The 288,358-nt window shown below is 41.6% G+C and overlaps 7 protein-coding genes across 17 annotated transcripts; 2 read left to right on the forward strand and 5 right to left on the reverse strand.

Moving 5' to 3' along the window:
• Positions 1-2,608: 2,608 nt before the first annotated feature.
• brpf1 (bromodomain and PHD finger containing, 1) lies at positions 2,609-32,864 on the reverse strand. Its single transcript, XM_034172739.1, is given in 16 exon segments — positions 2,609-3,671; positions 9,002-9,156; positions 9,251-9,366; positions 9,497-9,630; positions 12,232-12,379; positions 12,480-12,758; positions 14,324-14,632; positions 15,275-15,650; positions 17,673-17,801; positions 18,017-18,148; positions 18,245-18,434; positions 24,136-24,653; positions 26,927-27,214; positions 27,302-27,491; positions 32,117-32,388; positions 32,391-32,864. Coding segments are annotated over 16 exon segments (3,894 nt in total). The 3' UTR covers positions 2,609-3,487.
• A 13,751-nt stretch (positions 32,865-46,615) lies between these two features.
• On the reverse strand, positions 46,616-62,313 carry LOC117512611. Its single transcript, XM_034172751.1, has 4 exons — positions 61,596-62,313; positions 47,693-47,871; positions 47,314-47,565; positions 46,616-47,125 (listed from the first exon to the last, which is right to left on the reverse strand). The coding sequence occupies exons 1-4, from the start codon at positions 62,053-62,055 to the stop codon at positions 46,658-46,660; spliced, it is 1,359 nt and encodes a 452-aa protein (XP_034028642.1). The 5' UTR covers positions 62,056-62,313; the 3' UTR covers positions 46,616-46,657.
• On the reverse strand, positions 59,013-177,433 carry LOC117512608 (serine/threonine-protein kinase WNK2-like). 11 transcript variants are annotated; one of them, XR_004561340.1, is made up of 31 exons: positions 177,020-177,432; positions 175,899-176,657; positions 126,250-126,422; positions 122,389-122,609; positions 121,924-122,081; positions 120,305-120,393; positions 119,673-119,892; positions 99,384-99,666; positions 99,184-99,299; positions 97,985-98,896; positions 97,056-97,340; positions 95,905-96,069; positions 95,330-95,710; positions 94,566-94,886; positions 93,556-93,599; positions 90,484-90,643; positions 90,270-90,386; positions 84,659-84,829; positions 84,348-84,399; positions 84,089-84,187; positions 79,177-79,958; positions 78,128-78,185; positions 77,948-78,021; positions 77,175-77,824; positions 76,848-77,077; positions 76,482-76,700; positions 75,832-75,930; positions 69,565-69,609; positions 68,769-69,067; positions 67,667-68,645; positions 59,013-59,023 (listed from the first exon to the last, which is right to left on the reverse strand). XR_004561340.1 is itself a non-coding variant. In XM_034172741.1 (30 exons), exons 2-30 carry the CDS (start codon positions 176,529-176,531, stop codon positions 68,313-68,315), a joined length of 7,386 nt encoding a protein of 2,461 aa, XP_034028632.1. In that variant the 5' UTR covers positions 176,532-176,657; positions 177,020-177,433; the 3' UTR covers positions 66,307-68,312. The 11 variants fall into 11 exon arrangements, 10 of the variants coding, with proteins under 10 accessions (XP_034028632.1, XP_034028633.1, XP_034028631.1 ...); XM_034172741.1 differs by lacking the exon at positions 59,013-59,023 and having other exon boundaries at positions 66,307-68,645; positions 99,184-99,296; positions 177,020-177,433; XM_034172742.1 differs by lacking the exon at positions 59,013-59,023 and having other exon boundaries at positions 66,307-68,645; positions 97,065-97,340.
• Positions 177,434-177,652: 219 nt separating this feature from the next.
• LOC117512612 (ninjurin-1-like) lies at positions 177,653-209,956 on the forward strand. The gene is made up of 3 exons (XM_034172752.1): positions 177,653-177,803; positions 195,813-196,038; positions 208,302-209,956. Exons 1-3 carry the CDS (start codon positions 177,768-177,770, stop codon positions 208,442-208,444), a joined length of 405 nt encoding a protein of 134 aa, XP_034028643.1. The 5' UTR covers positions 177,653-177,767; the 3' UTR covers positions 208,445-209,956.
• Positions 209,957-211,825: 1,869 nt separating this feature from the next.
• On the reverse strand, positions 211,826-212,946 carry LOC117512614. The gene is made up of 3 exons (XM_034172754.1): positions 212,679-212,946; positions 212,430-212,594; positions 211,826-212,344 (listed from the first exon to the last, which is right to left on the reverse strand). The coding sequence occupies exons 1-3, from the start codon at positions 212,813-212,815 to the stop codon at positions 212,005-212,007; spliced, it is 642 nt and encodes a 213-aa protein (XP_034028645.1). The 5' UTR covers positions 212,816-212,946; the 3' UTR covers positions 211,826-212,004.
• A 7,456-nt stretch (positions 212,947-220,402) lies between these two features.
• On the forward strand, positions 220,403-233,252 carry LOC117512615 (ninjurin-1-like). The gene is given in 3 exon segments (XM_034172755.1): positions 220,403-220,585; positions 232,798-232,883; positions 232,885-233,252. Coding segments are annotated over 3 exon segments (297 nt in total). The 5' UTR covers positions 220,403-220,431; the 3' UTR covers positions 232,942-233,252.
• A 3,284-nt stretch (positions 233,253-236,536) lies between these two features.
• Positions 236,537-247,815, reverse strand: LOC117512613 (sushi domain-containing protein 3). Its single transcript, XM_034172753.1, has 5 exons — positions 247,359-247,815; positions 243,280-243,474; positions 237,176-237,314; positions 236,929-237,092; positions 236,537-236,842 (listed from the first exon to the last, which is right to left on the reverse strand). Exons 1-5 carry the CDS (start codon positions 247,441-247,443, stop codon positions 236,661-236,663), a joined length of 765 nt encoding a protein of 254 aa, XP_034028644.1. The 5' UTR covers positions 247,444-247,815; the 3' UTR covers positions 236,537-236,660.
• Positions 247,816-288,358: the final 40,543 nt, after the last annotated feature.

Raw genomic sequence — 288,358 nt, forward strand, 5'->3', positions numbered from 1 at the left:
TTTTACAGTTACAATCATTTTTAGAAGACAATCTCATCCTTGAAAAATTCCAGTCTGGGTTTAGATCGCGACACAGCACTGAGTCAGCACTTTTAAAAGTTCATAATGATATTACTCTGTCGGTGGATGCAGGGAATCCTGCTGTGCTGGTTCTGTTGGACCTCACAGCAGCCTTTGATACTGTGGATCACACAGTACTTGTTTCCCGGTTGGAACATTTTATTAGCATTCATGGTACTGCACTTGAGTGGTTTAGATCATATTTGGCTGAAAGGAGCTTTTCTGTCATGATTGGGGACCTTTCCTCATCAACTGCTCCTCTGTGATGTGGAGTGCTGCAGGGATCTGTCCTTGGGCCGATTCTATTTTCTTTGTACATTCTGCCATTGGGGTCAATTATAACCCAACACAATTTGTCCTTTCATTGTTATGCAGATGATCTGCAAATCTATCTGCCTGTGAGGACTAATGGGAGTGATGCTTTGTCATCATTATTTAATTGTATTCGTGATGTAAAGCAGTGGCTGTCCCGAAACTTCCTTTACCTGAATGATGGTAAAACTGAGATCATGGTGTTTGAGCGCACTGGCATACCAAATGTGGTAACACCAAATTTTGGTGCTTTGGCTAACTATGTAAAACCAGCTGTCAAGAATTTGGGAGTGATATTTGACAGTGATATTTGACAGCTGTTTGAGGTTTGATCAACAGATAAATTCTGTTGTCAAAGCTAGTTTTTTCCAACTTCGCCTCTTGGCTAAAATAAAGCACTTTCTCAGTAGACGTGATCTTGAGACGGCCATTCATGCTTTCATCAGCTCCAGACTTGATTATCGTAATGCACTTTATGCGGGCATTAATCAGTCGTCTCTTGTGCGTCTCCAGTTGGTGCAGAATGCTGCTGCTCGTCTTTTGACAAACACTTCTAGACGTGAGCATATTACGCCCGTCCTGTACTCACTCCACTGGCTTCCAGTTCGTTTTAGAATTGATTTTAAAATTTTAATGTTTGTTTTTAAAGCTATTTATGGCTTTGCACCTCCCTACTTGTCTGAAATTTTAACTTTGCGCACCTACAGTAGGACATTAAGGGCGTCTGGCCAGCTTTACTTAGATGTTCCAAGGTCAAGATATAAACGCTGGGGTGATCATGCTTTCGCGGTAGCTGGCCCCAGACTGTGGAATGAGCTACCTCTTGAGTTACGTACTATTCCTGACCTAGCACTTTTTAAATCTAAGTTAAAGACTTATTTAAACTGGCTTTTAACACTTAGTGGGGAGGTGACATGTTCTGTTATTTTTATGTTCTTTTTTTATGTGTTGTTTTAAAATTTTATTTTATGTTTTATTTTGTAAATTTGTGTTTTTAATGTTAAGCACTTTGGACACCAGTCGGTGCTGTAAAGCGCTTTATAAATAAATGTTGATTGATTGATTGATTAAAAGAGAAGAAAACCTGTTGCAACAACACCTGTGACATTGTTCAACTGAAACCACTGACTGATGCTTATCAGTTGTTTCCACTCGCTTCAGCGTTGCTCACAGCACTTACAGGACGTCTTCACCTAGATGAGGGTTATTTTGGTTACAGATCTGCATCCGATGAAAAAAAAAACTGTTGCGGTGAGCGAGTGCTCCAGATAGGTGGGGGATCTTTGTCATGTGTGGAAAGATTTATCAGACAGATATGAGTAGCATTACGAGTATATACTGTAGGTTGACTGTGTGTTAACACGACTGAGTGAGCTCAGTTTGCAACTGTTAACAGTTTGTTAAAATAATGTGAAATGCACATTAAAAATCATAGAAATTTACCAAAACGAGGGCCCTATCTTGATTAGTGCAACTGCATTTGAGGCATGTGCAACTTTATTTTGCTACTTATGGGTGCACAGCCTAAGTGCATTGGAGGGCACAGGGTGCAAAAGGGGGTTGTAGTTCATTAGTGAGTCATACAGGGGTGTTTTTGGAATCAGACTAGCCAATCAGATTGTAACCTATCATCCCATTTAAAAACTGGGGTACACTGGAACCTGGTGTACTGCTAATAGTGGACTCAAGTGAGAGGTTTTCTGGCAAGTTAATGGATCTGTGCATGTATCAAAGCCCCCAAGGTGAAGCAGTAAAGGAAAATTTTGTATTTTTTTATTACTCTTTACTTTTATGTTTTCAATTCAGTTTCATTGTTTGTACCATACAAACACAAAGTATGTGTTGTGAACCCGCCTATGTAAGGCATTTCATGCACTGTAAAAATAGTGAGAAAACTTGGCAAGCAACTTTAGACAAGGTTTTGTTAGTCTATGGTTCTATCACCTTCTCCCATTTAATGATAGCATTTGACTACACACCCCATTTTAAGACCAACACACCCATGTGTGGGTGCACAAGTGCACTCAGTATTTTTAACATTTTGGCTGCTGGGCATAAAAATGCCAACTGCATCAGCTGGAAACTAACAATGACACTTGTGGGCTGCTTTGCATCAGTTCGTGGCAAGTAGAAGATAGGGCCCCCTAGTATCACAGCTGATACTACAGTGAGGTTCAAGTTCTCCATAATCAAAACAAAATCCATTCTGATATCAACACAGTGACCACAGCCAAAAAACGTACAAAAAAAGTTTATTAAACTTCTGTATTTATGCAATCTGTATATATAAAAGTTCTACAGCCACTAGTCTGAGACTAAGACAGATTGTGAGGCTACTGTGTGTTTCACTTTAGTCCTCATTGTTCATTAACCAGTAGCCTGTGTGAGGAAGTTAGCAAAAAAAGTAAAAACTGGAGACATTATGAACACTCACTGAAACGAGAAAAACACTCTACAACATTATCCTGTGTAGCTCGAGCAATAAGAAAGAGTCCATGTTGAAACAAGCCTGAGCATCTTGTTCCAACCCCCCCCAAAAAAACAAAACAAAACAAAAAAAACAACACGAGCCAGCAGAATAAATAACCATTAAGTTGTTTGTGGACAGTGCTGGCTGCTGCAGCAGTCTCTCTGTGCTGCTCTGGACCCCAGAACCTGACCTGATTTTTGGAGGGGTGGGTGTGTGAATGTTGAGATGATGTGGGCAGGTGGCAGCATGTGCAGCTGTTCCCACGGTGCGTGCATTTACATATATCCCTTGCTGAAAATTAACATTTGCATGTGTGGCTGCATGTGCAAAACAAGGACAGGCAGACTGTATGTGTGTATCATAGTGTGAAATACTCATAATTTTTTTTTTCGACGTGTGCCGTCATATTGCAGTTAACCACATATTCTCAATCATGATTCCAAACATAACCTCTTTTTTTCACCATTATTAACAACTCCCCCCCCAACCCCCAGATCTCTTAAATACAATATTTTACATGTCAAATTCCATGGTTTAGTGTGCACTGTGTCTCGGGGGCTGGTATAGTGGATTCAGTTTCCACTAGGTTTCAGGGCTAAATTAGATGACACCTGCCAGAACAAACACGTGCTGTTTTGTTTGTGCTCAGTCGCTGTCACTGGTCTCACTGCTGGGGTCCCCCTGGACCTTGCTGCGGTGCTGCATGGCGCGGTGGTACGCCACCTGCACCGACTTGCGGATGTTGGATTTCCTGCCCTCCAGCATCTTTTCCTTGTCCAGTTCCTGGTCCACCCCGAGTGGCACAAGCTTTGAGCGCGGCAGCCACTGCCTGTACGTGCACATAAACATCTTCAGCTCCACGTAAACATATTTCATGAGCAGTGCAGTAAATTTAAAGTTTAACACTCCACTAACGTCAAAATGCAGAAATAATGGTTTTGTGGGATTTAACACATTTCCAGATGTGAAGCTACTTCACACTGGAACTGGATTCTATCCTTCAGTTTGTGTCGGACATTATTATTACTATTGTTATTCTTGATATGGCACATTTAAGTAATATAAAAACATCAACCCAAATGGTCTGGATTTGGAAACCAGCTATTAAACATTCCAAGTGATATTATTCCTTCGTTTTAATTTTGTGTAACTTTTTCATGCTTGCACAATCTGAGGAGACCTGACAGGAATTGAACCATGCAACCTTCATCTGTATCGAACCATATGGGAAGTGTAGACGACTCCCCAACATACCAAAATCCAGTATTTATACACAGCACTCCACACCTGGAAATCCAGTAATTCCTGAAAAACCTTTATCAACTATAACAGATCACTTCAGGTACTGATTAAAGTGAACAAATCACCTAATAGTTTTGGACAGAGTTCTAACTCAGCTCAGGCTGTTCTGAGATCTGTACACAGGGTTCACATAGAGGTTAAAAATACTTCCAACTTCACTTCTGTCCTGTTTAACACCTGTTGTGTGGCTCGGTGAACAGGCAGCACAACTCTTTCATCACAGCAAGATGGTCTGGAGTTTGACTTGAGCACTGTCCCGTTCCTTTCTGTGTGGAGTTTGGGTGTTCTCCCCGTGTCTGCGTGGGTTTCCTCTGGGCACTTCCTCCCAACATCAAATATCATGTAATGGGTCACGCTCCTTTCACTGTCCTTGATCAAGTCTCAAGACCTGGAGTCGGTCTCCTGGTGCTGAACTGTGGCTGCCCACTGTTCCTCATGGCGGCATGGTGGCTTAGTGGTTAGCACTGATGCCTCACAGCGAGAAGGCAGTGGGATCGCTTCCCGGCCTTTCTGTGTGGAGTATGCATGTTCTCCCCGTGTCACCAAAAAAAAACAAAAAAAAAACATGCTTATTTAGGGTATGCTCCTTTCTCTGCCCTTGACCAAGGCAGCATCTACATCTGGAGTTGGATTGTGTCTAACTGTAATTAGGATGTATTAAATGCAAAGGACAAATTTTGTTGTATACATGAAATATGTTCAATGACAATAAAGGCTCTATTGCATTTGTAGCAGTTGGATTGTGTGCCTAACTATAAATTAGGATAAAGGCAGAGGACAAATTTGGCCGTATGTCTCGACACACTGTATGAAAAATATTCTCTGCAAAAACAACAGACATAATCCCAAGAAAGCATTTCTTATATTGCATTCACATACCAGTGATACACAACAGTCAGTAAGATGTGTCCTGTTGTTTTCAACGAGACGACAGAAAACTCCTCCACTACTGGCTTTAAGAGCAGCAGCCGCACACTGTGACAGTATGTGAGCTATAAAAATGAAATATTTTCAACTTTTTTCCGCTTGCTGGAGTGACCAGATTATGGACAATGCTGCTATTATTTCTGCATGCCAAGTTTAAGCATGTCAATTGGAAAATACACTTTCATGCAGGGGGTGAAAGGCATTCCTTTTTAACATACAGTGAGGAAAAAGTAGCACATCCTCACACAGAGGAAGTAAGTCATTTTCTGCCTCTTTCATTAGATAAATGCAGAACTCAGAAAAGCCTAATTCAACTCAATCCAATTTGTTAATATAGTGCCAAATCACAATGACGATCATGTCAAAGGACTAAGAACAAGAGTAAGGTCTAGACCTTAGTCATTCCAGGAGCATGTTAACTGGCAACAAAGGCAAGAAAAAAAACTCCCTTTTGAAAAGGTTGCAACCTACATCAAACCAGGCAGGATGGCCCTCTGCTTGAACCATGTCAGAAAGATAAACAGGCAACATGATCGACACAAACATAGATTATACATGCTGTATAATATAGTTACAAACTGGTCTGTTTATAGGAACATAGCTCATTCTATGCAGTACAATATATAAAAAATAGCTGATTACAGAACTGTAAAGATGCAGCTGTGTGTGTAGCGGTATTGGTGACGGTTCTTGGGGGAATTATCAAGGCTGTCTCACAATCTTACTGGCTGATCTCATCATGATTCATTGACACTTTTCTTTATTTCACAGTTACAAGCAAACCATCAGCCACAAAATAAGCTATAGTGCAGCAAACCTTGACCTAAAACAGTCACTTTTCCCCTCCTCTTCTCTGAAATACCACATTTGCCCTATTTCTGCTGAATGTTTGCTGACATGCGCTTCAGCATGAAGATTATCATTTCCTTTGCACTTCCACTACAATATCGTGACTCTGTCTGCACACGTCTCGTAACTTCAAAAGGTAACCATGACTTACAAGAAAACACAGACGGTGTAGACTAATCACACTATAATTTGAGATATGGTTGTGTTTTGTTTATTCCACTACTCCTACAAGGTACTTTAGCCAACAGGGCAGCGCAGTCTCATTTGAACCCTGTGTGATATTGACCATTTGACCACTTATGGGGACAGCCGCTCCTGTTGTGCACAGTATAACTTCACATGGATAAATGATGTACCGTTTTGTTTTCAGCTGCAATCATCGATCCAGTCGCGAGAAGTGCAGTTTTTTCAGTTCCCAGTGGAGAATGAAAGACAAAGCAAATGTGAGAGGTCTTGTTAGCCTACACAGCTAACCAGAGTAGCTGCGTTCTCTCGCCTGCACAACCGCCTCGACACATTTGAGCTCCGGGTCATAAACAAACCGCAACACATCTCCACTTTCCAATGCATCATCATCTTTTCTTTCCATTTTCACTTTGTTTGCATGTAATGTGCACAAAAACGCAGAGAAAGTGCCGTGTTTCTGTCCCCGGAAGAAGAGAAATTACATTATATGTGTCATATTTGATCCCTTTAGTGCCCGGCCTCAAATGAGACTGTGGTGCCCAATTTGCATCAGACGCTCAAAGCGCTTTACAAATAATGCCTCACATTCACCCTGATGTCAGGGTGCTGCCATACAAGGCGCTCACTACACACCGGGAGCAATAGGGGATTAAAGACCTTGCCCAAGGGCCCTTACTGATTTTCAAGTCAGGAATTTGAACCGAGGCTCTTCTGGTCTCAAGCCCAATACCTTAACCACTAGACCATCACCTCCCCTTACTGACACTGGGTCAAGGTCATATCTGATTGTTTGCCTACTCCTACCAGGCAGTTTTGTTGGTTTTTTTTACCAAAGTCTGTATGTCAATGACGAGATAGAGGAAAAAAAAGAATTTTGACAAAGGCCATGGTCAAAGAATTTGATTTTCATCCCAATGTGAATGAAATGTTGCACACACATAGTGGGTTTCCAGAACTGCCCTGGCAAGAGCAGCAAGAGTTCAATCTTTAGGGTGAAGGTCAGAGTCACTGGGGTTAAAATGAAGACAGAGATTTTATTTCAGTTTTTAAATTCATGCAAAACATTTTCGTCTAGTGTTTTTTTTTTTGTCAACAATAATGCATGTTCATTTTGTCTTTGCCAGCGTTTTAGAATACTGACATTGTGTGGTCATCATCGTTTTCATCATGAAAAAAATGGATGTTGATGAAGATATTTCATCTAGTCTTGTCCGATGAAATTAACACTATGATGTGGCAACCTGAAACAAACTGGAGCAGCCGCAAGGCCAACAACATCAACAACAATGTAATCTGAATACTTCTGTGTTACTTCAAAATGAGTGACTGAAAATGATACACTTCATACTAAAATACAACAACAAATATTAATTCTTCATTTTAATTTGTAATTTATTTGACAGTTTATCAGATAAAACAATGAATATTTGTGATGTTCATTTTAGTAAAGTGTATCATTTTCAGTAATTCATTTTGCAGTAATTCAAATGTAATCACGTTACATTGTATGAGTAATCTAAAAGTATTCTGATTGCACTGTGTTTTGTATTCAGTAACTGATTAAAAGTATTCTGGCCTAACTCTGACTACGGATGGGTATTGATAAGATTTTATAGATATCGATACCATTATCGATACCACTTGTGAATTTTTTGTGTATTAAAGTAGGCTTTACAGGTTTTCTATGTCAGTGGGTCAAAAAGCTTTTTCTTATCATGCACTCGCTCTGTGGAACAGTCTTCCTGCGACCGTGAGGCAGTCGGAGTCCGTGGACATTTTTAAGCCAAGACTTAAAGCCTATTTTTATTCTCTTTCTTATGAATAGTTTTTTTTATCTGTTTTATTCTTTTACTTCTGTTTTTAATTATGTATTTTAATTTTTTTATTTTAATTTATTTATTTTAATTTTTTTATGTTGAACTGTTCTATGTGAGGCGCCTTGAGACAGCTTTTGTTGTGATTTGGCGCTTTATAAGCCGATTAAATTGAAATTGAATTGAAACTGAACAACATTTTATTGAGTCTTAAAGTAAATAAATATGAAATTGGTCACTGGATCCTTAAACTTTGGACATAATAAATTCTACATGGTGGATCCTTGATCTCTGGACATAAATAGAAATAAACAAAATCTGTAGTTTTTGTCAAAAGCATTTCCTTTCAGACATTATTGACATGAATGTCTTTCCATACATCTGAGCTGAGCTCTTGCAGCTGACTGTGCTCCACGTCAGGATGTAATTTATAAAGAACGCAGGACGTCTCATTTTGGGAGGAAAAAACGTTTTAGTCGATTGTAGCTTCTTGTCTGTATTGCAACGTTTGGAAAGAGGTGTCATTTTATTTAAAGCGGCAATTCCTTTTGAAGTTATTAATTCCGACCGGACTTTGTCTCGGCAGAGAGCCACGCAGCGTTTGGAGCTGTGTGAACAGAATGGAGGACGATTCTCGTTTCTTGACTGCAACGAGACATGAGTCCCAGGTAGTTACTTTAATCCACACAAAAGTGACTCACGATATTTTAATGGCTTTGAGAGGGGTTAAGAAGCGGACTTGCCGTATCTGAAGAACGGCGAATCAAAGAACCAATGAGAGAGTGGACCGAAGCACTGCTTCACTGGTTTCACGCTTGAAAGTGGTGTCGCGCTGCAGAAGCGGTTGATTACAGACCCGCTGCAGGGTCTGTAATTAACATAGAGGAATGATCATTTTCCCGACAAACCCCCTCAAAGACAACAGCTGCTCTGATGGACCGATAAGGGAATCGTTAAGCAAAAAGGCTATTGATATCGGTGGATCGAATCATTTCTTAATGTTCCTAGAAAAGAACCAGTTCTCGATACCCAACCCTAACTCTGACTGTTACCTAGAATGGAAATGAAAAGAAAAACTGACCAGGTTCTCTTGTTGTCAAAGAAGAGGACCAGAAACAGGTGCTCTCTGGCCTCCTGGGTCATTTGCTCCCCAAGCTTCAGCACATCCAAGGGAGGGACGGGTATAGGGACACCTCGGTGGAACACCCCTTCTCTGGGCATCTTCGGGTCAATTATCTACAGAAAGCAGGAGGAAGAGAAGCAGCACCAGTGACTGAAATGAACAGGCGCTGCAGACTTCATGTGTCATTTCACTGTCTGGGTGTCTCACCAGAGCAGGATATGAGGGATAACCTCTGCACTTAGCCCAGACCAGGTCCAGAGCTTCGAGAGAGGCGTATTCATCAGAGGTCATCCAGCATCCTGACCTGCTGCGGCCACGCACCACTGAGAACAAAAGGACACAGAGAGATGGTTTTCCATCATCTTACACTGAGATTATTAACGGCTCCGAGCACGTACATTAAAAGAAACGCTACTGTCCACTGAGACGAGAAAAACAGTGTGTAATGCTTACAGTGTGAAACGCCCCGTGTCCCTCCAACAGAGTAGGAGTCATTTTCAGTGCCTGATGTTTCTTCACTGCTGTCCTCCTGGAAGGCGGAGCGAGAGAATGAGGCTTTGCCTCTGCCCTGCTTAGAGGGGGTGGTACTGAAAGAACAGGGACAAGCTTAGACAGACATCACATACATAATCAATCAATCAATCAATCAATCAATCAATCAATCAATTTTATTTATATAGCGCCAAATCACAACAAACAGTTGCCCCAAGGCGCTTTATATTGTAAGGCAAGGCCATACAATAATTACGTAAAAACCCCAATGGTCAAAACGACCCCCTGTGAGCAAGCACTTGGCGACAGTGGGAAGGAATCTCCCTTTTAACAGGAAGAAACCTCCAGCAGAACCAGGCTCAGGGAGGGGCAGTCTTCTGCTGGGACTGGTTGGGGCTGAGGGAGAGAACCAGGAAAAAGACATGCTGTGGAGGGGAGCAGAGATCAATCACTAATGATTAAATGCAGAGTGGTGCATACAGAGCAAAAAGAGAAAGAAACACTCAGTGCATCATGGGAACCCCCCAGCAGTCTAAGTCTATAGTAGCATAACTAAGGGATGGTTCAGGGTCACCCGATCCAGCCCTAACTATAAGCTTTAGCAAAAGGAACGTTTTAAGCCTAATCTTAAAAGTAGAGAGGGTGTCTGTCTCCCTGATCTGAATTGGGAGCTGGTTCCACAGGAGAGGAGCCTGAAAGCTGAAGGCTCTGCCTCCCATTCTACTCTTACAAACCCTAGGAACTACAAGTAAGCCTGCAGTCTGAGAGCGCTCTATTGGGGTGATATGGTACTATGAGGTCCCTAAGATAAGATGGGACCTGATTATTCAAAACCTTATAAGTAAGAAGAAGAATTTTAAATTCTATTCTAGAATTAACAGGAAGCCAATGAAGAGAGGCCAATATGGGTGAGATATGCTCTCTCCTTCTAGTCCCCATTAGTACTCTAGCTGCAGCATTTTGAATTAACTGAAGGCTTTTCAGGGAACTTTTAGGACAACCTGATAATAATGAATTACAATAGTCCAGCCTAGAGGAAATAAATGCATGAAGTAGTTTTTCAGCATCACTCTGAGACAAGACCTTTCTAATTTTAGAGATATTGCGTAAATGCAAAAAAGCAGTCTTACATATTTGTTTAATATGCGCTTTGAATGACATATCTTGATCAAAAATGACTCCAAGATTTCTCACAGTATTACTAGAGGTCAGGGTAATGCCATCCAGAGTAAGGATCTGGTAGACACCATGTTTCTAAGATTTGTGGGGCCAAGTACAATAACTTCAGTTTTATCTGAGTTTAAAAGCAGGAAATTAGAGGTCATCCATGTCCTTATGTCTGTAAGACAATCCTGCAGTTTAGCTAATTGGTGTGTGTCCTCTGGCTTCATGGATAGATAAAGCTGGGTATCATCTGCGTAACAATGAAAATTTAAGCAATGCCGTCTAATAATACTGCCTAAGGGAAGCATGTATAAAGTGAATAAAATGGTCCTAGCACAGAACCTTGTGGAACTCCATAATTAACCTTAGTCTGTGAAGAAGATTCCCAATTTACATGAACAAATTGTAATCTATTAGATAAATATGATTCAAACCACCGCAGCGCAGTGCCTTTAATACCTATGGCATGCTCTAATCTCTGTAATAAAAGTTTATGGTCCAAAGAAGGAATCATATCCTTAAACCTAGTTACAGCGCTTTCTGAAAGACTTCTAGTGTAATGAAACTTATTCCCCACTGCTGGGTAGTCCTTCAGAGTAAATGTAAATGTTATTAAGAAATGATCAGACAGAAGGGAGTTTTCAGGGAATACTGTTAAGTCTTCAATTTCCATACCATAAGTCAGAACAAGATCTAAGATATGATTAAAGTGGTGGGTGGACTCATTTACATTTTGAGCAAAGCCAATTGAGTCTAATAATAGATTAAATGCAGTGTTGAGGCTGTCATTCTCAGCATCTGTGTGGATGTTAAAATCGCCCACTATAATTATCTTATCTGAGCTAAGCACTAAGTCAGGCAAAAGTTCTGAAAATTCACAGAGAAACTCACAGTAACGACCAGGTGGACGATAGATAATAACAAATAAAACTGGTTTTTGGGACTTCCAATTTGGATGGACAAGACTAAGAGTCATGCTTTCAAATGAATTAAAGCTCTGTCTGGGTTTTTGATTAATTAATAAGCTGGAATGGAAGATTGCTGCTAATCCTCCGCCTCGGCCCGTGCTACGAGCATTCTGGCAGTTAGTGTGACTCGGGGGTGTTGACTCATTTAAACTAACATATTCATCCTGCTGTAACCAGGTTTCTGTAAGGCAGAATAAATCAATATGTTGATCAATTATTATATAATTTACTAACAGGGACTTAGAAGAGAGAGACCTAATGTTTAATAGACCACATTTAACTGTTTTAGTCTGTGGTGCAGTTGAAGGTGCTATATTATTTTTTCTTTTTGAATTTTTATGCTTAAATAGATTTTTGCTGGTTATTGGTGGTCTGGGAGCAGGCACCGTCTCTACGGGGATGGGGTAATGAGGGGATGGCAGGGGAGAGAAGCTGCAGAGAGGTGTGTAATGAAGACAACATCAGGCAACTCACCCACTCTACTCTATCAAAAATGTTTTCAGAAAACCAGAACAATCGAAGAGGCTAAGAATCTCTATCGAGCACTCTTCACGCATTAATCACCTGGTCCTGTCCGACGCTGCGCTGCTGCTGCTGCTGGTCGTGGACTCAGAATCTGAGCTGGAACGAGGCAGACGGGGCTCGTTTCTGTACACCAAAAAACTCTCCGTTACAGGCTGGTTGCCTCCATCAAACCCATTACTTGGCAAACCTGTCAGGAGAAAAAAAGAAAACAAAGAAATGGTGAGACACTGAAATTGCATGCTATGAACTTCTTTCCTTAATTTTTTGAGCATGTGTGCATTCTGCACCTGGCAGCAGGTCATCATTATCACTGTCACTGTCTGAGCTGGAGGTGCTGTGGGGGCTGCGGGGCCTCTTCCTTTGCCTGGACGGTGACAGTAGGGGCAGCTGAGGGGGGCCGATCGGGCTGGGAGTCACGCCTGTACCGGTGTAGCCAGAATCACGGTTTTTGGGGGGGCGACCTGGCCTTTTGGGTGGTCCAGCCATTTTTGGATTCTTCTTTGAGAAGAGGACAGACGTCCGACGGCCCACCTCTGGAGCTAAAGCTGACGAGGACACATTCAGATCTTAAGAGAAAGAGACACAAGTTTATATGCAGAAACTGCCAAACAGTACAATCACGCAAGACGTTATACCCCTCCACTTTTTATAAAACTGGTGTTTAAGCAAACTTTCATTAGCAATACGGTGCCCAAACACTTACATTCGAGCATCAGTATACCATGGCCTACAAAAAAAATGTACAACAGCCAACCTAGAATGGCACCTGGAGCCAGGTAAGAGTCAACAGGGTCAAAATTTAAAAACGCTCCAATCATATTGAATACTATACCACATTATTATCACTTTACCGGGGCATTGCTAGGCCTGTATCGTAGATTTACGTCGACGCTATCTGGCTATACCCGCCCGCTGTGCGTAAACAAGTGACGTCATAGCGCGCAACCCAAGAGCTGTCCGCAGAGGGGGGGACTGTCCGCAGAGGAAAAGATGAAAAGGCGAGAAGTGTGTTTTGGTCCCAATATGGATATTCCGGACGATTTTCTCATGGATAGTATGACAATGAACAGCAGCTAAAGCAGCCAGCTTGATGAGGAGAGCAGCGCGCGTGCCAGCCGAGACGGCAAAAGTTAAGTGAGCCAACTTTTTATGTACGCGTTACGTGTTGTGTTTCTCAGTAAAAAGTGATAATAATGCAAATAACATGCTGTTGTCGCGCGGTATGCATTTTCTGAGTCCCTCGTCTAACTCGGGCGAATATCTGTCATTTTAGGCGACTGGGCGTGAATGTCGGGCCTCAGAAAATGCATAGCGCCCTCCAAAAGCATGTTACTGTATTATTATTTGTCTGATCATAAAGATTCCAAAAAGGTATAGTTTGGAATATCTATGACTGAATGTTATGGAGTTATGGGGTAAAAACAGCAAAAATGGTGACAAAGATCAAGTTCAGTTTGTGAGGGGGTCAAAAGTTAAAGTTGGTCCAATTTTGGTAACAAGTGATACAAGTTATTGGTTGAGGAAATAGGGTCTTAAAAAGTCATGCTTAGTTTCACATTATGAGGTAAAATACAGAATACAATCAAATGGATGTTGAACATGTTTGACCTTTACTTTGGAGAACAAACATTCAACACAGTCAAAACTATTATATTTATGAATCCTACAGGCTCAACCAATAATTTGCATCAACAAATTGGAACAACTTTAAGTTTTGTCCCCTGCACAAACGGAACTTAACCTTTGTCATAATTTTTGCTATTTTTTTTCCCCCATAACTCCATAACATTCAGTCACAGATACTCCAAACTGTACCTTTTTGGAATATTTAGAGACAAATAACGTGGTATATTTTTCAATATTATTGGAGCATTTTTAAAAGTTGACCCCTGTGTAATCCTTCACTGACCCCTACCTGGCTATAGCTACCACTCTGGGATGGCTATTATTATTTTTGTGTAATCCATGTTGCATGGGGCACCTTAAGTGGTCCTAATTAGGTAAACAATGGTTTTGGGCTCATGGACAAGAAGGAAATGCTTTCTATAAAATCATCATCATCATCACACAACTCAGCCTGAATTACATTATCAATGACATTGTGTTTACTAATACATCCTCCTAGACACACCCTTGCCACCAATCTCCTGGTTGCTGCTCTCTCCCCCCTCATCATGGCGTCCTGTCGAAGATGGGTGATGGGGAAGGGAAGAATTCCGGTCTCCCCCTCCCACAGATTCTCTGGCCCCCATACCGGAGCCTTCCTCCCGCTGGTGTGCAAGCTTCCTCTTGATGACAGTGATCTCCTTCCTCAGAGCTTTGGCTCTGCGAGACTGACCGATGCTGTGCTTGCCAGAGCTGACCTCATCGAGACGAACCTGCAGGTAATGCAGCTGCTCTTCCAATGGGAGCCGTCGCCTGTTCTCTGGCAGGAGGAGGTCTGTGAGGACCAGAAATAAGATAAGGCATGTTAAAACACTTTCAGAAAGGTAGAAGGCACATTAAAGTGATAATAAATCAATAATGTGATTTTTTTTTTTAAGTATGGCTGGAAACCAGGAAGAGGATAAAGAAAAGGTGGCTTGTGTGATAACAGCCAGAGGTCAAAGATGCAATACCTGAAGATCAATTTGTGTTATTCTGGTTATATCTAATATCGTGTGTTTGAAAGATTCACCAATAAAAACTTGGGGCATTTCAAGACATGGCGATATAAATTAAAGATGCATTAGAGGCAAAACAGCCATTTAATCTCATCGTGGTAAAACAAACAAAAAAAAAATTAATTTTGCCTTTCAACCCAACTAAAAGTTGGAGCAGTGGCTCCCACACCTGCCGGCCTGTACACAGGTACCATGAGTGCTGTGTTTTGGCTCCTGCTCTGTTCAGTCGTTGCACAGCCTGGTTGTTGAGTAAGGTGGTGGAGACCATAAGGTTAGGTTTACTAGATGATGGATGAATGATGCTGTGACCTTCTGCAGCACTTTGCAATAATGTACCAGAAATTAATATTATCAAGCACTGAGAGGTAAATATTTTGGTTGCATGCAGCCAAGCTTCATGTATTCTGAATATCGCTTACCGTCTTCATTAGAAGACAATGGCCGGTCTCTGTCTCGATCCCTTTCTCTCTCACGCTCCCTCTCCCTGTCTCTCTCATGGTCATGCTGGCTGTCCGGACTCAACTCGCGATGGAGGTGCATGCCTGTCTCGTAGTCAAAACCTATCCGCTCGGCTTGGCGTCTGGCTGTTCGTATGACAGCACCTCCCATCTCTCTGAGACGTAGGGCGGCACGATAAAAAACTGTGTCCTTGGCGTTGTACTTGAGGCAGTTGTTGACAATAAGGCCAAAGTCAGCCTCAAAGGCCTCAAATGTGAGGTAGCGATGGGTCTCCAGCAGGTTCCACATGGTCTGGAAGTCCATTGGAGTGTCTATATGGTCCAGGTAGTCTGGTACCTGGATAATGGGAGTGTAGAGGAGCAGCCAGAGAAAGGAATGACCTGCATGTTCTCATGAGGTTTTATATTTGTACAATGTCATTTGGAAAAATGTCTTTGAACATAACCTGCATCATCCAATTATTCCAATAAAGATTAAGGCTACATCTGAACACTAGGGTGTCCAAATACTCAGTGTGCATTTAATAGTAGCCAAATGGCATCCAGATGATCTACTACCCCCTTAAGAACCATGTCCATATAACAGTTTTGTCTGGCAGAAAAGCGTTGAGCGAGCTTTAGTGTGTACAAATGGCCTACTCTATGCTATGCCTCGAGGCCACTGGAGTCTGGTAACTCGAGAAAAACTTCCCAGGAAAAAACGTAAAGAAGACAGTGGACATGCATGAAAATGGTAGCAACGTCCAAAGGGCCAAGGCACTACACAAATGTACAACAGGAAACGTTTAAAATCCTGCAATTGCAAAACTGGAAGGGCACTCGGTAGAGCGCATACCTCCACCAAGCCACATATCAATATCAAAGGATGTGGATTCACAAAAGGGCAAAATAATACATCATGCTATATTCCAGAGTTTAATCGGGATCATCACCAAATTTTAATCAACTGATCCTGAACACATTTCCCATCATTGGAAATGTTGGAGTTATTGGAGTTATTTTTGATCAGGATATGTCATTCAAAGCGCATATTAAACAAATATGTAGGACTGCCTTTTTGCATTTACGCAATATCTCTAAAATCAGAAAGGTCTTGTCTCAGAGTGATGCTGAAAAACTAATTCATGCATTTATTCCTCTAGCTGGACTATTGTAATTCATTATTATCAGGTTGTCCTAAAAGTTCCCTAAAAAGCCTTCAGTTGGTTCAGAATGCTGCAGCTAGAGTACTGACGGGGACTAGCAGGAGAGAGCATATCTCACCCGTGTTGGCCTCCCTTCATTGGCTTCCTGTTAATGCTAGAATAGAATTTAAAATTCTTCTTCTTACTTATAAGGTTTTGAATAATCAGGTCCCATCTTATCTTAGGGACCTCGTAGTACCATATTACCCCATTAGAGCGCTTCGCTCTCAGACTGCGGGCTTACTTGTAGTTCCTAGGGTTTGTAAGAGTAGAATGGGAGGCAGAGCCTTCAGCTTTCAGGCTCCACTCCTGTGGAACCAGCTCCCAATTCAGATCAGGGAGACAGATACCCTCTCTACTTTTAAGATTAGGCTTAAAACTTTCCTTTTCGCTAAGGCTTATAGTTAGGGCTGGATCGGGTGACCCTGGACCATCCCTTGGTTATGTTGCTTTAGACGTAGACTGTGTTCATAATTATTGTATGGCCTTGCCTTGCAATGTGGAGCGCCTTGGGGCAACTGTTTGTTGTGATTTGGCGCTATACAAGAAAAAAGTTGATTGATTGATTGATCATTCCACCAAATTTAGTTCAAATGCATTCAAACCTTTTTGAGTTATCCTGTTAACAGTCAAAGAGACAGACAGACAAACGCCAGTGAAAACATAAACTCCTTGGCTGAGGTAAAAAAAAAACAATAAATTGCGGCATATTAATGTATGTGGGCCTCTGTGACATCTGAAACATCCGAGTCAAGATGTGTAGTTAAGACGGGGCAAGGTGTATGATGGTGGTGTGATCGTCCTACATGTAAATCGTGTCCTTACTAGTCACGCACCTCCTTCTACTACGTACTGCAGAAATGGCTGTGTAGTAGGTTCCTAACTGATATTAGTACATACTGATTATTTGGATGCAGGGTCTGCAACATCACCAGGTAATAGACTAACCAATAATGTTTTTTAAAGGTTAATTATAGTATGCATATGACAAAACAAATACCAGAAGAACTCTTATTATGTATGTATTTATATACAAAACACATTTTTAAACTATTAGCATTATTAAACAGCTGTGCCAAGTATACAAATTAACAGCACATTTTATGAGTAATCATCGGTGGGAGAAGATAAAATACTACAATGACTATAATTTATGGCTAAATGTGTGTACTTACCTCTGCCAGGGGCACAGGCTCAGTAAAAAAGTTGTTAGTGTCTCTTTCCTGTAACTGTTCCAGTGTGCTCCTCAACAGCACCAGTAAAGGAGTCAGCTGCATTTCTAGCACCATCTGCTGCACTTTAATCTGAACACAAATAATTTTACACAATTTACCATGCAACTGTTGGCTGAATGAACCTACACATCAAGAGGAAGAGATGTCTCTGCAATTACTGCTATCATATCTGAATGCACATGCACGCAATTCACAGTTCAACTGCACATCCTGCAAGCACCAGAACGCTCACCTGTGACTGTACTTCAACAAACCCGACAAGCCCGTGGCTCTAATTTGCTCACCGTTTCCCTTTTCAGTTTTTCCCTTTTGCGGATGAGTTCCACCAGCAGTCTGGCTCTCTCCAGGTCATGCCGTAGCCTCTGCCATGCCTTCAGCTGCTCCTTCAAAGCAGTCTGTTTCTCTTCACTGTCTCTCTGCAGCACATAGGAACACAGACCCAAATTAAATGCGACACCCGTCAGTTTAGTGTATATACGTATATGCATACCTTAGCCTTCATCAGAGCTTACCAAAGGAAGCTGTGACATAGGCTGCTGTGGGATCGGATCAATATGTCGCTGTGACTGCAGGTGGGTTTGGAGGCGGCGCAGCAGGGGCACACCATTGCGACTTTGCCTTTTCAGGGTCCAGTAGCTGTGCAATCGCTGCATGAACTGGCTTTTTCTGGGTACCGTCAAGTTACTGGTGATTTTACTCAGCCTGGAGAAATACAAGCCGACTTTTAATCAGTGTAAGAGGGAAAGATCTGGTTTATCGCTGGAGGTCAGCGCCACCTACAGTACAGCAACAGTGATCTAAATGGGGCTGCTTTGAACACTTGCTCAAAGACACTCCAGTAAGATGGATACAAGCCAATGGAGAAGCCAAAGCATGGAAAGGCAGTATAATTCTTCTATTCACGGTGGGCTGCCTTGCTTAAAGTTAAACAAATGCACTCGTCTTTTTAAAACTAAGAACTATGACTGCATGGCACACAAGCACCGGCAGCCTAGGTGACCGCCAGACCAAGGCATGGGAAAAGAAAGATACAAACAATATTATTAAATGCAACATATAACTTCACAAGCCTACATATGTTGAGGTAAACAAAAAAAGAAGAAATAAGTGTCTGGTTTTGCTACATTCATATAAAACCCTTTCAGTGGGGTTGTGTGGACGTATGACGAGTGTTATTTGAGCTTTAGAACATGAACGCTCTCTGTACCTCACGCCATCACCTCCCTTACGGGCTTTTTCCCCAGCTAAATTCATGCCAAATCAATCCATAAGGTTGTGAGGAGTAGAGCTGTAACAATTAACTGATTTTTAACGGACTATTAAATTAAAGCAGGTAGCTGGGTGTATAAGGAGCTGGCCTGCCAATCTGTAGACCTGGGTTTGAATCCCACTCATGCTACCTGTCTGTGTCCTTGGACAAAACACTTAATTTACATCTTCTCAGTCCTCCCAGCTGTAAATGGGTACCGGCCTCAGCTGGGGAAGCAACTGGCATCCCGTCCAATGGGAACTGCAGACTCACCCGCTTGATGCTATGGAATCCAGAGAAGCAGCGGCACCAACGGTCCTCAAGGCCTATATAGGATTAAAATATCTGACAACTAGTTTTATAACAGATTGATTGTTTGAACTGAATTTTATTTATTTATTCTTTCAATCAATCGGAATTCCCTTAAATGTGAATACTTTCTCTACAGAAGTAAACTGAGTATCTTTGGGTTGTGGACAAAACAAGACATTTGAAAGCATCATTGTTGACTCTGGAAAACCTTGATTGACAGTTGTCATCACTTTTTGACATTTTTTATGGAAGAAGCAACGAATTGATTATGAAAACAAACTGAGAATAATAGATGAGAAAAACAGCTGGTGCAACACAGAAATAGGTGCTGAAAATTTTAAAAAGGTGCTGAAAACATACAAAAGTATACAGAGGGACGAATGTTTCGACGTGAAAGTCACATCTTCATCAGAGTCCTGCAAAGACAAGGATGGTACAGCTTAAATACTAATAAGAAACAGAAACAAAATTCATGTTTGTTCACAATTTACCTTCATATCTTGAGGATACCACTGATGTCTTAAATCTAATTAATAATTGGAATTGTGTAAGTGATGATATCCTTGCGTCTTTGGATGTACAAAGCCTATATACATGCATACCTCACCACACAGGCTTAGAAGCCATTTCCTTCTATTTTGCTAAACGTCCTACGGATGTGCTGCCACCTTCCGACTTTTTGATTAAATTGGTTGAGATTGTCTTATCGAATAATTTTTTTAAATACTCAATCAATCAATCAATCAATTTTATTTATATAGCGCCAAATCACAACAAACAGTTGCCCCAAGGCGCTTTATATTGTAAGGCAAGGTCATACAATAATTACGTAAAAACCCCAACGGTCAAAACGACCCCCTGTGAGCAAGCACTTGGCGACAGTGGGAAGGAAAAACTCCCTTTTAACAGTAAGAAACCTCCAGCAGAACCAGGCTCAGGGAGGGGCAGTCTTCTGCTGGGACTGGTTGGGGCTGAGGGAGAGAACCAGGAAAAAGACATGCTGTGGAGGGGAGCAGAGATCAATCACTAATGATTAAATGCAGAGTGGTGCATACAAAGCAAAAAGAGAAAGAAACACTCAGTGCATCATGCGAACTCCCCAGCAGTCTAAGTCTATAGCAGCATAACTAAGGGATGGTTCAGGGTCACCTGATCCAGCCCTAACTATAAGCTTTAGCAAAAAGGAAAGTTTTAAGCCTAATCTTAAAAGTAGAGAGGGTGTTTGTCTCCCTGATCTGAAGTGGGAGCTGGTTCCACAGGAGAGGAGCCTGAAAGCTGAAGGCTCTGCTTCCCATTCTACTCTTACAAACCCTAGGAACTACAAGTAAGCCTGCAGTCTGAGAGCGAAGCGCTCTATTGGGGTGATATGGTACTATGAGGTCCCTAAGATAAGATGGGACCTGATTATTCAAAACCTTATAAGTAAGAAGAAGAATTTTAAATTCTATTCTAGAATTAACAGGAAGCCAATGAAGAGAGGCCAATATGGGTGAGATATGCTCTCTCCTTCTAGTCCCCGTTAGTACTCTAGCTGCTGCATTTTGAATTAACTGAAGGCTTTTCAGGGAACTTTTAGGACAACCTGATAATAATGAATTACAATAGTCCAGCCTAGAGGAAATAAATGCATGAATTTTTCAGCATCACTCTGAGACAAGACCTTTCTAATTTTAGAGATATTGCGTAAATGCAAAAAAGCAGTCCTACATATTTGTTTAATATGCGCTTTGAATGACATATCCTGATCAAAAATGACTCCAAGATTTCTCACAGTATTACTAGAGGTCAGGGTAATGCCATCCAGAGTAAGGATCTGGTTAGACATCATGTTTCTAAGATTTGTGGGGCCAAGTACAATAACTTCAGTTTTATCTGAGTTTAAAAGCAGGAAATTAGAGGTCATCCATGTCTTTATGTCTGTAAGACAATCCTGCAGTTTAGCTAATTGGTGTGTGTCCTCTGGCTTCATGGATAGATAAAGCTGGGTATCATCTGCGTAACAATGAAAATTTAAGCAATGCCGTCTAATAATACTGCCTAAGGGAAGCATGTATAAAGTGAACAAAATTGGTCCTAGCACAGAACCTTGTGGAACTCCATAATTAACCTTAGTCTGTGAAGAAGAACAAATTGTTACATCAATGTTTGAATTATATTAATTTCACCACAGACTATTTATCTTTTACTATGAATTATAATCCTCATTCCATAGATTTTTTAGATCTCACTATTTATAAGGATGCTAACAATCTTTAGCAATCAACTATTTACCGTAAACCTCTTAGCAGAAATACTTTATTGAGAGCAGATAGTAATCATCCATCCCATTTAGTTCCTAACATACCAGTGGGTCAGTTTTTGTGAATCAGAAGAAACTGTAGTTCTATTACTGATTTTATGTCAAAAGCAGCTCATCTAGCAACTCTGAACAAGATGGTTATAGTAAAATTGATATTGGTAAAGCATAGAACAGAGCTCTAAATACTGATTGTGCCTTTTCACTTAAGAAAAAATCTAAATCTTCTTCAACATCTAAATTGTTTTTTCTACCTGCTATACTCCATTGGCGGGAAGAATAAAAAACATAATTTATAAACATTGGCACATTCTTAAGAGTGATCCCACACTTAAAGACATCTGTGCTGAACCACCTAAATTTATTTTTAGGCGTGTCCGAAATATTTGTGATAGACTTGTTCACTCAGATATGAATATTCCCGTCTCAACTGCCTGGCCCTCCAGCCAACCAAAAGATTTCTTTAGATGCGGTAATTGTGAACATTGTTCTAATTCCACTAATGCTTCGTTTCTCTCTCATCCTCGTACTGGTAAGCAATATTCTATTTCTTCATTTATCAATTGTAATACTACACATGTAGTATATCTTTTAAAATGCCCTTGTGGATTGGCATATATTGGCCAAACAAAACATCAAATTACGGATAGCTGAACATAAAACAGCAATTTGTACTCAGAATCTAACTTATGCCATGGCAAGGCATTATAAACAGGCTGGTCATGGCTCCCCAGCATCCTTAAAATTTTGGGGGATTGAGAGAATCACAGCTCCACCCAGAGGAGGTGATATTATTAAAAAACTTTTATGTAGAGAAGCATTTTGGATTTATACTTTAGGCACCTTGGGACCTTTTGGTTTGAATGAAGAACTAAAATGTACTTGTTTTCTCTAATATTAATAATTGTTTTTTCTGGTTTTTGTCATGTTTGTTTTGGGACAGTGTGTCTTGTGTTGTGTCTGACGGATGGTCACGCCCCTTTGGAAGCATTAGGACATCTGTTTCTTATTAGTATTTAAGCTGTACCATCCTTGTCTTTGCAGGACTCTGATGAAGATGTGACTTTCACGTTGAAACGTTAGTCCCTCTGTATACTTTGTATGTTTTCGAGCACCTTATTAAATTTCTCAGCACCTATTTCTGTGTTGCACCAGCTGTTTTTCTCTTTTACAAATCAGTCCTATCTGGTTGCACCAGATTTGTTTGTGCTATACAGAAGCGCGGAGAACTCTCTTTTTTTGTTTGAGAATAACACTATGTAACAAATTTTTATTTTTGTTTTGTTCCTGGGTACACAGTGTGTTTTCCTAACCTGTTATGCCTTAAATAAATAGAAAATAGCTGTTATTCCACAGAAACTTTGCTTCTGTGATCAGGACAATGATATTTTGAAATTTGTCTGTTTTCAAGAATATTCTAGATTTGCCTTCACTACTACTGAGTAGTCTTCTAGAATATTCTTTAACTGCTAGAACTGTCCAGAATTATCTAGAAATTTCAAGAAACTTTTAGAACATCCTAGAACGTTAAAAAAAATAAAATCAAAGTTTGTGCTGAATGTAGTCATTTTTCCATAGACTTTAGACATAAGCAGATGAAATATAACACTTAGAAGCCAGGAACAAAAATTGTGTTACATAGTGTAATAGATCTCATTATAATGGCCGGGTCCTGATGTGGAGGTACGACCATGTTGTTTGTTTGTTATTTCAGAATGTAAGGCCCCATTTAAAAAAAAAAAACATTAGTTTATCATCTCCGCCCACATGCTGAAACTGGCCCGAATCAATTTTTTATTTTTTTTTTTTTCGTGAATTTCACTGATGGTGGTACAGCTGGTGCAAGAACTGGCGTGTCCACTAGGTGGTGAGTATGCTTTGGCCAAAAACGGTCACTGACAAGACAGTCAGCTGCTCCGTGTCACTCACACACAGTATGAATGTTTATCACGCTGCTACCATACAGTGCACTGACTGTATTCAACATGGAAACAAGATTTATTTTAAAAATATCTGATATTTTCAGTTCCTCACTTGGCATGCGGGTGCTGTATCATGTGTCCCTTTTCGGGTTTGAAATGACGTCGTATGTACCTGTTTCTAAGAAAAAAATAAAAATAAAAAATCTGCCCACCCTCACCACTTTTTTCTGATGTCAAGGATGATAAACTAATGTTGCTGTTGTTTTTTCAATGGAGCCTAACCATTGTGAAATAATCAAAAAGTGGCAGGTTATTTCTCTGATGTGCAGAAAACGTCTCTCTCTCATTGACAACCACACCTAATTTCTATCATCTCCTCTACATCCACTAACGATGCAACAGGTGACAGGCAGGTCTATGGAATATTACATATGCACAAAATAAGTAAATTAAGTCAATAAATAATTAAGTTGCTTTTTCAATTAAAAGCATTTATCATTTTTCAGTGATGGAGTTCACAAACTGGAGAGGTTGGACTTATTAATCTCTTGAGCTATTCACTCATTGGATTTTAGGGTACATGCTTAGGCTTTTCCAAATGCCAGGAACACAGTACAGACGTACCTGTGGGGTGGTATACATGGCACAGACACCACAGGCGCAGCAGCTCTCCGCTCTGCTAAAATCTTCCTCGCTCTCTTCATCTTCAGCCTAGATTTCGCCTTCGCCCTCTTGGCTCGCTCAGAGCTCCAGCCCTTGGAGTCCTCATCATGCCCAAGACTGGGCTCATCATCCTCCTCCAGCTCTCCTTCACTGTGGGATGAACCCATGCTAGCCCCTCCTACTCCTCCTAAGGGTCGTGCCGAACCGGGCGGGGTATGGATGTCACAGTAGGCCGTCTTGCGGACACTGAAGGATGTGCCGTTGGCGCCGGTCTCTCTGACAGGCTCCATTTTCATATAAAGGCCGGCCTGCTGGGCACAGGTGACGTGGAAGGCCGTGTAACAGTTGGCTTTGTGACACTGGATGCAGGCGCCCGAGCCGCGCTGCTTGCAGATGTAGCAGGTGAGCTTCCAGCGTGCTGGAGGGATGTGTTCAATGCTGTCAATTGGCTCCAGGAAGACTGTATTAGCAAAGCAGACCTCAAAAAAGGAAATAAAGTTGTTAAAAGCGTTAGTGGAGCGACAAGCTAACAGACTGAGCACCGCTGAAATGTGCATAAATATAATTTTTAATACTTTCTGAATACACATCCACAGATATTTTCAATTTAGAAATTTCAAAATCTGTCCTGCTATTTAGATTCATTCAATATAATTGGACGACAACTGTCATTTCTGAGTTACTCAATACATACAATTTGGCATCTTGAGCCTCTTTAGATGAAAGAACTTTGCATCTCTGAGGAAATGAGGCATAAAATAATACACAATTCATATCTCTTTAAAGACTCTAAATATAATGTAAAATTCAACCCAGTTGAAGTAAAGTAAAAACAAATTCAGATTTTTATTTTCAATGAGACGTATTGAAAATGGGCAGCGTGGTGGATTAGCAGTTAGCACTGCTGCCTCACAGCAAGAAGGTCATGGGATCAATTCCCACCTGTGGCCTTTCTGTGTGGAGTTTGCATGTTCTCCCCGTGCTTGCGTGGGTTCCCTCCGGGAACTTAAAAAAAAAATTGTTCACAGGTGTGTGTGCAGGTGTGAATGTGTTTGTTTGTTGATATGTGGCCCTGCGACAGACTGGCGTCCTGTCTGGGATGTGCCCCGTCTCACACTCTATAGCTGCTGGGATAGGCTCCAGCCCCCGTGACCCTTAACTGGAGTAAGCAGTTGATGATGAGTGAGTGAGTGAGTGAGTGAGGACTGAAAATGAAATAGTTCAGATTCAACGCTTGATCAAATATGATTATTAAAGGGGTAATATTGTGCAAAATCTTTTTCTACCTTTTTCATTTTCATGTGTTTTAGTTTTCATGTTAAACATCCCCAAATTGCCAAAATGTTTGTATTTTAATCATTTAGATCTGAAAGAGGTTGCTTTTGGTTTCTGTGAAGTATGTATGCCCCAAGCCTAACCACTTTAATTTTACTTCAGATCATGAAGACTTATAATTAATGCCAGACACCCCCCCCACTTACCCTGCTCCCCCCCCCCCCAATCCCACAAAGTACACACTGATAGGTACTGTACATTTGCATGGCTGCACAGCCCCATTCCACTATATTTATTTGACAGTAAACATAGTTTTGGCCATTTGTCTGTCTATTTGACTTATACTTCTTACATCAGTATTTTTCCCTTTTCTTTTATTGTTGTTTGTGTACCAATTACTTCTTACATCAGTATTTTTTCCTTTACTTTCATTGTTGTTTATGCACCAATGACACCAAATCAAATTCCTTGTATGTGAGAACTTACTTGGCAATAAATCTGATTCTGAACCATGCTTTTGCTCATTAAGTTTTGACAGCTAGGGAAATATAATTACAAAACCAAACACTTCGCAAATCCCAATCACAGAATTTTCCACAATAATCACAATGTGACTTTTTCTACAAATCAAGAAGCCTTGGTTTTGACACTATCAAAAGTGTAACTTTAACTAATAACCCGTAAGACTTATCATCCCTGCACTGGCAACAACACAGGGCTTGGATAGCAAAAATCAGCAGACAGTAATTCAAAAACAATAAACATGATAATCTTGTAACTCACCAAAGTAATAATAGAACATAATGAGGATAAACTGCTTACTTTGTGGTGAACTCTGATGCACCTAATCAATTCCAAAAGGAACTTTATTTTGCCTACATAATATCTCATAGATGTGTCTGCCACCTGCTGGATAGTTATTGAATGCTGGATGGATTAAGGAAAACCAGAAACACTGGCTTCACATTAGTGTCAGTCTGCCTAAGCTCACGACCATATGGAGGAACATGAAGTATAGAACAAGATGGGGAAAGCAAAAACAGAATTAAGGAGTAGACAGAATGTGTGGCTTGGGATGGTGCTAAAAATTTTTTGGTGCTGTAAATTTACAATTGCTGGCTACAAATGTGCATCTGTATCAAAGTGAATTTCATATTTAAGAGCTACAGTCAGCACACAGTCTGCACCTTTGTAAAATGAGCAATAATGTGAATTTAACAGCCTCCTCTCTACCTGCTACTGTCTACACATTTAGATGCTTTCATACTATCCCTCCATCTTATGCAGTGCCATCCTCTTTTCCAGAGTATGTGGGTGCACAGGTTCACAGCCATGTGAGTTGATTTCATGCTGAGAATTTAACTGTATGTATGGGTCATGTTGTCATGACCCCACAGTGTCACATTCAAATTATCTTAATAGTTGTGTTATTATGTAGTTGGAATTCAAACATGCATGTGATGCAAGATGCATTTACCTCTGGGATCCAGAGGGCGCACACTACATGTGCCCAGCGTGCATCGTCTGTCTGTTTGAAAGCTCCGCCCTTATTGGGACACAGGGCACAGTCCACAGCTCTACTCGGGGATTGCAGGCAGCGACGACATAACCACTGGCCTTCTGGGATGTAGGGCACGCCGTAACACTCCTGGTGTACAGCCAGGTTACACATGTCACAAAACAGGATCACGTTGCTGTTCTGACACTCTCCGTCGTTACAGATGCAGCAGACGGCATCCTCGTCAATGAGAGTGCTGGGGTCCGCCTGGACAGAGACCAGAGTTGATGCATTCTGCTGGTTCCTATATCATTTTCACAAATTGGATATGATTTGGGTGAACATATCAGGTACCTTATTGTGGCTTTCAAAGTAGGACTCCTTCTCTAAGCGGTCCATGAGGTATTCAAAGACCTCCTGAGGGATGGGTGTCACGCCATCACGCCGCCTCTTGTCGTTCATAATGTCAAGCCAGATGTAGTCTTCTTCGTCAATATCATACTCAACCTCCTCATCCAGCTCCTCCACTGATTTATCAATGTACCTGAACAGCAACATTAGACAGAAAAGCCAAATGTGTTGCTGCAATAAAATAAGTGACATGAAACATTAACTGAGACACGAACATCAACTTTCACTACAAGTACAAATACTGACAATAAGCATATAGAATAAAAAAGGAAGAGGAGACAAAGCAGATGCCCAGGCATACTGTTGAGCTGTGAACTCTTAGATGTAGGAGATGTAGTATATGTAGCGCCACTCATGGCTGGAGGTGACGTACTGTGACAGCCTACTGCTCCAGATTCATTAATAACAACAAGCATAACCCTGGATTTTTGTCATACCATGTCAATACTTACTTGCAGTTATCAGTCTGTAAAATGTTCAAATTTTCAGGTAATGATTTTATGGATTATATATATATAAATAACTCAGCCACATGGGGTGTACAGCCAGTACATTCTGAGTGCCGGTCCCAAGCCCGGATAAATGAGGAGGGTTGCGTCAGGAAGGGCATCCGGCGTAAAACAAGCCAACCGAACTATGCAGACTCAGAATCGAATAGTAAGGAAGGAGAAAAGGACTTGTACCGATTAGCCAGACAAAGGGACAGAGCTGGAAAGGATGTGCAGCAGGTTAGGGTGGTAAAAGATGCACATGGTAATGTGCTGACAAGTGAGGAGTGTGTGTTGAGAAGGTGGAGGGAATATTTTGAAGAGTTGATGAATAAAGAAAATGAGCGAGAGAAAAGGCTGGATGATGTGGTGAGAGTAAATCGGGAAGTACAAGAGATTAGCAAGGAAGAAGTGAGGGCTGCTATGAAGAGGATGAAGAGTGGAAAGGCAGAAAGGCAGAGATGGCAGTAGAGTTTCTAACCAGATTGTTTAATAAATCTTGAAAGTGAGAGCATGCCTGAGGAGTGGAGACGAAGGTGTCTGGTTCCTATTTTCAAGAACAAGGGTGATGTGCAGAGCTGCAGTAACTACAGAGGCATAAAGCTGATCAGCCACAGCATGAAGTTATGGGAAAGAGTAGTAGAAGCTAGGCTTAGAAAACAGGTGAAGATCTGTGAGCAGCAATATGGTTTCATGCCGAGAAAGAGCACTACAGATGCAATGTTTGCTCTGAGAATACTGTTGGAAAAGTACAGAGAAGGACAGAAAGAGTTACATTGTGTGTTTGTGGACGTAGAAAAAGCTTATGATAGGGTGCCAAGAGAAGAGTTGTGGTATTGTATGAGGAAGTCTGGAGTGGCAGAGAAGTATGTTAGGGTAGTGCAGGACATGTACAAGAATAGTGTGACAGTGGTGAGATGCGCAGTCGGAATGACAGACTCATTCAAGGTGGAGGTGGGATTACACCAAGGATCAGCTCTGAGTCCTTTCTTGTTTGCAGTGGTGATGGACAGGTTGACGGATGAGATCAGACAGGAGTCCCCATGGACTATGATGTTTGCAGATGACATTGTGATCTGTAGTGAGAGTAGAGAGCAAGTTGAGTCTAATCTGGAGAAGTGGAGATATGCTTTGGAGAGAAGGGGAATGAAAGTCAGTAGAAGCAAGACTGAGTACATGTGTGTGAATGAGAGGGAGCCCAATGGAATAGTGCAGTTACAAGGAGTAGAAGTGGTGAAAGTAGATGAGTTTAAATATTTGAGGTCAACTGTTCAAAGTAATGGAGAGTGTGGTAGAGAGGTGAAGAAGAGAGTGCAGGCAGGGTGGAGTGGGTGGAGAAAGGTGGCAGGAGTAATTTGTGACCGAAGAATATCAGCAAGAGTGAAGGGGAAAGTTTACAAGACAGTAGTGAGACCAGCTATGTTGTATGGTTTAGAGACAGTGGTACTAACATAAAGACAGGAGGCAGAGCTGGAGGTGGCAGAGCTGAAGATGTTGAGATTCTCTTGGGAGTGACAAGAATGGACCAAGATTAGGAATGAACATATCAGAGGGACAGCTCAGGTGGGACGGTTTGGAGACAAAGTCAGAGAGGCAAGATTGAGATGGTTTGGAAATGTGCAGAGGAGGGACCCAGGGTATATAGGGAGAAGGATGCTGAGGATGGAGCCACCAGGCAGGAGGAGAAGAGGGAGACCAAAGAGGAGGTTCATGGATGTGCTGAGAGAGGACATGCAGGTGGTTGGGGTGACAGAGGAAGATACAGAGGACAGGGTGAGATGGAAACGATTGATTTGCTGTGGCGACCCCTAACGGAACAGCCGAAAGACGAAGAAGAAGAAAAGAAGATATATTATATATAAATGAGGGCATCGGAAAAAATACCCCACCTTTCAATAGGAGCGTTAAGAAATTATGTATTTGGTATGATAAAATGAGAATTTGTGATTGTGATGGGTACATGTACTACATGTTTTCTTGACAGTTTTGTCAAGGATTTGTTTCTTCTACAAACATTTTTGTTATATTAAGAGGTGATACCTCCTATTTATTCAAAGAGTTACAAACTGCAGTTTAAAAAGATTTTTCGTGATGCTCCACTCAGTTGAGCTAAATAATATAGGTTGCTGTTGCTGTCCATTCAGCTGCTCCCGTTCCTGTTTGGGGTCACCACAGCAGATACAGCCAGATCCGCATTGGTATTTGGCACAAATTGTACGCCGGATGCCCTTCCGGACACAACTCCAGTGTTACCTGGAGCATTTTGAGTTTTGGATTGTTGGACAGAGAAAAGATAAAGATTCCGCTCCATGCTCATCGAGCACCTTTCCGCGATATTTTCATCCATCATGGGAGAGTGACTGCCACAAGTTAAGAGACCAAACTCTATACTAAGAGCTGATGGAAACAGCAACACTATGAACCTCAAATCATATAAATTTATTCTATAAAACCTGCGACCTGGTGGCTGTAGCAATTAATACAAAAATCCAAACCACAGGTTCCATCGAGATGCTACATAAGAGCAATTTCATGAGACTGTCATTGTTGTTAAAGCTTTCAAAGGTTCTATGGTGACCTAGCCATCCATGTTTCTTTAGGCTTTAAAGTAAGGCTATAAAAAGATAAAAAACAAAACAAACTATGGCTATGCCACAGGGAGTGCTGTGGGAAAGGTTCTCCCACAGCACACACCAGAGAACCTTCATGCACTGTCCCACAGAAAAGGCACATTATGAAGAAGGGGAAAAAAACCTATGTAAATTAAATGGCAGTCGATTCTCTTTTCTTGCCTGCAGGAACAGACAAGAATCAAGGTAGTCATGATTGACATCTTTAAATGGCTTTGACAGAAGTTGATGAATAAATTGTGGACCCTGCTTCAAAATCAGAAGCAGTGGATCCACAATCAATGTAAAGAAATGATTATTTTCACACCATCTGAAACAGCGAAATGGCCCTACTGCAGTGTCATTTTTTCAGACACGCTGTTATAACGATTCGTTACAAACCAGAAAGCTAAAAACACAATTAGAAAAACCAAGTCGGACATGAACATACTCCATAAATATTTAAACAGCATCGAAAAAACACACAGACTGAAAGCTTACCAGCTAACAATCGGACCATCTGTTAAGATAGTTCTTCAGGGAGGTAAAGAAAGCAAACAGGTCTGATTATGAGCCCAAAACCATCAGCAGCTTTAATATTAAGGCGATAGCGTAAGTTCATGTGTTTATATACAATAGCCATATAATAAACAAATTATTAACCTTGCTTGCTCGGTCTGTACGGGAATATCAGACCTCTGTGTTTTTTACTGTCAACACCTCAGTCTGATATTTTCCAGTACAGACCTCACGCTCGGTTAATAATCCTTTATTATTTTAACATAAAATTCTGTTCTACTGACAAATGTGGCTCTGGGGTTGGCATGAAGCTGGACCCTCTGGTGACAGTGGCATAGAAGGGAGCACTGGACAAACTGCTGGACATTACGGACGATGCCAGTCACCCTCTGCACACCGTCATCAACAACCAGAGGAGCCTCTTCAGCCACAGACTGCTCCTTCCCAAGTGCAGGACCAACAGACTGAAAAACTCCTTTGTCCCTCAGGCCATCACACTGTACAACTCCTCACTCAGGGGGAGGAGGAGTAACAGGAAGACAGAGGACGGGAAGGAGAGGAACAGTAGCAGCCTATAAATCAGTATTGATCAATATCTTGTATTTATTGTCTGAAAGCCTGCAAACTGTTTTTCTTTCACTTTTGATACTTTGTGTGCTTCTTACCCTGTATGCTGCTATACAATGCTGCTGGAACTTCAATTTCCCTGACCGAGTCTTCTCAAGAGATCAATAAAGCTCTATCTAATCTAATCTAAATAAAAGATCCATATATTAAATAGATGCAACAATTCAGATAGGATACCCCTCCCAAAACATTTCTACTGCTTTGGTGGTGTAAACAGTGAGCACGTTGCTTTGTTTAGAATGTGGAACGTCATTCAAGCTACTCGTGACTGGCTGCTTCAGTGAACGACAGTGTCTGCTCCAATATTTCCATCTCTATGATACAGCCATACTAACTCTCTCAATACAGCACTAACAGTATAAAAGAAAGACCTGACATTACACAATACTGTGCTGCCTTTGAAAACTAAGCAGTAAAGTGACACACCACCACGTTTTACAATACACACATCTGTAATTCTTACACCATCTATGGGATCATCAGTGTACCACCTTCTTGTCTTATTTTATGCAAACCTGTAGTACGATGAGGGCCGAGGAGGAGCATCGGGTCTCTCTTGGTCAAGTTCTCGAAAAACTGCCTCAGGCAGCTTGACAGCAGGCCCAGACTGAGCGCTGTGATGATGGGATGAGCCATCCTTTTTTTTTTCTTTACTCTTGTGCTTCCCAGTCTTCGGTGTGGCTTTGCCTCCATTAGAAGCAGGTAGATCTTGCCGGTCTTTGCCGCCATCACCTACGTCAATACCTCCAGCTCCACTGTCACTACCATTACATATGCCGCCACCACTAAGGTCCACCGCCCCCCAGTGCCAGATGATGGAGGATCGCCCACTTCACTGTCCTCCTCCGACACTACGTCAATGTTCTCGAAGATGCTAATGCGGTGAATGCGTCCTTGGAACTCCAGCTCTACCATGCGCTGTGCCTGGGCATAAGTCATTGTTTCTCTGCTTGGGGAGTGAGAACGCTCTGATCGGCTGGGACTACCTGGAATGTTATCTCCATGTGCTGGAGCACCACCATTACCACCATCTTCCTCCCCATCTCCTGACCCCAGTGATACACGAGGAGGCCGTCCTTTCCTCTTTTTCTGGGGAATATTTGGTGTAGGAGTTGGGTTATCATGGTCATAGTGGTAAAGGTGATATTCAATGCCACTGTAGCTCTTGTAAACTTTACGGCAGGTCTCAACAGGGCACTCATACGGGGGCTTGGTGGCCCGCAGATTGTGGCAAAATGTCTTTACATCAAAGTCCAGTCCCATCGTGCCAACAGCCACTGCTGGGCCAGATGCTGTTCAAGGTTACATCTGAAACACAAGAAACAAACCAATAGCACAATCAAATCCAGAACCTCCAATCTGATTTCCATTTTCAAAATTAATTCCATATTATTGTTCGTCACAGATCTACCTCATTGGGTGACAGTGTAGTAAAGATGTGCCTACTCATATTTTAGTGTCATCAATTGATTTTGATGCCACTGTGCTGAATTAAACAGTAATCAAAACAGTGAATGTTCTGTGCCAAACAACAGGTGTCATTTGGATGCAATTATTTTTGGTCATCACAAACAAAAACAACAGTTACTTCAGCCAAGAAGGTAAAATGAACTGTTTATCAGTAGAATATTTCAAAATGCTACAAATGGTTTTCAATTAAATATTGTGCTATTAGATAACATTAGAAGAAATGCTGAAAATATTTATGGTGGGGATCTGGCTTTACTTTAAAAATTTCCCTGATCTCTTTGTTTTTTAATATTATTATTATTGTCATACACGGTGTTCATTAAAGTTGAATACCTGGTTCACAAACTTAATTCTGAGTGATCTCTATTTGGCAATAAATTCAAGCTCATTTACAACCTTTATGTTGGAATATTTTGGACTGAAAAAATAAACAATTTTTAATTTCAGTGTGAATTTCTAACAGCTGCCCTAAAAATGTTATCATCATACTGTTTTTTGGCATAGGTCTAAAATACCTCAAAGACACTGAGGCGATGCATCCTCAAAAACTAAATACATTCATATACTACCACATATACTACATATATATTACTTTTACTACATGCTGTCGATTTTTTAAAAACCTTTTCAAGTTTCTTATGGTGCCAGAAGAGAGATGGGAATTTCCCAGCTCAAAAATTTCTACTTCCTACCTTAAAGACTTCAACCTCCCTTACAGGTCAGGTCAGGGAGCATGCACTGGTGTCACGCATCACCACATCAACTCTACAATGGAACCATCTTGGGTCATGGATGGCACCCATCCCTATCGACAACCCATCAGTCCAGCCCCAGCTATCTGCAATAGCCAACTGAAACATAGGTGTTTCTTTGGCCTTTGTTCAGGAACTGAGGTACCTGTGTGCTTGATCTTGCCCAAAGAATCGCACCAATGGCCAAAATGTTGTAGCTGGTGTTATCCAGCACCAGCTACAACAACAGACTCTATTTTATAGAGTCTGTTGCTCTATAAAAAAAAGCCCTCCGTAAAGCTAGGACATCTTTCTACTCATCACTAATTGAAGAAAATAAGAACCCCAGGTTTCTTTTCAGCACTGTAGCCAGGCTGACAAAGAGTCAGAGCTCTATTGAGCTGAGTATTCCATTAACTTTAACTAGTAATGACTTCATGACTTTCTTTGCTAACAAAATTTTAACTATTAGAGAAAAAATTACTCATAACCATCCCAAAGACATATCGTTATCTTTGGCTGCTTTCAGTGATGCCGGTATTTGGTTAGACTCTTTCTCTCTGATTGTTCTGTCTGAGTTATTTTCATTAGTTACTTCATCCAAACCATCAACATGTTTATTAGACCCCATTCCTACCAGGCTGCTCAAGGAAGCCCTACCATTATTTAATGCTTCGATCTTAAATATGATCAATCTATCTTTGTTAGTTGGCTATGTACCACAGGCTTTTAAGGTGGCAGTAATTAAACCATTACTTAAAAAGCCATCACTTGACCCAGCTATCTTAGCTAATTATAGGCCAATCTCCACCTTCCTTTTCTCCTCAAAAATTCTTGAAAGGGTAGTAGTTGTAAAACAGCTAACTGATCATCTGCAGAGGAATGGTCTATTTGAAGAGTTTCAGTCAGGTTTTAGAATTCATCATAGTACAGAAACAGCATTAGTGAAGGTTACAAATGATCTTCTTATGGCCTCGGACAGTGGACTCATCTCTGTGCTTGTTCTGTTAGACTTCAGTGCTGCTTTTGATACTGTTGACCATAAAATTTTATTACAGAGATTAGAGCATGCCATAGGTATTAAAGGCACTGCGCTGCGGAGTACTAACGGGGACTAGAAGGAGAGAGCATATCTCACCCATATTGGCCTCTCTTCATTGGCTTCCTGTTAATTCTAGAATAGAATTTAAAATTCTCTTCTTTACTTATAAGGTTTTTGAATAATCAGGTCCCATCTTATCTTAGGGACCTCGTAGTACCATATCACCCCAATAGAGCGCTTCGCTCTCACACTGCAGGCTTACTTGTAGTTCCTAGGGTTTGTAAGAGTAGAATGGGAGGCAGAGCCTTCAGCTTTCAGGCTCCTCTCCTGTGGAACCAGCTCCCAATTCAGATCAGGGAGACAGACACCCTCTCTACTTTTAAGATTAGGCTTAAAACTTTCCTTTCTGCTAAAGCTTATAGTTAGGGCTGGATCAGGTGACCCTGAACCATCCCTTAGTTATGCTGCTATAGACGTAGACTGCTGGGGGGTTCCCATGATGCACTGTTTCTCTTTTTGCTCTGTATGCACCACTCTGCATTTAATCATTAGTGATCGATCTCTGCTCCCACTCCACAGCATGTCTTTTTCCTGGTTCTCTCCCTCAGCCCCAACCAGTCCCAGCAGAAGACTGCCCCTCCCTGAGGCCTGGTTCTGCTGGAGGTTTCTTCCTGTTAAAAGGGAGTTTTTCCTTCCCACTGTAGCCAAGTGCTTGCTCACAGGGGGTCGTTTTGACCGTTGGGGTTTTACATAATTATTGTATGGCCTTGCCTTACAATATAAAGCGCCTTGGGGCAACTGTTTGTTGTGATTTGGTGCTATATAAAAAAAAAATTTGATTTGATTGATTGATTGATCTCACAATGCACGTGATACACCTCATCCGAGTCTTCGTAAATAATCAGTTGTATGACACATTGTAATTATAGTGGTGACCAGGGATCCTCCAAAGAGGTTAAAGTCATCAGTCATCACCTTAGGTCACTGGTTTGCATCCAAGTCTCACAACAACACAGACAGGAAGTACCAGGACCCCAAATACTTGTACCCTCATTCTTGTGAAAAGGTATCGGCATCACCACACACCTCTCTCCAGTGACCTCATGACTCGATAAGCTCTTCCCATGCATCGCTCAGTCTCAGAGAACGAGGACCCAGAGACATGAATGTTACTGCAGAGATAAGTAAATGTCTCTGCAACTTCAACACTTTCACAACATACATATATACTTCTGATGGCAAAGTCTATTTGGTATAAGCTCTGTTACGCCAAAGGTGGAAGGAAAAAAAAGGCTGAACAAGATGTTATCACATCAGTAATCAACACTTGCATAAAGGTTTTACATTTTTGAAAAGTTCTGATGTAACTTAAATTTAGAGTGCAGCACTGGTTATTAGCAGAGGTGTACCTTGTGTACATACTATCCAGAGACAACCACCAAATGTGTGTGTGTGTGTATATATATATATATATATATATATATATATATATATATATATATATATATACAGTAATCTTTTTTGTACTATTTGGAACAGGTTTTTTCAATATCATGCAAGAAAATAATTTTATCTCATTACTGACTCCACAATAGCCCGACAACCGGCCCTGAATTGGGCCAGACACTGGCCTCTCTCTCCTAGCCTGTGACTGGTTGGCGGCCGAGACGCCGACGTCAGCCCATGCATCAGCCTCACATTAATGTGGCTGCGAGCGCTGCGCTCCTATTGGTCGTTTTAAGAGAGAGAATTTCAGCGCTGCTCTCCTATTGGTCGTTTAAGAGCGGGAAATCTCACTTCAACATGAAGGCCAGTATCAGGCCCAATTCACAGCTGGGCCGGTTGTCAGGCTAACTCCGTAAGTGCTAACAGACTCACTGAAGTCAGCACAACGTCTGTGTGAATTCAAAGTACATGAAATTTCCTGTCTTTATGTCTCACGACAAAATACTTTTCCAATCAGATTGCAAATTTTTCAGCTCTGAGATATCTGAAAAGTAGTGTTAGAATCTCCCTGTTGCTGTTGCTAAGTTGTTGTTCCTCTCTCCATTTTGTCTCTCTCTCCCCCATACATAGAATAGAGAGTTTTCATGTGACGTATCGGTCACGTGATATTTACACCCCGTGGCCATTTTGGATTACGACACAGTGGCCACTGTGATACGCTACGTGTATTTGGCGAACAACTGCAGAAGCTTCAACAATGGTCAACTTTTGTGCTGTCCCTGATTGTTCAAACAGAGGTGATAAAAAATGAGGCAGGTTGCTCATTTTACAGGCTACCAGCAGTTATTGTGCATCAAGCAGTGGAGTGTTACGAGCTTTCTAAGCGACACAGAGAGACCTGGCTCAGCAGAATAGGTAGAGCAGATCCAAAGGAAGTTTTAACATGGCCAGAACCAAGCAGACCGCCCGTAAATCCACTGGAGGAAAAGCTCCGAGGAAGCAGCTGGCTACCAAAGCTGACCGGAAGAGCGCCCGCTACTGGCGGTGTGAAGAAGCCTCACCGTTACAGGCCCGGCACCGTGGTGCTGAGAGAGATCTGCCGCTATCAGATCCAAATCGACCCAGCTGCTGATCCACAAGCTGCTGACCAGGTCAGCCTCGCTGGCCTCCTGCAGAGCATCACAGTGGAGCTCTGAAAGCGGAGGTCGATCTTGAAGTCCTGTGCGATTTCTCTCACCAGGCGCTGGAATGGCAGCTTGCAGATCAGCAACTCGGTGGATTTCTGATAGCGGCAGATCTCTCTCAGCGCCACAGTGCCAGGCCTGTAATGGTGAGGCTTCTTCACACTGCCGGTAGCCGGAGCGCTCTTCAGGGCGACTCTGGTAACCAACTGCTTCCTCTGAGCTTTTCCTCCGGTGAATTCATGGGCGGTCTGCTTGGTTCTGGCCATATTAAGCTTACGCTGTGAAACTGCCGGCGACTTTGTTATATCGTCATTAAATTCACTGTCCGGTACAACATACGGATCCACTGAACCAACTGCGACACATTAATTATGATGAACAGCTTTATCTCGAGGCTTTAAAGCCTCACAATAAGCTTTCATTCTCTCTATTTTCTTTCACCTGCCAGCCGCGTAGTAATCCAAGATGGAGACGGTACCTGTCCCGCAGCAAATCGGCCACATGATTGAAAACCCTCTATAGAAACTGGTTCAATGGGTGTGTCTCAGAGAGCAGTCCAAATATGGACTTCCCTCATATATGTCGCACGTCTAAAACTAGCTGTTTCAGTCCAAATTTAGCTTATATCAGGGTAGTTTCCATATGTGGATGATTCTTTAACCACGGGCACTATTGGCCTTGTAAATGTAATTTCCACCACACCATTGCCTTACAATATAAAGCGCCTTGGGGCAACTGTTTGTTGTGATTTGGCGCTATATACATGTGCTCTGATGTCACTGTTTATCTCCATAGAAACTACCCAAACAATCTTTCATACAAACTGTTTAGGGACATTACAGTGTTGTGGTGGAAATTACGGCAATAGTGTGGGACTACATTTTGTTTAAAAAAAAATCCCAACAGTTGTATGACATTGAATACCCCAATTATGTTTTGATTATTTTACTGATATTTTATTCAGAGATATTTTAAAACATTAGAAAAAACGTTTCTTTACCATTCATTTTTATCATTGAAGATCAAAAGTCTGGGTGTGGGACAAGCACAAATTTGCAATATTTGCATATAATGATGCTGAAAAAAGGTGAAAAAGTTATCAAAGACTACTAGAACAAATTTCTTAACACACTTTCATTGTAAAGATAACTATAAAAGTGTGAAATTTCCCCTTTTTTCTGTTTTTCATACAATATGATCAAAGGACATAAGTGCCCGTAATCTAAGAATCACCCATGTACAGCCACACAGTTAAGAGACAACTGAGATGTTTCACAAGAAATCCCAACCACACGTAACTACAAAACACTGATGAAAACAGACTTTTAGGACCCCTTTAATGTAGCTAACGCGGCAGTGTGGCGCTAACATTAGCCTTAGCGTTTCGACAGCGCCTGTTAGCTAGTAAGCTAACATTAACGACAGAATGTTACAGCTATTTAAAAACTCTATTTTTCCAACCCTCAGTACTGCACTCAGGACTGTAACCTAAACATTTAAGTTGTATGGTACATTTTAGCTATGTTCACCTGGTATGGATGTTCAACATCCCACAGCATTTTATGTGTTATTTATGTAAGAAATAAAAGTTGCACGGCCACTATGGCATTTAGCTTCTAGCTACTGTTTCCCTCCACATATGTGACCTGAACCCTTGAATCCAAAATAATGAGTTAAATACATGATACCAAACGCATGTGTCTCTTCTAGAAGTCACTTTAGATTGCAGAAAAATACATGGATTATTGTGTTTGAGTGTTGTGCCTGCAGAGAGTTAGCATGCACAACTAAAATCTCTGCAAATAAAACAATTAGCGTCAGCTTTCCACAGCGCAAACACGCTACACGTTGCAACAGCATCGATGTCGAAAGCTTTCGGATGTGGACGAGTTAACGTTATAAACACTTACTACTACACGTTCCTGCCTGCTTCGGTATCGGTAATCTCACGGACCAGATCGGACGGGTTGCAGATTGATTTTAATTCATCGGATAATCCCAGAAGAGATCTCATGAATTGGCGATGGGATTAAATATTTTATGAAACAATATAATGTCCCAGTCATTGCATTATGTTTGGAATGATTCAAGAACTCGGCTAACAAAAGGGGCTATGGCTACCATTGCTGCAATGTTACGGCGTCGGCGCGGATTGACACATTCCACACAAACAAGGCAAAACAAACGCACACGATAAACCAGAATAAAAAAATATAAATAGATAAACGATAGATGTTCCGTTCCAAGTCAAGCTGATAGTTAACTGTAATCCGAAAGGGTATACTTCCTTTTTTGTTGACTGTTGCGAATATGTGGCTTCGTTTCACAATGAGAAAATACGGGTACAGGGGCGGCTCCATATTTCTATAGATGGGGTGGCTATAGTAGACCGCAGTCTCGTTTGGGGGTGGGCGCTAAAGGGGTACAATATGACGTTATTTCTCTCATTCTGGGGGACCAACCACATTTTCAATGGGTTTTTGGTCAAATTACACACAAAGTGAGAATATAAAGAACAAGTGATAATGCGGTGGGAAAGTGGACGTGTTGCGGTTTGTTTATGATCCGGAGCGCAAATGTGTCGAGGTTTTGCAGGCGAGAGAACAGAGCTACTCTGGTTAGCTGTGTAGGCTAACACTTACCGACACAACGTCTCCCACTCGCTTCGTCTTTTCTTCTCCATTGGGAACCCCCCCCCCCCCCAAAAAAAAAAAACTTTTCACGATTGCGTCGGTGATTGCAGCAGAAAACAAAACAGTACACCATTTATCTGTGTGAAGTTATACTGTGTATAAATTAAATGCTGGGATAGGGTCCAGCACCCCGTGACCCTTAATTGGACTAAGCGGTTGAAGATGAGTGAGTGTTCTCAGTATTTGGCAGCACGGTGGCTTAGTGGTTAGCACTGTTGCCCCACAGCGAGAAGGTCATGGGTTCAATTCCCACCTGTGGCCTTTCTGTGTGGAGTTTGCATGTTCTCCCCGTGTTTGCGTGGGTTCTTTCCAGGTGCTCTGGCTTCCTCCCACATCCAAAGACACGCAGGTTAGGTGAAATGGATACTTTAAATTGGCGTAGGTGTATGTGCGGGTGTGGATGTGTTTGTTTGTCAATATGTGGCCCTAGACTGGCGCCCTGTCCAGGGTGTACCACCGCCTCACGCTCTGTGACTGCTGGGATAGACTCCAGCCCCCCATGACCCTTAATTGGACTAAGTGGTTGAAGATGAGTGAGTGTTCTCAGTATTTCTGTCAGTTTCAGAACCACACACACAGATTATATATGCTTTAAAATACGCTGTTATTAACATTTGGAACAGTTTGTAGAAATAAGAGGTACTGATTATACAGATTTCAATTTAACTGAAATCAATTCAGGCGCAGCACGGTGGATTAGCGGTTAGCACTGTTGCCTCACAGCGAGAAGGTCATGGGTTCAATTCCCGCCTGTGGCCTTTCTGCATGGAGTTTGCATGCTCTCCCCGTGTTTGCATGGGTTTCCTCCGGGTGCTCCGGTTTCCTCCCACATCCTAAAAACGTGGGTTAGGTGGATTGGAATCTTTAAATTGTCCATAGGTGTGCGTGTGGGTGTGTCTGTGTTTGTTTGTCTGTTTGTGGCCCTGTAACAGACTGGTGTCCTGTCCCAGGTGTACCCTGCTGGGGTACACCTGCTGGGATAGGCTCCAGCTCCCCGCAACCCTTAATTGGACTAAGCGGTTGAAGATGAGTGTGTGTGTGTGTGTGTGTGTGTGAAATCAATTCAATTTATTCAACACCAAATCACAACATACATCACCCAAGGTGCTTTACACGAGTAAGGTCCAACCTTACCAACTCCTTGAGCAAGCACACTGGCAACAGTGGCTATAAAAAAAACTCCCTCAGGTGTTACAGGAAGAAACCTCAAGCCAACCAGGCTCAATGGGGTGACCATCAGCTTTGGCCATAATGACAATAACAACACAAAGCACAAGACAGAAATGATGTAGCTAAGCAACAATAAACATAGGGATTAGCGGTTGCAACGACCGCTGGCTAAAAAGATATCTAAATAGTGACGAACCGAGTCTTAGAAAATGGACTATAACTGACAAGTCAGTGATCAAAATCAGATCAGTCATAGAAAGATCATTCTTCAGAATTTGTTCATAAAATACTTCCAGAAGTCATCAGCATTTTGAACCATCTCTGGTAACCCAGAAGACTTTACAATAATCAATTCTTGATTAAACAAAGACATGAATCAACATTTCTGCATCTGCCATGGACAGAAAAAGTTGAACCTTCACGATATGATGCAGATGAAAGAAAGCATTTTTCATTAAGCCTGATCCCATCAGATCTCAGAAGCTAAGTAGTGCAGCATCTGGTTCAGGGGTGGCCAAGTTCTGTCCTCGAGAGCCACATGGCTCTCGATGAGTCTTTCATTGTATTCAGGTGTGTTGGAGCAGGGAGACAACTAAGAGTGTCAGGGATGTGGCTCTCGAGGACTGAACTTGGCCACCCCTGATCTGGTTTGTACTTGGATGGGAGACCTCTTCAGCACACCAGCACCTGTGTGTTTCTCCGGGTGAAATTGGAGTTGTGTCAGGAAAGGCATCCGGTGTAAAACTTGTGCCAATTACCAATGCAGGTCTGGCTGTTTCCACTGCAGTGACCCCGTTCCGAGACGGAAGCAGCTGAAATGACAACACACACTATGGCAAATGGCATCCACTCTATTGTGGGAGGCTATGGGAAATCCCCCACCTCAAGGGACGTGGCATCAATTCCAACACTGACTCACTTAAGCAGTGTCCCAGCATGTACGTAAAATATACGTACAAAGGACGCATCATAAGCTAGTATTCATCCTTCATTATTCGGTGGGACTCAGGCTTTATGTATCCCCACGTTATATTTGTGATGTTATAAGAACTTCATTACCCAGCATGCCACAGTGGAGGGAAGCAGGAGGAGCAGCCCCGCAAGGAGTTGTATGTAGCCGTGCAGATAGCACTGCAATGTTAACGGTTGAGAAGAAAATGCATTTCAGATAACACGCCTTGTCTGCTTATTATGAGTTTAAGCAAGACAACGCAATATTTACGTAACGCAAATTTTTCGTGACTGTTCACGTGTTTTCAAGGTAGATTATACGAGTGTGAAACGTTATGATGAATAATCGGCATAACTCGTATCATTGCATACAAGCATTACCCATGCATCTAAGCAAACGACTGTGGATGCCAGGAGCTAGTTTTGTAGTCTTAGCGATCCCTCACCAGCCCGGTAGGTGGCGGTAAATGCACCTTAAGATGGTGCCGTCCACCATTGAATGTGGAAGATTATTTACCCATGATTTACCCTGAAAATAAACTTGTATTTCAAACATTAGAGCTGTAGTTCACTCAACACCTAATTTTTTGGCATGTGTATTGTTCCAAAAGCTGTACTTACTTGTGTTAGGGATGTTTTGATTGGCAATTCTTTACTTTTTGCAATAATTTGAAAACAAAACATGCTGCCATACACACCGAGTTCAATTTTCAGTGTATACCTATAAAATAAAATGAAATTAGCAAATACATTTTGTGATCATCTTATGTGAAAACTACGTGTTTTTCAACGCGTATATTCCACACACAAAACACGTAAATATGACGTCACAATAAACACGTAAATTCGATTCTACCAAATATTTACGTAATCGACACGTACATGAGTTACGTGAATAACACGTAGTGTGCCTGCTGGGCTATTTCATTGGGACAGATACATCTGGTTGCTATTGATTCAATAATCAAACCAGTTTTGTGTAAATATTTTTAACTGAATTTGTGTTCTCGAGAATGTTTTTGGTTGTGGACATCCAACTATGCATGCCCATGCAAATAATCCATCCATCGTCACCACACTGAATGAATGAATTTATTCGGCACACAGGACTCAACAATAACAAAAACTCAAAAAAAAACAAAACAAAAAAAAAAAGAACAATTTAACAGTGTACTTATGTGGCCGAAAGGGTGTAGGCAGAAGCAAAAGCTTATAAACACCCAACTCTTTTACCATAAAAAAAAAATGAATAAAGGAAAACAAACAAACAAACAAAAAAGCGCAAACGATATAGATTAATAAACTAAAAATTTCTCAACACAGACAAACAATAACAAAATCAGTAAACCTAATTCTTCATACTATAACAAGTCATTATACTGTTTTTATAGAGCCTTTTAAAGCCAACGGAAGGTACCAGATAATTTAATGTTATCAGGACAATTATTCCAAATGTTAACACCTTCAACAAACACAATGACTTTTTTACAGTAGTTTGAATTTTTAATTTCTCAAATAATAATGTTCCTCTCAAATTATAACTGGACTCCCTCATTTTGAACAGATCCTGGACACGTTGAGGTAAAAGTTTATTTTTAACTTTATACAGGATTTGTATTATGTACCCAGAATTTTAAAATATGTAAACAGACAAATAATGGATTTGTTGGCTCACGATATGGTTTGTTACTGATAATTCTTAGCTTTCTTTTTTAATAAAAATATTGGATTTGTATTAGTTTTGTATGTGTTTCCCCAAACCTCAATGCAATATGTCATATATGGAACAAGTAATGAATGATACAACCCCAATTCCAATAAAGTTGGGATGTTGTGTGAAATTTAAGTAAAAACAGAATACAATGATTTGCAAATCCTCTTCAACCTATATTCAGTTGAATACACCACAAAGACAAGATATTTCATGTTCAAGCTGATAAACATAGTTTTTGTGCAAATATTTACTCATTTTGAAATGGATGCCTGCAACACATTTCAAAAAAGCTGGGACAGTGGTATGTTTACCACTGCCACATCACCTTTCCTTCTAACACCATTCAATGGGCCTCATGTGTCAACGTTGCGTACGGCGATATTTGAGTGTATATGGGGTGTACGCCAAAACGGCTGCGCTACTTGGCATTTATCAATGTGGTCGTTGGCGTACGCTGCGTTGAAAATATACACCAGGTCGAGAGATGTCGTAAATTATACACCAAAATGACATGATAAACAGTGCCATTATACAAATCAATGCATACATAATAATCAATACAAATCCCGCTGTTGCGGGATTGTTATGGAGCACGATCCGTGGCCACAGCGTTACTGCAAAGACAGCACTGCTCGCCTTTTTCTCCAGACTTCGAGCCTGGAGCCAGAGCAGCGCTGAGCTTAACTTTATGTGGTGTGATCGTTTTAGACTATGAAATTGATCATAACAACTGTAGTTCCGTCATTCCCTTAATTCGCCCGTGCTGCAACCAGGTTTTGTCGTCTCCATTCGGTTGTCACAATAAAATAAATACAGAAATACATTTAACAAATAAAGAAATCTGACAGATTAGGCGTGTCTTATTAACTGAGCGAGCAAATATCCACGTCAAGAATTATTGACATGTGAAAAGAGAATACAGTGGTCCCTCACTATAACGCCGTTCACCTGTCGTGGCCTCGGAGTCTCGCCGTGTATTTAGTCCAATTTTGCATGCCTTTTTTTTTTTTTTTTTTTTTTACAGTGTTCTGTGTATCTGTTTATAAGAATCTTGTTGCCCTGAAGAAAAAAGAGCACCAACAACTACTCATAACTGTGTTTGTCACACGGACACAAACACCTGCTGCAGTGAGATGTGAGTGGGAAAAGGTGCAGCGTCAGGACGCAGAGGCGCAATCTGTGACATACTGGTGAGTCAGTATTAATAATTTCTTATGTGTCCGACCTCGTTCGTTGGTCGTTAAAATTAATTTGTTAGTTCTAAATGCCATCATAATTATTTATAGGAAAACGTTCTATTTTTATTTCTCAAACAAATGTTTGGGCCTGAAAACAGTTTGGTATTATTTTCCTACTAAGGTTTGAACTTTGAGAGTGTTTACACACGAGAGAAAAGTGAGAAAATGTTCATGCCTGATTGAGAAAGTGTATAAACTGTGTAGTGAGGGGTTTTACAGCTTTGAAACGTCTATAATAATTGTAAAAAATAACGCTGACTACGTCGCGGTTTCGCGTATTACGGGCTATTTTTTAGAACGTAACTCCAGCGATTAATGAGGGACCACTGTAACACTTTACTGATTATATACTACAATTGATATGACAGCCGCTTTTGACGCTCTATTGGCACGCGTCCTGATTGGTGGAGTTCTTTTTCATTGCCGTCTTTCCGGCTTCTATGTCGTAAAATGAGGGTGTGTCTGAAGCAGAGTCTGAATATTTATGGGCGTGTTTATTATAATTACGATCGTTTCCACCCGCCGCATTTATCAAGATCACGTCAGGCGTACGCCAGAAATGGGCAGGTGCGCACTGCTTGATACATGTCACGGCGACTTTTCAAGTTTACGCCGTAAATTTACGCCACAAGTGCGCAACATTGATACATGAGGCCCAATAAGCGTTTGAGAACTGAGGACACTAATTGTGAGTGTCATGATTGGGTATAAAATCAGCATCCCCAAAAGGCTTAGCCATTCACAAGCAAAGATGGGGTGAGTATCACCACTTTGTGAACAACTGCGTGAAAAAAATAGTCCAACAGTTCCAGATTAATTCATCAATAAAAGCCTCAAGAAATTTTGTTTCAGCTACAAGTTCAATTTCAATATCATGTAAGAATACATTTCTACTTAAATTCTTGGGCTTATTTCCAAATATGATACACTTAGTTTTACCAAGATGAAGCGATAATTTGTTTGAATCAAACCATTGTCTGAATTTCTGTAGTTCTCTCTCCATCATGTCCAAAAGCTGTGCCAAATGATCGCCACTATTTTGGAAGTGATCCGGATCAAGATTTCACTTTATATTGGCTTTGAAGGATTACGTCAAAAATTCTTCACGGATTTTCACTAAATTTGCACCACAGATAGATATTAGGCCATGGAAGACTCGACTGAATTTTGAAGGTGATCTGGATCCGGATTGGCAGACATCATAAATCTCTGATTGCTCTTGTTTGTTTATTGATTTATTTGTCTGTCAGCAGGATTACATCAAAACTACTGCACAGATTTTGATGAACGGATTTGACGACCTTCATCTCAGGTGTTATGTTACTACACTGGGTGGGAAAACTGAATCACTGCCATTCAACATATGCAATGTCTCTCCTTTCTCTCTGTCTTTCCGTCTTGTCTGTTTAAGACACTCTTAGGCTTCCTCCTTCTTAACAGCTTCTCCAGGTGTGCTGGAGTCCCATGGTGTTGACTGTGTTGCGGGTGTCTGGATTCCCTGGACTGGTTGGCCTTCAGATGGGTACCGTTGAGGGGTGTAGTGGTTGCCTTGGCTGTGGTAGTAACCACCATCATTTTGGTAGCCTAATCCTGTCTGCCAGTGGGGTTGGGTGGTCCCCTGACTGGGTCCTGGTGGTTGGGGCTGTGGTGGTTGAGGAGGAAACTGCTGCTGCACGTATGTGTCCTGCTGCCTTTTTTCTTGTACCCAATCATTGATCCCTGACATCATATGTAGTGAGAATGGCATGAAGTCTTCTTCTTTGACTTCATGGAGAATTGTGGACTTCACAAGTCCTAAAAATGTTGTCACTCTGCCCTCATACCCTGTTGGTGGTACTGTCAGTGCTGCAAGTTGGTGTGTGGACTTGTCTGCAGCATCAAGGAACTGCAAAAACAAAATTGTAAAAAAAAAAAAAAAAAAAACCAACAAAAAAAAAAACCAGTTGTGTAGAGTTATTAAGGCATGAACACAAAATAAATCAAAGTTTCCACAACTGCACTGTGACATTTTTCCACAGTTTTTCAGAAATATTTGAATTTGTCAAATGAACTGAATTTACTGTAAATATTTACCCTGGTCAATGCAGCATCCAATGATGCCGAAGATGAATAGTGGGCATCACCAGCACCTGAACAATCGTGTCGTGTTTTCTTTCTGGAATGAGACTTTGCCTTGCCAGGACCAGCCTTCACACCTTTGCCTTTGCTCTGGCTCTCACCCAGGCCTTGATTGCCCCCCGAGTGCCCAGTGGAGTCCTCCTCCTCCGACGACGATGATGATGAGGTGTGTCTTGAGCCTTCTGTGGTTTGTGACGGGCTGTGGAACTGAAAACATAAAAAGAAGTGTATGCTTTCAATGTGAGGTGTGTTTTAGAAAGAAAATGAATTTCAAAAAAGAAAATTGCCATTTTTTTCTAAGTATAAATGGGCAAAACTGCATAAATGAACATACCTTTATAGACTGCCTTCCAGGTTGTCTGTAAATATGCTCCTGTAGAAATGAGAACATCGTCTTGATCTTTTTTTCATGGTCAGTTGGGCCTTTGTTTATTCCAGAGCCTGACTTGTGAGGTGGGTCCCTGCGGCCAAAACGTGATCTAATCCCTTTCATCCACTGCTCCAACTTCTCGCCTGCAATTATTTAAACAAAAGTTCCAACAGATACAAAATACATCAATATTACTATCAGTGGATACTTCATGCTGTGACACAATACTCATTGAGAGACATATTAAAGGCTATACTAAAATACGAAATGGGGACTAATAATTACAAAATGGGGGTAAAATGAAATGGAGCAGACTGACTTTAAATATGAGTAATTTAAGTACTTTTATTTATATTTTGCTGGCATTTTGGAAATGCGCTTTGTACATAGGGCTGTGTGACTCGGAGAGTGTGCCATCTGGCGTTCAAGAGATGAAACGTCAGCCATTGACTCAACATTGGAGTAGATAAGACTTTATTGATCTCACAGTGGAGAAATTCAAGTTACGTCAGCTCTTAAAAAAAACATACAAGATGGGTGCGAGTAGAGGAAAATGTGCATCAAACAGCGTGTGCAAGGATAAGCAATAATAGTAATACTTGTAGCAATACAATAAGAAAATGAGGTAGAAATAGAATATAAGTACACATACACACACACATATATATATATATATATATATATATACATGATTGGAATTGAGAAAAAAAATAGGAGCATCTTATTTACAAAGTGGAATTTAGATGTGATAAGGTGACAGTTCTGGGATTTGTAAACGAGTTGTTACTGCACATGATTTGTGGACATAATATTGCACGTGATTTGTGGACATATTATTGCATGTGGTTATTTCACAGTGTTATTGTACAGTCTGACAGCAGCAGGGAGGAACGACCTGCGGTATCGTTCCTTCTTGCACTGAGGGTGCCTCAGTCTGTCACTGAAGGAGCTACTCAGCTCCACTACAGTCCGGTGCGCTCTCCTCAGGGCTGTGTGCTGAGCCCCCTGCTCTACACCCTCTACACCCATGACTGCACCCCCACCCACCCGAGCAACACCATCATTAAGTTTGTGGACGACACCACGGTGGTGGGGCTCATCTCAGAAGGCGATGAGACTGCCTACAGGGTGGAGGTGGAGTGTCTGTCTGTCTGGTGTACGGATAATAATCTCACCGTGAACACCTCCAAGTCAAAGGAGCTTATCGTTGACTTTAGAAAGTGTAAACCAGACATTCAGCCCATCACCATCAATGGGGATAGGGTGGAGATGGTGCAAGACTTCAGGTTCCTGGGCACCTACATCAGTGAGGATCTGACGTGGACTATTAACTCCACAGCGATCCTGAAGAAGGCGCAGCAGAGACTCTACTTCCTGAGGACTCTCAGGAAGAATAATTTGAGACCTGAGCTCCTGCTGTCCTTCTACCGCTGCTCTGTGGAGTCTGTGCTGAGCTGCGGCATCTCGCTGTGGTTCTCTAGCTGCACTACAGTAGAGAGGAAGCAGCTCCAGCGGGTCATTAACACCGCCCAGAGACTGACTGGCTGCACTCTCCCATCTTTGGAGGAGATTCACCACACCCGCTGCCTCAGAAGAGCCCGCAGCATCGTCAGGGACTCCTCACACCCTGGTCACCACCTATTTGAACTCTTACCTTCTGGGAGGTGCTTTAGAACAATAAGGAGTAAAACAAACAGACTGAAAAACAGCTTCTTTCCAAGAGCTGTTGTTGCCCTGAACACCTCAACCCCACTGTAACAGTCTTTTTATAACTTCATAGTTTTATATGTCTTTTTCTAACTTTTATATGCACTATGCATTATTTGTTTTGTTTTTTTGCACTGCTTTTTCTTTTTAGAGCTGTTTTTGAATTTCGTTGAGCCCCTGAGGAACAATGACAAATAAAGAATTCTGATTCTTTTTTTTTTTTCCATATGTTTATTAATTTTCTTTTTACACAAACACAAAACAAAAACAGAACCAAATATATAACAACAACAACACCCCCTCTCAAAATCAAAAAAGCCAAACTCATAAAAAAAAAAAAAAAGATACAGTTTAAAAAAAGAATCATGGGCATTCCACTATTGGTAAAATAACCTTTGTACATCACAGAAAGCCCCGCGAAAAAATAGCTGCCAGATCCAGACCAACATACCGCAAATAAGGGTCCCATATTTTATAAAACGCATCTTCCCTATTATGTAGCTTACTCGTTAGAAGTCCAATGAAATGTATTCAAGAACAGTCCGCTGCCACTGTGTTCTTGATGGGGCTTTGTCTATAATCCAGTTCGAGAGGACACATTTCCTAGCACAGAAAGTAAGCATCATGTAACGTTGTGTTTCACATTTCTTCTTAATGTTGTTATTTGTCATTCCCAGCAACATATACAATGGGTTACATTCAGTAATAATAGAAGGGATCTTGTCCAATTCACCTTTTATACTAAACCAAAATTGTTGTATTTTCCTACAGGACCAAAAACAGTGAGTGAGGTTACCCACCTCTCAGAGCGGAGAAAGGTCTGAATTAAATCTGTGACGCTGAGAAGGAGATATATGAACACGATGCAAAATCTTAAGTTGCATTGCTTTTACCCTATTACAAACACTCAAACATCCTGCGTTCTCCCAAGTTTCATTCCAGGCCTCGTCACTGATCACCAAAGCTAACTCCCTCTCCCATGTCCCCTTCAAATGAGCCAAATCTGAGCCTTCATATTCTCTCAATAAACCATAGCAAATCTTAATAGAGCATTTAAATTTAGGCTGAAATAGTTGTTTTTCACAATCAGTGACAGTTTGGTTGGCAAGTATAGTTGTGTTCTTTAGGATTATTTTTATATGTCTTTTTCTAACTTTTATATGCACTATGCATTATTTGGTTTTTTGTTTTGTTTTTTTGCACTGCTTTTTCTTTTTAGAGCTGTTTTTGAATTTCGTTGAGCCCCTGAGGAACAATGACAAAGAATTCTGATTCTGGTGTAGGGGGTGAGAGGAGTTGTCCATGATAGATTTCAACTTGGCTAACACCCTCCTCTCAGCCACCTCCTCCAGAGAGTCCACAGGACAGCCCAGGACAAAGCTGGACTTCCTGACCAGCTTATTCAGAGTAGGGTTTCTCTGCAGAGCCAGAGGCTGCACGTTTACGGCTGCACTTTCAGGCATCACGCTTCTTCTAATGACATTGATTCAGAACATTGTTTATAGACAGCGCCACCTAATGACTGCATTTTTATGGCTGCACTCTCAGGCCGCACACTTCTTCCTCCCGGGAAGTAGAGAATCTGTACTTCTTTGGTCCACTTTACCATCAAAGGCAGGGCTCGAAATAGTACGTGCACGTGCTGCGCACGTAATATTCAAGTGGTGCACGTAATTTTATACTGCACATGCACTGGTGCAAGTAACTTTATCCAAGTTTTATCAACTATAAGCACCAGTAGAATGAACCAATAAAGGAATAAATAAGGAAAAAAACAATTTCCAGTGTGTTGTCTTCATCTTCCCTGCGTTTTATGACTCTCACACACGGAGCGAGTTGCTGTGCTCTATTTGTTGTGTTCACGCGCGCACATGTAAACACAGAAAAGAAAAAAAAACTGGCTGGCTGCGGTGACCTCTTTCTCTGCCCCTCAAACTCTGTCATCATTGTGTTATAAACCAGTTACCATTTGTTTTATTATACATCTGTGTAGTTAATAAAATTATCTTCATGGACGATAAGTTTGCGCGTGCACGTGAAAAAAACAAAAAAAAAACTGGCTGCCGCTGCGGTTCCTTTATGGAACTCGGGGAGAGGTCACTTAAAGTGATATTTTTTCTGGCCATGATAATTTGTGCGCACGTTTTCCTTTGAGCCCACGAATTAATAAAACATGCTCTCAAATTATCATCAAAGCTGAAGAAGGAGTGCCAAGATGGCGCCGTTGTGTCTGGCTGCTCGTCTGCTGCACTCCAGTCTGTTTGTTATTTTATTGTTTTTAATTTATGCTGTTTTTGAGTCAGAGGCACTGCAGGTGTATGATCACCAAACTCTGCTGGATCTCCAGCCCCGGTTCGTGGTGCGGTGTGGTTATGGGCGGGTGGACAGAACTTTCCGCCCCCATTTTTATCAGAGGTGCCGGCTTTTCTGTGCCATGCTCCTGTGCTGCCTTTCGGCCGAAAGTGCAGTCGTCGCCGCGGAAGACGGAGTGGACGTCTGGTGAAGCTGAAGCTCTGTTTGGCCTGCTGTTTGACTTCCGGACGAGCTGTGCATAGAATTCTGGCAGGATCTGTGCTGCCCTGGCGCCTTGTGGATCCGGTTAGAGCCTGTGTGGTGCTGCTGGTCAGCTCTGAGGACTGTCGGCCCGGCCGTCCACATCTTCGCCGGATTGATGTGCGCCAGTGGCGCTCTCGGAACCTGGGATTGCTTCGCCAGGTTCCGAACAGTGAGACTGTCATCCCCACTGAGGTCCTTACCCTGGGTCTCCTGAACATCAGGTCACTGTCCTCAAAATCACTGTTGATTAATTATTTAATCATGGATCATCATTTAGATATGATTGGCGTATGTGAAACCTGGCTCAAACCCACAACTCTCCTTCCTTTGAATGAGGCCTGTCCACCAGCGTACACATTTAGTCACGTGTCTCGTGGTGTGACACAAGGCGGGGGGGTGTGGCTTTTATTTACAAATCTAGGTTTTCTTTATTAGCTGTTGGGGGTCACAAATATAATTCCTTTGAGCATCTGACTCTCCGTTATGCCCATGATGCTAAGTACTGTCAGGGTCATAAAACTGGAGCTCAGCTATGTTATTTTGTCACTGTTTATAGGCCCCCTGGCCCATATTCTGACTTCTTAGATGAATTTGGTGCATTCATCTCTAGTTTGTCAACTAGTGCAGACAACATTTTGATTATTGGTGACTTTAACATTCATATAAATAAGCCCTCTGATCCCCTTAGCAAATCATTTATGCAAATTGTGGATGCTTTAGGATTCCAGCAATGCATTCAGGACCCAACACATATTAGTGGAAATACCCTGGATCTGGTTCTTGCACGTGGGTTTGCTGTCACAAATATTGACATTCTGCCTCTCGCATCTATAGTCTTTGACCACTCACTTATCAGGTTTACATTTACGCTGCCACGTTTAGTGGAACAACAACCTTGTCTACTACTGCAGCATCATATTAAACCCTCAACTATGACTGAGCTTGAGGCCAGACTACCTGATATTTTAGCTTTGAATCTGGAGAATGCTAAATCAGTGGACAGCCTCGCGGATAGTCTAAATTTAACGCTTAAAACTACACTTGATAAGATTGCGCCTCCTCTTTTAAGGTCACGCCCTCCTAAGGCACAGTCACCTTGGTTCAATGATTATTTGCGTGACCTCAGGCAGAAGGCCAGAGGTTTGGAACGGAAATGGCGTTATTCCAAATTAGAGGTGTTCCGCCTTGTGTGGCGGGAGGCTATTTTAGATTATAAGCATGCACTACTGGCCATGAAGCAGACCGATTACTCTGATTTGATCAGTAAAAACAAACATAACTCAAAGTTTTTGTTTGACATGGTCGTATTTCTTATTCACAGGCAGCCACCTGTTAGTCGTTCTCCCTTTTCAGCACAGGATTCTTGGATTATTTGCGAAGAAAATAGAAGATATTAGGCTGAGCATATCTCAGCACGCCTCGGCCCAGCCATTAAAACCTGCTATGGAGGTGGGCGCTACCATTGAGGTGTTACCTAGATTGACAGAATTTAATAGTATTTCATTGGGTGTGCTGACGAAACTTGTGGCATCTACAAAAAGCACAACCTGTTTATTTGATCCCATACCAACAAAATTGTTTAAGGACCTGTGGCCCACTCTTGGGCCGACTGTGCTGGAAATTATTAATCTGTCATTAACCTCTGTATCTGTTCCGAAATGTTTTAAATCAGCGGTGATTAAACCTTTACTTAAGAAATCTAATCTTGATCCTAGTGTATTGAAAAATTACAGGCCGATATCAAATCTATCATTCTGTTCCAAAATTTTAGAAAAGGTGGTTTCACGGCAGCTCATAGACCACCTCACTGAGAATGATCTTTTTGAGCCGCTGCAGTCTGCTTTTAGGAAATATCACTCCACAGAGACAGCGCTCATTAAAGTTGTGAATTATCTTCTGCGAGCAATGGACTCAGACAGCACTACGGTTTTGGTGTTGTTAGATCTCAGTGCTGCGTTTGATACCGTCATCATATTTTGCTCAATAGGTTGGAGAATTTTTTTGGGATTACTGGAAGTGCCCTTGCCTGGTTGACGTCATATCTGTCTAGTCGTTCTCAATGTGTCTTGTATAATGGCACTACCTCTGACCTTGCTGACATGAGATTTGGGGTTCCACAGGGATCTGTTTTAGGCCCCTTGCTTTTCTCCCTGTATGTGGCACCCCTTGGGCATATACTGTGGAGTTTTGGGATTGCCTTTCATTGTTATGCTGATGATACTCAGTTGTACATGCCGATAACTGCGGGAAATCTCACTCCCATAAAATCCCTGGAGGACTGTCTTCTATCAGTGAGAAGTTGGATGTCTAGTAACTTCCTACTTTTAAACTTTGATAAGACTGAAATGATGGTTCTTGGTCCAGCGAGACATCGGCATCAATTTGACCAGCTGGCGCTCAGCCTGGGTTCCTGTGTCATACATCATACGGACAAAATGAGGAACCTTGGGGTAATTTTAGATCCCACGTTGTCTTTTGACCTCCACATCAGGGATGTTACTAGGACTGCTTTTTTCCATCTGAGAAATATAGCGAGGATCCGCCCCATCCTGTCCATGGCTGATGCTGAGGCCCTGATTCATGCTTTTGTTTCTTCTAGACTAGATTATTGCAATGTTCTATTTTCAGGGTTACCACAGTCCAGCATTAGGGGTCTTCAGCTGGTTCAGAACGCTGCCACCAGACTTCTGACACGTAGCAGAAGGTCTGAACATATCACACCCATTTTGGCATCTTTGCACTGGCTCCCTGTCTCTGTGAGAGCATATTTTAAGGTTTTGTTATTGACTTATAAGGTTGTTCATGGACTGGCGCCATCTTATCTGGCTGATCTGGTGGAACTCTACGTGCCGGCCCGGGCTTTGCGGTCGCAGGATGCGGGGCTTCTCCGTGTTCCCAGGGTGAAGAAGTAGTCAGCAGGTCAAAGAGCCTTTTCGTATCGTGCACCCACCCTGTGGAACAGTCTTCCTGCGACCGTGAGGCAGTCTGAGTCTGTAGACATTTTTAAGTCAAGACTCAAAACCTATTTTTATTCTCTTTCTTATGGATAGTTTTTATTTTTATTTGTTTTATTCTTTTACTTCTGTTTTTATTTATATATTTGAATTTTTTATTCATTTTTAATTATTTATTCAATTTTATGTTGACTTGTTTTATGTAAGGTGCCTTGAGACGGCTTTTGCTGTGATTTGGCGCATTATAAGCTAATTAAATTAAATTAAATTAATAAAACGTGCGCACGTTTTCCTGGCCGTGATAATTTGTGCGCACGTTTTTGTTGTGTGTTGGGGGGTTTGGCTGGACATTTTGGTGTTGTTTTCTTTTCTTTGCTCTCCAGGTGGTATGCAAACTGGGTTTTTGTCTGTGGAGAAGGTGCTGGCAGAAGAGTCCTTCACCCTCATCAGCATTATTGGCTGCACTTGTGGAGGATGTTCACGTGCAGGCCTAATGACTTGCAGCACCTGTGGATGATGCTCACGTGCAAACTTAAAGACTTTCAGCTGAAGCAGATAATGAGATGGCGTTCTGCATTTAAGCCATGAGTGAGTCGAGCAGAATTGCCGGGAACTCGACCTTGTGACGTTCGTTTGTGAGACGCTGAGGACCGCGCCAGGGTTTGACACATCGTGCCTGTGAAGGAGGACGGGTGAGGGACACATGCTGTCAGCACACATCAGAGGTGATGATTGTCTGAATAAGTGTTAACAGTAATTTGGTATTTTGTTACGCAGTATATTTGAACATTGATGAGAATTGTGCAGCTAGCTTCTCACTGCCGTGGCGTACGGAATGATGATCCTCCACCTGTTGTGAGAAGCTGCTCATTTACATAAAGCTTAAATTCAGACCAGAATGTGTTGCTGATAGTGTGTGCCTCTGGAGGATATTTGTTGTAGCTCTGTTGACTTACCTCACCTTTTCCATCCTTCACAGAGTCAGTTTGTCGTATCCACCTGGGGGGTGTTCGGCGGTGAGTCTGGGTCCAGAAGCGTCGGGCTTCGATCCATTTGGGGCGCTGGAGAGCGCGCCGTCCTTCACCTCGCCAAGCACCCGCACATTTATGTTGTACACAAATTATTGCACAGGAGGGAAATAAAACTGTTTTGTTTTTGGAACCGCTTTCTGGTTATTTAGCGCTGGGTTCGGTCAGACGTTGGTCCGCTCCTCAACCCGCGTCTGCACATAACAGTTTTCCTTTAATTGAGCACTCAAATTAATAAAACGTGCACACGCTTTCCTTTCGTTCAAAATGAACTCCATAATATGAGCTAAATTGTCATCCTCACGACGGGGAGACACTTCGCCCTCAGCATCCTTTTTAATGTGCTTAAACTCCAGATGATGCCATGCTGGGCAGCTGGAGTTCTCTATGTGCGCCAAAATCATGATGATACACCCTGACCAGATCCATTTCTAATGGGGAAATATTAGAGGTGCACCGATCAGGATTTTTTAGGCCAATCACCGATCACTGAAATTTTGATCGGCCGATACCGATCAAGTACATATTTGGATCATGCCCAAAATAAGAATATAGGTCTAATGTATAGGACTATTTTTGCATTAAAACTTAATGATGAAAACAAAAAACATGCATTCAAATAAAGACACGAGAATAAACTGCCAACTTTTGTTTTATTACACTGACTTTGTTCTACCAGCAAGCTTTTTTTCTCCATGTTTCATGTTGCTCAGGTTACAGCCTACAGAACGTTGAGAATGTAAAATACAGCCCTCATTCTATGGGGTTTAAAATTGTCTCATTAATATTTGTAAATGCACACAGGGTGATCTACAAATAATCATTGATTTGCAAATGTGTTCAGATATCCACAAATGCAAATTTCATATTTGTAACTTGTAAATTGGTCTTTGCAAATAATGTTGTATTTGCAAATATAAAACTTAATTTGTAAAAAAAAAAAAAATACATTTGTAAAACTGGAAATTGTATTTGTGAATTGAGTTTCAGCATTTGTGGATCACCAATTACATGCATTCATCGCTTTCCTCTGTGATGTAATTTTGAGACATTCTTTTTGTGAAATCCACAGATCCACAAACAAATGCCTACTGATTCACAAATACACACTCACGCACACTGGATATCCACTAGATGGCAGTGTGGTTCCATTGATTACACAGCAGTCTATTTAGATCTCTCAGAGCCATTTGACTCATTTTGACTTCTGATATGAGCTGGACGGACATGGACTACATTAGATGATGGCGACTGCTCTCCTTGTCCGTCCAGCTCATATCAGAAGTCAAAACGAGTTTACATCACAGAGGAAAGCAAAAACAAAAATAAACAAAACTGTGTTTCACTTTGAAGTTATTAATTCAGACTGGACTCTATCATTCTAACTTGACTCATCAGAGAGCCGCGCAGCGTTTGGAGCTGTGTGAACAGAACAGAGGACGATTCTCATTTCTTTCTCGCAACAAGACAGGAGTCCCAGTTAGTAACTTTAACCCGCACAAAAGTGACTCACGATTGACATATTCAGGGATGAAAGTGGTGAAAAAAAAAAAAAAAAAAAGCTGAAACCCAAAATTACCCCCCAACACCACCTGCACAAAAATGTTTGAATTCTAGAAGCTCTGAAATGCAACCTGGTACTATTCCAGACAATAAACTGGAGTGAGTGCAGCATCCATTTAGTGAGAAAAACCAAAACAACTTTCCTTATTAAAATTCATTCCAGTAGTATTCTGCTCTTACTAGGATGCAGCAGTTTTCTAGTTTGGCAGACAGTTCTGGAGGAAATCACAGAAGAAATTAACACATTAAAAATATGGTTTGACCAAAACAAACTGTCATTAAACTTAAATAATACAGGGATGAAATGGAGGTGTAAGAGTCAGGTGTTCACAGGAAACATTTATTTCTGTATGTATTTATGTATGTTCATTGTTAGTTGCTTTTATATTTTCTGTTGTGTTTCTATTCAGGTTCTTTTTGTCTCTTTCTCTAAAATTGTATATAATAAGCATTAGATTATTAATATATAAACAAAAATAAATGTAAGAAATATGACAATTTGAAAACAAATGCACCCGAACGTGATGAGAGCTGCAAATGTGTAATGCTAACTTTTAACATTGAAAATGCCATAGACATGCTAACCCGTTAGCATCGCTCCAGTTTTTAAGTTATAAAATACATCTATCAACTGTTTCAGAACCATAACAGGTCAGTTTAACATAGAAAACGTAAATAATACTCACAGACGTATGCTCTTTAAGGTTTTAGCGGGGGAAAATTAAGCGAAAGAAAGAAAGTATAAACGAAGCAATAGATCGAAGCATTGCTTCAATCTGTGAACCACTGCTTCGATTGGTTCAAGGTTCAGAGCAAAGCCGCGCTGCAGAAAAGTTGATCACGGACCCGCTGCAGGGTCTGTAATCAATGTAGAGAAATTATTTTCCTGACAAACACCCCCCAAAACAACGGCCACTCTGAAGGACCGATAACAGAATCGTTAAGCACAAAGCTTATTGATGTCGGTGGATCGAATCATTTCTTAACGATACCCGAAAGGAACCGGTTCTTAATACCCATCCCTAGTCGCAAGTGTTGCAAATAGCTGCTGCTGCTGCTGCTGCTGCTGCTGCTGCTGCTGCTCTCCCCTCAAACTCTCCCCAGAGAGGAAGAGTCTGACACATCAGAGGAGGAGTTTTAAGGTTGATATAAGACTGACTTTGGATTGTGCAAGTAACTTTTTTTGGTGCAAATAATTTTTTTTTGTTACTAGCACCAATGCAAGTAGGTTAAAAAATGTCTCTCTCTGTGTTTTTAAGCATTTCTTTTGGTTTAATAATATAAAAATAAATCTAAATATCTGCTTCCAGCAGCCTTTGTTTATCACCTTGTTCAAAACTTGCAAACTGTCCTGTGGTAGATCGAGAGAACACAGTGACACCATATTCAGGCTCCTCTCCTGTGGAACCAGCTCCCAATTCAGATCAGGGAGACAGACACCCTCTCTACTTTTAAGATTAGGCTTAAAACTTTCCTTTTTGCTAAAGCTTATAGTTAGGGCTGGATCAGGTGACCCTGAACCATCCCTTAGTTATGCTGCTATAGATGTAGACTGCTGGGGGGTTCCCATGATGCACTGTTTCTTTCTCTTTTTGCTCTGTATGCACCACTCTGCATTTAATCATTAGTGATTGATCTCTGCTCCCCTCCACAGCATGTCTTTTTCCTGGTTCTCTCCCTCAGCCCCAACCAGTCCCAGCAGAAGACTGCCCCTCCCTGAGCCTGGTTCTGCTGGAGGTTTCTTCCTGTTAAAAGGGAGTTTTTCCTTCCCACTGTAGCCAAGTGCTTGCTCACAGGGGGTCGTTTTGACCGTTGGGGTTTTACATAATTATTGTATGGCCTTGCCTTACAATATAAAGCGCCTTGGGGCAACTGTTTGTTGTGATTTGGCGCTATATAAAAAATTGATTGATTGAATTGATTGATATGATTACATTATTATTATTATTAGAGACGTATTAACTGATTTAGTTAATTTCCCTGATTATAACATTATATTGCTACACATTTTGTCCCAATGCATGAAACAAAGTTTTTTTTATTAAGCAATATTTTTGGGTGGAATAAACCTTTAAAAGCTTAACTTTTAAAATTTTTGGGGGTACATTTAACCATTACAATTTTATGTAGGACCTGAAGTTTTACTTTTTGTGCAATACTATGTTCTCTTGAAAGTGCAGCCTTATTTGCTCTCGAGACATACTGATTTAGTTAAATTACCTGATTATAACAAATTGCTACACATTTTGTACAAATGCATGAAACAGTTTTTTTTTTTTATTAATAAGTAATATGTGTGGGTGGAATAAACCTTTAAAAGCTTAACTTTTTTTTTTTTAATTTTTGGGTACATTTAACCTTTACAATTATAGGTAGGACCTGAAGTACTAGTATTTAGTTGTATGACCACAGTTTTTCATGATTTCTTCACATCTGCGAGGCATTAATTTTGTTGGTTTGGAACCAAGATTTTGCTCATTTACTAGTGTGCTTGGGGTCATTGTCTTGTTGAAACACCCATTTCAAGGGCATGTCCTCTTCAGCATAAGGCAACATGACCTCTTCCAGTATTTTGACATATCCAAACTGATCCATGATACCTGGTATGCGATATATAGGCCCAACACCATAGTAGGAGAAACATGCCCATATCATGATGCTTGCACCACCATGCTTCACTGTCTTCACTGTGAACTGTGGCTTGAATTCAGAGTTTGGGGGTCGTCTCACAAACTGTCTGCGGCCCTTGGACTCAAAAAGAACAATTTTACTCTCATCAGTCCACAAAATATTCCTCCATTTCTCTTTAGCCCAGTTGATGTGTTCTTTGGCAAATTGTAACCTCTTCTACACGTCTTTTATTTAACAGAGGGACTTTGCGGGGGATTCTTACAAATAAATTAGCTTCACACAGGCATCTTCTAACTGTCACAGCACTTACAGGTAACTCCAGACTGTCTTTGATCATCCTGGAGCTGATCAATGGGTGAGCCTTTGAAATTCTGGTTATTCTTCTAACCATTTTGATGGTTGTTTTCTGTTTTCTTCCACGTGTCTCTGGTTTTTTGTCCATTTTAAAGCATTGGAGATCATTGTAGATGAACAGCCTATCATTTTTTGCACTTGCGTATAAGTTTTCCCCTCTCCAATCAACTTTTTAATCAAACTACGCTGTTCTTCTGAACAATGTCTTGAACGTCCCATTTTCCTCAGGTTTTCAAAGAGAAAAGCATGTTCAACAGGTGCTGGCTTCATCCTTAAATAGGGGACACCTGATTCACACCTGTTTGTTCCACAAAATTGATGAACTCACTGACTGAATGCCACACTACTATTATTGTGAACACCCCCTTTTCTACTTTTTTTTTAACTAATAGCCCAATTTCATAGCCTTAAGACTGTGCATATCATGAATGCTTGGTCTTGTTGGATTTGTGAGAATCTACTGAATCTACTGGTACCTTGTTTCCCATGTAACAATAAGAAATATACTCAAAACCTGGATTAATCTTTTTAGTCACATAGTACTACTATTATTCTGAACACTATTGTAGGCTCTAGAGACGTACTAACTGATTTAGTTAAATTGTAAGTATATTTGGAGTGAAATCAAATTTGAAAATAGCAAGTCACGCTCTTGAATCACAGGTAGGTGGCGCAGTCTCTAAAGAAATGCTCTGAATCTACGTCAGCGTGCGGCCTGAGAATGCAGCTGTAAACAAACAGCCTCTGGCTCTGCAGACACATATTACTGCAACAATGGTTCCATTTATACGAAAATAAAACATATATAGCATTAATCAGATTTATTTCATTCTTTTACACTGTGCGTCTTTCATCATTTTACAGAGATAATTTCTTGAAGGGGGGAAACACTGTCTTTTCTCTATAAACTCTATGCTCCCCGACCCCCATACCTGCTCTTTATGAAATGTAGTGTAATTTTAGGCCCCATTTCGTTACATTTTACCCCCATTTCATATTTTAGTATGGCCCACATATTACAAATGACAGAAAACACTTAAAAAAAAATGCACACAAAGACAAAGCCAGACTTACATGTTAAACCGAGCTCCTCCGCCTTCTTTGTTATCTCTGCCCTCTTCCACTCGGTGTCGTGGTACTTTAGGGCGCGTCTGTTGTAGAGACCTGCTGCCCCCTGCCACCACGCTGCTAACTCAGCAGTGGTTTCCTCTGGAAGTATAACTGGGGGCCTTTTTTTTCTCCTCTTTTTACCGCCACACTCCTCCTGTGCACTGTGTACTGCTGGGGTCAGCCTGACCGTAGGGAGGGTGACGTCCACCACCACCTCAGGGGCCTCCTCCGATGTTGGTGTTGGGGATCGGGGTTCAGATGATGGCGCAGGAGATTCAGATGAAACTCTACCCCTTCCACGGGTTGCAGTCTTCCTGACTCCTGCTTTTCTTCTCACCATGCTTGTTGACATGCAGTTCATGCGAGAGGTCCGTCTCAAAATGGTGGCTGAGCCAGACGGAACGCGCTTAGAGGTGGACAACATGACGGCCACGCATTGTTACTGTATCAGACGGATTAACGAGGCTTAACATGGCGCCTACGTAACACAGCGTGACCATACGCCACGCCTACGGGGACACACACGTATATGATTGACAGCTGCAATAGGCCGCTCATATGGGGCTCATTTACGGTGGCCTACAAGGGCCAAATGCACTGCAACGGCCAAAAGCGTCTGAATTACAGAAAACAGCTGCAAGTACAGAAACCATGCAAATTCACAAACTCAAAGACAAGTCTAAACGAGTTACAAAAAAGAGGAACGTGGTAAAATGAAAAAAAAAAAAATGCGCTGCGAGAAACAAAAACAAACGTGGCGCATACGCGACACAGCCACTGATTTGTATAACACTGGATAACCACTGATCTGTATAACACTGGATCGCTCATTGGCCAACATTCCTGAAGCACATCGGCCGCCATATTACCACTCCCATGTACCGCTCCTGAACGGTCTTTTCTTCCGATCTTCAAGCAGGCGCTCGCCACTTTATTCTTTGTGATTTAGCCCCCAAAAGCCTTCATGTGCAGCTATTAACGGCGCAAATCGCCCGTTCAAAGGCTGTGAACGAACATTTCACCTGTGAGTATAAGTGAAATGGAAAGTAATGAACAATATAATAATAATAATAATAACAATAACTTGCTTGTGTGTAGCCACATGTTGAGTTTTGTGTTGGACGAACTATTTTAAGACATTCATGAGGTCTATTTGTGCATAGTTTTCGAGGTTTAGGCGTTGGTGCTACGAACTTTATTACCAATTAGCCACGTACAATAAATATTGTCAATTTCAAAGGGAAAACCAACTCTCCTGTAGCTAGTTAAGTGGTGTTTTACTCTTTCAGTGCAGCTATTAAAAATCCACTTTTGCTATATATTATCCTTCCACCTTTGCTCTCGTTCATGATACACACACACACACACACACACACACACACACACACACACACACACATATATATATATATATATATATATATATATATATATATATATATATATATATATATATATATATATATATATATATATATATATATATATATATATATATATATATAAAAGCAAGCTTGCTGATGATTGTTAGATAATATCTGTGCTAATTCTTTGTTTTATGTTAGCTATTAAGTATTTGTGTTATTTGGAAGTTCTGAGAAATATGTTAAGTATTTACTCTATCATCTGTCCAATTTTCAGATACAGGGAGAGCTCCCCCTGTTGGTGAGAGCCAGTAACATTAGAAATATGAGACTAAACCACACCCATGTTAACACCCACAAGGTATAAAAAGTGTTGTATGACTCATGTTAGGGGTCTTTCACAAGATGGACACTGTCTGTGAGGGTCCCAGGCCTGGTTTCTAACGTGACCTTGAATAAACTCAAAATGAGGAATACAATGGTTTGGTTTTTGGTAAGGGGCAGAATTTTACATAAAAGAACCGGGTAGAAATAACATGATTACACACAACTTATATAAACTTTGATTCAAGAGTCATGATGTTTAAAACGGGGTATTTGTCCCATTGAGACATGAGTAACTGAGAATAGAAGGGGAGAATGTGTCAAAGTACTAAAAGAAAGAAAGCTAATCATGGCAGGCGTAGATTAGGAGGGATCAATCTTATATTATCCGAAGAACAAAAATAATGAGAAATTGTTGACGTTCTGATAAGCTGTCTATGTGCGGTGGGCATAAATTCAGAGTGGTAAGATGGCCGCCAGTTTGCTTCAGCAGATTGTACGGAGTGAGCGGGCCAATGATCGATCCAGTAATATATACAGATCAGTGGGACCAATGAGCGATCGAGTAATATATACAGATCAGCGGACACGGCGCAGGTTAAGTGTGCAGTGTCGGCACAAACCATTCAAAGGATGGGGGTGTCAGAGGAAACCATTTTTAACCAGCAGTATGCTGTGGCGGCTACTCCAATAAAATAGCTGGAAAGATCTGTGGAGATATATCTCATTTCTTGCTTTTTTTAAATTATACTCGATATTTTGCTTCCTTTCTGGGTAGTCCTTGTATTTTTTTTCTTCTTTTGTTTTGTAATTCTTACTTTATATTTGCTTTTTCAACACTTTTATTATATGAAAGTGTCCCTACAAGATGTTTTTCTATATTGTTTTATTGGATGTGTTCAATTAAAAAAAAAAAGTTTGTCTTGCTGTTGGCCACAGGTTTCAGGAAAGCAGAACCAGGGCTTTGAGTCATTGAAAATGACATGAACTTTGTTACATAAAATTCTGTTAATTCATATTACAAGGGCAATTTCCCAATGAGGGTGGCATTTGTTTATTATTATTTTCAGCCACAGCATACTTGCCACCTACCTCTGACACCCCCATCCTTTGAATGGTTTGTGCCGATACTGGCCACACTCTCACGAGCGCCACTAGCTTAGCTTATGACAAGCTAAAAGTAGACGCTCTCGTTATGGCCGAATAACTTTCCAGTTTCTGGGTATTTGTATTAGTACGCGCCCGCGGCCGATGTGCTTGATGAATTCCTGCGCAAAAAGTAGTTCCCAGATAATTGTGATATATTCCTGTGAGATAATGAGTATATCTCATCTAAATCAATTCTAAAATTTACCAGTAATAAAATTATAAAGAATACTGGAGTTTTAAGAGTGGCCATAATAAATGTTTAAGAAACTTAAAAGTTTATGAGCATTGTAAAAGTTGACACGATGGAGTTTGATGCGGAAGAGTTCAGAAAGATACGATTGGAATGGTTTGATGACCATTTACAGTTGGCAATGAAAGACTTGGGTGTTAACTTTGTGTTAAAGTCAGAACAAGAAGCTTCACTGAAAGAGATCTATCTGTGTTGTGGCTCCAACGAGAGCAGCACACTGAGCAGTTTCGCGAAAGTAGTCCGGCAAGCTCAAACTGTGGGTGAACTATCCCACAATGCTAAAACAGCAGAGATGTCGGTCCAATGAGAGCGGCACTCTGAACAGGGTGAGATACTGGCCTCTCTCTCCCAGCCTGTGATTGGTTGGTGACAGAGACGCTGACGTCAAGTCTCACCTTGGTGTAACGTGAGCGCTCCAGCATCATTCAGGCTGGTTATCGGCAGAGGTGGGCGATACTGGGAATTTTGGTATTGATCCGATACCAAGTAAATACAGGCCCAGTATCGCCGATAGATACTTTTTCGTATTTAAGCTTCATAGATCCAAAAGACCTAGGATAGAATTTCGCCATTGTACGTGACAACAAAAAATGTATTATTACAAACATTTTTGTTTTAAAAAATATCACTCAATTTAAAATCTCCTGAGGTAGAGGGCTGGCAAACCACAATACTACAAGGGTAGAGTAGACTTTGATGAATCTGTGTGCGCAGCAGTCAGTGCGTGCTGGAGAGAAAAAGCTTGAGTATCGGTCTTTTTACACGAGGATTGTTCAATATCAGTACCAGCGTTGGTATTGATATTAGGATCGATCTGCCCACCTCTAGTTGTCAGGCTAACTCAACCCGTGCGTTAGTCGCACCGTGTGCCACTCATCTGGCCTAGATGCTTTGTGAATAACCTATCTTAAAATTCTAAGACATGTCTTCAAATTCTAAGATTTTTCTTAGAATGACATCACTAAGAGCTACTTTTAGCCTTAAGATGCTTTGTGTATACAAACCCAGGACTCTTTTCCACACATTATTACTGGAACAACACTGGTTATATAATTTTAAGTTTAGTTTCATCAGTTCCCTGCAGATGAAGACTGTCCCTGAACCTGCCCCATAACACACGAGGCAGCTAAAATATGCACAATTTCTTCATCTAACTTGCAGTGATTACTAATTTAGTGATCAACATATTTGAAGTAATCAAGTTCTGTCAGCTTCTGTCCACTGATGCGTCATCTTGTTCTTCTGCACTCATAATTTCTGTTTTCTTGGTACTAACTTGAAGACCCATTTTCTGTGATGGGCAGTTGTCAGCAGACAAAAAAGGTTGCTCGAGCATCTGGTGAGATACCCAAGGAAAGGATGTCTTCCAGGCACATCCAACTGGGAAGAGACCCAAGACACGCAGAGGAGATTAAATTTTCCATCAGGCTTGGGAATGTCTTCGGATTCACCAGGAAGAGTTGAAAAACTTGGCCAGAGATAGTGAAGTGTAGGAGGAGCCGACTAGTCTGCTGCCACTCCGACCCAGACAAGCAGCAGAAAATGAATGAATGATTGGTTAAAAAAAAAAGAAGAAACAACTATACCATCAAGCACAAAATAAGGTTTATTTCTCTCTTAGCATACAGTTTGTCGTTAGAGTGCAGGGTAGGCTGGGTAATGCAGTGGGAAACCGCAGGCACAGGTAATCCCACACTTTTGAAACATGAATTTTTGACAATCTGCGCATATTCACCAGGGGGCAGTGTTATCCAGAGAGACATGAGAAGTAAGATTCATCTGTGCATGTACATTTCTGTTCTGTACAATTACTGCATCCAAATGAATATGCCAACAGGAATTACTCCCTCCTCTGCTCACAATGAGTAGGCACAGGAGGAGGTAGAACTAAATAAAAACCAGATAAGTAATAGAGAACAGAAATCTCTTACTGGAAGCATTTCACCAGAGTAGAAGACTCTGCATAATATATTCTACAAAAGTTCAATTCAAACCGAATTGATGGAATCATGTACATCAAAGCAACCCCTCCAACACCACCCCTCAGCAGTTAAAAGAATAATAATAATGTACAAATATAGACTACAAGAAAACTGTACAATTCACAGCTTGGCAGGTTTGGGGTGCTGAAATCCTTCACAGGTTAAATTTTTAAATTTGCAGTTTGACGAGTTGTATTGTCCATATTTGCTTTGTGGTACAAGAAAAGCTGGCCTTGTTTGTCTGATTTCAAAAGGAAAAAAGTTCCAATAGTCAAACACAGGTATATACAGTGCTGGAAACTGACAGGTGAGAGTTCAGGGAGACTGTATCTTGTGCAAACCTCCCAAGTCAAGTGGTCTTGAATTTTGCAATATATTAGCAAGATGGGGGGGGAGGCCTCTAACAAAAAGGCTGTCATCAAAATCATCCTGAGAAAAACAATTTTAATGAGGCTTTGAAAGTATCTAATTTAACTACCATCTCGAACAAAATGCTTAACTGTACAGTGAACTCACCAGATAGCAGCATCAAAATCAAGCTTTAAACAGCAAATACTGTAGTTTTAAAACTACAAACTTAAGACTTTGCAAAAAACAAACAACAAAGTACATGTGCACCGATATTTAGCAGTACTGAATTTGGAGTATGGTGATTTGCATTCACTCCATTTTTCTAGGTGTTACTTTTTTCAGTCATTCATCTTGCTCCTGCTGCATGCAGAGATAAGGCTTGTGGCAAAGGCGACGTTCAAAGCTTTGTGGAGGGGTTAAATTGCACTTCTCAGCCTCAAACCTTCACATTAGTTCAAACACTCTCATCAGAACAATACTAGAGATGTGTGCACGGGTACATCTGCTCTAACACAGCTTTTGTCCTATCAAAAACCTGAATAAGTGAATTTTGGCGTCTGGCTTAAATTTGTTTTTCTTTTTCACCTCAGTTGTACATTAACAATTTGTTTCGACAAGGCAGCAACATGTCACCACTATGGCATTTTGGGTGTCACAGGGGTGGAAGTAAACAAGGACTAAGATATAATTTTATTTAAGTAAAAGCATATACTTTAACAGTGCAGTACTACAAGGGCATTCAAATGTAAACCAAAAGTGTCTGTAATGCGGTAAATAAGAAACACATTCAAGCTATCAAATAAAAAGTTGTTTGGATGCAGACATGCTTTGTTTTGTAGGGAGGAAAAAAAGAGGTTCAAGGCACTACATTCCTTTAAATACTTTCATTATAAACACTGCCCTGTCGCTGTATCGCAAACCAAAATATCTGGATTCCAATGAAGCATTTCAAGTGTACATAAAAATTAAGAAGTCAAAAGACTGAAAACACTGCAAAAATCAAAGCGAAGGGGAATATAGTGAAATGTTTGTAAATGGTGACCAAATGTCTCATATGGCTGAGTTTCTGCAAGATCAAAGCCAAAAAAAAAAACAACAACAAAAAACCCAAACACCACAAGGTATTCAGACATACATAAAGCATACTTTACAATATGGTATATACACACAAACAAGTACAGATACAGGTGTTGTACAAAGAATATCTCCATGTTATTTACAGGATCACAGATCCAGCCCACACACACACTAAGAACTAGGGTCAAGTAGTCCTGGTGGTTTCTGAACAGGGGCCATAATCGGGGTTGTGCATGACCACAGGGTAGGTTTGAATCCCTTGGTTTGTTACTGTGTCATGGGGCAACACACTCGCAGCACCAATTAGGCCTAGGGGGCGAGGTATACTTGGCCACTGCTGGGGATAAAGAGGAGCATGTGTCATCCCCCCATAGCACCCCACTGGCAAAACGTACCCAGGACTGGGAACTCCTGAGGAGTTGGGGTTTAAGTTTGTGGGCATACTAGGGCAGAAAGCAGCAGTCATTGGGTAGGAAAGAGGCAGCTGGAAGTTGCTGAGACCAACACGGTATCTGATCTAGAAGACAGGGAAGTTTAAAAGTACAAAACAACATGTACTGCCTCACATTTGCAATTAAAGGCAAGATTATAACAAGTCAAAGACCGACTAAGTCTGTCCTCTTCTTGAGTTTCCAAATACCTCATGCACAGGCGCTCCCGTAGGAGGGGGTTTACTCTCCAGGTCTTTCTGGCGTCTCTGCTCTTTGAGCTGGTTTAGGGAAAGGCGAGGTTGATGGGCTGCTGCTACAGTCTCCTTTGTCCAGTCGTCCACCAGTTTGTGGAGATCATCTGTAAATGTGCCTCTCTTGTTGTTGCTGTTGTTAGTCTGGACCTGAGCAAGCCTTGGGAGTGGTTGGGGAGATGGCGACAGTGTGGCCATGGAGCGTGGGGCTTGGGTCTGACTGGATGCTGGAGTTGTGGTGGTGCTGAGTGTAGACCCTGAAATAATAATTAAAAAAAAAAAAAATCTTAAAAACCTACACAGGTGTCAGTTGCTATGTTAATCAATTGGCTGCTGCATGGTTCCAAGTATCTATGGTCCTTTAGCTTCATCTGCTACAAAAGATACTTCAATTTTACAATACAATGTAAATCTCAGATTTCCCAGGATTCATCCTCAAGGTTTTGTGGAAGCCACCATATGCAAAACTACCATTCTAGCAGCCAAAAGATTACAAAATAATTGCCAGCATGAATAATTATAGCCAAAAATCACACTGCAAGCAAAATAGAAAAATAAGCATTCAAGACATGGAGGCAAACTGCCATGCAAAACAACAAACAAAAAAATGTTGTAAGTACCCACATATTCAACAAGAACTGCCACATTTTTAAGTGTCACTGGGAAAACAAAGTGCACTTGAAAGAAAGAGGACTAAAAATAGGGAGGACACAGAAAAAGGAGGAGAGTATAAGAAAGTAAATGAGATAGTTACTACTACTGCGTTCTTTGCCTAGACATAGTCGTTTCAGAGTGGACCCTATAAAAAGGTAAAACAGCACAAGACAGAAACAGTTAGGCCAGGACACACTGCCTACCACAGGAATGTGGACAAGCTGCTTCAAAAGCACATTCAGCTATCAAAACAATCAGGGAGAGAGAAAAGAAGAAAGGGAGATAAGGGGGGTTAAAAATCACAAAGTAGGGTTGAACGTCAACAGGGCCTAGAGTTCTTTAAAATGGGATCGCTTATGAATTTGACAAAAGAAATGTTCCTGACAGGCTAAGAAAGGAGCAAATTTGGGGCTGGATTAGGGGTGAGTAGTACGTCGATGTCAGTCACCACCGGTGTGATGGCACGCCATGATGTGGATTGTGCAATCCCATCAAAACCACAGTTCATAAAACACACCAAATGTGTTGTGTGCATGTGGTGACTGTACTGTGCATTTTAATTTTGTTGGCCATGTTAACAGATTACACCTTAAACACCGTTGGCATGAGGTAAGCATCCCAGATGAGTCTTTCGTTGCAACCGCTGCTTCCTAGAGAATGGAGCTGGCACCTATTTTATAGTAAGAGCAGCATGCAAGAAAAACAGAGTTTTTTGTCCAGATTTTAACTCAGAAGGAGCAGATTTAAAAATGTAAATAGTCCAGGTTAAACTGTTGCTCAAATAAGATTATTAAGCCTCTGGAGTCTAAGGGCATTTTCTCAATTTTACGTTCCACCTTCAGTAACTTCCCTTCTTAGGTACTTTACTGTCGTATAATGCCTATGTCAATATGAAAATGAAATGTGTTTTTAGAAATTCTTCAAATCTTTTGTAAAAATACATTTTTATTCATGTATTCATGAAGACTAATGTCAAAAAATGTCTACTGCTGCCTATTAAAAAAATAAAATAAATTGCTGCACCTGATCCTTTAAACAAAACAAAATTTCCTCTGTGCATTTTTCCAAAACAATTTTCTTCATAATACTAAATAAAAATAAGCTTTGTCAGGGCAATAGGGCAGTTCTTTTAGATTTCATGAGCGTTTAGTGACGTGCTTTAGTTGAGGATTTCCCACTAACAGATACTGCAAAGTGCAGCGGAGGGTGAGAGGAGACAGACCCGTGTGATCTTCTCCAGCCTCTAAGACTGGCTGCCAGTCAAAAAGGAGAGACTGTGACAGCTGAGAATTTGTAGTTTCAGGAAGTGAAAGTCTCTGTGATGTTCCATCGCTGAGCTATTAATTGAAATATGACAAAATGACACGTGGACACACCGGTACATCCATGGAAACCAGGGGGTGAAAGGGGTCATATCATGCTCCAGCAATACAGTGGGTACATTTTCTAATATTTCAATGTGGAATATTTATTAGTTTTACCACATGCAGGTCTGCTAGCTGGCTGGGAAAACCATAAGAGAACAGTGTGCTGGTTTAAAAGTAATAGAAAAGAGGTTCTAGTGCAGGATTTGTTGATGTGAAAAGGCTTGTGAAACCAAATGAAAAATACTAAATAAAGATTCCAACTGAAAGAGAATACAAGTACTAGCTGGAACAGAGAGGCATTAATAGTTAAACAAAAAAAAAAACATGCAGGAAACTTAAGAGGTGGAAGAATAAAGTAATACTGATACAGCCCTTCATACGGCAGAGCAAGTCTCCATCAGTGCCCTGCCTGGTGCCTGCACCATGCACATCGTCACCCTCCAAACATGAGTGTGCTCTCCTTTTAACAGCAAAGGACTTTGTCTGATGGGGGAGGACTGAAGACGGGACAGGGAGGGGGACTCTCTGTTAGTGTACAGAGACCTTCTAACCTGAACAGAATGCCTTCAATGGGAGATATAGATTTAAAATAAATAGTGGATGGAAATGCACACCAAATAAATAAATAGGGTATAGAGGTGTTCTGTCTAATGCATGGACACACACACACACGTATACACAGAGTGTCTTGGTTTAGATCTGACCTCAGGCCCATGTTTGGAGAGGACTAAGCATTCACAAGCCCTAAAGTGCTTGAGTGTTCCTTTATTTTTCTTTTTAAGCCAGCACTGCAGAAAGCATTTTAAACAATTTCCTTAAATGGGAGGTTATGAAATGTAACGGTGGGCCAGTGAAGAGTGGATGACGGCCAGAAACAAATTTAAGCTTAGCTCCTGCCTACCCAGACAACACGTTCGGGACCTGCTCCATGAAAGTCACTTGTGATCAGAAAAACCACCAAACTGTTCCAGTCATTCTTAGTTCACCCAACCTTAAAACACTCTTGTTCTCCATCACTCCTCTTGACCAGCAGTGACTGGTCTCACCGCCTAAATGACTCATGTCAACAAGGTCATTAGGAGACAAAACTCGGAACACCATGATCATGACATGAAGACTGCTCTCAGCACATGATTATAGGAGGAATTTTTCACTATTCAAAAGCATGCAAATGTACGAGGGGTGACTGAAACGTTTTGAGCCGGACCCAGAAAAAGTAGGGCGTGCTTCACCATTTTTTGCATTCTGAGAAACCAACGTTTCTCTTGAGAATTTTGAGATTGCCTTTCATTGCTATGCTGATGACATGCAATTGTACATGCCGGTAAGTGCTGGTAATCTCAATCAAACAAAATCTTTAGAAGATTGCCTTGCATCAGTGAGAAGTTGGATGTCTAGTAACTTTCTACTTTTAAACTCTGATAAGACTGAAATGATGGTTCTTGGTCCAGTGAGATATTGGCATCAATTTGACCGGCTAGCGCTTAGTTTGGGTTAGTGTTATACATCATACGGACAAAGTGAGGAACCTCCCATCCTGTCTATGGCTGATGCTGAGACTCATTCATGCTTTTGTTTCATCTAGATTGGATTATTGCAATGTCCTATTTTCAAGGTTACCGCAGTCCAGCATTAGGAGTCTCCAACTGGTTCAGAATGCTGTTGCCAGACTTTTGACATGAAGCAGAAAATTTGACCCCATTACACCCATTCTGGCATCTCTTCACTGGCTGCCTGTCTCTGTGAGAGCAGATTTTAAGGTTCTCCTACTAGCCTATAAAATTATTCACAGACTGGCACCTTCTTACCTGGCTGCAGGACTATTCTGTTCCTAGGGTGAATAAAATGTCTGCAGGGCAAAGAGCTTTCTCCTATCGTATCACCTTTCTGTGGAACAATCTTCCAGCATCAATATAGCAGTCAGATTCTGTGGACAGATTGAAGACGCATCTGTTCTCCCTCGCATTTAGTTAGCATATTTGTCACTATGCTTTTTATTGTTATTATGCTTTTTATTTCTTTCACTTTTTTAATTGTGTATTTTAACTGTGCTTTTTAAGCTTTTAATTCATTTTAATTTGATTTTGGGTTGTTCTGTGTGAAGCGCTTTGGGGTGACGCGTAAACTGGTGCTCTACAAATTGAACAAAATTAATTGAGAATGTGTGAAATTTTGACTCACTGGGTGCAATGTTGTGGACAATATTTCAGTGAAGTAAGTAGGGGAGTGTTAAATTGGCAAAATGGACAAAGCTGGTGGGCATGCTCTGATTCAGTATCTTACGAAAAAGGAGAGATACATGAGATCCATGAGGACATGGTAATGACATGAAGGGAGGATGCTCCATATTATCCTACAGTTAAACACTGGTCAGCCGAATTCAAGAGGAACAGAATAAGTGTCACAGATGGAACAAGATGAGGAAGACCCAGTACTGCCACCTCAACTGATATGATCTAGAAAATCCATGACATGTTCCTCACTGACAGAAAAGTACGTGAGCGTTACATAGCCAGCACTTTTGGAATTTCCCAGGAGAACGTTCATTCAGTTCCAACGGAACAATTGGGTATGACAGCTTTCAGCACAGTGGGTCCCAAGGAATCTCACGGCCAATCAGAAATGCACAAGGATCCAGATCTCCAGGGAGAACTTTTTGAGGCAGATCCAGATACGAGGGTAGGCTGAAAAGTTCTAAGGCTCACTATGATGCAGTTAATGCAGTAACTGTATCATAATGAGCCTTAGAACTTTTCAGCCTACCCTCGTAACTTCATGTAACAACTTATGACCATGGACAAGACCTGGGTCCATCACTTCCATTCGGAGTCCAAACAACAGTCAAAGCAATGGAAATGTGATTCTCCCTTGCTGAAGAAAGCCAAAGCTGTCTTATCTACTAGAAAGGTCATGGCCTCTGGGATGCTGAGGGCATCATAATGGTGGACTATGATGAGAATGGACAGACCATCAATGGGACCTATTATGCTTCCCTTTTTCCCTTTTGTGACAGCTGTGGGAGAAAATAAAGTGGAAGTGGCGTGAAATACTCTGACATAGTGTTCCGTTTCACCAGGACAATGTTCTGGCTCACACATCAGTCATTGCAATGGCCGCCATTCATGAATGCGACTTCAAACTTGTTCCACACCCACATTATTCCCCCGATCTGGCTCCATCAGATTTCAATCTGTTTCCAAATGTGAAAAGGCATCTTGCTGGAACATTATTATACTGGTCCAGTACCGTGAGGTCCAGGATAAGACCTATCAAAATGGTATTAAGGCACTGCAGCAATGCTGGAAAAACTGTGTGGACTTACATGGGGATTATGTTGAAAAATAAAGCATTACATTAATTCAGTTGTGATTTCTTCTTGGCCGGGTTCAAAATTTTTCAATCACCCTTCATAGTTTGTATCTCTCTGCACCTGTATGCATGGACATAATTTCAACAAACGCAACAATGAATGGATTATTTTCAAGTTGTGATAAAGCAGCGCCTATGCGCATGCGTGATGACATCACAACTCTGTCTGGTTAGGGAGACGCGGTTTTGTTCAACAACAAGAACTGCCAAGAAACTTTCTCGTGTGTGGTTGGAGTTGTGTGGAGGTAGGAATAGCCTTTTGAATGCTTGAATAACAATGTCAGTCACACAAAGAAATCAAATAATAGTGAAAACATGTTCATTGCTCCCAAAATGTTGGTATTTTGGTCGTTGAACTTTCCTAGCAATGAATATGAATATAAAGCCCCAGTCAAACAGCACTAACGAAGGACATCGAAGCCAAAACGAAACAAGAAATCTGGACTTACGTTGACTTTCGGAGACATTGTTTAACCGGGGTCCAGCTTTGATCGGTTAGCTGCTGCATGAGGCGTCGGCTAGCCGCTCTGTGAGGCAAGCTGTTTTTTTATAATGGCTCCAAACACGCGAGCGAGAGGCTCCCTAACTGGATGCCTCGGTTTCAAGATGACGGTGCAACTTCAAAATGGTCCAATGGACAATCCAGAATTACTCCATTTGCACGAGACAACATATGTAATATTACACTCCCATAAGGAAGGATTTACAGTAATTTGTAAGTTTCCACGTACCTCTGATTAACACTGTTCTACAGATCTCACCTTAACACTGAGTGCAGCTGCTGCACCCAGGGGAGAATGCTGACAGGAAGACAAACTGCCATCGAGCGCACAACACAAACAACACCTGTTGGATCCGTTACCATCTTAGTGATTAAATAGGAAATAACTGAGACACTGTGAGCTGGTAGACACATCACGGTACAAACAAACAAACACGTTAAACAGCTTTAGAATTTTCCTTCTTTAGCCATCAAGTAACCAAAACCACACTGACAATAGTGTTGCCATTCGGCTACTTGGTTTTTTTGGGGGGGTGTCTTGAACTCGCGTTGAGTGGCTATTTGGCTGGTTTTGTCAAAGAGACCCGGCACCTCACAACTGTATATATCCAGTTTGATTCATGGTGTTTTAGCCTAAGTGACAGTGCTGCAAAGCAACAAAAATGTACAGTAAGGTGGCTACAACCCCATATACATTAAGCCACTACATGCCAAAAGTCTTTAAAGTTAAAAACAAAGAACATGCAAGGACATCATATGGCTGATAATCAAAATAATAATACCGTTATACACACGGGCTACAAAAGCCCTACTACACTGGCAGCATGCCCTTTTTAAGCTAGATGGATCACAAGTGACCTTGATGGTCTGGCTTTGATACTTAAAACCCTCACATATTGCTCTGGTGACTAGATGGAAATGACAGAACAAAAAGCATTATGATTATTGGACGAGTCTGGAAGGGGGGAGCATGTCGATGTGATAACTACTGACTGGTGTGAGGACGGTGAGAGAAGGAAAAAAGTTGTAGAATATGACATATTTAAAATGTGACTGAGAGAAAACAGAAGTGGTAAAGATAAAAGGCTGGAAATGAGTGCGGGGTAAATAGAAAAGAACAAATACAAACAGATGGACAGAGACACAGGTCCACTGAGGAATCTAGTGCGTGGTTTGCTACTAGATTTATAGGTGACTCTCTCTGACGTTTGGTGGAAAACCGTCCAGCCTGTAAAAATGAATATAAGAGGGAAGAAGAGAGAAAACAAGAGAGAGACACTTTGTAAAAGTGCACAGAGACTAAGATGAGAAAGCTCCCAACATAAAAAAAGAAATAAAAAAGCGAACAAGGAGCAAGTCTATTCAAGTCTTGACCCCCCCCCCCCACACACACACAGCTTAATCGCTCTGAAAAATAACACTAGCATCATACTGCATCTAAACAGGAAATCATGGTAACTGCACCATTCACATACATTAATTACTGTGATCATTTAGGAACCACAAATTCCACCTCAGTAAATCCTTAATACTAAAGAGATGAGAGGTATGGTGCTGTTGAATCACATTTTTTGTCCCTTTTCTTGATTTCCTCTCTTTTTTTGCATAATTTTTGCATAATCTGTCACATAATAGCAATTATGCACATGAACTTTACAGTTCAGTCAAAATGTTTAAATGCAGAATTGTAAGAAAATGTTGGTTCCCAGTGAGACCTTAGCTGTTAATGGCTGTTGTAAACTGTGTAAGTAGTGGTATGCATCCACCTATATTGCATACCTTGACCAGGGCCTGCTTGCGTCAATGTTCTGTCACTGTGCAGCCCAGCATAGATATTGTCTGAGGAGAAGGATCCCTTCAAGGAGCAAGGCTGTTTGGTTTGAACCGGCTCTGGGTCAGTGCAGGGCTGACTGCTGGAGCTGGTGCTGGAGTGAGCGGAGCCGTCGGAGTGCACTGAATGTTTTGTGGGAGAGCTGGATAAATTGGCAGCGCTCTCACCTTGGTACACAAAGAATGAGAGCTGCAATGAATCACTGAAGCACAAACCTGACGTCATTCCTGTTGCCCACATTACGTTTAACAAAATATCTGCTTCTAACACAAACACCTCACAGCATGCATCTTAACCACTCATCACCCACGCACCTTTTCTCTCAACAGTGGACGTGTTGAGATTATTTTTGAGCTGCTGCACCATAGGATTGAGCAGTTTGCCAGCCTTCAGCTTGTGTTTGCTGGCTCTGCGTCTGCGGCCGCTTGGGGGTGCAGCGTGAAGTAGGCCCACGTTAGGGGGCAGAGTTTTACCCAGCTCCTTGTACACGTGCTCAATCTCACTCCGCTGGAATGCCTGCAGCTCAGAGATTTCTTTCATGTGTCTGAGGAGAAGTTATAGGGAGAGAACAGAGAATTCAGGTCTTTACAGCTCAAACCGAGAGTTGAGTCAGAGTGTCAATGCATTATAAGTGAAATTACTTTTCTCTCAGTTTCTGCAGCTCTTTCTTCATGTCAGCATCCTCAAACTCTGAGTCGTTGTCACTGCTGATGTAAGATGCGTGGATATTGCCCGCAGAAGGTGATGGAGCATGACCGTTTATTGCCACCGGCTGCCGGCTTGGAGATACAGAGTTCTGCTCACTTTTGCTGCGACCAGAACGCCGCAGGAATGCCACTGCCCTTTTCACGAGGTCACTTCCACTGTGCTCAGAGTGGGCGTGAGCTGGAGGAGTGCAGTGAGCTGGAGGGAGAGCTATGCTGCTGCTCTCCTCATCTGCTGAGTCAGAGTAGCGTTGAGAGGAGTGGTGGTAGTGCTGATTAGCAGTTGCATCAACGGTTTGAGCCCGAGGGATATAATGTGGGGTACCATCAGGGCTTGAAGTAGGTGTAGCCTGGTATAAATTTGGTGGAGCAGAGTAACGATTACTACTATGGGCTTTGGAGGTTTCTGCAGATTCTTCATTTGCTCCCATCACAGTGGACCTGCATGCAGAAAAGTCCTCATCTTTCCAGGCAGGGTCCTGGCTCTGAGAGTTAGATCCTCCAGAGCCACTCGATGGCGCTGGAGAACTGTGGGTGATCCTACTTTTCTCCAAACGACAAATTACATCAGGGGGAGTGGGGATGATCTAGAAGGGAAACAGAATTTTTGTAACAAATGTATCTGTGCATCATGTCCATTCATTCAGCAACTAACGCAAACAATTTAAACAACAAACTGAAGACAGAAAAGCTTGCAAGGAAATTCTTACTTGAAAACGACTGCCGGAGCTGTGTGAACCAGAGCTGGCAGCTCCATCTTTTCCATTCATTCCCCTGTTATTGGCTGGAGGGTTAAAACAAGACCTTGTTAGTCCATTTTCAGTGTATCATGCATATAATGCCTGTGGCATTATTGTTGCATAAAAATGTACCTTCCCCTTCTTACCTACCTGCAACTGCAGGATCACTATGTGCACCTACTCCATCTGTGCACTCAGGTATCTGAGGCTAAAATGGGTGGAAAAATATGGAAGAGGGGATGCAATACATCAGTGATCCATAACCAGTGTCATTAAAAAAAGTTATCTAAAATTAAATAAATAATGATCTGGATCATGATCAATTAAAGAGAGATTTTTTTAAAATATCAGTAACACAAAACTATATTTAACAATCCACAAAGTTCTATAAAAAAAAAATTCAAACTTTATTTTCAGCTATAATTTAGAAAAGACTTAATATGCATGTTTAATATATTGACAAAAAATAGACTATATATTGTTGACAAAGTAGTAGTGAGCTAAAAAAGTGATTTTTGCTCATATTTTTGAAAACTATTGACAAACCCCTTGAATACATATACTGTATTTTCCAGGCTGTAAAGTTTTGTTTTTTTTTGCTTGTTTTTTTAAATACTAGTTTGGCTGGTCCTGCAACTTATATGTCAAAGTTCAGTATGTTTTCAGTACAGTGGAAACAAGAAAGATTAAAGACATTTTATCTATGCTCTTTGGGCCACTGTGTGACAAAATAGTCTTTCCAGATTGTTACAAAACATTCTTGTGAAATACACATTTCAAAAATAATGTGATAATGTGCTGCTTTTGCCTCTTCGTGATGCATATTTTTTTTGACCAATGTGACGTATACTCTGGTGCAACACCACTTGTTGGTAAACACACAAGGCTAGCAATTTTTTGTTGTCTTTATGCTGCTGTGTTGTTGCTGAAATAAATTCTATTCTATTCTATTGTATTTTTCATCTGTCTTGAATTTTGCTGATTGTGCACACACACACACACACATATATGCAAAATGAAGATGTCACACTGATACAGGGAGCAGTAATTTTGATCTTTTCGTTTTACAAACACACGTCCCTAGAACAGCAGAGGGCATGAAACTAATTCAGTGATGGGATCATTAACTTGGCTACCAAATGTCACTCACATTTCTCCATTACATTCACATATATTCATGAACACAGAGTGCATTTTACCAGCGGCTCCCCCTTCTTCTTTGCCAGTACTGCCTCAGAGCACTGGCAGTCTGTCTGTGGTGAGCCGGCTCCCTCTGTGCTGGAGGTCTGCGGGTCAGACACGGTACTCGATGGCTGGTGGGCAAGATGCTCCTGGTATAACAGATTTCTCAACTTCTCATCTAAAGTCTTGATGGTGCGGTCAACAAACTCCACCCTACGTGGCCCCTCACTATCAGACTCCACTGCCCCCCCACTTATTGGCTGCTGCTGGCTTGATGACTGGGAGTTCTGGGAGGCCTGGTGTGCTGGACTCTGGGGCTGTGATGTTACTGTCCCAGGCTGCATGGGTGTGGCAAAGGGTTGCTGCAGAACCACAGACTGATGGCAGGCAAGCTGAGGTGGTGGGTCTCTAGAAGGACTGGACTTGTGACTGAGCTGATTAGCATCAGAAGATATCACATCACCAGCTTCTCCTTGATCACAAACATTCACATCCAGCGTCACAGGTGGCACAATAGCACAGCATGGCATGTCTGTAACCATTGAGACAGCAGATACAAAGGACTCTTCTGCAGGTACTGAGTTTTGATGATTGACAACAGCACTGGGAAGTGCATGTTTGGTTACACAGGGCTGGGGCTGATAGACTCGAGCTCCTCCAGCGTTTGGGTCCTGAGGTGGTGTTGCCGCCTGTGCTGCAGTGGATAGCGAGGAGGATGGACTTGGACTTGATAAAGATGCAGCAGGGGTAGGCACTGCAGCAATGTTGCTGCTGGGTCTGACTGATGATGAAGCACAATCTGGAAAAATAAAAATACCAAACTCAGCCAGAAGAACCACAGAGCCAACAGAACATGAAGAGTCCAGTCTTCAAGAAGGCATGTTAAGGAATGTTAAGATGGCCATATGCAACATCCAAAGGACCACTCAGACAGGAGGGGACAAACGCTCCTGTGTGGATGATAAACAAAGAACAGCGTAGACCAACACTCTGATAGCTGCTCGAGTCCCACTTAACGACTAGGTAGGTGTGCAGGCGATTTAGTAGTACCTTCAAGAATTTCCCTTTTAAGGTACTTGCATGTCGTATAATGCCCATGTGTTGCACATCAAAATGTTCAGAACAGCGTCAGCTACAGTAACAATATTAATTAGGCTCTATACCTGAAAACATGAAATGCATTTTTAGAAAATCTTCAAATCTTGAGTGAAAATACACATTTCTTCATGCGGATGAACAGTTCTGGTATTAGAGATACCAAACTATTTGGGTCACAAAAGTAGTATAATGTATGAAAATGTTTTTAGATCAGTGTATAATAATTGTCCAAAATGAAATAAGAAATGTCATGTAGTAAGTGAAAATGCTGCAAGTCATTGTTTATTACTAAATCTTTGATTGACTTAGATAAAATTACTGCACACTACATTACATCATTCATTCATTCCTTCATCAATTTATTCTATTTACACTACATTTTTTGGTTGACCTACCCACAGTGGTGGGCACAGCTAACCAAAAAGTTATCTGATTAATGGTTATTGAAGCTAAGTGAAAAGTTATCTTTTATGATGACAAACCAATAAACTGCTAAAAAAAATTTTATCTTTATTACAGATAACCAATAACTATTAGTATTGATTTGGACGCGGCCACATCAGATTACACTGTCGGCTTCTGATAAACCAGTTTCACTTTAAGCGCTGCAGGGGCTGGTGGGTAAATTCAAGGATCACAAACACAAAGAACACACGAAAAATGAATAAATAAAAAATAAAACCCCAAACACTGTCATCTTTCAAATCAGTAAAACACAGTATTAGAAGTCACAGTTTATCTTGGTATTAGATACACCGTCATTTACGAGCTAAAAGCTGCCGCTTTTTTCGCATGCTTTGAACCCTGCGGCTTAAACAACCGAAATACATCCATTAATGCAATGATCGGCAGAGTAAAATACATGCAGTAAATATAAATTCTTACCTGTTAGTTTCAGTGGGATTCATCTGAATAAATAATCCACATAAAGCGTACTTAAGAAAAAAAAAATCCAAAACTGTGTCTAAATGTGACGAAAAGTCCCTCCCTCCCTACACACAGTTGTGCCATGAGAGCTCCTCTCCCCCACCGAGTCTTGGCGATTAAATTACAGCCACAAAGAAATAAAATAATGTTAAAACTGTCTGTTTTGTTTTTGTGTCGAGTAGACAAGTCACTGTAACGTCCAAAGTGAACCTGAACTACACTACCCACAATGCTCCGTGTCGACCGGCCAATCACATTTTTTGCTTAATGATGACATCATCAGCAAGAGACAGGCAGCCAGTCTGTTCAGTGGCAATAAACACACATCAAACAGACTAAAATGTTTGATTTTAGGTTTTATATACGGTTTTGGCCATTAAACTTTACCAGCAAAGAAAATGTTATCGGACTGAAAGTTATCAGAAGATAATTGGGCCGATGATGGTTTTAAAACTTATCTGAAAAGCTAATCCGATAGCAAAAACATTAGCTTCGATAATTATCTGCTATCGGATTAGCTGAACTCTGCCCACCACTGCCTACCCATTGCCAGACGATAACCATTCATAGCCATGATCAATGTTCAACATTAATACCAGAAATAACTAAAGAGAAGGATTTATGGTAATTTTAAAATCTTAAAGATTATTGTACTTCTGTCAAACACAAAACCAAATGTGAACTGATAAGCACATCTATTATGCCTTTGCTCTGCACAGCAACAGAAAATGTTCACATTACACCCGTTTGGAGCATTCTGTACAGTAGAAAATAACATCCGTAAGATAAAAGCATTTACCATGTCAGCTGGGTGTCTATTTTCAAATAAAATAAATAAATCCATAAATATCATCAATCAGTCACTGAAAGTACAAACCTGCATCAATAAAATCTACTTAATCTGCATGAGCCACATGAAAAAAAATCATTCCTCCACATTTGTTTTTCCACAACAACTTTCTTTTGTGAAACACTGAATAAAAATGAAAGTAGTTTCTAGTCACGGAGAAGACTCCATTTTCAGTTTGAGTGTTTGTTTTCTGTCACTAAGAATGTAAGACTAACAGAGGCTGCAAAACAGGCATGCAGACCGTGATTAACTCTGCTGAATGCAAAGAGACAGCAGACCAGCACTATGTTTTTCTCGAGTATCTAGGACTTGCTGTGAGTGTAAGATCACCTCTAGGGTTGAGACAATAATAATGACAAATGAATTACAATGACGAGAAAACTGCTAAAATTGTCTGGCTGTTCTCATGTGCCATTTTCCGGTGTCGCAGACCGAACGGTCCCTCCTAACAACTGGTCCGCCCTGCCATCATTGTGCATGCGTCATTTTTCGCGGTTCACCGATTATCACCTCGTTTCTGCTTCAAAATGCACTCCAGTCATCATCTATTTCAGCGACAGATATCTGAAGCTTTTGTACAACAATCATTTCCACATAAAATCAGCATTATTTCATCATAAAAGACGGGGGACCTATCAAAGTGGAGCAGCCGCATGAGCTGCTGGTGCTGCGTTCACTGTGCATCCATCATTTCAGAGTCAGTAGTGACTCATCCATTGTCACCTCATTTCTGCTTAAAACTAACTTTAGAATGATTTAAGAGGTTTTACCTTGTCATCTGATGGTTTATAATCACATTATTCCATTTGAACCCTTTGGGCGTAGAGACTCAGTCTCAGACGAGCTGCTGTGGCCCCAAATAACACATGCGCAGTGAAGGCAGGGTGGACCAATTTTTAGGGGGGGACCGTTCGGTCTGCGACACCGGGACCAAACACTTTTGTTCTACTTCTAAACAGAAAGTACCAACATGAATCCTTTACCATCATGGTCAAACAATGATCATACATGCGCACTCAGCTGAAGTATGCAGCTGGTTTTACATCAGTGCTCATGTTCAACCATTCGGCTGTCAAAGTTTAAAACCTACAGTTCATTATTAAGGAGCTACTGCAGAAGCACATTTTCATGACAGTGGAAACAAGAAACAACATTGAACTGCTTTTTTTGTAAATAAACAGGCCAGGGAAAGAAACTTTGTGACAGGGCACAATTACTTTCAGCGCACATTTAAAACTGAGTCGGGTCACATTTAAAGTGTTTGTTAAATGAGCGATCATGATATTTGAGCTGTTCCTCCTATCTCTGGCAATTGTGTGACTGCAGAAATAAAATGCAATTAGAAGGCATGCTCATTTCAAACAAATATGAATGAACACTTTTACCAAACAGCAAAACATGCAGAGTAAATTGGCTAACTGGATGTCTGTCGCCGCAGTGTTGCAGCGCACAGCCGAGACACAGAAAGTAAACAATAACAGCTAAACGCTGCGGTGAGCTGGGTTTACACTGGACTCAAATTTTTTTTGGACCACTGTCAGTCACATCAGGAAATGTTCCACATACAAAAGAAACCAGACTTTTCCCAAACAAAGTCAGTGCTGTGTTAATGATCCATATGATAAACCATCATCAATTAGTAAATGATAAAGTGGAATATTCCCCAAACAGCAGAGTCCACGCTGTGTCCTCAAATAAAATCCAGTCTTACTCACATTTTGCACTTGTTACATTAATTATCCTGTAGCTTCTGATCATTAAAGCAGTGTTTGTGTTAGTTTCCAAACATTTAATTGTGTTGCATGTTCGCCTCACATATGATCATCTGTTCAGTGGCGCAAAGAAACATTACTCATGTTTTCTGCCTAGTATGGTGGCATTAATTAGCTCATTAGCTGTGCTCCTTAACACCATGTGTGTCTAATAAATGAATAATTTGCAATTAAATTAATTTTGCTTCTTGTTGCATGAAGTAGTAAATGAGACTTATCCTCTGCTGCAGCTTAAAAGCCCAAAAATATGGTACTGCGTGTTTGGACATATGTGCAGCATACCCTTAGGTGCAGAGGTGTGAGATGCAGTCTTCTCTTTGTCCAACTCGAGTGTTTCAACCACAGGGCAGATAATAAACCAGCGCTTGCCAGTGTGGAGGACTGTCAAAGACAAGTATATAATCTCATAAATTCCCATCTACTTTAATTTCAATTCAGGAGATAAAGTAAATGAGTCGACCAATTTAATCATAAATGAGGATATGATTTTATAATAGGTTTGCAAATACTGAGGAGGGCTTTTGCTAGAAAAAAAACCTACCATTTTGCTGGTATACAAGCTGTGGGGTGCTGGGTGAAGTAACATTGAAACCCTAAAAAGAAAAAAACTATTATTACAGAGCTGATACATGTGCATAAATTAAATTTTCAGAGTTTAATGGGTTCACTCAAGCAGCCAAACAAAACCATAGAAAGTATAATCACTCAGGTTGAGAGTCACATTAGCAGAAAAGCTTTTTGGCAACAAGGCACGCAAGCTCATCTTGAAAGTGCTGTCAGGATAATGCATCTAAAACTGAGCCACTGGTGGACATATTGCACTACCCGAACCATCGATATTTCCTTTCTCACCTCTGCTCGCTGTGTTCCAGCGCCTTCGCTCTGTATAGGACAGCAACCATGGTCAGAACCCCTTTCACCCTCAGTGTCCTCACTTAGCATATCCTCAGCCTTGTCCACGATGTCCTTCAGCTGATCAATAAAAACCTCTTTTTCCAGAGGCAAGATGAAATCATTCTCTACCTGAGGGGGATGAAAAAAAAAAAAAAAGAGGTAGGCAAATATTAAAGGTTTTATCACTCCAAACACAAGCACACCTGTGGGCTATGCCAGGAACAAAGGATGTTTATAGATGTGTAGCGAAGATAACAATGTAAAGAACAAACACCATATTGGAAAGTATTCTGTGTGGCTTGGGGCCAAGGAAGAGGAGAGGTTTTCTTGATTTAAAAGTTATTTCAACAAAAATCAAGTCCCGTATTGGTAATATGCAGTGGCAGGCTGTGCATTTTACACCTTGGCCTTTAGAGACACCCTCCTACAATTAAAAACAGCATCACATGATACAACATCAGAAACAGACATCGCATATATGGAAAAACACTGACATTACCAAATGTTACAACAGCAGTGTGGCCCCTGTGCGTGTAAGGAGTGGGCGAGAGCGAGAGAGAGCGAGAGAACTCAACAGCCAGCCATATTTAATCATGATCACCAAATAATGAGAATCAAAAGATCACAGTCATGCTGCTGGACAGGTGTGCACCTGACACCAACAGACCATAGGTGTAATAATCCATAGCAAGTCAAAATACATAAAAAAAATTAAAAGCTGCTCAGCACTTGAAGACAAAGTCCATCCATCTTTCTTTCCTTGTAAAAAAAAATAAAAATAAAAAAATCATAGCTGTTCAGCTGTCCAGTAAATCCACCAATAAATCTGTTTCTTCTCATTCAGTCACTGTCCACACACAAAAAAAGAGTCAAGTAAAAATTGCCAAAACAACACCCCTAAAACACTGAAAATCTAAATGCCAAGAGAGAGAGTTTGAATGAATTAGAATATAAATGTAAAGGCTAATGTGCTAGCCTTGTCCCAGTTAGCTAAGCTTTTTTTTGTAATTAACTTTAACAAAAATGCCGCTCTGATCAACACGTTAGTCAGCTAGCCACAGTACTGTCTAGAAGGCTGTCAAAGAACACGCCAAACACAGCAAACTCAAAATCTGATTTGTTAAATCTGACTGGCTAAAGAACACAACAATCTACAAAAACCATACACATGTTGGAAACATGTTGACAGGTCAAGATTTGTTGAGTCCAAGTGACATTTTCAAGTGAAGAAAATAAAATATATACTCAGTGGCGGGCACAGTTGCAATAATCCGATAACTGCTAATTATCAAAGATGATGTTTTCATTATACTTATGGTTCAAATTTTAACCAAACTAATTTCGGACAAGTTATTTAAATGAACGTCACATCTGAAGTTTTATAAAGTGAAAATATCAGATATATGTTTTAGTTTTAAAGTAATGCGCTAATTTTTAAGGTTTTAGTGTGGACATGCGGTGCCCAGTGCATTATGGGTAGGGTAGGGTAATCTCAGTACGTTCACGACAGGAGAAATGCATTTGAGACACTCTGATCAGGCTCAACAAGGACAACAGCATTAAACTTTAGTGCTTAAGACTCTCGTGAATATATTCTCTGGGTTTATAGACATTATTGTGTTTGCGTTTATTATAAAATTCTTCTTCTTACTTATAAGGTTTTGAATAATCAGGTCCCATCTTATCTTAGGGACCTCGTAGTACCATATTACCCCATTAGAGCGCTTCGCTCTCAGACTGCGGGCTTACTTGTAGTTCCTAGGGTTTGTAAGAGTAGAATGGGAGGCAGAGCCTTCAGCTTTCAGGCTCCTCTCCTGTGGAACCAGCTCCCAATTCAGATCAGGGAGACAGATACCCTCTCTACTTTTAAGATTAGGCTTAAAACTTTCCTTTTCGCTAAGGCTTATAGTTAGGGCTGGATTGGGTGACCCTGGACCATCCCTTGGTTATGCTGCTTTAGACGTAGATTGTGGGGGGGTTCCCATGATGCACTGTTTTTTTTTTTTTTTTCCTCTTTTTGCTCCGTATGCATCACTCTGCATTTAATCATTAGTGATCGATCTCTGCCCCCCTTCACGGCATGTCTTTTTCCTGGTTTTTTCCCTCAGCCCCAACCAGTCTCAGCAGAAGACTGCCCCTCCCTGAGCCTGGTTCTGCTGGAGGTTTCTTCCTGTTAAAAGGGAGTTTTTCCTTCCCACTGTGGCCAAGTGCTTGCTCATAGGGGGTCGTTTTGACCGTTGGGGTTTTTCATAGTTGTTGTATGGCCTTGCCTTGCAATATGGAGCGCCTTGGGGCAACTGTTTGTTGTGATTTGGCGCTATATAAGAAAAAAGTTGATTGATTGATTGATTGATTAAATTCCACGCATCTTAAATGTAGCAGACACGGATTATCTGGAATTTTGTTTTGGCAAGTTTGACATGGTCTCTACTTCCATCTACTGACCAGTAGTGTTCATGGCAGTATTCGCCCTGAAGCTGGGCAGACACTGTATGATATTTTCAATCACTGTACTCGGTTCCAGCTCAAACTGTACGACAGAACCACACGGTGTAAAAGTTCAGAGCACCCAATTTATGTTCTCACACACATTGTACGTTCAAAAAACACACGTCAGACTCGTGTTTCCAGAAGCAAAATGTAAACAGAAGCTTTTTTTCCAAACTTAATTTACATTTCTTATTTTTTACAAAAACTCTCGATGTGAGACATTAAAGTAAAAAAAAAAAAAAAAAACATTACAAGACTTTACATGAGTTGAAGAATAAGGGGGGAAAAGAAACAGAAGCTGCTTTCCCAAAGGGATGATCACTGTTATGCTGTCTCCGATGTTTGCACAGGCACAGTGCGAGAGGTTGGACGCTTGTAGCTCTTCAGCAGCGGGATACCCTCACGATGGCCGACCAGAATATCAAACAGGTTTGATTTTCATCCGACCATACGATTGGCAATCAGGAGGTGGTCGTGAGATGTTAAACGCAGCTCATTACTCCATGTATACCACACGATGCAGGACGCGCGATTTACCTGAAACTTGGCGCGATCCAAAACATTCTTGCACACGTGAAAAATCAGCTGAAAAAGGGCCAAAACTCGCACAGTGTAAACCCAGCTTAAGTACTGAACGTCTGGCACCAGTAGATCATGGCAGTGTTCTATTTATTTTGACACCAGTTATATCAGACGGTTATCTAATTACAACTTGGCTTTTTTTTAAATGTCTTTTTTTTTTATACAAATAAAAAAAAAAAGGCATATTTTACAAAAGCACATTTATCTGTAAACACCAACACACCTCACATTAACGTGTTGGTTTACATAGAATGAATGAGTCAACCAATCAGTGTTAGCGGAGGCACATTTTACCCAGAATCCTTTGCCATCTGTCTGTATTTGTTACAAAACTTCAGAATTAGTGCATTATTCAAAATTAAAAGATATGTTGTATTTTAACTTTGTACAAATGACAGAATTGACATTAATGGAGTTATTCTATCAGTATTAATTTTATTTATACGAGGTCTGTTAGAAAAGTATCCGACCTTATTGTGCATGAGCTGGACATGCCAGAACATGTCCCGTGAGGCTTCATCACGGCGTTGCTTTGCGCCGAGCGGCTGCACCGCGACCCGCGGAACTCCTCCGCACGTCTGTCTTAATGTGCCGGTAAAGTGCTGATGTCCACGTCTTTTCACAATTCCTGTGACATACCAGATGACATACCGGATCGAGACAGCGTCCAGTTTAAAAATGAATGGCACATTTCACTGTTACAGGAGTTTCTGTCATGCAAAGAGAAGCTGCTCCACTGCGCGTCGCGGTGCAGCCGCTCGGCGCAAAGCAACGCCGTGATGAAGCCTCACGGGACATGTTCTGGCATGTCCAGCTCATGCACAATCACAATCGGATATTCACACGACTGGAAAGCAACCGGAATCCGTCTGAAATCCACCTGAAAGCTGTCCTAAGAGACCAACACCAAGGTGGTTTTGTCCCGCGTAATGAACGGAGCCGTGGCGCGTCCCTCCACATTTCTTTCCATGAAAAAAACTCCTGTAACGGTGGAATGTGCCGGAAAAGTGCTGATGTCCACATCTTCTGCCTTTTTGTGCAAGTCAGACGAGGTCCCGGATCAACAAAGCTTTCACGTTGGAAATGATCTGGTTGTTCCAGCGGGGTGTCAGCCTGTCGATGGGGGCTGGGAGCGCGAAGCGCTCTCAGCAGTTGTGGGCTGTCCTTAAAGCGGCAGTAACACCCCGTAATCTGTTTAATCCCCATAAAATCGTCCCTGAAAGCCATATTAATTTTTCGAACGGTGTCCACCTGGAGGTCTCTCACAGTTTCTGGAAAAAAATTGATGCAGCAAAGCTCCAAATCGTTCAGACATTTTTTCGCAATAAAAAATAGACGAGAGGGGTGGACCACACCTCCCTCAAAGCCTGCTCACAGGCGAATGACGCAACCGACAGGCATGAAAAAACTCACGCATGCGCACGAGGGTTCAAGCTTGTCTGACGCAATCACACGTGATTCAAATCCATATGGTTTTTTTAAAAAAATAATAAGGTCAGATACTTTTCTAACAGACCTCGTACACCAAACCATAAGTCAGGACTGCTTTATTTTCCAAGACCTCCGTCTGACGGTAGCACAGATATTGAGTAGAGAGTTGAGCTTCATTGCTCCTCTCAGCTGCTTCTGTGCTGGAAGCTATGTAGTGAACAGGAGCTTCCAGCAGGGGGCACAAAGGCAGAAGTGTTGACTCATTGTTTGGGTCTGTCGTCGCCTTTGATGCTTCCAGAAGCGATCGTGGTGTTAAAACTCAAAATCAGCTTGTTAATAGTTGCAAGTGTACCGGAGACAATTCTGGAATTTATTGGTTATCTGTAGCTTCCGATACGTTTTTGGGTGGTTTATCGGTTTATCTTTATCAAAGATAACTTTTCAGTTATCTGATTATCTGTTATCAAAGTTAATTTTTTGGTTATCTGTGCCCACCACTGTGTATACCTATCCATCTATCTGCTTAATGTTTAATGAAGTGACTGAAATCAGAGAGGAACAAGCATAAAACTCCTATTGACAGCTTCTCTTGGACACTCTTGACAAAGCCCTATTCCCACATACACAAATTTGACCACAACTGTGCACAAAAACACCATGTCTGTGTCACTATGGTGACTCTTGACCACATCCTGCCAACTCGCAAGACCTCTCCACAACAACATCGTGACCTCAATCAGTTTTAAAAGAGATAATAGCTATGTCAATACAATATATCACATGACTTACACATAGTAAGTCATGTGATATATTGTAACAAATCAATAAGAAAAATCACAGAAGGCCCAAAATTGCTTACTAACAGCTTCTGAGAGCTTTTCAACGTCCTATACGAGTATAGGCTACACAGTTTCAAAATTTCATAACCAACCATCCCTCAAAATACATCACATAAATGGTAAAAATTGCCAGGTAAGTAAGGTGGGTCTAACCACCAGTCTTAGGAGAGATGCTGAGTTACACTATAGCAGCAACTGAAGATGCCGTAATTCAGCCTTGTGAGTACCATGTAAGTAGCAATCTCCTCCGGTGCATCTCCATCCAGGTCAAACTTGAAAGTGACCATCTTATGGTTGTGTGTTTCCAACTGACACTCTACCATCTTGTCTCCAGTGTTACACACCTGCAACAAGAGGGGACAAATTAGTTCCAATTTTTTTATTTTAAACATAAATGGCAATAAGTATGTCCCTTGTTGAAATATATTTTTTACTACTCACATTGAGCATGCTGAGCTTTGGCCTGCTAATCTTTTCTTGCCTAGAGCGGGTGCGTGAGGACCTGCGACAGTGCTTCCGACCCTTTCCCTCACCTTTACTTCCATGTGTCCCCTCATAACCATCACTCATCTCCTTCCCTGATGTGGCTTCTGAAGTGACACTGGTTTAAAAAGAAAAAAGCTATTACATTGATTCGTGTGAATATTGCCTTACCCAATAACACCAAATAAAAAGTTAGGTCCCTTTGGCTTATCCCTTATTTTTTTCCCCACTCTGAGTCACCACAGCAGATTCTGCATGTTGAAGTGGCACAAATTTTATGTTGGATGCCCTTCCTGATGCAACTCCACATTACATGGAGAAATGTGGCAGGGGTGAGGTTTGAACCGGGAACCGTCTGCACAGAAACCAAGCGCACTAACCACTTGTCCACCACCCCTGCTTCCAATAATAATAAGCAGCTACTGTGCATTTATATGATTTATATCCTTCGTATGCATTTGCAAATAAAGAAGGTAAATCAAGGAAGAACCTAACAAGTGTGAACTACTGTATGGTGATTAAATCTGACCAAGTTAAGGCTTCACATGTCCAGAACTGTTCAGGACATGAATAAAAAACGGTGTTGCTCTCCCTTAGAAGCTGGAGAAATGTTTAAGTCTTGTTGCTTTCAAACCTTGAACAAAACATCGATGATGCCAAGATTCAAACACGTCCAATACGTCTGACAATATAAGTTTCTGACTGTTAACAGAGCACATAAAATACTGATATGCAAACTAGAGGCTAACATTTTTTCAGGAATCCCACAGGTCACGGGATTCCCGTAGGATTTCTACAGTATGGGAGTCAACTTTACTATTCATCACGTGATTGGGACAGTACATGATTAAAAAGTTACCAGGAGCAGACGGGACCGGGAACCAACTAATGGACTAATGGACCTCCGCCATTCTGTAGGTTTTTTCAGTAAGCCTACACTCTAACGCAAGTCAAAAGAACTACATGGTCTAGAAGCCAACAGTGTTTCTGGCTGCTACTTTCTGCCAGAATTCAAAGAAGAAGAGCAATGGACGGAGCAAAACACCAGCAAATAAAGTGTGTTAAAAAGTGATTTGCAACCCAAAGTCAGAAATAACGACTTATCTATTAAGTTTACAGAATTGCCAAGGAAGTTGCAAATATTACTGAACTTCTGGAGAGTCGAGTGTGACGATGTTAACAGGCTGTATGCTGCTTGTAAAATGTGAGGAGAGGCGCGCCACCCTCAGTCCAGAAAATGTTGATGCCCTTTTTGCCTATATAGCAACATTTAAGGTAAGAACGTTAGATGTTCGTTGAAACATGATGATTCTGATAGTTAGCCCTAATTAGTTTGAGCAGTGTTTTATTGCAAATAGACAAATATTTGTGTTGAAGAGTGAGAAAGTAGACTGATATGGCCCTTTTTTTTCTTTTTCCAAAACTCAGGTATAGTATGTGAATTGTGAAGGTAATGATGCCTTTATGTACTTTTGTTCATTGAGGACAGTTTTCTTGCTTGGCACAGTTTGTTGTTGTTTTAGCAATTTAAAACAAAAGTAATGCCACTGTTTTAAGGGAAACAACTGCTCAGTAAATTAGTAAAATTGAATTTATATGTTATGTTTGGGTTTATTCAACTAAGGTAGGCATGGTGTGACCCATGTTTTCTTTTTTATTATTTATTTATTTTTCCTGTAACTGGCCTCCAAAAGAGCTAGAAACAGGGACGTAGCAGCTGGTCCTCCGCTGAAAAACTATAAGACCACAGGCCAAGCATTATTTATGTTTTGTACCTTTTTTTATTTGGATTAAGGCAATAAGTGCCTCTAAATATTACCACAGATGAACTGTTTGTGTTGCCATATCTTTTGAAATAAAACTCCAGAACACAAAGTAATCTAAAAAAGAATGGGGAGAAGATCAAATCAAATTTGGTGTATCCGGTTGTTAAGTGTGACGTAACGCATCATGTGATTTTCAACTTCCGGCTCCAAACAAAAAAGGCGCACTGTCATTAACATTGAGAAATGCACTGAGATGACCTGATCAGGCTGCACTTAAACCGCTGCACACGGACAACAGCATTAACATCGCAACATAAAACTCTTTGTATATTGTGCCTAAAACTCTCCTGGATATATTAACTGGGTTTTTAGACGTTGTTACTGCGTTTGTTTTATGTAAAAATGTCAGACGCTCAGGTCATTTCTCCATTATTTTCAATGGGAGCTGCTGCGAGCTGTGATCGCTTCCTGTTCATGTCATTCGGGGAGAAAGTGAAGTTTGCACTTTAACGTCCTGTTTATTGTAATAAATAATTTTTATTAACAAACAAACGTGTATATTTTATCTGTGCATAATAAAATATGTAAAGTAAAAGAAAAAAAAGTTTTATTAAGTGTTCTGACCATAGAACCAGACGAATGCGGTTAACGGAGGTGGAGGCGGAGAAGGGAGGGATGGAGGTTTGCGCACAATGTAAACACAAACTAAACTTAAACTGTAAATCCTTAAAATGATCAAACAGACATAACTTTAATTGTAAAGTTGGAGGTCTTTGGACCCAGAAACAGATTTATCACGTGATGCGTAATGTCAGCGCTTAACAACCGGATTGCCTAAAAACTAAAAGAAGGAAAAAATGGCAGCAGTACAAGAGCGGGAGTCATTCTGAATGGAAGCGGGATGGGAGTGGGAGTCTTTACCAGGGTGGGATGGGACAGGAATTTTTTTTTTTTTTTTTTTTTTTTTTTTTTTTTACTCTGGCCTGGGATTGGGATGGGAATTTTTCTGTTGGAGTGGGAAGTGACAGGAGTTAAAATCTATTCCCGTGTCACCCTCTCATACAAACTGCTTGTCAATCATCACAGGACCAAAGACTTTTCAAAACCCTTCCTTTCAACATTGTTTACAGACAGAACGCTTTAATATTTTACTGCCAATTGGACAACATATCTGTATTAGATTAAGCTTATGCAATATGCATTTCTTAGAACAACAATCACATCACACCGCCAATGAGCAGATGAGGGGGAAAATAGCTTTCACCTGTCAAAGCTCTGTCCACTAATGTGTTTCTCCGGGACTTGATCCTGCACAAAGGAAAATACAAAAACAAGTAAATGGAGACAATGGAAAATGTACTTTTCACACATTACCAGGTCCATCGTTTAAAAAGATTCAAGTCCCAACAACAACATAAGGAGGCAGGGAGATGCAAAGAGATATTAGAGTTATTTTCTGCTGCTTATCCAGGTCACAGTGGCAGTCAACTAAGCAGCTCATTCCACACTTCCCTATCCTTGGCCACATATTCTGACTGCCTGGGGGATCCCAAGGTGTTCCCAAACCAGCTGGAAAATATCGCCAGCATTTCCTCAGTCTTCCCCAGGCCTCCTCCCAGTCTGATGTGCCTGGAAAATGTCCCTAGGGACAGGTGGCATCCTCGCCAGATGCCTGAACCACCTCAGCTGGCTCCTGATCAGTAGAAGCACCGGCTCTACTCAGAGTCCCTTCCAGAGAGTTGAGCTTCTCTCTAACCTGAGTGTAAGCCCAGATACATGACCGAGGAACCTCATTTGCACAACCCTGTTCTTTCAGTCATTACTCAAAGGTCATGAACATGGGTAAGCTAATCGTGTAAATTGACTGGCAAATCACGTCTTGCCTTCTGGCTCAGCTCTGTCTTCACCACAAGAGTACACAGGGTCCAGAGGACCTTAGATTCAGTCCCAATCAGTCTATCAATCTCTCCAACAACAAGAACCAAAGACACTTACTGTAAACTCCACCACTTGAAGCAATAAGTCTCCCCTAACCTAGAGGGGACAAGCCACATTTTTTTCAACAAAGGACTATGGCCTCTGATTTGGAGGTGATGATCCTCATTCCAGCTGCTTCACACTCAGCCTGAAAACCTGTCTAGTGCACATTGAATGTCACAGTCTGAAGAGAATCATCAACAGAATCATCATCCACAAAAAGCAGAGATGCAATTCTGATGTCACCATATAGTGATAAAATAAGGGAACTTAAAAGGCGTGAAAAGGATTCCATACCTGCAAGTTCACTTCTGTGGAATTTGGCATCCCTGTGAGAGTAGTGAGCTGTTTCTCCTGTACCAGACTGGATGCATCAGTTCCAGTTACCGGTCTCTGAGACTCATAAGGCTGCAGCATAGGAATCTGGCTCAGAACTTGATTCTGTGCCTGAGCATGTGGAGGTACTTGACACTGGTTTTGGCTGTGATCCAGCTGGGCACCAGTAGATGCTGTACTAGAATCTGTTCCATTATGAACAGGTACAGAGAAAACTGCAGGTTGGGTGAGCTGAGCAGGATAAGCTAGCTCTCCATGGTTGACCTGGGTCTGCTGGGGAACCTGCTGTAAAAAAAACAAACAAACAAACAAACAAAAAAAACACAAAGTAAATGTGTCACTGCTATTGATGTAATATTTTAAGACTGACTCCTGTGTTCAGGTAGTTCAACAGGCACTTGTTTGTTAGGTTTAGAATAATTACATATTTTATTTCTTCAGTATGTAATGCACAATGGCTTGCATCCGTATTAATTACAATAACAAAACTTACTGATTTATTTATTTCTTCATCTAAATGGAAGGTATTTTGTAAAGGCTCCTTATTCTTCAGCCAAGCAACAACATGCTGACTTGTTAAAACAGACAAACAACAAAAACCCCCCACAAAAACAAAAACTAGTCCCCCCCTTCAAAAAAAGAAAGAAAAACACTTTGGTAGTTTATCACAACCACAGGTTCAATCAGGTAAATCACACTTGGTACCCAGCAGCAGACATAATTACCTGAACAGGCGGTTGAGTGCTGTCATTTGTGGAAGGGTGCGTGTTCTGGGATGAAGCAATGTGTGCGTGTACGGGGTGTGAGGTGGGTGTAAGGTGTGAGTGACAGGTTAAAGCCTGCAAAGCAGTGGGGTATTGCGGCTGTGGGGATGTGGGACACATCTCCAAAATGGGTGAGGAAGAAGGTATGGGGGACACTGGAATGGGTGAAGCTAACATGTTTTCTATGTGCAAAGGGGAAATTGGCGAGACAGAGGGAGTTACAGGACAAGTGTGGCCAGGAGAAAGAAAGTTATGAGCAACAGAAGCAGAGGACGGAGGGTGAAGAGTGGACCAGGAGGATTCACAGTCAGTCACAGCTGTCATCACCTGGACTGTGGGATACTGTGAAAGGATTACAGGTAAAGAGAACAATGAAGAAAGAGGAAAAATTAAATAATTTAGAGAAAAGGCTTCAAAAATAGGAGAATGCTGCACCAAGATGACTTACTTCAAACTGACCCCGTTACAGATCTGCAAAAATTCTGAGTACATTAATGACTTTCTTTTCCCAAAGAAAAACCAGATTACATCAATACCTGCGATGGGTTCGATAGAGAGGTTGAAACCTGCAGTGGATGGAGCTGGTGCAAAGAGGGAGCTGGAGTCTGCTGAGCATGGATTGTCTGGGCTGAAACACTGGAAGTTGACAGATTCTGTCCATCCTGACCAAAGTGTGCAATACCCTGGCCAGAAGACATTTTCTGGACAACAACAGTGGGAGGAAAATGAGGGAGGAAGGTCTGATGGTAGCAAGGATTTTAGTTTCATCTCTGTTTAGATGAATGTTTCCTCCTATTGACCCAGATCAGAATAGCTCATATTTTCTATCCTGTCCCCAAGTCTGGAGCCAGTGAACATTTGCTCCTCGTACTGTAGCTCTGTACCACAGAACAGAAACAGAACAAACTCAAAGATTGAGGATGGGAGTGAGGGAATTGGGGCTCTTGCTTGTTTTCATTACCATTTTCATTGTCACATTGAACAATGTTAAATTTGTTACGATGACCTAAAACTTGTTAAATATCTGGACAATGATCGGGTGTTATGCATAAAAAAATGAGGTGAATGTGTAACATGAGGCTGAAAAGCTGGGGTCCAAATCTGCTAAAAAGTAGGTTAGGATACATCCTGGCTGTGACATTGAAGGAAAGTCTGCATGTATTCCAGACTGTGCAGCAGTAATTTGTGCTACAAATTGCATGGTTGTTGCTGGCTAGGAGACTGATGATTTTGAGTCTGTAATGTAAGATGTCACACCATCTGCACTGTTTAGTCAGTTTTCTGGATATAGTGTAATATGAAAAGTATCCTGCACAACATTTTACATTTGTTGTATACTAGACTGAGTATTTGTGGAAAGAGGGCACTGCTGCTTTGTCTGAGGGGATATCTGATAGCAATAACAAACCAGTGTTGCAGTGCCGCAGGACAACCTCGGGTGCTGACTTAGTAGGTTGATTGTGGCTTGGACCTGCTGAGTGTGCCTGAAATCTCAGTACGAGGACATGGATCATTCACTTTCAGTGTATGGGTTGTATATGCAAATATGTAGTGTTGTCTTGGCTGCTTTGCAGGCAGACATGCTGCTAGGGCATTCTTGCCAAATTGGAGTAGAGTCTCCTGTCTGGTTGAGTCACACAGGTCTGATACGTTTGTTGTATTTGCATGAAAATGCAACAAAGCTTACCGCTGTTGCCTGTTGTTGGTACACTGGTGGTTGGTAGCGCTGTGTGATTGCTGCTGCAGTTTGAGTCTGCTGCACACTCTGAGATGTGTAGATGGAAGCATTAACTGCATGCTGCACATTGCCTGCACAAACACTGGCTGGTGTTGCAGCACTGGGTTGACCAGCATACGGAGCAACAGGGCAGCTCTGTCCAGACTGGATGTACTGCAGAGGGGTGTGTAGGGCTGTATTTGTAGAAGATGATCCCTGGAGAGGTGACTGATTCTGAGGCCCTACAGAACCAGCCTAAGGACACCAAAAAAAAGAAGCTACAGTGAGACCACATTAGAAACATTTGGGAAGTCACCTCCATTGATGAAGGATAAAATTCAGCAAAATCTAAAGAGAGTTCCATATATACCAGATGGAGGTATAATGACAGGATAAGGGTGAAAAATAGGTTTATGAACTGTTTTTAAACAAACAGTGGCAGGTGTGCACTAAACTAAAGACAAAGATGAGAAATGGGGAATGAGAAAGAAGGTAGGCAGTAGCACCACTCCACTGATCAGAAGGCATTTATTTATTAGAAGCCCACAATCTGAGCAAAGGAGAAACTTGCAACATGATACCAGTATCGCAGAAAGCAAAAGCTTTAAGACCTGGATCAGTTCGAGAGGGGATTTGGATGTGGTTAATAAGCGAGGAAATGAGGTCTGTTAGAGATTGTTCCATTATCCTCCAACAAAACCAAGCGAAAACACCGGCTTGCAGATAGCTGGTCAGCACAAAGCATCTATGCGGGTAGCAAGGTTCACGCAACACAGAGGGGATTAGATGAGCTCCAGGCAGAAAAATGTAGCACCTCCTAAATGCTGGGAGAAAAACCATTAAAGCAGGTGTTGCCCAAAACAGGAAAATAGTGGGACCTGTCTGCTATAGTGACCTACCCATCCTACACTGCTGGTCACTTTCTGATCACCAACACTGCAACTGTCCTTGTTGTCGTGCATGTTCTCTTGGTCACCAACCAGACTGCTCCTTGGTGGGAAAATCTCCAGGTTGCTGTTGCCATAACTGCAGGCATGCCTGTGGGCAGCTGGGGTGTGCAGTATAGAGGAGTGGTTGGGATTGGTATAACAGAGGGCTGCTTTGCAGCTAATTATATTGAAGAGGGACTTCTGCAGCAAAGAGAAATCTGTGCAGTCACTCAAACATTTCACAGGTCCAGTCATTATTGCACTAGAGGATGGGTGATATCCACGTTCAAACTGACACTGTTCTCTCTGTATCACAACAGAGGGATGAGCGGGACTCTTTTTTTGGGATCGCAGCCGGAGCAAAGAGAGACAGGCTTGGCATGTCTGGCTTCTGTGCTTAGTATCATGCTGGTTACGTTGGGGTATCAGACTTAGAAGACTGCCAAGGTCGGAGTGTCTACGTCCACCTGACAGAGACACTGCTGAAGTTTGACTGATGACCTCTGGTGCAGGTTTGATACCGATGTCACTGAAGTGCCATGACTCAGATGGTGAAGAGACAGGACGGACTTGAACTGGAATCACTAAAACAGTCTGTGAAGGGAACTCATCCTCAGCCTCAACGTTCACCTCACTGGGGCTGAGCTCTGCTGGGTTATCTGATGCAGTGGGACTGGGAATGACTGGGCTCTTGCTTTGTGACTGAGTGAGACTGTGAAAGACGTGGCCAGCTCTGTGAGTGTGAACAGCAGAGGCACTTTCTCTGTGTGCTGCAGCTCGTAAACAAAACCCACGTTCTGGGCTCTTCACTGCTCCCCGCACTTCACCCCCTTCAAAGGAATGAGGTTGATTTGTTGCCATAACTGGATTACTGTTGTGACACTAATTAAAAAGTAACCCAAAAACAAAAATATGTTACTAAAATGAACAGATGTAGCCTGATTCCAAAAATACAAAATTAGCAGTGAAATTACTGTATTCAGAATATAGGCACTTATAAATTCTATGCTTTATTGTGCAGAAACGATGTTCACCATATTGGAAATTCTGTAAATTCAAATGGAAACCATACTTATATGACAAGGACAAATGCACAATGTCTGTTTTTGATATGTAAGCAAATCTGAATGTACATGGTCCACTTGGATGTATATGTTCCTGGTACAGACCTGCTGCGTTGCCATGGTAATCGACTCAATCAGGGACTGGTAGAGGACACTGTGTTGGCTGCTGTGGGAGTCTGAGTACACAGTGGAGCCTGTGCCACTGTCAATTGTACCGTCTGCTACCGAGACACAAACAGAAATCAAATAGAATCATCTCATATTAAAGCCCATGCATCTGAGGGAAGGAGAATATAATCTCTTACATGTCACTGAGGTTACACTAGCTGGTAGTTTACACATCTTGTTATGTTGGTCTGCCTCTGGCTCTTCCAGTTCCAGCAAAGAGGGCTGTTCTACATGTACGCCAGCCCCCACAGAGATACCATGAAGTGGTGCAACTGACACTCCAATGCCCCCTTCACTCTGATCCGTTTTGGCTGCTGGAAATACAGTTCTTTGTCTTCTCCATCTGATCAGGGCCACACGATCTCTGATCGACTTTCCTAGAGTTTTAGCATCACTCTCGTGGAAGAAGCCAGATTCGACCTGACAAGGAAAAGAGAAGAGCGTGACTTCTGTGATATTTTTAGCTTTGAACATGTTAGAGACACGTGACCCGATCCCCGGATAAACGGTTGAAGCGGAGTGTGGCATGTTAGAGAAGAGAAAGCACAATAAAGTGGGTGTGTGTGATGGCCAGATTTAGACAAAAAGGGAAAAAAAACACTATATTTAAAGGGGGAAATACAGTAGTGTTCAGAATAATAGTAGTGCTATGTGACTAAAAAGATTAATCCAGGTTTAGAGTATATTTCTTATTGTTACATGGGAAACAAGGTACCAGTAGATTCAGTAGATTCTCACAAATCCAACAAGACCAAGCATTCATGATATGCACACTTAAGGCTATGAAATTGGGCTATTAGTAACAAAAAAAAAAAAAAGTAGAAAAGGGGGTGTTCACAATAATAGTAGCATCTGCTGTTGATGCTACAAACTCAAAACTATTATGTTCAAACTGCTTTTTTAGCAATCCTGTGAATCACTAAACTAGTATTTAGTTGTATAACCACAGTTTTTCATGATTTCTTCAAATCTGTGAGGCATGGAGTCAAACAACTTGTGGCACCTTTCAGCTGTTATTCCACTCCAAGATTCTTTAACAACATTCCACAATTCATTCACATTTCTTGGTTTTGCTTCAGAAGCAGCTTTTTTGATGTCACCCCACAAGTTCTCAATTGGATTTAGGTCCGGGGATTGGGCAGGCCACTCCAAAACAATTTTGTTGGTTTGGAACCAAGATTTTGCCTGTTTACTAGTGTGCTTGGGGTCATTGTCTTGTTGAAACACCCATTTCAAGGGCATGTCCTCTTCAGCATAAGGCAATATGACCTCTTCAAGTATTCTGACATATCCAAACTGATCCATGATACCTGGTATGCGATATATAGGCCCAACACCATAGTAGGAGAAACATGCCCATATCATGATGCTTGCACCACCATGCTTCACTGTCTTCACTGTGAACTGTGGCTTGAATTCAGAGTTTGGGGGTCGTCTCACAAACTGTCTGCGGCCTTTGAACCCAAAAAGAACTATTTTACTCTCATCAGTCCACAAAATATTCCTCCATTTCTCTTTAGACCAGTTGATGTGTTCTTTGGCAAATTGTAACCTCTTCTGCACGTCTTTTATTTAACAGAGGGACTTTGTGGGGGATTCTTGCAAATAATTTAGCTTCACACAGGCGTCTTCTAACTGTCACAACACTTACAGGTAACTCCAGACTGTCTTTGATCATCCTGGAGCTGATCAGTGGGTGAGCCTTTGCCATTCTGGTTCTTCTTCTATCCATTTTGATGGTTGTTTTCCGTTTTCTTCCACGCGTCTCTGGGTTTTTTGTTCATTTTAAAGCATTGGAGATCATTGTAGATGAACAGCCTATCATTTTTTGCACCTGCGTATAAGTTTTCCCCTCTCCAACTTTTTAATCAAACTACGCTGTTCTTCTGAACAATGTCTTGAATGTCCCATTTTCCTCAGGCTTTCAAAGAGAAAAGCATGTTCAACAGGTGCTGGCTTCATCCTTAAATAGGGGATACCTGATTCACACCTGTTTGTTCCACAAAACTGACGAACTCACTGACTGAATGCCACAGTACTATTATTGTGAACACCTTTTCTACTTTTTTTTACTAATAGCCCAATTTCATAGCCTTAAGAGTGTGCATATCATGAATGCTGGGTCTTGTTGGATTTGTGAGAATCTACTGGTACCTTGTTTCCCATGTAACAATAAGAAATATACTCAAAACCTGGATTAATCTTTTTAGTCACACAGCACTACTATTATTCTGAACACTACTGTAAAAGTGAAGATCTAACCTCACTGTGATCACATTTGTTCAAGGTACATCAGTCTACAATGACACTGGATAAAAGAGGACTTGAAATGTTACTATGCTGGTGATAGTCTAATGTGCCATTAGTCCATGTCTGCTCTCATTTACAAAGTGATTGATGCAGAATTACTTTTGCCAACTTCATGTATGCTGACAACCAAGGTGGCTAAAACAAATGGAAGCATGGGCAGAGATATATAGAAATATGAACGTAAATAAAAAGATGAGTTGAAACTAAAGATGCCGTAACAATAAGAAAGTCATATTGCATGTCATCTTGCTTTCTGTAGATCAGCTGACTTACTACAAAGCTATGAAATATGATTAGTTTAATGTAAAATGGGCAAAACTGTATCACCATAATCAATCAATCAATCAATCAATTTTTTTATATAGCGCCAAATCACAACAAACAGTTGTCCCAAGGCGCTTTATATTGTAAGGCAAGGCCATACAATAATTATGTAAAACCCCAACGGTCAAAACGACCCCCTGTGAGCAAGCACTTGGCTACAGTGGGAAGGAAAAACTCCCTTTTAACAGGAAGAAACCTCCAGCAGAACCAGGCTCAGGGAGGGGCAGTCTTCTGCTGGGACTGGTTGGGGCTGAGGGAGAGAACCAGGAAAAAGACATGCTGTGGAGGGGAGCAGAGATCGATCACTAATGATTAAATGCAGAGTGGTGCATACAGAGCAAAAAGAGAAAGAAACAGTGCATCATGGGAACCCCCCAGCAGTCTACATCTATAGCAGCATAACTAAGGGATGGTTCAGGGTCACCTGATCCAGCCCTAACTATAAGCTTTAGCAAAAAGGAAAGTTTTAAGCCTAATCTTAAAAGTAGAGAGGGTGTCTGTCTCCCTGATCTGAATTGGGAGCTGGTTCCACAGGAGAGGAGCCTGAAAGCTGAAGGCTCTGCCTCCCATTCTACTCTTACAAACCCTAGGAACTACAAGTAAGCCTGCAGTCTGAGAGTGAAGCGCTCAATTGGGGTGATATGGTACTACGAGGTCCCTAAGATAAGATGGGACCTGATTATTCAAAACCTTATAAGTAAGAAGAAGAATTTTAAATTCTATTCTAGAATTAACAGGAAGCCAATGAAGAGAGGCCAATATGGGTGAGATATGCTCTCTCCTTCTAGTCCCCGTCAGTACTCTAGCTGCAGCATTTTGAATTAACTGAAGGCTTTTTAGGGAACTTTTAGGACAACCTGATAATAATGAATTACAATAGTCCAGCCTAGAGGAAATAAATGCATGAATTAGTTTTTCAGCATCACTCTGAGACAAGACCTTTCTGATTTTAGAGATATTGCGTAAATGCAAAAAAGCAGTCTTACATATTTGTTTAATATGCGCTTTGAATGACATATCCTGATCAAAAATGACTCCAAGATTTCTCACAGTATTACTAGAGGTCAGGGTAATGCCATCCAGAGTAAGGATCTGGTTAGACACCATGTTTCTAAGATTTGTGGGGCCAAGTACAATAACTTCAGTTTTATCTGAGTTTAAAAGCAGGAAATTAGAGGTCATCCATGTCTTTATGTCTGTAAGACAATCCTGCAGTTTAGCTAATTGGTGTGTGTCCTCTGGCTTCATGGATAGATAAAGCTGGGTATCATCTGCATAACAATGAAAATTTAAGCAATACCGTCTAATAATACTGCCTAAGGGAAGCATGTATAAAGTGAATAAATTGGTCCTAGCACAGAACCTTGTGGAACTCCATAATTAACTTTAGTCTGTGAAGAAGATTCCCCATTTACATGAACAAATTGTAATCTATTAGACAAATATGATTCAAACCACCGCAGCGCAGTGCCTTTAATACCTATGGCATGCTCTAATCTCTGTAATAAAATTTTATGGTCAACAGTATCAAAAGCAGCACTGAGGTCTACCAGAACAAGCACAGAGATGAGTCCACTGTCCGAGGCCATAAGAAGATCATTTGTAACCTTCACTAATGCTGTTTCTGTACTATGATGAATTCTAAAACCTGACTGAAACTCTTCAAATAGACCATTCCTCTGCAGATGATCAGTTAGCTGTTTTACAACTACCCTTTCAAGAATTTTTGAGAGAAAAGGAAGGTTGGAGATTGGCCTATAATTAGCTAAGATAGCTGGGTCAAGTGATGGCTTTTTAAGTAATGGTTTAATTACTGCCACCTTAAAAGCCTGTGGTACATAGCCAACTAACAAAGATAGATTGATCATATTTAAGATCGAAGCATTAAATAATGGTAGGGCTTCCTTGAGCAGCCTGGTAGGAATGGGGTCTAATAAACATGTTGATGGTTTGGATGAAGTAACTAATGAAAATAACTCAGACAGAACAATCGGAGAGAAAGAGTCTAACCAAATACCGGCATCACTGAAAGCAGCCAAAGATAACGATACGTCTTTGGGATGGTTATGAGTAATTTTTTCTCTAATAGTTAAAATTTTGTTAGCAAAGAAAGTCATGAAGTCATTACTAGTTAAAGTTAATGGAATACTCAGCTCAATAGAGCTCTGACTCTGTCAGCCTGGCTACAGTGCTGAAAAGAAACCTGGGGTTGTTCTTATTTTCTTCAATTAGTGATGAGTAGAAAGATGTCCTAGCTTTACGGAGGGCTTTTTATAGAGCAACAGACTCTTTTTCCAGGCTAAGTGAAGATCTTCTAAATTAGTGAGACGCCATTTCCTCTCCAACTTACGGGTTATCTGCTTTAAGCTACGAGTTTGTGAGTTATACCACGGAGTCAGACACTTCTGATTTAAAGCTCTCTTTTTCAGAGGAGCTACAGCATCCAAAGTTGTCTTCAATGAGGATGTAAAACTATTGACGAGATACTCTATCTCCCTTACAGAGTTTAGGTAGCTACTCTGCACTGTGTTGGTATATGGCATTAGAGAACATAAAGAAGGAATCATATCCTTAAACCTAGTTACAGCGCTTTCTGAAAGACTTCTAGTGTAATGAAACTTATTCCCCACTGCTGGGTAGTCCATCAGAGTAAATGTAAATGTTATTAAGATATGATCAGACAGAAGGGAGTTTTCAGGGAATACTGTTAAGTCTTCTATTTCCATACCATAAGTCAGAACAAGATCTAAGATATGATTAAAGTGGTGGGTGGACTCATTTACTTTTTGAGCAAAGCCAATAGAGTCTAATAATAGATTAAATGCAGTGTTGAGGCTGTCATTCTCAGCATCTGTGTGGATGTTAAAATCGCCCACTATAATTATCTTATCTGAGCTAAGCACTAAGTCAGACAAAAGGTCTGAAAATTCACAGAGAAACTCACAGTAACGACCAGGTGGACGACTTCTAGTGTAACATAAGTAACATTTAGTTTTACAAAATCCTTTTTAAGCTTAAAGCCCAGCAATGACTTGTGTTCATTTGCAGATAAGACATCATTCTGGCATAATGAAATAGGATAAGAAACCCAAGACGACATTTACATGCAATGCAATAACCACAGTAAAGGTCCATTCATCCATTTTCTACACCCGCTTACTCCAAGTAAGGGTCATGGGGGGCTGGAGCCTATCCCAGCAGCCATGGGCCATGAAGCACAGCACACCGCACTGTTGCCTCACAGCAGGGAGATCTGAAGATCGCTTCCTGTTTGAGCCTTTATGTGTGGAGTTTGCATGTTCTTCCCATGTCTGTGTTGAGTTTCCTCTGGGCACTCTGGTTTCCTCCCACAATCAAAAACATGCTTATTTAGGATCGGCATCTTTCTCTGCACCTCACCAACACAGCATCTCTACACTGGAGTTGGCCCCTGGCTGCCAGACTGTGGCAGCTCACTGCTAGTAGTGGTTGGATTGTGTCCAACTGTAATTAGGATGAGTTAAATGCAGAGGACATATTTTGTTTTACGTTTGGGCAATAACAAAGGCCTTTCTTCTAAAAGCGATCCCAGGATGTTCTTGCTGTGAGGCAACAGCGCGAGCCACCAAGCTACCATGTCACCCACGCTGGATCATGTGCAGAGAAAAACACCACATGTCCAAAACATTGTAGCTGATGTTCCTTCACAATGCAAGACATATTCATCATTTGAGTAACCACTTGTTTGACACAAAGTCATTACAGTGCTACCCAAGGACCTTCCAAAGAGACAGAGTAGCAAAGGCATAAGTCATCACCTTAGGTCACAGATTAGTTTCAACCATATAGTAAGACAGGAAGCAACACGACTGACTTGGACATTCATTTTTCTGTAAAAATATGATAATTGCAAAAACACCTCTGTTAAGTGAGTTCATGTCACAACCTCACATCACTATGTACCTGTGCAAAATATGAGTATATGTCATACACAAGTATGTTTAAAGACAAAGTACATATGTAAGCCCAAGACTTCCTGTGATAAGACACCAATCCTGTACCACAATTACGGAAATTCACAGGATGATCAAAACCATAGACTATGTATGTAACTAGGCAAGATCTTGTTTTATCTTATTTAACATCAGAACATGGTTTCGTCACTTGAGAAATCTTCAGTGTCTGCAGGCCCGTTTTTTTTTTTTCATTGCACAGCCTGTGGGTACCTTATCTGATGACCTTCGTAGACAACAAGAAAACAGGCCAAATTAAGTGGGGGAAAAAGCAGCCAAGGTCTTCCTGGAAAACCAGTGCAAGATATCACCAGTGATCTGCAGGTGAGTGCATTCCAGTATGATTGGAGATACAGCGCACCCAGAAAGTATTCACAGCACTGCACTTTTTCCACATTTGTTGATGTCACAGGCTTATTCCAAAATGGATGAAATTCATTTTTCCCTCCTCAAAATTCTACACATAATACTCCAGAACGACAATGTGAAAGGTTTTTTTTCTTCAAGATTTTTGCTAATTTATTAAAAAAAAAATTAAAAACTTAAGAAATCCCATGTACGTAAGTATTCACAGCCTTTGTCATGAAGTTCAAAACTGAGCTCAGGTGCATCCTGTTTCCACTGATCATCCTTGAGATGTTTCTAAAGCTTCATTGTCCACCTGGGGTAAATTCAGTTGATTGGGCATGATTCAGAAAGGCACACACCTGTCTACATATGAGGTCCCACAGTTAGTCATTTCAGAGCACAAACCAAGCATGAAGTCAAGAAATTGTCTGTAGACCTCTGAGACAGGTTTGTCTCGAGGTACAAATCTGGGGAAGGGCACAGAAACATTTCTGCTGCTTTGAAGGTCCCAATGAGCACAGTGGCCTCCATCATCCATAAACGGAGGAAGTTTGGCTTCACCAGGACTCTTCCTAGCGCTGGCTGCCTGTTTAAACTGAGCAATCAGCGGAGAAGGGCCTTAGTCAGGGAGGTGACCAAGAACCCAATGGTCACGCTGTCAGAGCTCCAGTATTCCTCCGTGGAGAGAGCAGAACCTTCCAGAAGCACAACCAAATCTGCAGCAATCCACCAATCAGGCCTGTATGGTAGCGTGGACAGACGGAAGCCATCCTTAGTAAAAGGCAAATGGCAGCCTGCCTGGAGATTGAACTCTTTAGCGAGAATGCCAGGCATCATGTTTGGAATAAACCAAGCACTGCTCATCACCTAGCCCATACCATCCCTACAGTGAAGCATGGTGGTGGCATCATCATGCTGTGGGGATGTTTTTCAGCAACAGGAACTGGGAGACTAGTCAGGATTGAGTGAAAGATGAATGCAGCAATGTACTCTGCACTCTGAATAGACAACGAGTAGTTAAAATCCAAGATGGCAGACCCGGAGGGACGCAGCAGATGCCCGAATGTTCGGATTGTATTGTTTACCTACCGCGCCCTTCTGTTGTTTTTTTCTCCCACCTCCTCACCAATGTTTTTGAAATGGAGGTGCTCACTTCACTGCCAGAATTGGACAGGGTGGACTAGAGCTTAGCTCCCAAACTGGCTACCAGAAGAACACCCCGACCAGTTATCTTGCGCTTTCATTGCTTCCAAATGAAAGATCTGGTGATTCGGGAGGCACAAAAGAGGGGTGACCTGACCTACAACAGAAAAAAGAATCCTCTCTATGAAGATTACAGCCCTGAAGTGGTGAGACAGTGCGCAGAGTTCAAGAATGCCATGTCAGAACTCTGCAAGCCTGGGACTCAGGCCTAAACTCCTTTATTCAGCCAAACTGCATGTCACTCTCACAAAGTGGGAGAGGAAGAAACTGCAATCTGCAGTGGACGCCAACAAGTTTGTGTAGGACCAGTGCAAAGACAAGGTGTTTTTTTTTTCATTTCAATAACCACTGTCTGCACTGATACAGTCCTCCACCACCCCCGCCCCCCTGTAATATCGTTCAGTGTTAGCTTTACTGATGGAGCACAATAACTCTGCCTTGCCAAAAATAGATTCAGGTGGACCAGCAAATTTTGTCCATTATAATCAAAATCTGCTGTATATATAAAACGGGCAAAATCCATTATATGTTTGTAATGGATTACATAGTTACAGTCAGGAGGCGCTGAATGATCTACGTATTTCCTTGATTAAAGACCTGACCTTGAATTAAAAAAAAAAAAAAAAATCCTCCTGACATCCGTCTGTCTGCGAGAGACGATGGTTTAGCGTCCAGTTTGTTTTTTGCTTTTTTATACACTTTTTCAATTAATTTCATTTAAATGGCGCCAGATCACAACAAAGCTGCCTCAAGGCGCTTCACACAAGTAAGGTCTAACCTTACCAACCCCTAAAGCAAGCACACATGCAACAGTGGAAAGGAAAAACTCAAAACTTATGAACTATTAGTAGTAGCAATAGTAAACACAGGAATAGTTGTGTTTTGTACAATAACACTACCTCTAACTTTAGTGACATGAAATTTGGGGTTCCACAGGGTCTGTCTTGGGCCCCCTGTTTATCTCCCTCTATAGAGCACACCTTGGGCATTTTTGGATTACCTTTCATTGCTATGCTGATGATATTCAGTTATACATGTCGATAACTGCTGGTAATCTCATCCGCATAAACTCCTTAGAAGACTGCCTTACAACAGTGAAAAGCTGGATGTCTGTAAGGTTAGACCTTACTTGTGTGAAGTGCCTTGAGGCAACTTTGTTTCTATTTGGTGCTATATAAATGAAGATATATTTAAAAAAAAAAAAGAATACTACTTATAATTATTTCAACAACTAAAATGTTTAGAAAGAATTTAAATGCTAGAAAGAATTTAATAGTTACATTTATATATAATGGTTTGAAGTTGTAATTTTTACAGTTACAATGGTGTCACCAGTTAAATATGAGGTCAATAAAGATGTCGATTTTATTTTTATAGAACAAGAATTTGTTAATTGAAGTCAAGAAAAGGTGATTATAAAGCGAGTATTGGCAAAACAAGTTATTTTCATGTTGAGGTTGCAGGGGGTTGTTGTCAGCAGTTGTTGAAAGTAACTAATAAAGTAACTAGTTATCTAACTTAGTTACTTTTAAAATTAAGTAATCAGTAAAATAACTAAATTACTTTTTCAAGGTAACTGTGGCAACACTGACTATGATGCCTGCTGAGGCTGTCACTGTTGCTCCTTCCACCTAGTTTGATGCTCAGCAAGGCCTCGGTTCCTCTCCTGCTCAGCCCTCTGTGCACCTGCACTGACAGTAAGGCGCCAGGCTGCACGGTCCTCTGCACACTGCTCCCTCGTGTTGACATCGATGCTGTACATTTTCATATCCTTCTTGCAGACATCCTTGAAGCGCAGGTGTGTTCAACCAGCCAAACGAGTGCCCTCTGCCAGCTCACCATACAGTAGATCTTTAGGAATGCAGCCCGTATTCATTCTCCTGACATGGCCAAGCCAACGAAGGTGCCTTTTGCCAAGAATGGTGAACATGTTGCTCATGTTGGCGCCTTCTAAAGGGCCTTTCACATTGAAAGCGTCAGCGCGACACTTCAAAGTTTCCTAACGCATCGTAACGCCAGACTGACGCGTCGTGACGTCGGACGCACCACTTCGGAAGCGCCACTTCGGAAGCGGCAAGAGGGCGGAGATTGCTACGTCACACTCTGGCCATTTCCACAACCCGAAAAAAGTTCAGCAATCGCCATCTTGAATTTGGGTCACCTGAACCTTCCTTTTCTCTCAAAAATTCTTGAAAGGGTAGTTGTAAAACAGCTAACTGTTCATCTGCAGAGGAATGGTCTATTTGAAGAGTTTCAGTCAGGTTTTAGAATTCATCATAGTACAGAAACAGCATTAGTGAAGGTTACAAATGATCTTCTTATGGCCTCGGACAGTGGACTCATCTCTGTGCTTGTTCTGTTAGACCTCAGTGCTGCTTTTGATACTGTTGACCATAAAATTTTATTACAGAGATTAGAGCATGCCATAGGTATTAAAGCCACTGCGCTGCGGTGGTTTGAATCATATTTGTCTAATAGATTACAATTTGTTCATGTAAATGGGGAATCTTCTTCACAGACTAAAGTTAATTATGGAGTTCCACAAGGTTCTGTGCTAGGACCAATTTTATTCACTTTATACATGCTTCCCTTAGGCAGTATTATTAGACGGTATTGCTTAAATTTTCATTGTTACGCAGATGATACCCAGCTTTATCTATCCATGAAGCCAGAGGACACACACCAATTAGCTAAACTGCAGGATTGTCTTACAGACATAAAGACATGGATGACCTCTAATTTCCTGCTTTTAAACTCAGATAAAACTGAAGTTATTGTACTTGGCCCCACAAATCTTAGAAACATGGTGTCTAACCAGATCCTTACTCTGGATGGCATTACCCTGACCTCTAGTAATACTGTGAGAAATCTTGGAGTCATTTTTGATCAGGATATGTCATTCAAAGCGCATATTAAACAAATATGTAGGACTGCTTTTTTGCATTTACGCAATATCTCTAAAATCAGAAAGGTCTTGTCTCAGAGTGATGCTGAAAAACTAATTCATGCATTTATTTCCTCTAGGCTGGACTATTGTAATTCATTATTATCAGGTTGTCCTAAAAGTTCCCTAAAAAGCCTTCAGTTAATTCAAAATGCTGCAGCTAGAGTACTGACGGGGACTAGAAGGAGAGAGCATATCTCACCCATATTGGCCTCTCTTCATTGGCTTCCTGTTAATTCTAGAATAGAATTTAAAATTCTTCTTCTTACTTATAAGGTTTTGAATAATCAGGTCCCATCTTATCTTAGGGACCTCGTAGTACCATATCACCCCAATAGAGCGCTTCGCTCTCAGACTGCAGGCTTACTTGTAGTTCCTAGGGTTTGTAAGAGTAGAATGGGAGGCAGAGCCTTCAGCTTTCAGGCTCCTCTCCTGTGGAACCAGCTCCCAATTCAGATCAGGGAGACAGACACCCTCTCTACTTTTAAGATTAGGCTTAAAACTTTCCTTTTTGCTAAAGCTTATAGTTAGGGCTGGATCAGGTGACCCTGAACCATCCCTTAGTTATGCTGCTATAGACGTAGACTGCTGGGGGGTTCCCATGATGCACTGTTTCTTTCTCTTTTTGCTCTGTATGCACCACTCTGCATTTAATCATTAGTGATCGATCTCTGCTCCCCTCCACAGCATGTCTTTTTCCTGGTTCTCTCCCTCAGCCCCAACCAGTCCCAGCAGAAGACTGCCCCTCCCTGAGCCTGGTTCTGCTGGAGGTTTCTTCCTGTTAAAAGGGAGTTTTTCCTTCCCACTGTAGCCAAGTGCTTGCTCACAGGGGGTCGTTTTGACCGTTGGGGTTTTACATAATTATTGTATGGCCTTGCCTTACAATATAAAGCGCCTTGGGGCAACTGTTTGTTGTGATTTGGCGCTATATAAAAAATTGATTGATTGATTGATTGATTACATGACAGCAGCCTGACATCAGGGTGAATGTGAGGCATTGATGTGTAAAGCGCTTTGAGTGTCTCATGTATATGGAAGAGCACTGTATAAATGCAGTCCATTCATTTACCATTTACCTTAAACAAATTCTGCACATTGGATGGCAGGACAAGGTGCCCAACACGGAGGCCTTAAGGGCCTTTCACACTGAAAGCAGAAGCATTAAAATTGTTCTAAAAAGCATTATTTTCAATGAGACGCGTTGCTTTTTAGACGCGTCAGAAGCGTCGCGTGAAAAGCCAAGCTAAAACGATGCTTCTAACAGGAGCGCGCATTGCTGCTTGTCGGCAGGCTGACGTGGTCAAAGTTCAATCCAATTTAACTTTCGACGCACTGAGCTGTGGAGTACCTTCGCGCTGTCCAGTAGGAACGACACGTCGGGCCAAAACACGGGACACTAGTGGCAGAAACCACTGATCTCTACAAAACGGATCAGTGGAGAAACCACTGATCTGTACAAAACAAACGTGTCACAGGACTGCTCCTTTATAGAGCAGTTTTCTGAAGAAAAATCCTTGTAAATGTTTTTTTTTTTTTGTTTGTTACCTCAAAATTTCTGATTACTGTTAAAAATAAGTTTAGAACACTTAATTAAATTAAAACATAATTAAAATAGGTAAATAAATCAATAAATGGTTCTTTAGAAACCTTTCATCTGTAAATTAAAACCACCTGTTATTTCACATTAGATAATTTCTTGTTTAACATAAGGAACCTCGGATATTTATTTTTAGACAAAATAACATGGAAATTTGTACATTTTTTTTTTAAGTCTGGTAGATTATTTATATCTCATTTCAACCAGAAAAACAGACACTGTAAATAAAGATGAATGTTTATTATAAATGCAACAGGAAATAATTTAACAGTGACTGCAGTGTGATTGTAAAGGCCCAGTCACACGGCACTTAACGAAGGGTGACGAAGCCCTGACGAAACAAGAAATCTGGACTTTCGTTGACTGTCGTTGGCATCGTTTAACCTTTGCGCAGCTTCGTTCCTGCAGCTGGCGCTACGTCAGGATTTTTAAACTTGAAAAATTTGAAAGAAGGGCAACGAAATCGTCAATTCTTCTGTCTCGTTTTGCTGTCGTTCTTGACGTTTTTAATCGTTTGTGCAGTTTTTGTAACGTTATTGTTTAATTTGACTTCGTTGGAGCAGCTGAATGTTTTCACACAGTGCAGAAGCCGGTTTGTGAGCGCTGAGGCTGCTGTGCCGTTGGAAATTACAGGACAAACTCAGCCTGCTTGCTTGGATTTTTTTTTTTTTTTTTTTTTTTTTATCTGTGTGTGTGTGGCGGGGGGGGGGCAGCTGCAGTGGGCTCAGGCACCTTACATAGGCCAGAATTAATCTTTTGTGTGGGTATAATTAATTATTTTGCCACAAGCAACTGTTGAATTTGAAACAACAAAAAAGTTGTGTAATTTCCGACGGTACTTGAACGCAGCATCGGGAGCTGCTGCGTGCGCTTATTATTTTGTATTAAATATAACAATTTGAGTGTAGGAATGATAATCCAGTTCTTCTGTACATGTGGCAGTGGGTAGATGAATCAAAATGATTATATAAAGAGCTGTTCTGGAAGGAATAATTCACGTTGTGGATCAGTGATCAGCTGGTGGAATAACCGCACACGTGAGTCAATGCGCGCGTTCACACGGACTGATTAATTTACTGCTCTGATATAGTCAATCATCTTTACACTTATATTTATATTTATTCTCCCTTTTGACAGTTTTCTGTTATAAATCAATATATGTGGCCAGGGTTGGGAGGGTTACTTTAAAAATGTATTCCGATACAGTTACTTTTTACCTGTTGAAAAATGTAATCAGTAACGTAATCCAAGTACCATAACATTAAAGTAATGTAATTTGATTACTTTCAGTTACTTCTGGATTAGTCCAATATCAAATATGCTAATACAGACAAAAGAAACTAAATATCAATAGTCTTGACTACATAGTACAGTTTATTAAGCAAAAATAAAACTAAAATAAAATAAAACATGGCATGCTCTGTTTTACTTCATATTATGAATTAAGAGCACCACAATATTGTTTTAAACACACCCAGTGTTCACCCGCTAAATTTTCAACAAAAAATGCCAAACAAATGAAGGATAATGAAAACTCAGGCGTGTGCGGATGAATTTGCAATTAAAAGTGGCTTGCAGAACAATATACAAAACAAAAAAAGTCTACTTGTTCAGTAAATTCGCACCATATTTAACATATCAGTCCGCTTATTGAACTTTCAAAATAAGAACAGCAGCATAATGAAAACCATTAAGTAAATACTGTCAGTAAGGAGGCGTGGTCGCCATTTTAATTCCGGGCAAGTTAGTGATTTGCGTGCATAGAAGTTCAAGAAACAGGTGGAATATGCCGGAAAGCTGCGCATGTTGGCAAAGCCACAAATGGAGGAACAAGGGAGACAATATTTCCTTCCATAAGTAAGTGGTTTTGGTGGTTCTTGTCACTTTGTCTGTGATATTTGGATGATAAACAGTTTCCTGCCGTACCTGTGTCGCCCGATGACACGGACCATTAACTCTTCACTTATATTATAGTTGTACTTATAATTGATATTTTCCACTGCTAGACCAATGTCTAGTTAAAATACTTGTTGTTAGTGATTAAATTGTTCTACAAGACTGGGGATTTTTTTATTTTTTATTTACACCTTAAAATAATGAGATTACAATGACCCGCGCTGTGCCGCTCACAGTCACACCCACACAGAGAGATGTGTACCACACCACTGATTTCATGAATGAAACTCGGTCAATAAAGGATAATTGTGTAAAAATATAATATGTATATAAATGTATTGTAATGGTTTTAGGAGTCGCGCTGCTCTGAACAGCAGCTGCAGCAGGACGCCTCAGCTCAGCAGCTTGAACAGCGCAGATCCGTGTAACTTTCAACACTAATATTTGAGAATGTGTGTGTGTGTGTCCGAGTAAGTTTAATACTTTCCTGACATAATTTAATGTAATTTAATTTTACTGGCTCGATATCCAGGTCAAAATGGCATTTTTTAACACGTATTTTACGAGCATTTTTCTGAGTGTGTCCAGTCGCAGATCTCCATTGAAAATGCATTAACATCCGGGAACTTCATCAATATTTTCCCCGGTTAGGAGGCGTCATGTCGCTGTTCATGAAGGGACGTTTTCGTTTCAAAGAAAAAAAATATTATATACAGATAATATCAGAAAATGCATTAAAATTGGAACCCTGCGAAGTAATCCCCATTTTTACTAAATATACCTGTAATCTGAATACGTCTTTTTTCTGTAACTGTAGCGGAATACAGTTACCTTTTTTTGTATCCTAATTACGTAACACCATTACATGTATTCCATTACTCTCCAAGCCTGTATATGGCTTAGAACATAAGACTAAGATTAATTGGAGGAAGACGGAGCGCGCAGCGTGCTGACAGACAGTGAGGATTCTGATAATGATGGAGATGATCCGTCTTTTGTTCTGGACGAGGAACGAGCAGGTGGTCCACCGATGTGCGCACAGATCTCCACAGATTCTGTTTGCAGTTTCTCCAGGACTCAGGTGCTATGAGCTCCTTCCCAGCGCCGAGTCCTGGAACACAGAGATGCAGACACACACTGCTCCAGCTGTGGCTCCGGGCACGTTTCATTAAAGCGTCGAGATCGTGAGCTTCAGTTTTGTTAAGTTCCTCTTTCATCCCTTTTGCACTCTTGCTTTGCAGACTGTTCGGTGATAAAAGCTCTTTCGTCCACCTTTTCTCAACGAATTGTGATTTTTTTTACTTTTTCCCTTCGTTCAGGAATCGTCATGTGCTGTGTGACTGGGCCATAAAGTAGGATTTCTGTGACATAAACCTCATGATGAATTTTTTTTTTATAGTAATTTCAACTTGTAATTTCGCCAAAATATGTAATTGCCTTTAATGTTATCAGGACAGTCATTTCTAAAATATGAATTTGAGCACAATAAGTGGAGAGCTTCTACCTGTGCAAATGTCTTTTGACTTTGATTCGTTGACATTTTTAATGATCCGTTCATTTATTGTTAAAATATAAAATGAAACAGCTTTTTAAAAAAATAATAAAATAGTTGCTGTTGAAAGAGCTTTTTATTTAGAAACAGGTGATGTTATGCTGGATTCTTGGGACCAGATGAAGGTCTGTTCTGCAGATTTGAACTCTGGTGTTGCTGAAGACACTTTTGTCCTATTTTGAAGAGTAGAGATGTTTTCTTTCGACTGGACTTCGTGGTGTTCAGCTCATGGATTCCTGATTGGGACAAATAAAAATATTTCTTTAAATATGAAGAAACACTAAACAGTTTATATATTAAAAAAAGAAAGAAAAAAAAAAAAACGATGGAAAAAAAATGCCCGAAAAAAAGTTATTCAAAGTTGAAATTCGTGGTCTCCGAAAAAAGCTGTAGCTTCATTTGGTAAAAATAAGAGACTGAACCATTTACAAATTAAAGCGTTCACTCAGATCAACTGTGCTAAAAGGCTAAGGTAACATTAGCTGATCAATAAACCTTCACAGCAGTGCAGAAACGTCACGTTTTACTTTTATTTTATTCTCACCTTGATAAAGCTGCAGAACTAAACTCCGTTGGGCAAACTGGGACTTCGCATATATCCAAAAAGTGGGAGGTTTCGGACTGAGTGGGTCTGCTCCATCCCCCCGGCTGCCTGCCTCGGTCTGACCAGGAATGATACCTGAAGGCCGGCTTCTCCGTACGGGTTGGCCCGCTGTCGCGGTTCGATCGATATCCCACCAAGTCGTTAGTCCTCCCTCAGTCGACGTCACTCCGAAAAGTAGCTGAAAAAAAAGCTTCTCCCAGCAGGGTAATGGGAGAATCGTTCTGCTGTTTTTTAAAGCTTTTTTGTGGTTCAATCAATCAATCAATCAATTTTTTTATATAGCGCCAAATCACAACAAACAGTTGCCCCAAGGCGCTTTATATTGTAAGGCAAGGCCATACAATAATTATGTAAAACCCCAACGGTCAAAACGACCCCCTGTGAGCAAGCACTTGGCTACAGTGGGAAGGAAAAACTCCCTTTTAACAGGAAGAAACCTCCAGCAGAACCAGGCTCAGGGAGGGGCAGTCTTCTGCTGGGACTGGTTGGGGCTGAGGGAGAGAACCAGGAAAAAGACATGCTGTGGAGGGGAGCAGAGATCGATCACTAATGATTAAATGCAGAGTGGTGCATACAGAGCAAAAAGAGAAAGAAACAGTGCATCATGGGAACCCCCCAGCAGTCTACATCTATAGCAGCATAACTAAGGGATGGTTCAGGGTCACCTGATCCAGCCCTAACTATAAGCTTTAGCAAAAAGGAAAGTTTTAAGCCTAATCTTAAAAGTAGAGAGGGTGTCTGTCTCCCTGATCTGAATTGGGAGCTGGTTCCACAGGAGAGGAGCCTGAAAGCTGAAGGCTCTGCCTCCCATTCTACTCTTACAAACCCTAGGAACTACAAGTAAGCCTGCAGTCTGAGAGCGAAGCGCTCTATTGGGGTGATATGGTACTACGAGGTCCCTAAGATAAGATGGGACCTGATTATTCAAAACCTTATAAGTAAGAAGAAGAATTTTAAATTCTATTCTAGAATTAACAGGAAGCCAATGAAGAGAGGCCAATATGGGTGAGATATGCTCTCTCCTTCTAGTCCCCGTCAGTACTCTAGCTGCAGCATTTTGAATTAACTGAAGGCTTTTTAGGGAACTTTTAGGACAACCTGATAATAATGAATCACAATAGTCCAGCCTAGAGGAAATAAATGCATGAATTAGTTTTTCAGCATCACTCTGAGACAAGACCTTTCTGATTTTAGAGATATTGCGTAAATGCAAAAAAGCAGTCCTACATATTTGTTTAATATGCGCTTTGAATGACATATCCTGATCAAAAATGACTCCAAGATTTCTCACAGTATTACTAGAGGTCAGGGTAATGCCATCCAGAGTAAGGATCTGGTTAGACACCATGTTTCTAAGATTTGTGGGGCCAAGTACAATAACTTCAGTTTTATCTGAGTTTAAAAGCAGGAAATTAGAGGTCATCCATGTCTTTATGTCTGTAAGACAATCCTGCAGTTTAGCTAATTGGTGTGTGTCCTCTGGCTTCATGGATAGATAAAGCTGGGTATCATCTGCGTAACAATGAAAATTTAAGCAATACCGTCTAATAATACTGCCTAAGGGAAGCATGTATAAAGTGAATAAAATTGGTCCTAGCACAGAACCTTGTGGAACTCCATAATTAACTTTAGTCTGTGAAGAAGATTCCCCATTTACATGAACAAATTGTAATCTATTAGACAAATATGATTCAAACCACCGCAGCGCAGTGCCTTTAATACCTATGTAAGGTGCCCACAACACACCGGGAGCAACTAGGGGCTGAAGGACCTTGCCCAAGGGCCCTTAGTGATTTTCCAGGTCAGGCTGGGATTTGAACAGACAATCCTCTGGTCTCAAGCCTATCACTTAACCACTAGACAATCACCTCCCCTAAGGCACCTCAGATGGTAGCTGTTGAGCTTTTTCTCATGTCTGGCATAGGCAGTCCATGCCTCGCTACCACAGAGGAGTGTGCTGAGCAAGCAGGTCTGGTAGATACACAGTTTTGTCTTCTCAGTGAGGCTGGAGTTATTCCAGGCTTTGTGGCTTAGTCTTGCCATAATTGAGTGACAATGTTCTGGGTTCTATACAGCTCAAGATAGTTCTCAACCCAGCGCTGCAGCTGCTTCATCTGGCCTGTGGTGACTTCACCTGTCTTTGACTTGAATGGGGCAGACTTGGAGGTGGTTGGGCCTGTTGCCTTCCTGATGCCCTCATACATGCCTCTTGCATTCCCAGTGTCAGCAGCTGTCTGTATACTGCGGCAGAGGTGGAGCCAGTATGAGTTGACACAGTGGCAGGCGGTTTTGCTGGGCTTTTCATACAGTTTTCCGCATGAACAGTGGCTTTTTCTGCATCAATTCGTCCCTCATTCCCATGTCTCTATTCATCAACCTTCAAACCAACGTTAGCAGTATGTGCAATTTCCCTACATGAAGTTCAGGTCTTTTTTAGACACAGTGTTGTAAAGTTGGTCATATTCACAGACTTTTCTGCCAAACGTATTTGATTCATGATCGAAACGTAATCGGCGGGCGCACTGCAAAAACTCTTGGGAGAGGAAGGATTGAAACCGGAAAAGTGACAAATCACAGCCCTTTGGAGTCTCTGTTGTTTAGAAGGTGCATCTAAAGTGGTTCTCTTTGGTTTGTCACACCCAGGGATGTGTGAAACTTAACACCATATTACAGTGCAGGCAGTAAGCAATTTGTTCATAATCGCCGGCCTTGAAAAAAGGCCTGCCTCGTTTGGGCACCAGGTCTGAGTATGGTTTGAAAAAATAAAAGGTCAGGCTCTTAATCACGAAAACACAGTACCCACTTTCCTCGAATTGGAAAGTGACAGTGCTGAACTTCATTTCATATCTGTGTAACTCCAGATTGCTCTGTCCAGTACATGCGAGGGGTTTTTAAAGGGAATACAGTAGGATGGGGCAGGACGTTTTGTTTGATGTGAGATAAAATGCGTTATACAAAATCCATTATATATGGCGTTTATTACATGGAAAACTATACAAAAGCATTGGGACTTTTGCTTTTGTCCAGTGATACGATGAAGGTTCAGGCGAGTTTTATTGTATAAAGTTAAGAATATCACCATAGCTTTATCTATAAACCAGAATGGCTGTGCCTGATAGTTTGGTCAAAGTGTATAACAGAAAAGTGTTTTCCAACCAACAACATTTACCCCCCCCCCCCAAAAAAAAAAATCACTGACTATCAGTGTGTGATCTAGAACATCGGAAAAGGGATGTCGTATGACCAAGCATAGTGGGGTTCAAAATGCCCCCTTGGTGACCAACCCCCATTCTGTTGCTGGGAGCCAGCACAGCAGATCTGCTATTGATCTGCATGTTGATCTGGCACGCATTTTATGCTGGAAGTGCTTCCTGATGAAACTTCATATGTACATGAAGACTTGGGCCCAGGCGGCCTTGAACTGGGAACCTTAGGTTTGGGAGGCAAACACGTTAGCCACTTGTGCACGATTTGATTTTACAATACAATATTAAATATAATTTGAATTTAAATGTGCATTGAATTCTGTCAGCTTGAAATCAATGCTAGCATCTTTGATCACTTGCTATACAAGCCACTGTCATGTGAACATGGCAGTTCAACAATCTGAGCTACATGAAATCTGGAGCTCTACACCTGGACCTTTTTTCACTCACCATCTCTTGAGCCACAACTTCAGGAACCTCCTTTTCCAGGTCAAAAGTGAACTCAATGGCTCCAGTCTCCTTGCACTTCCCTTTTAGCTTCTTGTGGTCTTCCACCCAGAGCTTTAGTGCTATTGAGGTCTTTTTCCCATCATCTTCCTCAGCTAGCTCCACTCTCACGCCTGTGTCCACAGCAAAGAAAGCATGGTTCAAAAGATCCTTGATGGTGTACCTAAGAAGAAACATACAAGCTCAGACTCAGGCGCAAAAGTACACCTACAGTGTACAGTGATAGCTTGTTAATGCAAGTGCTTTTATGTGTAGTTAGTAAACATACCTTTCTTATGCACTGTTAAATTATTTAATTGCCTTTATGTATGGCTCTAGAGACTTGTATGTTTTTATCGCTGTACTTCACATTCCTCCGTTTATTATAACCTGTGCTGCCTGGACAAACTCACTGAACCCAGTCTTTAAATGTCACTCAAAGTTAATTAACAGTTATTATCCTCTTTACACAAACTTGCTGTGTAACAGAACTGGACACCCGGAAGACATGGAGGTAGACTGCAGTGCTGCCAACATCCCTGTCGTCAACACCACAACAAAAAAGCAGGAAATACAAGATAGGAGCTCTCACTAACCTCTCTTCTTTCTTTTGGCAGATGCACTCTCCAATTATCTCCTTTATTTCAGGATCCATGACCTTGTTGTAGCTAGCTGGCTTCACTCCCTGAAGAGAGAGCATGTAATATGTTGAGTACACATTATTAGAAAATAATGAATAGTCTGAAAAATAATGTCAAAGGATAAGAAGCAATATGGAGCTTTTTGAAAAGTCAGTTACAGAGTGACATGCCATCCACATATTTTTAGTGCTGAACAACCCCTTTAACCTTTAGTTTTGCACTTCACACAGAGTTGTGTTAATGCTAAATTCATGTCAGCTATATTTAAATCCAACAGAATGACATTTCATGGTGGGGGAATAAGACCACAAGGAGGGCGCGATCAGACCGCGACACCGGAATCCTCAGGCTGAGAAACGCACCTGGAGCAGGCAAACCACGAGGAACTTGCTTTAAAACTCTATTTTCAGATGTCGGTTTCCAAAATCAGGACGTTTTATGTGGATAAGTTTTTGTTTAGATGTGATGATGAACCTGACTGAAATGAAGAGATAAGATTAAGACTTTATATTTACTCTGTGTGTGAATGGTTTTAATATTTGAAACAGGTTGTTTGCATGAGGACTGCAGCTTTCAGCCAATCAATGGAAAGCATTAATGGATGTATTTCAACTTATGAGTAAATTCCAAGAAACGTGTCAACAATCACATAACTTACCTACAACTTATGTCCCGCATGTGCGGTACGTATGCCAAAAATATTGTGCATGCCCAAACTTTTTTGAGCTATGTGCTCTTAACTTATAAAAAAACTTACCCATAACTTATTAGATGTATGCTGTCTATGCCTAATGTTTTAATATGGTCGGCATAACGCTGGCTAAATTGTCAAGGTGTGATGGGGTGTCGGTTCCAAAAAGTCAGGGCAAAGGCTGGTAGAGTGTTAGGGGGAAACATATTAATTTTTTAGCGCATTTACATATTTGATTTTTTTTTTCCTCCCACTGAAACCGTTGATATCCATTCAAACAGACAGAAATCCAAGTTGACCACAGCTAATGTGCTCTGTGTGGTACAAAAACCGTTAAAGTAATTTTAGAAACATTGACACTTGATAAAATCAAGATTTATTACCACACTAATGGGTCATTCTGAATCCTCAGACTATTTTAAAGTACAAGTATTCTCCTCATGATATGTACTTTGATTCAAACTGTTGGTGTGTTTCTGATCTCTTAACACCCTGCACTTGTTCCTCCAAGGAACTCTGATATGGATACAGCAACAATGATGACCACGGCATATGTACAGAAACTAAACTATTGCCCAAATATATGCCACCTGACCCGTATTATTGCTGCAGAGGTCATTTCTCCTTTAGCACAAAATGGCTCACTAATGACTGCTCATAAATACAGTAGTTTCAATATCATTTTGTTTTTTTATTTATTCTTAATTGATGTTTAATGATGCACATTTGGTATTAAACCCATACACTGCACATCTATTAGGGGAAAATTCTTATCAAATATGAGTTGGCATATTACAGTCTTGTCAAGTAGGATTAATTAAGCCATTGTTCTTAATTTAATGTACAAAATAAAATAAAAAAAATTGCAGAGAAGCTGACTCACACTAGTGACTTTGCGATAGATCTGAGCAGCATTCTGACACTCTGAGTAGGGATATTCTGAGGTAGCCATCTCTAGCATACACATTCCAAAGGCGTAGACATCCACAGCTTCATCATAGTGTTCCTCATACATCTCTGGAGCCATAAACTCGGGAGTACCTTCAGAAAGAAAAGAAATAACGTTGAGATTGTCATTTACTTCATTATTATACAATAGGTTCTTAGTCAGAAAATTTCAAAGTAGACCATCGTAAAACATCAAAAACAACAGCAAAGAGAAAATTAAAATCACAGGTGTTCAACACCAAGTACAAACATATCCAACTCTCTGAATAGAAATAAAGACATAAAAGATAAACTGCTTATAAGCAGAAAAAATGTTCCAAGATTAGCTTTAAAACATCTGCAACATCAGTCTTTCAAAGTACTATATTCTTTGACCTGTGCCTTTGAAGTGTTCTCATACCTATAACACTCTTAGCAAAGGAAGCTGCCTTGAGTGTTGCTAGTCCCAAATCCCCAATCTTGACTGACCCTGTAGGTCCAGTGATGAAAATGTTATCACATTTGAGATCCCTATGGATGATGGGAGGGGTCCGAGTGTGAAGAAAATGGAGGCCTTTCAAGATTTGTCTGCACCAGCTCCTTAATACCTTTGGCTTCATCACTTTGAACCGCTTCAGATACCTGCAGTAAACAGAAATAAATTCTCATAATAATGAGTCACATAAAATGTTCTCAGTAATATGTAGGCAGGTTCACCTTCCTGAGACACTATGCTGCAGTGGTGGTATTACATAAACAAGACGTAACAACAATAACAATAACTTAATGCCATAACAGAGGTCGAATGGTTCACACAAACTGCAGTTAAAAATGTGACAACTAATTCTTAATACAACCAGATCATCATGGCTTCCCCTTTTTTCACCATTCCCTCCTTAAAAAACAAATATTTATAAATTTATAAACTGATCAACAGACCAAAAAAAAAAAACAAAAAACAACCAACACACACAAATACTTCCATGTGTAGTTGACGCAAACAATTAATGAAAGAATAATGGCAGTAGGCACTAACTGCTGATATATACTACTGCATCCCTTGCATGGCCTTAAAAAATGGGGGTGGGGGTGGTTTGCTGATGGGCACATTTGGTAATATGGAAAGCAGCAGTTAAAATGAAAACGCCGGCAATCACGTTAGCACACTACACTGAGAATAAACTGCACCATATTAGGACAGTAAATTTTTCAGTTCTTGTTCTTACCGGTGCTGTAACTTGAACATTAATTTCCGTGAGTGACCTTGCCCAAGGGATCAATAAAGGTCTATCTATCTATCTATAGTGCATCCAGAAAGTATTCACAGCACATCACTTTTTCCACATTTTATGTTACAGCTTTATTCAAAAATGCAGTAAATTCATTTTCCGCCCAAAAAAATTCTACTCACAACACCCCATAATGACAACATGAAAAGTTTTTTTTTTAAATCACATGTACACAAGTATTCACATCCTTTGCTCAATACTTTGTTGATGCACCTTTGACAGCAATTACAGCCTCAAGTCTTCTTGAATATGATGCCCAAGTTTGGCGCACCTATCATGGCAGTTTTGCCCATTCTCTTTGCAGCACCTCCCAAGCTCCATCAGGTTGGATGGGGAATGTCGGTGCACAGCTGTTTTCAGATCTCTCGAGAGATGTTCAATCAGATTCAGGTCTGGGCTCTGGCTGGGCCACTAAAGGACATTCAAAGAGTTGTCCTGCAGCCACTCCTTTGATATCTTGGCTGTGTGCTTAGGGTCATTGTCCTGCTAAAAGATGAACCATAGCGCCAGTGTAAGGTCAAGGGCATTCTGGAGCAGGTTTTCATCCAGGATGTTTTCCTCAATCCTGGCTAGTCTCCCAGTTCGTGCAATTGAAAAACATCCCCACAGAATGATTCTGCCACATAAATTGTGGAAAAAGTGGAGCCCCATGAACACTTTCTGGAGGCACTGTATCTATCTATCTAAAAGAGCCATAATAACAAATACGCTGTTGACTTAAAATCAACTTTTCAACAAATTCTTCAGTGCAAATAAAATTCTTAAAATTAAAAGCTATGAGATTACTTTACATCTCAGAACAAATTTAAAGGGCAAAGCTTTGGTAAACAAATGTCAAATAAGCCAACCATTCAAAATAAATCATCAAAAAATTATGATGATATTTGTGTATGGTAAAATGAATGTCAAATAAGCTGACTATTCAAAATAAAATCAAAAATTATGAAAATATTTAGGCATTATGTTTTTTGTGTCATATGCCCTGACATATTAAGCCATAAACATGGGATTTTGCCTGATTTCATCTGCTGAAACGTTAGTCAAGTAACTCCAATAATTCATTTACGAAAAATGTTCAAGACAAATTCTGTGCCCTGAAGCATCGTTTAATGTTGTAGTACATATGCCAGGCCTGTGTGTAGTGCTGTAAAGTCCCCAGAAAAAAAAAAAACAGAAGAAGACTAGAGCATGCCCATAAACCGTGTAAAGGCTAATCCAAAAGCTACTGCTTTCCAATGCGGCACAGAGTAAAATAAAGCCTTTTAAGAGAAAGAGGGTCCACGCTGATCATCTGACATATAGACTGACTGTGCATTTAAAGCGGAGCTGTTTGTGTTTGTCTAAAAAAATAAAATAAATAAAAAATAAAAAACCACACAGTCCGCTCTACATGGGGAGTGACTCACCCGGGGGGCAGCTGCTGTCTCTCTCTACCCGGTGTGAGGGGCTCTCAGCACTCCGCTCACACCGGGCAAGTCGCAGCTACGTCCCCGGCCACACAAACAGTTTCTGAAAGATCCTCTCAGCAAAAGTCCACTCTTTCTTCTGTGTTTTGCTCAGACTCACACTGAGTGTATCGCTTTTTAATTTTCGATTTTTTGGGCAACACACAATGCTTCACAAACACTATAATACCCATCGTCATTTCAGCAAAATGTCAACAATGGCACAGCGACATTGTGCCATTACTTAGGGAGAGCCCTGGACTATTGTTTAAAAACGCAAAAGTACTTTTTATCCGATTACTCGATTAATCACGAGAATAATCAATAGAATACTCAATTACTAAAATCATCAATAGCGGCAGCCCTAACCTGTTGCTTCAAAAGATCAGAATTTGCAGTCCATGGAGAAGATTTCTGTGACATCACATGGAGTTCCTCCATTCAGAGCCAGCTTGGCTTGTGTTTTATAGCGGACAGGAAGAAAGGAATTGTTTACATTTGGAATTACGTGTTTTTGCATAGTTTCATGTTGAATATGTCAAAATGGTGAACAGGTGTGTTGTGGGAGGGTGCATTCTGTGATTCACAACAAGAGAGACTGACTCTGAGCCTGAGAAGTCCACTGTGTACCTCCACCTACAACAAGTTAGGAAAACTAGCCTGTTTAGCTTCCTGCCAGCGTGGAATAGAGTGAAGAGCTTGCTTCATTGTGTGGGATTCAAGGTCAAGGTCAACTTTATTGTCCCATTAGGGAAATTTGTCTTGGGCGTTGCATTACATTATCGCTTCACATGGCAGAGAACACTTAAAAAGGACACAAATCACATAAAACACAAGAATTAAATCTAGACTAAAATCAGGAAATACATTACAATGACAACAGAGACATTCAACTATTTAAAGTGCTAAGAAAAGTGCCAGGGGCTAAAGTGCTAATGTTTGTTGCACATTGTTCTATTGCACTAGTTGCTTGCATTGTTTAGCAATTTGATAGAAACTGGAACAAATGATAATTTGAGACAATTTGTTTTACACTTTGGTATACCAAATCTTCTTCCTGAAGGGAGATGTTCATACTCTGAGGACAGTGGGTGAGTGGAGTCTGAGCAAATTTTTGTTGCCTGCGTCATAACTGACTGGTTACACAGCTTCTCAATGGACTCGTATTTTTCCATACCAATTATTTTCATAGGCGTTTTGTGTTTTTGAATTGTTTCTTATGCGGGATTGTGCCATTTCTAACTGTGGAAGGGACATTCTGCGATTAACACAGAGAGGAAAAACAAGGCTGAAAAATCCAGGGTTTAAAGCTAGATTGCAAAAAAAATAAATAAAAAACGGGGAGGGGGGTGGTGATAGAGGAAATCTGAGTTCAGATTTGATTCAGCACCCCAAAATTACCCTAAATCAGTTCCCAAAGTCCATACAAGAATTTATTTATTTATTTACTTGTGTTATCTGGTATAGAATTATAAAAAAGATAATTGTGTTGGATGGACTATATCCCCATTAATACAGTCATGTGCAAAATATGTTATAAATACTCACGTTTTCAGAGTTCCTGATGTCATGAGCTCTGTAACTAGAACGATACACTTCTCCCTCTCAGTGAGGACTCCACAAAAGTCATAGAAACGAACAATGTTCGGATGCTGAAGACCCTTCAACATTTCTGCCTCCTCTTTGAAACGCTGACGTTCCATTTTAGACAGTTTACGATCCTTTGAGAAGAAGGAGGAGGACAGACAGAAAGAACTAGTTAACAAGCACCCATAAGTGAGAACGTTTGTGTCTCACTAAAGGCTTCTATTATAAACGATGCTGCTGCATGTCGGTGCTGTTTGTTCACCTTTAGTTACCACAAGATCAAAACCCTCAATTTCTGTCATTTGTTGCAGGTTAAGTCCATCGTGCAGCACAGACGACATGCTTAATAATTTGGCGAGGGTGCACAATAGACATCAAAATTCTTCTTCACTTGATCACCCACAGTTATCTATTTTTCTCCGATGTGCCAGCAGCATGCCAATAAAAACTGGTCCCATAACTACCAGATGGGAGAAACCCTCAGCTATGAGGCAAAACTATGCATAACAATATGTTTTATTATTTATTTAAACAGCACATGGTCAAAATTATACATGCGCCCTCTAGAGATTATTAATTCAGTAATACTGAAACTTCCAAATATCTATTTACTTCTCAAGGCCTCTTCATTTCCAATTTAACATGACTGACTATACCTGGTAGCTTGTCTGTGCATTCATATAAATGATTTGGTTGACAACACTCAATTGACTGACCAACACAGTGCAACAGAGAAATCAAAGAAGTTCAGCGAAGACATGAAAGAGGACTGTTTGAAAGTGAGGAATGCCCCTTGGCACCATTGCTGAAACAACTGCAGTTTCCATGATCATTAGTTCAATCAACTATCCATAAGTAAAAGTTATAAGGAGGTGGCCCCGCTCCATGACTGACAGTTTAAAGCTCAATGAACACTGTAGCAAAGAACAAAACCTTATGGAGAAACCTGTTATGGTCACAACAAGACCAAAGTTGTATGGCCAAAGTGACCAGATATTGGTTGGATGTGTAAATGTGAAGCACACAACCCCAAGAACACTGTATCAACTGTTAACCATGCCGGTAACTGTCATCCTTCAGGGCCATTTTAAAACCAAGTGCACTAACAAAATAATTGAGGAGCACTAGCTGAAATGTAGACACAAAAAGACAATGAAATAAGCATATATCATATGTATGAAGCAGGCTAACATTAAGCTTTTGGAATGACCTTCAGAAAAATTTGTCTGAGTCTTTTACTTGTTTTTTATTTTTTTTTTAAACTCTAGATGTATGCTGTCCAATCCTCGTTCCCCAGAAAAAAAGAAAAGCTCAAGAAAATAGCTGTCTGAAAGCCCAACATTGCCATGACAATCGCATTCATTAATCAATCAATCAATTTTTTTTTATATAGCGCCAAATCACAACAACAGTTGCCCCAAGGCGCTTATATGTAAGGCAAAGGCCATACAATAATTATGTAAAACCCCAACGGTCAAAACGACCCCCTGTGAGCAAGCACTTGGCTACAGTGGGAAGGAAAAACTCCTTTAACAGGAAGAAACCTCCAGCAGAACCAGGCTCAGGGAGGGGCAGTCTTCTGCTGGGACTGGTTGGGGCTGAGGGAGAGAACCGGAAAAAGACATGCTGTGGAGGGGAGCAGAGATCAATCACTAATGATTAAATGCAGAGTGGTGCATACAGAGCAAAAAGAGAAAGAACACTAGGCATCATGGGAACCCCCCAGCAGTCTACGTCTATAGCAGCATACTAAGGGATGGTTCAGGATCACCTGATCCAGCCCTAACTATAAGCTTTAGCAAAAAGGAAAGTTTTAAGCCTAATCTTAAAAGTAGAGAGGGTGTCTGTCTCCCTGATCTGAATTGGGAGCTGGTTCCACAGGAGAGGAGCCTGAAAGCTGAAGGCTCTGCCTCCCATTCTACTCTTACAAACCCTAGGAACTACAAGTAAGCCTGCAGTCTGAGAGCGAAGCGCTCTATTGGGGTGATATGGTACTACGAGGTCCCTAAGATAAGATGGGACCTGATTATTCAAAACCTTATAAGTAAGAAGAAGAATTTTAAATTCTATTCTAGAATTAACAGGAAGCCAATGAAGAGAGGCCAATATGGTGAGATATGCTCTCTCCTTCTAGTTCCCCGTTAGTACTCTAGCTGCAGCATTTTGAATTAACTGAAGGCTTTTCAGGGAACTTTTAGGACAACCTGATAATAATGAATTACAACAGTCCAGCCTAGAGGAAATAAATGCATGAATTAGTTTTTCAGCATCACTCTGAGACAAGACCTTTCTAATTTTAGAGATATTGCGTAAATGCAAAAAAGCAGTCCTACATATTTGTTTAATATGCGCTTTGAATGACATATCCTGATCAAAAATGACTCCAAGATTTCTCACAGTATTACTAGAGGTCAGGGTAATGCCATCCAGAGTAGGATCTGGTTAGACACCATGTTTCTAAGATTTGTGGGGCCAAGTACAATAACTTCAGTTTTATCTGAGTTTAAAAGCAGGAAATTAGAGGTCATCCATGTCTTTATGTCTGTAAGACAATCCTGCAGTTTAGCTAATTGGTGTGTGTCCTCTGGCTTCATGGATAGATAAAGCTGGGTATCATCTGCGTAACAATGAAAATTTAAGCAATACCGTCTAATAATACTGCCTAAGGGAAGCATGTATAAAGTGAATAAAATTGGTCCTAACACAGAACCTTGTGGAACTCCATAATTAACTTTAGTCTGTGAAGAAGATTCCCCATTTACATGAACAAATTGTAATCTATTAGACAAATATGATTCAAACCATCGCAGCGCAGTGCCTTTAATACCTATGGCATGCTCTAATCTCTGTAATAAAATGTTATGTCAACAGTATCAAAGGCAGCACTGAGGTCTAACAGAACAAGCACAGAGATGAGTCCACTGTCCGAGGCCATAAGAAGATCATTTGTAACCTTCACTAATGCTGTTTCTGTACTATGATGAATTCTAAAACCTGACTGAAACTCTTCAATTAGACACCATTCCTCTGCAGATGATCAGTTAGCTGTTTTACAACTACCCTTTCAAGAATTTTTGAGAGAAAAGGAAGGTTGGAGATTGGCCTATAATTAGCTAAGATAGCTGGGTCAAGTGATGGCTTTTTAAGTAATGGTTTAATTACTGCCACCTTAAAAGCCTGTGGTACATAGCCAACTAACAAAGATAGATTGATCATATTTAAGATCAAAGCATTAAATAATGGTAGGGCTTCCTTGAGCAGCCTGGTAGGAATGGGGTCTAATAAACATGTTGATGGTTTGGATGAAGTAACTAATGAAAATAACTCAGACAGGACAATCGGAGAGAAAGAGTCTAACCAAATACCGGCATCACTGAAAGCAGCCAAAGATAACGATACGTCTTTGGATGGTTATGAGTAATTTTTTCTCTAATAGTTTAAAATTTTGTTAGCAAAGAAAGTCATGAAGTCATTACTAGTTAAAGTTAATGGAATACTCAGCTCAATAGAGCTCTGACTCTGTCAGCCTGGCTACAGTGCTGAAAAGAAACCTGGGGTTGTTCTTATTTTCTTCAATTAGTGATGAGTAGAAAGATGTCCTAGCTTTACGGAGGGCTTTTTTTTATAGAGCAACAGACTCTTTTTCCAGGCTAAGTGAAGATCTTCTAAATAGTGAGACGCCATTTCCTCTCCAACTTACGGGTTATCTGCTTTAGCTACGAGTTTGTGAGTTATACCACGGAGTCAGGCACTTCTGATTTAAAGCTCTCTTTTTCAGAGGAGCTACAGCATCCAAAGTTGTCTTCAATGAGGATGTAAAACTATTGACGAGATACTCTATCTCACTTACAGAGTTTAGGTAGCTACTCTGCACTGTGTTGGTATATGGCATTAGAGAACATAAAGAAGGAATCATATCCTTAAACCTAGTTACAGCGCTTTCTGAAAGACTTCTAGTGTAATGAAACTTATTCCCCACTGCTGGGTAGTCCATCAGAGTAAATGTAAATGTTATTAAGAAATGATCAGACAGAAGGGAGTTTTTCAGGGAATACTGTTAAGTCTTCTATTTCCATACCATAAGTCAGAACAAGATCTAAGATATGATTAAAGTGGTGGGTGGACTCATTTACTTTTTGAGCAAAGCCAATAGAGTCTAATAATAGATTAAATGCAGTGTTGAGGCTGTCATTCTCAGCATCTGTGTGGATGTTAAAATCGCCCATTATAATTATCTTATCTGAGCTAGGCACTAAGTCAGACAAAAGGTCTGAAAATTCACAGAGAAACTCACAGTAACGACCAGGTGGACGATAGATAATAACAAATAAAACTGGTTTTTGGGACTTCAATTTGGATGGACAAGACTAAGAGTCAAGCTTTCAAATGAATTAAAGCTCTGTCTGGGTTTTTGATTAATTAATAAGCTGGAATGGAAGATTGCTGCTAATCCTCCGCCTCGGACCGTGCTACGAGCATTCTGACAGTTAGTGTGACTCGGGGGTGTTGACTCATTTAAACTAACATATTCATCCTGCTGTAACCAGGTTTCTGTAAGGCAGAATAAATCAATATGTTGATCAATTATTATATCATTTACCAACAGGGACTTAGAAGAGAGAGACCTAATGTTTAATAGACCACATTTAACTGTTTTAGTCTGTGGTGCAGTTGAAGGTGCTATATTATTTTTTCTTTTTGAATTTTTATGCTTAAATAGATTTTTGCTGGTTATTGGTGGTCTGGGAGCAGACACCGTCTCTACGGGGATGGGGTAATGAGGGGATGGCAGGGGGAGAGAAGCTGCAGAGAGGTGTGTAAGACTACAACTCTGCTTCCTGGTCCCAACCCTGGATAGTCACGGTTTGGAGGATTTAAGAAAATTGGCCAGATTTCTAGAAATGAGAGCTGCTCCATCCAAAGTGGGATGGATGCCGTCTCTCCTAACAAGACCAGGTTTTCCCCAGAAGCTTTGCCAATTATCTATGAAGCCAACCTCATTTTTTGGACACCACTCAGACAGCCAGCAATTCAAGGAGAACATGCGGCTAAACATGTCACTCCCGGTCCGATTGGGGAGGGGCCCAGAGAAAACTACAGAGTCCGACATTGTTTTTGCAAAGTTACACACCATTTCAATGTTAATTTTAGTGACCTCCGATTGGCGTAACCGGGTGTCATTACTGCCGACGTGAATTACAATCTTACCAAATTTACGCTTAGCCTTAGCCAGCAGTTTCAAATTTCCTTCAATGTCGCCTGCTCTGGCCCCCGGAAGACAATTGACTATGGTTGCTGGTGTCGCTAACTCACATTTCTCAAAACAGAGTCGCCAATAACCAGAGTTTGATCCTCGGCGGGTGTGTCGTCGAGTGGGGAAAAATGGTTAGAAATGTGAACGGGTTGGCGGTGTACACGGGGCTTCTGTTTAGAACTACGCCTCCCTCCTCACAGTCACCCAGTCGGCCTGCTTTCCCGGCTGCTCGGGATCTGCCAGAGGGGAACTAACGGCGGCTAAGCCTACCTTGGTCCGCACCGACTACAGGGGCCTGGCTAGCTGTAGAATTTTCCACGGTGCGAGCCGAGGTCTCCAATTCGCCCAGCCTGGCCTCCAAAGCTATGAATAAGCTACACTTATTACAAGTACCGTTACTGCTAAAGGAGGCCGAGGAATAACTAACATTTCACACCCAGAGCAGAAAAGTGCGGGAGAGACAGGAGAAGCCGCCATGCTAAATCGGCTAGAGCTAGTAGCTGCGCTAAGCTAGCGGATTCCTAAAAACACGCAAAGTGAATAATGTGTAAATAATTTAGAGGTGATTCAGCAGAAGGAGTGCTTTAGTTAAGGCACGTGAAGATTACACTGGGAAACAAATCGTTATCTAGATAACTAGATCAATCTAACTGCGCAGATTAAACAGCTAACACAGCTAACAGATACAGCAAAACACCGCTGTGCTCCGGAACATCATGAATGTATGTAAACATCTGACCACTGTATATGCTTTCTGTTATGCAAAAAGTTAAAGCTTGTGTAAAGTCACATGCTGAGGCACCAACCACAGTGATGTCGGAGAAAATAAGAAGAATGCAGACAACAACATAGCCATACTGTTTGCATAATGCCTCCTCCCGTCTTTCCCCATCTCTTTTTGCTTGCTCACACTCGTGTCCACAGTACCCTTTGCGTATATGGAGGTCATCTCTTTTTCTGCAACCCTCACACCCCGCCTCTCTCCTCCATCATCACCTCCGTCACTCTACACAGAAAAATATTACTAGCAACCTCGACTTTTCAATCAACAGTTTCTCTCTCTCACTCTGCAGCAATAATCCCATTCTGAAGAGCGACTTGGGTTTCCCATGGCTGATTCATTGTTTCCTGCAATTTCTCAGTTTGAAAACCCCAGCAGCAATGATTTATGTAACGATTTATGCTTGAACACACAGCACTAAACATGACGGATGTGGCTGTCCCTCTCAGAAGCAGACAACACTGACAGTGGAAGGCAATCAACTGAACCAAATAAGATTGTGACTATTTATATATTCAGCTACAGTGAGCAGACACAAAATCAGCCTGAGAATGCGCAATGAAGCAAGATATGTCATGATGCACTGTGTGGAGAGGCAGAGTGAAATGATAACGTGTGTGCGTAGAATATCAGGTTTTATGTGAGTGTGTGTGGGGGGAGGAGGATTTTCACTGCACTCTTCTGAAGTATCATGAATTATTCAGTTCTGCAGATAAGCCATTCTCTCCTTTGCTGAGCAGTGGATGGAGGTGGCTGCACAAGCTAGGCTGGGTTACTGTGCAGCAAGTGTTCTGTGCTGCACGGGGGCAGCACACGGACCGAGGTTTACCCTGAACTATAAACTGGTAAGAATGACACAATGAGATTAACACATTAAATTACTAATTTACATTTATGTGATTGCATTTTCCCTTTATTAAGTTTCCATTCGTCCAACATTACTCATTTTTTTGCCCTTTGTCTCCCTCATCGTCTGCACCAAACTTTCTGAAATCCTGCAGCTTTTCATCAACGCTCGCGCACATGCTTTCCCAGACTCCCAATAACACACCCATCATACACTATTTGCTCCTTTTCCCCTGCTTGTCACAGGGGCTTCTGCATAATTCATAAGTCATACATAACTCAGAGGACTTGTGCACAGCATGACAGACACACGCACCAAGACGGGAAGAATGATACATAAAGAGAGGCACAGATATAAAAATCCACATAGATTACGTGAGCTTTAATATATTGTTCCGTTACATTTGAAATGTAAACATCACATATTGTGCATGGCTTCATATAGTAATATTAAGGGCTCTTTGTTGCATACTTGGCAAGGAAAAGGGCTTAGTTAGTGACAGTGCTACATGAAGGCAGCATGCAAGGTCAAACATCTATTACGCTACATAGGGGCAGTGACAAAAGAAAGGAAGCAATCTATAATGCCTCCATGTACTGCATTTGGTTGCTGAATTCTACTCACAGTTCTGGGAAATCACAGGAACAGAGATTTAAGATTTGAAAACAGACTCTCTGCACTTATAAGCACATGACCCACAACAGGGTTCTCCATAAGCAATTGAACAATAATGTTTGGTCTTCCCTCTCCGTCTCCCCAGCTAATAATTAAATGTTTTCACGTTGTTACAAGTTGCAGAGCTTAACCGGACTGCAAGTACCAGCGGTCGGCAAAATCCTCAGTCAGTGGAGGGCTGCGCATGCACGTGAATGCAGCTTGTGAAAAACTGGGCTGTGGAGTGCAGCTTTTCCGCAAAAGCCGCACTGATAAAGCCACTGTGCACCCTGTTGACGAACAAATAAAAACTCAGATTGACTCCAAATAAAGCCATTTTCTGAATAGATAAACTTGATTCAGTTAGTGTGCGTCCTTTTCCTAATGGCCCAGTTACATGTAGGGATGGGTATCGAGAACCGGTTCCTTTTGGGTATCGTTAAGAAATTGTTCGATCCAACGACATCAATAACCTTTTTACTTAACAATTCCCTTATCGGTCCTTCAGAGTGGCCGTTGTTTTTGGGGGTGTTTGTCAGGAAAATGATCATTTCTCTACATTGATTACAGACCCTGCAGCGGGTCTGTAATCAACTTTTCTGCAGTGCGGCTTTGCTTTGAACCTTGAACCAATCGAAGCAGTGATTCGCAGATCGAAGCAGTGCTTCGATCATTGCTTTGTTGATTAATTTTTTTCTTTCACTTTCCCCCGCTAAAACCCTAAAGAGCATATGGCTGTGAGTATTATTTACCTTTTTTATGTTATTTGTTATTGTTTTTTTTGTTTGTTATACATGTGCAGTGCGCTCGGCGGATTTTCATTTCAAGGAAAAAGACGGAATGACTGGAGCAGCAGCGTATCAAATTTTGCCAGAAACTGGGCGACAGCCAGGTGGAAACCATTCGGATGATTCAGACGGCTTTCGGTGACTTTTCAGTCAGTGACTATCCGAGAAATTGTGGAAGAGGTGGGCATGTCACAGCATGTCCTGTGAGACTTCAACACAAAGGCGCTTTTGCTCCGCCGCCAGAAGCAGCATCAATTTCACAGCCACTCTTTTCATGGCCAAATCTTCTGTCTTCTACAGTGGAAACCTTCTACAGTGGAATGTACCGAAAAAGTGCTGATGTCCACCTCTTCTGCAATTTCTCGGACAGTCACACGACGGCCCCGCATCACCACAGCGTTCACTTTGGAATGATCTGGTCATTTCAGCATGTTGATGGCCGACCGAAGCGTGGCTCGCTCTCCACCGTTGTGCGGATGTCTTTAAACCGGTTGTACCACTCCTTAATCTGTGTGATGCCCACAGGATCATCACCAAAAGCCATCGGAATAAGCTGAATGGTTTCCACTTGGCTGTCGCCAAATTTCTGTCAAAATTTGATGCGGCGTTGCTCCAGTCGTTCCGTCTTTTTCCTTGAAATGAAAATCCGTCGAGTGCACAGCACACCTCCCACACAAAGGCTGCTTACCAGGAAATGACGCAATCGACAGGCGTGAAAAGTTCACGCATGCGCACGAAGGTTCAAGGTTTGCTCATGCAAGCACACGTGATTCAAATCCATCAGGGTTTTGCAAAAAATAAAAAGTCTGATACTTTTCTAACAGACCTCGTAAAGCTGAAGTTGCAGGACATGGCTTCCACTGGTATGTGAAAAAGGTAAAATGCCAGAGCTGCTCCCCGACAGAGAGAGGGAGTGGAAGCACCCCTACTCTCTAATGATATCATGCTCTAAATTTCTGGGGCGAGCTCTGCACCATACATTTAAATACAAGCAAGAGAAGCTTTCATGGGTATGAGGTCCTATGTTACTACTTATTCAAATTTTGAGGACTTCCACTCACTAACCGTTCCACTCATCCTAGGCGGTACCCTGTTACAAAAACTGCTTTTACGTATGGATCAATATGTGAAGACAGCTTGTTAAAATAAAAGTTTTGATTACAATGAAAATCTGTTTTGACATTTGTTAGTCTTGGATTTATTTATTTTTTTCACATCTTGATTATGGCTGAGCAATGCATCATTTTCAAATAGTTTGCATCCACATCACAGTGCATATTTGTGTCACAGAACTAGTACGACTTGTATGTTGTTAGCTCACATGATAAATTTAGCTATATCATTCCCATTACATTTAATGATTTGTGCAGGAATGGTTTAATTCCAATTAATGGCACTACCTATCCAGCAAACAGGAAAGAGAAATAAAAATAGACTCACTCTTAGCAAAAACAGTATTTTGATAAAAGAAAAACTGCAGCAGTTTCTTGAGATAACTATACATTAATGGTGACATTCATTGGCAATTCAAACAGAAATATGCAGATAATGAGTGTGTGAATGTTAAACAAGTAAATAAGGAAACACTCAGTGAAAATGTGATCCCTTGTACAACAAGAACATGGGAGACTGCACAAAAAGACCCATCTTCAATATTAACCTGTGGGTAAGTGCCTGGTTTTCTCTGGAGTTAAGCTACATAAAGTCCCTGGCTACTACTTGTGAATATTCAGCAGCTTAAGTAACTGAGTAACTGAATTTTGAGCCTTGTAATTAGGGATGGGTATTGATAAGATTTTATCGATACCATTATCGACTCTGCTTATCGATCCGATTCCTTATCGATTCCCTTATCGATACCGCTTGTGAATTTTCTGTGTACTAAAAGTGAGCTTTACAGGTTTTCTATGTCAACAACATTTTATTGAGTCTTAAAGTAAATAAATATAAAATTGGTCACTGGATCCTTAACCTCTGGACATAATAAACGCTACATGGTGGATCTTTGATCTGTGGACATAAACAGAAATAAACAAAATACGTAGTTTTTGTCAAAAAGCATTTCCTTTCAGACATTATTGACATGAATGTCTTTCCATACATCTGAGCTGAGCTCTTGCAGCTGGCTGTGCTACATGTAGGGATGTAATTCATAAAGAATAATTCACGTCTCATTTTGGGAGGAAAAACACTTTAGTCAATTGTAGTTTCTTGTCTGTATTACAGTGTTAGGAAAGAGGTGTCATTTTATTTAAAGCGGCAATTAGTTTTGAAGTTATAAATTCCAACCGGAAGAGAGCAGCGCAGTGTTTGGAGCTGTGCCAACAGAACAGAGGACGATTCTCGTTTCTTGACTGCAACAAGAGTCCCCGTTAGTGACTTTAATCCACACAAAAGTGACTCACGACTGACATTTTTAAAATGGCTTTGAGAGGGGTTAAGAAGTGGACTTGCCGCTTCTGAAGAGCAGCGAATCAAAGAACCAACGAGCCAGAGGATCGAAGCACTGCTTCATTGGTTCATGCTTCAAAGTGGAGTCACGCTGCAGATGCGGTTGATTATCGACCCGCTGCAGGGTCTGTAATCAACGTAGAGAAATGATAATTTTCCTGACAAACACCCTCAAAAACAACGGCTGCTCTGAAGGACCGATAAGGGAATCATTATCAAAAAGACTATTGATATCGGTGGATCGAATCATTTCTAAACAATACCCGAAAAGAACCGGTTCTCAATACCAAACCCTACTTGTAATGTGGCCCATTCAAAAAATAAAAGGAAAACAAATCAAAAGCCTGCCAGCAAGACTGTATATATGGCCAACATCATCTAACCTCAATCACTTGCCAATCAAACTCCAAGGAGACGAAAAAACCCTCGTAATGCAACCACTGCTATTAAACAACAATGAGCATCACTGTATTGTCTTTCTTCTCAGTTTTTTGTGGGAGTGTTACAGCGACACATACAGATCTGGCATAGACAGTGATTTCAGTATCCCACAGCTTACATGGAATGTTATTAACCAATTCGGGAACAACATTTTTTGTACTAACCTGTTTAGGAACATCAATTTTGGGGTGGAACCCAAAACTGGAAACATTAAAATATTGTTTCTGTTCAGAAAGAACCTGTTTGGGGGGGGGGGGGAGGGGGGGGATTCTGGTTCAAAGCCCTGCTCCTCTGTGTCGAACATGGCTGAGGTGGTGTCTTTGTACTGTTTACCTGTAGAGCATATGAACTCAGCCATTAATTTGTTGGTCCATGGACCAACTTATCACATATCAATGCTTTCAATAAGATGCATGTCTTTTTTTATGCCATTAACTTATGACCTCAAGGATTAAAAAAAGTGACGTATACTATACAAGCCTGCATCTTAAGAGTTCTCCAGAGAGTAAGCGAGTGAAAGAGCAAGGCCTATTTAGTGGGTTCATCAAATGAAAATTGATTAAAAAAGGCAAATCTAGGCATCTTTCTTTGCATTTAACACAAACCCAAGTCACACTAATCCGGGGGGGAGAACAGCAAAAATCAAATGGTGCACTACACTATGGCTTAACATTTACTTAGACACACATGAATGGAATGAGTGTGTTGAGTTCAGTAAACAGAATGATGCAGCCAGCTCTCTTCTGTAGCAACAGCACTTTCCACTGGGGAAGAGTATCTATCGATTATCTACCAACAGAATATAAGTGACCCCAGCAAAGACAAGAGTTGGAAAAAAATGTTGACAACAGAGCCAGGATGAAACTGGGAGAATAAGTCAGGCTGGGAGTTATACCAAGGATCCTTAGGTACCACTGCAATGACTTTATATCAAACAAGCGGTTACTCAGACAGACGAGGATGAGTAGTATCACTTGCACTGTGAGGGTGCGCGAGCAACCACATTTTGGCCATCTAGCCCAGTTCTCTGTGCAAAGAAAGAAAAAGCAAGAAAAAAGAAAGAATAAATTTAAAGGATAAATGCAAGTTCAACCCAGTCTATGCATATACCAGTCTATGCAACAGAAAATAGCCAGAATGAGCACACATGAGATACAGATAAGGTCTGTTACACAGAACATTTAGAATATTTAAAAAAAATATTAGACCCCCGATCCACTACTGAATACAGTCAATTTAAATGTTCTGCAGACACAGGGGTGCTGCTGGCGTATGCAGGGATGGTGGATAAGTGGTTAGTGCGCTTAGTTTCAATGTGGAAGGTTCCTGGATCAAACCCCACCCCTGCCACATTTCTCCACATAATGTGGAGTTGCGCCAGGAAGGACCATTTGGCATAAAGCTTGTGTCAAATCAACGCAAATGCACCTGTGGATCTGTTGTGGTGACCCTGAGTAAAAACAAGGGAGCGGCCGAAAGGACTTACCTTTAAACAGACAGCACAGGAGATAAGATTTTATTCCACTTAGTGACTTACAGAATGATCCTAAATTTCTTTATTCACCTCACTGCTGCTCATTCTTGGTAAAGAACGAATTTAAGCCTCATGTCTTCTTAACATTTTAAGATTAATGCCATAATGCGCTGGCCATGTTTTGCAGTGAAATGTTTTTATTATGAAGCGCCTTCAGCAACATCAGTAATCTGAGATGGTAACTTTTCTACCAGGAGCATTGAGAACATGTCGAGCTTCGCTACTGCTCTCAAAACACATGCTCCCTTTTTCCTTTCAGTGATAATAAAGTACCGAAAGGAGTGCCAAGTGGATAGACAATTGCAGGAAGAGGAAGACGTTGGCGCACATACGCATGTGTAAAGCCCTGGTCCCACCAAATAATGAGCCACGCAGCATGTTTTTTGGTACAACAGGAGGTATTCAACAATCGTGGGAGAACAGTGGCTCTGACAGGCAGAATATTCGATTAACGAGGCTCATCGCTGAGTGTGGCGCTAAAGCCCCTTTCACATTGGCATATTCGTAGAGCTGCTCATTGTGGCGTATCGTCTAAGCTGAGTTGAGCAGCTCTCCGCCCACTTTTAGCAGCTTTACATGGAGGTTTTTTGTCCCTACGCAGCAGTATGTTAAGGGCTACGCGCGTAGGACGGAAGAAATTAAACATGTTTAATTTTCTTCGGCGTAGAGCGCAGGACACAGTTTTAAGCAGGTCTGTGCACCACAGCATTACTGCAAGCAAGTCTGTGCAACACGGCTGCTGCATACCGAGAACATGATCACATGATCATGCAGCCCACAACGCCTGTGTGTGCTCAGAACAGGGAATCGAACCTCAACTCAGAAATCCAGAAACAACAGGTCGGTCGGTCAGTCGCTCGCTCTCTCTCTCACTCTCTCATCAAACAATACGCGCTGTGACTTTAAAATAAAAGCCTCGTTGCTGCATGTCAGTGCGATCATCAAACGCCCTGATCGATCAGGTCTGATCAAATCAGCGGACCTGATCGGAGTAACCAGAGGTTTAAAAGTTTAACGAGTCACAGTGATTCATTCACAGCAGCCTTTATCACAGCCAGACTCAGCAGCATCTGGACACAATGGAAATGATCCACCAAGACAAATAATAAAATAATAATAATACCGTTAAATGACTGTTTCTGACGTGAACCACACCTTGCAGGAGGGAACACAGTGCACTTCCACAGAGGCAGAAAATAGCTTTGGCAGTAATGAAACTGTAAAACCCTCATGATACAGTCCACTGTTTTCCAAGTGCAATGATGTATTCTGCACAGCCAGAAGGAGTGAACTGCTTTTAAATAGTGGCAAGGGCTACACATGACTGTGTGCACACATTAAAAAGCAAACACGCAGCTGCAAGCAGATCTTTGAACACGGCTGAGTACGCGCACATTTCGGGAGTATTTAAATGAAGCAATGCTGCAATACGCAGCTCTACGAATACGCCAATGTGAAAGGGGCTTAATTTCAAGAAGTTCAAAATTTAGCAACAACAGTGTGGGGCAGTTTGTGTACAAGGTACCACGAGGACAAACGAGGATTTTAGAGCTGTGTGTGGTGAGGACAAGGCTGTTAAAAACCCATTATCCGAGCACCTGGCAGCTACAAGGACTGGAGAGGTTATTTTGGACAGGCTATTTTGACTCAGCCCTCTTGCGCACTACAAGTTCTACTTGCTTTGTGAGGTGGACGCTTTATGTAATTATTCTGTAGTGGATTAATCATTTTCTGTCAGAGCTTGGCTGTTGAAAACACCTCTAATCGCTTCTGGAATCACATAGGACTGTTTCATCTGGACCCTTTTTCCCCTCTCTCTCCTGCTCCATGAGGAACATATTTGGAACAGCTTAAAGGTAACTATTTGTAATGTTTTAAAATGGACGAACACAAAGTTAAAAGTTGGATCATGGTGTCAAAATGACTGTGGTTAAAGCCGTGGAAGAAATAAAGCCAGCGAAGCCGCAGATGGAAAGGAGTGGCTGAGGAAAGGCGACTGTCCAAGAGCGCAGAATGAGAGCGCACAAAAGAAAGATTTTGCAGACATTAATGGAAGAACACAACGTTAAAAGTTTGATCATGGTGACTGTAAGCCACGGAAAAAATAAAGCCAGCAAGAAGAAGCGCAGAGGCAACTGTCCAGGAACCTGTGGTTCGGTTCTAGCTGGTCTGGTTATGGATGTGAGGGGCTTTTTTTTGGTTTGTTTGTTTTTTTGCGGCGACATGAGCCATTCGAGACTGGACGGGGCTCAAATTACAGGTCGGTCGTGGCTCACTAGAGGCTGATACCTGGCACAGGTACAGAGAGACACAGGTAGTGGATACGTGGTAGCTTAAAACGTGGACCATTCATCAAATAATCGCTGACACACCCACGCGTGGCTCATTATTCATGGATTATTATTCGGTGGGGCCGAGGCTTTAGTCCTTGGTTCTCTGCAAACTCTTCGTCACATTGATATGTTTATTATGCAGCGTTATCACATTGTATCATTATGCATTTTCTTCCTTGTGCTCTCTGAACTCCACCTTCCGCTTGCAGCTGGTGTATACACATGCATGCACATACATTTACATGTGAAAAAACAGAAAATCTTAAATTAATCGTGGAAACTCATGGGCTGTAGCTTTTGTTTGTAATAAAAATTAACAAATAAAAAACCATCAGAACAGTACAGTACAGAGGAGACATGATGATTTCTTCATCTTCCTGACCTGACACAGACATGTATAAACCTTATTGTTTTCTCAGTGCTTTGCTGTTCAGAGTAAGACCATACCTTGTCTGAGCAACACAGCTGCATGGATTGAAAGAGCACAAGCCAGGAGCAAAACAAGCAAAAATAATCATGTTTTTTGAAAAGCTGATAAAAAAAACAAATAAGTTAAAGAACAGAAAACAAGTGTCAAGTACCTAAACAATACATTCTAGCCATTTTTCATTAAAAATGACAAATTCTGAACATGTGCAACTTTTCAATGATAACTGATTGTTTGTCCTTTCATTTCATCACAATAAATTTATATTTTATTTTGGAGAAAAATTATTCAAACAAAAATCAACTTACTGACAGATTAATCATTAATGAAAATAACAAGAAGGTGTGCTCATGTGCCAAGGATCATGATTGATGACTGAATCTGTTCAGTCATCAATTGCTCCGTAACTGCACAGTTGCTCAACAGTGGGTTTCACTGTTGCTCTGGAGGTTGGTAAGGTTAGACCTTACCTGTGTGAAGCGCTATGAGGCAACGCTGTTGTGATTTGGTGCTATATAAATGAAAATAAATTGAAACTGAAAATTGAATTGAATCATGTCACCACACTGGGATTTGCAAAAATAGTATAGTGACAGCTCTGATTTTAAAATTTAAAAATGGAAGATTTATGTAATTTATGGAAATCATATACTTATGTGGAATTTTGTGTTTGATTGGTTTGGGTAGAGTTATGAAAACAAGCCTGCAGATAGGGATTGTACACAGCTAAACTGCTAAGACCAGAAAGTGTCTGCATGTGTGTAGTCTTTTCTGGGTTAAATCAACACTGTTGTGTCAAATCAACATGTGGCTGTGTTAATCTAACACTGAAAAGAGTGGACACAGTCACTGTTACCATTCTGAAAGAAACAGCTATGTTTTTTTCCTCAATTCCATATAACAGACTTGAAACTTGATTCAGATTTAGCCATGCATGAAGGAAAGGATTATTAGAAATAAAATTTTCTTGTTTCTAGTAACCCGACTGACCACATTTCTCATGTCCAACCTGAACCATTTTGCTACCAAAAAAACACACAATAAACCACGTTTATGGTAACACTACAGACTATACAAACCTGCAGTCCAAGCCTTTTTATTTGAAGGCTGCAGTGTACGTTCCGAAAACACACCACTGGTCAGTGACTTCAATTGTTTGTCTTGCCACAGCACTCCGCTTTCAGCCACAAAGGTCTTTACGTTAAACTTTTTAGAAAGGTCCTGTGTGCTTTCTATAGGCACTTTTCAGACACTATGTCAGATGGAGTAAAAGGAGAACTGTTTTGCCATTTCTCTATAAAGACAGCGATATGTCACACACCCTCCTAATGCTGTCCATGTCTGCAAACATCCACAAAACAATTTTGTTCCAAGAGATCCAGTAGTCCCGTTAAAACTAAATTGTTCACACTATTATGTACTAGAGTCCCTTAATTCAGAAAGTAACAACATGACAAGTCGCAAAAACAAAGGGTCATGTGTACAGCTGAAACAATTAGTCAAGTAACTCGAATAATTCGATTACAAAAAGTGTTTGAGGAAAATTCTGTAACTCGAAGCTCCGTTTAACGTTGTAGTACATATGCCAGGCCTGTGTACAACTCTGCAACGTCCCTAGAAAAGAAAAAAAAAAAAAAAACAGAAGACGACTAGAGCATGCACATAAGCCATGTAAGAGTTAAAGCCTCAGTCCCACCAAATAATAAGCCATGAATAATGAGCCACTCATGGGTGTGTCAACGATTATTCGCAGAATGATCCACACTTTATGCCGTCACGTATCCGCTACTAAGGCACCTCTATGTGCCTCGGTACCTCGCATGTGCCAGGTATCAGCCTCTAGTGAGCCACACCCGACCTGTTATTTGAGCCCCGTCCAGCCTCAAGTAGCTCGTGTCGCCGCATATGATCCACGTCAAGCCACACATGATCCGTGTAGCGCCATGTAACAACATTGGTGCACATTTAGGCATGGGCTTGGGCCAAACCTCCAGGAATCCCACACCTGGTCCCTTTAAACTGTGGGTTTTCAATTCACAGCATCCATTCAAGATGTTGTCACATTTTTAAATGCAGTTCAAAAAAAAAAAAAAACACGCTGCACTGAGTGAGTGCGCTCTCCTGCGCCAGGGGCTACAAATTCTGATGAGGATAAGTACTTTGGCACAACACTGGCAAGTGTGCACTGTGCGCCAGGTTGCTGTTCACCTGTGTTCGAGTCAAATGCAGCAGTTCTGTGCGTTCACCCAGCTCTCTGTGACAAAAAAGTTACACAAGAATGAGGTGACCGCTTTAATTATATACACCCATTGCCGCAATTGTGTGGATCACTTGACTGCAAAATCATTCTTTTGCGCACTGGCGTTTTGCGTAAATGCTCTTACTGAGTGCGAGTCATTGCGTCAGCGCGCACAGAGTGCACCTCATCTGATTCATTAACAAAATGTTAAATCTATCATAAACATACTTTTACAGCTAGGAATGAACATGCAACTGTTTTACCAAGCTATTAAAACATTACAAATAGTTACCTTTAAGCTGTTTCAAAATACGTTCCTCATGGAGCAGGAAAGAGGGGAAAAAAGCTCAAGAAGAAACAGTCTTCTGTGATTCCATAAGCAAGTAGAGGTGTTTTCAACATCCAAGCTCACTCACTCACTCATCTTCAACTGCTTTTCCGGGTTCGGGTCGCAGGTGTAACAGCGCCAGCAGGGGACCCCAGACTTCCTTTTCCCGTGCAACACTGACCACCTCTGACTGGGGGATCCCGAGGCGTTCCCAGGCCAGTGTGGAGATATAGGCTGAATCTCAATTCTACCCCTTGGCCCTTCCGCTTACCCCTTCCCCTCCGTTTTGCGCGGGCACAAGAGACAGAGGGGTGTCTCAATTCTCTTTTTGGAGCAAGGCAGAGGGGTAGGCGAAGGGCTACAAACCCTTCCGTTTGGAGTCAATCTGGATGCACACTCCATTTGAAGGGGTAGGAGGAGCTTGCTGCTGTCTCCAAAAAAAACAAACATGGCGCCGAAAGAGCCGCACAAATGAAGCAGCTTTCATTACAAATTACACTGTTTAGAAAGTTATAACTTGCCAAAAAACTTTACAAGCAGTTGTCTATGACAACAACGTGTATGCTGCTGGATGCATGTTGTGTATATTGTCGTTCTGAAGAATATCATAACGTCGTTCATGCACTGAGGCATTATAATACATATATATACACAAACGCTACGATAAGACACTTTTATATCTCACAACGGAGAAAATCATGATAAAGGATAAGCACGTTAATTTGTATGCTCATAAATCTTTGGATAATAGCGACCCCTGCTGTTGGATTTCAAGGTCTGTAACACGTGTGTATTTTGTAAACAAACAGGGAGCCCTGAGCGCAGTCGTCTCCTAATAAGCTTTCGGGCAGAAAATGAGAACTTTCACCAATGGGAGTAAGTTGGAAAATATATACACACATGTACGAGGTCTGTTAGTAAACTATCCGCATTTTTATTTTTTTAAAAAACTATATGGATTTGAATCATGTGCACTTGCATCAGCCAAGCTTGAACCTTTGTGCGCATGTGTGAGTTTTTTCACGCATGTTGGTTGCATCATTCGCCTGTGGGCAGGCTTTGAGTGAGCACTGGTCCACACCCCTCGTCGGATTTTCATTGTCAGGAAAATGGCTGAGCGACTGGAGCAGCGCTGAATCAAATTTTTCCAGAAACTGTGAGAGACAGCCAGGTGGAAACCATTCAGAAGAATCAGATGGCTTTCGGTGAAGATACTCTGGGCGTCACACAGATTAAGGATCATTACAACCGGATTAAAGACGGACCACAGCGGCGCAGGGCGCGCCGCGCTCCGAGCGGCCATCGACAGGCTGAAACGACCAGATCATTTCCAAAGTGAAGGCTGTGTTGATCCGGGACGTCATCTGACTACCAGAGAAATTGCAGAAGAGGTGTACGTCAGCACTTTTGCGGCACATTCCACTGTTACAGGAGATTTTGTAATGAAAGACGTGCGGAGGAATTCGCGCGTCGGGACGGAGCCGCTCATGGCGCACAACAAAAAGCACGTCCATGATGGAAGTCTCACAGGACAAGTTGTGACATGCCCAGCTGTTACACAATTTCTTGGATACTCACTCGACTGAAAAGCCACCGAAAGCCGTCTGAATCTTCCGAATGGTTTCCAACACGGATGTGCTTTTTGTTGTGCGCCATTGCGGCTCCGTCCCGATGCGCGAATTCCTCTGCACGTCTTTCACTACAAAATCTCCTGTAATAGTGGAATGTGCCGCAAAAGTGCTGATGTCCAACTCTTCTGCAATTTCTCTGGTAGTCAGACGATGTCCCAGATCAACACAGCCTTCACTTTGGAAATGATCTGGTTGTTTCAGCCTGTCGATGGCCGCTCGGAGCGCAGTACGCCCTCCGCCGCTGTGGGCTGTCTTTAATATGGTTGTAATGCTCCTTAATATGTGTGACGCCCAGAGTATCCTCACCGAAAGCCGTCTGAATCTTCCGAATGGTTTCCACCTGGCTGTCTCTCACAGTTTCTGGAAAAATTTGATTCAGCGCTGCTCTGACCGCTCAGCCATTTTCCTGACAATGAAAATCCGACGAGGGGGGTGGACCAGTGCTCACTCAAAGCCTGCCCACAGGCGAATGACGCAACCGACAGGCGTGAAAAAACTCATGCATGCGCACGAAGGTTCAAGCTTGGCTGATGCAAGCACACATGATTCAAATCCATATAGTTTTTTAAAAAATAAAAAGGTCGGATAGTTTTCTAACAGACCTCGTATGTATAACACATAACCTGATCCTAATAGACTGATATTATTTGTCAAGGAAATTTCTAAAGGAAATAGTGCTGGATGCAAAAAAAAAAAAAAAAAATGGGAGAATTTGAAAAAGAAATATAAGGTTAACAGAAGTTAACAGAACAGGTGCTGGTCATATAATTAGAATATCATGAAAAAGTTGATTTATTTCAGTAATTCCATTCAAAAAGTGAAACTTGTATACATTTATTGCACACAGACTGATATATTTCAAGTGTTTATTTTAATTACTAATTAATTAATTACTAAATCAATAATGATTAATCAAAATATTAATTATTACTAATATTGATTATTATTAGTATTAACATTAATTACTAATTAATTATTAATAGTAATTATAATTTACAAATTAATTAACATGACATGATTGTGATGCGTTGAAGAAATCTGCGACTTCTATTTCTTTACATTTACGCAGAAAGGCGAGAAAATAAAAAAGAGCAAACAGGCTGCTACTACAACAAGTTGCATTTCGGTTGCCATGTTAACAAACAGTGAAGATGGCAGTTTGACACGGGCAGTTTTTTTTTCCTCCTAAGGCGGAGGGTTGTCTCAATTCATAGGGCTAGAGGCATACCCCTTTGCCTTACCCCTTGTTTTAAAGGGGTAGGGGTAGGGCCACGGGGAAGGGGAACAAAAGAGAATTGAGATTGGGGGATAATCTCTCCACCTAGTCCTGGGTCTTCCCCGGGGTCTACTCTCAGATGGACGTGCCTGGAAAACCTCCCTAGGGAGGCGCCCAGGGGGCATCCTTACCAGATGCCCGAACCATCTCAGCTGGCTCCTTTCAATGCGAAGGAGCAGTGACTCGACTCCGAGCTCCCCACGGATAATGATTTTATATACAGCATCCGGTGCACAAAGCAGGTGGAATTGTGCGCAAGAGGGCTACAATGAGGGTGAACCAATGATCTGGCATGACATCAAGAGATGCAAGTTGACCCAATCCAAGGACGTCACAAGATCTCAAACATAGCCATGTCCAGGATGTAGATCTGCCATCACTAGAAGGACAACTTAATTAGACTGTAGTAAGATTAATAACTGCTGCTATAAACAATATTAAAACACATGACACGAATCCCAAAAATATTTAAACAGAAATCAAGTCAGAGTTTCAGTGTGCTATCTATAATTAGACAGCTATAACAATTATAGCAATGATATTCACCAAGCCAATTCAACCAATCTGCTCTGAACATGAGGCAAATGCTTCCAGTGCCTATGTAAACTTCTACACCCTCATGGACAAAGTTAGGGGTGCAGCAGACCCAAGATGAACAGTGCAGCATAATCAAACTCCTCTGACCACTTCAGGCCCTGCAGTGAAGGGGCACAGAGCCAGAGACGACCTTGATTCAGCATCATTTCTTGCCACAAACTCAACACCACTCAAGCCAACATTTTTACTGCATTAAGACTTTAAAGTCAGAATCCTTCCTTAGGGTGCAATCAAACCTGACTAGGTTGATAACAATAATAATAATAAAAAAAAATTCCCTTCTCACTCTCTTTTACTAGATGGAAGAACATGAATTGATTAATAACTATGTAGCCCATAGCTCTGGAAATTTATAGGATAATAAACATTAACAGTTACATCTGGATGAAATGTTTAAGTCTGGACTTAACATATTTTTCTATTACTTATAATTAGCAAACAATTTAAATCTTATTTCACTTACTGTGAACAGATTTGTGTAGGATGTTAATTTTTGTTTTGGTCCAGCCTGTGACTGTTTCTTGTCATTTGTAAATATTTTTTATTGTTCAATGCAGGGTTCTCATCAGGATCTTTTCCTCGGCATAATGGGATGGAAAAAAAAAAAATCACCTTAAAAAGCGGGGGTCGCCAAAGCTTTTGCATTGTGGGTTTATAAAGGAACTTCTTTGTTAGTCTAAATATACCAAAATATGAAGTCCAGATGTAAGAAGAGAACTTCACTGCGCTTCAAATTTGTGAGGAAAGTGTGTCCAAAAACACCACCAACTTGAGGTTGAAGCTGCAGAGGAGACCTTCACCTGCTTAAATGTGCTGAGGGTCCAGCTCACCTGTCGTCTCTGCAAACTCACACCTGCTACTACACTTCTAAATAAAACAGAAGCTCTAACAGCAACTATTTTATTTGAAAGAAGAAAAAAAAAACAAAAAACATTTTTCCTTATTTTAACATTAAATGAATGAATCGTTCAACATATCCATGAAGTCAAAGTTCAGCCAAAAAGACATTTACGCAGGTAGAAGAAGCCCTGCCCCTATTGTGCATAATTTTAAAACATTCACAATCACTGGAATAGTGAAATTCATATTTTACCAATTACTCTGTCCTGATTACAACGTTAAAAGCAATCACATAATCAATAAGGAGATAATTTAATGACTAAATTAAAAAATGATTTAATCATGAGAAATCCTAATGAACAAACACACTGCAGTCATTCCATCATCTCTTGCTGTGTTTATAATAAATATTTCTATTTACAGTGTCTTTTTTCTGAGCTGAAATGCAGATATGAATGAATAAATAAGCCAGACTTAAAAATGTACACATTACTTTTCATACTATTTTGTCTAAAAATAAATGTCCAAGGTTCATTATCATGTTAATCAAGAAATCATCTCACCTGAAACAACAACAACCGATAAGTTCTGGTTTTAATTTACAGACAAATATCAAAGATTTCTAAAGAATTTTGTTTTTTGTGTTATTTTTTTACTCAAAACTACTTTAATTACAAGTTATTTAATATAAGAAGAAAAAAAAAAACCATAAGGATTTTCTTTAATAAACTGCTGTGTATAAATTAGCTGTTCCTGACACACATCTACACTGTTCTGTGTTTTGGCCTGATGCCTCATTTCTTTTGGCTTTAAAGTAAGGCTGTAACAAAGATTAAAAAAACAAAAACAAAAAAAACCCACAACACTATGGCTTTACTTCACAAAAATCTGGTGCTCAAAACGGAGGTAATAGTGTTTCAGTTATAAATGTAAAAATCTTCAGAAGGAAGCTGGTCCTGGTGTCTCCTATCCTGCAGCGCTTGGTGCTCGGCTCACTGCAAGGAGAACTTTGCGGCTGCAAGAGAATTTTCCCCCAGCGCTCGGTGCATGGCACACTGCAGGAGAGTGGCTTATGAGAATGCGATTATGAGAGATTGAGATTATGAGATTTTTTTTTTTGCAAGTTTATTAAAAATAAAAAACTAAGAAGTCACATGCACGTATGTATCACACCCTTTGTTCAATATGTTGTCGATGCACCTTTGGCAGCAATTACAGCCTCAATTCTTCAAAATGATGCCACATGCTTGGTGTAGCTATTTTTGGGAAGTTTTGCCCATTCCTCTTTGCAACACTCCTCGTCTCAGTGAGAGACACACCTTTGTTCAAAACACAACCCCCCCACCCTCCCTCTGCAGTAAACAGCAGCCAAGCAGCACTTGTGGTTCACAGATGTTTCACAGAGTTTTCCTGGATTGAAAAACTCTGCAGGCTGTATCGGAAATTTTTTAGCCGTATATATGTTAATGTAAAGAAACTGACTTGAAATCTATTTTTGTGGACCTTTGTGTGGTGGTACATTGTTTTTTTTTTGTAGAAATAAATGTAAGCCCCTTTGGCTGCTCCTTTGTTTGCACTCGGGGTCTCCACAGCAAATCCAAGGTGAAACTGCACGCTGAATTGGCACAACTTTTATGCCGGATGTAGAAATGTGGCAGAGGTGGGGTTTGAATTGCGAACCCTCTGATGAACTCCTGATGAATCTCATAATTTTCCAACATTGATCACAGACAAGTATGTCAGTCTTGTTTAGCAAATGGCAACATGTCATGTTGTTGGTATGTAGGCATGTTCTACACTCATTTAACCCATCCTCAACTTGATTATTTTTTTTTTCTTGAATGGATTAAGAGGACAATAACAAATGGATAACAAGAACAAAAGATGTGTAAATTTTCTGCCAGTATCTGCAGTACATATGACCATGTCCATGAGGAATATATCTTTTGGTCAACCTCTGAAAGCTTCAATAAAAAGCTTTTGTAACAAATATTAACATTTAAAAATACACAGAAGGAAACGTACTTATTTTAAGCCAGGGGAAAAATGCATTAACAGTAACCCTTGTCTTCATACCAGAGACTAAGCCTGATGCCCTAGGAGGGTACAGAGGTACTCAGTTTGTTCATTAAATAGAAGGTGAGAGACAAAAAATTCCATAAGGGATTATGTGTGCTAATGAGTTGTTATGACATTTAATACTTGCACCAGAGGGATTGTAGTTCTCAAAGCTATTTGGCTAAATCTTTTTCAGTTCACGTTTTGACCATGTGAGCGTCTGTGATCACTGAATCCTGCTCTGATCAATGAAGACAGTAATTTCATAGTCTGTCAGTTTTAGGCACCATAAAATACCTATACTTCTTTGCCAATGCCTATTAGTCAAATGTCTTGCACCCTTTTAAAATTATACAACATTGCAATAATGTTTTAACTTTATATAAGAGAAATTAAACCAGTAACAACAGCAACCAGAGCAGAGAACACAGAGCTCATCCGGGTATATTTGCCAAACCATTTGGCCACACGATGCAGTTGAATAACATGGTGACATACTGTAAATATTCTTCTTTACCAATATTTGTATTTTTTGTCATTTTAGCATTTACACTATAGTGTAAATACACTTTTGAATGAAACCTGAACTACTGTTTACAGCAGAGTGTCAGTCTTGGGGGACAGTAGCTAACACACTGCTGTAACATACTTCTGCTGGTAACTGAACTTTCCTTGCAAAAATATTTATAACAATGTGTAAATTATCTTGAATTGTTATTTTGGTGAAATTGTTTCTCAGCAACCTCGCAATATCAGAACACGTCCAATTTGGACGAATTGCACACGTATTTTATCCCCCTCCCAAAAAAGGTTTGAAATTCTGCTCCATGATATACCTCATCAGACCACTGGTCTTGGATGAGATTTAAAAACAACAACAAAAAACAAGATACAAAGACACACAAGGGATTCCCACTGGATTTATACCAATTAATAGCATGCATCAGCTTTAAGAATTCAGGCATTCATTTTTATGAGGCAACAGATTACAGAAATATAAAACACCTCACATTCATTGTTTGATCCACCATCCCAGCTTTAAACACTTCAAAATTACACAATGTAAAAGGCAAAAAATGCTTTAAAAAACCCATTAAGTATTTATTTACAATACCACAAACATAAAGCGACAAAAAAGATGAAAAGCACCAGCCAGCACCATCCTTATCACTGGAGTACTACACTGTCCTTTGTAATATTTTGTCCACTCCACTGGTTATTCTGTCAAACATATTAAAGTCAGCATCATAGTCATTTGTTTATGAAAACATATTCCTTTATTTCTGCCAGCTTATACAAATAAGAGCTTAAAATGAACAAGTCAACTTTACGTGTATGCTGCTTCAGAGTAGTCAAACTCAATCTATTCTTTTAGATCATTTCCCTTTACAGTACATCCGGAAAGTATTCAGAGCTTCTCTCTTTTTTTTTTTTTTTTTTTTAAAACACATTTTGTTATGTTACAGCCTTATTCCAAAATGGAGTAAATTCATTTTTCCCCCTCAAAATTCTACTCACAACACCCCATAATGACAATATGAAAAAATAATAATGTTTAGTAAATTTTGAAAACGAGAAGTCACATGCACTTAAATAACCTTTTCTCAATACTTTGTTGATGCACCTTTGGCAGCAATTACAGCCTCAAGTCTTCCTGAATATGATGCCTCAAGCTTGGCGCATCTATCTTTGGGCAGTTTTGCCCATTCCTCTTTGCAGCGCCTTTCAAGCTCCATCGGGTTGGATGGGGAGCGTCAGTGCACAGACATTTTCAGATTTCTCCAGAGATATTCAGGTCTGGGCAACTCAAGGACATTCACAGAGTTGTCCTGAAGTCACTCATTTGATATCTTGGCTGTGTGCTTAAGGTCATTGTCCTGCTGAAAGGTGACCTGTTGCCCAAGTCTGACCTCAAGAGTGCTCCGAAGCAGGTTTTCATCCAGGATGTCTCTGTATACGAGGTCTGTCCAAAAAGTAACGGACCTTTTAATTTTTTTCAAAAACTATATGGATTTGAATCACGTGTGATTGCATCAGCCAAGCTTGAACCTTCGTGCGCATGAGCGAGTTTTTTCACGCCTGTCGGTTGCGTCATTTGCCTGTGGGCAGGCTTTGAGTGAGCACTGGTCCACTGGAGCGGAGGAATGCGCCACCGTGCCGCGAAAGGCCCGGCCCAAAACCACCTCCGTGTTGGTCTCACAGGACGGCTTTCAGATGGCTTTCAGACGGCTTTCGGTGGCTTTTCAGTTGTGTGACTATCCGAAAAATTGTGGATTAGCTGGACATGCCAGAACATGTCCTGTGAGGCTTCTTCACGGCGTTGCTTTGCGCCATGCGGCTCCATCCCGATGCGCAAATTCCTGTGGTTTTGTCCCGTGCCATTCGCGGCACGGTGGCGCATTCCTCCGCTCCTCTTTCCATGACAAAAACTCCTGTAACAGTGGAGTGTGCCGAAAAAGTCTTGATGTCCACGTCTTCCGCCATTTCTGTGGTAGTCAGATGACGTCTCGGATCAACACAGCGTTCATTTTGGAAATGAAATGGTCGTTTGAGCCTGTCGATCGCCGCTCGGAACACGGCACTCTCAGCCGCTGTGGGCAGTCTTTAAACCGGCTGTAACACTCAATCTGTGTGATCCCCATAAAATCGGCCCTGAAAGCCATCTGAATTTAGCGAATGGTGTCCACCTGGCTGTCTCTCACAGTTTCTGGAAAAATTTGATGCAGCAAAGCTCCAAATCATTCAGACATTTCCCTGACAATGACAATCCTATGAGGGGGGTGGACCAGTGCTCACTCAAAGCCTCAAAATGCTGCAGCTAGAGTACTGACGGGGACTAGAAGGAGAGAGCATATCTCACCCATATTGGCCTCTCTTCATTGGCTTCCTGTTAATTCTAGAATAGAATTTAAAATTCTTCTTCTTACTTATAAGGTTTTGAATAATCAGGTCCCATCTTATCTTAGGGACCTCGTAGTACCATATCACCCCAATAGAGCGCTTCGCTCTCAGACTGCAGGCTTACTTGTAGTTCCTAGGGTTTGTAAGAGTAGAATGGGAGGCAGAGCCTTCAGCTTTCAGGCTCCTCTCCTGTGGAACCAGCTCCCAATTCAGATCAGGGAGACAGACACCCTCTCTACTTTTAAGATTAGGCTTAAAACTTTCCTTTTTGCTAAAGCTTATAGTTAGGGCTGGATCAGGTGACCCTGAACCATCCCTTAGTTATGCTGCTATAGACGTAGACTGCTGGGGGGTTCCCATGATGCACTGTTTCTTTCTCTTTTTGCTCTGTATGCACCACTCTGCATTTAATCATTAGTGATCGATCTCTGCTCCCCTCCACAGCATGTCTTTTTCCTGGTTCTCTCCCTCAGCCCCAACCAGTCCCAGCAGAAGACTGCCCCTCCCTGAGCCTGGTTCTGCTGGAGGTTTCTTCCTGTTAAAAGGGAGTTTTTCCTTCCCACTGTAGCCAAGTGCTTGCTCACAGGGGGTCGTTTTGACCGTTGGGGTTTTACATAATTATTGTATGGCCTTGCCTTACAATATAAAGCGCCTTGGGGCAACTGTTTGTTGTGATTTGGCGCTATATAAAAAAAATTGATTGATTGATTGATTGATGCAATCACACGTGATTCAAATCCATATAGTTTTTAAAAAAAATAAAAAGGTCCATTACTTTTTGGACAGACCTCGTATTGCTGTATTCATCTTTCCCTCAATACTGAATAGTCTCCCAGTTCCTGCCCCTGAAAAACATCCCCAGAGCATGATGCTGCCACCACCATGCTTCACTGTAGGGATGGTGCCTGGTTTCCTCCAAACATGACACCTGGCATTTACACCAAAGAGTTAAATCTTTGTCTCATCAGACCAGAGAATTTTGTTTTTCATGGTCTGACAGTCCTTCAAGTGCCTTTTGGCAAACTCCAGGTGTCCTGCCATGTGCCTTTTACTAAGGAGTGGCTTCTGTCTGGCCACTCTACTGTACAGGCCTGATTGGTGGATTGCTGTAGAGATGGTTGCCCTTCTGGAAGGTTATCCTCTCTTCATAGGTGATGCTAGAGCTATGATAGTGTTACCATGGGGTTCTTGGTCACCTCCATGATTAAGGCCCTTCTCCCCGATTGCTCAGTTTAGACGGGTGTCCAGCTCTAGTAAGAGTCCGGGTGGATCTGAACTTCTTCCATTAACAGATGATGGAAACCACTGTGCTCATTGGGACCTTCAAAGCAGCATAAATGTTTCTGTACTCTTCCCCAGATTTGTGCCGAGACAATCCTGTCTTGGAGGTCTGCAGACAATTCTTTTGACTTCTTTGACTGCTGCCACCACCATGCTTCTCTGGTATGATATTGGCTAGATGATGAGCAGTGCCTGGTTTTCTCCAAGCATGAAGCATTGAGTTCAATCTTTGTCTCATCAGACCAGAGATTTTTGTTTCTCATGCTCTGAGAGTCCTTCAGGTGCCTTTTGAGCAAACGTCAGGCAGGTTGCCATGTGCCTTTGACTAAGGAGTGGCTTCTGTCTTGCCACTCTACCATACAGGCCTAATTAGTGGATTGCTGCAGAGATGGTTGTCCTTCTGGAAGGTTCTGCTCTCTTCACAAAGGAATGCTGGAGCTCTGACAAAGTGACCATCAGGTTTTTGGTCACCTCCCTGACTAAGGCCTTTTTCCACCGATTGCTCAGTTTAGACGAGCGACCAGTCCTGGTGTATCAGGACTTCTTCCATTTACAGATGATTGGAGGCCGGTGTGCTCCTTGGGACCTACAAAGCAGCAGAAATATTTGTGTACCCATCCTCAGATTTGTGCCTCGAGACAATCCTGTCTCAGAGGTCTACAGACAAATCCTCTGACTTCATGTTTGCTTTGTGCTCTGACACTCTGACATGCACTGTCAACTGTGGGACCTTATATGTAGACAGGTGTGTGCCTTTCCAAATCATGTCCAATCAACAAAATTTACCCCAGGTGGACTCCAATTAAGCTGTAGAAACATCAAGGATGATCAGTGGAAACAGGATGCACCTCAGCTCAATTTTGAGCTTCATGGCAAAGGCTGAGAATACTTACGAAGTCTGTTAGAAAAGTAACGGACCTTTTTATTTTTTGCAATAACCTTATGGAACTGAATCATGTGCGATTGCATCAGCCAAGCTTGAACCTTCGTGCGCATGCGTGAGTTTTTTCACGCCTGTCGGTTGCGTCATTCGCCTGTGATCACGCCTTGTGGGAGGAGTGGTCCAGCCCCCTCGGCGGATTTTCATTGTCAGGAAAATGGCGGAGCAACTGCTGCTTTGCTAAGTCAAACTTTTTTCAGAAACTGAGAGACAGCCAGGTGGAAACGATTCGGAAAATTCAGATGGCTTTTGGTGAAGATCTTATGGGGATCACACAGATTAAGGACATTACAACCGGATTAAAGATGGCGCACAATGGCTGATGGCGCACCGCGCTCCGAGCAGCGATCAACAGGCTGAAATGACCAGATCATTTCCAAACTGAATGCTGTGTTGATCCGGGACATCGTCTGACAAGCAGAGAAATGGCAAGAGAGGTGCACATAGCACTTTTCCTGCACATTCCACTGTTAAAGGAGATTTTGTAATGAAAGATGTGCGGCGGAATTCGCGCGTCAGGACGGAGCCGCTCATGGCGCGGAACAAAAGCACCTCCGTGTTGGAAGTCTCACGGGACATGCCCAGCTCTTCCACCATTTAGAATATTCAGGCGGCTTTGGGTGGCTTTTCAGTCGAGTGAGCATCCGAGAAATTTTCGAAGAGCTGAGCATGTCAGGGCATGTCCTGTGAGACCAACACGGAGGTGCTTTCGTTCCGCGCCATTAGCGGCTCCGTGGCGAATTCCTCCGCTCCTGTATTCATGACAAAATCTCCTTTAACAGTGGAATGTGCAGGAAAAGTGCTATGTGCACCTCTCTTGCCATTTCTCTGCTAGTCAGACGATGTCCCGGATCAACACAGCATTCAGTTTGGAAATGATCTGGTCGTTTCAGCCTGTCGATCGCCGCTCAGAGCGTGGCGCGCCATCCGCCATTGTGCGCCGTCTTTAATCCGGTTGTAATGGTCCTTAATCTGTGTGATCCCCATAAGATCTTCACCGAGAGCCATCTGAATTTTCTAAATGCTGTCCACCTGGCTGTCTCACAGTTTCTGGAAAGATTTGATGCACCGCTGCGCCAACCGTTCAGACATTTCTCTCACAATGAAAATCCGACGAGGGGGGAGGACCAGTGCTCACTCAAAGCCTACTCACAGGCTAATGACGCAACCGACAGACGTGAAAAAACTCACGCATGCACACAAAGGTTCAAGCTTGGCTGATGAAATCACACGTGATTCAAATCCATAAGGTTATTGCAAAAAATAAAAAAGGTCAGTTACTTTTCTAACAGACCTCGTATGTACACATGATTTTGTTTTTATTTTTTTGCTCAAATTTACAAAAATTAGATTTTTACTAGCTAAAAGAGTGATTGCATTTGCCATGGAAAAATGTGACTGGGCCGAGTGGAGGTAAATGGATTTCAGGATTATCTATAACTCTGCCCTTAGAAAAAAAAAATCACTTACGAGGTCTGTTAGTGAAGTATCCAACCTTTTTTATTTTTTTCAAAAACCTGATGGATTTGAATCACGTGTGCTTGCATGAGCCAACCTTGAACCTTCGTGCGCATGCGTGAATTTTTTCATGCCTGTCGGTTGCATCCTTTGCTTGTAAGCAGCCTTTGTGTGAGGATGGGTGTAGTCTCTCGTCGTTTTTTTCTTTGTAAGGAAATGGCGGAACAACTGGAGCAGTGCTGGAAACCATTCGGATTATTCAGATGGCTTTCGGTGACGATCCTATGGGCATCACACAGATTAAGGAGCGGTACAACCAGTTTAAAGACGGCCGCACAACGGTGGAGAGCGCGCCGCGCTCCGGGCGGCCATCAACACGCTGAAATGACCAGATCATTCCAAAGTGAACGCTGTGGTGATGTGGGACCGTTGTGTGACTATCCGAGAAATTGCGGAAGAGGTGGACATCAGCACTTTTTCGGCACATTCCACTGTGACAGAAGATTTTGCCATGAAAAGAGTTGCAGCGAAATTCATCGGCCGTTGTGCGGCCGTCTTTTTGCGACCGTGTGGCTGTATATATGTGGTTTTGTTAAGCGTTTGCTGTTCTTGTTAAAATAAATAAAGATAATGTTGGAATTTTTTTCCCCCCCCCAAAACTCAATATTGTGTGTAGAACTTTCAGGAAAAAAATGAATTTCATCCATTTTGGAACAAGGCTGTAACATAACAACATGCGGGAAAAATGAAGCGCTGTGAATACTTTCCAGATGCACTGTACGTATTGCAGAACGAACAGCTGCCACAGTATGTAAGAAAATCAACATTCAATCATATTACTACTCTGTATCCTTCATTTTAAAACCCTAGATGTAGTCTGTCATGTTTTTAAAACAAGCAAGCACTTTTGTGATGGCTTTTTATTTCCATACGCAGCTATTTCATGGAGAGAAAGTTGGAAGGCTTAGGACAGAAGACAAATGAATTCCCAATTATATCGACCTGCTAATTCACCCACATCTTTGTCTGGAATTTTTCCCACAGTTTGCACTGTTCAAACAACTGAGTAATTAACATTCATTTTATTTTTAAATGAAAATCTGTGTATTTTAACAAACCAGGACAGTGGTTCTCTGAACCATATCAGAAGGACGTACTATACACTATAAAGTCATTTAGCGTGTCTCTACACCTCTTTCAGGCTGTTTCATAATCAAGGTACATAAATGGATTTTAAAGATGAAGTTTAATTTAACCCTCTGGGGTCCGAGGGCATTTTTTGGATAGTTCACTTTCCTGGCATAAATGTTTTATTATTGTTGTTAATAGCTCTCCCTGCATCCCACAATCAAGTTTTATATCTCTCTTTTTTTCAGGACAACCTGCAGTTGCAGAAAATATGTTTTTGTTGTGTTTTATAAGTGTAATAAAGGTTTACAATCAAAAATAGGCAAAAAAAAAAAAAAATCATGTGAAAAATAATTTTCCACACATTTATTCAACACACAGCAAACTATAATAAACAACTCTTCTGACACTTTATAAAGGTAATTTGAGGTCTTGTGTGAAAGACTGAACAACAAAAAGGTTCAAACAATAAACATAAATGCACATTTTGAACAATGTATACAAAATGGTCTATGCGTTTTGTTGTCCATTGATACGGTAAACAGTGCTTTACGTAGAGAAAGCAACAGAGTTATCCAGTAACATTCACATGCAAACTAGTGGAGCAATCCTGATAGGTACACACTCTTTGTTTGAGCATGTGAGACTGTCATTAGAGGCTCTCCATGTGCTCCTGCTTTCAATGATCGCTGTGCGTAATGGCGCAGGGCACACTGAGTAGATACTAACAGTATGTACTCATTGGAGCACCCAGGGGGCTATTCAAACGGGCCAACTAGTAACACATCACTCCTGAAAACGATCTTTGGCTTTTCACGTGAGGTAAATCTGCCCTACGATTGGATTTTGTAAAACCATGTGACGGTGAATTAATTCCGACTGGACTGCGCACGTCATCACACAGCTTCTATGAGGAATACAAAGATGGACGATGGCTGGCTCAAAAGTCCGCAGAGTTAACTTTTCAGGAAAAAAAGTAAGTTTCTATATCATATCACTCAAAAGTTATTTTTAATTTAGTAAAGCTTGGTCTTAGCTGTCGTGTATGATGACGTCGGCCCCAGAGGGTTAATGACAAGGTGGAAATGACCAACAAAGTTTAATTTACCATACTTGATTAACTACTACAGGTCTGTCAACAGCAATGGTCATTTGGTTTGATATCCCCATTTGTTTACCAGCAGAACTCTAATTACACCAGTCTTTAACAAAATATCTGTGTCATTTCCATGATGTCTCATTTTGATTGGCTGCCAGAACTATTATTTATTTAGTAGGTAACCACTACATGGACTATTTTCCCTATCAAAGCCTACTGTATAACAGACTCCGGCAAGGGGGGGTCACATCTCCTCCTCTATCTCTGCTCCAATCTCTGTCCCTACTTCACCAGACTGAATTCTTTAAACAATATTGGATTAACCATGGAATTGATCAGCTGGTCTCTGAACGGTATTGACACCATTTTTTTCCAACAAGGAAATCCGGGCTGGGGGACCCTGCGTTGCCAGATGGACCCTACCCTGCGGGCCATGTTCTCAACGCCTGAGAGAAATGGCGTGTCGTATGCTTGGTGCCATTCTCTGTGGAGGACGTCAAAGATTTATTTATATTTGATTTTATCGTAGGAGGGCTGGTACTTATTGGTTTATGTGCTTCCCTGACCTACCGGAGAATTGAAAGACGGGTGCCACCAGAACCACGACCCCTCACCTGTCCGTCATGATTAATGAGTTGGACAAGGTGATACATTCTCAGACTGCATTAACCCTTGAACTCAGACGTAAGTTGGATAACATCTCGGAGCAAATGTGCGCCTTGTAAAGGAAGATGTCGGAGGCCAGGGAATACTCAAATTAGATTTGGTTGTTCAGGAGTGCTGCAAATGTGTTTTCTCTGCTCATCCCTAAACATGGCAGGCTTATCAGCCTTTGAAGGTCAAAACGCCCCGTTGTTTTCCTCCAGAAGAATTTCTATAGCCTTGGTGAACCATTCGGCTGCCTTCTTATCTTTTTCCCTCCCCAATAGTCTGATGTTGTCATGGCAACTCCAGATATTGGCAGCAACTGCCACTCACACAAGGACAGAGACTGATATGCATGAATTCGGGTTTCTTCAGACCAAAAAGTTCTTCCATCACTTCTTCAGCTTTGAAATGATGCTTCCACCCCCTACTCCTCCTTTGTGTTCCTGTCCACCCCCCCATCCCAGCCCCTGCTCACACCACTCCCTTCCCCCTCCTGGACACAGCGCACACACTCACACACTCACATTGCCTCAATTCAGATGACGGACTGTTTCAAAGTTTAGCGTACATAAACAAATGTTTATGTGCAGTTGTTTTCATTCTGTGTGCCATTATGTTCAACTAGTAATAATTGTGGATTAATTGCTGTATATTTGTCTGAGGTAACGGTGTGAAATGAATGTAAAACAGCAATTTAATCACAATTCATAAACACTACTTGTTCTCTAGGCAAGAGAAACTGAAGTCGAAGTGTATTCAATAAAATGATTATGATTACGATTTAGTATGACAAAGAAAAATTGTTGCTTAATAATAATCATCCTTCAAAGCCTATAAAGTGAAATCTTGATCCAGAATCCAGATAACTTCTAAAATTAAGTAGAGTCTTCCATGCCCTAATACCTATCAGTGGTGCAAATTTGGTGAGAATCCGTGAAGTAATTTTGATATAATACTTCAAGGCCTATATAAAGTGAAATCCAGAATCCAGTTCCGGTGTCGCTGACCGAATGACCCCCCCCTCTAAAAACTGGTCCACCCTGCCTTCACTGCACATGCATCTGAGACTGACTGACTCTCTCCACCCAAAGTGATCAAATGGAATAATGTGATTATTAACCATCAGATGACAAAGTAAAGCCTCTTAAATCATTCTAAAGTCAGTTTTAAGCAGAAACGAGGCGATAATTGATGAATCACAACTGACACTCTGAAATGACGTAGGAGCAACAGCACGTCAGACTCCGAGGTGCTGCTGTGGCGCTCTGATCAGTCCCCCATCTTTTATTATGACAAAATGCTGATTTTTTTTGTGGAAATCAATCAATAAATCAATCAATTTTTTATATAGCGCCAAATCACAACAAACAGTTGCCCCAAGGCGCTTTATATTGTAAGGCAAGGCCATACAATAATTATGTAAAACCCCAACGGTCAAAACGACCCCCTGTGAGCAAGCACTTGGCTACAGTGGGAAGGAAAAACTCCCTTTTAACAGGAAGAAACCTCCAGCAGAACCAGGCTCAGGGAGGGGCAGTCTTCTGCTGGGACTGGTTGGGGCTGAGGGAGAGAACCAGGAAAAAGACATGCTGTGGAGGGGAGCAGAGATCGATCACTAATGATTAAATGCAGAGTGGTGCATATAGAGCAAAAAGAGAAAGAAACAGTGCATCATGGGAACCCCCCAGCAGTCTACGTCTATAGCAGCATAACTAAGGGATGGTTCAGGGTCACCTGATCCAGCCCTAACTATAAGCTTTAGCAAAAAGGAAAGTTTTAAGCCTAATCTTAAAAGTAGAGAGGGTGTCTGTCTCCCTGATCTGAATTGGGAGCTGGTTCCACAGGAGAGGAGCCTGAAAGCTGAAGGCTCTGCCTCCCATTCTACTCTTACAAACCCTAGGAACTACAAGTAAGCCTGCAGTCTGAGAGCGAAGCGCTCTATTGGGGTGATATGGTACTACGAGGTCCCTAAGATAAGATGGGACCTGATTATTCAAAACCTTATAAGTAAGAAGAAGAATTTTAAATTCTATTCTAGAATTAACAGGAAGCCAATGAAGAGAGGCCAATATGGGTGAGATATGCTCTCTCCTTCTAGTCCCCGTCAGTACTCTAGCTGCAGCATTTTGAATTAACTGAAGGCTTTTTAGGGAACTTTTAGGACAACCTGATAATAATGAATTACAATAGTCCAGCCTAGAGGAAATAAATGCATGAATTAGTTTTTCAGCATCACTCTGAGACAAGACCTTTCTGATTTTAGAGATATTGCGTAAATGCAAAAAAGCAGTCCTACATATTTGTTTAATATGCGCTTTGAATGACATATCCTGATCAAAAATTACTCCAAGATTTCTCACAGTATTACTAGAGGTCAGGGTAAGCCATCCAGAGTAAGGATCTGGTTAGACACCATGTTTCTAAGATTTGTGGGGCCAAGTACAATAACTTCAGTTTTATCTGAGTTTAAAAGCAGGGAATTAGAGGTCATCCATGTCTTTATGTCTGTAAGACAATCCTGCAGTTTAGCTAATTGGTGTGTGTCCTCTGGCTTCATGGATAGATAAAGCTGGGTATCATCTGCGTAACAATGAAAATTTAAGCAATACCGTCTAATAATACTGCCTAAGGGAAGCATGTATAAAGTGAATAAAATTGGTCCTAGCACAGAACCTTGTGGAACTCCATAATTAACTTTAGTCTGTGAAGAAGATTCCCCATTTACATGAACAAATTGTAATCTATTAGACAAATATGATTCAAACCACCGCAGCGCAGTGCCTTTAATACCTATGGCATGCTCTAATCTCTGTAATAAAATTTTATGGTCAACAGTATCAAAAGCAGCACTGAGGTCTAACAGAACAAGTACAGAGATGAGTCCACTGTCCGAGGCCATAAGAAGATCATTTGTAACCTTCACTAATGCTGTTTCTGTACTATGATGAATTCTAAAACCTGACTGAAACTCTTCAAATAGACCATTCCTCTGCAGATGAGCAGTTAGCTGTTTTACAACTACCCTTTCAAGAATTTTTGAGAGAAAAGGAAGGTTGGAGATTGGCCTATAATTAGCTAAGATAGCTGGGTCAAGTGATGGCTTTTTAAGTAATGGTTTAATTACTGCCACCTTAAAAGCCTGTGGTACATAGCCAACTAACAAAGATAGATTGATCATATTTAAGATCGAAGCATTAAATAATGGTAGGGCTTCCTTGAGCAGCCTGGTAGGAATGGGGTCTAATAAACATGTTGATGGTTTGGATGAAGTAACTAATGAAAATAACTCAGACAGAACAATCGGAGAGAAAGAGTCTAACCAAATACCGGCATCACTGAAAGCAGCCAAAGATAACGATACGTCTTTGGGATGGTTATGAGTAATTTTTTCTCTAATAGTTAAAATTTTGTTAGCAAAGAAAGTCATGAAGTCATTACTAGTTAAAGTTAATGGAATACTCAGCTCAATAGAGCTCTGACTCTTTGTCAGCCTGGCTACAGTGCTGAAAAGAAACCTGGGGTTGTTCTTATTTTCTTCGATTAGTGATGAGTAGAAAGATGCCCTAGCTTTACGGAGGGCTTTTTTATAGAGCAACAGACTCTTTTTCCAGGCTAAGTGAAGATCTTCTAAATTAGTGAGACGCCATTTCCTCTCCAACTTACGGGTTATCTGCTTTAAGCTACGAGTTTGTGAGTTATACCACGGAGTCAGGCACTTCTGATTTAAAGCTCTCTTTTTTAGAGGAGCTACAGCATCCAAAGTTGTCTTCAATGAGGATGTAAAACTATTGACGAGATACTCTATCTCACTTACAGAGTTTAGGTAGCTACTCTGCACTGTGTTGGTATATGGCATTAGAGAACATAAAGAAGGAATCATATCCTTAAACCTAGTTACAGCGCTTTCTGAAAGACTTCTAGTGTAATGAAACTTATTCCCCACTGCTGGGTAGTCCATCAGAGTAAATGTAAATGTTATTAAGATATGATCAGACAGAAGGGAGTTTTCAGGGAATACTGTTAAGTCTTCTATTTCCATACTATAAGTCAGAACAAGATCTAAGATATGATTAAAGTGGTGGGTGGACTCATTTACTTTTTGAGCAAAGCCAATAGAGTCTAATAATAGATTAAATGCAGTGTTGAGGCTGTCATTCTCAGCATCTGTGTGGATGTTAAAATCGCCCACTATAATTATCTTATCTGAGCTAAGCACTAAGTCAGACAAAAGGTCTGAAAATTCACAGAGAAACTCGCAGTAACGACCAGGTGGACGATAGATAACAAATAAAACTGGTTTTTGGGACTTCCAATTTGGATGGACAAGACTAAGAGTCAAGCTTTCAAATGAATTAAAGCTCTGTCTGGGTTTTTGATTAATTAATAAGATGGAATGGAAGATTGCTGCTAATCCTCCGCCCCGGCCCGTGCTACGAGCATTCTGACAGTTAGTGTGACTCGGGGGTGTTGACTCATTTAAACTAACATATTCATCCTGCTGTAACCAGGTTTCTGTAAGGCAGAATAAATCAATATGTTGATCAATTATTATATCATTTACCAACAGGGACTTAGAAGAGAGAGACCTAATGTTTAATAGACCACATTTAACTGTTTTAGTCTGTGGTGCAGTTGAAGGTGCTATATTATTTTTTCTTTTTGAATTTTTATGCTTAAATAGATTTTTGCTGGTTATTGGTAGTCTGGGAGCAGGCACCGTCTCTACAGGGATGGGGTAATGAGGGGATGGCAGGGGGAGAGAAGCTGCAGAGAGGTGTGTAAGACTACAACTCTGCTTCCTGGTCCCAACCCTGGATAGTCACGGTTTGGAGGATCTAAGAAAATTGGCCAGATTTCTAGAAATGAGAGCTGCTCCATCCAAAGTGGGATGGATGCCGTCTCTCCTAACAAGCTTTGCCAATTATCTATGAAGCCCACCTCATTTTTTGGACACCACTCAGACAGCCAGCAATGACTGTTGTACAAAAGCTTCAGATATCTGTCATTGAGATCGATGATGACTGGAGTGCAGTTTTAAGCAGAAACGAGGTGATAATCGGTGCACTGCTGTTGGCGCTCAGAAATGACGCATGCGCAGTGAAGGCAGGGTGGACTGATTTTTAGGGGGGACCATTTGGTCAGTGGCACCGGATCACCTTCAAAATTTAATTGAGTCTTCCATATGGTTGGGTATCGGGAGCTGGTTCTTTTTGGGTATGGTTAAGAAATGAGTCGATCCACCGACAACAATAGACTTTTTGCTTAATGATTCCCTTATCAGTCCTTCAGAGTGGCTGTTTTGAGGGTGTTTGTCGGGAAAATGATCATTTCTCTACACTGATTACAGACACTGCAGCAGGTCCGTAATCAACCGTTTCTGCAGCGCTGCTTTGCTTTGAACCAGTGAAGCAGAGCTTCGCCCCTCTTCAGAAGCGGCAACTCCACTTCTTAACCCCTCTCAAAGCCATTAAAATATGTCAATCGTGAGTCACTTTTGTGCAAATTAAAGTGACTAACTGGGACTCCTGTCTTGTTGCAAGAAAGGAACGAGAATCGTCCTCCGTTCCGTTGCTCCAAATGCTGCGCCGCTCTCTGCTGAGTCGAGTCCACTTGGAAATTATAACTTCAACGCGAATCGCCATTTAAATCAAATGACACCTCTTTCCAAATGTTGTAATACAATCAATAAAATGCAATTGATCAAAATGTTTTTTTTTCTCCCAAAATGAGACGTCCTGCGCTGATGTGCAGCAGCCCAAGACTGTATGGCTGCAGACCTGCAGACTACAGCAGCCAGGTGAGTTCAGCTTATGTGTATGGAGAGACAATCATGCCATGTCTGAAAGGAAATGCTTTTCACAAAAACTACAGATTTTGTTTATTTCTATTTATGTCCAGAGATCAAGGATCCAGTGACCAATTGTAGTACACAGAAAATTCACAGGAGGTATCGATAAGGAATCGGATCGATAAGCAGAATCAATAAAATCTTATCAATAGCCATCCCTAGTCTTCCATGGCCTAGAATGTTTCTGTGGTGAAAATTTCATATAACTGTGCAGTAGTTTTGACGTAATCCTACTAACAGTAATCCTTCAAAGCATAAAGTGAAATTGATCTAGAATGCGGATCTGGTTGGTTATCTGGTCAACTCAGCGCATTGGTGCTCGGGTCATCAGAGCTCTGCAGCTTCTGGGACTTGTAGTCCTGATGTGATGACAGCAGTTTCTGACACTCTCCGGGCTCTGGATGGAAAACGTGGAGTAGATTTTAAGCTACTCAGGCCTATTTAAAGATGTCAGTGTGTCAACCCCACAAAATCTTCAGTTTGGATCTCATTAAGATCAGATCACTGTCCTCGAAATCCCTGTTGATTAACGATCTAATTATGGATCATCACTTGGACATGATTGAAACCTGGCTCAAACCCACAGCTGTTCTTCCTCTAAATGAGGCCTGCCCACCGGCGTATACATTTATTCATGTCTCGTGGTGCGAAGCAAGGTGGGGGTGTTGCTTGTATTTATAAATCTAGGTTTACCTTACTGACTGTTGGCGGTCATAAATATAATTCGTTTGAGCATTTGACTCGCCGCTCTGCCCATGATGCTACGTATTGTCAGGGTATGGAAATCAGTCATGTTATTTTGTCACCGTTTATAGGCCTCCTGGCCCATATTCTGAGTTCTTAGATGAATTTGGTGTGTTCATCTCTAGCCTGTCAGCTAGTGCGGACAACATTTTGATTATTGGTGACTAACTGTCATATAAATAAGCCCTCTGATCCCCTTTGCAAATCATTTATGCAAGTTGTGGATGCGTTAGGATTCCAGCAATGCATTCAGGATTCGATGCACATTAGTGGAAATACCCTTGATTTGGTTCTCGCACGTGGCCTTGCTGTCACGAACATCGACATTTTGCCTGTTGCCTTGGTGGGCATCACTCATTAACTTCTAGATCTGTTCCTAAGTGTTTCAAGACTGCAGTGATTAAACCATTACTTAAGAAATCCAATCTCGACCCTAGTGTATTGAAAAATTATAGCCTGATAGCAAATCTATCATTGTGTTCTAAAATCCTAGAAAAAGTGGTTTCGTGACAGCTAGTGGACCACCTCACTGAGAATAATCTTTTTGAGCCACTGCAGTCTTCTTATAGAAAATATCACTCCACAGAGACAGCACTTACTAAACTTGTGAATGACCTTTTGCAAGCAATGGACTCTGATATCACTACAGTCTTTGTGCTGTTGGATCTTAGTGCTGCATTTGATATTGTGGATCATCATGTTTTACTCGATAGGCTGGAGAATCATTTTGGATTACTGGAACTACCCTTGCATGGTTGACGTCATACCTGTCCAGTCGTTCTGTGTGTTGTGCAATGGTACTTCCTCTGATCTTAGGGACATGAAGTTTTGGGGTTCTAGGGATCTGTTTTAGGCCCTCTACTTTTTCCCTTTATGTAGCACCCCTTGGGAATATACTGCGGCGTTTCAGGATTCCCTTTCATTGCTATGCTGATGACACCCAATTGTACATGCAAATAACTGCTGGTAATCTCATTCACATAAAATCTTTGGAAGACTGCCTTGCATCAGTGAGAGGTTGGATGTCTAGTAACTTCCTACTTTTAAATTCTGATAAGACTGAAGTTATGGTTCTTGGTCCAGCAAGGTATCGGCATCAATTTGTTCAGCTAGCACTTAGCTTAGGTTCATGTGTTATACATCATACGGACAAAGTGAGGAATCTTGGGGTAATTTTTGATCCTATGTTGTCTTTTGACCTCCACATTAGAGACATTACGAGGACTGCTTTCTTCCATTTGCGAAATAAAGCGAAGATTAGTCCCATCCTGTCTATGGTTGATGCTGAGACTCTGATTCATGAATTGGTCTCTTCTAGATTGGACTATTGTAGTGCTTTATTTTCTGGTTTACCGCAGTCCAGGATTAGGGGTCTTCAACTGGTTCAAAATGCTGCTGCCAGACTTTTGACACAAAGCAGAAAATTTGACCACATTATGCCCATTTTGGCATCCCTGCACTGGCTTCCAGTCGCTGCGAGATCGGATTTTAAGGTACTGTTATTAGTTTATAAGATTGTTCATGGACTTGCACTTCCCTATCTGGCTGACCTGGTAAGCCAATATGTACCAGCTCGGGCTCTGTGTTCGCAGGGTGCAGGACTTTAGTGTGTTCCCAGGGTGAGTAAAAAGTCTGCCGGTCAGAGCTTTCGCTTACCATGCCCCAGCTCTGTGGAACGATCTCCCGGCACACATACGGCAATCGGATACTGTGGAGACTTTCAAATCACGTTTAAAGACTCATTTGTTTTCCTTGTTTTATCATTAGTGTTATGTGTTTTTATTGTTGTATTCTTTTATGGTTTTGTCTTTTTAAATTTTTTAATTCAGCTTTTTCTGTTTTTATTATGTTGTGTGAAGCGCCTTGAGATGATCTAATTGTGAACTGCCACTATATAAATTAATAAATTTGAATTTTGAAATTTGAATTTGAAAACCCCTCCAAAATTGAATGGAAATCTGTGGTGAAAATTTCAGCAAAATCTGTGCAGTAGATTTGACATAATCCTGCTAACAGCCAGCCAGCCATACAAATGAATAAATGTTGAAGATTTTATCACGTCCTGGCTAAATGATCACAGGTTATTAGAGACAATCTCATTCTAGACAGCCCTGGTGTAACACTTTTCTCTTGTGGACAAAAGGCCACAAAGCAGAGGAAAACATGTTTTTGGATTTTACAGACTTAATGGGGAAACATCAACTGAGTGACATGTCTCATCGTGTCATTTGCTAAGTTTTGGAGATTCAACAATGGCCAAATCTCAAACTGAAACTCATGAGGCGCTTCATATCACTGCTGTGGTGTCATGTCAGCTCTGCATTCACAAGCTGGAAACCAGATTTAATCTACAGAACAACAAGCTCGTTGCCAAATACCACAGACAAGACGCGTCAAAAACGGAAGAAAATATTTTCTGTCAAAGGGCATGCATGTGGTGAAAATTTGAAGTTTCTAAAGTTTAAAAAAGTAAATTTCAATTGACAGTGATAAGCGACAAAACAAATACAAGAAGTGCTTTTCTTCACACTGACGAGAACTCACGACAGGCATCTTTATCTCTTATCAACACCCTTGTATGAGCCAGGGCCATCTGTGTTATGCCAGCAGCCTGGCACCAAAATGCAGATATGGGGGAAGGAGCATGGGATGAAGGAGGTAGGGGGGAGTGAGACTGAGAAATAAACACTGGACCAAATTAAAATTTCCAGACAAAGGCTCCCTGTGACTGCTGGCGGAAGCAAAAAACTGGGAAATCAGTTGCATCTTTTTCTTCAGTCTGCCACAAAATGCGTCGCAGATATCTGTTCACCAAGCATAATCTGCACACACCGTGCAAGAGGAAACATCCATGACATGCATACAAATCTTTACAGCAATCTTAAACCCAGATGACTCCTGCAGCATGCTGCAAACTGTGACTCAGGTTTGGTATGTTGGCTGGCTTGTCAAACAGCAACTGTTCACAAGCTACCCATTGTTTCTTCTCCATTCGAAGTGTGGCGTACTGTTAAGCATTTCATTTGCTACAATCCTTTTGTCAAGCTTAATACACGTATCCTGAATGAAGATTTTGTTCTGTTTCAACATCACATTTAATGCAATAGTGCAAAACTATGTTCAAACAACTAATAATTACTTGACAACGTCACTGCAGGTTCGTTAGCTATGTTCAACTTCCCAAATTACAATCTTCGAGCTACACAGATTTTAAAAATTTCACAACACTGACAATTTAGTTTCTACTGAAAACCAAGCACTATAATGCTGTTTTTTGTTTGTTTGTTTTTTCATAGGTTGCAAAGTTACAACTCATTTTAATGATGAGAACATATTTTACCTGGGGGGAATTCCATAATCAAAAATTTATTTTCCTTTTAACGCTGTCTGCAGGAGGAAGTGCATGTATGCATGCATGTGGATTTAAAGTTTCCTTTGACCTCATGTGAGGCACGTGCACACCCTGCGCACACCAACATCTGTAAGATGCCTTGTAAATCACTTCAGAGGCGCTATCTAGTTCCAAAAACTGAATTTTTTTTAGATTCAGACGTGTTTATTCTCAAAAACTTTTGAGAAGCAGATTTTTACAGCGATACGCTGTTTTGGAGCATTTTCCGCCATTTTGCATCATTTTGTTCGAGAGAGCAGCCAGTGATGTCACTAGTCGCTTTACGCGGCTTGACTGTTTCCATGTGCTTCCCAGCATCCCTCTCGCAGGTTGGGGGAAGCCCCAACCTGATCTACGACATCTCTATCATAGACTGTAAAGGTCTCTACCATACATAGTTCAAGACCGTTTGTTCCTTTGAAATTTTCCCCTTCAGGGGAACTAATTATTAATTTTTTCTAGACAGTGCAAAGTTTGATCATACTGGCAATGTCATATTTTGAATCACCTATTTAAAGGCTAATAAAATTATAATTTGCCAAAGAAAATTATTTTTATGACTTAAATCTTCCCAGCAATCCCAGATAAGTGGTTGAAGATGAGTGAGTGCAATTTAAATGTTAAAAAGCTCAGTGGCCGTACACCTTTAAGGGCCCCTTTTGCACTTGGTATGAATGTGGTTGAATTGCGCATGAAGTGTGCATGAAGCAGGAATTGCATCAATACGTGTAAAATCGTAGCTTCCTCTGATGCCTGGTACATCTGTTGCTACAACTATTTGTGTATATCAGTGGGTGAAAGTGTGCCCTGCGAGAACCCATGGAACCCTCTCACGGCAGGTGTCACCCAAATTCCAGGTGATACGCACAAACATCTAACACTTAGAATGGCACTTATAAAATGTGTGTCCATTCGCACTATTAGCACAACAACAGTCAGCAGACAATCACTGTCAAGGTGGATGTGAAATTTGTCTAAGTGCCCCCACAACTGTGGAGTTGTCAAGGGCATGTGGCGTGCTAGAGTGTCGGCTCCCCCCACAACACGTGTGCGTTTCGCGTGCTCCCCCTCCCCCCCCACAACACGTGTGCATGTGGTTCGTGGGCCCCCCGCAGGCGAGGCACCTCTCATGTGATCACAGAGTGACATCTTAGTCTGTGCACTGACAGGACAGGGGGCATGGCTGGCTGCCAACAGCTGTTGAGACATCTCTGGTCCTAAGGGCCCTGTCCCACTGGCGTTTAGGAGGATTTGCGCATGAAATGAGGAGACAAAAGCTGAGCAAAGGTGGGCGGAAATGACAAATGTCTCGGGGTGGATCAGTGAATACATGAGGAAGAAAAGCGGATATAACAGTGAACAGAAGCGAAGGCGACCGCGGAGGTGCCACCATGAGGGGTACAACGGCCGTGATGCACTCGCTTCATCCGTGCCCACTCTGTCTGCATGCGTGACATACCATTTGCGACCGTGATGTGGCCGTGCTGGGCACGCGTCATATCTGTTTTGCATGCTGTCCCGGTCCGCCGCCAAGCCGCGTCAACCCGTCGGTTGCGGATATCAGCGGATGACAGGGGATATGCAGCGCGTTGGTTGTGTATGTTGGTTGTGTATGTCCTGCGTATGTCTTCAGTATGTGTGCAGATCTCATCCGCAGCAGGATTTTTGAGCCGCTCAAAAATCCTGGCTGCGGACACGTCTCATGCCTCTGCGGATGATCACGGACGTGTTCGGATGGCGGCCGACTCATACAGGAATGTTACACGGTTATTGTGGTTGTAGGCCACTTTTGTGCGCACTCCATCCGCAAATCCTCCTAAACGCCAGTGGGACAGGGCCCTAAGCATCACAGCTGTTTTGACAGACACGCGTGTGTGCTTGCTAAATATCACTCCAAAGAGGCAGTGCTTATTAAAGTAATGAATGATCTTCTGCAAGCAATGGACTCAGATACCACTACAGTCTTGGTGCTGTTGGATCTCAGTGCTGTGTTTGATAACGATCATCAAAATTTACTTGATAGGTTGGAGAATAGTTTCAGGATTATTGAAACTGTGCTTGCGTGGTTGACGTCATACCTGTCCGGTCGCTCTCATTGTCTTTTGTGCAATGACACTACCTCTAATCTTAGAGGCATGAAGTTTGGGGTTCTGCATGGATCTGAAGATTCGTCCAGTCCTATCTACGGCTGATGCTGAGACTCCGATTCATGCTTTTATCTCTTCCAAATTGGACTATTGCAATGCTGTTTTCTGGTTTACCTCAGTCCAGCATCAGGGGTCTTCAACTGGTTCAAAATGCTGCTGCCAGACTTTGACACGAAGCAGAAGGTTTGACTGCATTACATTGGTTCCCTTCATTGGCTTCCGGTCTCTCCGAGATCGGACTTTAAGGTGTTGTTACTGGCCTACAAAACTGTTCACGGTCTGGCACCTCCATACCTGGTCAACCTGGTTGAGCCCTATGTACCGGCTCAGGCCTTGCATTCACAGGGTGCAGGTCTGCTGTGTCCCTAGGGTGAATTAAAAAGTTGGGGGTTACAGAGCATTTTCTTACCAAGCCCCAGCTCTGTGGAACAATATGCCCGCGCAGATCTGTCTATCAGACTCTGTGGAGACTTTTAAATCTAAACTGAAGACACCCCCCCACCACCACCACCACCATTTTATCACTAGTATTTTATGTTACTGCGTGTCTTTTTATTCTTTATACTTATTTATGTTTTTTATTCTTTTGTGTTTTTAATCTAATAAAATTTGTTCTGCTTTTTAAACGATGTCCTGTGAAGCGCCTTGAGGCAACCTCATCGCGATTTGGCACTATATAAATTAATAAATTTGATTTGATTATTTAAAGGACAGGCTACTAGTAATTTATTGTATATTTCACGTTTTGATTTGACCATATTCAATTATGCTGCACCATGTAACAGGCTACTTTATCAGTCCATCACCTCGTGGTCATACTGTATCAAATTAAAATCTACAATTCATATAGTAAATGCTGGTGGGAAGCTATCTGCTATTTACCATAGGGAAAAACAAAACAATTATGGCTGCAGAATTTGAAAGCTGGAACAGATCGGATCCGTGTAATCTTTCAACATTTCGAAATGTGTGGGTGTCAAGTTTAATACTTTCCTTACGTAATTTAATTTTATTGGCTCAATATCCAGGTAAGAAAGGTATTTTGAAACATATTTTACAAGCTTTTTTCGTGTGCATGTGTTCACTCTCATACTTTGAAAATACAGACAAAAACTTACATCCGGGCACTTCGTCAATATTTTCCTTGGTTTGAAAACGGCGGCTCGCTCTCCATGACTGCACATTCGCGTGAAGTAGGCAGCACTGTAAAAGTTCTCTTGATCATGCCCAAAACTCTGTTTGCTTAGGCTGCTACATTACATACATATTTGGAAAAATTTAACTTGTCAGAGTAACACAAGATACTAATTGATGTAAAGCATAATCCTCTTAGTGTGTCATCATTATGCTTTATGAAATACTGGCCTGTGCCAAGGAGGGCCATGTTGCCCAAATTTTGCATTCTACATTTTGTTTTTAATATCCTGATGGATTTTAATTTTCTCTCTTTTTTTGTACAACCCACTGCCTTGCACTGCCCAGACATTATAAAAAAAGCAGTGGCTAAAATGTAAAAAAAAAAAAAAAATTGCATCTAATTAAACTGTCTGCTACTTAATTACCCAGCTCAATTATTGTCACGCCAGCCGACATTGCTAAGACCTCACAGACGGAAGTGCCCGGATGTGTGATCAACTCAATAGAAGATAATGTTAGCAGCTAACTAGCCAATTAGCTTACTGAGATGACTGTCCCTCTTCATCAACGTCGGCCACAATATGCTTCCTTCTCAGATGCTCCTGCATCACCGTCATACTACCGTGGAAGGCAAGCTCTATCTTGCAGATTTTGCATTGCATATTTTTCTCCTTAATTTGGTTCAAATGTTCTCAAACATTTGAACTTTGTTGCTGGCTAGCAATGATATTGTTTGGGCAAAGGTTTTCCGGTGACAATGCAGCTGACCCGGATTACCAGTACTGCACATGTACGTCAAGGACAGAAAGGCAGCGGATAGTACAGCAGCAGCTTTGAGAGAAAAACAAAGCATCCAAAAATAAACAATGATGTCGATTACTACTTAGTCACCGACGATTTCGGTAGTCGATGTAATAGTGACTAGTCGACTAATCGTGGCAGCCCTACATTGTAGCCCTGAAACAATCATCAAAACAGTCAACTTAATGTCATACAATTATTTTAGCTAAATTATGATAAATAAAAATCAGATCAATCTCCCTCTCCCTCTCACACACACTTCTTAAGAGACATCACAAGCATTTCTGATCAACCCACCAAGGTCCAATATGAAAGCCATTTAGTTCAGGAAAATAAAGCTTCACAAAACAACTGGGGAAAGCAAAGACCACCCTAAGAAAACACAGCAATCAAATCAGAATAATGTTTTGTGTATCCATTGCAGTATTTTATTTATTTTTTTTTTTTAAACGTTACATGCAGTATTCCAAACAGCCGATCTACTTGACGCTGTCACACGAATGAAGTTACCTTTTGTTGCAAGAATACATTTCTACAAAAACAGGACACTCACACAGCACAGCCAGTGGTATTTTATAATCAAAAGTACTATTCCAGGTTTAAACGTGTCACTGTATAAAATTCACTACTAAGTGCAACTCTGTTTCTCAAGTTACTGAAGCAGCATCTTTTCAGTACCCCAGGCAAAGTATCTGCTGAGGTCACAGGACCGCCACAAGCTTCCCAGCAGGTTACAGCACATTTCAGCTGCTTCCTGTCTGCCTGCCTCCTGTTGCACAGAGGGAGGGAGTAAGCTCATAACATGCCGTGTTGGATACAGTACACACAAAACATCCCCTGTGCTGTTTATAGCAACAGTGCACAGTGTCGTAATTTCATAGCCAAGACAAATCACTACAAAAAAGAAAAATCCTTCTAATGAACTACTGGAAATTAGTTTGACTAAAATGAAAGACTGAGCCAAAGTACAGATTTGCTGTTGATGACAGGGCAGGTATGCTTACTGCATTCCCCTTAAGCCTCCTGGGAGAGAGGGTGAGAGGATATAATCCTTGCTGCGGTCTACAAAGGACTGAAATAATTAGTTAATACCTTTGTACCGTCTAATCTGGTGATTTTACTGCGTCTCTGTAATGCAAGACGAGACAGACTCCCCTTGTGCATTTGGAATGAACGCTGTTCTCTTTACATCAGTGCTGGTATCTCCACATCGGCTAATACGTGCCAATCATTTCTCTATGTAAACCATTTAAAATTTATTGAGAAGCCATTTGTAATTTAACAGACTCCCTCCTGAGAGTCCAGATGATTGACAGGTCCCTGTAGCCATTACCACAATACCATCATGATGTGTGAACAGAGAAGAGCACAGAGAGAGAGAGAAGGAGAGGGTGCTTCTACAAATGCTACTGCACTAATGCAAAACAAAAATCCTTGTTTTCGCTCGTTTGAAAAAGGCAGTGCGTTTACATATTCTCATTTCCAATCACTGTAAACATTAACATTCAATGACTGACACTGACCTTCAAACCAACGACCTTCAAGCCAATCTTATTACCAACACTAGATATGAAGTTGTAAATCAGGTGAACAGTTTGTGTACTTTACCTGCAACTCACACCAGGCAACCTCCACCCAAGTCTCCGTATCCAGGCCTTTATAGACTGTCTTGAATGACCCTCTCCCCAGCTCGATGTCAAATTTCAGGAACCGTCCTCCTGGAGATGTGGAGACTGCTTTCATCTCCGCTTCTTCCTCATTCTCCTCACTGGCTGACTTGACAGATGTTTTCCCACCATTGACGCAAGTAACACTCAAGCTATCTCCACATTTCTCCTTCTCCTCATCTGCACTGATGCTCTCCCTTGCACTGTCTTTTTGCCCTCGTTGGCTTTCAGTGCTAAAACCTTCCTGAATGCCACAACTAGTCTCCCGGGTTTTGTTGACTACAGTTCGCAGGTTTATACTCAGAATTTTACTCCTTTTGTTGCATTCGGGGGCTTCAAACACCTGCTCGTCAGCATCTGTGAACCATAGGCTTCTTCTGATGAATCTCTGATTCCGCAGGTTAACAGAAGACGGGTCACTCCCACCTCTCACCGATGCCGAGGGGTCTGTTAGGTTTACTTTTCCATCGTTTGTGACTCCACACATGTTCATGGTGACTTCACATTTAGAGCTGGGTATAAATGGAAAGTGCTGTTCTTGAGGCTCAGAGTTTGAATTAGCCTGTGGATCCATACTGATTTAGAAGTTGAGTTAGTTTATTCTCACCATGGCAAAACTTCCCAGCACAGACATATGGCGATGAATACCTGCAGTGCCCACTCAGTGACGCAGTTTAACAGCACAGGCCCCCCAACACTCCTGGATGGAAAACACGAGATTTCATTCACTGTTAAGAGCTGGAAAAACACTGGAAGTTACTGTCACAGCAAAAAATAAATTCCTAACCTAAAAGGTAACAATAAAGCTAATTCACTTATGTGTCATGGGGCATTTTGCAGTGACTGAACAAGGGAGCGCTTTAAAAAAAAAAAAAAAAAAAAAAAAAAAAAAAAATCACACCAGCAGAAGCTATCATCATGGACCATAAGAAAAACTAGCAAACTAGTTAGCACTGACGAACTAATGGTAACTAACGCTCATTAGTGTTAACTTATCAAACTCTTAACCAGCCGCTAACGTTTAATTACATTACATTAAACAGAAGCGTAAAAAGGACTTACCTGGTTCAGTGGGACCAAACAAGCTAATGTTAGCCAAATGTCCACGACACAAGGTGGACTTTAAAAACGCCCTATCTGCACACAAGCCACATTTTGACCGAAATTTAACACATCCACACTCAGCTTGCGGTTTGTTACCCGCACTCAAACACATTCCCGACCACAAAAAAACTGCATAAAATAAAATATTAAAAAAGACGAAAGCGCTGTATTTTATTATCTCACTTCCACTCGTCGCATCCCTCCGTCCGGTTGCAGGTATAACAAGCGAGTTTTCGTAGCGACTGTCTGCGAGTCGACGCGCTTTAACAAATCTGTAATTTGAGTTTGCACTCAGCAGTTAATGTAAACGGACTACTATTTTTCGCTTGTCATCGTCTCCGCACGGAATGAAGCACACAAATGTGATTCCAATTCAGTTCGCTTGGGCCCACGCCCCTGGTAACGACCGGAGGCAGTGGCCAATCAGAGAGAGAGAACGCCGACTCATCGTGCTGCGCTGTTCAGCGACAGCACAGTGGCACCTGTTTCTGAGGGAATCACTTTCTATCGTAACACCGCCTCATTGTCTGGAACTCTCAAGACGCATTTAACCGAAAGAGCTGAACAGCAGAGAGAAAATGAGGCTTTTTGTCTTTATTTTTCTATTCTGCTCTTTCCAGTTGCAGAAAAGGTGCCTGTTTTGTTACTCTGCCAAAATATATAACATATAATGCTTCTAGCCTCTCAAAGCTGAGCTTCAGGGGAAATGATGGACAGCAGCAGCAGAGGAAATGATACTGAGGTAGGATATCTGAGAAATACTTTAGGAACACACTGCATTGTATTGTGATGTGACTGACATGTTTTAAAAACAGAATGTGTTGGAAAGTCCCCCCCCTTTCACCACACACACACACACACACACACACACACACACACACACACACACACACACACACACACACACACACACACACACACACACACACACACACACACACACACACACAGTATATTTTTCAACTTGTCAGCTTTTAATTTTTGTGTTTTGTCAAGGTGGAGAATATAACAATGAATACTAAAAGGAGAATATTCATTTGCATGCAAATTAACTAAAATACATCTAATCAAGGTTTTGTGCAAACATTTTTTAAAATGTGCTTTTCAATGTCAGAGTGAAAAATTCTCTATAATATGAACTAAATGATCTAAATTAAGATGTTAATATGTTTAAAACCAAATATGATGGACAGTAAAAGCACCAACATCTTTGAATATAACTACTGCCAACTAAGTATTAAACTTTACTTGGCATCATCACGTGATGTCAGTGATGTGAAACATTTGTAAGTCCCAGAAGAGCAGAATTCTATGCCGAAAACTGTTTCAGTATCTTATCTACTTCCTGAGATATAGCCATTATTTTAGATGTTAGCCTTAGATTTTACCTTAACCTGTGACTTTGACATGACCAGTGTTATGAGAGGACAGTCTATTGAGTCTATCCACCAAATTTGATTGAAAATTCTCTCTGTATTTTGTAGATATTGCCACAAACAGACAGGCACGGCCATTACAATAGCCTGTTTTTGCTTCATGGCAAGGCTAATCGTCACAATCGTACAGTGCATCCAGAACGTATTCACAGCACTTCACTTTTACCACATTTTGTTATGTTACAGCCTTATTCCAAAATGGAAGAAATAATTTTTTTACCTCAAAGTTCTACACACAGTACCCCGTAATGACATATGTGACAAAAGTTATTTATTTATTTTTTATTTTTGCTAATTTATTACAAAAAAAAAAACTAAGAAATCACACGTACTGCATTTTACATATTGTATATTTGCACGTGACAAACATCTTGACATCTTGTACATAAGTATTCACAGCCTTTGCCATGAAGCTCAAAATTGAGCTGTGGTGCATCCTGTTTCCACTGATCATCCTTAAGATGTTTACAGCGTAATTGGAGTCCACCTGGGGTAAATTCAGTTGATTGGATATGATTTGGAAAGGCACACACCTGTCTACATATAAGGTCCCACAATTGACAGTGCATGTCAGAGCACAAACCAAACATGAAGTCAAAGGATTTGTCTGTAGACCTCTGAGACAGGATTGTCTCGAGGCACAAATCTGAAGAAGGGTACACAAATATTTCTGCTGCTTTGTAGGTCCCAAGGAGCACAGCGGCCTCCAATCATCTGTAAATGGAAGAAGTCCTGATACACCAGGGCTGGTCGCTCGTCTAAACTGAGCAATCAGTGGCAAAAGGCCTTAGTCAGGGAGGTGACCAATAACCCGATGGTCACTTTGTCAGAGCTCCAGCATTCCTCTGTGAAGAGAGCAGAATCTTCCAGAAGGACAACCATCTCTGCAGCAATCCACTAATCAGGCCTGTATGGTAGAATGGCAAGACGGAAGCCACTCCTTAGTCAAAGGCACATGGCAACCTGCCTGAAGTTTGCTCAAAAGGCACCTGAAGGACTCTCAGACCATGAGAAACACAAATCTCTGGTCTGATGAGACAAAGATTGAACTCAATGCTTCATGCTTGGAGAAAACCAGGCACTGCTCATCATCTAGCCAATATCATACCAGAGAAGCATGGTGGTGGCAGCATCATGCTGTGGGGAGACGAGTCAGGATTGAGGGAAAGATGAATGCAGCAATGTACAGAGACATCCTGGATGAAAACCTGCTCCAGATCGAGCGCTCTTGACCTCAGACTGGGGTGACTTTTCATTTTTCAGCAGTTCAGTGACTCTAAGCACACAGCAAAGATATCAAAGGAGTGGCTTCAGGACAGCAGTGTGAATGTCCTTGAATAGCCCAGCCAGAGTCCAGGCCTGAATCTGATTGAACATCTCTGGAGAGATCTGAAAATGGCTGTGCACTGACACTCCTCATCCAACCTGATGGCGTTTGAGAGGTGCTGCAAAGAGGAATGGACAAAACTGTCCAATGATAGGTGTGCCAAGCTTGTGGCATCATATTCAATAAAACCTGAGGCTGTAATTGCTGCCAAAGGTGCTTCAACAAAGTATTGAGCAAAAGGCAAAGGCTGTGAATACTTACATGTGATTTCTTAGTTTTGTTTTTTAATAAATTTGCAAAAATAAAAAACAACATTTTTCATGTTGTCATTATGGGGTGTTGTGAGTCAAATTTTGAGGAAAAAATGAATTTCATCCATTTTGGAATAAGGCTGTAACATAATAAAATGTGGAAAAAGTAAAGTGCTGTGAATACTTTCCAGTGTGAACGTGCTTGTCTGTCTATCTATGGCTCTGTGATAGACTGGTGTCTTGCCCAAGGTGTACCCCACCTCATACTCTATGAATGTGGAAAAACTGAAGCGCTGTGAATACTTTCTGGATGCACTGTATACACTCAAAAAAAAAACTGACTCATTGGATTGGATGACCATCGAATAAATATGTTGTCCCAACTAAATTAAATTAAATTATCTTGCATGGATGTGCTTTATTTGAGTTGGGGCTACATATATTTATGCGATAGAAATCCTACTCATAATTGAATTGAGTTCATCCAATGAGTAATTTGTTTTAGTATATTAACAAGTTTGTAACTTGGTTTGCTTTTAGTTATTGTTTGTTTTGAAAATTAACATTTGGACGTTTCAAATATGGTCTTTTACTGAGGGAATAAGGGAGAAAACACACAAAAAACCCACACACATTTATACACAAACAACACGGTGCTTAATACTTTTGTATGTCATTGTACATTCATTCACTTCGTATACCCAGTAATTCCAATTAAGTGTCATGGGGAGCTGGAGCACATCCCATTGGTCACTTGGCAAGAGGCAGGCGCAGACAGACAAACATTCACACTCCCACGCACACCTACGGTCAATTTAGAGTCACCACTTCACCTGCATGTCTTTGGAAGTGGGAGGAAGCCAGAGCACTTGGAGGTAACCCACACAAACACAGGAAGAACATGCAGACTATGAACATGAAAAGCAGGGGGCCTAAAACAGACCCTTGTGGAACCCCGTATTTCATACGAACAAGATTTAAAGTGGTATTACTGTACAGGACACACTAAAACCAACTAGTTTTGTAAGATGTCAACCATGCGAGGACATTGCCAACATACTCGAGATTATGTCATTTTCACGCGATGTGTCGATTTCACTTGTAGGGGTGCCCAAGTTCGGTCCTCGAGATGTACCTTCCTGACACTCTTAGTTGTTTCCCTGTTCTAACACACCTGAATCCAATGAAAGACTCGTTATCAGGCTTTTAATGAGCCTTTCATTGGATTCAGGTGTGTTGGAGCAGGAAGACAACTCTTGAGGACCGAACCTGGGCACCCCTGGATTAGTGTATGAGGTTGAGTATGATTTTACTGTTTACACAAATTTGACCATTAAACTTTATTCAAAAAACATGTTAGCTGACTTAGGCAGTACTAAAGGATTATTAACCCGAGTGAGAGGGCTGTACGGGTAAATATCAGACTGAGGTGTAAGTACGGACCAAGCGTTAGCAAGGTCCATGTGAAAAACATCCAGTATGCTCATGTCCGGCATGGTTTTTCTAATCGTGTTTTTAGCTTCTTGGTTTGTAATGAAAATACATGTTGTGGATTGTCATGGTAACCGGTCCAGATATGGGAAAATATCCAACCAGTAATCAGCCAATCAGAGCACGCGTAGCGTCGCAGCCATATAATAAAGTAGCTTAGTTAGCACTGTTGCCTCACAGCAAGGAGGATGGGAGGATCACTTCCTACCCAGTCCTTTCTGTGTGGAGTTTGCAGCTGCTCCCCATGTTTGCATGGGTTATCTCTGGGTATGCCGGCTTCCTCCCACTTCCAAAGATATGTAGGTTAATTGGTGACTCTAAAATTAACCATAGGTGTGAGTTTGTCTGTTGATATGTGGCCCTATGGTAGACTGGCACCCTGTCCAAGATGTACCCTGCTTCACGCCCGATGACTGCTCAAATAAGTTCCAGCCCTGCCGTGACCCTTGATTGGAGTAAGCGGGTATAGAAAATGAATGAATGATAAACATTAGCAATTAAATTTAGAAGCTAATTTGGAAGCTAATTAGTCAGATAATGGTTGTCAAAGTTAGCTGAAAAGCTAATCTGCTCATCAAAGCCTTATCTTTTCTAATTCAGTGCTGCTTAGCTGAACTGTGTGTCTATCCCCTTTGGCCTGTATTATCATGCCTTTTGTGACTTCTTATGACATCCCATAGCATGCATTTTAGGGGGGATAAGCAATATGCCCTTTCGGGAGGAAAAACATTCTGCTAAATAGATGCATGTCCACTCAGAAAGACGTCAGTAAAGGCAAACATTCAGACGACAATGTTGATGTCTGTTGCAGGCATGTTGGCTCAGATGACAGTCTACTTCAATTTAAAAGTGTTGCCACCCGAGTCACTTTATGAATAATAAATGCCCCTCCTTTGTTTTCCTTTACTTTCACTTCACTGGCCAAAATGCACACACACACACACACACACACACACACACACACACACACACACACACACACACACACACACACACACACACACACACACACACACACACACACACACACACACACACACACACACAGGTACACATTTAAATAATGCCATCACACTTAATTCTGCAACATTTACTGACACAAGCCAGCTATTCAAGTGACAGATTGTTTACCGTGTTTATATGTTGGTAATTGAAGTTGCTATTTGACAATTAGTTCTGCTCTGCATGGAGTCTCCAGCTTTTTTTTCTGTTTTATTTATTTATTTTAAATACAAAGTAAGGAAATAGACTCTGCTGCATCATGGCTACAGTGGCTGTTCTAATAGGAGCTTTTAATTTCAGGGAGATGAATGTGGGTGTTTGAGGAAAAGAGGGAGGCGGTTGAAAGAGACACCCTGGCTGCCGGACATACTTCTTTGGGCCTGTCAGAGCTCAGCCAACTGAGTGTAATATCCTTACGCGCAATAAAAGACCAATTGGTTTAATTTACAATGTCTCTCCCAACTGGGTGAGCCAGTCAGATGGAAATCAATCAATGTGTTTTGTGGGGTGAAGACCTTATATGCAGACTTTCCACAAGCTTTTAATATCTATGCCAGCATTATATCTGAACATATCACATTCTGTCTGATATGCTCAGATAGAGATAGAGCTATAACAGTGGGTTTTTATGTGGAGGGTTGGGATTTATATATTAGGGTTCAATGAATGAATGAATTTATTCAGCATGCACCAATCCAAAAACAACATGAAATTTACAAAGAAAGAAAAGAAAAGAATCCAGCAACGCACCATGCACCCGAGGGTTTGGCCAACTAGTTGAAATAGGCAATTATGATTACCTAATAACCGACTAGTCCACAAAATTTCTTCTTGTCGTCTAGTCAGGTAAATCATATTGCATGACTTTTGTACAGCTTAACACACTTTTGTACAATTTAACTTAAGGGTAAATATTTAACAAATATTAATCTGTTTCAAATTACTATTTAAGTAAGATATTTTTACCAGTGTCATCCCTGTAGATAAATGCACTCTATGTACCTGGAATAACCTCAAACACACACACACACACTGAGAAAAAAAACTTAAAAATATACATTTTAGTAAAGTAATTAAATTAATGAAGTTCATAAAATTTCCAAAATAACAATAGCTTACTATTGTAGTGGGTTTAGTATTTATGAAATATGAGTTGATAATACTTTGTTATGATCACATCCAATAAATTTGGCTATAATCTGTTGAACCCTTAGTCTTTTCTCAGAGCAGTTACTGGGAAAATATCTTCCAAGGTCTGTCTGTCTATCTATATTTAATCCAGTTCAATCCAGACATTGCATTTCAGCACTATTTCCTTATATTAGCTTAAAGTTACTTTCATTCATTACTTTTCTACAGCTCATCCAGGTCCAGGTTGTAGTGGCAGCAGACCAAGCAGCTCTACCCACGCTTCCCTATTTTCAACCAAGTCCTGTATCTCTTTACAAGACAGCTGGGATATATAATCCCTCCAGCATGTCCTGGGGCCTCCTGCCACTTGGGTGTGCCTGGAAGGCCTCCTTAGGGAGACCACCAGGGAGCATCATCAGCAGATGCCCGAACTACCTCACCTTAAAGTTACCTGAATCCAATGAAAGGCTCCTTTCATTGGATTCAGGTGTGTTGGAGCAGGGAGACAACTAAGAGTATCAGGAAGGTAGCTCTCGAGGACCGAACTTGAGCACCCCTGCTCTAATTAGCTTGGCGTGAGGTTGGTGTTGAGTGCAATTCAAGTTGTTAAGTACCTCAACTACAAGTATGAGCAATGGGATTTATTATAAATAAGTCCATTTTCATGAGTGTATTGAGGTTATATGAGCTGACTGAGTGCCTCTACTGTATTATAACATACATAGAGTTGCAATTTTGCTTTGAAAATTCTGACTGCACTTCTTTAGGTAATTTTAGTTGCCTGGGAAAAAAAATGACAATCTAACTATGTGTGGTTTTAGAATTTTTTGCCAGACAGACTAACTAACATATAGCAGACACACAGATTTGCGCCTGAGAGAATTTTGAATTTTAGAGTATCGAGTTTACAGAGACAGTTCAAGGTGTGAATTTCCATGGTGGCGGAGTTGCAATGCCCCCTGACTTGAACAATAATATCTTATTTGCAAGAATCAGGAAATCTCCAACACTCCAAGGAAGAAGGATAAATACCTTTATGTCAAAATCCAACAGATTTTGTAGTTTACCATCGCAGAATCACTGATCTGAAGCCAGCTATCACATCCTCATGTTTACTCTCCTTGTTTTTTAAAAATCTTTTTACTTTTTTGCATGAATATTAAGAGGCTTTACGCAACAACTTTCTCTAGGATGACAGAGTGGTACTGGGTTTGAGAGTGCTGTGAAACAGCCATGTTTGCTTTCCATTGTGTAAGACTGTAAAACTAAATGCCCAACAGAGATTCACGGAAATTAGATTTACAGCCGAGTCCATCCTCGTCTGGATGAAGGCCAGAGTTTGAGGTGAGGAAGAGAGGGGGGAACAGGCTGCTGATGGGACATGATGGATGGAAGCAAAGAAGTGCTGATGTGTAAGGAAAACAAAAAGCAAAGGATGCACACGTTGCACTGTTGCACCAAGGAGACTGTAGAATGCCTGATACAGAATGTACTGGCAAAACATTCATGCTTACATTGTAATTAACATGACTTTTTGGATCATAAATTGGTGAGACAGTGTGTGTGGGGGGGGGGAACCTAGCTGTCATGGAAGTTAAATAATTGATTTTCCTTGGATGTCAAACTAATATATCTGACCTTTGAGCACTGAATGAAAAACTGCTTGGTTCAATTTGGGTTGAATCTTTGCCTTTTCTTTCAGCTCACCATTAATAAATCACAGCCTCTAACTGTTTTCTAAATTAAATCAGGTAGCCCGTTACTGTAGTTGGAGTGCAATCAAGAAGCTACTTATAATAAGGCACAATTTTATATACAGCTGAGTGCAGTGGTTGATAACCACGGATGAAAAGAATGACTGCTATTAAAATTATCATTTCAGCAGTCTTTTGTTTCAAACTGCTCAAATCATGGGGGCCACTTTATCCACTTGACCTGTTCAGCCTTCTTTCTCCTATACGTCACCTCCAGGCATTATATATATTTTTTTGCTGAAATTATTCTTCCCATTCCGCAGTCCAGGAAAACTGAATTTTTTTTGCACCATCTGTCAGACTTACCACATTACGGGGTAACATGTCATATGTCACAGAATCCAGTAGTCGTTGACCTTTTTGATTGTTATGTGGGAGACCAAGCATTCAAAACACAGTCAAAATGAGATTAGATTACATAGAACTTTATGAATCCCTTGGGAAGACTCCCTCTGGGAAATCAAGGTTCCAGCTCACCATTGTATGGCAACACACAGGGTAAGAAGCACACAGTATCAAAAGTGAAAGTAAAAAACAATTTGCAAATATAAATACAAATACCAGACATATTGATCGCTACTGGTTTATTGGCTACTACTGTTCCTCTCCTTCCCGTCCTCTGTCTTTCTGTTACCCCAAAGAGTGAGGAGTTGTACAGTGTGATGGACTGAGAGACAAAGGAGTTTTTCAGTCTGTTGGTCCTGCACTTGGTAAGGAGCTGTCCTTTTATTAATCCTATTAGCTCAACCAATAACTTGCATCACTTTTTACCAAAACTGAAGCAACTAACTTTTGACCCCTGTACAAAATGAAAGTGAACTTTGTCACCATCTCTGCTGTTTTTACCTCATAAATCAATAACATTCAGTCACAGACAGTCCAAACTACATCTATCCATCCATCAATTTTCTATACCCACTTACTCCAATTAAGGGTCACGGGTGGCTGGAGCCTATCCCAACAGTCATCGGGCGTGAGGCGGGGTACACCCTGGACAGGACGCCAGCCATCACAGGGCCAGTCCAAACTACATGTTTATGAAGTCTTTTTGATCACCAAATATTGTGGTATACTTCTCAGTTTAATTGGAGTGTTTTCTGGCACAGCTTTGCTGAAAAGAGGTTTGGTACATTTCCAGATGGCCTGGCCTGCCCAATATGAGATGTAGCCTGCAGAAATAAAAATAGATTTTAAAATTCAGCCCAGAAATGCCACTGAAGGCCAAATAAATGGACCCAGCAGGCCATGAAAGCGTTAAATGGGGGGGGGGGGGGGGTGCACCAGCATTGGCCCCAGGTTCATCTTCTCAGTCAGAGATTCTGTTTGGGAGTAACAAGAATGGACAAGATTAGGAATGAACATATCAGAGGGATGGCTCAGGTGGCACGGTTTGGAGACAAAGTCAGAGAGGCACGATTGAGATGGTTTGTACATGTGCAGGGTAGGGACCCAGGGCATATAGGGAGAAGGATGCTGAGGATGGAGCCACCAGGCAGGAGGAGAAGAGGGAGGCCAAAGAGGAGGTTTATGGATGTGTTAAAGGAGGACATGCAGGTGGTTGGTGTGACAGAAGATACAGAGGACAGGGTGAGATGGAAACGATTGATCTGTTGTGGCGACCCCTAACGGGAACAGCCGAAAGACAAAGAAGAAGAAGGAGAAGAAGCAAACTCAGGAGGGGGAAGGCGGAGCTGATGCACTCAGAATATATACCACAACAATAGAATGGAGCCATAAGTGAGACAGAGAGAGAATAACAAGGTTTTAGAAGTGGAGAAGGAAATTCTGCAAAATATCAGATTTATTCAGAGCCCCCATGCTGAGACATGATGCTGCTGCTGCAAAAAAGGCTGTTTTTCGCTAATTTATGGTTGACATTGCCTGTAGTTTCTCCTCTGCTCATTCCAGGCAAATGCAGGGAACTGACCTAATTTATGCCACTGCAACTGAAAATAAAACCTACCTGAATTAAAATAAGAAAGACGAGTTGTTTCATCTGTTTTGTCCATTACTTGTGACTCACCTTGGGGCGACTTATGTTGTGATTTGACACTATATTAATAAATTAAATTGAACTGAAATGAATTGATCCAAGTTGTAAGTAATTTTCCATAAAAGATCCCAGAGTTGCCTGAACCCAGTATGTCATGCCTACAGTACATTGTGGACAGCACCAAATCAGTAAAAGTTGGGACGGTATGTAAAATGGGAAATCAAAACAAACAAATCCTTTCCCCACAATGATCCTTACATTTACTTTGAATTGTATTTCACTACATGAACCCACAACATTTCTTTCCAGGCCATCAGGACATCTCAAACTTCCATATAGCCAATCTTGGCCATGTCTGGAGTAGGTAGTTATCAAAAAGTGAGTGACTGGACAAAAAGCAGACTCATGATCGAAGGCATTAAGACTCCACTGACAACTCTGAATGAGTTCTAGGCTTCTGTGATTGCTGAGCTACCAACTCTGGCCAGTTTATTGAAGGAATTATATGAATTAATCAAAACACTTCAACCTACCAAATTGCCCTTATTTAAAAACCAGTTTCTTTATAGTGTAATTTTGCTGACATTTTTATGGTAAAGGAGTGACAGAAGTGAAAGATTGCTCTTATTCAAACTGCATATATATTTTTTGCTGTCTTCCCTTCCACACCATCCTCCTTTTCTTTCTCCTTGGTACATCCCATGAGTCTATTTCAGGCAAGAAATGCCTCTGTGAATAATTCATCACAAACATAAGTACTGGAGCTCAGGAGCACTGCAAAGAAGTTGACATAATGAAAACCTTTCATTTTAGAAGGTGCAAAATGACTCCATGACTGGCACGTTTTGTGTTAATTAAAGTCAATACAAATACAGTTTGCACATTTTTTTAAGCAATAAACAAAGTGAAAGCCTGGATCAGATGTATCTTGTAGTGTAAGGTAGAATGTTGGAAGCAGTTTTCTACTATTCAGGATTTCTCATCTGCTCATGTCATAATCAGTGGGATTGTTAAGAAAAAGCTCAAAACAGCTTCCAGAGTGTGTTGAAATTAAGGAGTTTGTAATATGTGTTGGGTTAATATATAAGGTCTGCCCTTAACATATTAAGGGCAGACCTTTTTAACCTGTGATGTCACACTAACCATTATCTCACTGATGCCTGGTGAATCATGAATAAAGGGCAATGTTTGGAAAGCTTGTGTCTGTCTTTGAGAGCACAATTGCTGATCCTGACGTCATGGCGGTGCACCATTTGTGACATTTGGCAGAAATCACCATCACAAGGGAACAACACTGCACTATGTTACTTTTCTTGTAGAATGCAGGGAAACATGTTTTGATGAGCTATTTAATTCTAATTTAGAACTAGAAATGGGGGGGACAAAGTGCGAGGCCCGCAGGGCCGAAGCCCATAGGCCGGGGGTCTGGATCTGCTTTAGTCCCCCAGAAGCCAACGGTTTCTAGATAAGCTCAGATGCATTCTGAGCATCCAGAACAGTAATTGTAATGTTTTGAGAAGACCAAAAAGTGGACACCATTTGACTTATGCAATTTGAAACTGTGGATATAAGTACTTTATTCTGAGAATAGCCAGCATTGATTTTATTAACATCCTGGTGTAAATAAGGTATCACCACATGTGTAGAACTCAAAAAGAATGATAGGTTGAGTTTTCATTAAAAAAAAACAACTGCAGTGTGGTAAAATGTATTCATAAATATGAAAGAACGGGCTCTGAATAATTATTAACTATCGCATACTGTATTTTTTTCTCAAGATTTGTTTTTGCATAACTTTGTAAAAACAGCACATCATAAGTTTAGGATAAATTACTTATCATGAATTTAATTTTCAAAGTGGCACTAATGACAACACTCATACTGAACATAATTTCGCTTGCATAGACTGATTTTGGAGATCAAGCAATAATTGCAGATGGGCTTTCTGAGGTCCTAGATAGCTTTTTTTATTTCCTTTTCTAACTTTCAGAATTTAGTAAATTAGCATATGGTCCATTGATACTTATGTGTAGACACTAGTCCCTAGAGGCAACTATTTTTGGTTTCAAATTTGGGCAAATGCAGTCCCAGAAATTTCAGAATGTGACAAACAAGAAACAGGTGTTGTAAACAAGTCAATGCTGCTAAAAATACAAACTTGCAGAAACTAAGATACTATTCTGACATGGTTTGCACATAAGACTGGCATAGCATATTTCAAGTACACAGTTTCAAGTACACAGCAGTTTGATGATTTTTTTGTCATCTGTTTCCTCACCAGAAAACCTTCTGTCACCTCCATCTAAAAAGCATTGCAACAGACTCAAGCACACACTGGGAAATGACACTCTGATAGGTTTATTTTACTTTATGCTCAAAACACACCTATGATTATTTAACAAATTAAGTGCAACCTACATCCTGTACTTCATTGAATGATCAGATTGTGTGCTGTTTAGGTCACAATGTGGAGTTGGACACACCCCAAATGCAGTTGTGCTATGCACTTTCAATTATGTCCTTTAGATTGTCAAGACAAAGTCCTCAGTTTTGTTTCCGTGTCTGTCTGTCTTGGTGGACTAACCAAATTTGACTGTTAATTTAGCAATCAGGATCAAAGAACCTCCTGATTCTGCCCTTGATCCTGATCATGGGATCAGAGAAATCAGAATTAAGGAAAGATCAAAGCTCATATATCAAAGATCAATGGCAACATCCATTAGAGGGAGGTGGTGGCATAATCGTTTGCATGTTGGACTGGGACTCAGCGATCTGAGTTCGCTTCCTGATTGCAGCCACGCTCCCAACTGGCACTCTCAACAACTGTGCTGGGGAGGAGTGAGGAGTTTACTTCTGGAAACAAGCTTCACGCTTTCGTTGGCTACCCACGTTAAATATGATACTCTTCTTCTTCATCCACCCTTGATATTTGCAGCAAAATTTAATTACCTTGTCTTTAACCCTCAGCTTACCTTTTCACCAAATTTAACTGAAGTTTGTTCCTATCCTTTTAATAATCTATCTATTAAGTGACTAAAACACAGCAGCAAAACATTACCCCCTTGGTGAAGGTAATGTTCGATTCCCTATCAGAAGGAAAAAATGTAGACTAAAATGTCTAGCTGTAGTAAATTTAAATGTGTTCATTACGAAAAGGACTGGAGAAATGAACTTATCACAATGGTTAGTCCAACCATACTACTAACTGTCCTTCAACATTTAATATAATAAAATATAACGCATTGCTCACATGCTGGTTTGTTGTTTACTGTCTCTTAAGAGTATTGCATTTCGGTTGTAGTCTGTCCTGTAACAATTCAGATGTTGCTCTTCTTTTCATTCTTTTTTTTTTTTTTTTACTTTTACTTGACTCTATCTCTGGAGTGAAAATGTTCTATCTCTGTGGTTTGGTTCATCTCCAGCACTTACAAAGTGTGCTTTCTGCAGCTGCTGGTAATTGATATGAGAAAAACACTTCTGATTATTTCCTGATACCAGAGACTGTGAGAACGATGTTTTGGCCTTGACACAACCAAATAATCAGTGACACTGTTCTGACACTGTATGAGCCAGGAATCACTGATTGGAGGTTCAAGTGGATGTTCATTCAACACCATTATTATGATTGTAAAAAATATTTATTTAGTATAAAAGACCAATTTTGTTGCTATTGTTGAACCAGGTTTTCCAAGCGATAAGTTGGCATGGCCAAGTGCAAGCTGTTCTGTTTAAGGGGTCGAGTGTACATGTGGATAACAACCTTAATTAGTTTTTCATTGTGTATTAATGACTGATGGAATCATTGATATGCTACAGAATCCTGTTTAAATAATCTATTTTATTTTACTTCTCCCAATCAGCCGTGTGTCTGTGTGGTTGCCATCCAGGACAGAGCAGTCAGTTGCTGTTGTGAATGCGGTGACATGCCAAACTCGCTCATACTCCCAGACTTGACTTGTCCTCTGCCAAGAAGGTTATATTTTCACTCAGGCCTGCTACTTGAATGGTTTGGTTGGTCACATTTGTTTGTCACCAGGATTGTCCAAAATCTTATGAACTGGTTTTCACAAAACATGGTGAAGACTTGACATGATCCACAGAAGAACCCATTAAATTTGGGGTCATGTTCTGGGATTGTTCCAGGATTTTTATTTTTATTTTGTTCACTTTTGCTAGCATTGCCAGGGGTGGTGCCCAAGTGGTTAGTGCACTTAGTTTCATTGCGGAAGATTCCTGGTTCAAATCCCACCCCTGCCACATTTCTCCATGTAATGTGGAGTTGTGGTAGGAAAGGCATCTCGCATTTTTCACTTTTGTCAGCATTAGGAGATGTATTAGATTAGCATTATAATTAGTTCTACTTATTTATTTATCTATCGAGTTTATCTATTGACATTATAATCAATTTGAAAAGACAAGGTATAGGTCAAAAACAACAACAGCGAAATGTTTGAAGGGCCTTATTGAAGATATATACTCTACTTTGAAATATTTCTAGTACTTAATCTTTATCACCAAATTTAGCCTGGGGACAAGACAAGTTACATTCATAAAATTACTTAAAATACAGTGCATCCGGAAAGTATTCACGGTGCTTCACTTTTTGTTATGTTACAGTCTTATTTCAAAACTGAATTCATTTCCCTCAAAATTCTACTCACAACACCCCATAATGACAACATGAAAAGTTTTTTTTAAATGTTGAAAATTTACTAAAAATAAAAAAAACAAGAAGTCACGTGTACATAAATATTCACACCCTTTGCTCTTTACTTTGTTGACACACCTTTGGCAACAATTACAGACTCACGTCTTCTTGAATATGATGCCACAAGCTTGACACACCAATGTTTGGGCAGGTTTTGCCCATTCCTCTTGCAGCACCTCTGAAGCTCCATCAGGTTGGATGGTCTGGGCTCTGGCTGGTCTACTCAAGGACATTCACAGAGTTGTCCTGAAGTCACTCCTTTGATATCTTGGCTGTGTGCTTAGAGCCATTATCCTGTTGAAAGTTGAACTGTTGTCCCAGTCTGAGGTCAAGAGCACTCTGGAGCAGGTTTTCATCCAGGACGAAAAACTAGAATACTGACGGGGACTAGAAGGAGAGAGCATATCTCACCCATATTGGCCTCTCTTCATTGGCTTCCTGTTAATTCTAGAATAGAATTTAAAATTCTTCTTCTTACTTATAAGGTTTTGAATAATCAGGTCCCTTCTTATCTTAGGGACCTCATAGTACCATATCACCCCAATAGAGTGCTTCGCTCTCAGACTGCAGGCTTACTTGTAGTTCCTAGGGTTTGTAAGAGTAGAATGGGAGGCAGAGCCTTCAGCTTTCAGGCTCCTCTCCTGTGGAACCAGCTCCCAATTCGGATCAGGGAGACAGACACCCTCTCTACTTTTAAGATTAGGCTTAAAACTTTCCTTTTTGCTAAAGCTTATAGTTAGGGCTGGATCAGGTGACCCTGAACCATCCCTTAGTTATGCTGCTATAGACTTAGACTGCTGGGGGGTTCCCATAATGCACTGAGTGTTTCTTTCTCTTTTTGCTCTGTATGCACCACTCTGCATTTAATCATTAGTGATTGATCTCTGCTCCCCACCAGTCTTATTCCTGGTTCTCTCCCTCAGCCCCAACCAGTCCCAGCAGAAGACTGCCCCTCCCTGAGCCTGGTTCTGCTGGAGGTTTCTTCCTGTTAAAAGGGAGTTTTTCCTTCCCACTGTCGCCAAGTGCTTGCTCACAGGGGGTCGTTTTGACCATTGGGGTTTTTACGTAATTATTGTATGGCCTTGCCTTACAATATAAAGTGCCTTGGGGCAACTGTTTGTTGTGATTTGGCGCTATATAAATAAAATTGATTGATTGATTGATTGACGTCTTTGTACATTTCTGCATTCATCTTTACCTCAATCCTGACTAGTCTCCCAGTTCCTGCTGCTGCAAAACATCCCCACAGCAAGATGCTGCCACCACCACTGTAGGGATGGTGCCTGGTTTCCTCCAAACACGACACCTGGCATTTACGCCAAAGAGTTCAGTCTTTGTCTCATCAGTCCAGAGATTTTTGTTTCTCATGGTCTGAGAGTCCTTCAGTTTACTTTTTGGAAAACTCCAGGTGGACTGCCACGTGCCTTTTACTAAGGAGTGGCTTCCGTCTGGCCACTCTACCATACAGGCCTGATTGCTGCAGAGATGGTTGTCCTGGAAGGTTCTCCTCTCTCCACAGAGGAATGCTGGTGCTGACATGAATGCAATGACAGAGTGACCATGTTTTGGTCATGTCCCTGACTAAGGCTGTTCTCCCTGATCACTCATTTTAAACAGACAGCCAGCTCTCGGAAGAGTCCTGGTGGGTCTGAACGTCTTCCATTTATGGATGATGGAGGCCACAGTGCTCATTGGGACCTACAAAGCAGCAGAAATGCTTCTGTACCCTTCCCTAGATTTGTGCCTCAAGACTATCCTGTTTCAGAGGTCTACAGACAATTCCTTTGACTTCATGCTTGGATTGTGCTCTGACATGTACTGTCAACTGTGGGACTTTATATGTAGACAGATGTGTGCCTTTCCAAATCATATCCAAGCAACTGAATTTATCCCAGGTGGACTCCACTTAAGCTGTAGAACCATCTTAAGGATGATCCGTGGAAACAGGATCGACCTGAGCTCAATTTTGAGCTTCATGACAAAGGCTGTGAATACTTACATACATGTCATTTCTTAGTTTTTAAATTTTTTAATAAATTTGCAAAAATCTAAAAAAAAAAAAACTAAGCATTTTTGACATTGTCATTATGGGGTATTGTGTGTAGAATTTGGAGGAAAAAATTGATTTTATCCATTTTAGCATAAGGCTGTAACAACAAAATGTGGAAAAATGAATCGCTGTGAATGCTTTTTGGATGCACTGTATACCGAAATTAGGTCAAAGGCAAATTCTCAGTTGCAGTCTCTGATTTTTATTCCTTAAAAGAAGACGTATACATAATGCAAACATTTCCAGTACAATAATTACAGTAAGACTGTATAATAAAAGGCTAATTTTACATGCTCTGTCTTCAGTAAAATCAAATAAAAATAACAAAACAAAACAAGCAAACACCACAAAATAAAAAAAATGTGGCATAGATTATTCCCTGCATATCCCTCTTATGTACTTAATATTAGAATCCTCTGTGTTAATCAATGTTTTGTTGAACATCCTTCCTTTTGTTTTGACTGCTGAAGGTATAAAATATTTGTCCTGAAAAAAAACAAAACAAAACAAAAAAAACAAGCTGCCTCACAAAGCATGGCGAAGGAAACCTGATAACTATGCAAAGAAATGCTCTGGGAAAAATCCCCAGATCTGGACCACAGAACTGAGGTTTTAACAGCCGCAGTTCTGGATTGTAATCACTGGAGTTATGCGGCTAACTGTGTGATCCTGCTTTGGGAAAAGGGCACGGGATGTGAATGAAGGTTCACACTATCACCACAGGGACGCTGCTTAGATTTGAAAAGTCAACAAACAGTGGAGATGTGTAATGAGAGAGCAGCTCATGTTACACTGACAAATGATGGCTGCACTTAGCACAGAAGCAGAAACGTGACTGAATGAGGTCATTTGGAATCATATGTATTGGAAAATCCTGAGGCCATTGTTGATTGGTTTGTGTTGTTCTTGTTGTCGTAGTCGTCATTGGGTTGGCCTATAATTTGTGTAATTTTACCATATTTTAGCCATGGGTAAAAATTGCCTATCGGGTATTGCAAAGACTTTGCATCCGTCCGTCCACACCTGCGTCTGTCTGTCTGTCTGTCTGAGCTCAGTATAACTCCATTCCTATTACGCTCAGGGTCTTCAAATTCACAGGGAGCATTCTTGGGACACAGACCTTAGACAAATTCAAAGATGGGTAACCTTGACCTATTCTAAGGGGTCAAAAGGTCATATTCTTTCTACACACTCTTTCATTGATTACACGCTCATACGGCCAAGGGTATTTTAGCATTGTGTTATATTGAACATTTATTACAATAAATTAAAAATTACATTGGCTGTTTCTGGTTAATAGGTACGCTGATCCAGTGTTAGGATTTCTACATCAATTTAGTTTTCAAATCCAACATATTTTCTATGTGGATTTAACATTAGACTTCAACATGGATCACTGTTGGACTGAGGTCATTTTGCCTGCTTTGTTGGGCTTTAAGTCTTCCCCATAGTGCACATGCAGCAATAAAATTAATGTGACCTTAGAAAAAAGCTGCTTTGTTGCACAAAAGAATATCTTTCAGGTTATTTCCAATCATTCTCATTTTATAGCCACAACCATAATCACTGTGCCCATAACCTTCTCCCTTCTCATATCTTCTCTCTCAGACCTCCCGTCTGAACAACCCGTCCTCTCTAAATATGAACCACTATGCCAACAAGAAGAGTGTGGCTGAGAGCATGCTGGATCTGGCTCTGCTGATGGCGAACGCCTCTCAGCTAAAGGCTGTGTTGGAGCAAGGGCCCAACGTCTCCTTTTACGCTCTCATCGTCACTTTAATAAGCATCTCCCTGTGTCTGCAGGTCACCGTTGGAATCCTTCTCGTCTTCATAGGTGAGAAAATAAACACAGCAGGAGCCCTTTTGGTATCCCAGAAGCATCTGTTGTGTCTATCAAACTTCTCGTCATCCAGCCTTCATTTGATCTTTGTGTCCCTTTCCACTCCCCCTCAGTGAGTTTGTGGCCTGGATGCAACATGTTTTAACATAGTGTATATTGCAATAACTTGAAATTCACTAACAACACACAAGCATAGCAACCAGGCCTGACATCAGGTCAGAGTTCACTCGTGATGGTGACAACTCTTGTGTGAGACAGGTTTTATTTATTTATTTATCCAGTTTCGTATTATTATTATTGATTAACAGGGGTCGAATTAGTACATGCATGTGCTAGTTTGTGCACGTATTATTCGAGCGGTGCACGTAATTTTATACTGCACTAGCACTGGTGCAAGTAACTTTATCCAAGTTTTATCAAATATAAGCACCAGTAGAATGAACCAATAAAGGAATAAATAAGGAAAAAAAATATTTCCAATGTGTTGTCTTCGTCCTCCCTGCGTTTTATGACTCTCACACAAGGAGCGAGTTGCTGTGCTCTATTTGTTGTGGAAAGCTGACAAACGTCACCAGCGGCGCCGTCCCTGGGTTCACAACATCCTCATGAGACGTTCCCAGTTCGGGAAGTTTCATTATTTTCTGCACCTCCTGCAGCAAATAACTGGAGCTGCAGGAGCTCCAGTTTGAGGACCTCCTGTCCTGTTCACGCGTGCACATGTTAACAAAGAAAAGAAAAAAACTGGCTGCCGCTGCGGTTCCTCTCTCTCCCCTCAAACTCTGTCATAATTGTGTTATAAACCCATCACCATTTGTTTTATTATACATCTGTGTAGTTAATAAATAAAATAATCTTCACAGATGATTCGTTCGCGCTCGCATGTGAAAAAAAAAAAACTGTCTGCCGCTGCTGCTGCTCTCCCCTCAAACTTTCCCCAGAGAGGAAGCGTCTGACACGTCAGAGGAGGAGTTTTAAGGTTGATATAAGACTGACTTTTGGTTGTGCAAGTAACTTTTTTGGTGCAAGTAATTTTTTTTTGTTACTAGCACCAGTGCAAGTAGGTTAAAAAATGTATTTCGACCCCTGATTAATTCATTTTTGCTGCAGCTGGTCTGCTCTGTGTCAGCCTGATCCCGTCAGACCTCAGAAGCTAAGTAGAGCAGGATCTGGTTAGTACTTGGATGGGAGACCTCTTTGGAACACCAGCGGCTGTGTGTTTCTCCAGGTAAAACTGGAGTTGCGTCAGGAAGGGCATCCGTCGTAAAACTTGTGCCAATTACCGATGCGGATCTGGCTGTATCCGCTGTGGTGACCCCGAACATAACCGGGAGCAGCCGAATGAAAAACAACATTAATTAATTTTTGCTGGGAATATTGAAAATGTTTCACCATGTGTGTTTACATACAGATCTACAATATGTCTGGATCTGAATAAATTTAAACATGGCAAAGAACAAAATACTGTAATAACAACATTATATACAAAATGCTTTCTACAGATTCAAAGTGTTTTACAGTAGAATCATCAACAAGAAATTGCAGACCTTAGCATAAACAATAAACATAAAATAATCACACCAACAGATTAAAAAAATATTAAAATTTAAAACATTCTAAAAACCAATAACAATAATTTACAAATACTTTCACAAATTATAAACAGGAAAAAAATCGGTAGGTTTTGAGTCTGGCCTATATGTTTAGAGGCCAGAGAAAAAGTTTTAGATCTTTGAGTTCATCTCATACAAAATGGGAGCAAAACCAAAAGTGTTGCGTTTATATTTTTGTTGAGTGTATTTCCTGATTTTAGTCTAAGATTTTAATTCTGTGTTTTATGTGATTTATGTCCTTTTGTAAATTGTTCTCTGCCCTGTGAAGCGATAATGTACTGCAACACCTAAGACAAATTTCCCTAATGGGACAATAAAGTTGACCTTGACCTTGAAAGAGTAGTAGAAACTAGGCTGTGAGTAGTAATACAACCCCAATTCCAATGAAGTTGGGACGTTGTGTGAAATGTAAATACACAACAAAGACAAGATATTTAATGTTCAAACTGATAGACATTTTTGTTTTTGTGCATATATTTGCTCATTTTGAAATGGATGCCCGCAACACGTTTCAAAAAAGCTGGGACGGGGCAACAAAAGACTGGGAAAGTTGATGAATGCTCAAAGAACACCTGTTTGGAACAGTCCACAGGTGAACAGGTTAATTGGAAACAGGTGAGTGTCATGACTGGGTATAAAAAGAGCATCCCCAAAAGGCTCAGCCATTCACAAGCAAAGATGGGGCAAGGATCACCACTTTTAATGAATGAATGAATGAATGAATGGTTTATTCAGCACGCACAAATAAAATCTCTCATTTACAAAACAAGTCAAAAATGAAAACATATAGAACAAAACTCAAACAGTTTACCAACTTAGTGCGGCTGAAAGGGTGTGGGCAGAAGCAGAAGCTTATAAACGCCCACCCCGTACATCAGTTTCTGTGGACAAACAAAAAATAAACACAAAAAACAAATGCCAGTCAGTAATGTAACGCAGTGAAACAAACAAAGTAATACGACAGACAAATAAACAACAACAACAAAAAATAGCCACACAGGCAATTTACTTAATTACTCAAACTATAACAAATTAAAATATTATTTTTATACAGTCTTTTAAAACAAGCCAGTGTACTAGATACTTTAATACAATCTAAACAGTCATTCCTCACTCTGACACCCTTTACTGAAACGCAATGACCTTTAGTAGTAGTTCAAATCTTTCTTCTATCAAATACCAAAGTTCCACGCAAATTATAACTGGACTCTCTCATTTTAAACAGCTCCAGGACATGTTGAGGCAAGAGTCCATTTTTAACTTTATACATTATCTGCATTGTAAAATAATCAACCAAGTCATAAAATTTCAAAAACTGAAGATGAACAAACAATGAATTTGTTGGTTCACGATATGGTTTTTTACTTATCACTCTTATAGCTTTTTTTTGTAACAGAAATGTTGAATTGGTATTTGCTTTATATGTATTTCCCCAAACTTCAATGCAATAAGTCATATAAGGGATATGTAATGAGTGATACAATGAAACCAACAGATGCTGGGGGAGAAGGTATTGTACTTTGTACAAGATAGCAATAACTTTTGATATTTTGGACTCAATATGTTTTATATGAGTTTTCCAACAGAGCTTATCATCAACAAAAACTTTAAGAAATTTAGTTTGAGATACAATTTCAATGCCATTCAACAATAATTTACTGCTTAAATTTCTAGGCTTATTTCCAAATATAATGCACTTAGTTTTACCGAAATGAAGTAATAATTTACTAGAGTCAAACCAATATTTACATGTTTGCATTTCCCTCTCCACCAAGTCCAAGAGCTGTCTCAAATTATCCCCACTACCAATCACAGTTGTATCATCAGCAAACAAAATACAACTCAAAGACTTAGAAACCAAACAACTGCGTGAACAAACAGTTTAAGAACGTTTCTCAACAATCAATTGCAAGGAATTTAGGGATTCCATCATCTACAGTCCATAATATAATCACAAGATTCAGAGAATCTGGAGAACTTTCTACACGTAAGCGGCAAGGCCGAAAGCCAATATTGAATGCCCATGACCTTCGATCCCTCGGGCGGCACAAGTTCAAAAGCCAGCATCTGTGATGGTATGGGGGTGTGTTAGTGCCCATGGCATGGGCAACTTACACATCTGTGATGGCACCATCAATGTTGAAAGGTACATCCAGGTTTTGGAGAAACACATACTGCCATCCAAGCAATGTCTTTCAGGGATGTCCCTGCTTATTTCAGCAAGACAATGCCAAGCCACATTCTGCACACGTTACAACAGCGTGGCTTCATAGTAAAAGAGTGCAGGTACTAGACTGACCTGCCTGCAGTCCAGACCTGTCTCCTACTGAAAATGTGACACATTATGAAGCGCAAAATATGACAATGGAAACCCCGGACTGTTGAACAACTGAAGTCGTACATCAAGCAAGACTTGAGAAAGAATTCCACCTACAAAGCTTCAACAATTAGTGTCCTCAGTTCCCAAATGCTTATTGAGTGTTGTTAGAAGGAAAGGTGATGTAACACAGTGGTAAACATACCACTGTCCCAGCTTTTTTGAAACGTGTTGCAGGCATCCATTTCAAAATGAGCAAATAGTTGCACAATCAATCAATTCAATCAATTTTTTTTTATATAGCGCCAAATCACAACAAACAGTTGCCCCAAGGCACCTTATATTGTAAGGCAAGGCCATACAATAATTATGTAAAACCCCAACGGTCAAAACGACCCCCTGTGAGCAAGCACTTGGCTACAGTGGGAAGGAAAAACTCCCTTTTAACAGGAAGAAACCTCCAGCAGAACCAGGCTCAGGGAGGGGCAGTCTTCTGCTGGGACTGGTTGGGGCTGAGGGAGAGAACCAGGAAAAAGACATGCTGTGGAGGGGAGCAGAGATCGATCACTAATGATTAAATGCAGAGTGGTGCATACAGAGCAAAAGAGAAAGAAACAGTGCATCGTGGGAACCCCCCAGCAGTCTACGTCTATAGCAGCATAACTAAGGGATGGTTCAGGGTCACCTGATCCAGCCCTAACTATAAGCTTTAGCAAAAAGGAAAGTTTTAAGCCTAATCTTAAAAGTAGAGAGGGTGTCTGTCTCCCTGATCTGAATTGGGAGCTGGTTCCACAGGAGAGGAGCCTGAAAGCTGAAGGCTCTGCTACTCTTACAAACCCTAGGAACTACAAGTAAGCCTGCAGTCTGAGAGCGAAGCGCTCTATTGGGGTGATATGGTACTACGAGGTCCCTAAGATAAGATGGGACCTGATTATTCAAAACCTTATAAGTAAGAAGAAGAATTTTAAATTCTATTCTAGAGTTAACAGGAAGCCAATGAAGAGAGGCCAATATGGGTGAGATATGCTCTCTCCTTCTAGTCCCCGTTAGTACTCTAGCTGCAGCATTTTGAATTAACTGAAGGCTTTTTAGGGAACTTTTAGGACAACCTGATAATAATGAATTACAATAGTCCAGCCTAGAGGAAATAAATGCATGAATTAGTTTTTCAGCATCACTCTGAGACAAGACCTTTCTAATTTTAGAGATATTGCGTAAATGCAAAAAAGCAGTCCTACATATTTGATTAATATGCGCTTTGAATGACATATCCTGATCAAAAATGACTTCAAGATTTCTCACAGTATTACTAGAGGTCAGGGTAATGCCATCCAGAGTAAGGATCTGATTAGACACCATGTTTCTAAGATTTGTGGGGCCAAGTACAATAACTTCAGTTTTATCTGAGTTTAAAAGCAGGAAATTAGAGGTCATCCATGTCTTTATGTCTGTAAGACAATCCTGCAGTTTAGCTAATTGGTGTGTGTCCTCTGGCTTCATGGACAGATAAAGCTGGGTATCATCTGCGTAACAATGAAAATTTAAACAATACCGTCTAATAATACTGCCTAAGGGAAGCATGTATAAAGTGAATAAAATTGGTCCTAGCACAGAACCTTGTGGAACTCCATAATTAACTTTAGTCTGTGAAGAAGATTCCCCATTTACATGAACAAATTGTAATCTATTAGACAAATATGATTCAAACCACCGCAGCGCAGTGCCTTTAATACCTATGGCATGTTCTAATCTCTGTAATAAAATTTTATGGTCAACAGTATCAAAAGCAGCACTGAGGTCTAACAGAACAAGCACAGAGATGAGTCCACTGTCCGAGGCCATAAGAAGATCATTTGTAACCTTCACTAATGCTGTTTCTGTACTATGATGAATTCTAAAACCTGACTGAAACTCTTCAAATAGACCATTCCTCTGCAGATGATCAGTTAGCTGTTTTACAACTACCCTTTCAAGAATTTTTGAGAGAAAAGGAAGGTTGGAGATTGGCCTATAATTAGCTAAGATAGCTGGGTCAAGTGATGGCTTTTTAAGTAATGGTTTAATTACTGCCACCTTAAAAGCCTGTGGTACATAGCCAACTAACAAAGATAGATTGATCATATTTAAGATCGAAGCATTAAATAATGGTAGGGCTTCCTTGAGCAGCCTGGTAGGAATGGGGTCTAATAAACATGTTGATGGTTTGGATGAAGTAACTAATGAAAATAACTCGGACGGAACAATCGGAGAGAAAGAGTCTAACCAAATACCGGCATCACTGAAAGCAGCCAAAGATAACGATACATCTTTGGGATGGTTATGAGTAATTTTTTCTCTAATAGTTAAAATTTTGTTAGCAAAGAAAGTCATGAAGTCATTACTAGTTAAAGTTAATGGAATACTCAGCTCAAAAACAATAAAGTTTATCAGTTTGAATCTTGTCGTTATGGTGTATTCAATTAAATATAGGTTGCAGAGAATTTGCAAATTGTTGTATTCTGTTTTTATTTACATTTTACACAAAGTCCCAACTTCATTGGAATTGAGGTTGTATGGTTTCATGCTGAGAAAGAGCACTAATTGCAATGTTTGCTATGAGAGTGCAGATGGAGAAGTACAGAGAAGGCCATAAGGAGTTGTATTGTGTGTTTGTGGATTTAGAGAAAGCTTATGACAGGGTGCCAAGAGAAGAGTTGTGGGATTGTATGTGGAAGTCTGGAGTCCAGAGAGGTATGGGAGTGTGATACAGGATACGTACAAGGATAGTGTGACAGCGGTGAAATGTGCAGTAGGTATGACATGTTGTGTGGGCCGCTGAAGAGGAGGTACTGCTGGCCTACCACTAGAGGGCGCCCTGCCTGAAGTGCGGGCTTCAGGCACGAGAGGGCGCAGCCGCCACATCAGAGCAGCCTGGAGTGACAGGTGCCACTCATTTTCATCAGCCATCCCATAAAAGCCAGACGGCATCTCCACTTCGCTGCCGAGATATCATCTACCATAGAAGGTAAACTCTCAGCCGTCTTTTGTACCTTCCGCAGCTAAGCTGGTAGTTGTAACGTTTCTTTACTTCTAAGCTTGGAGCTGTTAAATTGTGACTTTGAGTTTGCAGAGGTAGCCAAATTCATTTTCAGCTGAGTTGGAGGACGTTGGGAGGAGTCGGCGTTTCCCACTCCACACTTCTGCACTCGTTAAGTGAACATTGGTATCTGCATGAATACTAAAGGAACTGAGATCTAGAGGTGGAGGTGTTATCCCACCCCAAGGAACTGCACCGGTGTGTTGAGGGCTTGCTGGGTGTGAACCCACACTCACCCTTTTCTCCTGTCTTTGCTTCCTGCCAGCAGTACCGGATCTGACAGCTGGAGACGGTGGCCACCTGGGGACTCGGGACTTGGCGGCTCCAGTATACTCCAGATCCGCTGGCAGTGGAAATCGTGGGGGATCAGGCTCTTCTCTTGACAGACGTCTTCTATCCTCGAGCCTGCCCGCACGTCACCTTTATACATTGACAGTATTCGAAATTCTGCAATTGTCTGTATTTCGTTGTGCACATTTCACAACAGTAAAGTGTTATACTTTTGGCTCATCCATTGTCCGTTCATTTACGCCCCCTGTTGTGGGTCCGTGTCACTACACTTTCCCAACAGGATATCTTGGCCAATGTCATGGATTCCGAGGGGCATCATCCACCGCTTGAACAACCAATGGAAAAGCAAGGTGCACAGGCACCAGCAGGAGGCATGTTAGGTGAGTTGCAGTAAATCTTAACCGCCTTCACTGCTCGGTTTGACTTAGTGACTGAGCAGAGCGCAATACTTAACCGCAGGATGGAGGCTCTCACCGCACAGGTGGAAGCGCCCACACGGGCGTGGCTGCAGCACCTCCTCCTACTGACCTGGTGCCGAAAACAGATATTCCAGTGGTCGTTCAACGAACCCCCCCACCGTCCCCTGAAGCATACATAAGCCCCCCGGAACCGTACGGAGGTTGTGTAGAGACGTGCGCAGACTTCTTAATGCAGTGTTCGCTCGTCTTTGCACAACATCCCGTCATGTACGCGTCGGACTCCAGCCGGGTGGCTTACGTTATTAATTTGCTTCAAGGAGAGGCATGCTCCTGGGCTACGGCGCTCTGGGAGCAGAACTCACGGCTTCTATCAGCATATACTGAGTTTGTGAGGGAGTTCAGACTAGTGTTCGATCACCTAAATAGAGGCGAAACCACTTCCAGTGTGCTGCTGTCTATGAGACAGGGGTGTCGGAGTGCGGCCGAGTATGCAGTCGCCTTCCACATCGCGGCAGCGAGGGCCGGCTGGAATACTGTTGCACTCTGCGCCGCCTTTGTAAACGGACTGTCTCTGGTCCTTAAGGGCACCTGGTGGCTAAGGACGAGCCGCGGGATTTAGACGGGCTTATCGACCTGGTAGTATGGTTAGACAACCGATTAGCGGAACGTCGACGGGAGCGAGACGAGGGGTGTGGTCAGGCACGAGCTGTCCTTCTTCCTTCCGTGTCCGAAAGGGAGCCGTCTTCCCCACGCTCCACAGCCAGAGGGCTCCATGTGGCAACAGCTCCCCCTGCTGACGTTGTTAGGGAAACGAGCAGGGCCAAAACAAGATCTGATGACAGATTGAGGAAGCTGGCTCGTGGGGAGTGTTTTCTCTGCAGCTCAAAAGAGCACACACAGAAAAACTGCCCCAAACGGTCAAGACAACACTCGCCCTTAGAGACTGGGCTCAGGGTGGGTTACAACACGCACATAGGGAGTGCACGTAAATCAGCACGAATCCCAGTCATGATCCTGTGTGGGGATTTAACCCTTCACGCCCCAGCACTTGTGGACACGGGGTCGGAAGGGAATCTGTTGGATAGCAGATGGGCAAAGGAAGTAGGGCTCCCTTTAGTGGCCCTTCCTTCATCATTGAAGGTAGGGGCGCTAGATGGCACCCTTCTCCCTTTAATCACACACAAGACACAGCCGGTAACTCTGGTTGTGTCTGGAAATCATCGGGAGGAGATTGAGTTCTATGTAACTCCTTCTACCTCCCGCGTTATTTTGGGCTTCCCATGGATGGAAAAACACAATCCCCGGATTGATTGGCCATCTGGGGTTGTGGCTCAGTGGAGCGAAACCTGCCACCAGGAGTGTTTAGGATCCTCGGTTCCCCCCGGTTTGACTGCTAACGAGGAGGTTAAAGTTCCCCCCAATCTGATGGCTGTGCCTGAGGAGTACCACGATCTTGCTGACGTCTTCAGCAAAGATCTGGCACTCACTCTTCCCCCACACCGTCTGTACGATTGTGCCATTGATTTGATCCCGGGTGTTGAGTACCCGTCCAGCAGGTTGTACAACCTCTCACGTCCTGAGCGTGAATCAATGGAGACCTACATCCAGGACTCGTTAGCTGCCGGGCTGATCCGGAACTCCACCTCCCAGATGGGTGCTGGTTTCTTTTTTGTGGGCAAGAAAGACGGCGGACTCTGTCCATGCATTGATTACAGAGGGCTGAACGAGATTACAGTTCGCAACCGATACCCGTTGCCCCTGTTGGATTCAGTGTTCACGCCCCTGCTGAAGGACAGATTCATTGGGCCATTCAAGATCATCAAAGTTCTGAGTCCGGCCGCAGTGAGGCTCCAACTCCCAGCTTCACTGAGGATCCACCCTGTCTTTCACATTTCCAGGATCAAACCGCACCACACCTCACCCCTCTGCACTCCCAGACCAGCGCCGCCTCCTGCCCGGATCATCGACGGGGAGCCAGCGTGGATGGTACGCCGACTCCTGGACGTCCGTCAACAGGGCCGGGGGTTCCAGTACTTGGTGGACTGGGAGGGGTATTGACCTGAAGAACGCTCCTGGGTGAAGAGGAGCTTCATCCTGGACCCGGCCCTCCTGGCCGACTTCTACCCCCAACACCACAACAAGCCCGGTCGGGCGCCAGGAGGCGCCCGTTGAGGGGAGGGTCCTGTTGTGTGGGCCACTGAAGAGGAGGTACTGCTGGCCTACCACCAGAGGGCGCCCTGCCTGAAGTGCGGGCTTCAGGCACGAGAGGGCGCAGCCGCCACATCAGAGCAGCCTGGAGTGACAGGTGCCACTCATTTTCATCAGCCATCCCATAAAAGCCAGACGGCATCTCCACTTCGCTGCCGAGATATCATCTGCCATAGAAGGTAAACTCTCAGCCGTCCTTTGTACCTTCCGCAGCTATGCTGGTAGTTGTAACGTTTCTTTACTTCTAAGCTTGGAGCTGTTAAATTGTGACTTTGAGTTTGCAGAGGTAGCCAAATTCATTTTCAGCTGAGTTGGAGGACGTTGGGAGGAGTCGGCGTTTCCCACTCCACACTTCTGCACTCGTTAAGTGAACATTGGTATCTGCATGAATGCTAAAGGAACTGAGATCTAGAGGTGGAGGTGTTATCCCACCCCAAGGAATTGCACCGGTGTGTTGAGGGCTTGCTGGGTGTGAACCCACACTCACCCTTTTCTCCTGTCTTTGCTTCCTGCCAGCAGTACCGGATCTGACAGCTGGAGACGGTGGCCACCTGGGGACTCGGGACTTGGCGGCTCCAGTATACTCCAGATCCGCTGGCAGTGGAAATCGTGGGGGATCAGGCTCTTCTCTGGACAGACGTCTTCTATCCTCGAGCCTGCCTGCACGTCACCTTTATACATTGACAGTATTCCAAATTCTGCAATTGTCTGTATTTCGTTGTGCACATTTCACAAGTGTTATACTTTTGGCTCATCCATTGTCCGTTCATTTACGCCCCCTGTTGTGGGTCCGTGTCCCTACACTTTCCCAACATGACAGATGCATTCAAGGTGGAGGTGGGATTACATCAAGGGTTGATTCTGAGCTTTTTCTTGTTCACAATGGTGCTAGACAGGTTGAGGGACAAGATCAGACAGGCGTCTCCATGAACTATGATGTTTACAGATGACATTGTGGTCTGTAGTCAGAGTAGAGAGCAGGTTCAGGTGAGCCTGGAGTCATGGAGATACACTCTGGAGAGAAGAGGAATGAACGTCATTCGGAGAAAGACTGAGTACATATGTGTGAATGAGACGGAGTCTGGTGGAACAGTGCCATTACAAGATGTAGAGGTGGTTAAGGTAGATGAGTTTAAATACATTAGATCAGCTATCCAGAGTTGAGGAAGAGTGGAGTGAGTGGAGAAAGGTGGTAGGAGTGTTTTTTGACCAAAGACTATCTGCATGAGTGAAAGGGAAAGTTTACAAGACAGTAGTGAGAGCAGCTATGTTGTACGGCTTATAAACAGTGGCACTAGCAAAAAGACAGGAGACCTGGAGGTGGCAGAACTGAAGATGAACATATCAGATAGATAGCACAGGTAGAACGGTTTGGAGACAAAGTCAGAGAGGTGACATTGAGATAGTTTGGGCAAGTGCAGACGAGGGACCCAGGGTATATAGGGAGAAGGATGCTGAGGATGGAACCACCAGGCAGAAGCAGAGGGAGGCCAAAGAGGAGGTTTATGGATGTGCTGAGGGAGGACATACAGGTGGTTGGTGTGACAGAGGAAGATGCAGAGGACAGGGTGAGATGTAAATGATTGATCTACTGCGATGACCCCTAACGGGAGCAGCCGAAAGAAGAAGAAGAAGAAGAGGAAGAAGAAGCTGAATGATGCAACACAACAATAATCCAAATGAATGCAGCATTACATACCTTAGTTGGTTGTTGGTTATAGTTATTGATCATAAAGTTGGGCATTACAGTGGCTTAGTGGTCACAGCAAGAAGGTAGTAGGATCAATTCCCACCTGTGGCCTTTCTATGTGAAGTTTGCATGTTCCTCCCACATCCAAAGACATGCAGGTTAAGTGGATTGGAAACTTCTTGTCCATAGGTGTGCGTGCATGTGTGAATGTATATGTGGCCATGTGACAGATTGGCATCCTGTCCAGGGTGTACCCCGCTTCACGCCTTATGAATGCTGGGATATTCTCTAGCCCCTGTCATCCTTAATTGGAGTAAGTGGTTAAAGATGAGTGAGTGAGTATAATAAAGTTCATGTTTAAACTATAAAACATCAAGCCTCAATTACATTTCTTTGTTATAAGGATTTGATAATTGAGTTTTAGGAATCACTGCCATTTTTTTTTATGTATACCGGTATATATTGGCAGATATATCAGTATCATAAATTCATAGTCCCTAATATCGGTATCGTAACAGTTCCCAAAACACTCCAAATCGGTCAGGCTCTAGTATATACAGAATTATTGTTGACAGTAAATGTGTTATAAGGTGTTGTTAATGTTTGATAAGATATACAGTGAGTGTGTGTCTTTGTTTTGTTTCAGTTCGATGGAACCTCAATGATGAGCGAAAGCACCGGCAGCTGAACCTTTTGGAGAACTTGGCTACAGGCCTGGTTTTTATGATAGTGGTTGTTAATGTGTTCATAACAGCCTTTGGAGTCCATCGGCCAAACCGCACTGACTGACTGATAAAGTAAAAAAAAAAACAAAAAAACACACAGGTAGGTGTTTTCTCTGCTGACACTGTGCAGTTTACTCCTATAGACATCCATGTTGTCAGCATGTTTTTGGTTCTGACCTGACCTGCGCAATCCCCTACCTGACCCACAAATACGCTGACCCCCCCTCCAAGCTCTGGAAAAGCCCGGAAATGTTGTTTTCTTCAACTCACACAAAATCCAATTCGTGCTCATTTGCTCGAACATCAGCAAAGAGAAACAACGGTAGTTACAAAGTGGCGAGGTGTGTAAACAACACAACATTTGTTCAGAGCCATTAAACACAACAGTAGTCAGGAACATGTGACCTCACACGGTCCGTCTCCTCCTCTGTCCCACTGCTGACAGCTGGAGATGTTTCAGTTTTCAACAAGGACGTCATTCTTCTCCAGACAGTTTGAACCAGCAGGTTTGATGATACTTGACCAGGGTGTGCCTCCTCTGACCTCCACGGTTTTACCCGTACCGACACACCTGCCGCCAACCACAGGCAACAGGCACCAACATTCAATTATAACAATGCTTAGTTGTGCCATGACTGTTTGGTGTGAGTAAAGCTGGAGCAGTGTGTGTATGTGTGTGTGTCTCTGGACTAGCAGCTGGTGAGTCACCGCAGCAGAGGCCCGAGCAGAAGTGCTCGTTAAAACGGAAGCCTTAATTAGACAGTGTTTCAGCACTGTCACTCAAACCCCAGTTCGAGTCCAAGTACATCACCTGATTCCGTTTTTAGCACACATCAGTGGCTTTAAACTACACAATCGACTGTCTGTCTGTTCTGCATAATTGCTCCTGCGCTTAAATGCACAGCAGCTACAGCTGGAAAAATAATTCTGGCAAATCGTGACAAAGCAGCTTTTGCATAAAAGCAGACATTAAATCTCTTTTCCGCCTCCACAACTATCATCGGTAACCGTGGAAACAGTCAGACGAGCTGAGGACCAGACTGATGATCCACACAGCTCCAGATCTGTGGACTGACATGCACAGAGTGTGCATGATGCACGTCTGCAGGAACATCAAAGGACGCTGACGCCCAGAGGAATTATGTTCAAGCATTACAGCAAATAGATCTCTGTGTGGAAGTGTGGATTGCTACTATTCCAGCAGAACAATAACACTGCTGACACCTCCAGCCCCCCTTTGGCACTGCCCCAGCTGTCCTCCCTCTCTCTCTCTGGTTTACTCCCTTTTCTAATGTCTCACTCTGTCTCCTTACAGTGAGCCGTACTGCAAATTTATTATAGATCAGCCGCTGATGGTTCCCTCCAGAAGCTCACATCACACGTGTGCTGTGGTTGCTTTCACTAATGTAAGATCTCCTTCAAGAGGGCTCTTAAGTCATCATGGATGGAATGCACTAACCCCTGCACACAAATCAAGCCTGCTGTGCCTTTGGCAGTCAAGCATTTAATGTAGCGATTAATTCGGATGAGTTTACTCAATCAATTTGATTGCCGTTACTAAATAATGAGTGCAGTCTGGTAGTCTTGACTGTCATTGTAAAAGCACACCAGCATACAACATTCCCAATTCCCATCCATGCCTATTTCACTTCCTAACTGTTGAACTACATGAGGAACCAGCGCCCTCTAGTGCACTTAATATGCATCCAAATATTACAAGCTGCAAAAAATAAATAATAATAATAAATAAATAAAAAAAAGCCAGAAAAACTCACAAGCACTAATAAATGTCAGTTTTACTTTTTGAGGTAAATTTTACGTGTACATCAATCATTGTGTTATTAGTACTGTACTGGCCCAAATAAAATATTAGTTTTTTTTCCTTTAAAATAAATCTGACAACTAGAATACCTCTACCAACATTTTAAGTGTTCTAACAGGTACCCATTCTTATACCCAAGAACAAACAAGTAAACAAAACTAAAAAAAATAAAAATAAACCTGGCTCTACCTCTGTTTCTGTGTAGGCTCTCAGTTGTCCAGGTGGTTTCCATAGTAGAGAAGCTTGAATCTTCGACTGGACTGGGTTGCTTGACGCGAGGACGTTGCTTCAAATCGTAGAAAGCTTCCTCAGCTAAAATCTTGCTCTGGAAGTCTGACTTTTGTCTGACTCTGTTCATTTATGGCAATTTATATTCAGATTCTTCTCTGACATGCTATGTATTTCCTTCTTAACCAATGTAGCAAAACAAACAAAATATAGCCTACACTCCTGGCTTGGAAAGAAAGACATCCTCCAGCTTTCGCTGTGCGGCTTAAGATGGACACACCAGACATTTCAAAAGGCATAGATTCTCTCCCTTCCCCCTCCCCAAGCATACTCACTCATTCACTCATCTTCATCCATGGAGCAGAGAAGGTGATCGATCGACTGCAATCTGCCATCCCTACAGGACCTGTACACCTCCAGGGCCCTGAGGCGAGCAAGGAAGATACTGGCCGATCCCTCTCACCCAGGACACAAACTTTTTGTCACCCTCCCCCTGGCAGATGGCTGAGGTCCATCAGGACTAAAACCTCAAGACACAAAGACAGCTTCTTTCTGTCCGCAGCTAGGCTAATAAATCATGCCAGAGACCCCATTTACCCTCTCCCCCCCCACTCCACAAAGTACAGCTTGATCATCCCTGCACTAAAAGGTACTGTACATCTGCATACTCTGCTGTTATATTTATTTGACAGTGAACATAGTTTTGCCTGTCTATTTGACTCCTTCACTTCTTACAGAAGTATTTTTTCATTTTCTTTTTATTGTTGTTTTATGCACCAATGACACCAGATCAAATTCCTTGTATGTGAGAACTTACTTGGCAATAAATTCGATTCTGATTCAACCGCTTATCTGGGATTGGGTTCAGGGCCCAAACATACTTAAAAAAAATTACTTTCTTTTTAAGCTATTTTCTTTTTCTCTTTGCCTCATTTCGTTCTGTGCTTTGTGTGTTTTTATGAATCACTTATTATACTGATGATGTACTTTTAATAGTGCAATAGAATAGGGAAAAACATGCAATTACATTTTGACAAATATACTCAGCTGTATTTAAGTTTCATTTTGTATAACTTGAAAATTAATAACAACAAAAAAAGACTTTGAATTTTAAAAAAAATTCTGGAGCCGCCACTCAATCAGTGTAACGTTCAGTGTTGTTATGAGAAATCATCTTTGATTTATTTACCTTTCTTGAAAAATGATGTTAACATTTTGGCCGGTGTAGACAAATGCTTTTTCTTGTGTGACACAGTGGGTTTGCTTAGCATATGTGACTGGTGGTGCTAAAAGAAGAGGAAAAGGTCCAAATCCTCAACTAGGCCAGTGTACTGAAAGTGTAATTGTTTTCTCAATGCTGACAGGGGGCAGTGTGGGTTACAGTTTACAAAGGCACCTACATCTGTCAAAACACTGTGGGTTTTTTCAAGTCTTTATGGGCTGCAGGTATTAAAAACAAAGTCAACTTGACCAGGGCTGCTTCTGGAAGTGCTCATCAACAGAGTTTAGGCTCCAGATTTTGGTCAGGAAACAAGTTCTTGACAGGTGGTGTTGGTCTCCCCTGAAACGTGTCCTCACATGGATATATTCCTTATGGACCATTCTTTGGGTGAGCTCATATTCCTGATGTTGAAGTCATCTGTAGCTGCTGGGTTCATATCTGACAGATTGCTCTCCTGTGTTTCGTACTGCCACACCAAACCTCCACCAGGACCCACTACTGAGATGTGGATCAGACCTGAAGTCTTAGGGTGACAGGAGGGACAAGGGGGTCCATGGTACGGAGGCGGGCCAGATGTGTGCTCAGATTGTGTCTCAAATTGTTGTAATAGAGGCAGATGACAATTATAGCCGGGGAGAGCAGGGCTGTAGGAGCAGGATGAAGAAGGACCACAGGGATAAGATGGAGGAAATCTGTGGAGAAAAACACAGGTCCAAGTTTTAAAGCCTTCTGGCATATAATTCCCAGCATTTTTACAGCAATGAGTCTGTTTTTTACCTCCAGGATGTGTTTTTGTCACACACAGCTGGGTTCCGTGTGTCCCACGGTGACTGCTCCTCTCCTGTATTGTTGTTGTTGTTATTGTTTCTGCCTTTGTGACTGTTGCGGGACCTGTTCTCCCGCTTTTGGGCTTCCTCATCCCACAGTCCCACATCTGACTCCCTGTCAAAATACAAGGTAAAGCCTTTGTATCAGTTTGTAACAAATCTGCTCCTGACCTCAGCCCTTTGAACGGCTCTCACGAACCTCTCCATTTTGTTCTTGCTCATGCAGTCCAGCAAACAGCAGGTGATGAAGGCCATGGACATGATCAAGATGATGGCTGAGCTGACAATAGACGCCAGCACAGCCACACAGAAACCAAAGTCCCCAAATGGAGGCATGGCTAGAGTGAGAGAAAGGAACACAGATGAATTATTTATTGAATTTATACCCTTGCATTTAATGTTCTAGGCCTGCAGGTTTTCTAAACATCTGTCAGGGGCCGTGCAGGTCAAAATCCATTATTGGACTCTCACATGCGCGTACATCTGCTTCCATCTGGAAACAGGCTCTTATATTCATGGAAACAGGAATTAGTGACAATACTCAGAGACTATTTCTTCCACTAATGTAATATTTAGGTTAGTTTCCTGTGCAGTTTCACTCATCAGTGTATTAACTTTTATAATAGTGGTGATATTTCTTGTGTAATTTTGTTGCTATGGTTGTAACAGTTGTTAAGTTGCATGTGTAATTTCATATGCTACTGTATTAATTGTTGCATGTGTAATTTCATAAACTTTTATAATAACAGTTGCAATTTTTTCCCATACAACTGGCCTGCTAGTATAATAATTGTTACAATAGTGGTTGCGTTTTATGTGCAATTTTGCCTGCTGTTGTAATGATTGTTACAGCTGTGGTAAAGATCAATCTTTCATGTTCTGTACCGGTTTATTCCAATTAAGGGTGACGTGGGAGCTGGAGCCTATCCCAGCAGCCATAGGGCAAGAGGCGGGGTACACCTTGGATAGGCCGCCATGCAGTCTCTCACAGGGCTGCAGATAAACACATTCACACCCTCGATTACACCTATGGTCAAATTAATGTTGCCACTTGACCTAACCTGCGTGTCTTTGGAGGCGGGAGTGGGCTGGAGCAGCCGGTGGGAACTCATGGAAACATGGGGAGAATATGAAAACTCCAGACAGAGAGGAGCAGGTGGGAAGGGAACCCAGGATCTTCTTTCTGTGAGGCAACAGTGCTACTGCTAACCACTACACCACCGTGCTGCCCACTGTGGTGAAGCTGCATGTGCAGTTTCATCCTCTTTTGTAATAACTGTTACCATATTTCCTGTGCAATTTGTCCACCAGTGTAATTATTACTGTTGTGATAGTGGTCAAGTTGCCCCACTACTGAAATAATGAACAGAAAAGTGATTATTATCTGACTATTCTCACTGAATAATTATTGCAACAGTGATGGTCATTATAGTACAGGTTTTTTTACAATACAATAACAGTTTATTACCATAGAGATTGCCACAATATTCACATTAGCTATTGTATCTGTAACTAGGCACTGGTACACCTGGGCACAACGATAGTAAGGGCTACGGTAATCTGAAGCTTGATCTAGTTACCTTTACATTCATCTAGGGCAATTCTGGAATCCACCAACATTTGAAAATGCAACATTTAATAAAAATCTAATTCATTAATCTTGACCTTTGCCAAAATAAGGTCAGTTTTGGGGTCAGCCTTCACGGCACATACCAAGTTTGATGTTCTCTAAATCAGCAGGACCTGTGAGGACAGCCAACAAATAGACCAGATCACAGTGGACAAACATCAATTTTGACCTTTGACCCCAATGATTGACCTTTGGCAAATTTGACTTTGCGTGGATAATTCCACAACCCACCTACCCATGCATGCTCAGCTTGGTACAAATTGGTGCGATAAAGATCCATTTTGACCTTTAACCTCAATGACCTTGGCCGTAGTGATTGGCCTTTGGTAAATTTGACCTCTCCTGGGCAACTCCAGGACTGTAAGAAGGTGTGAGGAAACACACACACACACACACACCTCAAATTAAAGAATGATTATTACATTAGTGGGAGTTATTACAATCATGACATGCCCAGTATATTAAAAAAAGATTAATACTAAAATTCATCAGCATTATCATTAATCCAAGACAGAAACCAGAGGCATCAGCATTTCCAGATCCTTCTTCAAAATGAATCTGAATCTATCTGGAGTAACCTGAATATGTGTTTCTGTCCAGCATGTAGATGAATCATTTGGTTCATGTCATAGGGAGATAGATGATGATGTCCCATCTTTCTTAAATCTCATGATTAAGCATTTAAACCAGAGCCCATAGACGGAGGACAAAATAAGTCCTTTAAAACTTCTAGTCTGTACCTGTCTCATCTTGAAATTCACTGTCATACTGTTACTTTCATCACTGTCATAAATTATTTAATAAAAGTGTCATACTAGTTGTTTCTAAGTAATGCATGCAGACTGCAGGCTGCAAATATTACCATAATTAGTGATTAATGTAAAGTCTAAAACAGTTATACATAGGCAGAAAATACAGAAATGTCGGCAAAGCTGAATTGTTCTGTAATTTATGTTTTGTAGCATGGCCCAAGCAGAGGGTCACTCCTTTGAGTCTGGTCTGCTTGAGGTTTCATCCTCAGAGGGAGCTTTTTCCTTACCACTGTTGCTCTGGCGGTGGTAAAGGGTTGACCTTACCTGTGTGAAGCACTTTGAGGCAACTCTGTGGTGATTTGGCGCTATATTAAATGAAAACTAAATTGAAAAAAAAAAATTTAATTGAACCACATAATAGCTGTCATTTTTATTGAATTTATTTCAAACATTACTGATCAAAGCATTAAAATAACTCAGTTTTTTTTTGTGATCATTTAATTCACAGCTAATTACAATACCCTCAAGGTGATGAAAGCTATTTTGGAATAAGGTGCATTGACCAGCTCTTCTAGAAAACTGTAATAAACCGTCAATTTGAATTTTCTTTGTTTTTATATCAGGTTATTTGCTCCAAATGTGGTTGTTTCTGAATTATAATTAAGATCATGTTCACTTTTTCTCATTAACTAACCTGCAGAATGAAGAACTGTGCACCTGCTTTGAATTTTCCTCCTTCGTGTTATTAGCATTCATATTTGCTTTTAATGAGCGTTATCCTCAAGCAACAAATCATTTCTCCTCTAATGTATTCCTCCATAATTTAGAGCATTACATGTTGCGAGCCAAATACTACTGCAGCCATACGTATACCCAGAATGCACATCACATAATGTTTAATACATTTAATCTCTTTGGAATAATGAGAAGGCAACAGAGTTTAATGGAAGTTTGCTGCCTCTGCAGTTCTCCAAGGAAAACACTTGCAATTTTTATTCTGCACCCACACATTTTGGTTTTGCAATGTGAGCACAACAGATTTACAAGCTAATATACATCAGCTGCTGCAGACTGACAAAAAAAGGAGGCACTTCCCATTGACAGACAGGAAAAACAGCCAAAAATATAAATAGTTGCTCTTCCAAATAAATTTCTAAAACCAAATATAATTTTCAGTTGTAACACAAGCAGCAGTGGCCTCTAGTGGCCACTAGGATTTGTTAATTAGTAATAAGACTCCACACGCAACCTTATTGGCCTGTCTCTCTTTGTTTTATTTTGCATGTTAAAAGATGCCAACATGGCCCAAAATAGGAGGTTCGCTGGTTGTCCCCTGTATCTGTCACAACCCAAAATCTGATATTTTAAAGATAAAGATAAGATATGGACCCATTCACTGGCTCCTTTAATCTGATGGTTGCCTGATCCTAGACAACTATCACAGACAGGACATGTACACTAATTACTCACTTATTATTAGCAATTAGCTGTATGGGCTAGATACGTAGCTGACTTTTCACTTATTAGCAACCATCCTTATGGCGGTTATACCATCTTGTGATAAATTTCTGACAACCAAAGCATTAACTATTTGAAAGATAACACAATGCTAAGCCTTATTGAAGATATATACTCTACTTTGAAATATTTCTAGTACTTAATCTTTATCACCAAATTTAGCCTGGGGACAAGACAAGTTACATTCAAAAATTACTTAAAATACAGTGCATCCGGAAAGTATTCACGGTGCTTCACTTTTTGTTATGTTACAGTCTTATTTCAAAACTGAATTCATTTCCCTCAAAATTCTACTCACAACACCCCATAATGACAACATGAAAAGTTTTTTTAAATGTTGAAAATTTACTAAAAATAAAAAAACAAGAAGTCACGTGTACATAAATATTCACACCCTTTGCTCTTTACTTTGTTGACACACCTTTGGCAACAATTACAGACTCACGTCTTCTTGAATATGATGCCACAAGCTTGACACACCAATGTTTGGGCAGGTTTTGCCCATTCCTCTTGCAGCACCTCTGAAGCTCCATCAGGTTGGATGGTCTGGGCTCTGGCTGGTCTACTCAAGGACATTCACAGAGTTGTCCTGAAGTCACTCCTTTGATATCTTGGCTGTGTGCTTAGAGCCATTATCCTGTTGAAAGTTGAACTGTTGTCCCAGTCTGAGGTCAAGAGCACTCTGGAGCAGGTTTTCATCCAGGACGAAAAACTAGAATACTGACGGGGACTAGAAGGAGAGAGCATATCTCACCCATATTGGCCTCTCTTCATTGGCTTCCTGTTAATTCTAGAATAGAATTTAAAATTCTTCTTACTTATAAGGTTTTGAATAATCAGGTCCCTTCTTATCTTAGGGACCTCATAGTACCATATCACCCCAATAGAGTGCTTCGCTCTCAGACTGCAGGCTTACTTGTAGTTCCTAGGGTTTGTAAGAGTAGAATGGGAGGCAGAGCCTTCAGCTTTCAGGCTCCTCTCCTGTGGAACCAGCTCCCAATTCGGATCAGGGAGACAGACACCCTCTCTACTTTTAAGATTAGGCTTAAAACTTTCCTTTTTGCTAAAGCTTATAGTTAGGGCTGGATCAGGTGACCCTGAACCATCCCTTAGTTATGCTGCTATAGACTTAGACTGCTGGGGGGTTCCCATAATGCACTGAGTGTTTCTTTCTCTTTTTGCTCTGTATGCACCACTCTGCATTTAATCATTAGTGATGATCTCTGCTCCCCACCAGTCTTATTCCTGGTTCTCTCCCTCAGCCCCAACCAGTCCCAGCAGAAGACTGCCCCTCCCTGAGCCTGGTTCTGCTGGAGGTTTCTTCCTGTTAAAAGGGAGTTTTTCCTTCCCACTGTCGCCAAGTGCTTGCTCACAGGGGGTCGTTTTGACCATTGGGGTTTTTACGTAATTATTGTATGGCCTTGCCTTACAATATAAAGTGCCTTGGGGCAACTTTGTTGTGATTTGGCGCTATATAAATAAAATTGATTGATTGATTGATTGACGTCTTTGTACATTTCTGCATTCATCTTTACCTCAATCCTGACTAGTCTCCCAGTTCCTGCTGCTGCAAAACATCCCCACAGCAAGATGCTGCCACCACCACTGTAGGGATGGTGCCTGGTTTCCTCCAAACACGACACCTGGCATTTACGCCAAAGAGTTCAGTCTTTGTCTCATCAGTCCAGAGATTTTTGTTTCTCATGGTCTGAGAGTCCTTCAGTTTACTTTTTGGAAAACTCCAGGTGGACTGCCACGTGCCTTTTACTAAGGAGTGGCTTCCGTCTGGCCACTCTACCATACAGGCCTGATTGCTGCAGAGATGGTTGTCCTGGAAGGTTCTCCTCTCTCCACAGAGGAATGCTGGTGCTGACATGAATGCAATGACAGAGTGACCATGTTTTGGTCATGTCCCTGACTAAGGCTGTTCTCCCTGATCACTCATTTTAAACAGACAGCCAGCTCTCGGAAGAGTCCTGGTGGGTCTGAACGTCTTCCATTTATGGATGATGGAGGCCACAGTGCTCATTGGGACCTACAAAGCAGCAGAAATGCTTCTGTACCCTTCCCTAGATTTGTGCCTCAAGACTATCCTGTTTCAGAGGTCTACAGACAATTCCTTTGACTTCATGCTTGGATTGTGCTCTGACATGTACTGTCAACTGTGGGACTTTATATGTAGACAGATGTGTGCCTTTCCAAATCATATCCAAGCAACTGAATTTATCCCAGGTGGACTCCACTTAAGCTGTAGAACCATCTTAAGGATGATCCGTGGAAACAGGATCGACCTGAGCTCAATTTTGAGCTTCATGACAAAGGCTGTGAATACTTACATACATGTCATTTCTTAGTTTTTAAATTTTTTAATAAATTTGCAAAAATCTAAAAAAAAAAAACTAAGCATTTTTGACATTGTCATTATGGGGTATTGTGTGTAGAATTTGGAGGAAAAAATTGATTTTATCCATTTTAGCATAAGGCTGTAACAACAAAATGTGGAAAAATGAATCGCTGTGAATGCTTTTTGGATGCACTGTATACCGAAATTAGGTCAAAGGCAAATTCTCAGTTGCAGTCTCTGATTTTTATTCCTTAAAAGAAGACGTATACATAATGCAAACATTTCCAGTACAATAATTACAGTAAGACTGTATAATAAAAGGCTAATTTTACATGCTCTGTCTTCAGTAAAATCAAATAAAAATAACAAAACAAAACAAGCAAACACCACAAAATAAAAAAAATGTGGCATAGATTATTCCCTGCATATCCCTCTTATGTACTTAATATTAGAATCCTCTGTGTTAATCAATGTTTTGTTGAACATCCTTCCTTTTGTTTTGACTGCTGAAGGTATAAAATATTTGTCCTGAAAAAAAACAAAAAAAACAAAAAAACAAGCTGCCTCACAAAGCATGGCGAAGGAAACCTGATAACTATGCAAAGAAATGCTCTGGGAAAAATCCCCAGATCTGGACCACAGAACTGAGGTTTTAACAGCCGCAGTTCTGGATTGTAATCACTGGAGTTATGCGGCTAACTGTGTGATCCTGCTTTGGGAAAAGGGCACGGGATGTGAATGAAGGTTCACACTATCACCACAGGGACGCTGCTTAGATTTGAAAAGTCAACAAACAGTGGAGATGTGTAATGAGAGAGCAGCTCATGTTACACTGACAAATGATGGCTGCACTTAGCACAGAAGCAGAAACGTGACTGAATGAGGTCATTTGGAATCATATGTATTGGAAAATCCTGAGGCCATTGTTGATTGGTTTGTGTTGTTCTTGTTGTCGTAGTCGTCATTGGGTTGGCCTATAATTTGTGTAATTTTACCATATTTTAGCCATGGGTAAAAATTGCCTATCGGGTATTGCAAAGACTTTGCATCCGTCCGTCCACACCTTCTGTCTGTCTGTCTGTCTGAGCTCAGTATAACTCCATTCCTATTACGCTCAGGGTCTTCAAATTCACAGGGAGCATTCTTGGGACACAGACCTTAGACAAATTCAAAGATGGGTAACCTTGACCTATTCTAAGGGGTCAAAAGGTCATATTCTTTCTACACACTCTTTCATTGATTACACGCTCATACGGCCAAGGGTATTTTAGCATTGTGTTATATGAACATTTATTACAATAAATTAAAAATTACATTGGCTGTTTCTGGTTAATAGGTACGCTGATCCAGTGTTAGGATTTCTACATCAATTTAGTTTTCAAATCCAACATATTTTCTATGTGGATTTAACATTAGACTTCAACATGGATCACTGTTGGACTGAGGTCATTTTGCCTGCTTTGTTGGGCTTTAAGTCTTCCCCATAGTGCACATGCAGCAATAAAATTAATGTGACCTTAGAAAAAAGCTGCTTTGTTGCACAAAAGAATATCTTTCAGGTTATTTCCAATCATTCTCATTATAGCCACAACCATAATACTGTGCCCATAACCTTCTCCCTTCTCATATCTTCTCTCTCAGACCTCCCGTCTGAACAACCCGTCCTCTAAATATGAACCACTATGCCAACAAGAATGTGGCTGAGAGCATGCTGGATCTGGCTCTGCTGATGGCGAACGCCTCTCAGCTAAAGGCTGTGTTGGAGCAAGGGCCCAACGTCTCCTTTTACGCTCTCATCGTCACTTTAATAAGCATCTCCCTGTGTCTGCAGGTCACCGTTGGAATCCTTCTCGTCTTCATAGGTGAGAAAATAAAACAGCAGGAGCCCTTTTGGTATCCCAGAAGCATCTGTTGTGTCTATCAAACTTCTCGTCATCCAGCCTTCATTTGATCTTTGTGTCCCTTTCCACTCCCCCTCAGTGAGTTTGTGGCCTGGATGCAACATGTTTTAACATAGTGTATATTGCAATAACTTGAAATTCACTAACAACACACAAGCATAGCAACCAGGCCTGACATCAGGTCAGAGTTCACTCGTGATGGTGACAACTCTTGTGTGAGACAGGTTTTATTTATTTATTTATCCAGTTTCGTATTATTATTATTGATTAACAGGGGTCGAATTAGTACATGCATGTGCTAGTTTGTGCACGTATTATTCGAGCGGTGCACGTAATTTTATACTGCACTAGCACTGGTGCAAGTAACTTTATCCAAGTTTTATCAAATATAAGCACCAGTAGAATGAACCAATAAAGGAATAAATAAGGAAAAAAAATATTTCCAATGTGTTGTCTTCGTCCTCCCTGCGTTTTATGACTCTCACACAAGGAGCGAGTTGCTGTGCTCTATTTGTTGTGGAAAGCTGACAAACGTCACCAGCGGCGCCGTCCCTGGGTTCACAACATCCTCATGAGACTTCCCAGTTCGGGAAGTTTCATTATTTTCTGCACCTCCTGCAGCAAATAACTGGAGCTGCAGGAGCTCCAGTTTGAGGACCTCCTGTCCTGTTCACGCGTGCACATGTTAACAAAGAAAAGAAAAAAACTGGCTGCCGCTGCGGTTCCTCTCTCTCCCCTCAAACTCTGTCATAATTGTGTTATAAACCCATCACCATTTGTTTTATTATACATCTGTGTAGTTAATAAAAAATAATCTTCACAGATGATTGTTCGCGCTCGCATGTGAAAAAAAAAAACTGTCTGCCGCTGCTGCTGCTCTCCCCTCAAACTTTCCCCAGAGAGGAAGCGTCTGACACGTCAGAGGAGGAGTTTTAAGGTTGATATAACTGACTTTTGGTTGTGCAAGTAACTTTTTTGGTGCAAGTAATTTTTTTTGTTACTAGCACCAGTGCAAGTAGGTTAAAAAATGTATTTCGACCCCTGATTAATTCATTTTTGCTGCAGCTGGTCTGCTCTGTGTCAGCCTGATCCCGTCAGACCTCAGAAGCTAAGTAGAGCAGGATCTGGTTAGTACTTGGATGGGAGACCTCTTTGGAACACCAGCGGCTGTGTGTTTCTCCAGGTAAAACTGGAGTTGCGTCAGGAAGGGCATCCGTCGTAAAACTTGTGCCAATTACCGATGCGGATCTGGCTGTATCCGCTGTGGTGACCCCGAACATAACCGGGAGCAGCCGAATGAAAACAACATTAATTAATTTTTGCTGGGAATATTGAAAATGTTTCACCATGTGTGTTTACATACAGATCTACAATATGTCTGGATCTGAATAAATTTAAACATGGCAAAGAACAAAATACTGTAATAACAACATTATATACAAAATGCTTTCTACAGATTCAAAGTGTTTTACAGTAGAATCATCAACAAGAAATTGCAGACCTTAGCATAAACAATAAACATAAAATCACACCAACAGATTAAAAAAATATTAAAATTTAAAACATTCTAAAAACCAATAACAATAATTTACAAATACTTTCACAAATTATAAACAGGAAAAAAATCGGTAGGTTTTGAGTCTGGCCTATATGTTTAGGGCCAGAGAAAAAGTTTTAGATCTTTGAGTTCATCTCATACAAAATGGGAGCAAAACCAAAAGTGTTGCGTTTATATTTTTGTTGAGTGTATTTCCTGATTTTAGTCTAAGATTTTAATTCTGTGTTTTATGTGATTTATGTCCTTTTGTAAATTGTTCTCTGCCCTGTGAAGCGATAATGTACTGCAACACCTAAGACAAATTTCCCTAATGGGACAATAAAGTTGACCTTGACCTTGAAAGAGTAGTAGAAACTAGGCTGTGAGTAGTAATACAACCCCAATTCCAATGAAGTTGGGACGTTGTGTGAAATGTAAATACACAACAAAGACAAGATATTTAATGTTCAAACTGATAGACATTTTTGTTTTTGTGCATATATTTGCTCATTTTGAAATGGATGCCCGCAACACGTTTCAAAAAAGCTGGGACGGGGCAACAAAAGACTGGGAAAGTTGATGAATGCTCAAAGAACACCTGTTTGGAACAGTCCACAGGTGAACAGGTTAATTGGAAACAGGTGAGTGTCATGACTGGGTATAAAAAGAGCATCCCCAAAAGGCTCAGCCATTCACAAGCAAAGATGGGGCAAGGATCACCACTTTTAATGAATGAATGAATGAATGAATGGTTTATTCAGCACGCACAAATAAAATCTCTCATTTACAAAACAAGTCAAAAATGAAAACATATAGAACAAAACTCAAACAGTTTACCAACTTAGTGCGGCTGAAAGGGTGTGGGCAGAAGCAGAAGCTTATAAACGCCCACCCCGTACATCAGTTTCTGTGGACAAACAAAAAATAAACACAAAAAACAAATGCCAGTCAGTAATGTAACGCAGTGAAACAAACAAAGTAATACGACAGACAAATAAACAACAACACAAAAAATAGCCACACAGGCAATTTACTTAATTACTCAAACTATAACAAATTAAAATATTATTTTTATACAGTCTTTTAAAACAAGCCAGTGTACTAGATACTTTAATACAATCTAAACAGTCATTCCTCACTCTGACACCCTTTACTGAAACGCAATGACCTTTAGTAGTAGTTCAAATCTTTCTTCTATCAAATACCAAAGTTCCACGCAAATTATAACTGGACTCTCTCATTTTAAACAGCTCCAGGACATGTTGAGGCAAGAGTCCATTTTTAACTTTATACATTATCTGCATTGTAAAATAATCAACCAAGTCATAAATTTCAAAAACTGAAGATGAACAAACAATGAATTTGTTGGTTCACGATATGGTTTTTTACTTATCACTCTTATAGCTTTTTTTGTAACAGAAATGTTGAATTGGTATTTGCTTTATATGTATTTCCCCAAACTTCAATGCAATAAGTCATATAAGGGATATGTAATGAGATACAATGAAACCAACAGATGCTGGGGGAGAAGGTATTGTACTTTGTACAAGATAGCAATAACTTTTGATATTTTGGACTCAATATGTTTTATATGAGTTTTCCAACAGAGCTTATCATCAACAAAAACTTTAAGAAATTTAGTTTGAGATACAATTTCAATGCCATTCAACAATAATTTACTGCTTAAATTTCTAGGCTTATTTCCAAATATAATGCACTTAGTTTTACCGAAATGAAGTAATAATTTACTAGAGTCAAACCAATATTTACATGTTTGCATTTCCCTCTCCACCAAGTCCAAGAGCTGTCTCAAATTATCCCCACTACCAATCACAGTTGTATCATCAGCAAACAAAATACAACTCAAAGACTTAGAAACCAAACAACTGCGTGAACAAACAGTTTAAGAACGTTTCTCAACAATCAATTGCAAGGAATTTAGGGATTCCATCATCTACAGTCCATAATATAATCACAAGATTCAGAGAATCTGGAGAACTTTCTACACGTAAGCGGCAAGGCCGAAAGCCAATATTGAATGCCCATGACCTTCGATCCCTCGGGCGGCACAAGTTCAAAAGCCAGCATCTGTGATGGTATGGGGGTGTGTTAGTGCCCATGGCATGGGCAACTTACACATCTGTGATGGCACCATCAATGTTGAAAGGTACATCCAGGTTTTGGAGAAACACATACTGCCATCCAAGCAATGTCTTTCAGGGATGTCCCTGCTTATTTCAGCAAGACAATGCCAAGCCACATTCTGCACACGTTACAACAGCGTGGCTTCATAGTAAAAGAGTGCAGGTACTAGACTGACCTGCCTGCAGTCCAGACCTGTCTCCTACTGAAAATGTGACCATTATGAAGCGCAAAATATGACAATGGAAACCCCGGACTGTTGAACAACTGAAGTCGTACATCAAGCAAGACTTGAGAAAGAATTCCACCTACAAAGCTTCAACAATTAGTGTCCTCAGTTCCCAAATGCTTATTGAGTGTTGTTAGAAGGAAAGGTGATGTACGGTGGTAAACATACCACTGTCCCAGCTTTTTTGAAACGTGTTGCAGGCATCCATTTCAAAATGAGCAAATAGTTGCACAATCAATCAATTCAATCAATTTTTTTTTATATAGCGCCAAATCACAACAAACAGTTGCCCCAAGGCACCTTATATTGTAAGGCAAGGCCATACAATAATTATGTAAAACCCCAACGGTCAAAACGACCCCCTGTGAGCAAGCACTTGGCTACAGTGGGAAGGAAAAACTCCCTTTTAACAGGAAGAAACCTCCAGCAGAACCAGGCTCAGGGAGGGGCAGTCTTCTGCTGGGACTGGTTGGGGCTGAGGGAGAGAACCAGGAAAAAGACATGCTGTGGAGGGGAGCAGAGATCGATCACTAATGATTAAATGCAGTGGTGCATACAGAGCAAAAGAGAAAGAAACAGTGCATCGTGGGAACCCCCCAGCAGTCTACGTCTATAGCAGCATAACTAAGGGATGGTTCAGGGTCACCTGATCCAGCCCTAACTATAAGCTTTAGCAAAAAGGAAAGTTTTAAGCCTAATCTTAAAAGTAGAGAGGGTGTCTGTCTCCCTGATCTGAATTGGGAGCTGGTTCCACAGGAGAGGAGCCTGAAAGCTGAAGGCTCTGCTACTCTTACAAACCCTAGGAACTACAAGTAAGCCTGCAGTCTGAGAGCGAAGCGCTCTATTGGGGTGATATGGTACTACGAGGTCCCTAAGATAAGATGGGACCTGATTATTCAAAACCTTATAAGTAAGAAGAAGAATTTTAAATTCTATTCTAGAGTTAACAGGAAGCCAATGAAGAGAGGCCAATATGGGTGAGATATGCTCTCTCCTTCTAGTCCCCGTTAGTACTCTAGCTGCAGCATTTTGAATTAACTGAAGGCTTTTTAGGGAACTTTTAGGACAACCTGATAATAATGAATTACAATAGTCCAGCCTAGAGGAAATAAATGCATGAATTAGTTTTTCAGCATCACTCTGAGACAAGACCTTTCTAATTTTAGAGATATTGCGTAAATGCAAAAAAGCAGTCCTACATATTTGATTAATAGCGCTTTGAATGACATATCCTGATCAAAAATGACTCAAGATTTCTCACAGGTATTACTAGAGGTCAGGGTAATGCCATCCAGAGTAAGGATCTGATTAGACACCATGTTTCTAAGATTTGTGGGGCCAAGTACAATAACTTCAGTTTTATCTGAGTTTAAAAAGCAGGAAATTAGAGGTCATCCATGTCTTATGTCTGTAAGACAATCCTGCGTTTAGCTAATTGGTGTGTGTCCTCTGGCTTCATGGACAGATAAAGCTGGTATCATCTGCGTAACAATGAAAATTTAAACATACCGTCTAATAATACTGCCTAAGGGAAGCATGTATAAAGTGAATAAAATTGGTCCTAGCACAGAACCTTGTGGAACTCCATAATTAACTTTAGTCTGTGAAGAAGATTCCCCATTTACATGAACAAATTGTAATCTATTAGACAAATATGATTCAAACCACCGCAGCGCAGTGCCTTAATACCTATGGCATGTTCTAATCTCTGTAATAAAATTTTATGGTCAACAGTATCAAAGCAGCACTGAGGTCTAACAGAACAAGCACAGAGATGAGTCCACTGTCCGAGGCCATAAGAAGATCATTGTAACCTTCACTAATGCTGTTTCTGTACTATGATGAATTCTAAAACCTGACTGAACTCTTCAAATAGATCATTCCTCTGCAGATGATCAGTTAGCTGTTTTACAACTACCCTTTCAAGAATTTTTGAGAGAAAAGGAAGGTTGGAGATTGGCCTATAATTAGCTAAGATAGCTGGGTCAAGTGATGGCTTTTTAAGTAATGGTTAATTACTGCCACCTTAAAAGCCTGTGGTACATAGCCAACTAACAAAGATAGATTGATCATATTTAAGATCGAAGCATTAATAATGGTAGGGCTTCCTTGAGCAGCCTGGTAGGAATGGGGTCTAATAACATGTTGATGGTTGGATGAAGTAACTAATGAAAATAACTCGGACGGAACAATCGGAGAGAAAGAGTCTAACCAAATACCGGCATCACTGAAAGCAGCCAAAGATAACGATACATCTTTGGGATGGTTATGAGTAATTTTTCTCTAATAGTTAAAATTTTGTTAGCAAAGAAAGTCATGAAGTCATTACTAGTTAAGTTAATGGAATACTCAGCTCAAAAACAATAAAGTTTATCAGTTTGAATCTTGTCGTTATGGTGTATTCAATTAAATATAGGTTGCAGAGAATTTGCAAATTGTTGTATTCTGTTTTTATTTACATTTTACACAAAGTCCCAACTTCATTGGAATTGAGGTTGTATGGTTTCATGCTGAGAAAGAGCACTAATTGCAATGTTTGCTATGAGAGTGCAGATGGAGAAGTACAGAGAAGGCCATAAGGAGTTGTATTGTGTGTTTGTGGATTTAGAGAAAGCTTATGACAGGGTGCCAAGAGAAGAGTTGTGGGATTGTATGTGGAAGTCTGGAGTCCAGAGAGGTATGGGAGTGTGATACAGGATACGTACAAGGATAGTGTGACAGCGGTGAAATGTGCAGTAGGTATGACATGTTGTGTGGGCCGCTGAAGAGGAGGTACTGCTGGCCTACCACTAGAGGGCGCCCTGCCTGAAGTGCGGGCTTCAGGCACGAGAGGGCGCAGCCGCCACATCAGAGCAGCCTGGAGTGACAGGTGCCACTCATTTTCATCAGCCATCCATAAAAGCCAGACGGCATCTCCACTTCGCTGCCGAGATATCATCTACCATAGAAGGTAAACTCTCAGCCGTCTTTTGTACCTTCCGCAGCTAAGCTGGTAGTTGTAACGTTTCTTTACTTCTAAGCTTGGAGCTGTTAAATTGTGACTTTGAGTTTGCAGAGGTAGCCAAATTCATTTTCAGCTGAGTTGGAGGACGTTGGGAGGAGTCGGCGTTTCCCACTCCACACTTCTGCACTCGTTAAGTGAACATTGGTATCTGCATGAATACTAAAGGAACTGAGATCTAGAGGTGGAGGTGTTATCCCACCCCAAGGAACTGCACCGGTGTGTTGAGGGCTTGCTGGGTGTGAACCCACACTCACCCTTTTCTCCTGTCTTTGCTTCCTGCCAGCAGTACCGGATCTGACAGCTGGAGACGGTGGCCACCTGGGGACTCGGGACTTGGCGGCTCCAGTATACTCCAGATCCGCTGGCAGTGGAAATCGTGGGGGATCAGGCTCTTCTCTTGACAGACGTCTTCTATCCTCGAGCCTGCCCGCACGTCACCTTTATACATTGACAGTATTCGAAATTCTGCAATTGTCTGTATTTCGTTGTGCACATTTCACAACAGTAAAGTGTTATACTTTTGGCTCATCCATTGTCCGTTCATTTACGCCCCCTGTTGTGGGTCCGTGTCACTACACTTTCCCAACAGGATATCTTGGCCAATGTCATGGATTCCGGGGGCATCATCCACCGCTTGAACAACCAATGGAAAAGCAAGGTGCACAGGCACCAGCAGGAGGCATGTTAGGTGAGTTGCAGTAAATCTTAACCGCCTTCACTGCTCGGTTTGACTTAGTGACTGAGCAGAGCGCAATACTTAACCGCAGGATGGAGGCTCTCACCGCACAGGTGGAAGCGCCCACAACGGGCGTGGCTGCAGCACCTCCTCCTACTGACCTGGTGCCGAAAACAGATATTCCAGTGGGTCGTTCAACGAACCCCCCCACCGTCCCCTGAAGCATACATAAGCCCCCCGGAACCGTACGGAGGTGTTGTAGAGACGTGCGCAGACTTCTTAATGCAGTGTTCGCTCGTCTTTGCACAACATCCCGTCATGTACGCGTCGGACTCCAGCGGGTGCTTACGTTATTAATTTGCTTCAAGGAGAGGCATGCTCCTGGGCTACGGCGCTCTGGGAGCAGAACTCACGGCTTCTATCAGCATATACTGAGTTTGTGAGGGAGTTCAGACTAGTGTTCGATCACCTAAATAGAGGCGAAACCACTTCAGTGTGCTGCTGTCTATGAGACAGGGGTGTCGGAGTGCGGCCGAGTATGCAGTCCGCCTTCCACATCGCGCAGCGAGGGCCGGCTGGAATACTGTTGCACTCTGCGCCGCCTTTGTAAACGGACTGTCTCTGGTCCTTAAGGCACCTGGTGGCTAAGGACGAGCCGCGGGGATTTAGACGGGCTTATCGACCTGGTAGTATGGTTAGACAACCGATTAGCGGAACGTCGACGGGAGCGAGACGAGGGGTGTGGTCAGGCACGAGCTGTCCTTCTTCCTTCCGTGTCCGAAAGGGAGCCGTCTTCCCCACGCTCCACAGCCAAGGGCTCCATGTGGCAACAGCTCCCCCTGCTGACGTTGTTAGGGAACGAGCAGGGGCCAAAACAAGATCTGATGACAGATTGAGGAAGCTGGCTCGTGGGGAGTGTTTTCTCTGCAGCTCAAAAGAGCACACACAGAAAAACTGCCCCAAACGGTCAAGACAACACTCGCCCTTAGAGGACTGGGCTCAGGGTGGGTTACAACACGCACATAGGGAGTGCACGTAAATCAGCACGAATCCCAGTCATGATCCTGTGTGGGGATTTAACCCTTCACGCCCCAGCACTTGTGGACACGGGGTCGGAAGGGAATCTGTTGGATAGCAGATGGGCAAAGGAAGTAGGGCTCCCTTTAGTGGCCCTTCCTTCATCATTGAAGGTAGGGGCGCTAGATGGCACCCTTCTCCCTTTAATCACACACAAGACACAGCCGGTAACTCTGGTTGTGTCTGGAAATCATCGGGAGGAGATTGAGTTCTATGTAACTCCTTCTACCTCCCGCGTTATTTTGGGCTTCCCATGGATGGAAAAACACAATCCCCGGATTGATTGGCCATCTGGGGTTGTGGCTCAGTGGAGCGAAACCTGCCACCAGGAGTGTTTAGGATCCTCGGTTCCCCCCGGTTTGACTGCTAACGAGGAGGTTAAAGTTCCCCCCAATCTGATGGCTGTGCCTGAGGAGTACCACGATCTTGCTGACGTCTTCAGCAAAGATCTGGCACTCACTCTTCCCCCACACCGTCTGTACGATTGTGCCATTGATTTGATCCCGGGTGTTGAGTACCCGTCCAGCAGGTTGTACAACCTCTCACGTCCTGAGCGTGAATCAATGGAGACCTACATCCAGGACTCGTTAGCTGCCGGGCTGATCCGGAACTCCACCTCCCAGATGGGTGCTGGTTTCTTTTTTGTGGGCAAGAAAGACGGCGGACTCTGTCCATGCATTGATTACAGAGGCTGAACGAGATTACAGTTCGCAACCGATACCCGTTGCCCTGTTGGATTCAGTGTTCACGCCCCTGCTGAAGGACAGATTCATTGGGCCATTCAAGATCATCAAAGTTCTGAGTCCGGCCGCAGTGAGGCTCCAACTCCCAGCTTCACTGAGGATCCACCCTGTCTTTCACATTTCCAGGATCAAACCGCACCACACCTCACCCCTCTGCACTCCCAGACCAGCGCCGCCTCCTGCCCGATCATCGACGGGGAGCCAGCGTGGATGGTACGCCGACTCCTGGACGTCCGTCAACAGGGCCGGGGGTTCCAGTACTTGGTGGACTGGGAGGGGTATTGACCTGAAGAACGCTCCTGGGTGAAGAGGAGCTTCATCCTGGACCCGGCCCTCCTGGCCGACTTCTACCCCCAACACCACAACAAGCCCGGTCGGGCGCCAGGAGGCGCCCGTTGAGGGGAGGGTCCTGTTGTGTGGGCCACTGAAGAGGAGGTACTGCTGGCCTACCACCAGAGGGCGCCCTGCCTGAAGTGCGGGCTTCAGGCACGAGAGGGCGCAGCCGCCACATCAGAGCAGCCTGGAGTGACAGGTGCCACTCATTTTCATCAGCCATCCCATAAAAGCCAGACGGCATCTCCACTTCGCTGCCGAGATATCATCTGCCATAGAAGGTAAACTCTCAGCCGTCCTTTGTACCTTCCGCAGCTATGCTGGTAGTTGTAACGTTTCTTTACTTCTAAGCTTGGAGCTGTTAAATTGTGACTTTGAGTTTGCAGAGGTAGCCAAATTCATTTTCAGCTGAGTTGGAGGACGTTGGGAGGAGTCGGCGTTTCCCACTCCACACTTCTGCACTCGTTAAGTGAACATTGGTATCTGCATGAATGCTAAAGGAACTGAGATCTAGAGGTGGAGGTGTTATCCCACCCCAAGGAATTGCACCGGTGTGTTGAGGGCTTGCTGGGTGTGAACCCACACTCACCCTTTCTCCTGTCTTTGCTTCCTGCCAGCAGTACCGGATCTGACAGCTGGAGACGGTGGCCACCTGGGGACTCGGGACTTGGCGGCTCCAGTATACTCCAGATCCGCTGGCAGTGGAAATCGTGGGGGATCCGGCTCTTCTCTGGACAGACGTCTTCTATCCTCGAGCCTGCCTGCACGTCACCTTTATACATTGACAGTATTCCAAATTCTGCAATTGTCTGTATTTCGTTGTGCACATTTCACAAGTGTTATACTTTTGGCTCATCCATTGTCCGTTCATTTACGCCCCCTGTTGTGGGTCCGTGTCCCTACACTTTCCCAACATGACAGATGCATTCAAGGTGGAGGTGGGATTACATCAAGGGTTGATTCTGAGCTTTTTCTTGTTCACAATGGTGCTAGACAGGTTGAGGGACAAGATCAGACAGGCGTCTCCATGAACTATGATGTTTACAGATGACATTGTGGTCTGTAGTCAGAGTAGAGAGCAGGTTCAGGTGAGCCTGGAGTCATGGAGATACACTCTGGAGAGAAGAGGAATGAACGTCATTCGGAGAAAGACTGAGTACATATGTGTGAATGAGACGGAGTCTGGTGGAACAGTGCCATTACAAGATGTAGAGGTGGTTAAGGTAGATGAGTTTAAATACATTAGATCAGCTATCCAGAGTTGAGGAAGAGTGGAGTGAGTGGAGAAAGGTGGTAGGAGTGTTTTTTGACCAAAGACTATCTGCATGAGTGAAAGGGAAAGTTTACAAGACAGTAGTGAGAGCAGCTATGTTGTACGGCTTATAAACAGTGGCACTAGCAAAAAGACAGGAGACCTGGAGGTGGCAGAACTGAAGATGAACATATCAGATAGATAGCACAGGTAGAACGGTTTGGAGACAAAGTCAGAGAGGTGACATTGAGATAGTTTGGGCAAGTGCAGACGAGGGACCCAGGGTATATAGGGAGAAGGATGCTGAGGATGGAACCACCAGGCAGAAGCAGAGGGAGGCCAAAGAGGAGGTTTATGGATGTGCTGAGGGAGGACATACAGGTGGTTGGTGTGACAGAGGAAGATGCAGAGGACAGGGTGAGATGTAAATGATTGATCTACTGCGATGACCCCTAACGGGAGCAGCCGAAGAAGAAGAAGAAGAAGAGGAAGAAGAAGCTGAATGATGCAACACAACAATAATCCAAATGAATGCAGCATTACATACCTTAGTTGGTTGTGGTTATAGTTATTGATCATAAAGTTGGGCATTACAGTGGCTTAGTGGTCACAGCAAGAAGGTAGTAGGATCAATTCCCACCTGTGGCCTTTCTATGTGAAGTTTGCATGTTCCTCCCACATCCAAAGACATGCAGGTTAAGTGGATTGGAAACTTCTTGTCCATAGGTGTGCGTGCATGTGTGAATGTATATGTGGCCATGTGACAGATTGGCATCCTGTCCAGGTGTACCCCGCTTCACGCCTTATGAATGCTGGGATATTCTCTAGCCCCTGTCATCCTTAATTGGAGTAAGTGGTTAAAGATGAGTGAGTGAGTATAATAAAGTTCATGTTTAAACTATAAAACATCAAGCCTCAATTACATTTCTTTGTTATAAGGATTTGATAATTGAGTTTTAGGAATCACTGCCATTTTTTTTATGTATACCGGTATATATTGGCAGATATATCAGTATCATAAATTCATAGTCCCTAATACGGTATCGTAACAGTTCCCAAAACACTCCAAATCGGTCAGGCTCTAGTATATACAGAATTATTGTTGACAGTAAATGTGTTATAAGGTGTTGTTTAATGTTGATAAGATATACAGTGAGTGTGTGTCTTTGTTTTGTTTCAGTTCGATGGAACCTCAATGATGAGCGAAAGCACCGGCAGCTGAACCTTTTGGAGAACTTGGCTACAGGCCTGGTTTTTATGATAGTGGGTTGTTAATGTGTTCATAACAGCCTTTGGAGTCCATCGGCCAAACCGCACTGACTGACTGATAAAGTAAAAAAAAAAAAAAAAAACACACAGGTAGGTGTTTTCTCTGCTGACACTGTGCAGTTTACTCCTATAGACATCCATGTTGTCAGCATGTTTTTGGTTCTGACCTGACCTGCGCAATCCCCTACCTGACCCACAAATACGCTGACCCCCCCTCCAAGCTCTGGAAAAGCCCGGAAATGTTGTTTTCTTCAACTCACACAAAATCCAATTCGTGCTCATTTGCTCGAACATCAGCAAAGAGAAACAACGGTAGTTACAAAGTGGCGAGGTGTGTAAACAACACAACATTTGTTCAGAGCCATTAAACACAACAGTAGTCAGGAACATGTGACCTCACACGGTCCGTCTCCTCCTCTGTCCACTGCTGACAGCTGGAGATGTTCAGTTTTCAACAAGGACGTCATTCTTCTCCAGACAGTTTGAACCAGCAGGTTTGATGATACTTGACCAGGGTGTGCCTCCTCTGACCTCCACGGTTTTACCCGTACCGACACACCTGCCGCCAACCACAGGCAACAGGCACCAACATTCAATTATAACAATGCTTAGTTGTGCCATGACTGTTTGGTGTGAGTAAAGCTGGAGCAGTGTGTGTATGTGTGTGTGTCTCTGGACTAGCAGCTGGTGAGTCACCGCAGCAGAGGCCCGAGCAGAAGTGCTCGTTAAAACGGAAGCCTTAATTAGACAGTGTTTCAGCACTGTCACTCAAACCCCAGTTCGAGTCCAAGTACATCACCTGATTCCGTTTTTAGCACACATCAGTGGCTTTAAACTACACAATCGACTGTCTGTCTGTTCTGCATAATTGCTCCTGCGCTTAAATGCACAGCAGCTACAGCTGGAAAAATAATTCTGGCAAATCGTGACAAAGCAGCTTTTGCATAAAAAGCAGACATTAAATCTCTTTTCCGCCTCCACAACTATCATCGGTAACCGTGGAAACAGTCAGACGAGCTGAGGACCAGACTGATGATCCACACAGCTCCAGATCTGTGGACTGACATGCACAGAGTGTGCATGATGCACGTCTGCAGGAACATCAAAGGACGCTGACGCCCAGAGGAATTATGTTCAAGCATTACAGCAAATAGATCTCTGTGTGGAAGTGTGGATTGCTACTATTCCAGCAGAACAATAACACTGCTGACACCTCCAGCCCCCCTTTGGCACTGCCCCAGCTGTCCTCCCTCTCTCTCTCTGGTTTACTCCCTTTTCTAATGTCTCACTCTGTCTCCTTACAGTGAGCCGTACTGCAAATTTATTATAGATCAGCCGCTGATGGTTCCCTCCAGAAGCTCACATCACACGTGTGCTGTGGTTGCTTTCACTAATGTAAGATCTCCTTCAAGAGGGCTCTTAAGTCATCATGGATGGAATGCACTAACCCCTGCACACAAATCAAGCCTGCTGTGCCTTTGGCAGTCAAGCATTAATGTAGCGATTAATTCGGATGAGTTTACTCAATCAATTTGATTGCCGTTACTAAATAATGAGTGCAGTCTGGTAGTCTTGACTGTCATTGTAAAAGCACACCAGCATACAACATTCCCAATTCCCATCCATGCCTATTTCACTTCCTAACTGTTGAACTACATGAGGAACCAGCGCCCTCTAGTGCACTTAATATGCATCCAAATATTACAAGCTGCAAAAAATAAATAATATAATAAATAAATAAAAAAAAGCCAGAAAACTCACAAGCACTAATAAATGTCAGTTTTACTTTTTGAGGTAAATTTTACGTGTACATCAATCATTGTGTTATTAGTACTGTACTGGCCCAAATAAAATATTAGTTTTTTTTCCTTTAAAATAAATCTGACAACTAGAATACCTCTACCAACATTTTAAGTGTTCTAACAGGTACCCATTCTTATACCCAAGAACAAACAAGTAAACAAAACTAAAAAAAATAAAAATAAACCTGGCTCTACCTCTGTTTCTGTGTAGGCTCTCAGTTGTCCAGGTGGTTTCCATAGTAGAGAAGCTTGAATCTTCGACTGGACTGGGTTGCTTGACGCGAGGACGTTTGCTTCAAATCGTAGAAGCTTCCTCAGCTAAAATTCTTGCTCTGGAAGTCTGACTTTTGTCTGACTCTTGTTCATTTATGGCAATTTATATTCAGATTCTTCTCTGACATGCTATGTATTTCCTTCTTAACCAATGTAGCAAAACAAACAAAATATAGCCTACACTCCTGGCTTGGAAAGAAAGACATCCTCCAGCTTTCGCTGTGCGGCTTAAAGATGGACACACCAGACATTTCAAAAGGCATAGATTCTCTCCCTTCCCCCTCCCCAAGCATACTCACTCATTCACTCATCTTCATCCATGGAGCAGAGAAGGTGATCGATCGACTGCAATCTGCCATCCCTACAGGACCTGTACACCTCCAGGGCCCTGAGGCGAGCAAGGAAGATACTGGCCGATCCCTCTCACCCAGGACACAAACTTTTTGTCACCCTCCCCTCTGGCAGATGGCTGAGGTCCATCAGGACTAAAACCTCAAGACACAAAGACAGCTTCTTTCTGTCCGCAGCTAGGCTAATAAATCATGCCAGAGACCCCCATTTACCCTCTCCCCCCCCACTCCCACAAAGTACAGCTTGATCATCCCTGCACTAAAAGGTACTGTACATCTGCATACCTCTGCTGTTATATTTATTTGACAGTGAACATAGTTTTGCCTGTCTATTTGACTCCTTCACTTCTTACAGAAGTATTTTTTCATTTTCTTTTTATTGTTGTTTATGCACCAATGACACCAGATCAAATTCCTTGTATGTGAGAACTTACTTGGCAATAAATTCGATTCTGATTCAACCGCTTATCTGGGATTGGGTTCAGGGCCCAAACATACTTAAAAAAAATTACTTTCTTTTTAAGCTATTTTCTTTTTCTCTTTGCCTCATTTCGTTCTGTGCTTTGTGTGTTTTTATGAATCACTTATTATACTGATGATGTACTTTTAATAGTGCAATAGAATAGGGAAAAACATGCAATTACATTTTGACAAATATACTCAGCTGTATTTAAGTTTCATTTGTATAACTTGAAAATTAATAACAACAAAAAAAGACTTTGAATTTTAAAAAAAATTCTGGAGCCGCCACTCAATCAGTGTAACGTTCAGTGTTGTTATGAGAAATCATCTTTGATTTATTTACCTTTCTTGAAAAATGATGTTAACATTTTGGCCGGTGTAGACAAATGCTTTTTCTTGTGTGACACAGTGGGTTTGCTTAGCATATGTGACTGGTGGTGCCTAAAAAGAAGAGAAAAGGTCCAAATCCTCAACTAGGCCAGTGTACTGAAAGTGTAATGTTTTCTCAATGCTGACAGGGGGCAGTGTGGGTTACAGTTTACAAAAGGCACCTACATCTGTCAAAACACTGTGGGTTTTTTCAAGTCTTTATGGGCTGCAGGTATTAAAAACAAAGTCAACTTGACCAGGGCTGCTTCTGGAAGTGCTCATCAACAGAGTTTAGGCTCCAGATTTTGGTCAGGAAACAAGTTCTTGACAGGTGGTGTTGGTCTCCCCTGAAACGTGTCCTCACATGGATATATTCCTTATGGACCATTCTTTGGGTGAGCTCATATTCCTGATGTTGAAGTCATCTGTAGCTGCTGGGTTCATATCTGACAGATTGCTCTCCTGTGTTTCGTACTGCCACACCAAACCTCCACCAGGACCCACTACTGAGATGTGGATCAGACCTGAAGTCTTAGGGTGACAGGAGGGACAAGGGGGTCCATGGTACGGAGGCGGGCCAGATGTGTGCTCAGATTGTGTCTCAAATTGTTGTAATAGAGGCAGATGACAATTATAGCCGGGGAGAGCAGGGCTGTAGGAGCAGGATGAAGAAGGACCACAGGGATAAGATGGAGGAAATCTGTGGAGAAAAACACAGGTCCAAGTTTTAAAGCCTTCTGGCATATAATTTCCCAGCATTTTTACAGCAATGAGTCTGTTTTTTACCTCCAGGATGTGTTTTTGTCACACACAGCTGGGTTCCGTGTGTCCCACGGTGACTGCTCCTCTCCTGTATTGTTGTTGTTGTTATTGTTTCTGCCTTTGTGACTGTTGCGGACCTGTTCTCCCGCTTTTGGGCTTCCTCATCCCACAGTCCCACATCTGACTCCCTGTCAAATACAAGGTAAAGCCTTTGTATCAGTTTGTAACAAATCTGCTCCTGACCTCAGCCCTTTGAACGGCTCTCACGAACCTCTCCATTTTGTTCTTGCTCATGCAGTCCAGCAAACAGCAGGTGATGAAGGCCATGGACATGATCAAGATGATGGCTGAGCTGACAATAGACGCCAGCACAGCCACACAGAAACCAAAGTCCCCAAATGGAGGCATGGCTAGAGTGAGAGAAAGGAACACAGATGAATTATTTATTGAATTTATACCCTTGCATTTAATGTTCTAGGCCTGCAGGTTTTCTAAACATCTGTCAGGGGCCGTGCAGGTCAAAATCCATTATTGGACTCTCACATGCGCGTACATCTGCTTCCATCTGGAACAGGCTCTTATATTCATGGAAACAGGAATTAGTGACAATACTCAGAGACTATTTCTTCCACTAATGTAATATTTAGGTTAGTTTCCTGTGCAGTTTCACTCATCAGTGTATTAACTTTTATAATAGTGGTGATATTTCTTGTGTAATTTTGTTGCTATGGTTGTAACAGTTGTTAAGTTGCATGTGTAATTTCATATGCTACTGTATTAATTGTTGCATGTGTAATTTCATAAACTTTTATAATAACAGTTGCAATTTTTCCCATACAACTGGCCTGCTAGTATAATAATTGTTACAATAGTGGTTGCGTTTTATGTGCAATTTTGCCTGCTGTTGTAATGATTGTTACAGCTGTGGTAAAGATCAATCTTTCATGTTCTGTACCGGTTTATTCCAATTAAGGGTGACGTGGGAGCTGGAGCCTATCCCAGCAGCCATAGGGCAAGAGGCGGGGTACACCTTGGATAGGCCGCCATGCAGTCTCTCACAGGGCTGCAGATAAACACATTCACACCCTCGATTACACCTATGGTCAAATTAATGTTGCCACTTGACCTAACCTGCGTGTCTTTGGAGGCGGGAGTGGGCTGGAGCAGCCGGTGGGAACTCATGGAAACATGGGGAGAATATGAAAACTCCAGACAGAGAGGAGCAGGTGGGAAGGGAACCCAGGATCTTCTTTCTGTGAGGCAACAGTGCTACTGCTAACCACTACACCACCGTGCTGCCCACTGTGGTGAAGCTGCATGTGCAGTTTCATCCTCTTTTGTAATAACTGTTACCATATTTCCTGTGCAATTTGTCCACCAGTGTAATTATTACTGTTGTGATAGTGGTCAAGTTGCCCCACTACTGAAATAATGAACAGAAAAGTGATTATTATCTGACTATTCTCACTGAATAATTATTGCAACAGTGATGGTCATTATAGTACAGGTTTTTTTACAATACAATAACAGTTTATTACCATAGAGATTGCCACAATATTCACATTAGCTATTGTATCTGTAACTAGGCACTGGTACACCTGGGCACAACGATAGTAAGGGCTACGGTAATCTGAAGCTTGATCTAGTTACCTTACATTCATCTAGGGCAATTCTGGAATCCACCAACATTTGAAAATGCAACATTTAATAAAAATCTAATTCATTAATCTTGACCTTTGCCAAAATAAGGTCAGTTTTGGGGTCAGCCTTCACGGCACATACCAAGTTTGATGTTCTCTAAATCAGCAGGACCTGTGAGGACAGCCAACAAATAGACCAGATCACAGTGGACAAACATCAATTTTGACCTTTGACCCCAATGATTGACCTTTGGCAAATTTGACTTTGCGTGGATAATTCCACAACCCACCTACCCATGCATGCTCAGCTTGGTACAAATTGGTGCGATAAAGATCCATTTTGACCTTTAACCTCAATGACCTTGGCCGTAGTGATTGGCCTTTGGTAAATTTGACCTCTCCTGGGCAACTCCAGGACTGTAAGAAGGTGTGAGGAAACACACACACACACACACACCTCAAATTAAAGAATGATTATTACATTAGTGGGAGTTATTACAATCATGACATGCCCAGTATATTAAAAAAAGATTAATAATAAAATCTCATCAGCATTATCATTAATCCAAGACAGAAACCAGAGGCGTCAGCATTTCCAGATCCTTCTTCAAAATGAATCTGAATCTATCTGGAGTAACCTGAATATGTGTTTCTGTCCAGCATGTAGATGAATCATTTGGTTCATGTCATGAGGGAGATAGATGATGATGTCCCATCTTTTCTTAAATCTCATGATTAAGCATTTAACCAGAGCCCATAGACGGAGGACAAAATAAGTCCTTTAAAACTTCTAGTCTGTACCTGTCTCATCTTGAAATTCACTGTCATACTGTTACTTTCATCACTGTCATTAAATTATTTAATAAAAGTGTTCATACTAGTTGTTTCTAAGTAATGCATGCAGACTGCAGGCTGCAAATATTACCATAATTAGTGATTAATGTAAAGTCTAAAACAGTTATACATAGGCAGAAAATACAGAAATGTCGGCAAAGCTGAATTGTTCTGTAATTTATGTTTTGTAGCATGGCCCAAGCAGAGGGTCACTCCTTTGAGTCTGGTCTGCTTGAGGTTTCATCCTCAGAGGGAGTTTTTCCTTACCACTGTTGCTCTGGCGGTTGGTAAGGTTAGACCTTACCTGTGTGAAGCACTTTGAGGCAACTCTGTTGTGATTTGGCGCTATATAAATGAAAATAAATTGAAAAAAAAAAATTTAATTGAACCACATAATAGCTGTCATTTTTATTGAATTTATTTCAAACATTACTGATCAAAAGCATTAAAATAACTCAGTTTTTTTTTGTGATCATTTAATTCACAGCTAATTACAATACCCTCAAGGTGATGAAAGCTTATTTTGGAATAAGGTGCATTGACCAGCTCTTCTAGAAAACTGTAATAAAACGTCAATTTGAATTTTCTTTGTTTTATATCAGGTTATTTGCTCCAAATGTGGTTGTTTCTGAATTATAATTAAGATCATGTTCACTTTTCTCATTAACTAACCTGCAGAATGAAGAACTGTGCACCTGCTTTGAATTTTCCTCCTTCGTGTTATTAGCATTCATATTTGCTTTTAATGAGCGTTATCCTCAAGCAACAAATCATTTCTCCTCTAATGTATTCCTCCATAATTTAGAGCATTACATGTTGCGAGCCAAATACTACTGCAGCCATACGTATACCCAGAATGCACATCACATAATGTTTAATACATTTAATCTCTTTGGAATAATGAGAAGGCAACAGAGTTTAATGGAAGTTTGCTGCCTCTGCAGTTCTCCAAGGAAAACACTTGCAATTTTTATTCTGCACCCACACATTTTGGTTTTGCAATGTGAGCACAACAGATTTACAAGCTAATATACATCAGCTGCTGCAGACTGACAAAAAAGGAGGCACTTCCCATTGACAGACAGGAAAAACAGCCAAAAATATAAATAGTTGCTCTTCCAAATAAATTTCTAAACCAAATATAATTTTCAGTTGTAACACAAGCAGCAGTGGCCTCTAGTGGCCACTAGGATTTGTTAATTAGTAATAAGACTCCACACGCAACCTTATTGGCCTGTCTCTCTTTGTTTTATTTTGCATGTTAAAAGATGCCAACATGGCCCAAAATAGGAGGTTCGCTGGTTGTCCCCTGTATCTGTCACAACCCAAAATCTGATATTTTAAAGATAAAGATAAGATATGGACCCATTCACTGGCTCCTTTAATCTGATGGTTGCCTGATCCTAGACAACTATCACAGACAGGACATGTACACTAATTACTCACTTATTATTAGCAATTAGCTGTATGGGCTAGATACGTAGCTGACTTTTCACTTATTAGCAACCATCCTTATGGCGGTTATACCATCTTGTGATAAATTTCTGACAACCAAAGCATTAACTATTTGAAAGATAACACAATGCTAAAATACCCGTGGCTGTATGAGCATTAGTGTTCTTTATAATTTGCAGTTGTTTAAATAATTATTAAGAACCTATTGTCTTACATACACTTTATACATGTCCAATAAAGCCCCACTATTAACCAATCAATCAATCAATCAACCAACCAACCATGTACAATGTTATGTTGTAAGAGCGGAAGTTGTGCAAATCAAGGAATATTTGTAGATCACCCTCTGTGCATTTGCTCCATAGAAAGTTAGCAGAAGTTAGCATGCAGGCTAATGTCTGCAAAATGGCTTGTAAATAACTCCAGGGGTGTTATCATGTTACAGAACCAGCACTTTCAGAGAAGTGTTTATTTCTCGTTAGCTTTTACATAATATTTGACAACGAGGATATATTTACACACAAACACAACAGAGTTTTGCAGCTAACTACCTGCCTATGATGTCACCATTCTAATGTCTGCGAAATGCCTTGTAAATAAGTTCAGAGGTGTTATTAGGTTCCAAAAACAGCATATTCAGTTTTAGAAGTGTTTGTCACTAGCTTTTACATAATATATTGACACATTACATTGATTTATAGTCTTCTGTGTTCTTCTGTTTTATACTGTAGCATTTGGGGATTTGGTGTCAAATGTAAAGTGCATTACAAATAAAATGTATTATTATTATTATTATTATTATATATGAGAAACATATATTGACACCTTTACGGTGTCAAATCTCACGCGTTCTTACTGGGGAGGCCAAGATTTGTTTACGGCAACTTGTTTGCAACATTAAGTCTTTATGGAGGTGAGTTCAACCAAAATATGTATTTAGGTGTTTAACTAAAATAATTGTGAGTCTTTAATGTGAATTTTATAAAAGAAAAAAAAAAAAGCGTGTTGTTAGGGTTTGCGTGTCGGGAACTGGTTCCTTATGGGTATCCTTAAGAAATTATTCGATCCATTGACATCAATAGCCTTTTTGGTTAATGATTCCCTTATTGGTCCTTCAGAGTGGCTGTTGTTTTGGGGGTGTTTGTCAGGAAAATGATCATTTCTCTACATTGATTACAGACCCTGCAGCAGGTCTGTAATCAAGCGTTTCTGCAGCGTGGCTTTGCTTTGAACCTTGAACCAATTCTTCATTGGTTCTTTGTTTTATTTCGCTTTATCTTAATTTTTCCCCACTAAAACCCTAAAGAGCATATGTCTGTGAGTAATATTTACCTTTTTTTTTATGTTAAACCAACCTGTTATGGTCTTCTGAAACAGTTGATAGATGTATTTTAGAACTTAAAAACAGGACAGATGCTAATGCGTTAGCATGTCTATGGCATTTTTAATGTTAAAGTTAGCATTAAGCTGAGCCATTATCAAGCCTCCCTCCCCAGTGCGCAAAGGATTCTGGGATACTCTAAAACTGTCAATATAAACACACAAAACAAAGAAATTTTGGAGAGACCAGTCTCCTGTGATTGGCTGTCACGCCCGCCACTCAAAAACAAAGATGAACAGATTGAAAGAGAATGTGACATTTAACATGTTAAAATACCTCTTAAAATAGGTCAAGGTTAGCCATCTTTGAACTTGTCCAAGGGCCGTGTCCCAAGAATGTTTGTTCCCTGTAAATTTGAAGACTCTGGCAGTAATAGGACTGGACTTATGCTGAGCATGGACAGACAGACGGACGTACAGATGGAAAGCCCTCACAATACCCGATGGTCATATTTGATGGACATCTGGTAAAAACAGATTTGTATATTTTAAGTCAGTTTTAACAGTATTTAATCATACAACTACACCCCGTTCACATAATTAATTCTTCTGGCTATCAATTGTGTCCACCAGATTTGATTTTGAGATGAGGGTCAACCCCAGAATGTCTCTTAAACGGTTTGTTTTTGCCAAAGGTCAAGATCATCTGGGTCAAAGGTCAAAATTCAGAATTTTCACTCCAATATCCACCTGACAAATTTGTGTTTGTCCAGTGGATTCCAGAATTCTAGATCATATGTGGTTGTCAGGTTTGTGTCCCAAGTAACACATATGTAGATGGGTTCTGGACTTGCCCAAGTGAGATCAAATTTAAAATCAGTGGAGTCAAAATCATTGGTGACAAAGGTCAAAACTGAGGTTTTTCCTCTGAATCTATTCCAAACTTGACATGTATATCTAAGTTTACAAAAAAAGATTTCTTGTCGACATAGCAGTTGCTAAAGGCGAGTAGAACATTCAGCAATATTTTAATGTGGCTATGGTTGTTTAAAAAAAGAAAAAAGAAGAAGAATCAAATTTATTCATTAAATGGCCCTTCGGGGCCACAGCATGAGTAGATACTTACGTTTACAGTAGGTCTCGCCCACCCACTTTGTGCTGTTGATGTCCATGACACAGACCAGAGTCCCTCCTATCAGTTTGTGTTTGGCCGGGCACTTCAGAGAAATGACTGTGCCCACGTTGGTGCCATTGCCCTGGAGAATCATCTGGGTGCCCAGTGCTGGCAAGGGGATGGGCGTGCACTGAGGCTGCAGAAGAGCTAAAAAACAACAGCTGAGAGTCATTTGGGAAATCCATCAACAAATGGTAGTCCAACAAAAACATGGCTGTGTATGAATTATATTATTTGGTAAGCTGGTGAATACCATAAGGTAGCAGAGCATGAATGAAAGTGTTTTTGAAAAGAATTTGACAACAGACAACAGGTTATCAGCTCAGCATTAACCATATTTTAAAACGCTGCCTGCATCATCATCATCCATATTCAGTTCAAATTCACTTCTCCATACCATAAAATCTGACCCCAGTCACTTCAAGCAGGTAATGTGTACAACACCGGACATAACCCATGTGTTACAGTGTAATGTTTTGCTGTTTGCAGCATCAAATTCTAATGCTATCAAAGCAGGAAATGTAATAAGTGTTTAAAGAAAGTTCCTGTGAGAACGGTGGAAATATACGGCCATCTGGAACCACCGCGTACAGCGTGTTACAGGAGGGGAGCTCTGTCGCCGTGTCAGCTGACGGAAGCCAGACGAGGCTACAGCATCACTTCATCCTCACACAAACTGATGGAATGCAAATAAATGCTGATATCATGTTCAGTTTTTTCCAGCAGAATGGGAGGGAAGGATTGTACAACTAAGTGTATGAGAAGTTCGAATGACTTCCTGAGGATTTCTACATTTGTGGCCGGACGTTTAATGGGATGATAATTTTGGTCTTAATGATTTCTTTGAACTGTTTTTTTTTTTTTTTTTTTTTTTTAAACCAGGGTGGAATGATTGTACAGCATACATTAATGACTTAAAAAACAACAACAAAAAAACAAGTATTCGGTACACAAATTTGGCTTTATTTTGTGTCTTCTCTAATACAGAGTCAAAATTATACATGCAGGCTCATATATATATATATATATATATATATATATATATATATATATATATATATATATATATATATATATATATATATATATATATACACACACACACACGCGCGCATTCACTTAAATCTTTTAATAATTGGTGCTGAAGGTTCCACAGTCTCTTTTAACATGACAAGACCTATTATCCTCATTAGTGATCATGATTAACTACAACTGGAAGTTTCTCTTTGCCAGGATGTGTTTGACAGCACTCACTGCACTGACCAGTACTCAAAGAAGTGGGAAAGTCCAGAATTCATTGAAGATTTAAGAAGGAGAATGTAAATTTACATAAGTTGGGAAGGTTTCTTGGAGCAATTTCTAAAGGCCCCTTCACTCATAGTGCGAAGTTTGGATGAAGTGCGCGTGACGCAGGAATCGTGCAAACTGTGAAATCATCCTTGCCTCTAATGCCTCGTACACCTGTTGCGGTAACTATTTGCGCACACCAGCGGATGAAAGAAAGTGTATGCTGTGCAAACCCATTGCACCCTCTTGCGGCAGGTGTCAGCCAAATTCCAGTTGACACCCACAAACATTGGACACCGCTCACATGGCACTCAGAAAATGTGTGGCCGTTCGCACTCTTCACACGACAGCAAACTGCAGACGACCACTGTTGTACTGACAGAGAAATTTGTCTAAGTTCCACACAACTGTGGCTTTGGTGTCTGCACTGAGAAGTGACAGGAGGTGACAGAAGCAGCTGTGGCAATCTGTCATTCTGGACATTTCAGCTACACAACACCTACTGTGTTTGGACAGACATGGACTAACAACTGTCCACTGTGAGGTGCATGTGTCTGATTACTGTATCTATGTGGACATAAATAAAAACATATCGCTGTGGCAACAAGCTGCAGCCAGTGAGCGCGTGCACAGAGCAGACATTGGCAGACTGGCAGGTTGAAATGGACCAGAACACGCAGTGGGTGATCTGACCATTACGTCACCTACGTGACCTCTATTTCATATGATGTGGTGTCTGTGCTGCGGCGTGCCATCCACAAGACGCGTGTTGGGCAGGACACGCGCGCGGCCGACTGGACGCACCGGACCAATTGATGTGGAGATCAGATCACATTGCTTTTCATTCCTGTCATTTCATGACTGTATGTCTGTAGCAATAGCAGTGGATCGTCACCAGAGGGACAGACAGCTCATATGTGTATTGCTCATTTGATGAATGCTGTGTTTTTACAGTATATGGTGTGGGATTTTTTTTCAATTTTTTTTTTTTTGTAATACTTACATGTCTTTCCTGATATGAGGCAGCTTCCCGCAGCTTTGTAGTTCAGTGGTAAAGTCACTGACTGGTGATCAGAGCTTTTGAAAGGCGCAAGTTCACATCCCAGGTGGTGTGGTTTTTGTTTTCTTTTTTTTAAATTCCACATAAGCAGCACAATGTGGTCCAACATACCAGCTGGTTTTTCTCTCTTGCACCGGGTTCGTGCATGCCTGCCCGTCGGTGCAATGTTTTGTGGTGCACTAATTTCAAACTTTCGCACTGTTTTGCTGTAAATCGACCAGACGCCAACCAAACTTTGCACTATGTGTGAAGGGGCCCGAAACAACTGCAGCTTCCAAGATAATCAGTTCAAACAACTAGCATAAGTATAAGTGAGTCTGATGTGTCACCACTTTGCCAAGGTCTGGAAAAAGATCCTAAGTGTCACCTTCAGATGAGAAGAAATTGGTTATGATGTTCAGGAAGAACAACCCAGGAACCAACAGGCTCAGGCCAACCATGAACTCAGTCATGGTAATAGCAACATGAATATGACTGAGTGTCATGTTGAGGGTAGCATGAGTGAAATGTGTATTGCGTTTGATGTCTTCCATCACCGTCTTTGTTTGTGTCTAAAAATAGAAGCACCTGCTTGTGTTAGAATGTGGAAGAGACAAGAATCTCTGTGCGTGGGTGTGTATAACATTGATCATGGACAAACTGAGGACAGCTGATATTTACTGTTTGATATGCTTATGTATTTTGGATAAAGGATAAATGTTGCCAAAATACAACAAAGGTAGGACTAACATTTTTGGAGCTAACATGGCCTCTGTGTGCGTGCACACGTGTGTATGGCTTCGATCACACAGAAACCGGGGAGAGCTGACATTTTCTGTTTGGTATATTATGTATTTTGGGTCAAGGATGAATGCTGTGAAAATTAAAGTTGGTAGGACTACTATTTTTGGAGAAATGAGCATTTTTAACTAACCAGTAAACAATGGCCATTGTGCTGCAATGCACCATGGGAGTTCAAGGGGTTTTTTTTTGGGGGGGGGGGGGTAAATGTCATTATTGTGGTTCATGTTAGTTCAACAGTGTTGTTAGTGTTACTAATTTATTGTATTTTTGTAGTTCAATTGGTTTAGTCATGTTGTCATTACCATGAGTAAAAAGAGTATTGCTTTTCTACGACATTCTGGACTCACACACCATTCCAACTCATTATAGAAACTTTGCTTAATTACCACCCTTGAAAAATGTCAGCTACCCATCTTATAAACACTACCCAATCTAGAGCCCGTGGATCCCCATGGAGATATATATATATATATATATATATATATATATATATATATATATATATATATATATATATATATATATATATATATATATGTGTGTGTGTGTGTGTGTGTGTGTGTGTGTGTGTGTGTGTGTGTGTGTGTAACGTATGTGCGTACATGTGTGAGTTACACAGCTGTCCGTGTGTCCGTGTGACGTGAAAGTGGGTACAAGCTGAATCACCCAAAGCGACCTTCCTCTATTCACACTTCCTCTTTATTTCAAACTACACCCTTCAGATCGGATGTGTTCGTAAACTTAATTCAAGTTAATAAATTCAGCCCAAAAGCTACAAATTATGCAGCATCAATCAGTCGTCCAAGAAGACAAATTCAGGCTTCAAAAGTTGGAAAACATCTACCCGCACGCGCATATTGGCACGCGTATGGCACAGTTTTTAATGCTTCGGCTGTCTCACCTGAGGTGTTCCGGACACGCGCGTCGTTTTCCGTCGTGAATTCGCTTCTGGGCACATCTACGACCGAGGCCGTCGCCGCCGACATGGTCGGTGCGCTCGTTTGGCTGCGCGTAAAACACCGCGTAACGGAACGGTGCTCCTCTGTGCACGGTGCAGCCAAACCGGGGTTCCGTAGCAGGAATCGTGCGTGAGATCAGCTTTCTGTCAGCGCAGCACTTTGCACAGCGAGCACAAGCGGATTGAGCGCTTGTCGGTCAAAGGCAAAACGTCTGTGGATTACACCATCAGGTCAGGTTAAATTGGATGTGGGAGCTGCGCGTCGTTCAGCGGACAGTTTAAACTCGTCTGGCAGCCAAGTGCTCGTCCTGCGCACGATGACGCGCCTCTCTCTTCTTTCAGCCTGTCAGCTTCTGGCGGTGCCGATCTGGAAACGCGCAAAATGCGCGAACATAGACGATCAGCCTCACACCAGGAAGGAGTTCGTGTCATCGCCCCGCGCTCCTCAGGTCGAAACGAGAGCCCGTTCAAAAGGAACTGCTTTAAATGGAATAATAATAATAAAAATAACAAATAATAATTGGATATAAATAAATAATAAAAAAATGACTTATTTTTACCATGTTTTCACAAACATGCAGTTGCGTCTCCGGGATTTGAACAAATAATTTTTGGTTAAGGCAACTGTCTGTCGCTACAGGATGATAAGGAAAATGGATCAGAAAGACGTGAATAACCCATTCTGGAGAACTACATATTTCAATGAAATTTACTGGGCAGATACGGTTTTAAAATTAAAATGATAAAGTTATTGCCAGTGGTGGCTCCAGAGGCTTTTTGTTGGGGGGGGGGGGGGGTGATTAGGTTTATTTTACTTTGTGGTGGGGTGACAAAATATGTAGCAAATGAGCAAATATTAATTTTAAGAAAAATTCTATAACAAAATGCAGTAAAGTATGCAATTACCTTTAAAAACAACCTGTAAATTTTACTGGATAAAGATGTTGAGAGCCACATTTGAAAGTGAATCACTACAGTCCTCTTCTGAATACTTTCGTCTACAAGAAGTGAATGAGAATGAAGTATCAAAGATTATCCAAAAACTGTCCAACTCCAAAGCAAATGATATCTATAATATAAATTCCTGCTTTCTCAAACATTATAGTAACTTGTTAGTTAAACCTTTGACATACCTTATTAATTCGTCCATTAGAAAATGTAAATTTCCTTTAGGCTGGAAAAAAGCTGTGATTGTCCCAATTTTTAAATCAGGAGTCCAGGACTCACAACTACAGGCCGATAGCAATTTTACCTGTATTGTCAAAACTTACTGAAAAAGTTGTGGCAGCTCAACTGACTGACCACTTGGAGGCCAACCAGCTCCTCCACTCACAGCAGTTTGGCTTTAGAGCAGGGTATTCAACTGAGATCGCCAACTGTTGCTTCATAGAAAACATTAAAAATTCACTAGACAAGGGTGAGGTGGTAGGAGCTGTGTTTTTGGATCTTAAAAACGCGTTTAAAACAGTCAATCATAGCCTCCTTTTAGCCAAAATGTCCACATTTAACATTTCCTCGGAGGCAATGCAGTGGTTCACCTCTTTCCTGCAGGATAGGGAGCAGTGTGTGAGAGTGGCCCAGGATAAATCCTCCCTGATAAACATCTCGATGGGAATACCTCAGGGCTGTATACTGGGACCACTGCTTTTTGGTCTCTTTATAAATGACCTTCCACTATCTTGCCCAGGTGTTCACTGCCAACTTTACATGGACGATGCAGTTTTTTATGCACCCGCAAAGACACCAGAGCAAGCTGCAGATGTTTTATCTGCATGTATGGCTGAAGTTAGTCAGTGGCTCTTCAAAAATCAATTAGTCCCTAACCTCACTAAAACAGTGTCTATGTGCTTTTCAATCAAAAAACAAAAATTAGAACAGTTTTAAAATAGTTTTCCAAAACAGCGAAATACAACAAGTAAATGAAATGAAATATCTAGGATTGGTTCTTGACCCGCAACTAAAATTTGATGAACACATAAAGAAAATATCCAAAACAATACAAAGAAATATAAATTGTTTTAGACTTATCAGGCACTTCATTCCAAACCAGGCGGCCCTGCTGTACATGCATGGGATGATATTCTCTCATATTTCCTATTGCATGTATTGCATGACAGCATGGGCCCAGGCAGCTCCCTCAGCCACAACGCACATTGGTTCACTTTACAATCAAGCAATCAAAATTATGGACAGAAAACCAATTGTCATCACCACTGTCAAATCCTCCACAAACATAATTTATTGAGTTTTGACAGTTTTAGCAATTTCTTTTTTCTAAAATTATTTTTTAAATGCTACGACAATTTGGCTGCAGAACCACTTAAGGGAATTTATGGGGAGACCAAACAGCAGCAGGACAACAAGAGGTAGCTTAAATCATAACTGTAACATCCCCAAGTGCAGAACCTCGTTTGGACAGTCAGCCTTTTCTTACAAAAGCTGTAAACTCTGGAACTCACTGCCCACAGATATTAAGGCTGTCAGCGAGTTGAAAATGTTCACCTTAAACTTAAATCTTGGCTTAAATCAAACCAAAACTGTACCCACCAGTAAACATATGAAAGTGAATGAATGAGATGAGTGAGATGAGAGTTTGAATTGCACTGTTCTATTTATTATAGATGTTCAAATGTAAATTAAGATGTTTTTTAGGTAGTGTTAGAGTAGAAAAGCCTAACCAGGGATGGGAATTGTAAATTAGCACTTGTTGCTATACTCTGTATGCATCACATCAGCTGCAAGCTTTGATTTGTAGCTATGTCTGACTGTATTGTCCCTGTCAAATAAACTAATAAATAAATAAATAAATAAAATAAAACAAAATTAACCGGTCAGTCAATGCATCCATCCATACATGATCCATTTTTTATACTAGCTTAGTCCAATTAAGGGTCATGGGGGGGGGGGGGCATAGGGGGGGGGGGCATATCCCAGCAGTACCAGTCAATGAAACACCTTTAAAAATAGCATTATCATGCTGTTGTTATTTATTTTGAATTTAAAGGCAGTTGTTATTTTGTGTACATTGAATTCCATTCATTGAAATTTTGTTGTGCTGCTCCCAATTTACTTATAGGGCCACTACAGGAGGCTTGGAATGGGATCCACATGTTGATTTGATTTTTCTAACAACTCCAGCTGTATAAGGTGAATGGGCCTGATGCAGCCTCAAACCTGGGATATTTCGCTTGGGAAACAACATGTCTACTGTTTGCATCACTGTACTGTCACACAATTGGAACTACTCTGAAAATATAATTGATTGTATGTCAAATTGCCATATTAACATTTTTGTTTTTACTTACTGTTTTTGTACAAAGTGTGTTAATATGAGGAACTCTGAAAAAACTCATGCCTGTTTAGAATAGAGTAGGCTATATATGTATAAGATAAAAAATGATTCTGCAGTTCATTATATTGTCTGACTAATTTACACCATGTGACAAACATATACACAGCTAACAACAAAAGACAGTCAGGAGAGATACAACTCTCCATCAGATGAGGTTTTTCTCCTTCGCTTTGAATGTTGGACTGTTTTACTGGTTGTTGGATACAGTTGTTTGACTAGAAATGAATCCATTTTATTAATATTAGCATTGGTACCACCCATTTTAGTAAAACTAAGTATCATATTTGGAAATAAGCCAAGGATTTTATGCAGAAATTTATTAGGATATGATATTGAAATTGAACTTGTAAATTAAAGAAAATTTCTTGGGTTTTTTATTGATGATACATTAAGTTGGAAAACCCATGAATTATGTTAAATCTAAAATGTCAAAAGCCATTGCAATTTTATATAAAGCACAAGATTTTCTCTACCAACACATTAACTACCTTATGTCATTCGTTACTTGTTCCATATTGTTATTATTGCATTGAGGTTTGTGGAACTAATAAAACAAATACAAATCCAATATTTTTTATTACAAAATAAGCTATAAGAATTATTAGTAATAAACCACATCGTGAGCCAACAAACCCATTATTTGTTTGTTTACATGTTTTAAAATTATGGGACTTGATTTATTACATCATAATACAAATCATCTATAAAGTAAAAATAAACTTTTGCCACAACATGTCCAGGATCTGTTTAAAGTGAGGGATTCCAGCTTTAATTTGCGAGGAACATTATTTGAGAAATCAAAGATTCAAACTACTGTAAAAAGTCATTGTGTTGCTGTTAAAGGTGCTAACATTTGGAATAAGTGTCCTGATAACATTAAATTATTTGATAACTTGGTTGGCTTTAAAAGGCTTTATAAAAATAATTTAATTACTTGTTATAGCATGATGAATTGGGTGTATCCATTTGTTTTGTTTTTGGCTTTGTGCATTCTGCTCTGTTGTTTGCTTGGTTGTGTTTTGAATTTTTAGTTCAGTGATTAATTTATATTTTGTATTTGTTATCATCGGTATATGTATATTTATATATACACGTTTTTAATTTTTTTGGTTAAAGGGGTGGGCGTTTGTAAGGTTTTGCTTCTGCCTACAGCCTTTCGGGCACATGGGTAGCCTACGCTGTTAAATTGTTTTCTTTATGAGCTTTTTTTTTTTTTTTTTTTTGCTATTTTTAAGTCTGCGTGTGCCAAATAAATTCATTGTAAAGCAAATGGGATGGGGGGGCATTATTGAACTCAGTCAGTCAGGGAATGATGGTGTTGAGAAGAAGTTCAGGTTTTCAGTGGAAAATGTCAATGTTGTGGTCAGGCTATGATATAGGTCTATTAAAATGTCTGGGGAAGGGTGTCCTGAAGGGGTTATCCCTCACCCAGTCACTGCCCCCCACATACACACAACTTTTATCAGAATTTCTTTGACAGTGGATGGTGTGGGGCAAGTTTTTGAATTTGTCCTCTTTTTATTGATCATTCATTTAGTTGCACAAATGTTTATGCAAACTCACCGAGCTTTCACACCCAGCAGGTTCGCTTTTTGCCTGGCGTTGTGGATTCTGGGTGTGCATGAGCCTGTTTCTGCTGTGAGTGATAAGTGTCTCCACAGGCACAGCCTTGTTCACCTGAACAAAACCCCCAGACACACCGGGAGTCTGTTCAGACAGCAGTTTGTCTCATCAATCACACATGAATATATTAGCATATATGATTAATGCTATTCATACTTTGAGAACTATGAATGCTCCCGTATTGTAGTAATACTTTGCCAAGTCATTAAAAAAAAACCCTTTTATTGTGTCCAGGAGAACACACAGTAGTGTACAGAATAATAGTAGTGCTATGTGACTAAAAAGATTAATCCAGGTTTTGAGTATATTTCTTATTGTTACATGGGAAACAAGGTACCAGTAGATTCAGTAGATTCTCACAAATCCAACAAGACCAAGCATTCATGATATGCACACTCTTAAGGCTATGAAATTGGGCTATTAGTAAAAAAAAAAAGTAGAAAAGGGGGTGTTCACAATAATAGTAGCATCTGATGTTGATGCTACAAACTCAAAACTGTTATGTTCAAACTGATTTTTTAGCAATCCTGTGAATCACTAAACTAGTATTTAGTTGTATAACCACAGTTTTTCATGATTTCTTCACATCTGCGAGGCATTAATTTCGTTGGTTTGGAACCAAGATTTTGCTGGTTTACTAGTGTGCTTGGGGTCATTGTCTTGTTGAAACACCCATTTCAAGGGCATGTCCTCTTCAGCATAAGGCAACATGACCTCTTCAAGTATTTTGACATATCCAAAGTGATCCATGATACCTGGTATGTGATATATAGGCCCAACACCATAGTAGGAGAAACATGCCCATGTCATGATGCTTGCACCACCATGCTTCACTGTCTTCACTGTGAACTGTGGCTTGAATTCAGAGTTTGGGGGTCGTCTCACAAACTGTCTGCGGCCCTTGGACCCAAAAAGAACAATTTTACTCTCATCAGTCCACAAAATATTCCTCCATTTCTCTTTAGGCCAGTTGATGTGTTCTTTGGCAAATTATAACCTCTTCTGCACATCTTTTATTTAACAGAGGGACACATAGCTTCACACAGGTGTCTTCTAACTGTCACAGCATGTACAGGTAACTCCAGACTGTTTTTGATCATCCTGGAGCTGATCAGTGGGTGAGCCTTTGCCATTCTGGTTTTTCTTCTATCCATTTTGATGGTTGTTTTCCGTTTTCTTCCATGCGTCTGTTTTTTTTTTTTTTTTTTTGTCCATTTTAAAGCATTGGAGATCATTGTAGATGAACAGCCTATCATTTTTTGCACCTGCGTATGTTTTCCCCTCTCCAATCAACTTTTTAATCAAACTACACTGTTCTTCTGAACAATGTCTTGAACGTCCCATTTTCCTCAGGCTTTCAAAGAGAAAAGCATGTTCAACAGGTGCTGGCTTCATCCTTACATAGGGGACACCTGATTCACACTTGTTTGTTCCACAAAATTGATGAACTCACTGACTGAATGCCACACTACTATTATTGTGAACACCCCCTTTTCTACTTTTTTTTTTTTTTACTAATAGCCCAATTTCATAGCCTTAAGAGTGTGCATATCATGAATGCTTGGTCTTGTTGGATTTGTGAGAATCTACTGGTACCTTATGTCCCATGTAACAATAAGAAATATACTCAAAACCTGGATTAATCTTTTTAGTCACATAGCACTACTATTAGTCTGAACACTACCGTATAATGTTTTCTGGTGTAACACAAGATTGCAAGTATATTATTTAAAAAGACATAAGAACTGTTGGAGGTGTTATGTGCAGACGCAGGTTGAGGAGTGGACCAACGTCTGACCGAACCCAGCGCTAAATAACCAGAAAGCGGTTCCACAAACAAAACGATTTTATTTCCCCTCCAGTGAAATAATTAGTGTACAACATAAATATGTGGTTTGTCTGGCGGAGTGAAGGACGGCGCGCTCTCCAGTTCCCAAAAGGATCGAAGCCTCGGCGCTTCTGGACCCAGACTCACCGCCAAACACCCCCCAGGTGGACACGACAAACTGACTCTGTGAAGGATGGAAAAGGTGAGGTAACTCAACAGAGCTACAGCAAATATCTTTCAGAGGCACACACTATCAGCAACACATTCAGGTCTGAATTTAAGCTTTATGTAAATGAGCAGCTTCTCACAACAGGTGGAGGATCATCAGTCCGTACGCCACGGCAGTGAGAAGCAAACTGCACAATTCTCATCAATGTTCAAATATACTGTGTAACAAAATGCCAAATTACTGTTAACGATCATTCAGACAATAATCACCTCTGATGTGTGCTGACAGCATGTGTCCCTCACCTGTCCTCCTTCACAGGCACGATGTGTCAAACCCTGGCGCGGTCCTCAGCGTCTCACAAACGAACGTCACAAGGTCAAGTTCCCAGCAATTCTGCTTGAACCACTCATGGCTTAAATGCAGAACGCCATCTCATTATCTGCTTCAGCTGAAAGTCTTTAAGTTTACACTTGCTATTTGATACTTATATTACCTAACTTTGAGTCTGTCCTTTGTTCCAGATTGTTGTTCTTTGATCTTTATTGCTCAGCTTTTGTTCTAATTGCTAAACTGTGGTCCCAGTCCTGATTTTTGTTCCTGAACATTCATCTTTGAGTATAACCTTGGATCCTGATTGTTGCTCTTTGATCCTGATTTCTGATATTTGATTTTGATTATTGGCCGTTAATCCTATACCTGACATTTGATTGTAATCAGTGCATTCCAGACCTTTAATCCTGATTGCTGAGGTTTGATTATTATTATTTTCATTTTGATCCTGATCAGTCATCTTTGATCCTGGTCATTCATCTTTGATTATGCTGTTGACCTTTGATCCCCACTGATTAAATTTGATTCTGATTGCTGCAATCAGAATTAAAGAAATGAAGATCAAAGACTGGCTACAAGACTTAAAGAGAGGACATGTTGGATCCTTTCATCTTGTAATCAGGGTGAAATTAATCAAAGTCAAAGATCAGCAATAATGATTAAAGCAGGATCTGCTGTTGCGCCTGGATCCCCACCAAAACTTAGTGGGCTCTTCCTTCGCCTATGCCCCACCCTTCCACCAAGTTAAATTGAAATCACTTAATTTGTTTTTGTACAATCCTGCTAACAAACAGATGCAGTTGAAAACACAGCCTCCTTAGTTTTTGTTTAAAAACAAAAACAAAAACAAAAAACCCAGACCAAGCAGATGCTGTGTAACTTGCCTACCAGGTGGCATCATCACAGAATAATGGATCATCTACTACAGGGAATCTTAAAGCAGTATAAGGTTTTGATTTGTTGAGGTTCTATAATGACTGATTTGACAAAAGGAAAAGACAAAGCAGGCGGCACTGGTCAGGGCTGTTTGTCCACACTGTCCCTGACACAGTGTGACACAGTGACTCTGCTGGGGGGAATCCAATCCATCACAGAGGTAATTAAGTAGAACAGGAGGTGTACCGGCTCACGCTGCCAGCATCCTCATCAAGTCCTGCTCCAACTAGGCCACATATGGCTGCAGGTCTTGGTGGAGGAGACTGAAGGTGCCCTCTTGGTTTGTTCCTAAAGTGATAGTACCATCTTTCTGTGACACACACACACACACACACACACACACACACACACACACACACACACACACACACACACACACACACACACACACACACACACACACACACACACACACACACACACACACACACACCATTAGTCCTGCAGTGATTCCATTGAAACCTTACAGTTCTGGGATGGCCGATATGACAGTAAGAAAAAAATATATATAATACATGGGGTGCACTCTGTCTGTCCATGTTTGTGTGCGTGCTGGTGTACTAATGCCATATCTCAGTCTTAATTTTGGCATCAAATTGTTTTCAAGATACAAGTTCATATAAATTCTAATGTAAAGTCTCAAGAATATCTGCTTACAGTGCTTTGAGATCATTCATGACATTATATAAATACACTGAATCGCGTTTAATCTCAAGTGTTGCTACGGTAATGGCCAAAACCATCAAAATTTAGCCACTCCTCAGATCTTAGTAAAAACTGAGGTTAGAGAGTAAAGTTAGGCTTTAATTAGTCAATGACCACAACTTTCTGTTTCATCCATGGTGTATATCTCACTAAGCACTGATGCTGTAGAGCAGATGTTGAACCTTCTGTTATTTAGTGACTCCCAAGTTTGTATTTTATCAAATTCAAAATTGTTTTTAATTCCCATGAATTGATCCCAATGAAGTGACTGTAGAGTTTATGGAATCGTGAGGTTTCTACACAATTTGTTTGCCAATACCAATATTTATGTGACAGAATAAAGGTTGCAAGACTTTAGGACCATGGTGGTTTCTGTGTTACTGTATGCTGGTGATACAACCCCAATTCCGATGAAGTTGGGACATTGTGTAAAATGTAAATAAAAACTGAATACGATTTGCAAATCCTCTTCAACCTATATTTAAATGAATACACCACAAAGACAAGATATTTAATGTTCAAACTGATAAACTTTATTATTTTTGTGAAATATTTGCTTATTTTGAAATGGATGCCTGCAACACGTTTCAAAAAAGCTGGGACAGTGGTATGTTTACCACTGCCTTACATCACCTTTCCTTCTAACAACACTGAATAAGCGTTTGGGAACTGAGGACACTAATTGTTAAAGCTTTGTAGGTGGAATTCTTTCCCATTCTTGCTTGATGTACGACTTAACTTGTTCAACAATCTGGAGTTTCAGTTTTCGTATTTTGCACTTCATAATGCGCCATAATGTGCCACATTTTCAATGGGTGACAGGTCTGGACTGCAGGCAGGTCAGTCTAGTACCCGCACTCTTTTACTATGAAGCCACACTGTTGTAACACGTGCAGAATGTGACTCGGCATTTTCTTGCTGAAATAAGCAGGGACGTCCCTGAAAAAGACGTTGCTTGGTTGGCAGCATGTGTTGCTCCAAAACCTGGATGTACCTTTCAGCATTGATGGTGCCATCACAGATGTGTAAGTTGCCCATGTCATGGGCACTAACACACCCCCATACCATCACAGATGCTGGCTTTTGAACTTTGCACTGGTAACAATCTGGATGGTCTTTTTCCTCTTTTGTCCAGAGGACACAACGTCCATGATTTCCAAAAACAATTTGAAATGTGAACTCATCAGACCACAGCACACTTTTCCACTTTGCGTCTGTCCGTTTCAAATGAGCTCAGGCCCAGACAAGGCAGCGGAGTTTCTGGATGTTGTTGATGTATGGCTTTCGCTTTGCATGGTGGAGTTTTAACTTGCACTTGTCGCAATGAAGTGTGTTAGCTGACAATGGTTTTCTGAAGTGTTCCTGAGCCCATGCGGTAAGATCCTTTACATAATGATGTCGGCTTTTAACGGAGTGCTGCCTGAGGGATCGAAGGTCACGGGCATTCATTGTTGGTTTTCGGCTTGCTGCTTACGCGTAGAAAGTTCTCCATATTCTCTGAATCTTCTGATTATATTTTTGACTGTAGATGATGGAATCCCTAAATTCCTTGCAACTGAACATTGAGAAACATTGTTCTTAAACTGTTGGACTATTTTCCTCACCCCACCTTTGCTTGTGAACAGCTGAGCCTTTTGGGGATGCTCCTTTTATACCCAGTCATGACACTCACAATTAGTGTCCTCAGTTCCCAAACACTTACTGTTATTAGAAGGAAAGGTGATGTAACACAGTGGTAAACATACCACTATCCCAGCTTTTTTGAAACTTGCTGCAGGCATCCATTTCAAAATGAGCAAATATTTGCACAAAAACAATAAAGTTTAGCAGTTTGAACATTAAATATCTTGTCTTTGTGGTGTATTCAATTGAATATAGGTTGAAGAGGATTTGTCAATCATTATATTCTGTTTTTATTTACATTTTAACCAACGTCTCAAATCCATTGGAATTGGGGTTGTACATGGACACAACCAATGACCTCATGTGATGACTGGCTGTCTCTTTGAAGATTCCTTAGGTACCTTTAAAATGACTTTATGTTAAATGAATGGTTACTGAGTGAGACTCAGATGCGGTACACCTTTCTTGGCATGATCCAACCTGTAGGTGGATCAGTGTTGAGGACTATAGCAGCTGGAGAAGGCTATGGCACCATCCAAGCTTCACCAGGCTGCAGCAGCTTGATGGTTACTTTTAGAAGGTGGGCGTGGACCAGCTGTCTGGCTGGGTGGTTGACTTCCAGGATCCAGGGTAGCTCCGACTGAACAGATACATTTAAGAAAATGTAAAGAAGCACAGTTTAATACTGATCTGTCAACTCATGGTTACATCATGCAGTATAGCCATAGTTTTGTATGCTAGGAAAAGGTCACAACAAAGTCAAAATGTTGTGTGGGCCGCCAGAAGAGGAGGTACTGCTGGCCCACCACCAGAGGGCGCCCTGCCTGAAGTGCGGGCTTCAGGCACGAGAGGGCGCTGCCGCCATGGACACAGCCGGGGGTGACAGCTGTCGCTCATTACCTCTTGACAGCTGTCACCCATCTACTCAACATCATCTCACTCCATAAAGACCAGACGTCATCTCCACCTCGTTGCCGAGATATCATACTTCATTGGAGGTAATATCCTCAGCCATTTGTGTTTCTAATAAGCTGTATATTGTGAGTGTTTGCAGGAGTACTGGTCCCTCTTCTTGTGGAGGCTGAGTGAGTGCAGGACGGCACTCTTTTCCTCTGAGGGATCACTGTAAATACCTCAGCATTCTGAGTGTGAGGTGGAGGTGGCATTCCCACCGTTGTTGTTACTGGGTGTACACACACCCACACTTGACTGTCTTTGTTCTTCGCCAGCAGTACCAGATCCGACAGTCGGGGACGGTGATCACCTGGGAATTCGGGACTTGGCGGCTCCAGTATTCACCAGGTTCTGGGGCGGCGGAAATCGTGTGGTTCCGGCTCTTCTTAGGACAGACGTCTTCTATCCTCAAGCCTGCCCACACGTCACCTTTGTGTATTGACAGTTATGATATTCTGAGATTGTCTGTATGTTCATTGTGCACATTCACAACATTAAATTGTTATATTTTGGCTCATCTATTGACCGTTCATTTGCGCCCCCTGTTGTGGGTCCGTGTCACTACACTTTCCCAACAGGATATCTCGGCCAGCGTCATGGACTCCGAGGGGCGTCACCCGGCTGTTGAACGACCAATGGGAGAGCAGGGAGCGCAGGCGTCTGCAGGAGACGTGATTGGTGAGCTGCAGCACATTCTCACCGCCTTTACGGCTCGGTTGGATCAAATGACTGAGCAAAACATCCTCCTGAACCGCAGGGTGGAGGCTCTCTCCGCACAGATGGCGGCGAGCGCTCAGGGCGCTGCTGCAGCTCGTCCTCCTGCCGACCCTGTGCAGGATATAAACGTTCCAGTGGTGGTTCAACAACCCCTCCCACCATCCCCTGAAGCATACATAAGCCCTCCTGAGCCGTACGGAGGTTGTGTGGAGACGTGCGCGGATTTTCTTATGCAGTGTTCGCTCGTCTTCGCACAACGTCCTGTCATGTACGCGTCAGATGCTAGTAAAAAATAGCTTATGCGACGTTCCAAGCCTTGGTTAACGACGTCTTGCGGGACTTCCTGCACCGATTCGTCTTCGTATATCTGGACGATATTCTCATCTTTTCTCCGGATCCTGAGACCCATGTCCAGCATGTACGTCAGGTCCTGCAGCGGTTGTTAGAGAACCGACTGTTTGTGAAGGGCAAGAAGTGCGAGTTTCACCGCACGTCTTTGTCCTTCCTGGGGTTTATCATCTCCTGTAACTCCGTCGCCCCTGATCCGGCCAAGGTTGCGGCGGTGAGAGATTGGCCCCAACCAACAAGCCATAGGAAGCTGCAACAGTTCCTCGGCTTCGCTAATTTCTATAGGAGGTTCATTAAGGGCTACAGTCAGGTAGTTAGCCCCCTGACAGCCCTGACCTCTCCAAAAGTCCCCTTCACCTGGTCGGATCGGTGCGAAGCCACGTTCAAGGAGTTGAAACGACGGTTCTCTACTGCGCCAGTTTTGGTGCAGCCCGACCCTAGCCGCCAGTTCATGGTTGAAGTGGACGCCTCTGACTCAGGGATAGGAGCCGTGCTGTCCCAGAGCGGAGAGACCGATAAGGTACTTCACCCGTGTGCCTACTTTTCACGCAGGTTGACCCCGGCTGAACGGAACTATGACGTCGGCAATCGAGAACTCCTTGCGGTGAAAGAGGCTCTTGAGGAGTGGAGACACCTGTTGGAGGGAGCGTCTGTGCCATTCACGGTTTTCACTGACCATCGGAACCTGGAGTATATCAGGACCGCCAAGTGGCTGAACCCCAGGCAAGCCTGCTGGTCACTGTTCTTTGGGCGGTTTGACTTCCGGATCACCTATCGCCCCGGGACCAAGAACCAGAGGTCGGATGCCTTGTCCCGGGTACACGAAGAGGAGGTCAAAACTGCACTGTCGGATCCACCGGAGCCCATCCTGCCTGAGTCCACTATCGTGGCCACCCTCACCTGGGACGTGGAGAAGACCGTCCGGGAGGCCCTGGCATGGAGCCCGGACCCAGGAACAGGTCCGAAGACCCGTCTGTACGTCCCACCAGAGGCCAGAGCTGCAGTCTTGGACTTCTGTCACGGTTCCAAGCTCTCCTGTCATCCAGGGGTGCGAAGGACCATGGCAGTAGTCCGGCAGTGCTTCTGGTGGGCGTCTATGGAGGCAGACGTCCTGGAATATATCCAGGCCTGCACCACCTGTGCCAGGGGCAAGGCAGTACACACAAAGGCCCAAGGACTCCTCCAGCCGCTGCCGGTGCCTCATCACCCCTGGTCCCACATCGGCCTGGATTTCGTCACGGGCCTCCCGCCGTCCCAGGGCAACACCACCATCTTCACGATAGTGGACCGTTTCTCCAAGGCGGCCCACTTCGTGGCCCTCCCGAAGCTCCCAACAGCCCAGGAGACAGCAGACCTCCTGGTCCACCACGTTGTCCGTCTGCATGGGATACCCTCCGACATCGTCTCAGATCGTGGTCCGCAGTTCTCCTCGCACGTCTGGAGGAGCTTCTGCAGGGAACTGGGGGCCACCGTGAGCCTCTCGTCCGGGTACCATCCACAGATGAACGGACAGGCAGAGCGGGTCAACCAGGAACTGGAACAGACCCTCCGCTGCGTCACATCCGCGCACCCGACGGCCTGGAGTAACCATCTGGCCTGGATTGAGTATGCGCATAACAGCCAGGTGTCTTTGGCCACCGGCCTCTCCCCATTTGAAGTGTGTTTGGGGTATCAGCCCCCGTTGTTTCCCGTGGTGGAGGGAGAGGTCGGTGTGCCCTCGGTCCAGGCCCACCTGCGGAAGTGCCGTCGGGTGTGGTGCTCTGCCTTGTTGAAGGCCCGGACGAGGGCGAAGACCCATGCAGACCGCCGGCGATCCCTGGCCCCTGCTTACCAGCCCGGGCAGGAGGTGTGGCTTTCCACGAAGGACATCCCCCTCCAGGTGGACTCCCCGAAACTCCAGGACAGGTACATTGACCCCTTGAAGCTCCAACTCCCGGCTTCACTGCGGATCCATCCGGTTTTCGGTGTCTCAAACCTCATCACACCTCACCCCTCTGTGCTCCCGGACCGGCGCCCCCTCCTGCTTGGATCATCGACGGGGGGCCGGCTTGGACGGTGCGCCGGCTCCTGGACGTCCGTCGGATGGGTCGGGGGTTCCAGTACTTGGTGGACTGGGAGGGGTATGGACCCGAAGAACGCTCCTGGGTGAAGAGGAGCTTCATCCTGGATCCGGCCCTCCTGGCCGACTTCTACCGCCGACACCCCGTTGAGGGGGGGGTCCTGTTGTGGGCCGCCAGAAGAGGAGGTACTGCTGGCCCACCACCAGAGGGCGCCCTGCCTGAAGTGCGGGCTTCAGGCACGAGAGGGCGCTGCCGCCATGGACACAGCCGGGGGTGACAGCTGTCGCTCATTACCTCTTGACAGCTGTCACCCATCTACTCAACATCATCTCACTCCATAAAGACCAGACGTCATCTCCACCTCGTTGCCGAGATATCATACTTCATTGGAGGTAATATCCTCAGCCATTTGTGTTTCTAATAAGCTGTATATTGTGAGTGTTTGCAGGAGTACTGGTCCCTCTTCTTGTGGAGGCTGAGTGAGTGCAGGACGGCACTCTTTTCCTCTGAGGGATCACTGTAAATACCTCAGCATTCTGAGTGAGAGGTGGAGGTGGCATTCCCACCGTTGTTGTTACTGGGTGTACACACACCCACACTTGACTGTCTTTGTTCTTCGCCAGCAGTACCAGATCCGACAGTTGGGGACGGTGATCACCTGGGAATTCGGGACTTGGCGGCTCCAGTATTCACCAGGTTCTGGGGCGGCGGAAATCGTGTGGTTCCGGCTCTTCTTAGGACAGACGTCTTCTATCCTCGAGCCTGCCCACACGTCACCTTTGTGTATTGACAGTTATGATATTCTGAGATTGTCTGTATGTTCGTTGTGCACATTCACAACATTAAATTGTTATATTTTGGCTCATCTATTGACCGTTCATTTGCGCCCCCTGTTGTGGGTCCGTGTCACTACACTTTCCCAACACAAAAACTGTCTTGAGAGGTATCAGGTTTTTCACAGTAGAAAAAAAAATCAATTTATCCAATTTATAGCGTGCCAAATCACGACAGTGTTGCCTCAAGGCACCTCACAGAAAACAACTCAAAAAACAAAACAAAATGGACCAAAAGATCAAAGAGCATAATTAAAAGATTAAAAGCACAATAAAAGAGTAAAATAAATAAATAAAAAGCATAACAACACAATACACTAATCATATAAAAGAGAAAACAAATGCGACTTCAATCTGGACTTGAAAGTCTCCACAGAGTCTGACTGCCTTACTGATACAGGGAGATCATTCCACAGAACATGGGCACGATAAGAGAAAGCTCTGCGAACCTGTGAACGCAAAGCCCGGGCCGGTACGTAGGGTTTAACTAGATCAGCTAAATAGGTGCCAGTCCGTGTACAATTTTATAGGCTAGTAGCAGGACCTTAAAATCTGATCTCACTGGGACAGGAAGCCAGTGAAGAGACACCAAAATGGGAGTAATGTGGTCAAACTTTCTGCTTCATGTCAGAAGTCTGGCAGCAGCATTTTGAACCAATTGAAGACCCCTAATTCTGGACTGTAGCAACACAGAAAATAGAACATTGCAAAAATTGAATCTTGAAGAGACAAATGCATGAATCAGGGTCTCAGCATCAGCCATAGACAGGATGGGATGAATCTTCGCTATATTTCGCAGGTGGAAGAAAGCAGTCCTCGTAATATCTCTAATGTGGAGGTCAAAGGACAATGTAGGATAAAAAATTACCCCAAGGTTTCTAACTTTGTCTGTATGATGTATGACACACAAACCTAGGCTAAGCGCTAGCTGGTCAAATTGATGCCGATGTTTCACTGGACCAAGAACCATCATTTTGGTTTTATCAGAATTTAAAAGTAGGAAGTTACTAGACATCCAGCTTCTAACTGATGCAAGACAATCTTCTAAAGATTTTATGGGAATAAGATTAGTATCATCAGCATAGCAATGAAAGGCAATCCCGTACAGTATATGCCCAAGGGGTGCTATATACAGGGAGAAAAGCCAAAATTTCATGTCACTAAGGTTAGGGGTAGTGTTATTGTACAAAACACAGTGAGAACAACTGAACAGGTATGACGTCAACCATGCAAGGGCTCTTCCAGTAATCCCAAAGTGATTCACCAGCCTATCGAGTAAAATATCACGGTATCAAAAGCAGCCCTGAGATCTAACAGCACCAGAACTGTAGTGGTGTCTGAATCCATTGCAAGAAGAAGAAGCAGCTCTCACTACGTTAGTGAGAGCTGTCTCTGAGGGATATTGTCTAAAGGCAGACTGTGGTGGCTCAAAAAAGATTATTCTCAGTAAGGTGGTCCACGAGCTGCCATGAAACCATTTTTCCATAATTTTAGAACAAAGTGATAGATTTAATATTGGCCTATAATTTTTCAAAACACTAGGCTCAATATTAGATTTCTTAAGTAATGGTTTAATCACTGCATATTTGAAACATTTAGGAACAGATCCAAAAGTTAATGAGAAATTAACCATTTCCAACATAGTCGGCCCAAGATTGGGCCACAGGTCCCTAATTAAACAGTTTTGTTGGTATAGGATCAAATAAGCAGGTTGTGCTTTTTGTAGATGTTACAAGTTTCATCAGCATGCCTAGTGAGATACTATCAAATTCTGTAAATCTAGGTAAGACCTTAGTAGTGGCACCCACTTCAATAGCGGGGTGTAGTGTCTGGGTTAAGGTATGCTCGGATATGCTCAACCTAATGTCTTCTATTTTCTTCTCAAAGTAATCCAAGAAGTCCTGTGCTGAAAAGCGAGAGTGACTTACAGGTGGTTGTCCATGAATAAGTATTGCCACCGTGTCGAATAAGAACTTTGAGTTATGCTTGTTTTTATTGATCAAATCAAAGTAATAGGTCTGCTTTGTAGCCAGTAGTGCATGCTTATAGTCTAAGATGGCATCATGCCACGCAAGGTCGAATAAAAGAGGTGGCACAATCTTGTCAAGTGCAGTTTTGAACACTGAATTTAAACTATCCATAAGACTGTCTACTGACTGGGCATTCTCCAAATGTGAAGCTAAGATACCAGGCAGTCTAGCTTCGAGTTCAGTCATAGTTGAGGAGTTAATGTGTCACCGCAGTAATAGACAAGGTTGTTCCACTAAACACGGCAGTGAAACTATAAGCCTAATAAATGAGTGGTAAGAGACCACCGATGCAGAAAAAGATTTACCTGTTAAAATAAAAAGTCATAAAAGGATGAAACCATTCAAAGAAGCTATAATTAACTACTCCTGGTGATCTCTGTTTGTCTCAACAACCTAAGTGTGTCCAGTGTGATTAATGCTTCTTCCTCTGCATTGTGTCTTTATAATAGCAGAACAAATCACTTTTTCGGGCAGATTGTGGCCACCAGCGACCAGCCGGCTCCATAAATCTGCACCTCCATAGACTCTCCTGAGATTGAGAAATAGAATTGCGAGGTGATGGGAAATTGGTAGCAGGTAAGAAGAATGAGACTTGGGGAGGAAATTAAGTAAGTGAAGCTATTCTTTGCCACTGTGTAACCTCAGACATGCACACTGTGCAAGGCATGGGTGACAGGTGCACAGCAATTCTTAAAACTAGTGTTTTGCAACTGACAGGGGAAATTAATTCAAGTGTTATTATTAGTTAGATTGGTTAAAAAGTGCATTTACTGAATATCCCTAAAGGTATGCGTTTTCTCTCCAGTACAAAGAAAATCTGTATTAATTTATTGCTTGTCTGATGACCAAATATGCAGTGAACCCTATGGGTGCTGATGCTTATCCCCAGATCCCATAGAGTGAAACAGATCAGAGTCTCCGACGACCACAGGATGGAACACCAGTCTGATGCAGGTGGTTTCTCCAACCAAGGCTAGTACCCATTGGCGGCTTGGTGGACAATAACAATTCAGATGAAGTGACGTGGGAGTGATACCCAGATGTCCAGATTGGTAACCCAACAACTTATCTCTCTGAGCAACCTGCTCAATTCTATATACCAAAACCTTCGACATTATATAGGCCCTGAGGCCCATTGGTGCTTGTCTCTGTATTCCGAAGTGTGAAGCACCTGATAGTCTATGACTCCCTCTGGATGGGATGCCATTCTGATAGACGATATTTCTCCTACTGAGGCTGAAACAAATTTTTGTTTTTGTTTTGTTTCAATTTTTGCTGGAGAAACTGAGACAATTCCAAGGTTTCTTGTCCAAGGACACAGACTCCTAGCATTACCAGGAATCAAACCCAGGTCTACATATCAGTAGCCCAACTACTTATCCCACTGAGCTACCTGGTCATTGAATAAGTACCACTTCTTCATATTAGTCCTATGTTGGCCTAGAGGCCCATGATTATCCCTGGATTCCCTGGAGTGAACCTGATGAGAGTCTATGACTCCCCGTGGATGTGACACCAGTCTGACGCAGTTTACTTCCCCAGCCAAGGCTGGAACCTTTTTGCAGTTGGATGGGCTGAGAACATGCAGATGAAGTGTCTTGTCCAAGGACACAGACGTGTAGTGTGACTAGGAATCAAACCCAAGTTGACATATCTATTGGACTATCCCACTGACCCACTTACTCAGTTTTGATTTATCTAACCACCTAAAGAGTATCTATGTAGTATGCATCACACCCCCCCCCCAACACACATATCTGAGCAATTGTAAAGCTAAATACACTCACCGGCAACTTTATTAGGTACACCTCTTTAGTACCGGGTTAGACCCCCTTTTGCCTTCAGAACTGCCTTAATTTTTTTGTGGCATAGGTTCAACAAGGTATTAGAAACTGCCCTCAGATATCTTGGTCTATATTAACATAATAGCATCACACAGTTGGCCATTTAACCTGTCTGCCCATTCTCCTCTGACATCAACAAGACATTTTCATCCACACAACTGTCACTCACTGGATATCTTCTCTTCTTCAGAAGCTTCTCTGTAAACTTTAGAGATGGTTGTGTGTGAAAATCATAGTTGATGAGCAGTTTCTGAAATACTCTGACCAGCCCATCTGGCACCAACAACCATACTATGTTCAAATTCACTTAAATCCTCCTACTTCTCCATTCTGATGCTCGGTTTGAACATCAGCAAGTCCTCTTCGCAGCATCTAGATGCCCAAGAATGCACTGAGTTGCTGCCATGTGATTGGCTAATTTAGCTATTTGTGTTAACAAGCAACTGAACAGGTGTACCTAATAAAATGGGTGGGCAGAGCGCACACCTCTAGCACTCCAACAGACAGATTCTTTCACTAACATAATGAGGACAGAAGGAAAAAGCAGAAAACTAGTGACACAGGCAAGTGAAGAAGGACAAAGAGGAAAAGCATCATACATTGCAGGGTTTGGTAATCACATTCACTTCTTTGCATCACACTCTATGGGTTCCTTAAATGTTTGGACACCCGTGTAGAGACCAAACATTGGAGAAATCAAGGGGAGTCCCACTGAGGTATTGGCAGAAAGCTCACAGCCAGCGGGGGAGGCCTGGCCCCACTGCAGAAGACATCAAATTGAGGACGAGACATTTTAGAGGTAGCAGCGGGTGGGGGTCTATTGGACATACTGAAAGAGGAGAGAAAACAATACAGTAAAGTTGTTTGTCATTAAGTTTGAAAGTGGAAAAAGGGTGTCCACAGGAGATCAGTCAGACATCAGCGAGGTCACACAGGAGGAAGTGAATGATGTGGCTGCTGACTTCTAATTTCTCTGAAGTCTTGTAGAGAAGTGACACATCAGAAAGAGTAAAACAATGATAATGGGGGGAAAAAATTACAGTAATTCTAATTTCCATATCAGAGCCACCATGGTCTGGTGCCTCCACCTCAGAGTTCCTCTTATTGCAGGTTTGTCTGTGTGCACCTTAATCTTGCTCTATTCAAAAGAAAAAAATAATATTCATCCTTAGACTTATGACAGTTTTTTTGTGGGTTTCACCACACACACACAAAATTTATTTTTAGGTGGGTTTAAGAAAGAAAATCTGTTTGTATTAATCAGATTTTTTGCAGTGATTGTATTTTTCAGTGACTATTGCCAACTGTTTTTGTGGTGTTTTGTACAACCAGTTCCAATGAAGTTCTGTGAAATGTAAATAAAAACAGAATACAATGATTTGCAAATCCTCTTCAACCTATATTTAATTGAATACACCACAAAGACAAGATATTTAATGTTCAAACTGATAAACTTTTTTGTTTTTGTGCAAATATTTGCTCATTTTGAAATGGATGCCTGCAACATGTTTAAAAAAAAACTGGGACAGTGGTTTGTTTATCACTGTGTTACATCACCTTTCCTTCCAACAACACTCAATAAGTGTTTGGGAACTGAGGACACTAATTGTTGAAGCTTTGTAGGTGGAATTCTTTCCCATTCTTGCTTGATGTACGTTGCGTCTGTCCATTTCAGATGAGCTCGGACCTTACTCATGTCCACATGATGCAGTTGTCATCAACCTGCATTCTTTAGAGGCTGCACTGACACGGTCATAATTATTTTAAAATGAGGTGTGGTCAGTCACACTGTTGGTAGGATTAGCAACATAATGCAGTAGAATGCTAATCCAATTACATTTGTTCCGCAAATCTGATTGGCTAATCATATGGGATTTCAGACCATAAAATATCGCCTTGATGGTGGCAAAATATTCAACCGTTTCACATTTGATATATTACTCCGTGCCCTGACTGTGTCACTACACAGATGTCAATAATGGCGCTGTTAGCTGAGAGTGAGAGTAACTAGTGCAGCGACGACGATGCCGAAATGCGTGGATTTAAACTACCATATGAAAGTATTTATGTGGATTCTGATACAGAATTACTCAATGCAGTTGACGAGATTGAGAAATATAGGCTGCTCACAGAATTTCCAGTTTGGCATGAAGACGCTGTTGCTACGGTAAGCTTTGATGAGCCGACCACACCCTTTGACAACTTACAGAAAAATAAACCGTGCAAATGATGGGATTGGATTAAAATGGGAATAACCCCCTTTTGTCTGATGATTTGCAGACGTTCATGCTGGATTATGGTCGCAAAATACGGTAAAACTCAATTTGCGACTGTCGCGGCTCGTCTTTAGTCTTCTCGGGATGTCTTCATTTAGATAACACAAACTAATTGCAAGTGATATGCTAGAAAAAGGATACAACACTTTAGAATAATTCAGCCTTAAGCAAGATAAAATGCACAGAGTTTTTAAGTTTATTTAAGCCTTCGACACAAAGCTTAGACAAACTGAGTCCTCTAGAGAGACTGACTATGACAACCGCGCTCGTCTATTTATTGGAGACCCGCGGGCATCGCTCCTCCTTCAACTTTTTTATTTATTTCATTCCCAAGACATGGTTTTCTATTGGAAGCGTCCTCTAGTGAACCCTAAGCAGGTGTTAGGCCATTATTTCAATGTGACAAACGCTCCCATTAAAACATGAAGGATTTACAACTGATTTTTTAAAAAGACCTTCAGCCACAGGTGCAGCTGGCCTGAGGCCCCCCCCCCGCACGTGGCCTCAGTCACACGTGCAGCTGGCCTGAGGCCCCTGCACGTGGCCTGCGGGAAAGCACCTAAAAGGCCTTGGAAAGCCCCTGACAGACTAAATGACTAATAGAGCCCTTTTTTTGGGTTGAACACCTGCTAGTTCAACCAGAGGACATACAGTTCGGATCAGGACACTTGATAGTTCATCACAGTTCAAATAAGGACCTAAAAATTCTTCTACAGTCCCTCCTCTGGGACTCGAAAGAGTCCCATTACATCAACTATACTCTTGGGTTGTTTACTGACAAGACATCCTCATTTGTGCATTGCAATAAAAAAAAGAAAAACACATCACTCGACTTACTGATAACTCTGGTGCGGATATGAATATCAGTGATACTTCACACGGTAAATATATTGCAGTGCAGGTGAACCTACATACTAAGGCACAAGGTGAGCAATTAGCTGGATTATATCAACGCAAGGTGACATTCAAACATTGAGTTTTGGTGTAATTCAAGGCACTTAAAATGGCCACATAAAACAAGTTACATCAACCTCTTAATCATGGCAAAGTAAAGGCTTCACATTGACATCAGTGCAACCAATCATCTTCTGGCATCTATTGACTCACTCAACCAGAGGCTCCAACCCATTATACTTGGTTCTACATATTATTTTGTTAAAGCGTCACACATTTATTATTTAAATGCATCAAATAACCCCTACGTTACCACTATTTAGTCAACCAATCAAGAAACTATTCTAAGGTTAGCGCAGCTATGTCTAGTTAAATGATAAACACAATAAATGGTTTCCCTTCATGTCCGTCCTTAAGTCATTTGCCTTAGTCAATCATATAATGGTTTTCATTATAGGCCATTTCTCAACATTCTCCACTTTGTTTTTCTTCTTTTTCAGCTTGTTTTCTAATGCCCTTTTTGGCCAGACGCCAAATTTAGGCGATGCATGTCTCTTGAGGCATGCTATAATTTAAGAAAAAGGGGTCCCTATGGTGCATCTTTACTACTAAATCTACAAACACGCCGTGTAAGGGTCCCCTTTTTATAACTTTGCAATGTGATATCTATGTGTATGCATTTAGCTTTATCTGTGTTACGCAGATGATGGTAAGGACAGACATTTACCCAACTTTCGTTACTAACATATATCCTTCTTTGTTTTTATTTACACTCAGATTTCTGAAACCAGTCCGCAATTCAAACTCAAGAACCAAGATCATAGTTCGTGTTCAGTGCCATTACGTCAGTCCGCGCTCCTCAGCATTTACTCAGCATCTGAAGTTTTGGGAGAAGTTGGGGAACATGGGGAGGTTGGCCTTTCAGGGGTAGTGGGGGGAGGATCATGAATTCTGGCTTTCAGATAGTCGTGCAGTTCTCTGATGGATCTTTCCAGCTCCTTGTGCTGCTTGGCCAGGTTGTACAGGGCCCCCAGATAATTCTTGCCCACATTCAGGGTGGTGGTGGCCAGCCCTAGCTGTTCCCTTTCCATATGCTCCATCATGCAGGCTAGCATGTCCATACTAGACTGAAGACCACACAGTTGAGTATGGAGGCCCTCCTGAGCACAAGAGATGTTGGCATTGTCACGGTGTATCCTGAACAGGTATGCAGCTGTCTGACTTAGTTGTGGCATGATTTCCTCAAATAGCTCATGGGGAATGTGATTTGTGAGGGGCAGGAGCTGCTCCAAGGTTTTTGGAACAGACTCTTGTGGAAGACGAAGCTCTCGAACCAAGATTGCCATGTCCTGTGGGGTGACCATGACCAGATTAAGGTTGTGCAGTCCAGGGGACAGGAAGTACAAGGGGGAAGGCATTTCGTGTGTGGGGGGAGTATTGTTGATGTCGCACAGGCAAGTGGGTGGGACACTCTGGGCATTTAGCAGCCTGTACAAAGCTCCCCTCTGTCCTGGTGGGTGAGTTGGCTAAGGTCTACCCCTGCTGATCCTCCTCCAGAGGTACTGGGCTGATCAGAATATCTCTCCTGCCTTGGGGGTGGAAAGCTGGGGACAGGTCCTAGCAGTGAATTGGGTCTAGGATGCATTCGGGCAGTTGCTGCATATGGCCGACCTTGGCTGCCTCCCCTGGAGGGTATCGTTGCCACTGGCACATGTGACTGTCTCCATGGCATCTGCGGAAGGGGTGTGTTCCTGAGTCCAAAGGGTCCTTCAGGTGATGGTGGAGTCCTCGGGCCGACTCTTGCTGCAGGCAGATTCTGTGAAGCCGTCATCGCCAGGTGCTGGAACGATGAAGATCCTTCTGTTGCCAACTGGTTTAGCTGCTGGATGGATGGCGGCTGTGGCGACCAATCATGTCTCGACCATCCCTCCTGTATATCCTCTTCTCCAAACAGTTCTGAGAGTCCAATCAGACTTGATAGAGGCAGATCAGGCATAGGTCCCTGATCAGGGGAGTCTGGTCTCTCAGCCATACTCCTGTGTCCTAGTAATATACATATACGTTCATTATTACAGCTCCATGTCATTCTTTCAGATATTGTCTATCCTATCCCTCATTTTTGTGGGTGCATGTGTGTGAATGTAAATGTGCGTGCATGTCTTCTTCCTCGTCTACAATATCACCAAGCACGGTCCATCCCAGTCCTCCCTATCTGGGGTATACGCCACAATATTAGGGAGCTGGGGGCTGTCGGGGAGGATAATTGGTATTTCATCCATTTCCATATATTCTGGTTCTCTGTCTGTTTCGTTTGTGCTTTCTTCCAGGGCTCGGATGGCTAGCAGTGGGAGCTGTCCTACTGTGGATGAAATCAATTTATTGACCAGAAATTTTATCAAGGGAATACCACAACATATTACCAGCAAGACCGCCACCCCTGTTAGTGCCAAAATTACACCTATCTGGTATAACCAGTCTTTCCATGATATCCACCCTCTCCTCAGAGTCCCAAACAGTGAAAACAGTGGGCCAATATTCATTCCATTCCCTACAATGTATCCAGAATCGTCAGTTTCATTTCTCCCTCCTATGGAGTTACTTAACAGTTCCTGTTGCATCTCCTCAAGTGTGATTAAGAGCTCTGTCAAATTTCCGTCTTCCCCTGTACGCATGGGAATAGCTGTGCAACATTCGGTGGCTTTGATCATAATACAAACTCCTTGTTCATCAGCCATCATCATCTCAATTGCTAATCTATTTTGCATTGTCATTAGCGAGGTGGCGTGCAGCTGTTCGGTTAAGGCTCCTACAGCTGCCAATGTCCAATTCAAATATCTTTGTTGATTATACCACAAGTAATTAATCCACTGCACCTCCTGGAACCTAGAACGGATTTTTGGAGTAACCCCGAACAGAGCCAATGCCCATCCCCATTTATCCGCATCTTCATCTGCTTTAACTCTGCTACTGTCTATGGCTTCTAACTGTCGGGGTATCCCTTCTGGTATCCCGTTTCTTACTGTGATGTTGTAGTCTGTTTTAAACGTCATTATTCCTCTTTTCTTACGAAGTTTCTGTGGCATGGGTTGTATTGAATTTGGCATTTCAATTACTGTTATAGCTCCTGTGAGCATCACAGGAGCACAAAGGCCCTTCCAATTAGGGGACAGCGATGACAGGAGTTTCCTTCTTTGTCCGCATATCCAAAAGATGTCAGCTAAGGGTACCGTTCCCTTAGCTAAATTTGGAGTAGATACCCATGAAGCATGGGTGAGATTCAGTCCAATTACCGACCCCCCTGTGGCCGGTACTATTTGTTCACACTGTATGCCTGCTGCTGGCAGGGTGTGACAGACGGTAATGTTCCATGCTGTTTTGGCCGGTTTGTATTCTTGCTGCTTTTGCATACACTGTATGTGGTGTTTTGGCTGGGTCGTCTCTACCTGCCAATCGCTTATGTATTGTGCTACTAAGCCTTTAGCTATACAGAATGGGTGTATCATCCCTTTCTCTATTTTAATCATAGGTGGAACGGTTCCTTCTGTACTTAGGGGCACTGGACAAAGTTTACTGTCGGCAGCATATTTTTCATCACCTACTGCCATTTTCATAACACATTGTGTATAGCATTCTGCTTGGTCTGAGTTATGTTGGGGACTCCTATAACAGTTGTTGATATCAGGTAGGGGTTTAGCCTGAGGTATCACACCTTTCCGGTGACAGGCTATGCAAGGCTTTTCACTGATCTGCCTAGCCGAAAATTTCAACCATTGGTAAAATAAATTGGTCTTCAACCCTTGTGTGCGGGCTAGGTCTGTACTGGGATCCCATCTCCCTAAGTGACTGCTTGTTTCTAGGCTTCTAATTGTCCTCTTTTTCCTTGGTTTGATTTTTACCCATTTTGTGGCTTCATGTACTGTAACAGTTACGTCTTGCTTGGTTTCCCTGCATCCTCTTTTATCACAAATTACCTCTATGTTGAGTGTTCCCTCCTCTTCACATTTGATGCTAATGGCTTCGCCTAATATGTAATCCCCCAGCTTTCCCTGTATTCCTATGTTCTTGTAGGCTTTTGATTTAATGTATACCAAATTATATGTTTTTCCTGTGTTTAGAATGCCTTGTTTAGCTGCTATTGCGGCCATGGCCACGGCACAGTCCGTTGTATGTTTTGGATGTCTATTTTCTCCCATACTGACCACCAGTAGTATTGTCAATCCCTTGAATAATTCCTTAATCATTGCTCTGATGACTGTTGAGATGTGCTACTAGATGTGCTACTAAGTGAGCCGTCACTAGATGAGCTGTCACTAGGGATGTGTGGTGTATCTGTGCTTTGTCTGGGTTGTACTTCCTGCGGTTCTTCTGTCGGTAAATCTACTGAGTTGCTGTCCGAGTCTGATGTCTCCTGTGGCCTGTCTATCTGTCGGTCTGTATTTCTGTCTGTCTGTTGGCCTGCGTCTCCAGTTGTTTCTGAGTCTGCATCTGAGTCTGTCGCTGCTCTATCTGGCAGGGATCCACTACTCTCTGAAGCTGTGCGTCATCTTTGTTCAATCAGTCTCTGTGAGCGCCTTGGCCAGTGTTCGCCTGGCTGCAGGGAGGCGTGGCCATCCCTCGGTGCTGCTGTAGGGTCTCTGGCTTCTCCTGCTTCCCCCCTTGGCCCGGCGGCTCTGCCAAGACGAGCTTGCCGAGGCCGCAGGGGCGCTGGGCCACCAACCCTACAGCAGTGGTTTAAATGAAACCAAGTGTCCTTACCGTCTACTTTGACTGCTGTACGTGAGGCAAGAATAACTTTAAAAGGACCTTCTCGGCGGGGCCTGTCCCACTTCTTTTTGAACACCTTGACGTAAACCAGATCACCAGGCTGGATGCTCTGATTTTCGAGTGGAATCTCTCCTTCTCTGTCTTCTGTAGCACCTTTGACCTGCAAAAAGATAGTTTTGTGTATTTGGGTTAACTGTCTCAGATAATTATGCCATTCGTCTTGTAGCTGCTCCAGCGATGGTCCTTCGTAGGGTCCTCTCAGGTATGGAATAGGCATCGGCCGACCTGTAAGAGCTTCAAATGGTGTCAAATGGGTTAGTCGGTTAGTTTGTGAGCGCATTGACAATAAAGCAAGCGGCAACGCATCCAGCCAGGTTAGTTTGCCATTGCTGTCTGCTATGATTTTTGCTAGTTTGTTCTTTAAAATGCCATTAGCCCGTTCCACCGCCCCATTTGATTGGGGGTGATAAACACACCCAAACTTCTGTTTGATACCCAATTGTTTGAATGTTTCTTGTGTAACCTTGGCTACAAAAGCCCTACCGTTGTCAGATGAGATAGTATCTGGAATGCCAAATCTTGGAAAGACGTCTCGGCACAAGAATTTGGCTACCATTTTATGGTCTTGATTTGCAGAGGCTACTGCCTCAATCCATCGGCTGAATCTGCATATCACTACCAAAACATATCTCATTCGTTTAACTCGATTTTCAGCTCCCATGTCTATGAAATCCATCATAAGATGTTTGAATGGCCCATCAGGGACCGGAATGTGGGCTAAAGGGGCTGTGAATGATTTCCGGACATTGTACTGTGCACATACCTCACACTCATTCAACGAACGGTCCACTGTTGCTGCCATATATGGTGACCACCAGACAGCTTTTAGTTTGTTCATAATTTGGACTCGCGAACAATGATCGGGTCCGTGGGCCCAAATGATTGCATGTCGTAATAAATTGGTGGGTAACACAAAATGTCCATGACTACTGCGCCACAGCTTGTCCGCTGGCCCCTGACTGCGTGTCTCAATAGCGCCTCGTTTAACCCACATTCGTTTTTCTTCTCCACTGGCCCTACTTTGAGCCACTATCAGTGCGTCAAGTGAAACCAGTGGGGCACAATCTTGGATGGTTAGCAGGGGAAACATATTTTCTCCTTGTGCTCCTTTGCGAGCTGCGTCATCTGCTAAGTTGTTACCTTGAGCTATGATGTTATTATTCTTTTGATGACCTGCACATTTAATGATGGCTACCTCAGACGGTAATTGGAGAGCTTGTAACAGTTGGGAAATTGCTTCTCCATGAGTGACAGGGGTGCCATCTGCTCTCAGGAATCCCCTTTGTTTCCAAATGTTTGCATGTACATGACATACGCCATAAGCGTAGGCTGAGTCTGTGTAGATATTAACACGTTGATCTTTAGCTATCTGGCAAGCCATAGTTAAGGCTTTGATTTCTGCCAGTTGGGCTGAACAAGGCTGATCAATTCCTTGGGACTCCAGTAATTCAAAGGTCTCGCCATCCGTGTTTAGTTTAACAATCCCCATACCCGCATGCAATCCCGCGGCATCCCGAAAGCATGAGCCATCCACGAACAGGGTTAGATCTGCATCTATGGCGTGATTATACAAATGTTCTCTGACTCTCAAAAATTTCTCTGTCTCTGCCACACAGTTATGTGGAGTACCATCTAACGGTGTGGTCAATTTGGTGGCGGGATTCACCGTGTGACAACGTTGTATTGTTATTTCTGGAGCGGACAACACAACTTCATATCCAGTGCGTCTAGCTTGTGTTAAGACAAAACGTTGACTGGTTAGCAGGGCATGTAACTGATGCGACGTGTACAACGTTACTGCATGTCCCATGATTATGGATGATGCTTTTTGAAATGCAAAGGCAGCTGCTGCTAGACCCTGATAGCATGGTGGCAATCCTGTTTCAATATTGTCAAGCTTTATACTATAATAGGCCAATGGTTGTTTTCCTTCATTTGTTTCCTGCATTAGTACAGCACAAGCATAACCAGCTTTTTCAGTAACATACAAATGGAAAGGTTTCCCATAATCTGGGTTACCTAACGCGGGAGCAGATTGCATGTCTGTTTTTAGGGCCTCAAAAGCTCCCGTTGCCTCATCTGTCCAGACGAGGAGAGCTGCATTGCTTGTTTGCCCCACTGCTCTAATCATGGCACGCAAAGGTGCAGTTTTTATAGCATAATCACAAATCCACGGCCGACTGTACCCTGCCATCCCAAGGAATGAAAGCATCTGTCCCACTGTTTGGGGTTTGGGAGCCTTGATTATAGCCTCCACTTGGCTTGGGGCTATACATCGCGTGGTCCCACACAACTGTCTTCCCAAGTATTCTACTTGTTGTTTGCAGAACTGCAATTTGTCCTTACTTACTTTATGACCTCCATCTGCCAATGCATGCAATACAATTAATGAATCTTTTTCACACTGTTCTTGAGTCTCTGATGCAATAAGGAGATCATCCATATATTGCACCAATGTACTGGGTATGTCAAGGTGTTGTAAATCTTCAGCCAGGACTTTGTTAAAGATGGCTGGGGACAGGTTCAGTCCCTGAGGTAGCCGTGTATACGTTAGCTGTTGTCCCAGAAATGTGAATGCAAACAAATGTTGTGAGTCTGGGTGCACAGGCACACTGAAATAGGCTGAACACAGATCTATTACTGTGTACCATTCTGCTCCAGCAGGGATGCTTGATAGTATAGTATGCGGATCAGGTACTATAGGTGCATCCATTTCTATTATTGCATTGATAGGACGCAGATCATGTACCAGCCGATACTCTTTGGTATTGTTTTTAGGGATAGGATAGATAGGAGTATTGCATGGGCTTGCAGTTTTTATTAAAACTCCAGCTGCCATTAGTCCCTTAATTACTGGTTTTATGCCTTCAATAGCCTGAGGTTTTAATGGATACTGCCTTTGGTGAGGCAGTTTTGCTCCCGGTTTTACTTTTATTTTTACTGGTAAGGCTGTTTTTACTAGTCCTACATCCGTTTTGCTTTTGGACCACACCACTGGTGGTATTTGCTCTAACAATTTCTCTTGTTGGGCCGATAACACCATCTGTCCCTCTGGTCTAGGATTGAGCTCCACTTTTTGAGCTATAGCCTCATCATTTACTTTTAAATTAATTCGTACAAACTGCTGGTCTTTTGACAGATGTACTTGTGGACTTTCCATGTTTTGCCATTCTTCAACTTCTGAGGCTGTCTTTACCATTGGACCTAGGTCATGGGATTCGTACTTTTCTGAGACTAAAAGGGTCACATGAGGCATGGCATTCGGCACTTGATACCATTGTTGTTCAGCTGAAGTTAGCTTGACAGAAGCTGCGGCCCCTTGGGGGCCTAAATAAATTTCTGTGGTGGTTATGTGAAACAGCCGTTGATTCATCAATACATCCCAGCAGCATGCATAGTCAGTTTGTTCTTGTTTGGCATCGAACATCAGGGTGACATGTAAAGGTAAACTAGGTGTACATACTGCTTCATAGTGTTGTTCTGCCCAGGGCTTCCATTTTTCCCATTCCAGTTGAAGATTTGAATTTTCTGGTTGTAACTTCAGCCAGTATACCATGGGTTGCACAGGTCGGACCTTGTTTTCCATGTCCATAAGCACCATAATGTTGGCGAGTGCTTCGTCAGGAAAGTGTATTTGCAGTCCTTGATGGGTACACACTATCTGGGTTTGTAGCTTACATAAAATGTCTCTTCCCAGCAAATTCACAGGTGTATTTTGTGAGTATAACAGGGGTGCTTCAATTGTTTTTCCTGCAATCGTTACAGGAAGTGGGCGTGTAAACGGTATTATTTGAGTCTTCCCAGAGAAGCCGATGGTCTTAATTACAGACCCAGAGAGGGGGAGATGAGCGCCCATTTTCCCTATGCAAGAGTATGTTGCCCCTGTATCCACCATGAAAGGGAAATCTCTGTTTTGTATATTAACAGTGACGGTTGGCTCTTCCTTAGGTATCATCGAAATAGCCAATGCCACCGTTTCCCCCTCTGTCTTCTCTAGGCCTCCCTATTGCCAATAGGCAGAGGGTCCAACCCAAGGTCGGGCCGGACAATTTCTCATTCGATGTCCAGGTTGTCCACAGCTCCAACACTCATTAGAGGGTTGATCCCCTATTGGGGGTGTTGGTCCCATAGGCGGTCCCGCTTGACTGTTCCTGGGAGCTGAGTTTTGGAATCTGCTTCCAAATGAAGGTTGGCGAGATCCTCTTCGCCACCCTCCTCTTTGACCTTGAAAGTTCCGTGACTCTCCTCTCCACCCATGACTGTAGGTGGGTCCATTTCCGGGTGTGCCAGTGCTATGATAGTGATAGTGATGCTCCACTGGTGCTGAGACTTCTCCTGTAGGAGTGCTTCCTGCTGCTCCTTGGGGGCTCTGTGCGGCTGTTACCACAGGTGCCTGTATGGTGGCAGCAGTGTTTGCCGTAGGGCCTGTGCTTGCCGACTCAGAAGGAACAGGGGTCATCATTGGTGCCTGGGTCTTTGTTTTTTCTTTCTTGACTTTGGTTAGCTCTCCCAACTGCATCTGCACCAATTTTTTCGTCAGGGATTTTGCTGCATCTTCTTCTTTTTGTTTTTCTTTCTTGTAGATTTCAAGATGGTGACAAATATGCTCAGAGTATAAAGCCCAATTCATTTTCGATAGTCCCACGACTCCATCTAGGGCTTTCTGAACCTCATCTGGTAGAGCCTTTTTTACAGTTATTTTAAACAGGATTTCTGTTGCTGGAGAATGGTTCCATGCATTTCCTGTTTCCTCCGCCCATCTCTTCTGGAATCGGTGCAGGAACTTCTTTGGGCACTCTTCAGGTGTCCACTCCTCATCATCCAATTTAGAGGGATCCAAGACCTCAGGGTACTTTCTTCTCAGTCCTTCCCACATGGAGTTTCTATAGCGATTAAAGGGGACTTCATCATGTTGATTAGTGCCCATCATTTGTGTTAGTCCAACCTTTCCTGCTAATTCTTCAGTGTCATGTTTTCCCATGACATGCATTAGCAAGGCTTTTATGTCACCTAAAGACAAGGTTACCCCTGCAGTGCCCTCTTCTAAGGCAGTTATCCATCTCCCAGCTCCTTGGGTGATGTCTGGCAGCCTGTTGGCCAGCCCCACCATGTCTGTCCAGCTCCATGGGGTATACACATGATGACCATTTATAACCAGCAATGGGCATATGAGGTCTTCGTCCTCCTCTTCTTCTGTGCGGGCTCCATACTGTCTTCCAGATCGAGTGCGACTGACTGGTTCCAGGCAGTCCATCCAGTCGGTTATATTCTGTTCTAAAGCCGCTATGTCTTTGGCTACACATTGTTGTCTTTGCCTGAGTCGGGCCTCTTTTGCACTCTCAATGATGATCTCACCAGAAATTTTTCGGGTGGGTGGCTCTATAATGTGATTCCCTTGATTGGGCGTCGATTGTTGTAATATTCTTCTTTCCTCGGCGTCCCTATGTCTTTGTATTCTTTCCTTCGCTAGCCGAAGTTGCTCAGCTAGTTCTTCATTATCTCTTCTGGCCAGATCCAGTGTGTCACAGAAGCTCTTGTGCCACTCTTCGGAGCCTCTATAGCCTGTGAAGGTCCAGTCGGCTGACTTATGGTGGGAGGGGACGGTTTTCAGTGGACCTCGATGTGCAGGCGGAGCCTTCAGGTCTCTCTCTTTATCCTCGTCTGCCTCCGTGTCACTGTTATTTGTGGCCCCCCCTGCTGGTCGTGGTGTGCGACCACTTACTTTCGGACTTGGAGACCTTGTATGATCCATTTGACAGACTGAGGACCTGTCTCCTTGTGGCTCTCGAGCTTTTAGTGTCAGTGTGAATTTGCCCTCCACATCCATGCCTTGGTCCTCTTCACGAGTTCCTAATACAAATTGTCCAGCTGTCTTTCCCATATCATGACGTTTATATGGGGGTGGCTCTGCTTCCCAGCTCGGTGCACTGGCTTTAGTCTCTTTGGATCTTTCCTCTGTCATTTTTTCTCTTTTCTGCTGTAGCCTCTGTGCTTCCTGCTTGAACAAGGCCAAAACTTCTTTTTCTTCAGTGCGTTTTTTGTTGTTATTTACGTTCTTCTGCTGATCTTTAATTTCTTTTTTCTGTATTTCTACCGCAACTGCTTCACACATCACCGGATCAAATGATCCCTCCAAAGGCCATTGCCTGCCCCCATGTGACCTTTTGTGCCACTTTCTCATACATTGGTTGGCCTTAGTGCGTTTTCCTGGATATTTTCTTAGTACTAAGTCTAGCGGGGTACTTTCCCGACCTTGACCTTGAGAGTTACCCATGTAACCCTGACAAACGCTATGTGAGGTGTTTCTATGGTGTTCTGGTAGTCCCTCAGGGGCTGTCCTGATCCAGACCAATAACTTGCTGGCTGTAACACCTGTTTTGTATTTTAAACCCTTAAAAGGATTAAATTTCCAACTGCTATGCCCGTCTTCTTTTTCTTTAACTAAATATGAAAATTTACCTGTTTCCCACCGAACCTTCCTTGGGACCACAGTCAGAGTCAACCTAGGAAACAGTTCTTCACCTGGATCGGTTGGTAGTGTTACTAAATGATTTAATGGTATGCTAAGTTCTTTATTAGGGTCAGCACAAAGCAGCTCCAGCCACGGGGTTAAACCCTGATGCCACAGACGTCTTATCAGCAGCTCCCAATTAATTAGAGGGAACTGTTCTTTCTTTTGCTTCAGATTGATTACCTTAGTAATCTGCCATAATTTCTGATTGATCTCTTGTTCGTCCTGCCAATGTTCTGCTCCTACCCTGTCAAAATAGGTCCTTTCCAGCCAAAAATGTGTCCTGATTCCCTGGGTTTCGATGTCTCCGTCAGTCAAGTAATGTTCTGGGAGTATTATTTCATCATCACTTAAGTCTCCCATCAATGACTGTCCCAAGCATTGATCAGTCTGTCAGCTTTTTCACTATAATCTAAGCTTTATCTCTTTTGATTTATAACCAATTTTATTTATTTAATCCTCTTACAACCCTAACACTTCCTAATGTCTTTGCTCCCGACTTTCTATTTTCCTTCTAATTTTTTATTTATTTTTTTTTAACTTTCTGCTTCTCATCTTTTTCTGCTATGTTTGTTTATTAGTTTTCTCTCTTTGAAATAATATATTTACATAGCACTCTTCTCCTGTCTTTTTCTTCACTGTCTCTGTTTCACACTTTCCTCTCTGCCTGTCATGCACCTCCCAAGTCCTCCTGTTGGGTCTAAATACCTCCCCCTCGTACTCTTTCACATTAATCTTGTATGTCAGCCAGCCTGCAAGTTCTCACAGCTTTACACAGATTACTCTCCACTCTCCCACACACAATTTTCAACAGCTTTATACACAAAAATTATTAAAAACAACTTTCTATATATCTCTATCTAGACTTCTGCCACTTTTCACTCCGCGGCTTTAAACAACCTTTTTATTCACTTAACACCAATGTGTTCTGTTTAAGCATGTATCTCTTCTTCACGTTAGACAGCTTCTCCGGCGCTGTCAGCAACTTCATATATTACTTTTTTACAAGCCCTCTTTGAGCGTACAATATTTCATTTACTTCTACGCCTTACCGCGCCTCGCGTGCGTATCCTGTGCTTAATATATTATTTTTCACCAGCTCCTTTCTGAGCATACAATATTTCATTTACTTCTACGCCTTACCGCGCCTCGCGTGCGTATCCTGTGCTTACTATATTATTTTCACAAGCTCCTTTCTGAGCATACAATATTTCATTTATTTCTACGCCTTACCGCGCCTCGCGTGCGTATCCTGTGCCTTTCTGCACTTTCTTCTACCTTTTTTTTTTTTCACTTACTGAGCTCCTCGTGAGCTTAATGTGCCTTTGCACTGAAAATATTCTCTTTTTCTTTTCTTATAAAAAAACTCATATTACTGTGTACTTAATTACTTATTCTTCTCCCACGCCCCACAAGCGTGTATTTGGTGCCTTACTGCACTATTTTCTGCTTCATTAATTCTCATGTATTCTGCACTAACTCTCTATTTATTTTATTTTTTTTTATAGTTTTTCTCTTTTCTTAAAAAATGACGTCCTTTATTGAGCTCTTTTACTTACTGTCAGCTGTGCCACTTTGCACTTTCCTCTTTAAATCTCTTTATCATGTACGGTATTTCTACTGCGCCCCCTCAGGCGCTTATCTTGTGCTTTCTCTGCACATATTCTCTTGTTAAACTCTTTTTTCTCACTTATTTCACTTCAGTCTCTGTTAAACTCTTTAAATAACCTTGTATTACCTTGTATCTATTTGTCAGTATACTCCCCTAAATTAACCCCTACAGCGCATGCTATCAGCCGGCACGTTAGTAATGAATTTCAACACCAATTATTCCCCAAGCATCCAGGTTAGTTCTCCACGCACTCTTTCCGCACCAGAGTTCATGAACATTCCTGACCTTTCACTCACATAGGCATTCTTTTTCCCGGGAACACACACACCTTCTGAGCATTTTATCTACAAGGCCTGATAATTTTCAATCTTATCTTTTTTAAGTCTCTTATCAATTTTCTTAGTCCAGGTTCTTTTGGGTAAGAGGCAATTAAAAATATCACCTGTCAACTTGGGCGGAAATCCCGACTCACTCCTCCAGATCGTGCAGAAGTTATAAAAGGTTTCTGCTTACCTTTTAGTCGTGATCACTGTTATTTACGGTCTGGAGGGATGAGCTGGACTGCCCCAGGCTGCCGGAATGCCCCTGGACCCTCCTGAAGCTGGCTCGCCAAGTTCTGTCGCGGCTCGTCTTTAGTCTTCTCGGGATGTCTTCATTTAGATAACACAAACTAATTGCAAGTGATATGCTAGAAAAAGGATACAACACTTTAGAATAATTCAGCCTTAAGCAAGATAAAATGCACAGAGTTTTTAAGTTTATTTAAGCCTTCGACACAAAGCTTAGACAAACTGAGTCCTCTAGAGAGACTGAATATGACAACCGCGCTCGTCTATTTATTGGAGACCCGCGGGCATCGCTCCTCCTTCAACTTTTTTATTTATTTCATTCCCAAGACATGGTTTTCTATTGGAAGCGTCCTCTAGTGAACCCTAAGCAGGTGTTAGGCCATTATTTCAATGTGACAAACGCTCCCATTAAAACATGAAGGATTTACAACTGATTTTTTTAAAAGACCTTCAGCCACAGGTGCAGCTGGCCTGAGGCCCCCCCCCCGCACGTGGCCTCAGTCACACGTGCAGCTGGCCTGAGGCCCCTGCACGTGGCCTGCGGGAAAGCACCTAAAAGGCCTTGGAAAGCCCCTGACAGACTAAATGACTAATAGAGCCCTTTTTTTGGGTTGAACACCTGCTAGTTCAACCAGAGGACATACAGTTCGGATCAGGACACTTGATAGTTCATCACAGTTCAAATAAGGACCTAAAAATTCTTCTACACGACCGTAAAATCCAGCATTAATGCCCGCAAATCAGACACAACAGGATTATTCCTTAATTGCACCGTAGGCGACAAAAACAAGATCGAAAGTCAAAATCAGTTTTTCCTGCTATTTGCAGTATCATGCAACTTATTCAAATACATGTTGAACTGACTGCACAAGTCTTTCCCAGAATCTGCCTCACCAAGCAGCTCTTCAGCACTAAACCGCCAGGTGATGCCCTTTCTTGAGAAGGACTCTTGCAACATTGTTCAATTTAATTGGCTACCGGTAGAGAAACGTGTAACTCTTCAAGTTGTTCATGGTAACTGTCCCAAATATTTCCATAACTATTTTTGTTGTGTCTCTGAGGTACACAACAACAGAACTAGATCTAGTCACAGTTCATTCCAAGATACACCACAAATGTTGGTAAAAAATTCTTTTAAATACAAGGTGAACACAAAAACACACCTTGGTTTTAAATATTTATAATATCAAAAATTACATGAATAATTCTACAATTTTGGTATCTACTGTTGCAGAAACTCAAGTTTTTTTTTTCCTCTTTTGCAGATTCTTCTTCAAAATTGTGAAATTATTCATGTAGCTTTTGACATTATAAATATTTGAAACCAAGGAGTGTTTTTGTTTTCACCCTGTATATTGGTGCTTTTAGTTGGAGTCATTTGCCATCAGGTGTTCAAATTTGTGATAATCTGAACTATTTTAAGTCATTTTTGCTCAACAGTAAAGTCAGTCTAGCCAATTTGTGTAAATTTGTATTATTTTAACTGCTTCTCAGTTTTTTTTTTTAAGTTTTTGTTTTGTATTTATTTTACTGTTTTAGTGTTTTTTTAATTTTTAAATCAATCTAGTTTTTACCTTTGCTGCTTATTGTGTAGTTTTATGTAAGGACCACAGTGGAAATAAGTCTTGAGTTTTTTTGTGTTATCCTTGAAATTCCATGATAAATATATTAGGCCTATGTTTTAACACATGGTATTTTGTTGTATGTTTTATATGGAATTTCGAAATAAATTTAAAAGACTATGGATTTTTAATGCTTTTCCATAGCTCCTTGAGGTTCTAATCAGCCTTCTTGAATGTTCTGGCATTATCTGAATAGATTACCTTACATATTCTGCTTCTTGAAATGATTTTTTTTCAAGGCCAACAGAAAGTTCTCCGTAGACTGATCAGAGACCAGCTCCAAGTGTACTGCTCTTGTCACTCACACGCAAACAACACAATGCACGATTTCTTCATGGGACCTTGTGATGTTACAGAGTCGTCCTGTAAAATCTACACCAGTGACCTCGAAGGGTGGTGACTTTGTTACTCTGTCCGAAGGGAATGTGACGTAGTAGTCTGCTGTCCAGATTTGACCTTGAATCTTTTACACAGCATGCACTTTAGAAGCACTTTCTTCAAAATCTGTCTTGCCCTCAAAATCCAATCTCTCTGTTTTGTACTAAAGTGTCTCTTACCCCAGCAGGCATTATCTTCTCACGTTGATGCTGAACCAACATTTCAATGCATCTGTGGTTACAGGGCAAAATCCAAGGCTGTTTCTCTCTGTAGGTGCAATCAGAATGTTGGAGTCTTCCTCCCACACTGAGCAGCTTATCTTCGTCCAGAAATGGCTTTAAATCTCCCATTTCGGAATCACATTTAAGATATTTCTGGCCTTCAGAAGTGAAACTCTGAATCACTTTCACCCAATATTTCGCTGCGTCATGTAGCTCTTCTGCTGTCAGCTCGCCTTGTTCTTTTGTGATTGAACGCAGGTTGCTTATGAATCTCTTTATCCAGACTGTCACTCTGAACACTGTGAGCTGTACTTTTTTGAGTTCAGTTAGCATCCTCCTGTTGGGTGTGGATCTCAGCCCCGTCAAATTACTCTGGTAATCTGAGAATACAGTTTCCATTCCATAGTTGAGGGAGTTCTGAACACCACAACTGCCATTTAGTAGCCTGATCAGGTGGTAATTCCTCATCCCAACTCAACAGTAAATAAATGGTAAATGGACTGCATTTATATAGCGCTTTTCCATCTGCATCAGATGCTCATTGTGCTTTACAGTTATGCCTCACATTCATCCATCTAGAAACATTTTGTGGAGAAAAGGAGATGTACATCTGTATGTCATCTGCATAACAATGATATGAGACACCATTAAAGGAACTCAAAATATGTCCAAGTGGGAGCAAGTACAATGCAAATAGAATAGATCCCAGAGCGGAACCTTGGGGCACACCACAGGACAGAATGGCAGAAGAGGATGTATATTTAGCTGCAGCAACTGTGAAAACCAATCTAGGGCTGACCCAGAAATTTCCACCCATGTATGTTCAAAAAGACTCTTGATCCTGATGGTGAAAGGGGTCAGGAATTCTAGAGGTCAAAAAATATGTGCAGATGATTGCAGAACACTTCTCTTAGTATTCTCCCTTTCTTTCAGAATGACAAGCAAACACCTCGGGTCAAACATGAAGTCATCAGTTGCTGGTCTCCAGACTAAACCCACAACCTTCAAAATTGATCCATGTATATTTGGCTTTGTAGTGCATTGTAACATGCTCTCATGCTATTTCTCCTGTAGCTCTGGAGAGTTTGTCATCCATTTGCAGAGTTCCATGTCTGCAAAATGGGCCTCTGGCACCTCCCTGGAGCTCGCAATAAAGTCATCCAGATAGAGGGATGATCTGATGGTCTCCTCTGCCTTTGGGCATTCTGCCTCATATTGCTTCAGATGCTTTTGTATGGTGGCTACGAGTAGAAATGGGCTTGAAGAGGCTTCAAACACCACTCTGGTCATTCTAAGCACATGCATTTTCTCACTGTTTTCTGCATTTAGCCGACCTTCAAACCACAGAAATCTTACAACATCCCTATCTCCTTCTGGCAGTGATATCTGCAGGAATGCTCTTTTGATCTCTGCCATATGGAAATTCATGTAATCTGAAATTGACTGAAAGACTCATTAAATCTGGGTTCAGATTGGGAGGGGACAATTTAGGGAGGGGTTACCCTTTTCATAAGATGAAGCATCAAACACAGGTCACATCTTAGTTGTCACCTTACCCGCTCTCAGAACAGAATGAAGTAGTAAGTAATACATTTCATTGCATGGTGGTGATGTATTATCTCCTGTCACATCCTCCGCTAGTCCTCTACCACTTCACTGTATCTGTTATTGAGTGTAATATCCTTCCTGAATTTTCGTTTCAAGCCCTCCAACTTCTTTAGGGCTATGTGATAATAGACTTGAGGTGCAGGGTGGTCTTTTCACCATGGCATTTCCACTCAATAGTATCCATCCTTGTAGATGGAAGTTGTTTTTTAATCAAACCTCTGGAGGGCTTCAAGGTCCTTTGGACTCTCTAAATTTTCACTTGTGATTTCCACTGACTAAGTCTATCAGAATGCATGCAACTGCTAGTCAATCGGTGCATCCTCACTGAGCTAAATATGCTTACAGGTTGTCTCAGTGCTTGACACTACCACTGGGTCCTGCACTGACCATCCAAGCGTGTCCTCTAAAGCTACCAGGCTCTCTGTCAGTCTCTCTACACAGCCTGTTATCAGTGAGCGCAGAGTTCTGTCATCTCCAGGAAAGTCAGCAAGTAGTAGACCTCTCCTCTTCACCTGGTACCTTCATCACCACTGTACACACTAGAGGTGTCACAACTGCCTCTACTTCAGCACTCTGCTGTTTATCCCAAACATTCTCCAGGATGAGTTTGATTACGTTGTGTTTCACCAGTGTTGCAGTAGAGACGCCAAACGCGCGGAGCCCGAATGTTCCTTCTCTGATCACAAGTAATTCCAGTGCTTTGACCACGTTCTCATGCACTGAACTGGCCTAACTGTCTCCATCCAGTAAATGACAAACTATTTCCCTGCTGGTCAGCCCCCCCACACAGGCATTGGCAGTTTGCAGCAACACAGTGGTTCGGTTTTGCACCCACTTGGGAGATTCCTGAGGGAATGACAGTGTCTTTTTTTCAGGGATCATTGGAGGGTGTTCATCATTTTGGTCACAAATGGCAATGTGATGCCTGCCTCCACACAGCACATGCCACACCTTTCACTTTGCAGAACCTTGCAATACGTTTCAGTCTTAGACATGCAAAGCATCATCAGCTTGTCTTTACATGCTGCAAACTTATGGTCTGGACATTTCTCAGCCTTGTGTTCTACACTATCACA

This window comes from Thalassophryne amazonica, chromosome 6 (genome assembly GCF_902500255.1).
Source record: "Thalassophryne amazonica chromosome 6, fThaAma1.1, whole genome shotgun sequence".
NCBI lineage: Eukaryota > Metazoa > Chordata > Actinopteri > Batrachoidiformes > Batrachoididae > Thalassophryne > Thalassophryne amazonica.

Bases quoted from the DNA above. Each gene is read 5' to 3' on its own strand.
- LOC117512608 (XM_034172740.1), bottom strand. From the start codon at position 176,531: ATGGATCCACAGGCTAATTCAAACTCTGAGCCTCAAGAACAGCACTTT. The intron at 96,070-97,055 runs GTAAGCTTTGTT...GTTGTTGTCCAG, and splicing joins ACCAACAACAGGCAACAGCG to AAAATGTCTTCTGGCCAGGG. The intron at 90,644-93,555 runs GTGAAAGCTATT...TTTTTAAACCAG, and splicing joins AGTGGACAGAGCTTTGACAG to TGTCACTTCAGAAGCCACAT.
- LOC117512611 (XM_034172751.1), bottom strand. From the start codon at position 62,055: ATGTTGTCCACCTCTAAGCGCGTTCCGTCTGGCTCAGCCACCATTTTG. The intron at 47,566-47,692 runs GTATGTTCATTT...TTATGTTTTCAG, and splicing joins CTGGAAGGCAGTCTATAAAG to TTCCACAGCCCGTCACAAAC. The intron at 47,126-47,313 runs GTAAATATTTAC...TTGTTTTTGCAG, and splicing joins TGGATGCTGCATTGACCAGG to TTCCTTGATGCTGCAGACAA.
- LOC117512613 (XM_034172753.1), bottom strand. From the start codon at position 247,443: ATGTCGGCGGCGACGGCCTCGGTCGTAGATGTGCCCAGAAGCGAATTC. The intron at 243,475-247,358 runs GTGAGACAGCCG...GTTGTTTTTTAG, and splicing joins GCGTGTCCGGAACACCTCAG to CTCTTCTGCAGCCTCAGTGC. The intron at 237,093-237,175 runs GTTCGTGAGAGC...TGTATTTGACAG, and splicing joins AGCAAGAACAAAATGGAGAG to GGAGTCAGATGTGGGACTGT.
- LOC117512614 (XM_034172754.1), bottom strand. From the start codon at position 212,815: ATGCCTCCATTTGGGGACTTTGGTTTCTGTGTGGCTGTGCTGGCGTCT. The intron at 212,595-212,678 runs GTTCGTGAGAGC...GTATTTTGACAG, and splicing joins AGCAAGAACAAAATGGAGAG to GGAGTCAGATGTGGGACTGT. The intron at 212,345-212,429 runs GTAAAAAACAGA...TTTTCTCCACAG, and splicing joins GACAAAAACACATCCTGGAG to ATTTCCTCCATCTTATCCCT.
- LOC117512612 (XM_034172752.1), top strand. From the start codon at position 177,768: ATGATGGACAGCAGCAGCAGAGGAAATGATACTGAG. The intron at 177,804-195,812 runs GTAGGATATCTG...CTTCTCTCTCAG, and splicing joins GCAGAGGAAATGATACTGAG to ACCTCCCGTCTGAACAACCC. The intron at 196,039-208,301 runs GTGAGAAAATAA...GTTTTGTTTCAG, and splicing joins AATCCTTCTCGTCTTCATAG to TTCGATGGAACCTCAATGAT.